Raw genomic sequence first — 288,358 nt, forward strand, 5'->3', positions numbered from 1 at the left:
ACAAAAAATAATGTTGTCCATCTTAGGAAGGAAGCATTAGTCAGACACAAACATGCCCACACATTTGGCAAGTAGAATAGGAATACGTATTCCAAAAATTTTGAATTTTGTGTTTGGATGCACCAAAATAGAATTGGAATACAAAGTAAAATAGGAATATGTATTCCAATTTTGGCCCAAAAAAGGGGTTTTGCAATTCCACCCAAATAGGTATTATTGGAATACGTATTCCTATTCCACATTTTTTTACTTTAGAAAACATAAATTTTGGGGTCCACAAATTCCCATAAAATATTGGCTCAACCAAACAGAGAACAGGAATACATAGCCCCATTTTTTGTTCTAGAATACATATTCCAGAATACATATTCCTCTTTTGCTAACCAAACGAGCCCTAAAAGGTAATAGCTAACAAGTCAAATGTCGTTGGTTAAGAGCAAGTTGTCTGTAAGAAGTAGATGCCATGAGCTGAGCAAAATGCATGAAGAGGAATGTGTTACATCCAGGAATAGCAGGGCACATTGAGGAAAATGTATGAAAGAGGACCCAACGGAAAAATAGGCCACGGTGTCGAGTAGACTAAGAATGGCATCAGAGCAAGTCAAAGGAGCTCCATCTCTAGATGAAAAATACCATGAAGTAGCAAGCCAAGACAATGGTCATGCCCAGCAAGGAATAGTAGTGGCATACACTGAAACAGAGGATATAAGCTGTAGTCTTAAAAGAAATAAGACCACACCCATGATAGGGATTCCAGCTGTCCAAAGGGTAGCCAACATTTTGAAGAGCCCATTTGAAGAGCTAGCTTGAGAAAGAAGTAGTAGGGTAAAAGCACAAACCTGTGTCACCTTTTATAAAGAAATGTGATATAAGAATGTGATAGTTCAACATTAATGACAAAAAAAATGGTATTTGTGTTTAAAATATGAAGATGATGTAAACTGATAAAATGTGTAGAATTGTATGAATTTTATGCCTATAATTTTTATATATTTTTTGATTAAGAATTTATTCATTTTATTTTATTTTGAAGTCCCTTTTTTTACTAAAATAAATATAGGATGTAGTTCCAATCAAACAAGTATGTGCAAATCATCTTTTTTTGTTTTGATTTGAAAATATTTTATAGATGACATGTATAGCTAGTGAACAAAAAAAGAAATAATTATTTTTGATGTATATTTTCTTTGTTATAAGTACTCAAGTTTGACCTTGTTAGAATCCAACAGTTTTTTTCTCCCGTCAAAACTTCCCTATCAAATCTATACCTTCTTGAAAAAAAATTACATATTTGTGAAGAGGATTCTCTCCTCTAGTGATAAATATTTTGTTTTTATTTTTTTGATATGATTTACTATTTTTTTTTTCATATTTTGAGAGAGCATCTTTTGAAATGTTGAAATATCGACTTATAATATTTTGATATTATAACATATTATAACTAATCAAAACACTCAAAAATTTATATAATGATGATATTGAATCTAAGATCTATATAAGGGTATTTTTAGTTTTTGAAAAAAAATGAGTTTTGATAGAGAAATGAGATTTAACCAAAACAGGTTTTTGTATCACAAACGGTGACACAGATCTGTGCTTTTACCCAGTAGTCTGATGATAAGAAGACAAAAAAATGAGTCCCATGAGCTTGGATCTCTACCCAGGCATGAAGTAAAGGAGGAACATGTAAACAAATAGCTCCATACCCAGGAAAAGGGCAGTCAACAACATGTAAAAGAGCACGCTCCACACACATTATAAAGGCCAGTAAGCATGAAAACCCCATGCAATTGCAAGATAAGGAATAGATGCATGGTATATAAGAAGGAGTTTCATGCTATATAAGAACATGAAGCTACTGGCTAGTAAAAAGGAGAAGCCACCAGCACCAAAGGTTTTCAAGATCATACCATGTTGAGAAAATGGGCATGTAGCTAGAGAAGATTTGAGGCGGCAATATGAAGAAAGAGGCTTGCACATCAAGCAACAGGGGCACCCAACACATTTAGAGGAGAAACTTGTTAGAGAATAGAGCAAAAAAATTGAAAAGAATAAATCCCACATTGTAGACGTGATGGATATTAAGTTGTTTAAATACTATTGTACACACCATGCCTATTGTCTTAAAGATAGATGCTTTTTGTGAAAGCTAGTGCATGTGTAGGTGGGAACCAACTTTGATGTTGACAGTTGGAGGTGACATTAGCCAAATTTTCAATGAAAAAGAAAAAGTGATGACATGGTGCCAGGAATGGAGATTGCACGAGATCGCATCACGTGGTGAGATGAGCAGTGGGTACAAGCCCACAAGATCAACATGCTCGACTAATAAATAATTTGGAATTGTAGGATTGCAACATGTGGCAGCATGAGCCTAGCTAGAAATGACATGGCAATCAATACTAGTTCAATCTACATGCAACGAGATGATGCCACATGTTGAGATCGAAGGGCTAGTGCATGCCCGGAAGACATAAATGTTCACTAGTTAAAAAATGTGGGCTTGCAGGTGGCTAACACATGTCAGAAAACTCGAGTAGATGGTGACATGGTAGTGAGATAGATGGGCCAATCATGAACCACCACATGGAAAAAGGGTGGTCAAACCTATTTGACCCAAATTTAGAGGATAGGGGAAAATGTGAAAGCAATGAAAATATTTTTTTTTTGACAAAAGCTCTACACATTCATATTTTAAATTTAAAGGACATTTAATCTAAAGTTTGAACTTTACATTAATTTAAATTTTTTAAATTTTAAATTTGAAAAGAGTTTAGACCTAAGTGTTCTACCAGAGAGGGAAATTTTCAAACTAACTTTTAAGGGGTTTCTGTTAAGCTAATATAGCGATGTTATGTATCACCAAAATTGGGAGAGAATGGACTTTCTAATTATGAGGTTAGTTTCTACACAAGAAGCAACTTATTTGAGCTATAAGAGGTTTTCTTCTAGATTCCCAACTTGCAACTATATTTAGGTGACGAAGATCAAAACTTTTTTTTTTTTTGATATGGTAATGACCTTAATATTAGTAAAAGATAGTGAAGATGCAGTTTGGGTCAAATTTTGATCACCTTCACTCAATAAAAACTCAAATTTCACTAGAATTTGATAAGGTTTTTAAATATTTTGGTTACAAAATGATTTCTATCATTAAGTGGAGATATTTACAAGTTTTTTATAAAGTAATGATGAAAAAAAAATTAGATCAAAATGGTAGAAAGATGAAATATGTTTTCAGTTGTAGGAGATGGAATTCCAAGTGGACACATGTCAAGCATAGATCAGATCTCAGAATTCATCTTCTTTCTATAGCTTTCTATCTTTCATCCATGGTAGAGTTTCCAGTTTTGGGAGAAAAATTGCTCATTGCTATGATACCAAGTTGTGGTTCCAGTCTTGATGTATTCCCAATACTGAGACACCATTCTTCATTAATTTCTCTTGTACGAATAGAAGTAGGAAGATAAAGTTCAGATCTATTAGGTTTTTTTGTGTTTTCATTTCATGCATATAAATGTATTGTTTCAAAGAAATAAATACAAAGAACAACATATGATTAAGTTTCATTTTAGGTCTCATCTCTTTTCTCAATGAGCAACAATATTTTATGATCTTTGAACAAAGAGCTTAGGTTATAGTTGCAATCCCTTAAGGTTGTATGTTTTTTTATTGTTGTTTGTAACACAAGGGGTGATGTAAATGCTTCAGTGAATCAATAGGGTTGCCATTTTATTGAGAAGGATATCATGTAAGAATGAGGTTTAGATTGAACACAAATGTTTATTTACAAGGTAAATAGATAGATTGTATATTTGAATATATAAATAAGTAGATCAAATATCCATATGTATGCATTTGATTCATGGATTTACCTAATGGATTAGGCACTGGTCAACTACATGATCATTAAGTCTTACTTTTGCATATCTAAGGGTTTATTGAATTCAACATTATTAATCAAACATTTTCCCCTTTCATGTTGAAGAGCTACAATAGAATGCCCTCACTCAACTTATGAATTTCCTAGATTTGCATTTAGCTACTATAAATATGTGTTATTACATGAGTTATTAGGAGAAATAAGGGTTAAATCTTCTTTGTGAGATTCAAGAATATGTTTTTGCATTGGTACCATATCAGTTGAATCTGAGGTCCACCCGCTTAGGTTTCATAGAGCTTGAAGTAGAAGAAGGGTCAAGCCTTATAGTTGGCCTCGTGTTTGAAAGGATATGTCAAAAATGGGTGTTAGTTTTGCCTAGATGTGTTTTGTTCTCATCAAGGTAATTGGAAATAGGTAACATTTTCAAACACCAACACTAGGTTAAGAAAATTTCTCTTTAAAGTAATTTGTAAGACATTTCCTTGATGGTTTCATGTTTTGCCACTCCATTCTAATCATTGAACACACAACATAGAGATCTATGATCCAGGTTGTTGGTGTTTGAAACTACTAAACAACAAAATGCTTAATACCAAAGTAATAATACTCACATAATCTAAGGGTTAGCTACTCCCTATTAACAACTATATGCGTAAATTAGTTGGAACCAACTTTGACAAGACCAAGTCTGGCTTTCTACTCTTTATGCTCTAAAGAACCAAGATGGTCATATGTAAGGGATGATTCAAATACATACTATCATATGAGAATTATATTAGTTTCATTATGATTCTTATCTTCTATCTGAAGAGACATACATAGCTTATTCATTTCTTGACATTCTCTTATTCATATACATCCCTCATAAGTAGATTTGGTCACAATTCTCCATGAGTTTACAAATATTTTTGGAAATTGTAGCTACCTAAGACTCTGAAATTAGATATAAATGAGTACTGACCAACATTTATAACCTCAAACAAAAGGGAATGAAAATGATTTTGAATTTATAATTGATTTGATATGTAGTGCTAGAATTTACTCTTACTCACTTTCGACTTATATGACCAGTGCCTTGTCCACTGGGAAAAAGGTTAACTATTGGTAGGAGATCTAGTTCAAATAACTTGTAAATGAATCTATCAATTGTAATCACTCATTTCCATTCTTATGAAATATCCATTTAATAAACTCATAAACTCTGCTAATTTACTGAAGCATTTATATAATTCCTTGAATTAAAAACAATAATAGAACTTGTATACAACCCATCCAAACTGCATTCAATCAATTAAACCTTATTCAAATGACTTCAAAGTAAACAAACTCATAAAATAGAGACAAAAATTGGTGACACAGATATAATGTAAGTACCCCTTTGTATTATCCTTTTAGATGACTAATACAATAACCAATAGAAACTCAATGACAAACCTAGAATATCTTGCTGATTTTGTCATTTATAAATATTATCATAGAGTACACAATTGAAAGTAAACTCAAAATAACTACATACAACTAGATTGACTATACTTTTCTTTGAAAGAAAAAAAATTATACAAGTCATTCAGACCCATCACAATGCCTTGAAAAATCATTTATATAAGGATGGGTTGCAACAAGAAAAGGGAAAATGTGACTAACAAGTGTCTTTTCACAAAAGATATCTACTTGCTAACAGTCAAAAAGGACAAAAACATTTTGTAATAGAAAGTTAATACATCAAGTAATTCTTTAGTGGGTTCCATTTCTGTTACACCTTCACAAGCTATTGGTTCTTTAGTTGGCTACTACTATTCTAAATCTTCAGCATATGTAGCTACTATAGTGACCAATGATGAATCTTGTTGTAGCACTTGCAAATCAATTTTTGCCCAAGGGTTTTTACTATTTTCATCCTGAACTAACAAAACTACTTTTACTCTTGTTTGTTCTTTTGTCTTGTCCACATCTTGAGCTTTTGAACCTATAACTAAAATTGATTATTGACCTTTATCCTTGTTCTCTCTATGATCTGGTGTTGTTATATTGATAATTTGTTCTTCATCTTCTTGCACCTCATCATCATCTATCTTAGCTTCTTCCAACTATTCATCAGGAGCAATATCTACCATCCTTTAATTTGTTGATGAAAACAAGTCTAATGAAAAACTAGCCATATATGATCTTAACTTCATCTAAAAACATAATTCTACACATTTCACCAAGAAGCCCCCAAAATCAAAAATTCACCTATAGCTACTTCTAGAAAATACCTACACAAGATTTGATTACAAAAATGGATAGTTTGTTCCTTGTTGATTCCAATGATATGCTACACTACATGTTTCAGATAGAAATCATGCTTTTGAGACCAATCTGAAAATCTGGCTCCCAAACCATGAACAACATTAAAATTGAAAGATTTTAAAGTTCATATAGTCAAAACTATATTTTAAAATATTTCAATTTGAAAGTAATGAGCATTGAATTCTTTGATATTTTCATTTCTATTACTTTTTCACTCTCCATCCAATCTACAGATACCACATGTCCATCTTTGATTTGCTGATTGTACCTAAGGGAGCTCCACATAACACCAAGTAGTTGAAATATATGAGATTTTGGAATATATGCATTTTTGTAGTATTGTAGAAATGAATTCTTCTTTCCAAAAAATTCCCCTTCTATGATATTACGATGAGCTCTTCATTTGTCATAGCATCACAAAGCTCTCAAATTCAATCTCTGATCTCATGATTTGGTTTAAATTCGGGCCTCTTTATTTTCTCACCCATGATCTCTCAAAAATAGGCATATCATATCATCAAGGACCTTCGAAAACTGGCTCCTAACAATATGGCAAACATATCATTTTTTTAGCATTGTAGGGCTTCAATTTTGGTCATCTGACCCTATGATCAATCATAACATCATGGCACTTCAAATTTTGGTTGACATTCCTACAATTGGTCATAAGATCATAGATCCTCCTCATTAACTTCTCTGATGATATGATGAGCATCCTTCTGACCTTACGACAAGGATAAATTCCTAACATCTCAAGCCCTTGAATTTCACCTTGCGATCTCATAATTGATCATAATATTGCACACCTTTGCTTTGAGCTATTTGATCTAATGATGTGCCTCCTAGATCTCCCATGTGTCACTCCTCCATTTGAATGGTCCTCTAACCATATGATGGGCTCATAATTGTACTATCTTAGTCCAGAATCCTATGAAAGTCATAGTATTGCAAGCCTTCAAAATTCCCTCCTCCAATCTCATGATGACTCCATTTTTGAAATTATGATGACATGAATAATGATGCCACATGGCATCTTTGGCTTGCATCAGTTATCAAAGTCCACTCTTTATCCTCTGCCAGCTATCTCTACACTGGGCCCTGTCATATTATTGTAAGCCACTTCTTTTTAACCTATGATCATATGATTGCAGTCAAGCTCACCTCTCATAGCATCATGTTAGATTCCTTTTTGTTTCTACAATATTATTGTGACCTTGAAACTCTGTATTGCATCATCGGTGGATTATGATTTTTCTTTTGTGATCTTATGATCAAGTCCTAGTTGTGACATCAAAGAGCCTCTTTCATAACACTATGATCTCATCATGAAGGATTCATTGTAACATCAGAGACCATAGTTTCCTACCCAACTTAGACCTTTTCTTATCCCCCTAATTCTAACATAAAACACACTTGGTACTCATACACTTATTTTGTCTAATTAGGAAATAGAGACTTGTCTAATAGCTCATCACTTTATTTTCCTTTATCACCTTTACAATCCTATAATAACACAGTATTATGTCATCACAACACCTTCATATTTCTTGTGCAATCCCATGATGAACACACTGTCACAAGATCGTAGATGCCCCTTTAATTTCTCCCAATACCATGTTAAACCTTTCATCGTAACATTACAGAAGACAATAATGCAAGACATTCAAAACATTATACAATCATACAATACAAAAGATATCCCATGATCGAGGAAACTCAAAATTCTATCCACAATAATATGACACAATAACAATCATGAGATTGGGGAAGGCTAAAACCCTTGCTTGCAATACTCTACTAACCCTCCATCATAACATCATAAGAAACAATGTATTTAAAGAAAAAGGAAATCTATTCATTCAAATGTCTTAGGGTTACAATTAGGGCTTGAGTCAATCCATCAGGTTTATGTGAAAACTAGGGTTTAACAAGTTTTTCAAAGGTTATTAAACTGCAAGGCCAAAGAACCAAAAACCCTAGTTGGTAAACAATGAATTCAGTTCTAATTTTTAACCTAAGATTTGGAAAATTTTATTTTGTAAAAATTAGACCAATAGTGGCTCTATCTGGGCATGATAGACTACCTAAGTGTATGCAAGAATATAGAATCTATGGTTGAGGAGACCACACACCTAACTTTCCTTAGAGCCTGACAAAACTAATAGAGCAACAATAGGGAAAATCTATGTACAAGAAACTACACAAAGACCAAAGGATTTACAAATGTACAGATAGACCATAGACTTCTATTCATGGAAGAAATAAGTATTTTTTAGAAAAGAAATCTCTTCAAGAACTATCCTTGAACTAGCAATCCAAGAATGATGCTTGACAAATCCTTGAAAATATAAAAGCCTTCTCCCCACATATTTTCAATTAGATAGGGGCCTAACCATATGGGATCAAACTTACCATGTTTTCCTTAATATTCCATCCTAACATTCCACATAGATACCATATCACCTAATTCAAATTTTCTATCAATGGCTCTCTTGTCATATAAATGCTTCATCTATGATTGTAACTTGGCATTTTGCATAGAAGAATCTCTTCTTGTTTCTTCCAATTGTAATATATCATCCATTCTGAGTTGCATTTCATCAATGATATCATCTTCATAAAGTTGAACAAATTTATATATTTCCTTTAGATTATTTTGTCAAATTCTAGCTTGTATGTCATAGACCAAATCAAAAGGAGCACATCCAATGGCCTTTTACATAGTAACACTATCAACCCATAGAGCTAATGGCAATTTTGAATCCTACACCTTCTTGTTCTCTCCTAAAATCCTCTTGATAATCTTCAATATGTTTTTTTTGCTTGATTCTACCTGACCATTTCCTTGGGGGTGATAAAGTGATGATGTGTATTATGTAATGTCATACTTCTTACAATTTCTTTTATATTCCTTAGATCTAAAACACATAGCATTGGTAGTTACAATCTTCTGTGGGCATCCCAACCTGGTCACAATATTATTTAGAATGAAATTAATCACTAAACCTAGTCCAATCCCATTTAGAGAAGTAATCAATAGGCACCAGGATCCAAGAATGTCCACCATTGGATTTTTTAGAGATCTCACCTATAAAGTCAATTCCCCATTGTTGAAATGGTGCCTACACTTCAATAGGTCTTAATGGTAAATTCCTAAAAAAAATTATCTTTCCACTAAACCGTTGACAAGCATCACATGTTTTCACAAACTCATAAGCATCTCTGAAAAGTGTTGGCTACCAAAAACTACCCCTCAAAACTTTATGAGCAATTATTTTAGCCATAGAGTGACTACCACATACACCTTCATGCATATCTCTTAAGATCCTTTTAGACTCAATTTCATCTACACATTTCAAAAGGACCCCTTCCATATTCCTCCACCATAATTGCCTCTATACAATAACATACCTTAGAGCCTGCAACTTTAGAGATCTTTTCTAGTTGTTTATTAATTCTAGTGGGGATTTCATGTTCTGCAAGTATCCATACTGTAAAGATTATCCCTACAACTATCATCAAGTTGATTAATTTGATTTGCCTCTAAATTGGCTTCTATCATCAATTTGGCCAAACCTTGACCCCTAACCAATTTGGTGATATGAATATCAATGTTAAATTTTTATATTTTGTTAATCTACCTACATCTTCTACTAGATTCCTCTTGTTATGAAAAGATATCCTTTACTGTAGTAGTAAGGATAAATGCAATAACATTGTCTTACATTAGGAAACACCTAAAAGCTTTAACAACCTTTACTAAAGCATATGCTTGGTTCTCATTTATCTCATATTTTAGTTTAGCAAGTTGTAATGATTTGCTAAAGAATGCAATTGGTTGTTCATATCCCTCCTCATTCTTCTGCAACAAGATTGCAGCTACATTATGAAATGAGGCCAAAGAAAATATATGCATTAGCTTATCATAATTAGGTTTCCTAAGAATAGGAGCATCTTTAATTGTTTGCTTGATTTTCTGGAATGCAATGGTAGGCTCCCCATCCTATTTTATCTTACATTCCTTTCTCTAACATCCTTGAAATAGGCCTACTAATCTCTATAAAATTAGTCACAAACCTTTTGAGAAAATTAATCCACCCAGAAAATGACTAAATTACCTTAACACTTTTAGGCTTCTAAATTTTGTCTATTTCTTCTACCCTTTTAGGGTCAATCCTCACTCGATGCTTACCAACTAGATGCCCCAACAACTTTCCTTCAATAACACCAAAATTACATTTCCTTGGATTTAAAGAGATACCATACTTAAGCACTCTAATAAATACCTTTTTTAGATGCATGCAATGATCATTCTCATCCTTGGAATAAGTAGTTAGATTATCCTAATATACAACTAGTAATTTATCAATAATATTAGCAAAATCCAAATTCATAGCCCTTTGAAAAGTAGCCCCAACATTAATAACCCCCAAAGGCATCTTGACATACACATAAGTACCCCATGGAGTAGTAAAAGTAGTCTTAAATTGTTCTAATTCCTTAACAACCACTTGATTATAACCTAAAAAGCTATCCATCATGGACATAAGTTTAGAACTAGCGACCGTTTACAACATAGCATCCATATTTGGCAATCCATAATTATCCTTTAATGAGGATATATTAAGATTCCTGAAGTCAACACACAATCTTATGTCTCCATTTTTCTTCCTAACATGGACTAAATTGGACACCCAAGAGGAATGTCTAATAGGCTTTATGATCCCTAAATCTCTTAACTTGATTAGTTACTCTTGCATTTTGGGAGTCAAAGTTGGATTTATTAGGCTCTATTTCTGCCTGAAAGGTTTAGTATTGGGTTTCAATAGGATTTCATGCTGAAAAAAATCTTCTCTATATGATTTTAGGTCATCATATGACCATGCAAACACATGTCTATATTTCATTAAAAAAACTATCAAGTCTTGCCTAATTTTAGGAGGTAATTTCTTACCAATATATACCTCCATAGGCTGATGTTTCCTCTATTCCCAAATTTACCTCCACCAGATCTTGAGCATTATACTTACTGGCATCAACCTGTGACCTGTCTTGGTTGTCAAAAATAGTTTCTAAAACAACTAAACTCTTTAGGATTTTGTTTGTCTTTAATTTCACAATTTCCTGCCCAAAAATAATATCTTTTCCATTTATATTTTCTACATAAGCTACACAATCAATTTCTTGTCCTAACAACATATTATCACAATTCAAAAATCTCAAAATATCCTTATCGTCTTCAAATACTTGCCAATTCTAGACATTATTAGGAATAGAAGTTCTAGTTTGAACTTTGGATATACTAGAAAATGTGATATCATCAAGGTTTACTACTATATTTGCTAACAAGTTTTCCATCTTGTTATTAGTCCTATCTTTCCAAACTATCCAAAATGCATCAAAATATTTAGTCATGTCCCATGCAAAATTCATATATTGTTTTAATCTTTTGTTTTTTGACACATAAGTATTCCCTACTTGGGATACAACCAATTCAAAATCTCCCATTACATGCAAACATTTTATCCCATGCTTATGAGCTAATCTAAGGCCTAATAGAACAGCCTCATATTTTTCTATATTGTTGGTACAAGGGACACTCAATGTAAAAGAAAATTTATATGTTACCCCTTCTAGAGATATCAACAAAATACCTACACTAGATCCATCCTTTTAGTAAGCACCATAAAAAAGCATAGCCCATAGATCACCTTTATCTATCTTTGTGTTAGCTTCTATTTCCATTTGAGATTTATGCTTGGATTTCTTCAAAGTCAGAACCTTAGCTCAAAATGCATTGATATCTGTATCCACAAATTTTTTCATAACATCCTTTATCTCCTCTTCTATCATATATATACTTTTAGGCTCCCTACTTACTTTTACCAAATTTCCCTCAATGTTGAAAGTAGCAAATGATAAATCACATTGTAGACTCCTTCCCATGGCAACACTCCACTTTTTGGATAACAACATGCCATATTGGGATGGAATATCAACAACCAACACACTCATAGTAAGCACCTTGTCAGGGTAAGTTGTTTGTCTATATGGTAAAACATTAATAGTACCTATAGCTGTCCCTTCTCTTTTATCCATAGCATAACACCTTCCCTGAGTAGTATCAACCTTTAGGCCTAATTCCTTCATTATTTCAAAAGGCATCATAGTATTGGAAGCACTAGAGTCAATCATGCAAATTTCTAATGTTTTATCATTTACCAAAATACTCAAGAAAAATGGCTCAACATTTCCCAAACATTGATTTATAAAGTTATCCAAAAACATCTGAGGAATTTGAGGCACAACTACTTCAGCTTCTTTGTCTTTCACCTTCTCTTTACTACTTTCTTTGGGATTGTTATTTTCATTACAATCATGTCTTACCTTTATATCAGTATCTCCCGATCATGTTATGGATTTATTTCTATATTCAAGGATTCTTAATAATTTAGACAAAGGAACTTTGATAGTGATTTATGAAAACATAGTAGTCATATCTATAGAAGAATCAGATGGGCTATCAATAACCATACCCCTATTTTCATGATGTTTATCCAAAATGTTTATAGCACCTTGTTAATTCTTATCATTTATAGTGATTTCTTTTGGTATCTTCTCATCTAACCATGCTATGGCTTTATTTCTGTGTTTAGGGGTTCTTAATAATTTAGACAAAGGAACTTTGACAATGATTTATGATAACATAGTAGTCATATCTATAGAAGAATCAGATGGGCTATCAATAACCATACCCTTTTTTTCATGATGTTTATCCAAAAAATTTATAGCACCTCATTAATTCTTATCACTTACAGTGATTTCTTTTGGTATCTTCTCATCTAACTTCTTGGGAGCATTATTTGGGAACTCAAAAACCTTGGGATTATCCACCTTCTTTGGTTCCCATTTTCTATTGGTAATTTTAACTTTCACAGCAGGGTTTTCTTTAGGCTTCACAACTTCCCCTTTTTAAATATTAACTCCTTTTATAAACATACCAACCACCTTGTCATTGCCCTCCTTCTGAGCCATGTTTCTAGTTTGTAATTGAGCTATCATGTTGGTAGTAATTTGATCAATCTCTTCCCTAGAAGGTTTCCTTAATGTCACCTCTCCTTTGGCATTTACCACATTACACACTTTATCTTCAACATCATCCTCATTAGAAAATACTTACTATTATATTTCATTCTGAAACTGCCTTTGATCATTTACATCTCTATCATAATCTTCACAATTAGAATAATCATAGTGTGACTCAAACATATTACATCCTACATTATTATTTTCTTCATTTTCTTAACATTTGTCTACTATAGTCTAATTTCCAAGGAAGGACAAGGCTACTGGACAAGCTTTATGGGCATGGGGTAATTGACACAGAAAGCACCATGTAGGCTTAGCAATGAACTCAAGATCATTCACTAAATTTATAGAGTTTTTGGATAAGGGATTAGGGGTCACCTTGTTGTTGAAATTCTTAGGGAGAGGGACACTAGGCTGACCATCTTTCCAAGTGGTGTTATAGGGAAAATTTTGTAACCTATTATGTCTATTGAAATTTGATTGGTAAGGGACCCTATTTTTAATGGGACTCCTATTATTCTTTACCTGAGGAAGATTTAGGCTCTTTATAGCATTTAGATCTTGACTTATCTCACTAGACTCTTTCTTTTTTCCAGCTACACTTTTGTGGTCTTCCTTTATATTTCCCTTATTCCCAAACAACCTAGGATCATCTCTTTTACTTTCTAACCTCCCTAAAATTCTCAAGTTATTCTCTACATTTATAGCAATTTTGAAAGCATCTCTTAAAGTCCTATGTTCTTTATCCCTAAGTTGGTATGCCATTTTGCCATCAGAAGCATTTAAGTATGTAATTAGACATATCTTGTCATCAACTCACATGGTTTGCATGAGCTTATACATAATTTATTGAAATCTATTATTGAATTCAATGAAAAACTCATTAGGTAACCTCTTAATGTTACTAAATTCACTTAAGATATAGCTTTGATTCTCACCATATTGCTCTTTGAAATAGTACTCAAGATCCTTCCAATCAACAATAGATAATTTAGAAAGTCTCATGAACCATTCTCTAGAATCTTTAGGTAATGACTAAAAAAAAAAATTCATAATAACATCTTCAACCTCAATCTCATAATCACTCATCATATCAAGAAAACTCCTCAAATGGTTCTCACAAGTGATAGCATTATTCCAAGAACAATTAGACAACCTTTTCCTTATTTCTTGTGGGATGGGGTTAGGGAAACTAGGGATTCCATCAAAACATATTTTCCTATAACCCTCTAATAGGATAGGTCTACTTTGTAAATCAATCCTAGGATGATGGACAATATCTCTTTTAGTATTATCCATAGTATTACTAGTGCTAGCATCACCAACAGATTTTTTACGCTCTACCTTCAATGAAAGTGAAGAAAATAAAGAAGTAGGTACCTTGGTAATTTTTTTATTTTCTTCATTAGATCCACCATCATATTTACACATAACTATAGACTTCCTCCTAGCATTTTCCAAGAACTTAATCTTGTTGTTTATCTCAGCTATAGTTGCTTCATTTTCTGCAATTTCCAATATCTTAACCAAAGCATCCTTTTCTTTCCTATTCTTTTCCAACTCAATATTAGAAGGTGACATGTAATCATGAATGTGAACAATCTCTATTGGATCCTTAATCTTAACACCAATCTCCTTCTATTTATCTTTACCCATAGCATCAATAGCACACTCTACATCTTTTACTTTATTGTCATTAACTTGTAGAGCACTATAGTTCTTAATCTATTGTATTACAAGTCCTTCTAGGTTTATATTCTGAGTTGCCAACAACTTTGGCTCTTGTGTCTTAAGCTTTTCAACTTGAACTATAACCTGTGGTTGCCACACACTAGTTGCTATCATATTTTTCTTCTTTAGGGCAATAATTTTCCTAAGTAGTGTCTACTTTTCTTCAAAAGCTTTCATAATATTTTCTTCCCTCTCCTCTTGCAATTTCTTATTTATGGCTTCTTGCTCAACAAGTCACATTATTAGGATCTCAATCTCATTAGGATCAGGGATGGTAAACTCAAAACCAACATTTTTTTCATCATTAAAATCCTCATGATCTAAATGTTTTGGTCCAATTTCTTCTTGAGAATAGTCAGATAGGAAAGGGATCATACTTCATTGAAAAAGATTATTACTATTTCTTTTTTCTAGACTGGGTGCATTTTGTTGCCTAATAGTTTCTTGACATATTACTTTGGGAGTGCTAAAAAATTCATCACCCGATAGTCTCGGATGAGATTTAGAACTTTGGCAAGATGATTCCCTTTCCACAATAGAAAAATGAATATTCTCTTCCCTTATTACTTGCTCTTAGGAATGGTCTTCTCTATGCATCTAAGACCTTTTCACAAACCAATTCTATCTTTCGCTAGAAGGGAGATGAGTTTGTAATTTAATTCCTAGGTTTTTCTTCACATTATCCCATGTGTTTTTCTTATTCTCCATAATTTGAGACAACAAATTTCTAAATACACACACTGGTTAAAACCCTCTGAGTAGCCACCCACCCTATTAGAATGGGAATAGTTTTTGAATATATCATAATTACTTCACCTATAATCTCAAAAAAAATTCAAATAACCCTCAAGACAATAGAAAAATTCACGTGAAAATGCCTACCTCAAACTCTACCCAAGGGAAACATAGATCTTAAATCATATACTAGTTTATGATAACATAAAGTGGTATATCCTAGTAGAGTTGCCATTTTTTTGGCATTTGAAACTATTGAAAAAAAAATGCTCAATAGCAAAGTGATAATACTCACATAATCTAAGGGTTAGCTACTCCTAACTTATGTGACCAGTGCCTTATCCATTGGGAAAAAGGTTAACTATTGGAAGGAGATCTAGTTCAAATAACTTGTAAATGAATCTATCAATTATAATTGCCTGTTTCTATTTTATGAAATATCCATTTCATAAACTCATAAACTCTATTGATCTACTGAAGCATTTACATAATTCCTTGAATTAAAAGCAACAATTGAACCATTATACAACCCATCCAAATTGCATTCAATCAATTAAACCTTATTCAAATGACTTCAAAGTAAAAAAAACTCATAAAATGGAGACATTAATTGGTGACATAGATATAATGTAAGTACCCCTTTTTATTATCCTTTTAGATGACTAATACAATAACCAATAGGAACTCAATGAAAAGCCTGCAATATCTTGTTGATTATGTCATTTCTAGATATTATTAGATAGTACACAATTGAAAGTAAACTCAAAACAACTACATATAACTAGACTGACTGTAATTTTCTTTTAAGGAAAACACAATTATACAAGCCATTCAAACCCATCATAATGCCTTGAAAATTCATTTATATAAGCATGAGTTACAACAAGAAAAGGGAAAATGTGACTGATAAGTGTGCTTTCAAAAAAGATATCTACATTTTGCTAATAGTGACAAAGGACAAAACATTTTTGTAATAGAAAGTTAATACATGAAGTAATTCTTTGGTGGGTTCCATTTCTATTACACCTTCACAAGCTATTGGTTCTTTGGTTGGCCACTACTATTTTGAATCTTTGTCATATGCAACTACTATAGTGGTGAATGATGAATCTTGTTGTAGCACTCACAAATCAATTTCTACTTGAGGGTTTTCACTCTTTTCATATTGAACTGACAAAACTACTTTTACTCTTGTTTGTTCTTCTATCTTATCCACATCTTGGGCTTCCAAACTTGTAACTAAAATTGACTGTTGATCTTTATCCTTGTCCTCTCTCTAATTTTGTGATGTTATATTAACAATTTGTACTTCATTTTCCTACACCTCATCAATATCTATTTTAGCTTCTTCAAATTTTTCATCAAGAGCAATATCTTCCATCCTTTAATTTGCTGATGAAAACAAATCTGATGAAAAACTAGCCATATATGATCTTAATTTGATCTAAAAACATATTTTTGCACTTTTCACTGAGAAGCTCCCAGAATCTCAAATTTTCTTGTAGCTACTTCCAAAAAATATTTGGACAAGATCTAACTGCAAAAATGGATAGTTCATTCCTTGCTAATTCCAATGGTATACTACACTGCATATTTCAGATAGAAATCATGCCTCTGAGACTAATCTGAAAATTGTGCTCCCAGACCATGAATGACATTCAAATTGAAAGCATATAGTTAAAACTATATAATACTTAAATTCATTTTAAAAATCTTTCAATTTGAAAATTATGAGAGTTGAATTCTTTGATAGTTTCATTTTTATTACTTTTTCACTCTCCCTCCAATCGGTAAATGCCACATGTCCATTTCTAATTTTCTAATTGTACCTAGGTGGGTACCACATAACACCAAGTAGTTGAAATATATGAGACTTTGGAATATATGTATTTTTTTAATATTATAGTAATGAATTTTTTTTTCCATGAACTTCCCCTTCTAGGATATTATGATGAGCTCTTCATTTGTCATAGCATCACAAAGCTCTCAAATTCAATCTCCAATCTCACAATTTCGCATAAAGTTAGGCCTCTTTATTCTCTCACCCATGATCTACTGACAATCGGCTAATCATATCATTGAGTACCTTTAAAAACTAACTCCTCACCATATGGAAAAAATATCACTCTTGTAGCATCGTAGGGCTTAAATTTTGGCAATCAGACCCTACAATCAATCGTAATATTAGGGAACTTCAAATTTTTCTTGGTGATCATACAATTGGTCATAATATTGTAGATCCTCCTCATTAGCTTATCCAATGATTTAATGAGCATCCTCCTAACCTTATCAAAAAGAAAGATTTGTAACATTGTACGCCCTTGAATTTCACCTTGCAATCTCACAATTAATCATAATATCGCACACCTTTTCTTTGAGTTGCTTGATCTGATGATGTGCCTCCTAGAGCTGCCACATGGCACTCCTTCATTTGAATGGTCCTCTATCCATATGATGGGCTCATAATTGTAATATCTCATTCCACGATCCTATGAAACTCATAGGATGATAAACTATCAAAATCCCTATTGGAATATTCAAATATGGAAAGAGTACTTATGAGAGGGGGGGGGGGGGGGGATGCGAATCATAAGTATCACACTTTAGTCAATAAAACTTCTAACTTTAAGTAAATTGCATGCATGTAAATACATCAAATAAACATGTAACAAAACTCATGCATCAACCACTCATAACACTAGAATTTGGTAACCTAGAAACCCTCCAAGAATAAGAAGGTAAAACTCGGGTGGGGATGATACCCACAAAAATTACTGCAGCAATATTGTTCAACCACTTCTGATGGTTTTCCCTGTTAAAGGCCTACCCTATTAAAGGCTTTATATTGTGTTAATAGTGACCTGGTTAGAGGATTTACAAAAACTTAACATGAAGTGTCACCCGGTTAAAGGATTTTAATCACCTAATCAAAAGGATCTTACAAAATAGCTATAAAGCTAACCTATCACCATAGGATTTTCATTCTAATACAATTGCTAGAGAGTATTAGATACAATAAACCTGATAGATTACAATCCTTGATTGCTGAATACAAGCTCCTTTTCTGCCTTCTCCTGATCTTGATCCTTTGTGATCTGATAACTCTTGCTTCTAAAAATAGATTTTCTTATGCACCCTTGTATGTCCTTTCATATGTATGTTTACAATGAAATTTTGTCTCCCTTATAAAGACTTCAAAGACTTAGGGTTTGATTTGGATCTACAATCCATATTGATTCTCAATTTCCCGCTCAATACTTGTCTTCTACTGATTGGTTGCATGCCTTTATCATTTTTCTTATTGGTTGCATGTGAATTGCATGGAAAAAATAAAAGATTTGATTTTATCATTAGATCCCTCGAAGTTTACCTTCTATAGGCTGCAAAAATTGTTTACATCATAGTTTGTGCAATTTCAAACTTTTATGGTTGTCTACTAAGTTAGTTGGCTCCTAAAGTATTTCTGATACTTGACACATGTTGTTTCTTGGATAGCTTGGCACCTGAACAAAATTGTATTACTTGGTACATGTTGTGCTCGGCACTTGTTATCACTCGGCACTTGTTAACACTTGGCACCTATTGTACTCGGCACTTGTTAACACTCAACACCTGTTGTACTCGACACTTGTTAACACTCGGCACCTATTGCACTTGGCACTTGTTATTACTCGGCACCTTCTCTTACTCGGCACTTACTCTTGATCTTGGTTAAGTGTATTGACACTCAGTTGTCAATTTTATCTTTTAAGCTAACAATCTCCCCCCTTTGACATGAGTGGAAAAAACACTTAATTAAGATCCATGTGACTCATTAATTCAAAATTTTCTATCTCCCCCTCAAAATTTTCTATCTCCCCCTTTTATCATTAATCTCCCCCTTTTATCATACTTATCATTTCATTGCTGTACTTAACTCTTATTACTTATTCTCCCCCTTTTTTGACACTTATGTCAAGGGTCTTACAATGAAATGCCATACTTAGCCAAAAATGTGCTATTTACTTCAAGGAGTACCTTCAGAGATGCATCCCAATTTTCTAATGCAACATCCAATGTCTTATGCTGGATGGCAATCTCTGCTGCTAGGTGTACAAGTCCATCAGATGAAGAAAGATTGGGGTCTTTCCTGAGGACTGTCTCTGCATTTATCTGCTCCTTATGAAGTAGTTCTAAATGAGGAGTAATTGATGATTGAATTTGTATCAATTTGGCTTTTGTGGTTGCCTCCTCTGCTGCTAAGATAGCTAACTCTCTTTGTGTGTGAAGCGATTGGACAAAATGCTTCTCACTCTGAGCTGGATCTGTGGGGAGTTGCATGCTAGAAATTTTCAGATTGTTTTCCAAACTCAGTATTTTCTAGCTAGTGTCCTATGTGAATGTGGAAAAATCACCCAACTTGTTGTACAGGGAAAAGATGTTTCCTAGTAAAATTTTAACTGTTATAGCTTTCTTTGCCAGTTCTTCTTGTGACAGTGCTATATCACCGGATATTTTACTATTTACTTTACTTTGGAACTTCTTTTCTGACCATTCAAGCAATCTGACATTTTTTTCCTGGTCTTCATTAGTCACCTAGTCAACTATATTAGATAGTTGTTCTATAATTGGTCTTGATTCATCTAGAGATTGTAAGCAAAAAGGTTCTGTGAATTTATCTTTAATTTCATTCAAGGTAAGCTTATGCTTGTATTCTTTTCTTAGTGCTTCTTGTCTCCTTCTTTTGTCCAATGCACTCTGAATTTCATTAATCTTTTCTTCAGTAAGAGTGCTAGATTCATAATATGGGATCTTTATTTATTCATCAAGCTTAGGAACTCCATAGTGAAGTTTCCTGACTGCCTTTGATGAGCTCGAGCCTAGTGTCCTGATTTTTAGCTGTAACCCATCTGTGCTTGATTGCTGAAGAGTTTGTGTTGGAGTACCAGATTTTGGTAATGCAACCAGTGTTTGTATTGCAGTCTCCTCCTTCTTCTTTGTCTCATCTTTTTCTTTAGCTTGAATATCCCTTTTATGAATGCTAGGTGGGGTTGAACTTGTTGGTTGTTCAGATGTTTCTTTTATTTCCCGTACTGCTGTACTCGGCATTTGGAGTGTATAAGTGACTATACTTGGTGGAGGTGGTGGTGGAAGAAATAGAGTACCAGTAGTTTGTATGGTCAAAGGTGGCACTTGTGCTTTTACCTTGACTTCTGGATTTTGTAATTCATCAACACTGACCAGTATAGGATTTGAACTTAATTTTGCTACTAGTGATAATTGGTCAAGGATTTCCAAATCCTTTGTAGTTAATGGATTGATGTTTAGATTTGAAGTGTCTGTAACATCCTTTATTTTTATGATATCCGTAGGTGTGATGGTGGCATGAGGAGGACTAGGAGGGGATACCTATATGTCTTGCATACTTTGATCTTGTGGCTCAGTTGTATCTTTCTCTTCCTCTTTCTCCTCATTATGTGCCTCTTCTTCCTTTTCTTCTTTACTCTTCATCTCCACTAGTTCCTTCTCTTTTTCTTTGGTTTTTGATACTTTCTTTTCCTTTGTCTTGGCACTTGCTTCTGCCTTGTATTCTTCATTATATACATCTTCTATTTTCTTGTAAACTATTTTCCACAATCTTTTGGATTTAGTAACTACCTCTTCAATTTTATTTTGCAATATGCTGAATGCTCTATAATTGGGAGTGAATCTGTTATTATGCCTTTTTACTACATTTATTATTTGATCCTTAGTCAAATCAGGCAACAATCTGGCTAATGTTGACTCCCTTATTTATTTTTCCATTTGTAAACAAAAATACCATTTATCCTCTACAATTTTATACAATTCTCTTGGCATAGATTCATCTAATTCTAGAGGTGTGTGCTTATACTCAGCCATCATAGAATACACAAATTCCTCTAATTTATTTTTCTCTTCTTTGGTGAGCTGAGAAAAATTTAGGTTCTTTAGACCTTTTAAATCATTATTCCTAATTTTTGAACATAATTTATCAACAACAGTCTGGGGTTTGTGTCTTACCACTTGAAATTGACTATTGTCTTCTAACTTTTTTTCTCCTCATCTATTTCAAGCTGGGGAATAAATTTCCTTTTCTTTGACTTAGCAAAAGTCTTCTTTGAGTCTTTCTTCTTTCCTTTTGCCTCCTCTTATGCTTTTTGTGCTGCAACCCTTGTGGTAGGTCTCTTTGGTGCAGGGGCAGCTTCTTTCCTCCCCTTGGATTTAGGAGCAGAAGGAGTTGTGGTCTTTCTCTTAACTGGTGCTTCCTTGGCTTCTTCTACCTCAACACTTTCCTCTTTGTCTTCGCCTAACTCTTGAGTCTGACCTTGAAGTTTATCTTCTTCTTCTTCAATGTCTTCTCCCTCTTCTTCTGCTATTCCTTCTTCTTCCTCCACGCCAAATTTTCTTTTGATTTGTCTCACCATTTTCTCTTTCTTCTTTACTGCTGAAGTAGTCTTCAAATTTGTTATTACCTTTGATTTGACAACATCATAAGTTCCAAATTTTTTTGCATTTTTATCAACTTCTTCTATAGGTAGAGCTGTTATTGTTGCAGAGGCTTGATCAACATCAAGTTCATAACCTAGTGGCCTAAGCCATCTTACTCTAGGTATAACTACTTGTATGTAGGTATAATCTATATCTACAAGAAAACAAATATCTTTTTCATATTTCTTAGTCAATGAGACTGGAATTCTCATTCTTTGTTTCATGGACTTTTTGAAGTCCTCAAAATAACCAGTCATTTGGGCATCAAAATTTTCACCGATCTATTCAATGTATCCATTAATTTGTTCAACAATTGTTTTATCTGGATTCCATTTTACTTTACCCATAGAAGGAAATTCTTTCATCAGATAGAAAAACATAGACATCAAAATTGATCCAAATTTGCATTGAGCTCCCTTGGTCTTCCTTATAGCTCCCAAATTTTCATTAATCTATTGAAACATGAGCTCTGCCAAATCATAAGTATTATCCCTTTTGATTATCTTGTATGCAACATCAACTGCTATATAAGGTACACTGTTTAACCTACTTGATTGATAGAATTTATGTGAAATGATTCTCATAGAAAAATCTTGTAGGGGATCTGTGACTGTGTCGATAGTCATTCCTCTATTGTTCTATTTGGCACCTGTATTTTTCTCTATTACTTCCCTTTTGTCACTTTGTAGGGTCTTTGGCCTATCTAGGGTTGGAATACTAGTAACCCTATGAATAGTCTTCTTGGTGAATTTTACTGGTCCTGATTCTAACTAGAAAGCTCCATCATGTATTTGACTCAAAACTATCCATACGCATTCAATTTTGAAAACAGTCAGAAATGCTAGGGTTTTGGTCAATCCTTTTCTTTCAATTATTGAAAACTCATTTTTTAGTACTTTGTTTTCACATAGTTTATCATATGCATTATGAATTTCTAAGTCTCCTATGGCACCATTTTTGCAATTATAACATCTGCGAACATCTTGGACCATAACGACTTTATCCAGAATAACTAATAATGCACCTATAGGATCATTCTTGTACGCTACTTTTGGAATGGGCTTAAATTTAGGTTGTTTAACTTCATTGCTGACCAACTAAACTTCATGACTCTCTATACCCTTAGTGGTTCCTGACCCAAATGCCATTGTTTGCCAAACTAGGGTTTTTAATTTAAACAAGTTTATAAGTCCTATGTAGCTCGACACTTAAGTAAAATACCTTAAATCGATGAAACTTGTCTTGAATCATTGTTGAGATCTTCATGAATGGCTTCTGAGCTGATCTTGATCTTCTTCGCTCTTTTCGGCTTTGCTTCTTGTTCGAATGGTGAGAAAATGATTGAAAATCAGACTTATGTACCATTCATAACAGAGTAATAAATGCTTAGTACACTGCCAACTATCTACTCGACACTTGAAAAGTTTCATCATGACTCGGCTCCCATTGTGTTTTACTTCACTCAGGTCCTATTGATATTTCATAGGTCGGCATCAACTATCAACTCGGTCGTTGTTAGCAACTCGGCTCCTGAAGGAAACTTCGACAGGCTTTCACAAAAATTATCAATTTTGACTTAGCATCTCTATTTATGCTGATTTCATTTTTGCAGTTCTTATATTTCTTGGGATTGATTTATGATGTAGCTTGGTTTATCAATCTAACACACTCATTCTTTCCTTAACTTGATGAAGTGTGATCACTTGACCTATTAGGTGAAGTGATCTCTGTACTTGATGTGCTAGACTCATCTTTCTTCCTCCATGTCTTATTCATTTCACTTCTAATATGTCCAACATCTATCTTTGCCTTTCCATTGCTGAGCTCAGAACTTGATGCCTTTGACCTTGTTGGGCAATTCCTGCTGACATGACCAGTTTTTAAGCAACTGAAACATGTGGTTTGACTCAACCATATTTTGTAGTTCCCTCTGAAATGTGTTCTTATGCAATTCTGTGGGAAATGTCCATATTCTTGACAATAGTGACTGTTGTACCTGGTGTTGTAATCCCAAAATTCATGGTTAGATGTCTTTGCTAGTTGATTTACTATCCACATAGACTTTGATCTACATTCAAAAGCTCTATGTCCATACTTTTTTCAATTATAACAATGTCCATCAAATCTTGATGTATTGATAATTTGGGTTCTGCATTCATATGCTTGATGGCCTTGCTTCTTGCATTTATGACAATGATTTATGCTTTTGGGTTTGTTATGCTGATGGGCATTCTTTCTTCTATAGACATTGGATGTATGTCCTTTCTTTCCACAGAAATGACATGTAGGTTTAACATCTTTACCTTTTTCACTTCTTTTTTCTGCACTCTTTGATGATTCTCCTACTTTAGTGCTGTTATTCTCCCACTTCACTTGATTTGTTGAGATTTTCTACCACCTCTCTTTCTCTATTCAATTCATTCTACATTTGTTCCTTCTGCATCTTCAAAGTAGAGATCTCAATATCTTTCATATTGAGTTCATGATGAAGATTCATCATTTGAGCAAGTGTATCCATCTGCATGTTTGAGATCCTTGTCAATTTAGTACATATTTCTTCAAGTCTGTTTGCAAGATTCCTCTTGTCATTTTCCATCATGACCTTATCATCAACTGCTCTTTTCTTTTGTTCAGTAATTTCACATATCATTATAGCCTATGATTCATGTTCCATCTTGAGAGATCTTATCTCATTTTCTTTAATTTTATTTTTCTCCATTAGTTCTGCTATTGCTGCATCAAACTCTTTAGTGTCTCCACTGGAAAATATGTTGGTGGTATCAATCTCGTTGTAGTGTATATCATTTTCAGCTATGGCTAGATCCTTCCTCTTTTTTAATGAGTTTCTCAATTTGTTTTTGAATTCCTCCAAGCTATGCAGAGCAAGTTGCACATCTATCACCTGAGTTTTAATGATCTTTCCAAGTTTGAAAGATTCCATCTTTAGATCTTTTCCTCTAAGCTGTTAGGCTTTTCCTTGCGAGAACCTGGCTTGCTCTGATACCAATTGTTGGAATATTCAAATATGGAAAGAGTACATATGAGAGGGGGCGGGGGGGGTGAATCATAAGTATCACACTTTAGTCAATAAAAGTTCTAACTTTAAGTAAATTGCATGCATGTAAATACATCAAATAAACATGTAACAAAACTCATGCATCAATCACTCATAACACTGGAATTTGGTAACCCAGAAACCCTCCAAGAATAAGAAGGTAAAATTGGGGTGGGGATGATACCCACAAAAATTACTACAACAATATTGTTCAACCACTTCTGATGGTTTGCCCTGTTAAAGGCTTTAAACTATGTTAATAGTGACCTGGTTAGAGGATTTACAAACACTTAACATGAAGTGTCACCTGGTTATTGGATTTTAATCACCTAATCAAAAGGATCTTACAAAATAGCTATAAAGCTAACCTATCACCATAGGATTTTCATTCTAATACAATTGCTAGAGAGTATTAGATACAATAAACCTGATAGATTACAATCCTTGATTGCTGAATACAGGCTCCTTTTCTGCCTTCTCCTGATCTTGATCCTTTGTGATTTGATAACTCTTGCTTCTGAAAATAGATTTGCTTATGCACCCTTGTATGTCCTTTCATATGTATTTTTACAATGAAATTTCTTCTTCCTTATAAAGACTTCAAAGACTTAGGGTTTGATTTGGATCTACAATCCATATTGATTCTCAATTTCTCGCTCAATACTTGTCTTCTACTGATTGGTTGCATGCCTTTATCATTTTTCTTATTGGCTACATGTGAATTGCATGGAAAAAATAAAAGATTTGATTTTATCATTAGATCCCTTGAAGTTTACCTTCTGTCGGCTGCAAAAATTGTTTGCATCATAGTTTGTGCGATTTCAAACTTTTATGGTATTCTACTAAGTTACTCGACTCCTGAAGTATTTTTGATACTCGGCACATGCTGTTTCCTGGATAGCTCAGCACCTAAACAAAAATTGTATTACTCGATACATGTTGTACTCGACACTTGTTATCACTCGGCACTTGTTGCACTTGGCACTTGTTAACACTCGGCACCTATTGTACTCAGCACTTGTTAACACTTGGTACTTGTTTTACTCAGCACTTGTTAACATTTGGCACCTGTTGCACTTGGAACTTGTTATTACTCGGCACCTTCTCTTACTCGGCACTTACTCTTGATCTTGGTTAAGTGTATTGACACTCAGTTGTCAATTTTATCTTTTAAGCTAACAATCCCCTCATCTAATCTCACTATGACCCCATTTTTGAAATTATGATGACCTACATAATGATGCCACATGGAACCTTTGGCTTGCATTGATTATCAAAATCCACTCTTTATCCTCTACCAATTGTCTCCACATTGGGCCCCATGATATCATCATAAGCTACTTTTCTTTCCTACGATCATATGATCACAGTCAAGCTTACCTCTCATAACATCATGTTAGATTCCTTTTTTCTTCTACAATATTATAGTGACCTTGAAACTTTATATCACATCATCAGTGGTTTATGATATTTCTTGTGCAATCTTACGATCAAGTCCTAGTCATGACATCAAAGAGTCTCTTTCATAACCTTGAGATCTCACGATGAAGGATTTATCATAAGATTGGAGACCATAATTTGCTGCCCAGCTTAAAAAAAATTTGGTCCCACTAAATCTAACATCAAACACACTTGGCACTCATACACTTGTTCTATCTAATCAAGAAATAGACACTTATCTGACAGTTCATCACTTTTATTTCCTTTATCACCTTTATGATCCTATGATAATATAGTATCATGTCATCACAACACCTTCATATTTCTTTTTTCATCCCATGATGAACACCTTGTTGCAAGATCGTAGATGCCCCTTTAACTACTCCTGATACCATGTTAAACCTTTCATCGTAACATAGGAGAAGACAAAAATGAAAGCCACTCAAAACATTATATGATCATATGATACAAAGGATATCATATGATTGGGGAAACTCAAAATTCTATCCATGACAATACAACACAATATCAATCGTGAGATCAGAAAAGGCTATAACCCTTTCTTACAATACTTCACTAAACCTCCATCATAACATCATAAGAAACAATTAATTTAAAGAAAAGGAAACTCGTTCATTCAAATGGCTTAGGGTTACGGTTAGGGCTTGAATAAATCCATCAAGTTTATGTAAAAACTAGGGTTTAACAAGTTTTTCAAGGGTTATTAAAATGCAAAGCCAAAGAACCGAAAACCATAGTAGGAAAATGATGAATTCAATTTTGATTTTTAACCTAAGATTTGGAAAATTTTATTTTGTAAAAATCAGACCAACACATGTCATGCAAATGTTTGGTAGAAACCTCTTCAAAACTTAAATATTCCTTCTAATTCATCTCGATAATAATTATTCCATAGACTTTATTCTATTCCTAACTTTGATGTAAGCTATACCTTTCTCGATCTTTACTATTTCCTGATGTTAGACATTATTGTTTCTTTACATGTATTACCCTTCTAATGCTCAACATGTATTATGCATGGCACATACTATATAACATGCTACTTGTGTACTTGGAAATTTTTCAATTGCTGATGACTTCCTTACTTGTTGATGACTTTCTTGGTCATTGATGAGTAAAAACTTACTTGCCCCCTATAGAGCTCAGTACATATTCATTTATGTACATGACTGGGCCTATATAGAGTAGCTTGGTCAAAGTGATGATCATTTGTCTCTTCCTTATAAATGACCAAGTATTGACACTAATAAACAATAATGGTTAGAGATACCAACAATATCCCCTTTTGAGATAAATGGAAAAAACACTTTGTCATATTTACACCACTTTAGCATATTTACATATATACAATACAATCTGATAAATGAGATCTCCCCCTAAGTCTTATGACTTATGCCAATATATAAACAATGCAAAAATGAATAAAAAATATATTTAACCTTTATTAAAATATCTTTTCCAAAACTCTTATCCATTCCCTCTTGTTTTTGAACACTATATGTCATTATTGCTAAAGGTTGAATAGGTGGAAGTAATCAATAAGTTTCAATGAGTTTCTTATGAACTCTAGTAATCATGGATAATGTATGATCCCAGTTGGATCTTCCTACCTCAAAAATATGATTCTATAAGTAAAGTTTTGCAAAAAATCAATTGAACTATCAACCACTAATAGATTATGATCTTCTAGAATAAGATCCTTGGTTTTTTTGAGCTCTCTCTACATGACCTCCAAATCAGGTATCATCATCACCTAAATAGAGATGAATTTGGATCTCATATATTTGTTCACTACTTGAAGCTTGGTCAATGTGCCTTGAGCATTAAGTAGATTATTGTAGTGATCAATGCTTAATCATTTGACTTTGAAATAATTTTGTTGGATCTCTTCATCTCAACTTGAATCATATTTATCTATGCTTGAATATTATGAGTAAACCTTTGCACATCCCACAAAATTGTGTATAAATGTTGTATTCTATGAATTAATTCAATCATTATCAATGCTTTCTCTTTTAGTAGCACTTTCTACTTGATAATAGATATGGAAACTTTGTCAAATGTTGACATATAAGTCAAGTTTATTATTAGTGACATACACTTATTCAGATTATAAGTATCTACCAAGCCCATTGTATAGTTAATAGTGTTAACCAAGCATTTTAGTTGTCACTATGTTCTATAGTTTCTACCAAGTCCTTTGGACAAATTCTAATGTTTATTGAGTAGTTACAACTATTGTGAAGATCAGTAATGTAAACCAAACATCTAAGTGTATGTTGAGTTTACTAGTACAAACTGAGCTATGTAGTGCTTACCGAGTTCACAATTGATGTGATGTGAGTCTAGTGTTAACTGAGCTACTCATTGTTAACCAAGTGACTTAGTTTATACTGAGCTCAAGGTGATAGTCTTTATCGAGCTATGCAGTAGTAAACAAGTGATTCGATTTATATACCAAGTTTCATAGTATTCATTGAGTCACCATTGCACACAGAGTTCAAGACTACTTGGAAGTGATTAGTATGGACCGAGCTTCTGTGTCTACTAAGTTCATGATGATTCTAAGCATTGATAGTGGATGACAAGTATTAGAACCTCAGCAAGTCAATAGTCAAAACTTGAGTGTCTATATTTGAGTTGACTTTTTGATATTTGTGTAAAATTGTATTGTGGCTGAATTTGTAATTGTTTAATTAGATTGGTATATATGTAATATGTTGGCACTCAAAATTGCAGCCTTGATTTTGAGCACTGTTGAGAAATTAAGCCCTATGAAAGCTTTTTGGTGCCTATGTACCCAACTGCCGGTCTGAAGCATAAAAAGTGTTTAATGTTTCTAACACCCTATATTCAGCCTGTCTAAGTGTTCCATGAAGTTAAATTATCATTCTAAGTCGTCCTGTGAAGTCTTTTTTTAAGCAATTGTCAAATTTGCAATTCTGCCCTAGTGTCAAACAGCGACAAGAGGCTATGTTTGCCAATGAATATCTCGCACCCAGAAATGTTTCATGACTTGCCACTTTGAGATTATCTAGTGTCCATACCCAAAAACTTACGTTTCAGATTTTGAGTCATTTCAAGTTCGCCTGACTAGGTTTTGAATCCCTCAAAGTTGGTAAGTTACTATTTTCACACAATTGCAAAATGTTTATAATTCTGGGAAGCCCTGTTTGACATATTGTAACTTTTGACCAATTGACCCAAATGTTGAAATTCCTTTTGTATTCCATTGTAGATGTTAGATACTTGTCATGTTTCAAGTTTTAGCCCTTGATGAATCTATTTGATCAATCTTCAAATGCGATTCCAAATGTAATTTCTAACTTTTTACTCATGTCAGCATTTGCAGATTGATTGAAACCCCTATTTATGATGTCATATCTCCTAATCCATGATAGGTGGGATGAAATGGTTTGATTACCTATGTTTTATATGGAAAATACTACAAGTGTGCTAGTTTTTAGAACTTGACAAATCCGTCTTCACACTTTACCAGGTCATTTCCATTCACAAAAATCATTATCTTGTCAATGTTTCTAGTCTACAATTCCAAATAGCCCACTTTGACCACTTGCCAAATGCGTCCTGTTATTCATCATGAGCCCAAATCGTAGATCCATAATTTCCTCATGACAAAGACCCAGTGTCCCATTTTTCATTTCCCCAAATGCTCATTTGCCTAGTTCTTTCAAGCCAAATCCAAACCCAGTTTATCATTTTCTGACATGTTTTCTTGCAGATAATTTTGAGTAAGCAACTTTGACGATAAATATCTTTTGATCCCAAATTCTTCATGAGATGAGATTTGACAGGGTAGGAATATGAGGAACAAAGATTTAGTATTGTTGATCTCGGAGCCTAGTTATCTGTCCGGGTCAGTTTTTAAAGCCAGCCGAGAAGCCCTGTGAGAAAAAAAGTCAAAATTTGCAGATAAGTGATAAAATGAGCTAAAATGATGTCTCAATGATGGATTTTGATTCAAATTAGTATCAGATGTTCAGTGTATTAGTTTGAGACTTTAGTCATTTGAAAATGAAAATTTTTTTTAGCCGGACCCACTTTCTAGGCCCGACTAATTACTTCAAACTGATGAGATGTCAAGGAATGAAGGTGTTTCAAAATGATATTATAACAATGCTTTTCATGTTGATGTCTTGGCATGTACACATATCGTTGCAAAGCAAAATGGGATATATGTGTAATGGCCATAGCAAAAAGGGGATTTTTAATTCATCATTGCTACTATGATTCCACGTAACGGAGATGTAAATTACAAATTTTAAGTGGGGAGTCAATTTTTAGAAACTATTAACTACTTTTGAAAAGACCCCTCCTTCAATGGATAAATAGGAGATGTAGATCTGTTCACACCCTTCTGAGAAATGCATATATCAGCAATTGAGTCTATAATTATATCCGGCTATATATATCTGATGGCACTAGGAAATCTCTATTAGATGGGGCCACCTCTGTAAAATGTGATCCTCTGTCCTCCTTCAGATCCAAGGTTGGAAATGTATTGGCTTGCCTCTATAGACAATTACAAGTGAGAGGAAACTTGCTATTATAGTTATAATTATTATTGCACTTAAAAAGAGATACAAAACAAAGGGAAGCCAAAGTTTTAATAGAGGAAGCCGCTGCCATTGTACAGAGGAAAGAAATAGCCTTACAAAGCTCTATATGGAGAAATTGAGAAAGGGAAAGAACTCGTAAACAAGATAAGAAAAGTAAATGCAAGCAAGAAATCTTAAAAAGGTAGGCCACTAGTCAAATGCAGAATGTTGGCAGGGGACATACATTAAAGAGAGTAAATGTTCACAAGCAAGATGTAGGGCAATCCATGCATGGGAGGAGGCAAGGGATCTACCTTGAAAGCAGCCGATTCCCAAGTAGACCGATGCAGTTTTAAGATAGAACATGCCAAAGAAGGAGCATTCACAAAGGAGAAGCCCACGTTTGGAGGCAGTTAGTTGCTCCAACAGACAAAAGCCTCCATGCATAGAAAGCCACTCCATGTCTAATAGCAGAAACATCAAATGAAGAGAGATACTTGGAAAGCATCCACCTCCAATACTGTAGAACAGATGCCAGGAAAAGGTAGTAAAAGGAACACGTTAAAAAAGGGGGACCCATGTAAATGTGGAGAATCAGCAGTCAAAAATGTGAGCCCAATGCCTTGCTAAGTAGAAGTTGCAGCCAAACAGGGAGAACACATGCCAAAGAAGCACATTAAGAAACAACAGCAAAGGGAATAATGAAAAGGGATCACACTGGAGGAGAAGGTGCAAACTCATAAAAAACTCACCAATGTTTATGCTCGAGAAGTCCCATGCAAGAAAAGAGCTACCCATGTGCAGGAGTATGGGAAACCATGGAAGTTATTTATCCCACATGCATTGTGGTGCAGTAAAATTGTTTTTTAAATACTATTGCTTGCATATTTTAAGTGTGTAAAGAAAGGTACCTTTTGGAAAGGCAGTGGTCCGTGATGGGTCCCAGGTAGTTGTAGGATGACATCAGCTACATAGTAAAAGAAAAAAATTTTAACCAACACGCAATCAAAAACTAATGGCATCAATAAGGATAAGTCATCAAAAAAGTCTAGAAATCCGATGCCCACCACCTCGCTAGCCGAGAAAATCTTGAAATTCTGGCTAGCGACATAGCGAGTCGCTGGAAAAAACTCGGAGATAAAAAAACTCGAAGATGAGCAAGTTTAGAAGCAAGGAGATTTTGACATGTGGCAGATCGTGTGGTTGTCATTAACTCGCTATGGGAGAGTTGCAAGGAAGTTAATATAGCAACTTGGTGATGATGACATAGCGAAATAAGGTGGCACTGATGTGGACAGATGGGAAAAGTTTGATTGTGGGTCCTGCCAGAAAAAAAGAGCTAATATCAGAGTGACACGTGGTAGATGGTCAAACCAAGTTTGACCTGGATGGAAGAGTAAAAGAAATTTCAAAAGTTATAAAATTAATTTTATCCTCTCATATGCACGTATTGATGATTTTAAATAAAGTTTGACTCAGACATAGTTCAAAATTTATAATATTTCAAATTTTTGAAATATTCAAGTGCTTTGAAAGCCATGGAACAGAGGTCTGATTTTCAAACAAACATAACTGGAGAAATTTTCAACCAAAATGTGTGCTCCAATATACCACCGAAATTGGGAAGAGCTGAAATTTTTGAATTTGATATCAGTTTTTGCACAGGAAATTACTAGTTCATGGTATAAGTCAATTTTTAAAATTTGAGGCATTGGCAGCAGAACAAATAGATTTGATTGTTGAGCATTAGAGTTTGTTAGAAGGTAGATTAGCAAACCTTTTGAAGCTTGATTGTGGAGAAAAATGATTTGAAAAGGTTATATGGGCTTCTTGAAGTCACTTTGTAACTAGTTTTTCACCTTTTACCGTGAACTCATCTTTAACATCAGAAATCAGTTATGATGGTGAATCAAATATCTTAGAGATTTTTGCCTTGTAAAGCATAATTATGAGATTTTGATATTTAGTTGAAGAAAGAAGGTAGATAGAGGCTTTTGGTCTTCTTGGGAAGGAATTCTGAGGTTACAGATGTCAAGTGTAGATTCAATCCGAAATTTCCTTCTTCCTATATATCTCTCATTCTTTCTCATTGTAGGGCCCTAGTTTTTTTTTGTAACTGAGAGACCATTCATGGTTCCAATCTTGAGTTCTCTCAGATCTATGATACCATTCTTTAGCAAATTTCTCATGTAATGAATAGCAAGAAATAAGAACACAGATAGTTCTATTCTGTTAGGTAGTTTGGCATTTCAATTTCATGCATCTCTTGTATTTGTTTCAAAGAAATAAATAGAATTCAGCAGTGAGTTAATCTTTTCTCTGGTATCTTATCTGCCATTCGTGTTGTCTGTAATCTCTTGTGTTTTGTAAACAAAGAATATCGAACTCACTTGCAATCTATTAGTTGTATATGTTGATTTATTTTGCTGGTAACTCAAAGGGTTATGAAAATGCTTAATTCATTAGCATAGGATTGTAGATATCAGGAAGGGATAGGTTGAGTATGAGATTCAGAAGGATGCAGATGTCTAATTCATAAACTGGATAGATAGATCAGGAATGTCCTAATATATGGCATATATCAATGACTTTCTAAGATGTGTGTTAGGGATTTGTGTGACTACCCAATAGATAAGGCACCAATCATCTTGAAAGATCATAGGCTTATGTTGATTCATGTCATGGTTTTTTTAAAATCAATATTATTATTCAATCATCTTTACATTTTATGTTGAAGAGCTAAAATGGTGAAACCCTCAATCAGCTTGGGCATTTCATAGATTTTCATTCAGCTATTGTAGATCTTTGTTATTGCATTAAGTCCTTAGGAGATATAAGGGGTTCCAATCTACTTATTAGATTCAAAGATATGTTTTGCACTGGTATGGTATCAATTGAATCTCAGGTCTACCCACCTAGGTTTTGTAGAGCTTGAAGAAGAAGAAGGGTCTAGCCTTATAGTTGGCCTAGTGTTTGAAGTGATATGTTGATAATGGGAGTTAGCTACCCCTAGATGCATCAGTTTCTCATTGGGATAATTGAGAACCTTTCAGCGTTTTCAAACACCAACAAAATGGTGACTCTACTAGGGAGTCTATGAAGAAATTCATTGTTAGTACTACTGGAATTTTTGGTATAAATAGTAATGTCATGAAGTGTTTTCCATTTCTTTGTTGAAGATTCATGTCCCCTAGTGTTCTTATTCATTGACAGCAGAAGTTTAATTGAATTGAATGATTTGCAATATCAAAGTCACTTGAAGTTTTAATAAGTTGCTGTCAAAATTTAGAGTTAATGTCAGGTTCTTTTAGTTTGTCAAGAATGTGAAATTCCCTTGTTGTTAAATATAGTTTGCAAATACCAGTTGTAAGTTCTGGACCATCTTGTTTTGTTTTACAAGTTGGTTAATCTTTTCTCACTAAGTGAGTGGCAACTCTAAGTATATCTCTACACCAGTGCTTCAAAATGTGAAGGTATTCTAAAGGAAACAACAGTGGGAAGGCAGATTTGAAGAATTCATTTCAAGTTCTTGACACTGGGTAAAAGAATCAAACGAGATGCAATGCAAGTGTTAATAAATCTAGTTAAGATTTGAATCTGCTGTTATTTGCAGCATTCAAGTAGTTGCAAGCATCCATATTAAAAGGTATTTTCCATTCTCATGTGAATTTATTTACATGAAAGTAAAGATTCACAAAATTTTCTCCATCAAATGGTTTATAGCATTAAATAGGAGATTGGTTCAACACAGTTCAACATGCTTTGTGGAAAGTAGATTCAGCAAAAGTGTTTTATATGTCAAAGTATGTTTGAAGTTTTGAATTGGTAGAAAGAACTCCAAATTTGCTGCAATTAATAAATTCTAAAAGTGTCTAATGGTGAATGAGTCTCGAGTTTGAAGAATGTCGAGTTTCATCTCATCTAGTATACAACCTGTTAGTGAAAGTTCTAGGTCTGTTTCTACTAGGAGGTATATGCCATTGAATTTTAATGGTATTCATAGTTTCTCGAATACTGTGCCTTGTATCCTTAGAAAGTATTTGCCTAAGTTTGGTGGAAACCATGAAAATTTAGCCAGTCATCATGTTCAGTTGTTTAGTGACTTGGTTGGTGATTTTGAAATTGCTCATGAAGACATTCAGATAAAATTATTTGTTCAGACTTTAGAGGATGATGCTAGAGATTGGTTTTCATTCTTACCAGCATGTTCAGTTTCATCTTGTGATGAATTAATGATAGCCTTCATGATGCAGTTTGAGGAAAGAGTAAGCATCTTTGATTATTTTGATAAGTTTTTGAAAATTCAAATCAGGAATGGTGAGTTAGTTCCTTAATTCAATATTAGATTTGTAAAGATTTTAAATGAAATTCCTGAAAGCTACAAGTCAGATGATCAAATGTGTTTAGTGTTTTATCTCGGTGCGTTTGATAAGAAGATGAGCTATCTGTTGAGAGATAAGGAACCTAGAACTTTGCATCAAGCATTGATGAAATCGATAGAGATTGAGAATAACATAAAATATGGCTTAACCAGGAGTCACTTCTCTAGAAATGTTTTCCGACAAGATGAGGTGCAAAGCACAAGTCAATGTCATATAGAATGTTTAATTTCAGATCAGCAAATAAGCACTCCTATTGTTGTAAATAGTTTTGTTGAAGATTCAAAAATAAAAACATGTGAACATGAAATCTCTTTGTTGCAAAGAATAGATGATTCCATTCGGGCTGAATTGAATGCACATGTTTATGGTATTACAATAGTGAATGATAGAATTGATGCACTTGATGAGTTATCCATGCAAGATATAAATCCAGTCATTCATTTTCCCATTGATGATCTACATTGTGTTGAAAACATAATGAATCAAGAAGAGAAAAGGTATTTATCTCAGTATGAGGATGAAGAACCTGGAAGTAATGCATCAAGCGATAAAGATGAAACTATTGATCTGATGTATTGTGAAGAAGCATCATGTGAAGACAATGGTGAGACTTGTTGCTCAATTCAAGAAGAGGATTGTGATAGTACATATGTGCCTTCATGTGAATCAGATGCTGATTGGGAAGAAGAAAGTAATGATGAAAGTGAGTGCTCTTATGCCAGTAAAGGTATGAATTCTTTTCTTGAATCTGAAAGTGAGTATCCATTTCAGAATTGTGTAAATCAGTTTGAGATTGAAAGTTATGAAGAAAATGTGTCTACACAATATGAAGACAAAGAGGTTATCCATAGAGATGTATTACCTAATTGTGTAGAAGAGTGTCTTGAGGATGAGTGTAGTGATGATCAGTACGTGATTGATCCTAAGATTAATGCATCAACACCTATTGGTAAGATAAATGATGGTTTTCTTGCAAGACATTTAAATCACCTATATGAAGACAATGAAAGTGACTTTGATTTGTATTCTACATGCTTCATTGATGGAGTTAATGGTGTGTCTTCGAGTGATGATCCTGATTTTTCTTCTTCATATGTTGAAAGTGTTCATGATAGTGATGTTAGAAATGATTTTAAAGTTTTCACTAATCCATTATATGGTGAGGACTTTGATCTTGATCAGCGCATTACTTGTCCTAATGTCTACAAAGGCGCTTTGCATGGAGTTATCAATCCTCTTTTTGAAGAACACATGGAAGTTTCAGATTTAGCAGAGAATAAGTTTAATGATGATACTTTGTCTTACTAATGTAAGAGGTTAGACTATTCTTCTTCCAAATATAACAGTGAATATGATCATGATATTGCATCTGATTATGATAACAAGGTGTTTGATGAGACAGTTATTGAAAATCTACCTATACCTTGCAATGATTTTTATGATGTATATTTTAATGTGATGACTAATCCACTTGCTGATTTCAAAGAACCATTTGAACGTTGTGGATTAGTTTCAGATTCTAACATTGATGACATGTGTGAGTACAAGTCAGAGTATTCATTTGAGTATCATCTAGTTATACAAAAGGATACACATTTTGAAGGTACGAGTGGTCTTTTTCCCCAAGTTGAATATGAAGCCTTCATATTTGAAAATGATAGTATGTATGAGTCATTAAATGAAGAGAGTTTTCAGTTTAAGTCTAATATGTTTAAGCATGCTGATCAGTATCTTCATAATGAGCTAATGGTTGAAGATGAAGTAAGTTTTTATATGCATTATGAAAGTAAGAGTGATAATTTTGTTTTACTGAGTGATTTGTTATATGATGATAATATGATTGGTGAAACTGATAGGAGAAGAAAATTTAGTTTACCACATGAAAGTTTAGATGAGAATCATGTTTATGACAGAGGTAAACAATTTTGCTAAAATTCGGTGGCCCGAGGCCATTCTGTGTACATAGTCTTGGTAGTTGTAGTTGTTTCCCTATTTTCAATAAAGCTGATTCGAGAGAAGTTCTGAAGTTTTTTGGAGTGGTCTGCTTCCTCCAGAGATCTAAATCCTTGCCATGCCCACAAGGGACATGCATCCCCAGAAAGAGCCAATGTTGGCGCTCAAAATTGCAGCCTTGATTTTGAGCACTGTTGAGAAATTAAGCCCTATGAAAGCTTTTTGGTGCCTATGTACTCGACTGTCGGTCTGAAGCCTAAAAGGTGTTTAATGTTTCTAACACCCTATATTTAGAATATCTAAGTGTTCCATGAAGTTAAATCATCATTCTGAGTCATCCCGTGAAGTCTTGTTTTAAGCAATTGTCAAATTTGCAATTCTGCCCTAGTGTCAAACAGCGACAGGAGGCTATGTTTGCCAATGAATATCTCACACCCAGAAATGTGTCATGAATTTCCACTTTGATATTATCTAGTGTCCATACCCAATAACTTATGTTTCATATTTTGAGTCATTTCGAGTTCATCTGACTAGGTTTGGAATCCCTCGAAGTTGGTAAGTTAATGTTTTCACACAATTGCAAAATGTTTATAATTCTGGGAAGCCCTGTTTGACATATTGTAACTTTTGACCAGTTGACCCAAATGTTTAAATTCCTTTTGTGTTGCATTGTAGATGTAAGAGACTTGTCATGTTTCAAGTTTCAGCCCTTGAAAAATTTGTTTGATCAGTCTTCAAACGTGATTCTAAATGGAATTTCTAACTTTTTACTAGTGTCAGCATTTGTAGATTGATTGAAACCCCTGTTTATGATGTCATATCTCCTGATCCATGATAGGTGAGATCAAATAGTTTCTTTCCCTATGTTGTATACTAAAAATACTACAAGTGTGCCAGTTTTTAGAACTTGACAAATCTGTCTTCACACTTTAACAAGTCATTTCCATTCACAAAAATCATTATCTTGTCAATGTTTCCAGTCTGCAATTCCAAGTAGCCCACTTTGACCACTTGCCAAATGCGTCCTATTATTCATCATGAGCCCAAATTGTAGATCCATAATGTCCTCATGACAGAGAACCAGTGTTCCAATTTTCATTTCCCCAAATGCTAATTTGCCTTATTTTTTCGAGCTGAATCCAAACCCAGTTTATCATTTTCTGACATGTTTTCTTGCAGATAATTCTAAGTAAGAAACTTTGATGATCAATATCTTTTGATCCCAAAATCTTCATGAGATAAGATTCGACAAGCTAGGAATATGAGGAACATAGATTTAGTATTGTTGATCTCAGAGCCTAGTTATCTGTCTGGGTTAGTTTTTAAAGCCAGCCAAGAAGCCCTGTTAGCAAAAAGTCAAAAGTTGCAGATAAGTGATAAAATGAGATAAAATGATGTCTCAATGATGGATTTTGATTCAAATTGGTATTAGATGTTTAGTGTATCAGTTTGAGACTTTAGTCGTTTGAAAAAAAAAATTTTTTTAGGCGGACCCACTTTGTGGGCCTGACTAATTACTTCAAACTGATGAGATGTCAAGGAATGAAGGTGTTTCAAAATGATATTATAACAATTCTTTTCATGTTGATGTCTTCGCATGTACACATATTGTTGCAAAGCAAAATGGGATATATGTGTAATGGCCATAGCAAAAAGGGGATTTTTAATTCATCATTGCTACTATGATTGCACGTAAGGGAGATGTAAATTACAAATTTTAAGTGGGGAGTCAATTTTTAGAAACTATTAACTACTTTTGAAAAGACGTCTCCTTTGATGGATAAACAGGAGATGTAGATCGGTTCACACCCTTCTGAGAAATGTATATATCGGCAATCGAGTCTATAATTATATCCGGCTATATATATCTGATGGCGCCAGGAAATCTCTATTAGATGGGGCCACCTCTATAAAATGTGATCCTCTGTCCTCGTTCAAATCCAAAGTTGGAAATGTATTGGCTTACCTCTATAGACAATTACAAGTGAGAGTAAACTTGCTATTATAGTTATAATTATCATTGCACTTAAAAAGAGATACAAAACAAAGGGAAGCCAAAGTTTTAATAGAAGAAGCCACTCCATTGCACATAGGAAAGAAATACCCTTACAAAGCTCTGTATGGAGAAATTGAGAAAGGGAAAGAACTCATAAACAAGATAAGAAAAGTAAATGCAAGCAAGAAATCTTAAAAAGGTAGGCCACTAGTCAAATGCAAAATGTTTGCAGGGGACATACATTAAAGAGAGGAAATGTTCACAAGCAAGATGCAGGGCAATCCATGCATGGGAGGAGGCAAGGGATCTACCTTGAAAGCAGCCGATTCCCAAGCAGACCGACGCAGTTTTAAGATAGAACATGCCAAGGAAGGAGCATTCACACAGGAGAAGCCCACGTTTGGAGGCAGTTAGCAGATCCAGCAGACAAAAGCCTCCACGCATAGAAAGCCACTCCATGTCTAATAGCAGAAACATCAAATGAAGAGAGATACTTGGAAAGTATCCACCTCCAATACTACAGAACAGACGCCAGGAAAAGGTAGTAAAAGGAACACGTTAAAAAAGGGGGACCCATGTAAATGTGGAGAATCAGTAGTCAAAAACGTGAACCCAATGTCTTGCTAAGTAGAAGTTGCAGCCAAACAGGGAGAATACACGCCAAATAAGCACATTAAGAAATAGCAGCAAAGGGCATAATGAAAAGGGATCATGCTGAAGGAGAAGGCGTAGACCCATAAAAAACTCACCAATGTTTATGCTCGAGCAGTTCCATGCAAGAAAAGAGCTACCCATGCACAAGAGTATGGGAAACCATGGAAGTTATTTATCCCACATGCGTTGTGGCATAGTAAAAAAAAATTTTAAATACTATTGCTTGCATCTTTTTAGTGTGTAAAGAAAGGCAGCTTTTGGAAAGGCAGCGCTCCATGATGGGTCCTAGGTAGTTGTAGGATGACATCAGCTGCATAGTCAAAGATAAAATTTTGAACCAACACACAATAAAAAACTAGTGATGTTAGCATGGATACGTCATCAAAAAAGTCTGGAAATCTGATGGTCGCCACCTTGCTAGCCGAGAAAATTTTGAAATTCTGGCTAGCAACATAGCAAGTTGCCAGAAAAAACTCGAAGATGAGCAAGTTCAGAAGCAAGGAGATGTTGACACGTGGCAGATCATGTGGTTGTTGTTAACTCGCTATGAGAGAGTTGCAAGGAAGTTAATATAGCAACTTGGTGATGATGACATAGCAAAATGAGGTGGCACTGACGTGGACAGATGGGAAAAGTTTGATTGTGGGTCCCACCAGAAAAAAAGAGCTAATCTTAGAGTGACATGTGGCAAATGGTCAAACCAAGTTTGACTTAGATGGAAGAGTAAAAGAAATTTTAAAAGTTATAAAATTAATTTTATCCTCTCATATGCACATACTGATCATTTTAAATAAAGTTTGATTCAGACATAGTTCAAACTTTATAATATTTCAAATTTTTGAAATATTCAAGTGCTTTGAAAGCCATGGAACAAAGGTCTGATTTTCAAACAGACATAATTGGAGAAATTTTCAACCAAAATGTGTGCTCCAACATACCACCGAAACTGGGAAGAGCTGAACTTTTTGAATGTGACATTAGTTTTTTCATAAGTAATTACCAGTTCATGGTATAAGTCAATTTGTAAAATTTGGGGCATTAGCAGCAGAACAAACAAATTTGATGGTTGAGCATTAGAGTTTGTTAGAGGGCAGATTAGCAAACCTTTTAAAGCTTGATTGTGGAGAAAAATGATCTAAAAAGGTTATATGGGCTTCTTGAAGTCACTTTGTACTTGGTTTTTCACCTTTTACCGTGAACTCATCTTTAACATCAGAAATCAGTTATGATGGTGAATCAAATATCTTCGATATTTTTCCTTGTAAAGCATAATGATGGGATTTTGATATTCAGTTGAAGAAAGAAGGTAGAGATAGGCTTTTGGTCTTCTTGGGAAGGAATTCTTAGGGTACAGATGTCAAGTGTAGATTCAATCCAAAATTTCCTTCTTCCTATATATCTCTCATTCTTTCTCATTGTAGGGCCCCAGTTTTTTTTTGTAACTGAGAGACCATTCATGGTTCCAATCTTGAGTTCTCTCAGATCTGTGATACCATTCTTTAGAAAATTTCTCATGTAATGAACAGCAAGAAATAAGAACATAGATAGTTCTATTCTGTTAGGTTGTTTGGCATTTCAATTTCATGCATCTCTTGTATTTGTTTCAAAGAAATAAATAGAATTCACCAACGAGTTAATCTTTTCTCTGGTATCTTGTCTCCCATTCGTGTTGTCTATAGTCTTTTGTGTTTTGTAAACAAAGAGTATGGAACTCACTTGCAATCTATTGGTTGTATATGTTGATTTATTTTGCTGGTAACTCAAAGGGTTGTGAAAATGCTTATTTCATCAGCATATGATTACAGATCTCAGGAAGGGATAGGTCAAGTATGAGATTCAGAAGGATGAAGATGTCTAATTCATAAAGTGGATAGATAGATTAGGAAAGTCCTGATATATGGCATATATCAATAACTTTCTGAGATGTGTGTTAGTGATTTGTGTGACTGCCCAATAGATAAGGCACTAATCATCTTGAAAGATCATAGGCTTATGTTGATTCATGTCATGTTTTTTTGAAAATCAATATTGTTATTCAATCATCTTTACATTTTATTTGAAGACCTAAATTGGTCAAACCCTCACTCAGCTTGTGCATTTCATAGATTTTCATTCAGCTATTGTAGATCTTTGTTATTGCATTAAGTCTTTAGGAGATATAAGGGGTTTCAATCTGCTTATTAGATTCAAAAATATGTTTTACACTGGTACGGTATCAATTGAATCTCAGGTCTACCCGCCTAGGTTTTGCAGAGCCTGGAGAAGAAGAAGGGTCTAGCCTTATAGTTGGCCTGGTGTTTGAAGTGATATGTTGATAATGGGAGTTGGCTGCCCCTAGATGCATCAGTCTCTCATTGGGATAATTGAAAACCTTCCAGCATTTTCAAACACCAACATAATATATGCATGGAATTAATGTGATCATAATAGAAGAGTAGAAAGTGTGAATTATAAAGGCTACAACAGTATAAGGAGCAAAAAAGATTCATCTATCATAGCAAGGTAAGTTATACACTCAGAAGAATATCATTAAACAAACATAGTTGTAGATCAGAGATTAGCTACTACTTCAACCTAACCGGTGGTTTAGTCAAATCCTTTAACAAGGTAGACCTAATATTCTTATTCAAATCTATTTACCAAGTGTATACTTCATTGTATCTTTGTAAATCCTATAACAAGGTGGACCTAGTAGTCCTTATTACTCCTAATAGGAAAGATCATTAGAAGTGATCAATATAAGCCTTAATAAGCCAAATTTATACTATAGTACTAAAGCTTGTGGGTATCATCCCCACCTAAACTTTTCTTTCTATTTGGAAGGTTTTTGGATCACCAAATATTTGTGTCAAAGTGTTATGTATGCTTTCATGCTTTCAATTTCTCATGCATGCAGTTACATTAGTATTGGATTAATTGATGGTTGGATTAAAGTTTTCAAAGTTTAAGAAGTTACTGATTCACCCCTCCCCTCTTAGTAACTTATCCTTTAAGAATATTCCAACAATTGGTATCAGAGCATTATGGTTCTCATTAGAAATTTTAACAACTTGAGCAAAGATCAAAGGCCATGGATATATTTAGACTTGAAAAGGCTATTGAAAATGAGAAGCTAGATTTTGAAATGGCTATTGCCCAACTCAACGAAGGAAAGGAAAAATTCTCTCAATCCCACAAAGGAAGAAAAAATCTTGCAATTCAAATGAATGATCATCTCTACATTGAAGAAATAATTGAAGACCTTCATTTAGTAAGCACCCCAGATGAAGAAAATAAAGCAATCAAAGAACTCCTAGAAAAGAATGGTTCACCACAAGAAGAAGCAAGAAAAATAAGAAGTAAGCAAGAAATTTAGTCAATAAGATTATGTGAAGTTATGGAAGAGAAAAATAATGTAAGATAAGAGATAGAAGGAAAGAACACTTAAATCCAACACCCATCCCTTCAACAAGCGTAATTCATTGATCATGTCTCCAATGAAAATGAAGAAATCATGAACCTAAGATCTAAAAATGAAAGGCTGCAGAATGACCTAAACTCTAAAAGACAAATCAATGAAAGAATGATGAAATCTAATGTAGACATGAATCAATTGAATGAACAAAATCTCTATAGACAAAATGGAAAATTAGGAATTAGATACACAAAAGAGGGAGAATCATCCAAGCAAGGAGCTCAAAAGAATCAAAGACCTACTTACAATCACTATGGTAAGATAGGTCATACTTCAAATAAATGTTGGAGTGATGGTAAAGAAAAATTCAATGGAAAATGTTACAATTTCAATCAGCATGGTCATAAGGCTAATGAATGCAAAGAGAAATCAAGATATGAAGGCAAATGTCACAAATGTAAGAAGCATGGGCACATATCATTAGAATGCAAAATCAAGACATTGAATATGGTAGAAAAGATTGTAAAAGCCATATTTGGTTGAGACTACAACAGCTGGTATAGATGTCATTACTATGGAGAATTTGGACATATTGGAATGAATTGTGTAAAGCATCAATTGAAGAAAAGAGATACTAGTAAAAGATGTTTCATTTGTATTGAACTTGGTCATATTGACAAGAAATATATGAATACTAGTGGAATTGAAAATGAAAAGAAGAAAAAGACTGATAACATCTAAAAATAGATGAGACAATAATGGGTTCCAAAGTCTACCGAAAATGCAAGTCCAAACAATGATGAACAAGTCACTCAAGAATTCGGTGGCTCCACAATTTCTACTTGATTTCTCAAAGGGGAACTAGGACTAAGCTACCAAAAATGACATCAAAATAAGTTCCAATTGAAAAGGAAAAAGATCCATATCTATATTCAAGATACAAAGGTATCATCGAGTAAAAGGGTATCAATTACTACCAAGTCATTTTTGTTATTGAGTGAGTTCAAGTCATAGACTCTATTGAGGAAGGTCAGGAGTAACTAAATTTCATATGGTTACCAAATGATGATATACTCTACTAAGTAATCAATGCAAGGAAGTCGATGATAGTCTATCAATTTGATATACCATCTGTACCAAGAATTTATGGAAAAAATTGATAAAAGGAATGGAATCAAAGTCATTTTCACCATGAAAATTTCAAGTGCTATTACAAAAAACAATCTTCAAGAGCTTCCAAATAATTTGAGTGAATTGTTACTAAGAGATTTCAAACTCTCTCAAACCCTATTGAGTAAAGATGGCATCTAGCAGTAGCAAGGCAAAGTGTGGTTCAAACATGCTAGTTCATGGTGAATGGAAAGCTCCAGATTTCAAGCACACTCCTACCATCACTAAAACCCTAGATCTAATTGGAGTGTATTCACAAATTTCTCCAAAGATACTATTGATTAATGACATGTATTCTCATTTCAAATGCACGATTCAAGATATTGGTAGTTTGGAAATGGACAAAGCCCTAGAATAGTTGTGTGTAAATGGTGTCTTCAAACCCAAACATAAACAACTCGAGAAACAAGGTAAGCACATATTCCTCACATGCCTCATGAATTTCAAGTGAAATGGATTAGGTTTATTCTCAGTTGGGTGCATAATGGGCAATTATGGTTTGAGAAACTAGTTTTAATCACACAGAAGATGAATCATAGAATTAATAGTCTTCCAATGTTGGCTAAGGTTAAAATGACCAAAACCCTAGGTTGGCCTAAACTAGAAAAGAAAACCCTAGTAGAATGGGATGATAGAGGTATAAGTATTGTTACTGATATGGAATTAAAGTTTGGTATACATATCCTTGCAGAAAAGATCTATAGTTCAAGCTAGTTGAATAGTGTGATATGTGAAGTAGTTGACCTTGCATACAAGGTAGTGAAGAGAAAAATTTCTCTTGACCTTGTCAAGCTACTATTAAAACAATTCAACAAGAACATGGAGAGAATAATGACATCAAAGAACAACCCATGTAAGTTTGGCTCCCTATTAAATTGTTCATTCTTTTATGTATAGAAATTCTTCCCTTCAAAAGTGTCAGTTGTATGGAGAAAAGATGTGCCAATTCTCTACCAAATTAAAGAGTACATTGCTGAGATGGGAGAGAATTATAATAGTATCAAGGAAAAATAGTTTGATGCATTTAGAGAGAAAATGGACAATATATTCAATATTCCAAAGAAATTAGTTGAAGATTACAAGGATGATCTATGTTTCATGGTAGATAGTGATAAGCTATACATTCAGGCAGTTAGGCCTAGAATTGCATGGGTGAAACCTCTTGGATATGAGGTTAATATAGATGAAACCAAGGATAATTATTTAGGCACTTTTAAATGAACTATTTGATCCCAAGGATACATATTTTGGTACATATGATGAATCCAAATCCATGATAGAACTAGAGATCAAGCTCGCTTAGGTGGTAAACAAAGACAAGAAAATAACTTCCAAGTTGAAAACTAGTTCTACTCTTTTTTTAACTAAGGGAAAAGGTGAGGATGAAGAAGTAGAGAATGAGGAAGAATCAAAGGAAGAGGAACCATTGAAGAAGAAGGGAAAGTTAATCATTACCAAGCCTACCAAGCCATCTACTAATTTGTTTACCAAAAGATCCTCAAAGAAAAAAATTGATAAGGAAGGAGCATATATAATATTTAGAAAACCTCCACCCACCTTCCAAGATAGACTAAAAGAACTAGAGGAAGGAGTAGGTATAACAAAATTTGAAGCATTAAAGTATGAAATTAGGATTGAGGAAGAACAAAATAAAATTGAAGTCCTAGTGATAGACAAAATGGGTAAGAATAAATACTCAATAGACTAGCTTACTTAGCTTCCTAATATTTTTATGGACAAGATTAAGCCAAGATGGGAATTTTCCATGGAAACTATAAAAGACATCTATGGGAAAACCCTAAAGAAACTTATTTTGAGCTATATAGATGAGGAGGTTAAGGAATCTCTAAAGAAAAATGACGAGAAATTAACTCTTAAATTCAACACTTATCTAGTTCTAATAGAAGATATTGAGCATGTTTTAAAGAGTGCAACAAATACATGGAACAATATCTATATTTTTCATAAATTGAGTGATTTTTCTATTGAAAAGAAAGATGATGATGATGATGATAAAGAAGAGACAGATGAAGAAGAAAATGTTAAAGAGACAACACATTTTGGTAACATTGATGATGGAGAGGAACAGGAGCGAGAGGCTACTAAGGAAGAAATGTAGGATGATGAAGAAATTGACCCAATTAAGATTGCTACAATAGTTATTGCCTCACTCCCTCACTATCCAAAAAAAATAGTGATGACATCTACCATAGAGACAACCTTAGTCGGATTGATTGTGACTACCATTGATAAGACCAACATCCAATCAATCTTTGCACTAGCTTAGCTTAGTACATCATTGACTAAAGTGACCTCCACTTCATCTAGGAAGTTATAGACTCTTCCCTCTTCTACCATGTTGGCTACGTTAGTTTTGGACACATCAATTTTGGCTACTACAAGTAATTCTAGAGGTATTTCTACAATAAGTGTAGTATTAATTTTTGTGGCTAGTCCTATTATGTCTAATTTTGTTTCCATTCCTAGTAAGAAAGAAATAAGTGTAAGGACAGTTGAGACTAAGCCTCAACTGAGCAAATAATTTTTGGGCCAAGGAAAACAATAAGAGGAGGAAATAGAAAATGATGAGGATTTAGTGATCCCAAACTAGGACATATCCAAACTCAATCCAAATTAAATGTAGAAATTTGTTGAACTTCTACAAAAGAGAGCCAAGTAGTAGAGGCTAAGAAAAGAAAGGGACAAAGAATTCAAAATCATTGATGATGCCAATAATTTTTTGATAGAGGTTGCAGGTATAGAGTTTGATTCATCTTAACTAATTTTGTTTCAACTAGTAGACGTAGTATAGAAGCTCAATGAAGATTTGGATGGATAGGACAAGTTACTGTAGAAGGTGGAGAAGAAATTTGAAATAAGGTGTTAGAGCACATTTCTTAACAAATTTCAATCAATCAAGAAGAACTCTCTACCATTTTGGGCTCTCTAGAAACTTTGTGTACAAATGTATCATTACTTTTTGATAAGTTATCTGATGTTTGAAATTTTGCTAAGGAAATAAAGGAAAAATTATCCAAGATTGATGAAGATCTCAAAGCTAGAGCTTAGCAGTTGTAGATTGACCCTAGTTAAAGCTCTACTCATTTCAATAAAATAAATTTTTTTGATAGATTTATAGGAAAAATTTCTTAGAGAAGAGGCTAGAATTAGATATACATTGGTAGGTATTTAGAATATGATTCTTCCCAACATGGATGCACTATAGAATCATATTATACATTTTAAAACCCCTATCCATGACAACAACTTCTTCATGTTAGACCTATTGGTAAATAGATTGTTCTTTTATATTATTACTCTTTATTACCCAATTAAGAACAATATCTAATCACAAATAGTTGGAAAGCCTCTTGTGAATAATTTAGCTTTCCTCTGAATTGATAGGTATAGCTCTCTAAAACAAATTTGCAATGAATTTTGTTTTCTTCCTAAACTACTTTGTGATATGTTCTTAACCCAAGAATAGTAGAGGAATAACCAAGTTAGACCTAAATTAAATCTAACTCAAGCAGATAATAACTTCTCAATACTAAAATAGATTCATGTATTTAAACATCTGATGAATCCATAAATCTATTCACATAATAAACTGATGCTAAATTAAGTCAAACTCAAATCTGAACTATAACTAATTAATTAGGAGAAACTAATAGAATCCTTTCGTCAAATGAATTATAAAGATACTTATTACATTCATTTTTATTCTAGAAAATAGGGGAGATGAAACTATATTCTTTCTTAGTTCTCAGTAATATAGAAAGGAAATAATAACTAATCACAATATGTACTAGAATGGAAAATGATTTGAAATAAAATACCATTCAATTGTCTCTACAACAAATAGTACTTCACACCAAAAAATTTCCGACCTTTCATTAATCATTCAACTTCATACATATAGATTTTTAGAGATGACCATTACAATAGGAATTTTAATTCGTTCATCTTCTAAGGAGACAAATGGAAAGATGCCAATTTGTCATATTACAAAATTTACAAAATTGGTAGAAGCTGCAAAAGAAAGTGAAAAGGAGGCATCATCAAATCATTTAGACTTCTTCCCCTTTTCAACTTTCACCCTATATGCCTTAGTGGCAACTATAATGGGAACTAATTCATCATGACTAGGAACGTGTACCTTACTAAGTCTTAAGAGCCATTTTGAATGTTCTTAAGCCAACTCTTTCACAAAATTTAGATGTCCTATCAATTCTTCAGGAACTATGTGTATGCATCCATCTAGTGTTTGTAGCTCTATCATTCTATTTTGAATGCTTGAAGCCATTCCTGATAGTTACTTAAATACATGGAGAATTTTTTCTTTAGTATCTCCACTCCAATAAGGGCTCTCCCTTCACCGCTAGCTTGTGGATCAGTGTGTAATCCTTTCATCAGTTCAAATGCTCTATTTTGAGTTCTCTTCACTTTATCTTCTATTTCCTTGAGTCCTTTTTTAGCTTCTTGAATCATCTCTAGCTTGAATTGCATGCCTTAGAGCCATTCGAATAGGGGTTCAAATCCTTTCTTCAAAATTTTTACTTCAACTACCTCCTTTTCCTTCACTTGGATAATCATTTTCAAGAGAGAAATACACTCATCACATCTTTCTTTCTTTCACAGTCAAAGTGTGTTGATTAGATGAGATATTATCTTTCTCAGTCTCTAATCGAAGGATAACATTCCCAATTTGATCAATCAAAGAAACTCCATCTACATTGAGTTTATCAATCCACTCTTTCCCAATCTCACCAAAATGTCCATCTTTCTGAACTTGTGAGATGAAAGCTTGCACTTCCTTTGCTATAGGATTTTTAGTAGCAAGCACACCAGTAATGGTTGCCAATGGAACAACTAACTGCCTAATGAATCTTTTGAGTTCTTCTATCTTAGCTTTCATCTTAATCTTTGATAATTTGAGGCTTTCTAACTAACCTTCTATTATCTCATTGCTTGATCTCCATAACCCAACTTTTGTATCATGCCTGGCCTCTCCAAGATCAATTGACTGTAGAGTGAAGTCTTCATGAATCATATCCTCAATCTTCCTTGCTTTATTTGGTTTTTCAATCTCCATAGTCAAATGTCTAGTCTCTAAATCTAGCCCACAAATGGAAATTTTTTTTTGCTTCTTAGCTTTTACTATGGCCAACCTAGACCATACTACTTGAGACACAACATCCTTGTAGGAACACTTTCATCTTTCCTCTTTCTTTTTCTTTCTAAGGTTTCTTCAAGCCAGGACTCCATACCAATCACTTTAGAAGCCACTCCAAGTGACTCTATGCTAAACATTTTCTTCTTTACTAGAGTCACTGCTACTATTGTTCCAGAGAAGGGGTTCTTCAGATCTTGAGAGAGAAGCCGAGATGATCCTGAGACATTCTCTTCTTCTTGAGCTCTCTTTGTCACTTCATCAAATTTAGTGGACTCATTTTTGCTACTCTTATCATCTCCAATCTCTACTATCTAGATGGGAGAACTAGTTGGCTTCAAAAGAGAAGCACTTGCAGGTGGAGTAGGGCTATGCTGAGGAGATGAAATTGGGGTAACATGGGGAGATAGAATTTGAGTGGTGTGAGGAGGTGAGGCTCAAATGGTGGTTCTATCTTTTGGCTCTTCTATCCATTTTTCTTTAGTACCAGCCTAAGCTTCAATCACTGTTAGAGAACCTCCTTGGCAAGTTGGAGCTATTGAAATATTTTTCTCTAGGGGTTGATCACCTCCTCCTATAGATTGAGCCAGCTCTTGAGTAGCTAAAGTTGTAACACTATGTGTCGCACTTTGAGAGGAAGTGGGAGAAGCAATGGCTAGAGAAGCTTTAGTAGTCTTGCTCCTGCTCTGGCTCTTTTTCACTGTCCACTCAACCCATTTCCCAGTTCTCTTTATGATCTGAGTCATCATAGTATCAATATCTTCTTCTATATTTACACATGGCTCAGAGCTGATTGGTATATTTCTCAATTTGGTCAATATATGTATTACTATACATATTTTTCCCATCATCTTCTAGCCCTTCCACATCCAAGTCAATGCCATAGGTCTTTATTTGATCTACTATGAATCTAGCAAAGGCACGGTCTTGACTCTCTAGCTCATCTCTGTAATCAGCCCAGTAATCTTCTATAGTACTTACATGTTTGATGATGCTTCCAATTTGAAACACATCTCTAGCATACCCATTTGGATCAAACATGGGCCTTATCACTTCATACTCCTCCATTTTGTATTTGCTCTTGAATGCTTTGAGTATGTTCTTTGCATCACGTCTAGATTCACAACTATAAGCTCCAAGTTTTATGGGGAATTCATACCCCTTTTTTCTCAAACTGGTGCTTAGCACATTTACTTGGATTTCTTGCCTAACAATTTTGATGAGCATGATCATATCATTTAGATATCTAGGCAGCTTCAGGGGAAATCTATCAAATGTTGCAAGATGCAAATAAGAGAAAGATGATAATTGAATAAAATAACAATCAAACTGGCTAATGATTGCCATTGCTTCTAGGCTAAACCTTTTCTCTAAGCACCCTTGGATTTCCCTATAGATTCTCATAGTGAATGCATTATTAACTCAGATATACTCCACATAGCTATTCTATAACTATAAGCATGGATAAAACTCATAGCTTTTTACATTTTCCAAAAAATTCTCTATTCTAGGGAGTCTTAGCCACAACTGTAGAGAAACCAATGTATATATCAAGAAAGATGACATATAAAATGAATTATAAAACTTGACTGCATTGAGAGCCCTAGAAAGATGTTCACTAACTTCATATGCCCAGTCAACATACTATGTGTCTGAGTAGATAATTTGCACCATAAAGAAGTATTGTTCTATAAAATTTAGTGCTTCTACCTCACCTTTTAGTCAATGCAAGAGGACCAAAATATCCCCAATTTTGGGCTTAAGATCCATGCCAAACAGGGTTTTAGGGACCTTACTCTTTACTCCCTTGGGCTTTTGGAAAGAGGACTTCATGATCTCCTTTCGCCACACCATCTTTCTCAGGGAGAATTTGGAGATGGATCCTCTAATTATTAGCTTAGAAAAATCCTCTCATTCCAAAATCTCTAGATAGTTCACCATCACTTCCTATCAATTGAAATCAATACCATTTGATCAGGCAATAGGATCTGCATGGTGTCTGGGTTATAATGTTTGATACATTTCACAATTAGTTTCAGAGCTTGTACTATGACAGGAAACTCGACTGCCTCCACCAATCCACTTCGCCAGAGTTTCTTCATTATAGGGTGAATTGGCTCAGTTCTTAGCCTTCTCTAAAAATCTTGCATATCAAAGAAATGTAGTGAAGTATTAGAGATACTTTTCCACGTTGACTTGATTCCACCTAGCTCATCAAAACTAGAGAATCTTGATGCCATCTTGCTTGATATAGAATGATAGAAATTCAACAATTGTGATAATGTAAAAGAAAAATGAACCCTAAACTTTGAAGTTTTTTGGAAGCACTATTCAATATAATAGTATAATAGTAAAGTAATGATTTGAAATTCTATTAGGTTCTTCTTTATATAAGAACCCTTAATCTTCCTATTAAATTGCACAATCCGTGCCACATGAACAAATTTAAGGATAAATCCATTAGATTGGTAAATGTAAGGGTTCTAATAGATTTCTCCTTATCATTTCACTATTTTCATTGGCCCAATGATAACTCTCCTATATTTCTGACTTACCTTTCCGTTTTCACCCAGTTTTGAAAAAACAAGAACGGAGTACTCCCTAGGGAAAAATTCGCTTGGCTAGATTTTGTTCAAAAATTCCTTATAAATTTAACTAATCTACTTTCATTTCTATCCCAAACACATCTGGTGATCAATTCAAACACTTACCATGCTTGTAGTAGTCATTTTTCATTAGATGTGAAAAATTACTCTTGAGGGTAGAAAACCCACAATGGAGAAGGCAATTTCCATTTTCCCGCTTATGCTTTTGTTTTACCTTTCTTGCCTTAAGAATTTTACTATAAGTCTTCAAAAAACATAAAAAGGGCTTCAAAAGAAAAAAAATGGGGCTCACTAGTAACTTTACCTTTCTATTTAGGCCTTTTCAAAAGACTTACTTCTTGGTTTGAAACTTGACAATTTCTGAGTTTTCCACCGATGCTTATTCTGATCATCCTAGTGAGTTCTATCCAATTCCCACTATGAAGACATGATAATACTTGAAATATCCATCCATATTATGACTCACCTTTCCTTGTTTCAGCCTACAAATAGCATTTATAGATTTTTGTAGAGTTTCACCTTTGGGGTGCGAAAACTCGCTAAGGAGAAGAAAAAAACTTGATTTTCCACCAGTTCAACTTTCTTTATACTCGAATCAAATGAGTTGCAAGTAAATTCATCTAAGGTAGCATTATTCAAGAATCTCCATTGAGTAAGGATCTAAACTACCCACATGACTCATGAAAATAAGGAATAACCACCCACCTATATAATGCTAGAAAAGGAAAAAGATGGAAACCCGATGGAGAAACTTAACACTTAAGGAAGGAAGGACCAACTAACTCAACTGACCTAAACACAATATGATTTAAATCCCCCACTTTTAAAAATTGGAATATAGTAAAAAAAGTGGGGCAACAAGACCATATGATTGAGTTGTCTATAGAAGTGCAGATTGCACTACACACATATAAGGTCTTGCAAGACAATTGGGACAAAACTTTGGCTATGATACTCAAGGTGCATTTAGACTTTTTGTCTCATTTTGGTATTAATATGTGAATTTATAGAATAAATTTTTGGCATTTTTCTCAAAAAGAGGGAGAAGACATAGAAGATATAAGAGGAAAAGATACATAGAAGATATGGAAAGATGAATTATGGGGGAGAAAAATGTAAGAATTGGTACATAAGCTAAAAAGGAAATAGGGGAGATAGATGTGATATAAATGTAAATATATGTACAATATACTATATTAGAGCCTCACTATGTATAAAAATATACCTTACAAAACCAATTTTGAAAAATCTCATAAATAACATACTCTACTGAGTTAGAATCACAAGGTGATGGATAAAGATATTCAAGAAACTTTTTGAATACAGTTTTGGCTAGTAAGTGTTTTTGTCACTAATGCCAAAGGGGGGGATTGTTGACATATTAATTGAGTTTGTTATTGGTGACATACAATTATTTAGATTGTAAGTATCTACCAAACTTAGTGTATAGTTAACAGTCTCAACCTAGCAATTTAGTTGTCACTGAGTTCTAGAGTTGCTACCAAGTCCTTTGAACAAATTCTAGTATTTACTAAGTAGTTACAACTATTTGGAAGATCAATAGTGTAAACTAAGCATCTAAGTGCATGTCGAGTTTTCTAGTACAAACAGAGTTTTGCAATTCTTATCAAGTTTGTAGTTGATGTGATGTGAGTACAATGTTAATTGAGATACTTAGTGTTAACCACGCTTTGCAGTGGTAAACTAGTGATTCAATTTATATGCTAAGTTTCACACTATACACTGAGTCACTAGTGTAGACTGAGTTCAAGACTACTTCAAAATGACCAATTTGGACTAAGCTTCTATGTCTACTAAGTGCATGATGATACCAATCATTGACAGTGGATGTCAAGTATCAAAATCTCACCGAGTCAATCTTTAGATCTTGAGTGTCTACATTTGAGCCAACTTTGTAATATTTTTCTAAATTTATATTGTCGCTGACTTTTTAATTTTTTAATTGGAAGTTTATATATGTAATTTATGGTATCACATCTAATGTGTGAATATATGCATGGAATCAATGTGATCATTAGAGAAGAGAAAAAAGTGTGAAATACAAAGGCTATAACAGTATAAGGAGAAAAAAAAGATTTAGCTATCACAGCAAGGTGATTTATATAGTCAAAGGAATCTCATTTAGAAAACCAATTTACAAATCAGAGATCAGCTACTGCTTCATCCTAATAGGTAGATCAGTTAAATCCTTTAACAAGGTAGACCCAACATTCTTACACAAATCTCTTTACCAAGTGCATACTTCATTGTATGTTTGTAAATCCTTTAACAAGGTGGACCTAGCAATCCTTTTTACTCCTAATAGGGTAGATCATCATAAGTGATCAATGCAATCCTTAATAGGCCAACTTTATACTCCAGTAATAAAGCTTGTGGGTATCATCACCACCCCAGTTTTACTTTCTATTTGGAAGGTCTCCTTGTCACCAAATCTTTATGTCTAAGTGTTATGTATGATTTCATGCTTTTAGTTTCTCATGCATGCAGTTAGATCATTATTGAATTAATTGATGATTGGATTAAAGTTTTATAAGTTTTAGAAGTTAGTGATTCACCCCTCCCCTCTCAGTAACTTAGCCTTTAAGAATATTTTCAATAGTTCACAACCTTGGTTTGAAATCTTCTAGAAGACCAATACATTAGCTTCTCATTTGAGTCCATATTCACAACGTTAACTTGTTTAACTATATTTACAATTTGGTTTATGACTAGTGCATCTTCTTCAAAATTTTGAATATCAAAAGTATCAACAACTATATGTTTTACATCATGTATTACCTATTTCTCCTTATGCTCTCTTCTAAGCTCTTCTTGTCTCTTTTTGTTGATAAAAATTTCTTGTAGAAAAATAGTTTTCTCCAAGGTGAGATTTTCTAGATCCAATTGTGGCATCTCAATGATTTCATCCAAAATAGCCTCAATATCTGGTGATACATCTTTTATTGTTTTCCTCTTTCTACTAGGTGAAGGAGTGTTTTTTCTTAGCACTACCTTTAGAGTTGGTGAGGGAGTTTCACCACTCTATCCTTCTTTTACATCTATGGTTGACACAACAATAGTCACACTCAGTCTTCCTTAATATGTGTCAACACGTATATGGGACATGGTACCTTGTGGACTCAGAACACTTTTTTTTAATTTTTGCACTACTATAATCATCTTTGATGTTTAAAGTGTCTATCTCTATAGTCTTTGTTGTTAACCGAAAAATTTTCTTTTACATCAAATCACTTTTATGTGGTATAACTTTCCCTTTATTTTTTAATATTCAAAACATTATGTACTTAGAAACAAATCTACTTCTATACTATTCCAAAAATGTATCTAGTTGATCTTGTGACAGATAAAGCATAACTTCAAATAATGTGTCAATTTTTATCTATTTCTCAACTACTTGAGCCTACAACCATATTATCTCTAGTCTATCATAAATAATTTTTAGTATCTTCTTCTCTATTGCACTAGGAGATAGTTTTCGATTTGCAGTCATTTCTACCATATATTCCTCAAATTTATTTCTAGCATCATTATCTAGTGTTTGATATCAAACATATCTAAAACTATATAATCCTACAAATATTCTCAAGTTTTCACATACCTCATCAATAGTATTTATCTACCTAATAGGTGGTCCTCCACTAAATCCCCTTCTTCTAATTTTGGGGGAACTAGTCTCAATAGTCTCTTCTACCTTCTACTTTGTAGACTTCTTGACACTAGAAACTACCCTAGTCCTTAGCTTGTTTAGTGGTGGAGGTGTCCCTATCATCTTCTTATGTGTTCCTTGAGACTTGTTTCTTGGTGGCATGACAAAAATGAGACCTTTTCCCATTCTACCTTGTTCTTGTTCATCCTCATCACCACTATAATGTTCTTCATCATCACCAAGACATTGTGTAATCTAGAATGGTTCCTTTCCCTTTCCTATGGTGTCCAATTTAGCTTCAAGGTCTTCAAACATTTTCCTTATTTTCTTCTATTTGGAATCTATCTTGATGTTCACAATTATTCTTTATTTGGCTTCCTCATATCTACCAAAAGGTTCTTTCTCATTGTCTATCTCTTTCTTTAGTACTACCTCAATGTTTGCACTTACTATATCACTATCTATGTCATAATCAAGAATTTATAACCAAGCCTTCCTAAACTTCATTTACTATACAAAATTATTTTGGTAGTAGGAAGAAAACATATGTCATTATCATATCTCATGACCAATTCTTTAGGAATCCTTACTCTCCTTTTAATCCTTTGCTAAAATTCATCAAAGTAAGCATTCAACACATTTTCAATGTTTTCTCCCAACTAAGTAATGTACTCATTGATCTTCTTTGTCATTGGTTTGTCTTTCTCCCATATAAAATTACCAATACTAGGAAAGTACTTCTAAATATAAAAGAAAATACAAAAAATGAGGGATCCAAACTTACACGTTGAATTCTTTGCCTTTCTTATTGATGATAGATTTCCTGTAAGTTGTAACTTTTTTAGCTCAACAAGATCATACTCATGATCTTTCATCATGATCTTCCATGCTTGATCTAATACCATAAAAGGAAAACTATTCAATATGATCAAATGATATAGTTTGTGAGCAATGAATCTCACTAAAAATTTGATTAGTGGATTAGAGTTACTTGTAATGGATAGACCACATCCATTCCACTTGGCTCGTGTATTCACCTCACTTTCTCCATAACTAAATCATCACATGGTTTTCTTCTTGTCTAGCTTTGGATAACCTATAACACTATGTATCATTTTCTTTATGATCTCAAATGGTCCATTCTATAGCCAATACTTCATGTCATGAATTCTTCTCAAAGTAACTTAATCCACTCATATATTATATCATTAAAAAATATTTCAAATTGTAATACCTCATTGTTATTACCAATCATTAAGTATATACTATTGTTATCATTAACTATTCAAAAACCAATCTTCACCAAATAATTATTCAATATTTCATACCATGTTCTAGGGGCTTGTTTCAAACCATATAGTTCCTTGTAAAGATTTCATACAATATTCTTCTTATTTGGGTCAACAAATTCTTTTGGCTACTCAATGTAGCCTTATTCTTCAAATATTTGATTCATAAATCTAGAATTGACATCCATATAGTATAAATTAAATACTTTATAAGAACAATATGCAAGTAGTGTTCTAACTCCTTTGAAACTTGCAATAGGGGAAAATGTTCCCCATAGTTAATTACGTATTCTTGTAGATATCCTTTGCATACCATTCCAACCTTGTTCCTTGTAACTTCACCTATTTCCATTTAACTTATTCTTGAATTCCTACCTTGTTCCAATAACATTTTTTCCTTAGGATGAGGTACCAGTGTCCATGTTTTGTTCTTTTCTATCTACTCAATTTCTTGAATCCAATCTTTATTTTCAAAAGAATATTTTATAGTTTTGGGCTCAAACTCACAAAGTAAACATGTCTCACTATTTAGTCTTTTCCTTGTTATAAAACCATATTCTTTATCTCCAATTATTTTCTTAGGTGCATGTTGTCTTCTTACATATTTTTCTAGTATATGTTCTTTCCTTGTGTTGTCTCCCATAGTTTCATCTTGAAAAACAATTTCAAGTTCATTTTCTCTTCTTTTTTTTCAAGTTCAACTTCATGTTCTACTTGCTTAGCATTGCCTTCCTGATATTCAACTTCATCTCTTTGTAATTTAGCAATTTTTTATTGTTCCTTGAGAACTTGGTGTGTTACTCAACATTCCCATTTTTTTGTTGATTTGAATTTTTATTCTCTTGCTTGAGTGGGATGTTGGGAGCACCTTCATTCACATATTAATTCTTAGCATTAATTTTGATGATATTCCTTTGGTGGAGTATCATAAGCCTTGCTAGAACACTTGGGATATTATTAGCATGGTTGACATGTTGCATTCATGACTTTGTTTCTCATTGATGTCAATATAACAATATTGACATGAAGACTAAAAGAATAGAAGACAAAGAAAGAGGTCATACAGACTATGCATTGATGACCTGGTCAAGCAAAATCAAGGATATGTTCTACAATTTATCCCAATGATGTTGATAAGTGCACATAGAGAGAGTCAAACACATCTAGAAGATATGCTTGATTTATAGAAGATGGTAAGAAGATAAACTACCTAATAAGAAATATATAATACCTAATTTGTATCTTTTAATTGAGATATAATCATCACAAGCATAGTTAGACAATGATAGTAAATAGACTAATGATGATGTTAGTGAGTGCACAAGGTCCTAGGTTGCATGTGTAAGAAGTTATAAATACTGTGAGCTGAATAGAATTTACAATTGTAAAAAGATGTAATATTTTGTGATATCTTAATGAGCTATATTATAATTAATTTTTTTGAGGATATGGTATAAAGGAAGATTATTTTCCTTTTTTTGAAGTGTGTATTCAATAAGTGATATGTGAAGTATTTGGTAAATGTGAGTAAGCGATCAAAGGGCTTATTGAATGGGAAGTTGGTATCAAAATCAAAAGAGGATAAGTTAGGTTAGAGGATAGAGAAAGATACATTCTATTTCTATTCTAAAAGGAATAATATTAAGATCACTTAGTAGGTGAGTTTTTTGGCCTTTTTCCTGAAGTTTTTGAGACAGTGGATCCATATGTCTTCTACAACTCCTAAGAAGGTTGGCACAACTTCTAATAGAACTACTACATTTGGCCTTGAATTACAATGATCACATGTTGCCCAAGTGACATAAACATAAATTAGCTCCTATTAGATGTGTATCATATTTTTCTATCACAACTTGTGATGACAAGGATGTCTATCATAACTATAATGGATAAAGCTATTGTAAATTGAAGGACAGGCTAAGAGTTCATCTTCACACCATCACAATTGTGATGACTATCTGTTGGAGACATAGTAATTCTATGGGATTGATGGCTAGCCATTAGACTAGTCCTTGGCAATAGCATTGGGTATATGGAAGCAATGCTAAGGGATTGATGGCTACCCACCAGAATTGCAATGGCTTGTTTTATTAATTAAAAAAATGGCAAATTTTTTTGAATAGATATGATTTTCTCATGGCACATAGTAGATTCACACAATTATTTGTCACATAATCATAGGTTAATATTAAGCTTTCACTTGGTTCTGTGAATAGATTAATATTGTTTACTAATTAGGGCCAACCACATAAAGATGGAAGCTTATTTGGTCCACCCCCTCAACATCTAAATTCCTTGTTAACATCTAAAATCTTTAAAAAATTATAAATGTTTAAAGTACTGAAAAAAGGGTCTACACCTACAAAAGTAATATCATTTTGACATCTTCTGGTGCATGCCATTTTTCTAGACAATCCAAAATAAGATTTTTCCACTCTAATTTGAGAATGCATGTGCAACTATGTTGAAATGTATAAATAATAGGTGGAGCTGATAAAGCACAACATGATTACATTTATTTAATAAGTATATTAAGTTTTTTTAAAAATAGATCATCATGAAAAATGTTCATGATGGTCTATAAATTAAAATGCCTAATTAAAGACCTCTAACAAAAATAAAAAACTATTACATTTTTTAGTTCTACCTAATATCATATGCATATAAATTGAGATTGCATATTGAACTATTGCATCCTTCTTCATTACTTGAGATCAAGAGATTCATAGAGTTAGTTGTCATACAATCATAGGTTAATGTTAAGCTTTACTTGGTCTCAAGAACAGTTTAATATTCTCTACTAATTAGGGCCAACCATGTGAAGGTGGAAGCTCATTTTTCACCGCCTGGATAACATCTAAATTCCTCATTAAAATATAAAATCTTTAAGAAAGGATCAATCTTTAAAGTACCTGGAATATCCTCATTACCTCTTGCTACTCTCAGGGTAAGTGGATCTTCATTTCTCATAAGAAATTCATCACATGAGTATATCTAGGAAAGTCTTCATTGCCTCCTACATAAAACGAATTCAATAATAAAAAAATTATCCCTAAGAAATAATAGTTCAAGTGAAATAAACACATGAAAAATGAGAGAGAAAGAGAGGAATATACTTACCAATAGGTGTTATGATTTCATCTGTGGCATGTTACATGTTTAGTGAGGTTTATTATATTTCTATTGTGCCAAGATCTCTTTGTTTATATACATACATACATACATACACACATACATACATACATAGACACACACACACATATGTATATGTATGTATGAATATATACAAAAATATATACATACATACATACATACATACATATATGTCTGTATGGATTTATATATGTATATATGTACATACATACATAGATACATATAAAAAGATCACAAGGGCATGACAAGAAAATGTAGTGATCATAGAACTAGTAAGCATCGTACCCTTGTAAAAATTCAAGATGATACAGAGACTAGAAGGTTTGAGATGATGAAATAATTGAAGTAGAGATGTTGAGGATAATAGATGACATTCTAGTATACACTATAAGCATGTGAATCATAATGACAAAGACATAAAATTTATGAATGAAGTCCCTAAGGAAAGAGAGTTAGATAATGAATCATTTGTGAGGTACCAAAAAAAAAGGAAGAAAGGGGAATATGTGATCATGACCATGATAGTGAAAATAAAAACTATGGACACACTAGAATGATTAAGAGAAATATAATATAAAGTATATGAAACATTTTGATCATAGGAGTAATATTTATGGAGGTATGGAACATGATGATATTATATATATGATATAGAGGTAAAATAGGGGAACATAGATATGGAAAAGAATATTCCTAATTGTAGAACTGTTAAGCATCATACTTTTGTAAAAAGTCAAGATGACATAGAGCCTACAATGGTTGAGATAATAGGAGAAATAAGTAATTGGTGTAAAGATGTTGAGGGTGATAGGTGGCATTATGGTATAGACTATAGGCATATGGATCATAGACCTTGAACTTCTCATCATGGCAGAGGAGAGTGGTGGGAATGTTTGTAAGACTAAATTTGATGAGAGATAATCATGGAACCATGATACGAGGTGAGAACAAATATGAAAATAAATGATGAAATTGATAAGATATGGGCTTTTATAGGTAAAAATCAAGAGGAATAAAATAATAAATATGATTCTTAAGTCAACAATTATAAAAACATAATATCCAAAGAATGTTTGCATGAACACATAAGCTCCTTGAGATATTATTTTTTACAATTTAGCATGTACATAGTATGAGATTTATTTTCTCTTTTGGTAGAAATGTTACTAAGAAGTAAGAGGTTTTATATTTTAGTCTTCCATTGATTCATAATCTAGTATGGTAGATTATATATTAGAACTTGGTAATTGCAAGATTTGTTTTTTGCAATATTTCAGAATAGATTTCTATTTCTAAATTGACCAAGTAATATTTCTTGGCTTGCCATTTTGAATATAATTATAAGGTTGTTTAATTAATGTCAGAAATGTACTTCACTTGAAACTTTGTTTTTACCTTAAATGTGTCATGCATGGAGACATTTTATTTGAAAGGTGTATGGGCCACTCATTTTGTGGTAGTACTATTTCTTAAGTTATTCAAAATTAATTTCTTGTTGGTTCATGATGGATTATAATGTATCTAAAAGGAAATAGTGAATTTGTCAAGGTTTCATGTGAAACTACTTGTTATTTATAAGCTGGTGCTTAAAATAAAAATGTAGGTAGCAATGTTGATTCTCACTTTATTAAAACTGACATTGAATTAAAATTCAAGAGCCATTTACTTAATATTGTTTTTGATGTATATACATAACTTAGTCAGGCATAACATAGTTGAGGGTATTATATCAAATAGGATATGTTCCATTTTTTGGAATCAAGGACTATTTTTGTATTCCAAGTATTGAGTTAAACAAGTGATTTTGACCTTTGTTATACATACATACATACATACATACATACATACATCCTTTGCATGGTTTAGAGGTAATATCATTGTGGTAGAGGCTTCTGCAAGGGAATGAGCCTCATGATTATGGCATTTACATAGAAGAATAACTTGCTTCTTCAACTCCTTACACTCAACTCTTCACTAAAGTTATTGTTCTAGTAGTGAGAATAACTGCTACACATTCCTAGAAGCCAAGAGACCCTAAACCTATGGTACATTTTCTAGAGACATGGGAGAAATTACTACTAGCTTGAGTACTTCATAACATTCTGGATCATATAGTGATGCCCAATTTTTTTAAAAAAGTATATAGTTGGGATCCTCATAAGGAGAGTATTCCAATACATGCATGGTTACATCACTAGCTTCCATTATTGGGCCAGCATATAGAAGCTTTATATACAACCATTCATTATAAGTTAGCGAATGTGCTTCATTCCTAACATTCAAGTCATGCATTTGCATATGCAATTTTATCACCTTAGAAAACTATATTTGATCATGCTAGTTGGGAACAATTGATTGTTCATTTTGATGTATGTAATCTGATGGTAGTTCTACATAAATTTATAATCAACCAAGTTAATCAGAAACTAAACCAATTTAACCAGGTTATGGGTCAGGCATTTTCTATTTGCATTTATCATATTGTTGCAATGTTGGAGGCAACAATTTTTCCAAAGTGGTAGTAGGATTTGTATCATTGGCTTTGTTCAAGTTCTAATTTTAATGAAGCAACAAAGTGGTTTTTATGATAGAAAGAATTATATAATGTAGAGGGAACTTAAAATTTGAATGTTGAAATGCTAAAATCAAAGCTATCGAAGATCAAACACCTCTGCCAAAGTTAGAACACAATCTAAAGTTGATTTTATATATAAATAGAAAAAAACATGACATAAATCATTCCCCATTTATTTTGGTTATGGATAGTAGTGCGCAAACCTGCAATGCACTACTATGTGGTGAAGTATTTGGAAATTCATATAATCCTCCATCACACAAGGTCTTTCACTTGTTGTTCTCATTCATTAAGTTAAGCAACCTAGTATGCAAAACACTTAACCATGTGATAATTAAAACTACAAAGTCTACACTATGCAATGGCTTAGTTAATGTAGTACATAGTCAACAATGCCCCTTGTACATACTAACTTCAAATGCAATGAACATATTACTAATTTTCTTATATATAAATACATACATAAATACATACATACATACATACACACATATACATAAATAATAGTAACATATGTATTGCATTTGAATTTTCTTTTCCATTGCTTATAAGAATGTTTCATGGATGACAACCACTTCAACATTCTTTGCATGGTTTAGAGGTAATATCATTATGGTAGAGGCTTCTACAATGGAATTAGCCTCATGATTTAACATACAATGACATAAAATATTTAAGTGCTACCTAACTATGTCCAAGGTATCTTCATAGTAGAGGCATACTCCACTTTTGAGGATTCCTATATACCCGTATCCACTAGATCAAGACCTTTGAACTTCTCACTCTAACGAATATGTAATTATGGTTTTTGATTTTCTTATTGTATTTTTATTCATATAGCTATTGGTGAGCTTTACTTGAACCTAATACAACTATTCCCCATCATACACCCACTCAGCTGAATTAGGTGGTTTCCTATAATTACAATACTATAATATCCTAGTGCAACCTTTGTGTTGTAGTTTATATTTAATTTAAAGTTAATATATATAAATACCAAATCACTCCTTATTTAGTTATGTTTAAAAGTGGTCCAGGAGCACACCTAGGAAACCTCCTTTCTTTGATTAATTTTTGGCTTGTACTTGACACTAGCCAAGTCAAGAGCATAGATTAGGTTGGTTTTAGACCTTATAAGGTCATTTACATTGTTGGCTAGGTGAGTTATTCATTAGGACTAAGGTCACACAAATAGTCATTGTTAGTTGTTATTTTAATTCCTTAGTGTGTAGAGGAAATAGTGAGTTGGAGTCGTTAAATGTATCCTAACACACAAAATAGGTGGAAAGGATGCTATAAATTAATTAATTTTCTCTTATGTATTGATCTAGAGGGGTTATAGGTCCTAGAAAAAAGGGTAATTTCATAAATGCAAAGATGCCAAATGTTGTCAAAAAAATTTCATGCAGCATTTCGAATTTATTACAAATGTTGCATGAAACTTAGTTACCTTGAATCCCCTAAATGTGAGGATTGGCTAATCCTAGGAAATAGGCCTTTTAGTCGTATGTGACTTACATAATAGGAATCACTTGTACAAAAAACCTAGGATTTAAAGACCTATAGAATCATTTAGGAAATCCAAAAGGGTGTTCAAATATGGAATATTTTACTAGGTTGTTTGGAGATTTCTTCGAAGAAAGAGGAATTAGTCAATTCCAAGAGCTAATTGGAACTAGGCCTAATTAGGTTTATTAGAGACAAAAAATTGAAATTATTAAGGAACAATACTAAATATATTTCCAAATGGACACAAATGGAATAAAACAAAGTGATATCATGTCTATGGATGAACCCACAATGAAGGATGAACTTTGTGAGCAAGTTGCACTTGGAGCTCTCGAAGTGTGTGTGTGTGTGGAGAAGAGTATTAAACTAGTGTGTTAGTCTTATGAGGGTAAGTACAAAAGATAAAAATCTTGGAAAAGAGTTTTTATTTTTGTTAGTTAATCATGTAAGCCAATCAAGGACCTAGGTAGACTAGGTGCCTAGAATAGACAAGCTAGGTCTCTAAAGGATCAGTGTTAGCACCCCTTCTAATAATCACACCATATTGGTATTAAAGCTAGAGTTTTTTATTAGGCTTGTGGTTGATGTTGCAATCTACTAAATTTTTCAGAGAGAATATACCAAGTTTATATTTATAGAGGACAACACTATGGTGACTAACATCAAGTTAGCCAAGAAGGTTAAAGAACAAGAAGAATACGACAAGTCATTAAGAGTAAGATTGACTCAAATGGAGAAACTCTTGGGTGAATTTCAATAGAAGATTGATAATCTCAAAGAAAAAATTGACCTAAAGGAAGAAAAAGAAGAAAAGGAAAAGGAACCATAGTTGGAAGAAGAAGAATCAACACCTGACCCTATTCTTCCTAAAGAGTCATTCTTAAAGGCATTAAAAGCATTAATTGACAAAGATTTAGGAGTACCACTATTTAGTGGACAAATGGATCCAGATTTAGGTATGGATTATATTAAAAAAATTGAGAACCATTTTGAATGTGATGGTATCCATGAAGAACAAAAGGTTATGGTGGCCAAGTCTAGGTTAATAGGTTTAGCTCTTACTTGGTGGAATTTTGTGCAAATTGAGAGAGAAAAGGATGGAAAGGGTCTTATAGTTACATGGAAGAGTATGATAAATAAAGTGAAGCAAACTTACCTTCCTAATGACTATGAAGTTTAGTTTCATAGAAGGAGATAAAATCTTAAGAAAAATATTTTGATGTCCAAGCATATATCGAGGAATTTCAAAAATTGTGTTTGAGGTCTTCAATGTAGTTGAAGAAGAAAGTATCAAGCTTGAAAAATACTTGAATGGCCTCAAATAGTCTATTCGATAAGAGATGAACCTAGTAAATTTCAAAACCATTAGGCACTCTTATCAAATGGCCTTGAAGATTGAAGAGAAAAGCAAGAGGAAGCAAGAAATCTCTAAAGGGAAATCTAAGAACAAGGACAATAGTGGTCAAAGAGGTGGCTATGGTGGGAAAATTTTACATTCATGGGATCAAGGTAAGGTAAAGTTCAGTGAATAATAAGAAAAAAGTTCAACTAGAGGTGGTAGAGGAAGAAACTCTAATTCTAGAGGAAGAAGTGGTGGACAAGGAAAAAGAGACAACTACATTTCCAATATGAAGTGCTAGCATTGCAATAAAATGGGGCACCCTACTTATAGGTCTCTAGAGAAAGGTGGTTCATCACAAAGAGGTGATAAGAGGACTAACTTAGTTCAAGATGACTCCAACACAATAGAAAATAATGCTAAAGTACCACTAAATCTAGAAGAAGGGGATAAAATTATGATGAGGAGAGCTTTGATCAAATAGCTAGTGAAGGGGGAGCCAAGCCAAAGAAGATCTTTATTCAGAATAAAGTGCAAAATGATGGGTAAAGTGTGTAGAGTCATCATTGACTCAAGGTCTACTAAAAAAAATGTGTTGGAGGAAGTAGTTAGCAAGGTAAAACTAATAAAGATACTACAAACTAATCCTTATAAGGTCACATGGCTAAACAAAGGTCAACATGTGTTACTAAATGAGCAAGCATGGTTGGTGTTCTCAATTTAAAGGTACAAGGATAAAATTTTATGTGATGTATTAACAATGGATGCATGTCATTTTCTCCTAGGTAGACCATGGAAATTTGATTGCCAAGATATTCATGATGGAGGAAAGAACTATTAGAAATAAGGATTACGAAGAGGGGGGTTGGGGTGAATCAATAATCTACAAACTTTAGTTTCCAACTGAATATTATTACTTACTTTAAACCATTCTTAAAAAAGAAATATACTAATTCTGAATTGTAATAGTAATAATGCACAAAGATAACTCATAACATCATATTTTGTTAACTAGGGAAACCCTGGACAAGGGAAAACCCCAATGGTGATGATACCCACTAGATAATATACTGATTATAAGTTCCTTGTTAGAGGACTGACCTTATTAGTAGTCAATGAGTAAATTCAATTTATAAGGAGTCCCTGTTAGGAGATTCCAACCCTATTAGGAGTTGAGGTATCGTAGATGCAAGATGAGCCCACTGCCCAAACATGCACTTCCATTTATATGAAGAGCTCACTACCCAAACAAGTAATCTAATTTTTAGAATAGGTAGTATATCTTCTTCCTTGACTGATCTTTGATCTTCAACTCAATCTTAGATCTACAAATATTTCATACAAAACTTCACATGTATCACTTTCATAGAAGTTCACTTACAATTACAATATAGCACTTTCAATCGCAGTCACTCACTTCACACTTCTTATTGCAAAATGTCCTTTGCATAAATGCCATGACTTTATAGATTTTACTACTGGGTTTACTAAGATCATAATCCACTTTTTTGACATAGAGTAAACATCTAGGATGTAGGACCTAATTGGACAAGTAATTATTTTATAAACAAAAAGATTCTTTCCTTCAATTATGTCATTTTGTTTCACTTCAAACATGATTATCTATGTTTTGTAAAGCTAATATAAATTCTAATGTTAGACATCTCATCACCAACATGTATACTATCTCTATGAAACTTTGCTATTCATAATATGATGTCAGCAACAAGTTATAAACAAAAAAATACATTGATGTAAACCAAATTCTATACTTGGACTATTTTCTAATTACCAAACACTATGTATCTTTATTTTCAAGGTTTCCTATTAGCATGTACATCATGTGTTTCCATAAATGATAACAATTACATATCACTAATAGCCAATTGTCAACAATCTCCCCCTTTGGAATTGATGGCAACAAAATATGGAAAATTGGCTAAGTGACAAAAACAAACTACATAAAAATAAATATTGCATCTATTACAACTTGTTCAACTTTACATATGCTCCCCCTTACAATATACTTTACACTTCTATCTTCTCTTTACTTGATTTACAATTTTCACATTATGTCTCTCTCCCTTTGATGTCAATGAGAAAGGTCAAAGTGTCAAGATTCTATCAAAAACTATCCAAAAATGTTGTCCTTCCTTATACTAATATGACCTTCATACAATCATCAAAATTAGCCTTCACCCTATACATACCCTTAATCCATGTTTCTTTGGTAGACTCAACTAAGGTGAAAATTGCACATAAAGCATATGATGAAATCTCAACTACATTAATGTTTGAATACAAAATGTTGGACTATGTATCCTTGGCCTTAACACATTTCTCTAACTATTTCTCAACAAAATATAATTTCAAAGCAATAGATTCTCTAAAATAAGATACCCTCTTCAATGTCTTTCCTTCCAAAGTTCCAAGTTCCTAATGTCACTATGAATACTAGTCACTAGTCCTTCAAAATCATCTTCTTTGCAAGATTGGTGCTAGATTTGGCTGGATAAAGCCTCTAGCTCATTCATCTTTATTTCTATCTAATTGTCAATGTCCTTAGGGATGTGCAGGATCACAATCAACCAAACTATGCTTTTAAGTGGCAATAAAAAATTAGAAAATTAGGGTTATGTCAACTTGATGTGAAATTTTCTACTTGTTATTAACTTTATATCAAAAAGTTGAGAGAAAATAATCTCTAGGAAATTGAATCTAGTTTCTAAACTACTAGGACTTATCTCAAAAAAAAAAAAATTGATTGGTCAAATTTTTGAATTTCAAGCAATATTATGAAAAATTTAGAACAAAAATAAGAAGTAGACATATGTCTGACCACCTTAATTAAAATTAAATGATAATATTTTTTAATAATATTCTAGATATAGGTAGTAGACTCATGCCTAGATGTGACACATATTTTTGGGTATTTTTATTCTAAATAAATAATTAAATAATTGATTTTTGACTTTAGTATTTGTGGAATTAAAAAACTCTTGTGTCTAACCACCTTAACTAATTCAAAACTCTACGAAATTTAACTTTTCATTTTTTTTCCTTATAGTGGAAGAAACATAGAATGTGATTCATTTTTTGGATTTAAAAAATGTTGTACCATTTGAAAGTTATAGTTGTCTTTCAAGTAGCGTGTCAGTCAACACTTTATACATAGCTCCATTAGAAAATAAGCAATAATTACTTACTAAACTCATAATTTTACAAACATAAAATTTATGGAAAGATAAGAATATTATTAAGAAATCCTTTTCATTTCATCAAATTTTGGTCAAGAAAAAGTCATCAGCTACATGTTTGAAGTAAAAATCACATAAAAACAGGCCAAAAAAATTTTTCTAGGATGTTTTTAAAGTTGAGCATATAGGGTTGGTATCAAAAGATATATTAGACCTTATAAATATATTAATTGTTTTCATTTAGTATTAGGGTGGGTGGGAGAAAAGTTGGAATAAATTTTGAAATAGTTTGAGGCATTTTAGAACTATATATTTTTCAAATTGCTACTTTTTGGTGCACCATGATCTTGCACATACCCCTTTGTCAACTCGTATGATAGGGTACACTCAATATGCAAATTTTTCCCTTCCTATTATCATTTCTAAAGTTCTTTGTAGAAGTATCAAGATTAACTAACTCATTCTTGATATTATGACAGATGGTGGTAAAAAAGTTAGCATCATGGGAACTCTATGCCTTTGCCTCTGCAACATTCAACAAACTAGTAAACTCTTCATTAAATGATTTTAGCAATGCTTTTACTCTTTGGTCAAGATATAGTTGTGTTTTTTACACTACCAATGTACTATGTAGTCTATCTATAACTTCCATTAAAGTCCTTTCTAAACTCTTCACTTTCCTATTCTTATCAATAAGCTTCATTAGGGATGAGATTGGATTTGTTTGATCATCATCATTAGTAGATAAAATAGCAAGAGAGAGAAGAGTAGATGAACTAGATGATTTAGTATCATCCTCCCTTTGTTTCTTTACTACTTCTTTTGTTCTTATCTCTTCTTCTTCTTTATTTTCTCTTTCCTCTCTTTCTCTCTTCTCTTCCAATCTCTTATTTTCATATTCCTTAGTTTTCTTTCTCATTTCTTCTTCTACAATTCTTCTCTTTTCTCCTTCTTCCTTTCTCTTCTTATCTTCCTCAAGAAATTTCTTCTTAGCTTCCTCTATTTTCTTGTTTTCTTCTTTAAGTAGCATATTCTTTCATTGATTTGTCTCAACTTGTTCTCAATATCCTTAGTGTCTAGTTCATTTGGTTTGGAAGCACCAAATGGATTGGTATCATCAATGTTAATGGTAACATTGGTTGTATCAATTTTCAATGCATCACCACTTATTGACACTTTCAAGGTTCTAGGAGTTGAAGGAGATGCTATATTTGACTCTATCAACATTTGATTGATTTTTGTTGTAGTCTCACTTCTTAGCTTATCCTTTTCACCAATCATAAATAGAAATGGTCTCAATTTATTCCTCAAATATGGTGTGCAATTTTTTAATATTATTTTAACTTCTTCTTCATCATCATTCTTGCAAATGGTTCTAAGCATAGACTTCCAAAGTTCTAGGTCTTCTTCCTTTGTAGGAGCCTTCTTCTGAATGAGTTTCTCATAGGATTTCTAGTTAATAATGCTCTCAAGATCCTTCAATTTTTGATTTTTTTCTTATAATATATCTCATAGTAGATATATCAATCTAGTCCTTCTCAAAATTTTTGTATAAATCATAAAACTTGTTCACCTGAAAAAAATTACTTTCATTGACAATAGCTATATTGATCTTTTATATCTTTGGCTTCGAAGGTTGCCGAACTTTTTTAGTTGCTTGCTTAGATGGAGTCACTTTTTTTCTTAGTTTTTTGTTCCTCATCTTCTTCATCACTAGAATCAATTGTCAAAAATATTTTATGTATTTTTTTATGTCTAATGGCCTATTGTTTGACTCTCTTTGTCTTAGTAAACACTTCTTCCACCAATCTTTCAAATTTTCTATTCTGTTCACAAGGATGAACATCAAACACTACTGCATACAGAATATTCTATTCCAAAGATGTCTTAGAAAAGTTAATATAGAAAAATGTTGAATATTTAGTATACCTTTCTTCATAATATATCTTACAACGTTAGATTCACTCTCTATCATCCTCCTAGCCTCTAATAGTGTCTTCTTCATTAAAGATTCTACTTTCTTGTGTGATGCCTTTTCTATTGATATCAAATTAGTTTTGAAATTTGAGTGTCAACACACTTAATTAATTTACTTAGTTCATGTTGAACTAGTAATACATGCTAAGTTCAACATGTAAATATTAGACCATGCCCAATAGCAATGAGTATTGAGTCACTCATGTGATGAGTCACTCAAGTGTTGAGCAAATAGACCATGTCAAGTGATTCAAGTGGCAAGTGAATAGTAGATGTTGAGTAGTTTAGGTGCCAAGTTAAATGAAAAATTATAGTACCTTTCAAGCATCAATAACTTCATATGTTGAGTAACACAGATTGGACATATTTGTTTGTTATGGAAAAACAACTATATAAACCATTTTTCAGCTGAACTAAGGACAATTTTTGATCTTTTAGAGACAAGAATGAATCTATATGTAGATTCTCTATGCAAATTACATGCAATGAACTAGAAAATGGGAAGGTTTAAAGGAAAAAATGAATGAATCTCAATCATAGATTCATACCTAACCTTAAGCCACCTCAGTCTTCTTAAGGAGGATGAAGCCCTAAATTTTTAATAGAGTTGAGAGCATTATAAAATGGTGAATAATTAAATTGTAGGAGAAAACAAGATAGTTTTCAGAGCATTCAATGTGACTTAGTAGTAAGAGTGAATTGCAAAATCAATTAAGTGAAAAATAGAGGATAGAGGATACAACATTTATACATTAGATCATGAAGGATTAATCAAAGATTGGATAGAGGTGATCTATTATTAGGCAACCAAGTGCCAACCACAAGATCTATGCTTAGACATTTTGACATGTGATTTTAGTTAAATCTCCTAGATGGAGTAGTCCTAACAAACTTTACTGAATCCTTTAATAGGGTGGCATTCCAAGTGAATGACCTAAAGTTCTTTAACAAGGCACACTTATAATAGGGTGTTGAAATCATCTAACAAAGTGGGACTTAATAGTCTTTGTAAGCCTTTAAAAAGGAAAGCATTTCATAGGACAGATCTTGATTCATTGACAAACCATTGTAACCTTAATTTGATACACTTCACAACAACAGTAGTAAAGATTTGTGGGTATCATCCACACCCCATTTTTACCTTCTCATTTGGAATGTTTCTGGGTAATCATATATAGTGTTAAGTGTGTGTGTTTAATTAAATGTTTACATGCTCGATGCATATGCTTTATATGTTATTTTAGTTTATATATTGAATACAACTAATGAAAGAAAAAAGTTTTCTGGGTCCAAGTTTAAACTCATGATTAACCCACCCCCCAAAAGTTTACTCCTTTCCTACTTGTAATTCCAAAAATTGGTATCAAAGCCTAGTTCTTAGAAGGAGAAGCTTTTCGTCTTAAAGGAAAGATCTTGAAATGGAAGTCTACAAGTTGGGGAAGACTATTGAGAACCAAGAGATTGAAATACATCTTATGCTACATAAACTAAATGAAGCTTAAGATGCTTTGAAGAGTTCCTTGAAGAGAAGGAAAGAAATTTCTATAGCAAAAAATGATACACAATACAAAGAGATCAGCATGATAAAGCTATTCAATTTGTAACTCTAGTGAAGTTGATGCAACAATTGCAAATCTAATGGAAAATAATAAAGTACAAGTTGAAGAAATTAAAAATCTCAAGTTAGAGCAAGAATCAAAAGCTATACTACTATATGAGGTGACTAAACAAAAGAAGAAAGCTATGGAAGACAAAGCCATGATTGAAGAAGAAAAAAAAATTCTAGCAAATAGACTAGAAGAGAAGTAAATAGAGCTAACCAGAATGTCAAACATGCAATTGGATACCTTGAGCCAAATGATGAATGCTCATCATGATTTGAATGTCAAGGACATTGAAATAACTAAATTGAAGTTGTAGAATGAACAACTATAGAATGACCTAGAAAGAGAAAAGGAATTTCTTGAAGTTTCAACAAGCCAAATGAAGCCATCAAATACTTTGAGAAATTAATAAGGCCCCCTATCTCTAACAAAGATACATCAAGATTGGGTTACACAAGCACTAAAGAAGGATAATCATCCAAAGTTGCTGAAGAAATAAACAACAAAGGTAATAATTCCAAACCTACTTGTCATAGTTGCAAAAAGAAGGGACATATTGCTAATGTATGTAGAAGCAACAATACAAATCAAAATGCTAAGCCGAAGAACATGACTCATTGTCATAAGTGTAACAAGCAAGGTCATAAAAGCACATGAATGCAAAACTAGGACCATCCATAAAGAAAAATTTGAAAGATATTGCTACAACTATTAGAAATATGGACATAGAGCATTTGAATGTAGATCTAGGTCCATGTGGTCATCAAACAAGCTAGAAAAGGTAAGAAGCTATGGAAACTCTTATAATTGGGATTAAAATACAAGATATAGTTGCCATTATTGTCAATAATATGGACATATTCTTGAGAATTGTATTAAGAATCACTTTAGTGGTAACTACAAAAGGTGGTTGAGTCAAAATACATGCTTTAGCTATTTGAAGACTGGTCATACTAGTAAGCATTGTCTAACTAGTTCAAAAGCACCAAGTTGTGAATTTGATAAAGGAAAAGGCAAGGTAGATGCCAAGCACATTAGGAATGAGATAAATAAGGGTGGGAAGAAGAAATATGGTTGATGTACATCAAATCAAGAAGGTATCACTTCACCCAATGGTTCAAGTGATCACACCTCATCAAATTGAACAATCAAGAGGTATGTGGGATTGATATTTAAAGAATTATATCATACATCAATTCCAAAAGAACTTAGTACTGAAAGGACTACATTAGCATGGATGAAGTTGAAAGATGTTGAAATTTCAAGATTAAATTTTTTAAGTTTTCATGTTGTTGCTAAGCATGAAATGTTCTCTATGTATGCCAAGTGAAATAGTAGTTAGTGTTGAGCTACCAAGCTAGCTAGTTCATGTCGAGGCCATAGTAGCTATTAAATTATGGTAATATCAATGGATGTTGAATGATTTTTTAATCAAGTTAATGTTGAGTTTATAGTTGTATAAGAACTAAGCATTAATTGCAAGGTTTTTGAAGGATATATTGTCATTTTCACTCATTCTTCATCATTTTAAATTCAAGAAGAAATTTTTTTGAAGCACTAACCAAAGATTTCAGCAATAATATCACTCTAGTTCTTCATTTTTTTAAAAGTGTTTATCATAAGCTGAGCTATGCAGTTTGCATTTACAAAAGCCATAGTTTGTTACAATGGTGTCTAGCTCAAGAAATGTAGAAGGGGAAAAGGTCTTGAATTTCCAATTAGTAATTAATGAAGTGAAACAACCAAATTTTAATGCAATTCTAGATGTGGCTTACAAAAAAAATCTTTCAAGTGTGTTGTACTTGATTACCCCAAATGTCATTATGGTTCAAGATGTCAAAAAATGTTACAATTGTAACATAGGAGGAATACATGACATGGAAATAAGGGAAGCCTATGATAGAATATGTAAAATTTCATCATTAAAGAAGAATTCAAAATTGTTGAAAGGAAAGGTTTGACGTGTGCCCTAGAATTTCCTAGCATGTTTAAGATAGAAAGGATAAGAATAGTATTGAACTAAATATATGATGGATCCTTGTGGTTGGAAGGTGGACTAATTAAAATCACCAAAAAAATAATCCATAGGGTTACTAGTTTCCCAGCCCTAAATTGACCAAAGAATATATGAAGTGATTCCAAAGAGGTAATAGAAAATAATATAGGAGCAAAGTGAAACAAACAAGGAATGACAATATACACTATAATAAATCCACTGATAAACTTCATAGTAAGGGTTATCTCTCACAAGTTTTATCAATCTAGTAGATTGAATAGTGTACCCTATATTGTAGTAGATGGTGGCTACAAAATTGTGAAGAAAGATCATAATTATGATCTAACTAAGCTTCAAGTGCAATAATTGATGGAAAACCTTAGAGCAGTAACGAAGGCTAAGAGTGCATAGTGCAAATTTGAACCAATTCTAGTTTGCATATTTTTCTATGTACAAAATCCATTCCCATCTTTTGGCACTATAGCATGGAAGACAAACAAGTTAGTTACTATTTGGATAAATGAGTACATTGAACAAATGGGGAATATTTTGAGACATTGATGACTAGTTACTTTTAACACTTTAAGAAATCTATGAAAAAAAGGATAAGGATACCTATTTCTTTGGTTGAAAAATATTTCAATCATATATGTTTTCTTGAAGACATTGATTACAGATCTGTACAGGCTATCACACCTAGGATAAGATGAATAAGACCCTTAGGTTATGAGATCAATGTTGATGAAGCATCAACAACAATAACTACACTTCTAGCAGAGGAAGTGGACAAAACAAAAAAATCTTTGGAAACTATGATGTAATGAAGTCAAAGTTAGAAATATAATTGATGACAAACTCTACACTAAAAAAGAAAGACAAACTAGAGAAGAACCATAAAGCTAAATTTTGTGAAGGTACTAAAGAGGAAGAAGAGGAAGGAGATGAAGAGGATGAAGAGGAAGAACAAGAACAAACCCAAGAACCTCTTGCATTAACCCAAGGCATGGGTGAGGATAAAGAAGAGGAGGAAATAGAGGGTGGTAAGGAAGAAGAAGTTGAGGAAGCACCAACACATGTTGAGCCAAAGAAGAGAAAAGCCCAGGCACAACCTATGGCTAAAGAAAAGAAAGTTGTTAAACCAAGCCCAACAAAGCCAACAAAACCTATCACTAGAGCAAGAACATGAGCTACCATAGAAAAGGCCAATGAGAAAACTATGTAGATAGAACAAGGAGGTCAAGTGCAAAAGAAGTAGAGAAGAAATTATGTTGAACAACTTGAATCAAGTGAAGAAAAGATTGAATTAGAAGATATAGGTCAATTCAAAGTGGTAAGTCACAAACCACAATTTGATCTTGAAAATATATGTGAGAATGTTAGAAATAATGTAGACTTGTTTGGTTTAAAGAATATTGACTTTGAAAAACTTGGAAGAGAGGAGAAGAATGTAGTAGAAGAGGTAGTGTATGCAATGATGTCCAAATTGAAGAACACCCCAATTGAGTTTGAAAACACTATACCAAAATGGTTCCATGACATTGTGGAACAAAAGTGGCATTATTGTTTAATTTTGGAAAAATAGATTAGAGAATCAACACTACCCCAGGTAATGTTAGAATTAACAATAGGGTAGATTGCCGAGGTAAACAAGAAATATGGAGGAAGGTTTGCACCAAAGTATAGAGCCTTCAAAAGTCTCCAAAATGACATGAAAAATGTTTACAAGAAATCGACTCAAATGTGAAAATTAATCAATGGATTAAAAATACTATAAAACAAGGAGAAAAGGACCCCTTTGAGGGTAAGAATGATGAAAAAAATGACAAAGAAGAGGACAAAAAAGAAGAAAATAAGGAGGAAAGAAATATAGGTGAGGAAAAAACTTAGAAGATGGATATTGACATGAAAAATGCTGAAAAGCAACAAGAGAAAGAGAGTGTGGAAGACATACAAATGTTGAGTGCTAGTCCTCCTCATGACATTAGTACAACTATAGAAACTATCATTATCAAGGATGCATTTAATGAATCAGCTCAAAAAATCAATCCATTGACTATAGAAGATTTGAAAAAGATTCTAGATCAATTTACACTGCAAGCACAACTATGTGTAAATCCTATTTTGATTAGTGTAGAAGAACTTCAAAAGGTAGCAACTAAAGTTACAAGGGATAACGTGAATACACAAGAACCACCTTCTATCATCTATTCAATTATTGGTGATCAAACTTTGATTCAAACAATTTTAGACACATATATTAAGGTTGATAGAAGTGTTAAAGTAGACATGGTTGAGCAGAGGCAAACTGCCAAATAAGAAAAAGAGACAACAATAGAGCAAACATGATAGATAGATTGATTTGTACCTAAAGCACAAACACAAGGTGCAAGACAAGTCATTTTCATAGATCAAGATAAGTCTAAAGAGCAAGGGAAATCACAAAAGGCAAAGGAACAAGAGGCCATTTGAGCATTGGTAACTTCACCAACATCTGGCTCTTCACCTACAAAATGTCTTCAGAAGTTGAGCATGGAAGCTATACCCCTCCAAATATTAGTGCCAATCCCAAGCTCTTTTAAATTTGAAAAGATAATTCACCATGGAAATATAATTTTGAATGAGGAAATAGCGATTCATAAATTTGACTACACAATAGTGACACTAGAGTAAATGGGCATTTTGCAACAAGCCTTAGAGAAAAGGAAGCATCAAGAAATGCTTAGGAGGGATTATAGCTAAAATCAAGCTCTCCAAGAAATTAAAGACATATTTTTAGATGCATTCAACTTGCCACCTCCTAAAGAAACCAAGTCACTACTAGAACAACTATTAGAAATTATGGAAAAGGTTGATAATTAAGGCTTGGATACTATTGCTAAAATTTTAAAGTGGTTAAAAATGAAATTCCATAGTAAGGTTAGTCTGAAGATATCTCATGAGATAACACTTATTCAAGTTGCATATTCTCATTGTACACCAGATTTTGGGATCCCCACTCTTCACCCAAGATACTAGACATAGAATTTTGAGCCTAGAGAGGAATCTAAACTTATTAGGCACACAACTACTTAAGAACCTAGCTTAAAGTGAGAATCATTTCCATACATTACTTTAATCACAAAGTCAATTAGTTGTGTTAACAATAGAAGAGGCTAACATAAGATCCAAATTGACAAATATTCAAGCATCTCTTACCCCACACATAGAAATTCCCCATAAAGAACTAGGTTATGTAGAAACTCTACTATAAAAAAGACCCAAATATTTCTATTCTAGATGGCCTAGTACAACTTGCAGTAGAGCTAGCTATCCAAATAAAGTCATTGAATGTTGCATGTGACAACTAGGATGTAGCTCTTGAAATCATCATGGAAGTCCCTAAATCCTTTTTGGACAAATAAACTATAACTATATAGCCCATTTGACATAAGTTTTAGAAAGGGGGAGTAAGTAAGCAAGGGGGAGAATAATAAAAAAGGGAGAGATACAAATAGAAAATATGGAGAAAGGGGGAGATATAAAAAAAGGAGAGTAGAAAAATACAAACATAAAAATAGAGAAGCATAAAGAGTATAAGTGCATTGAAGTCAAAGAGTCTTAATAAAGATAAATTGACTTAGAATGGAAAATAGATTTTGGATATGGAACAAACATTTTAACTTAGGGGGAGTTGTACATTTTGAGGTACATAGGTTATTGCAAATTTTTTTAATTTTGAATTTTTTAATATAAGTTGAGTCATGAATAAGTTATACTTGAGAAGATTAGACTAATTATGAATATTTAGGTGTTTTTGACACTCATGTCAAAGGGGAAGATTGTTGATGTTAGATTGGTTTTGACAATTGAGTGTCAACACACTGAACTCATTTACTTAGTGAGCAATCTCTCTTATATTGTAAGAATTTGGAGTTTTTCCATTTGGAGAATATTCTAATGAATTTCAAGTCTTAATGAAAGTCTTATGAAGCATTTTGTCATCTCTCTTGTCTCCATATAATTTTATTTTTGGTTATGAGTTGGTATGGGTGGTGTGGCCCGTCATCAGTGGTATCAGAGCAGGAGTTCCTGAGCATGCGGACAGATCACCGAACGTGAGGCAGTTTGCACCAGGACCTTGAGTTGGGTGAAGTTTGTCAAGAAGTTCTTGATTGTGTAGACAGATCACCGACTATGAGGCAGTTTGCACGAGGTTTTTGTGTTGCATGAGATTTGTCTTCTAAAGACTTGATTATGGAGAAGAGAAAGAAGAAGATGACTTTTGTGATTGGATGGATTCTGAGGATTCCTCGATTTGAGAAAATTAGGGCAAGAAATCAAGAGGCATTGCTAGTTGATTTGCAGAAGCAAGTGAATGAATTAGAAGTTGAGTTGCAGAAGAGAAGAGCACATTACCAGAAAAGAGATGTTGATAATTATTTGGATGCAGAAAAGAAAGATGATCCAATGGAAGATCAAGCAGATGAAGAGGAAATCATTTGCGAACCTAAAGTTGAAGAAGATGAACGAGAAGAGGAAGAGCATGAAGATGGCAAGATTTATGAACCTGAAATAGATCAAGAAGATTTGAAGATTGCAGCAATGGAGGAAAAGTATAGTGCCTTCGTTGGAGATCAAGAAAGCGGAGTAGTTACATGCATTGTTGACAACATGAAAGAGGCAAGTGAAGATGACTATGTCAAAGAGCAAACACTTGTTCCAGCTAGGTGTTGGAAAAGAAGAAAGAAGGAAATATATCGACATCGGATACTTGTTCCAGCTATGTGTTGGAGGAAGAGGAAAAAAATCTGTCATTAGTGGCTACTTCATTTTGTGAATCCATATTCACAAAATTTTTCCTACCATGGGAGTCGGATGCAGGAGCATCATGCATCAGCAAAAAAAAAAAAGGTGGAAGATTTGCATGTTGGTTTTCTTGTCCTGTTGAGGTGGAAGCTTGTGGTGAAGATGAAGATGGTTGTATATCTTTCTTTTGGCGTTAAAGTGTGGGACACACTTTTCTATCTACCAAGGGAGTCTGATGCAGGAGCATCTTACATGGGAAAATTAAATTTTTAGAAAAAAAAAAAAGAGGAAAAAAAAAAAAAAGGGAAAAAAAAAAAAAAAAAAAAATTGTGGAAGAGAGAGAAAGTGACGAAAATTAGAGGAGAAATAATAAAAAAATAAAAAGGAGAAAAGAAAGGAAAAGGAGATTTCTATTTTCGAGGCGCATAGGTGGCAAAAATAATAAAAATAGTTGTCATTCCATTAATCAAGGTGTATAAGTGGCAATTTAGAAGTTTGTGGAAAGATCCTTAAATCATGTATTTAATATTTGTTGGGTGCTTAGTTGTATTTGGGTGAGAATTTAATATTTATTTAAAAGTAGTTGTATTTACCTTTTATCCCACATTGCTTGTGTTTGTAATGTCTTAGGTTAGAAGTGCCTATTTAAGAAAGGCCTATTATCATTTGTAATCAAGTTCAAGAAGTTGAAGGAATGGAAGCTCTTCTAAAGGAAGTTGGAGAAATAGAAGCTCTTCAAGACAAGCTTTTCAAGTGTAAGCTCTTGTAGTGAATTTTCAAGTATTAATGGATGCTTTATGAAGCATTTTTTTCATCTCTCTATCTCCATATTGTTGCATTTTTTTGTTGTTAGTTGGTACGGGTGGTGTGGCCCGTCATCAAAATATTAGCCCATGTTGAGTTGTAATGAGTCTTGAGTCACTCATGTGCTGAGTCACTCAAGTGCCAAGAAGATAGACCATGCTGAGTGATTCAAGTTTCGACTGAATAGTAGATGCTGAGAAGTTTAGGTGCTAAGTCAGAAGTAAAATTATAGTATATGCTAAACATTAGTAAATTCATATGCCAAGTTACATAGATTGGAAATATTTGTTTGTTATGGCACAAATGACTATGTAAACCATTTTCAATCGACCTAAGGATAGTTTTTGATATTTTAGAGATAGGGATGAATCTATATGCAGATTCCCTCTACAAATTACATGCAACCAATTAGAAAATGGGAAGGTATAAATAGAAAAATGAATGAATCTCAGCCATAGATTCATACCTAACCATAACCTACCTCTATCTTCTATAAGGAGGAAAAAGCCCAAAAATTTTAATAGAGTTGAGAGCATTACAAAATGGTGAATGATCAAATTGGAGGGGCAAGAAAGATAGTTTGCAAAGCATTCAAGGTAACTTAGCAATAAGAGTGAATTACAAAATTAGTTAAGTGAAGAACAAAGGATAGAGGATAAAACATTCATAAATTAAATTGTGAAGGATTAATCAAAGATTGGATAAATGTGATCTGTTATTAGGCAAGAAAGTGCCAATCTCAAGATCTATGTTAAGACATTTTGACAACAGATTTTAGTTAAATCTCCTAGGTAGAGTAGTCCTATAAGGCTTTACCAAATCCTTTAATAGGGCGGCATTCCAAGTGAATGAACTAAATTCCTTTAACAAGGTACACTTCTAAAGAGGTGTTGAAATCCTCTAACAAGGTGGAACTTAATAGTCTTTGTAAGTCTTTAATAGGGCATGCCTTTCACAAGGTGGATCATGATTCATGGTCAAACCATGTAACCTTAATTTGCTACACTTTACAATTGTAGTAGTAAAAATTTGTGGGTGTCATCCCCACCCCAGTTTTACCTTCTCATTTGGAGAGTTTCTAGGTAATCATATCTGGTGTTAAGTGTGTGTGTTTAATTACATGCATAAATGGTTGATGCATATGCTTTAGATGTTATTTCAGTTTATATATTGAATGCAACTAATGAATGGAGAAATTTTTATGGGTCCAAGTTTAAACTCTTGATTCACCCACCACCACCCCCGACCCCCCCCCCCCCCTCTGCAACAAGGAATTTTACTCCTTTCCTACTTGTAATTCCAACATTTTCTAAGGTTGCTTGATGAGCTTGCTATGTGATCTCATCATATGTATGAAATCTATACTCTTCTTTATCTCTATCTAAATTCAATAGAAAATCAATATAATATAACTAACTATTGTATCATCATTTAGTTCATAGTTCAAGGGATCAATAAATGTTTCCCAGGTTCCACTATTTGAATATAAGTATGATTTGTATCAACCAAAATATAAATGTCTTCCTTAAATCTATTTGCAATTGTAGGTGCAATTCTAAATCTCTATTTCATTTCATTTTGAAATGTCCTCATTATTAGGTTGCCACTGTCGAATATCTTGTCTGCAAGGTGCCTTGTGTATACCTTTTTAATCTTCTCCATTGTGCATCTATCACTACTCATTATGTTTGTGACTAATAAGTAGGGAAATATTTTAAGTACATGAAAGAATATGTGACTGATCAATGACTAGAATCTAAACACACCATTATTTTTCCTCTTTATCTTTGATAGGTTGTCTAAGAGTTTCATTCTTATTATTTCACTAAGATTCACATGTTCTTTCTCTATACATATCTTATATGCTGCATAGATGAATCTTGTTGAAAATTTATCAATATTAGAACTTGCACAAACAAAATAGGCAATAATTCTACTTATAAATCTCACACCATCTTACTTGATGGTGATGATCACCATAGCCTTTCCATTATACATTGTTTTAGTATAACTTTCAACTTTCTTCTTGGGCATTTTCTCACCTATAATGACACTACCTTATTTACTAAGACTAGTCATCTCATGAATAAGGTTGGTATAAATATCAACTGCATTGTAATTCCAATAACTCAGAATTCCTTCATAGCTTGTTTAGATGAGCTCTAAATTACAATAATCTTAGGTACCATCTAAACATAACTGGATATACCTTTCCCAACTTCACTACTCTAATTCAGTCTCTGAATGAAATTCTCAAATTTTGATGCTATCAACAAGCTTAATTCAACTTAATTTCATCAAACTCAACAACTAACTCTGATCTTCCTATCTCATCATCATCTAACTTTTCCTTTGAGATATCTACTCCTTTCAAAAATGCTTTATTAATTTCTTCTCAAACTTCACTAATAATGATTATAGGTTCTTCATTTTCTTTTTTAGTTTTAGAGTTCCTTTCCTAGTTCTTTCTATCATTTCAAACATTCTTTCCATTATTCCTTCTATTACTGATGTTTCTTTCATTGTTCCTTCTATCTCAAAAGTTATTTTCCATTCTATGGTACATTGTTGTGTGACTAAATTTTTTGCATAACTAACAAATAGGTGATCTACTTTAAGGTTTCTTCCAAACATTAGGCGCGTGACAATTCTAAGCAATGTGTCTTAAGTTGTTACACTTATAACACATGATCTATCTTATATCTTCATAAGATCTTCCTTCTCTCAACGTCCCTTCATTAGATCTTATTTTATCTATAGGGTCAATATTTCTAGACATTCTACTATTTGTCCTATCATTATAATATCGAGCTTTCCTACAATTAATTGCATTATGACCTATACTATGACAATTGTGACAATAACAGTCCTTAATATGATTAAATGACTTATTTGTACAATTTTTTTTCACATGACCTATTTCATTACATAGAAAATACTTACCTCTAAATTCATTTGTAGTTGCCTTAGGAATCTCTACTTGCTCTAGTTCATCCAAGATTTGAACTTCCTTGTTTTTCCCAACCTTTTTCAGTTTCTCAGAAGATTGACTAGATTCAATCTCATCATCATATATGCCTTTTGCTTTTGGATCTGATCTAAACTTAGGTTTCTTCAAAAACATATTGATTAGATAACCAAGATCAGTATTATCATAAGTAGGTATTTTTATTGATATTGAATCATCAAGCTTTTCTCTGCTACAATAAAGCTTCTCAAGTTGTTTCTTGTACTATGTTAATTCACCTTTCACAATAGTATTGTACTTATTGAGTTCTTCATGATCTTCTTTCTATATTTCAAACTCAAATTTTTTCTTTGCAAGACTTGCTCTTAGATCTATATTTTCAATCTTCAAATAATATTCAACTTTTCTAGGATCATTTCTCAAAGTCAACTTCAGATTTGTAATCTTTAACTCATGCTTCAAGATCTTGTACTCTATCTTCAACTTTAAATAGTCATCATCACTAGTTCTAGATTGTTGGAATATTCAAATATGGAAAGATTACTTATGAGAGGGGGGTGAATCATAAGTATCCTACTTTAACCAATAAAACCTTTTAGGTGAAAGTAAACTGCATGCATGTAAATACATCAAGTAAACATGAATCTAAGACATGCATCAACAACACATAACACTAGAATTTGGTAACCCAGAAACCCTCCAGGAATAAGAAGGTAAAATTGGGGTGTGGATGATACTCACAAAAATTACAGCAGCAATATTTTTCAACCACTTCTGATGGTTTTCCCTGTTAAAGGCCTGCCATGTTAAAGGCTTTACATTGTATTAATAGTGACCTGGTTAGAGGCTTTACAAACACTTTACATGAAGTGTCACCCTATTAAAGGATTTAATCACCTATTTAAAGGATCTACAAAATAGTTGTTAAGCTAACCTATCATCATAGGATTTTCATTCTAATACAATTGCTAGAAAGTATTAGGTATAATGAACCTAATAGATTACAATCCTTGATTGTTGAATGCAGGAACTTGTTCCACTTTCTCTGATCTTGATCCTTTGTGATCTGATAACCCTTGCTCTAAGAATAGATTTTCTTGTGCACCCTTATATATTCACTCATATATTTTTCAATGAAATTTTTTCTTCCTTATAAATAAATTTGAGGATTTAGGGTTAGGTATGGATCTACGATCCATATTCAATCTCCATTTTCCACTTATTATTTGCACTTCTTCCATTGGTTGGATGCCTTCATCATTTTCCTTATTGGTTGCATGTAGATTGCATAGGAAAGATAAAAGATTTGATCTTATCATTTAATTCTTTGAGATTTATCTTATGTCAGCTTCAAAAACTATTTTTATCATAGTTTGTGCAATTACAAACTCTTATGCTGACATTTTGAGTTACTTGGCTCCTAAAGTATTATTGATGCTCAGCACATGTTGTTTCCTCGATAACTTGGCATCTAAACAAAACTATATCACTTGACACTTTATGCTACTCGGCACTTGTTAACACTTAGCACCTTATGTTGCTTGACACTAGTTATTACTCGCCACCTTATGTTACTTGGCACTTACACTTCACTCGGCACCTAAAGTCTTTCCTAACTCAGCATTTGTTGTGGCTCGGCATGCATGGTGTACTCGGCTCCAATATAGAAAGTAGGTAAGTTTATTGGAACTCAAGTGTCAAAAACCATTATGAAGTTAACAATCTCCCCCTTTGAAATGAGTGACAAAAACACTTAACTAACCTTATGAGTACATTTACTAATCTGATTGGTATATACAGAGTTTAAAGAAAACTTGATAAAGATTTGTAACTTACAATATATACCTCAAAATTTTGGTAACTCCCCCTGAGTTGATTGTGCCTTATCTATATATCATGCTCCTCCTTTTATCTTTTCTCCCCCATTAATTCATCTCATAATATCTATATCTCCCCCTATTATGTCTCTTTTCTCCCCCTTTTTGACACTTATGTCAAAGAATGTTTATGGGTTAAGACCATATTTAGCCAAAAATGTACTATTTACCTCCATAATCATTTTGAGAGCTGCATTTCAATTTTTCAAAGAAATTTCCTCTATCTTATGTTGGATGGCAGTCTTGGCAGCAAGATGAATAAGTCCTTCTAAAGTAGAAAGATTTGGGTCTTTCTTGAGAACAATTTCAGCATATACTTGCTCTTTATGGAGTATTTCTAAATGTAGGATAATGGAGGACTAGAGCTATATTAATTTGGCCTTGATATTAGCCTCATCTGCTGTTAATACAATTATTTCTTTGTGAGTGTGAAGCGATTGAGAAAAATGCTTCTCACTTTGAGCTGGATCATTTGGTAATTTCATGCTTGAAATGTTTAAATATCTTTGCAAGCTTGGTATCTTTTGGCTTGTCTCTTGTGTGAAGTATGTAAAATCACATAACTTTTTGTACAATGAGAGTATATTCTCAAGTACCTTTTTCACTTTGTCAATTAGCTTTTCCAATTCAACCTAGGAAAGTGCAATTTGACTTGATATCTGCTCATTTACTTTTCCTTGGAATTTTCTTTCTAACCATTCCATAAGTTTTGCATTAGTTTCTTGGTCTTCATTTGACACCTGGTCAATAATATCTGATAATTTCTCTGTGATAGGCTTTGACTCATTTGGTGATTGCAAACTAAAGGCATCCATAAAGATGTCCTTAATTTCATATAGTGTTTGCTTTTTTTTATACTTCTTCCTGAGTATCTCCTATCTTTTCCTCCTATTCAGTGCTTCCTGCAACTCATTGATTTGATCAATGGTTATTGTTTTTGAGTCATAGCCTAGTATAACTATCTCCTCATCTAATTCAAGGTCTCCATAGTGAAGTACCCTTGCAACTCTAGTAGTACTAGATGTTGGTACAAATATTTGCAATGGCTGGTGTGAAGGAGTTCTTGAGGTAGGCAAATTTATTAATGTTTGTATTGCCTCCTACTCTTTAGGGGTTTCCACTATTTCCTCCTCCTGCTATCTACCATGATCAATTATTGTAATTTGTGAAAGTACACCTTGTGTTTGTGCTGTAGGATCAGATGTAACAGTCTATCTTGTTTGTTCTGGTTGTTCTGTTTGTCCCATTTTTTTTACTACAGCTACACTTGGCTTCTATATTGCAGCATCAACTATGCTTTTTAGCATTTGAAGTTGACTACTAGTAGTTGTAGAGATGATAGAAGGTGGTTCTTGTGGATTCACCTTATCTTTGACTTTACTTTCTACTAGTTTCTATAGTTCATCTATACTGACCAATACTGGATCTGCACATAATATTGCTTGTTGTGTAGATTGGTCGAGAATTCTTTTGAGATCTTCTATATTTAATGGATTAATATTCTGACCAAAAGTATCAGGAACATCAATAATAGTTATAGTGTCTGCAGGTGAGATGGATTCTTGAGAAGGCCTAGGGGGTGGCAATTGTGTGTCTTGCACACTCTGGCCTAGTTGCTGCTGTTGCTCAGCTGTTGTCGTTATATCCTTTTTGTGTGTCTCTTCCTCCTCTCCATCTTTCTTTTTTTCTTCCTTCTTCTCTTCTTCTACCTTCGCTTCTTCTTCTCTTTTCTTTTCCTCTTCTTTCCTTTCTTCTACTATCTTTTGTTCTCTCCTTTTTCTCCTCTCTTCTATTGGAACAACAGCTTCTTCCTTGTATTCTTCTTCAAGAAAATCTTCAATCTTCTTGTACAAGTTCTTCCATGATTTAATTGTTCTTTGAAAAATTTCTTCCATACTATTTTGGAGTATGAAGAATGCCCTGTATTTAGGAGTGAACCTATTATTATGCCTCTTAACTGCATTCTTTACTTGTTCCCTAGTCAAATCTAGCAATACACTTGCTAGGGTTGATTCCCTCATATCCTTCTCCATTTTTAAATAGAAATGCCATCGGTCTTCTACAATTTTTGACAGTTCTTTTGGAAATTGGCCATCTAGTTCAAGTGGAGTGTACTTGAACTGTGCCATCATTCCATAAACTATTTCTTCTATCTTATTATGTTCTTCTGTAGCAAATTTATTGAAATCAACTTTATTTAAATTACTTAAGTCACCATTTCCAATCTTTTTACATAAGATATCAACTGAAGAATGGCTTACCTTTCCAGATTGATCTTCTTCATCAGTGTTAGGTTGAACCACATATCTTCTTCTTTTCCTCAGCTCTTCCTATGTTTCCTTGATTTTTTCCTTCTTTGTAACTTCCTCTTTGGCCTTTTGAGTGGAGGCCCTTGTTGCAACTCATGTTGTTGGATTTTGAGGTGATGGCGTGGCAACTTTCTTTGGTTTTGGTTTACCTAGAGGTTGTTCTGTTGCCTTTCTCTTCTTTGGCTCAGCTTTAGTTGGTGCTTCCTTGGCTTCTTCTTCCTTTTCACCTTCCTCCTTGTCTTCTCCAAGGCCTTGAGTTAATTACATTGGCCATTGTTCTTGCTCATCTTCATCAGTATTGTCATCTTCTTCTTCTTTTGCTTTAGCCTCAATTTCTTTACCAAATTTCTTGTTAATTTTCTTTAATAATTTGTCTTTCTTCTTCAATGTGGAAGTAGTTTTTAATTCCATGTTTATCTTTCATGGATTACCACATCATAAGTGCCAAAATGTGGAGCACTTTTATCTATTTCTTCTGCCAATAATGCAGTTATTGTTGTAGATGCCTCATCAATATTTATTTCATATCCAAATGGCCTTAGCCATCTTACCCTTGGTATTATTGCTTGAATATAGGTAAAATCAATGTCAACTAAGAAACATATATCATTAGTATGTTTTTCCACTAAGGAAACTAGTATTCTTGATCTTTGCTTCATGGATTTCTTGAAATCCTCAAAATAGCTTGTCATCAAGGTTTCAAAATTTTCTCCCATTTGTTCTATGTATTCATTGATTTGGGCAATGATTGTTCTTTCATTCCTCCATGTCACTTTTCCAAAAGAATGAAACTCATTCTGAACATAAAAGAATATAAAAACTAGAATTGCTCCAAATTTGCATTGAGTGCCCTTTGTTCTTCTTATGGCAGCTAGGTTTTCATTAATCCGTTGTAGTTGCAGTTTTGCAAGATCATAAGTATGATCCTTTTTCACCAGTTTGTAGCCTACATCTACTGCAATAAATGGTACACTGTTGAGTCTACTAGATTGGTAGAATTTATGGGCGATGACTCTTACAACAAACTCAACTAGAGGATCCTAAATGGTATGAATTGTCATTCTTCTTTTGTTCCACTGGGCACCAGTGTTCTTTTCAATAACCTCCTTTGATTCACTTCTCAAGGTTTTGAACCGATCTAGGGTTGGGTACCCTATTACTCTATGTATGATTTCTTTGGTCAATTTGATGGGAGTGTTTTCTAACCACAGATTACCACCATGAATTCTACTCAGCACAAGTCTAACCCATTCTATCTTGAATACGGTGGGAAAGCTCAAAGCTCGGGTCAAACCCTTTTTTTCAATGATTTTGAATTCATCTTTCAAGACTCCATCTTCGCATAAATTCTCATAAGCTTGCCTTATTTCCATGTCTCCTAGGGAACCTATCTTACAGTTGTAACATTTTCTCACATCTTGGACCATTACAACTTTTGGGGAAATTTGGGAGAGAGCTCTGGCTGGGTCATTTTTGTAGGCAACTTTGGGAATGGGTCAAAAATCGGGTTGCTTGACCTCATTTGACACTAACTAAACTTCAAAAGACTCTTTGTCCTTGTTTTTCTTCAAACTTGATGCCATTTATGCAAATTAGGGTTTTCACAACAAAATATGAAACTGCGTAGCTCAACATAAATGAAAATACCTTAAGATCGATGAAAAATGTGTTGAATGAGGTTGCAATCTACTTGAAATGGTGGATTCTTGCTATGAAGTTGCTCTGCTCTTTTTCTTCTTCTTTGCTTCTTGATTGTGATGAGTAAAACTAATTGAAATCATGATAATATACCCTATTTCCATTGCATTAAATGCTCAACTACCAACTCAACTTCTGAAGAAATTTTAACATAACTCGTCTTGCACTACACTTCCACTTTATCCAGCTTCCATTAGAGTTAACCAAATTGGCATTAGTTATCAGCTCGATTTCTATTAGGAGCTCAGTATGTGTTGGAGTTCAACTCAACATCCAAAGATAGCTTGGAAACAACATTTAGATTTTGTCTTGACATCTTGTTTCATGTAGATTTATACTTTGCAAGGCTTCTTTGTCTTGGGACTGATGTGTGATATAGCTTTTTATATCGATCCCGCATACTCCTCATGCTTAGTTTGATGAAGTGTGATCACTTGACCCATTGGATGAAGTGATCCCTTCACTTGATGTGTTGCACTCATCTTACTTTTTCCAAGTCTTATTCATTTGTCCCCTTATCTTTTCGACATCAATCTTTTCTTTACCCTTGTTTTCTTCAATTTTGGGTGCCTTTGATCTCGTAGGATAGTTTCTGCTGATATGACCAATTTTCAAACAACTAAAACATGTAGTTTGATTCAACCATCTTTTGTAGTTCCCTCGGAAATGTGTTCTTATGCAGTTCTATGGTATATGTCCATATTCTTGACAATAATGACAACTATATCTGGTATTGTAATCCCAATGATAATGACTTTCATTCCCTTCTATTTTTCCTGGTTGATTTGATGTCCACATAGGTTTTGATCTGCATTCAAATGCCCTATGTCCATACTTTTTGCAATTATAACAATGTCCATCAAATCTCTGAGTCCTTGTGACATTGGATCTACAATCTTGTGTCATATGTCCTTGCATATTGCACTTGTGACAGAAACTCTTACTCTTGGGTGTGTTTGATTGATTGAATTTTCTACTCCTACACACATTAGCTATATGCCCCTTCTTATTACAGTAATGACAAGTGGGTTTTGAATCCTTACCTTTGTCACTTCTTTATTTGGCACTCTTTGATGATTCCCCAACTTTAGTGCTATTATATCCTAGTCTTGATGTATCATGGGCAAATTTTGGGGATTTCAGTAACTGTTCAAAATACTTGATGGCTTCACTTGACTTGTTGAGATTCTCTGCCACCTCTTTTTCTCTATTCAATTCATTCTGCATTTGTTCATTTTGCATCTTCCAAGTAGAGATCTCAATATCTTTCACATTTAGTTCATGATGAAGATTCATCATTTGGGCAAGTGTATCCATCTGTATATTTGAGATCCTTGTCAATTCAGTACAGTTTTCTTCAAGTCTATTTGCAAGATTTCTTTTGTCATTTTCCATCATGACTTTATCATCGACTGCTCTTATCTTTTGTTTAGTGATTTCACATATCATTATGGCCCGTGATTCATGTTCCATCTTGAGATATCTTATCTCCTCTGCTTGAACTTTGTTTTTCTCCATCAGTTCTACTATTGCTGCATCAAACTCTTTAGTGTCTCTGTTGGAAAATATGTTGGTGGTATTAATCTCCTTGTAGTTTATCTCATTTTCGACTATGGCTAGATCCTTCATTTTTTTTAATGAGTTTCTCAACTTGTTTCTAGATTCATCCAAGCTATGCAGAGCAAGTTGCACATCTATCACCTAATTTTCAATGATCTTTCCAAGTTTGAAAGCTTTCATCTTTAGATCTTTTCATCCAAGCTATTAGGCTTTTCCTTGTGAGAATTTGGAAGCTCTGATACCAATTTTTGGAATATTCAAATATGGAAAGAGTACTTATGAGAGGGGGGGGGGGGGTGGGCTGAATCATAAGTATCCTACTTTAACCAAGAAAACTTTTTAGGTGAAAGTAAATTGCATGCATGTAAATACATCAAGTAAACATGAATCTAAGACATGCATCAACAACACATAACACTAGAATTTGGTAACCCAGAAACCCTCCAGGAATAAGAAGGTAAAACTGGGGTGGGGATGATACCCACAAAAATTACTGCAGCAATATTGTTCAACCACTTCTGATGGTCTGCCCTATTAAAGGCCTGCCTTGTTAAAGGCTTTACACAGTATTAATAGTGACCTGGTTAGAGGCTTTACAAACACTTTACATGAAGTGTCACCCTATTAAAGGATTTAATCACCTATTTAAAGGATCTACAAAATAGCTATTAAGCTTATCTATCATCATAGGAAATTCATTCTAATACAATTGCTAGAAAGTATTAGGTATAATGAACCTCATAGATTACAATCCTTTATTGCTAAATGCAGGCACCTATTCTACTTTCTCTGATCTTGATCCTTTGTGATCTGATAAACCTTGCTCTAAGAATAGATTTTCTTGTGCACCCTTGTATATTCACTCATATATTTTTCTATGAAATTTTGTCTTCCTTATAAAGATATTTGATGATTTAGGGTTAGGTATGGATCTACAATCCATATTCAATCTCCATTTTCTGCTTATTATTTGTATTTCTTCCATTAGTTGCATGCCTTCATCATTTTTCTTATTGGCTTCATGTAGATTGCATAGTAAAGATAAAATATTTGATCTTATCATTTAATCCTTCAAGATTTATCTTATGTCAGCTTAAAAAACTATTTGTATCATAGTTTGTGCAATTACAAACTCTTATGCTGACATTCTGAGTTACTCGGCTCTTGAAGTATTATTGATTCCCAACACATGTTGTTTCTTGGATAACTCAGCATCTAAAAAAATTTGTATCACTCGGCACTTTATGCTACTCAGCACTTGTTAACACTTGGCACCTTATTTTGCTTGGCACTAGTTATTACTCGGCACCTTATGTTACTCAGCACTTACACTTCACTCAGCATCTATAAACTACTCGACACATGAAGATCACTCGACACCTAAAGTCTTTCCTAACTTAGCATTTGTTGTGGCTTGGCATGCATGGTGTACTTAGCTCCAATATAGAAAGTAGGTAAGTGTATTGGCACTCAAGTGTCAAAAGCCATTATGAAGTTAACATAGATTTAATAGATTCAAGCTTGGATTTGAGATGTTCAATATATTCCTTTAACTAACCAATGTATACTTTGGATTCTTCATAGATATCCTTCAAGTTATCTCTTTCTTTAGTAAGGAGATCAATTTTTTCAAGAGCTTCCTCAAAGTTCTTCATCAACTATTCCATATCCATAGGGTTCTTACTTAAGTTGTTAAGCCTCTTCAAAGTAATTGCACTTTGATACAAATTCTTAGAAATAAGGAACATTGGGTGGGTTAAATATTAATCTACAAACTTTATTGGCCAATTGGATATTACTACTTACTTTAAACCATGCATACCAAAGAAATAAAGAAATGTTGAATAGTAATAGTAACAATGCACAAAGATAACTCATAACACCATATTTTGTTAACTAGGGAAATCCTAGCCAAGGGAAAACCCTAGTGGGGATGATAACCACTAGATAATTTACTAATATATAACTTTCTTGTTAAAGGATGGACCCTATTTAGAGTCAATGAGTAAATTCAATATAAGGAGCCCCTATTAGGAGATTTAAATCCTATTAGGAGTCAAGGTATAGTAGATGCAAGATGAGCCCATTGCCCAAACATACACTTCCAATTACAAGAAGAGCTCACTGCCTAAAAAACTAGTCAAGATTTTGGAATAGGTATTATATCTTCTTCCTTAACAGATCTCTAATCTTTAGGTCAACCTTGAATCACCAAATATTCATACAAATCTTCACATATATCACTTTCACAAAAGTTCACATACTATTACAAGATAGCACTTGCAATCACAATTGCTCACTTTATACTTCTTATTGCAAAATGTACTTTGAATAAATACCATGCCTTTACATAAATTACTACTAGGTTGGCTAAGACCACAATCTACTTTTCCATGATAGAGTAAACATCTAGTATGTCGGTGCTAATTGGACAAGTAATTATTTTGTAAATAAAAGAATTATTTCCTTCAATTCCATTGTCCTATTTTGCTTCAAACATAATCATCTCTATTTTGAATAGTTTTTACTAACTTCTAAGGTTATACATGTCATCACAAAAATTTATACTATCTCTATGTAACTTTCTAGTCATAATATGATGTTAGCAACATGTTATAAACAAAACAATACATTGTTGTAAACAAAATTGTATACCTAGATAATTTTCTAATTTCCAAACACTAAGTATATTTATTTTTGAGGTTTCTTATCAGCATGTACATCATGTGTTTCCATAAATGACAACAATTACATATCACTATCAGTCAAATTGTCAATAAGAACTCCTATACCTTTAAGAAAGACAATGTGACTTTCAAGATATAGTCATTGATGGAAGATACTAAAACAAAGACAACTAGTCGAAATGTACTTATGGTGAGTGAAAAGGAGTTCCTACAAACTATAGAAGAAAGTGAAGGTGTAGGCTTTGCATTGGTGTTGAGAGAAAAGGAGTGAAATTAATGAAGGTAAGGAGACTAAGAGGGCCGAGATACTTAAGGAGATTTAAGGTATGCTACAAGCTTACCAAGGTATTATAAGTGATGGAAAACCATCAACATTGCCCTCTAAAAGAACCATAAGCCATAGGATATATCTTATTCTAGGATCTACCCTACCTAATAAAGCATCCTACAAGATGACCCCTCAAAAAAATGATGAAATAGCAAGACAAATACAAGAACTCCTAAATAAAGGCCTAATTAGGAAGTGTATTAGTCCATGTTTTGTACCTATTATACTTGCACCAAAGAAAGGAGGAACTTGGAGACATTGTATAGATTAAAGAGCCATAAATAGGATAACCATTAGGTGTAGGTTTCCTATTCTTAAGATTTAAGACCTAATGGACTATCTAAGTGAAGCCAAGTACCATATCAAGATAGACAAGAAGAGTGGTTATCACCAAATAAAGATACATGAAGAAGATGAGCAGAAAAAACCTTCAAGACCAATGAAGGATTGTATGAATGGCTTTTCATGTCATTTGGATTGTCTAATGCCCCCTCCAAATTCACAAGACTCATGAATGAAGTTCTCAAGGACCAAATAGGAAAGTTTGTAGTTTTATATCTAGAAGATATAATAATCTATAGCAAGACAAGGAGTGAATACCTAGAACAACTTGACATTGTTTTCAAGAACCTACATGATGAGAAGTTGATAATCAACCCAGAGAAGTGTGAATTAATCAAAAGAAAGCTAGTGTACCATGATTTTGTTCTAGCATGGTCAACTAAAAATAGATACAAGAAAAGTGGAAGCTATCACGAATTGGCCTACTCCAAGGTCAGCAACAAAGGTAAGAAGTTTTCATGGTCTTGCACAATACTATATGAAATCCATAAGATAGTTGAGTGCAATTTGTAATCTCATGTTAGATACTATCAAGGGAGGAATGAAAACTAAGTTTGTATGGAATGATCATGCTAATAAGAGCTTTGAGTTATTGAAGGAGAAGATAGCTAATAAACTTGTTTTAGTGTTACCAAGATTTGAAAAGATTTTCACTATTGAGTGTGATTCTTGTAATTTGGAAACTAGAGCTATTCTAAGCCAGGAGGGGAAACTAGTAGATTTTCATTCTAAAACATTGAGTAAGGCTTAGAGAAAATACTTATCATATGACCTAGAAATGTATGCATTAATCCAAGCTCTAAGAATGTGGAGGCATTATTTTCTTCCTAAGGAATTCATTATGTATTCAAATAAGCAAGCACTTAGTTTCTTGAACTCACAACAAAATAAAAATCACAAGAACATGAAGTGGGTTGAATACCTACAAACATATACCTTCAATATCAATTGAAGGAAAGGTGTTATAAATAAGGTGGTAGATGCATTTTCTAGAAGGACACTCACACTCTAAGAAATTCAATTGAAAAGCATGGGGATAGATCATTTCAAGGATCTATATGTAGATGATGAGGACCTTTTTGACTTATATAAGTTATGTGATGAATAAAAGAATCATTCTCATAGTAAGTATGTTGAATATGCTTTGTAGAATGATATTTTAATCAAAGAGAATCAATTGTGTATCTGTAGATCCTCTATTAGAGAGAATTTAGTACAAGAAAATAATAATTTTTCTTTGAGTGGTCATTTTGGGATCACTAAGACTCAAGACCTTCTTCCATGGTTTTATTATTGGCCTAAAATGAATCATAATCTTAGGAGGCATGTGGAAAGTTGTGTCATATGTCAAAAAGCTAAGAACACTTCTACAAATATTGGTCTTTACCAACCACTACCAATCCCTACTAAGGCATGGGAATGTTTGAGCATGGATTTTGTAGTTGGGTTACCCAAGACAAGAGTAGGTAGGGATACTATGTATGTGGTTGTAGATAGGTTTAGGAAAATGGCTCACTTTGTGTCATGCAAGACCACTAATGATGCCACTCAAATAGCCTCTCTAGTCTTCAAAGAAAGTGTGAGAATCCATGGGTTATCTTTTAACAGATAGGGACACTAAGTTTATGAACCATTTTTGGAAGGCTCTTTGGCAAACATTGGGCACCAACTTGTCCTTTTGATCAACTTACCACTCCCAAACTAATGGTTAAATCAAGGTTGTTAATAGAAACCTTAGGAATCTTCTAAGATGTTTGAATAAGGAGCACAAACAATAGTGGGATCAACTAATTAGAAAAATTGAATATGCCTACAATGAAAAATTGAATTTTCCTACAATGGCACCATAAACAGATCTTTAAGTAAGAGTCTAATTGAAATAGTTTATGGACTACATCCTAGGGGTGTCTATGAGTTGAGAGATTTGAAATATGGAGTGAAGGCAAGTGGATATGTTGATGATTTTGCATATGTCATGAAAGAGGTTCATGAAATAGCAAAGAAAAAATTGACAAAGAACACCATGAAACATAAAGAAAAGGTGGATGAAAGTAGAAGTTTAGATGAGTTCAATGTTTGTGACCTAGTCATGGTACATCTTAAGAAGTCAAGACTGAAGAAGGAAGTCCCTCACAAGATCTAGATGAAGAGAATATGACCCTCTCCTATATTATCTAAGTATGATGACAATTCTTTCAAGGTTGAACTACCTGAGGATAGTGGACTATCATGAATCTTCAACATTATAGACTTAGTTTTTTATAAAGGAAGACAACAAGAGGTGGATCAGAATCTTCATCAAGTGGTCAAAGATGTGGAGGAACTCGAATTACCTACTACTAAAGCTACAAGACTAGACAACATACTGGATAAAAGAGTCTATAAAAAGACTAGAAAAAAAAAATATACAGAACACTTTTTAAAGAAGAATGGATAGATGGATGGTAGTGTAGTATGGATAAAGGAACAAGAGCTCAAGAAATTAGGTATTTTTCCAAAAATCCTCAATCCAATGGTGGATTAATCTTTTTATTTTGGGGAGGATGGTGTAGGAGCACACCTAGGAAAACTCCTTTGTTTGATTTAGTTTTGGCTTGTACCTGACACTAACCAAGTCAAGGGAATAGATTAGGTTAGTTTTAAACATTATAGGGTCATTTTTTTTCGTTTTATATCCAAGCTATTCATTAGGAATGAGGTCACATGAATAGCCATTGTTAGTTATTATTTGAATTCCTTACTATGTAGAGGAAATAGTGAATTGGAGTCTTTAAATGTTTCCTAACACAAATAATAGGTGGAATATATTCTTTAGGGTCATTTATGTTGTTTATGCATTGATCTAGAGGGTTTAGAGGTCCTAGAAACAAGGGTAATGGCATAAATGCAAAGACACCAATTGCTGTCAAACAGTTGTCATGCAACATTTGCAATTTATTGTAAATATTTCATGAAACATGGCTACCTTAGATTTTCTAAATGTGAGGAGTGCATAATCCACTAAGATGGCCTAAAAACTATGGAAATTGCATCCACTACTTATTAAGGGCTCAATCTTTAGTTGAGAGGTTGGATTGTAAGAAGTTTTTTTGAATGCAATAGTGATTGTTACTATGATTATTGTGTAGACCAATTTTGCATTTTGTGTGGTGTTTATTGGATTGAAATAATTTATCTAATGGTTTTATTATGTTTCTATGGTAGTTTAGATATTTTTTAATTTAGTAAGAAATTTTATTTGAGTTAAGTTTGTAGCTAGAGAAAATTTAGTTCGGTTTTGACAATGTGTTGGTTATTAGAAGGCACTTTTTGCTTCCATGGCTGCCACTGAAGATTCAACACTTGAAACTTGGTAAATGTGGATTAATATTAGAGTGGAACCATTTTATATGATGTATAGCAAGGTAGGATTCTAGAGACATCAATATACTATTTTAAAACTCAAGCCCTAGGTGAGCTAGGAATGCCCAGTTAGACGTTTGACTATGTTGAAAAAAATGGTTAAGCATAAGGAATGGAAGTGTTTTACAAAACAAGTATAGTTCTAGGAAGGGGAGAGTCATATCTTCATATATCCTAGACATTGAGGTCTTACCAATCCATTTAGATGAGTTTCCAAAAAAATATGTAGCCTATTCCTAGGAAATAGTCATTTTAGTCCTATTTGACCTACATTATAGTAATCACCTATGTAGACAACTTGGGAGTTCAAGGCCAATAGAATCATTTAGGAAATTGAAAATGGTGTTCATGTCTAGAATATTTTTACTAGGTTCTTTGGAAAGTTCTTGTAAGAAAGAGGAATTAGTCAATTCCAAGGGCTAATTTGAACTAGGCCTGATTAGGCTTCTTAGAGAGAAAAACTTGAAATCATTGAGAGGACTAAAGATATTTTTAAATGGACACAAATGGAAGAAAATGAAGTGATCATACATCTATGGATGACCCTACAATGGACTATGAATTTTGTGAATGAGTTTCACTTAGAGCTCTCTATGTGTGTGTGAGGAGAAAAGTAATAAACTAGTGTATTAGTCTTCTAAGGGTAAGCACAAAAGGATCAAACTATTGGAGAAGAGTTTATATTGGTGTTAGTTAATCACCTCAGGAAATCAAGGACCTAGGTAGACTAGATGCCTAGAAGAGACAAGATAGGCCTCTAAAGGAGTAGGGCAAGCACCCCTTGGAACACTCACACAAAAAATCTTTTGAAAATAATCAATGGGTCTAAATAGACCAATCAAGTTAGTGTTGAAACTTAGAGTTTAACCTTCTATTTTCAAAAGAAAAGTAAACTAGGTGGGATCTTCTGAAATGTCTTAAGATAGACTATGAGTATGGAATATTCATCATCTTAGGGGGGTCTTTATTAAAATTCAAAATTTTTTACACATTCAAAATTCTTTTGTTTAATGCAAAGCTAGTTTTGATGAACATATTCCTTTTTATTAAATTTAAGGTTGATTACATGAAAATCCATACATTTATAAGCATGGTAAATTACCCAAAATTTCATGAGATCAATCTTTAAAGTACCTAGAATGTCCTCATCACCTACTACTAATCTCAAGGGAATTTTGTCTTTATTTCTCATGAGAAATTCATTACACAAGTACATCCAGGAATATTGTTGTGGCCTCCTACATAGAATTAATCCAATATTACAAAATTCCCACTAAGAAATAATAGTTCAAATTAAATAAATACTAAAAAATGAGAAAGAAAGAGAGGAATATATTTACTAATAGGTGTTTCCATTTCATATGTTGCCATGTTACCTATTGAGAGAGTTTTATTATTTTTCTATTGTGCCAATATCTCTTTGTCTATGCAAACATAGAGATATATATATACACACATACATAAATACATACATACATACATAAATACAAGCACAAATATGTGTGTGTATATATGTATGTATACAAACAAATATATACATATAAATATGTATAGATACATATAAACATGTGTATATATATGTATATACATACATACATATATCTACATATGCAATTTTATCTCCTTGAAAATTGTATTTGATCCTACTAACTAGGAATAGTTGATTGTTCATTTTTTTGTACCTAAACTTATGATAGTTCAAAAGGAATTTGTAGTGAACCATGTTAATCACCAACTAAGAAAATTTAACTAGTTTATGGCTTGTTTATTTCTCAAAAATCTACTATGATATATTTTTCTTTAAAATTTCTTGTAAAATTTGCCCACTTTTCCTATTCTACATTTTTTTGTGTGGGATCTCAAGCTAAGTCACTTAGCATGAGTTGAGTGATTTTTATTGTTTCATTATTTTGATTTTGGAATATTTATCTAGTTGGATCAATTTTTCTATTGTGCTAATATGTAATAAGAACCTTAACAAATATTTCTATGTATATATAAAGACTACAAGTTGTGCAATTTTTCATGTATTGCATCTGCATTTTCTTTGCCATTTCTTATAAGAGTATTTCAAGATTGGGAGCCACTTCAAAATCCTTCACATGGTTGAGGGGTAACTTCATTATGGTAGAGGGAATAACTTTAGTGAAGAGTTCAGTGTAAGGAATTACTACCCTACACCTATGCTAAAAATTCTTGGGAACCAAGGGACCTCTTATGGCCTCACAATGCACACCCTATTTCTCCTAGAAATTGGGACCCCCTAGGAAATTTTTATCTCCCAAACCCCTAGTCCAGGGTTTGGGTAACTTTTTAATTGTTCATGAGTCTAGGAAAAGACTCATTCTGTGATAGGGCATGTCTAGAGTGTCATAGATGGAAGAGAAATGAGATTTTTAAAATGTTTTAAGTGCAAAAATGTACACTAACATACTAGTGTTAGGAATAAGGTTTCTCGACCTTGGATAAATCCTATTGTTATTATTTGTTTTGTAAAATGTATTTCTTGAAAATAATGTTGATGTGTCGGCATCTTGAATTGTGTATATTGAATTGTCAGTACTATGAGTTGCTACTAGAGTCTTCTGTTGTCACTGTTGAACTCGCATTGCAAGTGTATTGTAATCTTTTGTTGAAGATAATACATTCTGTAGGTTCTGGAGGGGTGGGGTTGTTTTACCAAAAGGTTTTTCCCCACTGGTAAATCTTTGTGTTATGTGTTTCTTTCTCTGTCTATTTTCTTTATGCTTGCTTGGCTAAAATATTATTGTTCACATGATATTGAATCTATAAGTGTAAAAGATTTTAATAGGATTTGCACCATACTTTTCTTAAGAGATTAGTTTCGGAACCTATTTTTGCACCTGAGTTTCCTTACAAGTGGTATCAGAGCTTGATCAAATTTTGATCGTAGTTGTTGGGTAGGGTTTTTTGAGCTAATCTCAAGTTGAGTGGGAGTCTTGTGTAGAGCATCCTAAAACTTATTTGTAGATTGAGATGGTGAGTTCATCATATGGAAGAATGGAGGTGGAGAAATTTAATGACACTAATTTTGGGTTATGGAAAATCAAGATGGAAGACATGTTGGAAGATCGTGACCTATGGGAAGTGACTTCAAATGCTACAAGACCAGTAACCATAGCTCAAGCAAATTGGGATATCAAAGACTGTAAAGCTAAGGGTCTCATAAGACTCTATTTAACTAATGTAGTCCTTTTGAATGTTCTAGATAAGAAAACTGCATATATTTTGTGGGGAAGACTTGGGGCCTTATATCAGGCCAAATCTTTGGTGAAAAAGTTGTTCTTGAGGAAGAAGTTGTACTCTCTATGAATGGAGGAAGGTGGATCCTTAATGGATCATTTAAATGCATTTAATCTACTAGCTGCACAGTTGACATCAGCTAGTGTCAAATTAGAGGAGGAGGATTGTCGCTACACACTTTTGTGTTCTTTACTGGATTCATGGGACCATCTTGTGATGGCTCTCAGAAGCATGTTAGTCACTTTCAAAATGGATGATGTGGTGTCTTCACTACTATTAGAGGAGATGCATAGAAAGGCTTCCATTTCAAAAAAAGAAGCCCTTGCTATTCATGGGAGATCCACAGAAAGAGGGAAGAAAAATGAAAATAAGTCTAACAATAAGGGTACAATCAAATCCTGTGGGAAGTCAAAGACTTCCAATACATCTAAGGCAAAATTTTGGAATTGTGATAAACCTAGGCACTTTCATAAAGATTATAAAGAGCAGAAGAAGAAGAGGAAAGGTTTAGATTCAACTTTAGAAAGATCTCAAGAAGATGGCGATGCATTCATCGTAGCTTTGGCAACCCATGCATCTAATGATGTGTGGTTGGTTGCCTCAGGTACATCTTTTCACATGGCCTCTCATCAAAACTAGTTCTCAAAATATGAAGAGTTTGCTGGTGGAAAGGTGTACTTGGGTGATGATTCTCACCTAAAGATAGTTGGACGTAGAAGGGTCACTATCAAATTTCTTGATGGATGAGTAAAGGGAATCAATGGAGTTATGCACATTCCAAGTTTGGCACAAAACCTATTATCTGTACGTATGTTGAATGATGTAGGTGTGAAAGTTTTTTTTTTGAAAGAAGGATGCAAGATGATGAGACGATCGATAGTGCTTGCAAGGGGTACTAGGAGAGGTACCTTATTTCAGCTAGATGCATGTATTCCTCTATGTAATAGTTCTTCATCCTTACCATTTGAATGAGTAGTGAAGAATTCTATGGTTATTGGTTTTGATGGCAATGCAAACACTTTGGAAGGTAAGCTTCCTGTAGAAAAGACAATGTTGTGGCATTTGAGATTTGGTCACAATGGTGAAAAGGGTCTTAGAACCTTGAAAAATAAAAATCTCATATGAGGGTTTAAATGATTGCAATCTCAAGTTTGACTTCTGTGAACACTATGTCTATGGTAAACAAAATCATGTTCAATTTTACTCTAGTTCTCACAAATCTTCTGATGTTTTGGATTTTATTCATTCTGATGTATTTGGTCCTGTAAAAGTTCCTTCAATCTCCAAGTCTATATTTTTTGTATCTTTCATAGATGATTACAGTAGAAGGACATGGATTTATTTCCTTAAAAGTAAGACACAAGTCTTTATTCGATTCAAGGAATTTAAAGCCCTTGTAGAGAATCAAACTAGTAAGAAGATTAAGTGTGTGAGAACTGACAATGGTGGTGAGTTTTTCTCAACAGAGTTTGAACAATTCTATAAAGAAAAAGGTATTGAGAGGCATAAGAAAACTCCTTATACCCCACAACAAAATGGATTTGTAGAGACAATGAACAAGACACTGATGGAGAAGGCTAGGAGTATGCTTAGTGAAGCTAGCTTAGAACAAAGGTTTTGGGCTGAAACTATGGCCACTACTTGCTATCTGGTTAATAGATCTCCTACATCAGCCCTTGTTGGTAAAACAACCATGGAGGTGTGGTCTAGCAAGAAGCCTTTGATTAGAAATCTTCATGTTTTTAATTGTGAAGCTTATGCACATGTTCTAAAGGAGAAAAGATCAAAGTTGGAAAACAAATCTGTTAAATGTATTTTCATTGGGTACAGTACTGGTGTGAAAGGATACAAGCTTTGGGATCCTGTGACAAGTAAGGTGTTGTATAGTAGAAATGTTATTTTTAGAGAGCTAACATCTTCTCCTATTTTTCTACAACCAGATGAAAAAGAAAAGGAAAAAGATGTTGTTCAGTTACCTCTTACCCCTAAGAAGATTGAACAGAGAGACCATGTTGGGTCTAATAATGAGGAGAGCTCTAGCAGCTCTGATAGTTTAGAAGAAGAGGAAGAACAACCTTAATTGCAACCCTTAAGGAGCTCCATCAGAGAAAGAAAGCAACCAGAAAGGTTTGGTTATTCTATGTTATATTCTAGTTGTGCTTTTGCTTTGATTACTAACACTGATGAGCCTAGATCTGTGAAAGAGGATTTGGGCATGGAAGATGCAAGTTCTTGGATTGAGGCTATGGATGATGAGATGGCTTCATTAGAGAAAACAAAAAACTTGGGACCTTGTACCTTTTCCTAAAGGGAGAAAATCTGTTGGCTTTAAATGGGTGTTGAAGAAGAAATTCTATGCAGATGGCGGTGTTGAAAGGTACAAAGCTAGATTGGTTGCAAAGGGGTATTCATAGGTAGAGGGAATAGATTATGGTGAAATATTCTCTCCTATTGCAAAGTTGACATCCATTAGATTTCTATTATCTCTTGTTGTATCATATGATTTAGAGATAGAATAGATGGATGTGAAGACAATTTTCCTTCATGGTGATTTGGAGGAAGAGATTTATATGTCACAACCTAAGCACTACATTGTTAAAGGTAAAGAATCCTTAGTTTGCAGATTAAAGAAATCTCTATATGGTTTGAAGCAATCTCCTAGGATGTGATACCTTAAGTTTTATGCCTTTGTGTTGTCAATTGGATTTGTAAGATCGAAATCAGATCATTGCATTTATTTTAGAGTTGAAAATGATTGCCTTCTTATTGTTGCATTATATGTTGATGATATGTTTCTGTTTGGGAAGGGTAAGGGTATGATTTTTGATTTTAAATCTCAATTGTCAACACAGTTTGAAATGAAAGATCTTGGGGTAGTTAGGTACATCTTGGGTGTGGAAATCAATAGAGACAGGTCTAACACAAAACTTTGGTTGAGTCAGAGTAAGTATGTGAAGTCTGTGTTGGATAAGTTCAGCATGGTAGATTGTAGACCACTATGTGTTCCTATTCCTATGGGAACAAAGTTATCTATAGATGATTGTCCAAAATCTCCTAATGAGATGGAGGACATGAGTAGAGTACCTTATGCTAGTGTAGTTGGTAGTCTTATGTATGCTATGGTCTATACTAAACCAGACATTACCCAAGCAGTGGGAATCTTGAGTCAATTTATGGCTAATCTTGGATGGGTACATTGGGATGCAGTTAAGCAAGTATTCAGATATTTGAGGGGTACATCAGATTACTCCATATGTTATCATGTTAACTCTTCTAGATTTCCGCATTCAGTTTGTATTCATGGGTATGTGGATTCAGATTGGGCAAGTGATATTGACCGTAGGAGATCCACCAGTGCTTATGTGTTCACTATGTTTGGTGCTGCCATCAGTTGGATGAGCAAGTGACAACCTATGGTTGCTTTATCCACTACTGAAGTTGAGTACATGGCTGCTACTCATGCTTGCAAGGAAGCCATTTGGCTTAAGAGATTGTGTTTTGATGTTGGTTTTGATGCAAAATAGATTACTATTTAGTGTTACAGTCAAAGTGCTATTTGCCTTGCAAAGAATCCAACTTTCTATGCCAGAACACAACACATTGATGTGCAATATCACTTTGTGAGAGATATGGTGGAAGATGGAAAGGTAAATTTGGAGAAGGTACATACTATGAAGAATTTTGTAGATGCATTAATGAAACTAGTGGGTAATGAGAAGTTTAGATGGTGTTCAGAGTCTATGGGCCTTTTGGCTGATAGCCATTAGTTCTTGTTATGTTCTTGTTTCTCTTACAAGGTGTTTGACAAGTGGGAGAATGTTAGGAATAAGGTATATCAACCTTGGATAATTCCTATTCTTATCATTTGTTTTGTAAAATGTATTTCTTGCAAATAATGTTGATGTGTCAGCATCTTGAATTTTGTATAAGGAGATCATATCTAAAACGGTTATGACAGATTCCTTTGACACATAAGAGCTATGTTAGGAAGATTCAATGATAGGTGAAGACATGTGGCAATTGAAAAATTCAAGTACTATACACCCTAATACGATGACCTTTGGGAGTAGCCCTAAAAGTGAAGTGCATGTTATAAGCATTTTTAGGGTTGTGAAGAGGTGGATGCAAGAAAGTGTATTCCTGGTACTATGAGTTGCTACTAGAGTCTTCTGTTGTCATTGTTGAACTTGTATTGCAAGTGTATTGTAACCTTGTGTTGAAGATAATACATTGTGCAAGTTCTTGAGGGGTGGGGTTGTTTTACCAAAAGGTTTTTCCCCACTAACAAATCTTTGTGTTATGTGTTTCTTTCTCTGTCTATTTTCTTTATGCTTGCTTGGCTATAATATTGTTGTTTGCATGATATTGAATCTCTAAGTGTAAATGATTTTAATAGGATTTACACCATAATTCTCTTAAAATATTAGTGTAGGAAATTGTTTCCGCACTTGGGTTTCCTTACAACTAGTGCACCTACACATCTAGCCAAGGTGTGTAGGTGCACTCAATGTGTGAGTGTGCACTCATCTCCCTCTAAAAATGTTCACATTTACACTTGAACATTTGTGCACCTATAGAGGTGATCACCCAAGGCCTAGGGTCTATATAAACTCTGGACCCCCCAACTTACATCGCTTGTCTCCATGCTGCTAAATCATCCCCACCTTGTATTATGCACTTCCCTTTACCAACACAAAACACAAACATCAAAGCTTAGACTTCATTAGAAGCTGCACACATGTTCACCTCCTCAAGGTGTGCATATTTGTACCTTGTCTCACCTTAAACCAAAAAAAAAATCCTTAGAAAGGACACCCAAGTCTAAAAGGTGCTCCCCCTCAGCGCCCCCCCCGCCCCCCCCCCCCCCCCCCCCCCAAACACACACACATTTTAAGCATTTTGTGAGGTGGAATTGACTTTTTTTCACTCTTTTGGGTAAATTTTTTTAGGTTTTGATACATTAGGGTTTATTTTATGTTAGATTTTTAGCTTTCTAGACCAATGTCTTCCTTCTTATGTAGATAAAATGACATCTTCATCATCCTCCATGCAAGAAAAGCTATCTCAAAAACTTTTAGTTTTCAAATACATGGGTACATCAAGGAAATCTTTCCTTCAAGATAGGAATGCAAAAATTAGAGATATCAAGCTTGGTCATATTGATTAGAATGCCTTCCTCATCATTTTTAGCAAGCCTAAGGAAAGGTCCACTATGGTTTCCACACTCAAGAATTTTGGCCCTGTCAACATAGCCTTGTTAGCATTAAGTTAGTATTGCCATTAGTGACAACACTTATCCATATCAGTATACCTACCAAGCTTAGCACTTAATTTCCTACATTTACCAAGCATTCTAGTTGTATTTAGCAGTATACACCAAGTAGACAATGGCTACTAAGTGAATTCAAGCAATGTGAAGACTTACAGTGTCTATCGAGTAGTAAGTTTGTATCATGGAGATTTAGTGTAAATCGAGCGTTGGAATTAGTGTTTGCCAAGTGAAACAAGGTAAACTCAGTGTGTAGTATCTATCAATTGACACTACATCTACTAAGTCACCAATGGTCACCAAGTTTAGAACTACATTGAGTGATTATTATGGACTGAGCCTTCACTTCTACTAAGTGCATAATGATGCCGAGTAATGCAGTGGATACTAAGAATCAAAAGGTCATCAAGTCAGTTCAGTGAACCTGAGTTATTTACAATTGGGCCATCTTTGTAATGTGTTGTTCATTTGTGTTTTGGCTGACCTTGCAGTTTTGTAAATATGAAAGGTATATATGTAAGGTGTATTGTAAGATATCATATGTATGAAGTAATAGAGAAGTAATGAAAAGTATTTTTTTTAGAAGTGCATGTGAAGGATTATTAGTAGTAGTTTAAGGAATGCAAAAAGGTTAACACAGAGGTAGAAAAGTTATATCCATCACATTAGATGATTAGTTTATAAAGAATCTTATTAGCAATCAGTTGTAAGTAGATCTACTCCTTCATCTTAATAGGTGAATTAGTTTCTAAATCCTTTAATAAGGTAGACTTTATAGTCTTTGTACAAATCTCTTAACCGAGTACATACTTCATTATTTGTTAGAAAATCCTTTAACAAGGTGGACCTAGTAGTCCTTTGTGCTCCTAACAGGGCAGATCACCAGAAGTGCTCAATGTAAGCCTTAACAGATCGACTTTATGCTTTAGTATTAAAGTTTTTTGGGTATCATCCCCACCATTGTTTTACTTTCTATTTGGAAGGTTTCTGGGTCACCAAAATATTGTTTTCTTCTATGTGATGAATGTTTTATCTTTTAGTATTAATATATGCAGTAGCATAGATGGATTTATGGTAAATATAAAAAGAAAATTTTTAAGTTACTAATTCACCTCTCTCCTCTCAGTAACTTGTTATATCTTGAATATTTCCAACAATTGGTATTAGAGCTTTGTGATTCTCAAGATCAAAATTTGATAGCTTGAGCAAAGATTCAAGGACAAATGGAGATATTCAAACTTGACAAGGCAATTAAAAATGAAAAGCTAGATTTGGAAATGGCCATAGCTCAACTCAAGGAAGCAAAGGAGCATCTTTCCCAATCCTTGAAAAGAAGGAAGGAACTTGCAAGACAAATGGATGACCATTAGTATGTGGAAGACCTTTCTCCATCAAGTAGTTCAAATGAAGCTAATGAGGCAATCAAAGAACTCCTAGCAAAGAATGGCTCTTTGCAAGAAGAAGTAAGGAAACTGAAAAGAGAACAAGAAATCTAATCAATTAGGCTATGTGAGATTTTGGAACAAAGGAATAAGGAAAATGAAGACTTGAAGGCAAGAAACAATTAAGAAAAAAATCAATCTAATCAGCATGAAGACCTCATTGATCAAATCACTGGAGCAAATGAAGAAATTATGATTCTCAAAGCATTGATGCAAGAGCATCCAGAGGTATAAGGACAATCCTGTGTCACCAAAAAAATGTACTTAGACTTAGTTTCTATTTCATGTCTTTACATTTTTGGATACCCATTTGGGTCAAATAAAGGTTCCAACTCTCACAGTTCAACTATCAGTGTGCTAGAAAATCCCAAAAAAATAGGAGCATGCAATTTGGCCATCATTTTGGTGACCTAGAAGGTGTGAATTGGCCAGATGAATGTAATCATGATTTAGAGCATTCCAAAAAAAGAATCAGGTCAAAAGGCCCCACGGTTTGAAAGTTATTGCAGTTTTTTTTAGTTTGGGAGACCTCCTAAGAATGCTTCAAAGTTAGGTTAGGGGCATTAAATGACCTCAAAAAGGGCCAAAAATTGGGAGACAAGTGAAGCTGGTCCATAGGGCTATAGAGCACTTCGAGAGCTTTCTAAAAATGTAAACGGTTTGTCAATCGGAGCTACAGTTCAAAAGTTATGCCTCTCGAAAGTTCGGTTACCGTTTCTGGATTCTTCTAGATTTGCACCAACTTCTAATGCAGCTTCTAGAACCTTCTATTTGGTCGGTGGATGCCTACTAGCACTTTCTAGAATGTACTCCTAGTCCTTAACCCTCCGAGGTCTATTTAAGGAGATTTCTGGCATTGTAAAAGGCAGTTTGGAGTGGAGTTTGAGAGGAGATACTGAAAGGAGAAATTATCTCCAGATTTATGCTATTGTAAGCCCTTAGGGCATGTTTTGAAGTTTATTTTCCTGTACTATTTGTACTAGATTATTTTCTCAGTTAATATAATTTTCCCTTTTCTGTTGTGTCCATTCTGTTCTTGGGTTGTGTCCCCATCAAGCATAGAATGAAAGAATAAGAAGTGATCTAAATTATGAATGGGAAATTAATGAAAGACTAATGAGAGAACTGAGATGTGAAAAGAAAATTGTTGAAAAATTGAAGAATGACCTGAATGCTGAAAAATAAATCAATGAGAGAATGTTGAAATCATAAGAAGACATGAACCAACTAAATTAGCAAAATGAGAAAAATCTTCATAGGCAAAAGGTAAAGCATGACTTGGGTACAATGAAGAACAAGAAGAATCTTCGAAGCAAGGTGCAAGAAGGAATCAAAAACCCTCATGCAATCATTGTGAGAAAATTGGTCATACATCAAACAAATGCTAGAGCAATGGAAAAGAAAATTCAATCGAAAGTGCTACAACTGCAATCAACATGGTCACAAACCTAACGAATGCAACGATAAACCAAAATTTGAAGGTAAATGTCAAAATTGAAAAAAGCATGGTCACAAGGCATCTCAATGTACATCCAAATCATTCAATCTAATTGAATAACTTGTAAAAGTAATATTTGGATGGGACTACAATACCTTGTGCATATGTCATTATTGTGGAGAATACAAAAACACTAGCATAAATTATGCAAGGCATCACCTAAGAAAGAAAATACTACTATAAGGTGTTACACATGCACTAAACTCAGTCATATAGCTAAAAACTGCATGAATATAGGAAAAGTTGAAGATGAAAAGAAAGAAAGGGCTAACAACATAAGGAAACAAATGAGGTAGCAATGGATTCCTAAATCTACTAAGGATACAAGTCACTCTAGAAGGGGGTGACTCCATCCCCTCGAATGAAACTCCTAAGAATGTATTGGAGTTATACTCAACAAGAAAATCATAAGCAGTTCCAAGAAATATGAGGAATACAAATGATCTAGTCAGTATTTTAGATACACTAGGATCACAGAAAGGTTATCTTTTGCTGAGTTGTATTAGACTCCACCAAGGAAAGTTGGTTGAAGACCCTACTGAGTGAGGTCGAGAGTAAGAGACATTTAGTTCATCTATCAAGTTGATTCTCTTGCCAAGTTAAGTCAATGGAGGATAGTCTGTCATGCACTATGTCATTATGGCACTAATCATTTATGAAATTTTTCTCAACAAAATGGGGCAATTTCAATTTTATTTTTCACTGCATTCACAACATTTGAAGAGCAAAGCAATTTGAAAGAGCATTGTAGTGTTTTCAAGTGATTTAGTAGTGAGATCTTCACAAATTTTGTCATCTATTGAGCAATGATGGCATCTACTAGTGGAAGCAACATTAAACCAAAGAAGGGTTTTGAAATGCTGGTTAAGGGTGTCAAATGGATAGCATCAAATTTCAAGATGGTTTCGGCCATTGCTGAATCACTTCATCCTTACAGAGCTCAATTGCAAATCCCACCAAACGTACTCCTAATTAATGACATAAGAACTCATTTTAAATACTCTATTCAATAATTAGGGACATTAGAGATGGATACTACCCTAGCTAAAATGTGTGTTGATGGAGTTTTGAAACCTAAGCATAAACATTTGGAAGTTAAAGGATTAACTCATATCCCTCACATGCCTCAAAATTTCCAAGTGAAATGGATAAGATACATATCTAATTTCACAATGGTCAATTATGGTTAGAGCAACCCATTTTGATTACAAAGAAGATGATACATAAGGTTATAGGTCTACCAATACTAAGCAAAGCTAAGACAACCAAAACCCTAGGTCAGGAGGAAGTGTAGAAGAAAACCCTAGCCAAGTGGGATGGTAGAGGTCTGAAAATAAACAATGTCACTGACATAGAGCTTAGGGTTGGCATCCACATCATTGCACAAAATATCTATAGCTCGAGTTGGTCAAACTGTGTCCCTTGTGAGGTAGTTGAACTAGCATACAAGGTTATAAAGAAGAACCTTGATTTTGATTTGTCAGATGTGTTGCTAAATAAATTGAACAAAAAAATTGAAAGTGTGAAGACTTCTAACAATAATTCCTTCAATTTTGGTTCTTTTCTTACCTTTTTATTCTTTTATGTTCAAAAATTCTTTCCATCTAAGGGAATAGCTGTATAGAGGAAAGACACCCTTGTTCTTTATTAGATAAATGAATTTATTGAAGAAATGGGTGAAAATTTTGAAAGGGTGTTGGATAACTACTTTGAGGAATTCAAGGAGAAAATGAATAATAGATTCCATGTCCCACCCAAGCTTGTAGAAGACTACAAGGATGACATATGCTTCATGGTGTACTATGATAGAGTGTACATTCAAGCAATAATATAGACAGTGGCATGGGTACAACCATTCCTTATGAAATTAACTTTGATGAAGCCAAAGACACCATTGAGGCTTTACTAAATTAGCTAGCAAATCCAAATCTTCCTACATTTGTGAGGAAGCCAAGAAGAGGATAGAGCTTAGCATTAAGATTCCTCAAGCTCTTAGCAGAGGCAAGAATAGATTTTCCAAATTAAAGATAGTTGAAGGTCCTCTAATTCTTACCGAAGGAAAGGGTGAAGATGAAGAGGAGGAATATGATGAAGAAGAAGAAGAATCGAAGAAAGAGGAACTAACAAGGAAGAAAGGTAAGGTGATTATCACCAAACCTTAGAAGAAACCTACTGTAGTATTCTCTAGGAGAGGGAGGAAAGGTAAAAGTGAACTAGTATTCATTCATTCTCCACCTACATTTGAGGAAAGGATGAAATAGCTAAGAGTTGGAGTAGGAATTTGCAACTTCAAAGTTCTCAAATATGAGACTCTAACTCTAGTAGAGAAAAAGGAGATTGAGGACTTGGTCATGGAAAAGATGGGTATATGGAAATACTCCCCTACAAAAATTCAACCTCAAATCCATGCAAATCTATTTGCCAAAATCAAAGTTAGATGGGAGAACACAGTGCAAACTATAAAAGACATCTTTGAACAATAGTTGAGATAGTTAGTACCTAATCTGACTAATGCAAAAGTAAAGAAGGCAATAAAAGAGCATGAAGACAGAATGATTCTGAAACTTAACTCATGTTTTATATTAATGAACAACATAGAATTAGTTGTTAAGCATGCCTTAGACATCTGGAGAGATGTATATCATCTCAACAAGCCATCGGATGAAATTGTTGTAATTAAATATGATGATAGTGATGAGGATGATGATGATGATGATGAAAAAAATCCTTCAATATTAGTTATTGTAGGAGAGTTGCATGCTCTAATGGAAGGAAAGGAAAAAGAGGAGAAGGAAGTAGAAGAGATGGATGAAGAAGGAAAGCAGGGAGAAGAAGAAGAGGATGAAAAGGATGAAGATGATCTGGTCAAAATAGCAATAGAAGCAATAGTATCTCTTCCTCACACTCCACCTCATACTATCATATCTGTGGAGATAGCTTCTACTAGTGAGATTGTGAGCACAACAATAACATTAATTTCTCAATCTTCACCAGCCACCTACTAGCTCCAAGTGTCTATAATGGAAGTGTCAAGCACTTCATCTATTGAGCTGACTGTTTCTTCTTTAGCTACTAGGTTAGAACCCTCTACTCCTACATCATCAGTAAGTCCATCAGTAATTTCTACAATTTTGTCTTGATCAATTCCTAAAAGCTCTGTAGTTTTATTTTCATCAAAATTGTCTGCATCAACTTCGATTCCAGTTAGTTCAAACATTTCTATGGGTATTCTACTGAGTGTGGCAACATTTTTTGGAAGTGTTTCAATTTTTAACTTGCTTAGTACTCCTAGTCTTATCTCATTTTTCACTATTAGCACTTCTATCTCTACTATTGTGTCTATTCCAAAGGTCAAACTAGTCATTACTGAAGTAAAACAAAGGCAACCATTGAAACTTTTGATCACTAGAAAGGAAATTGAAGAAGATATTAACTTAGACTCAAAGATAATAATACCTAAGATTGACTATGAGACTACTACTATTGACTAAATGAGGTTAACCAGTAAACTTGTAGAGAAGAAAGCTACGTAGAAGAAGTTAAGGTCTAAAAGGGATAAGGAGTACAAATTAATTGAAAATGCCAAGAATATAATCACAGAAGCTTTAGGTGTTGAAGTGGATTCCACTCAACATATTTTAATTCAATTAGAAGAGATTGTACAAAAATATAATGAGGACTCCTCTAGACAAAAAAAGCTAATTGATAAGGCTCAAAGGAAGTTTGATAACAAGGTGCTAGAGCATATTTCTCAGCAGATAGCAATCAAACAAGTTGAGTTGTCCACATTTTTGGGTAATTTTGAAAATTGTTTTAATAATGCAGCATTAATTTTTGCCAAACTTTGTGATATGGCTAGTTTTACCAATGAAATAATGGAGAAGCTAAATAATATTGATGTTGACATGAAATCTAGTGCATCAAAGTTGTAGGCTAACCCCTCTTCCAACTCCTCTCATCACACCAAGGTGAAATATCTAGCAGAAGTGTAAGAAGAACTTCTAAGAGAAGAAGCAATAATAAGAGAAAATTTGATTGATATTTAGAACATGATCTTGCCAATAATGGATGTGATGCATAAATAGATTGCTCATTGCAAAACATTGGTCCAGGATCTGAACTTCTTATTGGCTGATCACATGATCAAATCATCAGGAGAAGTTTAGATTGCTCTCTCCACTTGTCAAATTTTGCAAGAGAATTGGGATACCTCATTCATCCTCATTCTCAAGGTACATCAAGAATTTCTCTCTCATTTTGGTGTAACTATATAGATAGTATATGTAGCCCTTTGGCATTACTATCAAAAAGGGGGAGAGATATCAGTATAAGCAACATGGGAAACTCTGTATATAAGGACAGATAAAACTCAATAGAGTTAGCATGTATATGTGTATAGATATGTACATAACTATCTTTGTATATACATTATGTGTCATCAAGGAGACATATGTAGAAATGTATATGCCGTAGCTTTACCAAGATCAATTTTGAAAAACCAAAATTTAGCGAGTCAGCTTATGTACATATGTTTTGTCTTATAAGTGTTTTTTCACTAATGCCAAAGGGGGAGATTGTTGGCATTAAGTTAGTATTGCCATTAGTGACAACACTTATCCATATCAGTATAGCTAGCAAGCTCAGCACTTAATTTCCTACATTCACCAAGCATTCTAGTAGTATTTAGCAATTTACACTAAGCAAATAGTGGCTACCAAGTGAATTTAGGCAATGTGAAGACCTATAGTGTCTAGCAAGCTTCACAGTGTCTACCAAGTAGTAATTTTGTATCATGGATATTAGTGTAAACTGAGCATTGGAAGAAGTAGTGTTTACCAAGTGAAGAAAGGTAAACTCAATATGTAGTATCTATTAAGTGACACTACATCTACTAAGTCACCAGTGGTCACAAGGTTCAGAACTACATCAAGTGATTAGTATAGACTGAGCCTTCACTTTTACTAAGTGCATGATGATGCCAAGTAATGTAGTGGATGCCGAGTATAAGGTCACTGAGTCAGTTCAGTGAACCTGAGTTATTTACTATTGGGCTAACTTTGTAATGTGTTGTTCATTTGTGTTTTGGTTGACCTTGCAATTTTGAAAATGTGAAAGGTATATACGTAAGCTTTATTGTTAGATATCATATGTATGGAGTAATAGAGAAGTAATGAAAAGTACTCTTTTGAGAAGTGCATGTGAAGGATTATTAGTAGCAGTTTAAGGAATGTAGCAAGATAAATACAGAGGCATAAAAGTTATAGCCATCACATAAGGTGATCAATGCATAAAGGATCTTATTAGAAATCAGTTGTAAGTAGATCCACTACTTCATCTTAATAGGTGAATTAGTTTCTAAATATTTTAAAAAGGTAGACTTAACAGTCTTTATACAAATCTCTTAACCGAATGCATACTTCATTGTATGTTTGAAAATCCTCTAAAAAGGTGGACCTACTAGTCCTTTGTGCTCATAATAGGGTAGATCACTAGAAGTGGTCAATGTAAGCCTTAATAGGCCAACTTTATGTTGTAGTGTTGAATTTTTGTGTGTATCATCCCCACCCTAGTTTTACTTTCTATTTGGAAGGTTTCTAGGTCACCAAAATATTGTGTGATGAATGTTTTATCATTTAATATTAATGTATGTAGTAGAAGAGATGGATTTATTGTAAATTTAAAAAGAAAATTTTTAAGTTACTAATTCACCCCTCCCCTCTTAGTAACTTTTTATATCTTGAATATTTCCAACAAGGCTCACATCCAATTTAGTACAATCTTTAGAGTTGATCATGAGCTTGGCAAAATACCATGTCTTAGAAGAAAATGTTGTCAAGCGTATCACTTGAGAAATAGTTCTCGACCTTTGACCTCTAAATATTGAGAGGGGTTTCCACCTCCCCAATGTAGATCAATGCCTATAGATCACATATCAAGGAGATGAGAGGTGGTACCATTACAATGAGAAGCAAGCCAAAGAGATAATTTAATCATCCTTCTTGACCGATAGAACACTAGTAGGCCATAGAGTTAATAAAGTGGACATGAATCAAGGGTAATGTAGATGTCCAAAAAGGGTCTGCATCCATGGTTTCATCACTTCCTCATATTCTCACTCCACTAACTCTGATATTTTGGCCAACTTCATCATATCTCAACAGTGTCTATTATCATTCATATCCTCTTTCACATCAATTTAATGTCATTTTGAAATCATATCAAATCAACTCAAAATCACCCCAAATCAACTTAGAACCCTATAGAATCAACCATAATCATCACAAAATGTATCAAATATCAAAAATCAATCACTATCTATCTAGTTGTAGGATTTTTTGTGGCTTTCAGTGCCTTGCAAACCTATCAATCTATCAAATCTTACCAATTTGAACTTAGTATAGTCATGACTCTCAGTGCTAGGTAAAACTATCATTCATGTCATCCAATTTTTGACATTGTTAAGGCTTTCAATGTTGAATCATGAAATCATCAAACCACTTTAACAATATTGATAATGTCTATTGATATTATTATGATCAACCTTATTAATCTATCTCGATCTTGTAGCATTTACAATGTCGGTTAAATGTTACATATCTTTAATTCATGTCATGTGTTCTTGGCATGTTATCAATTTTGATCAATCAATGAATTTGACCATGGCTTTGGTCTACTTGTCATCATCATATTCAATATGTATCATTATCACATCTTCATCAAAGGATACTGTCTAAACTTAATCAATTTTGGTCAATCATTTGCTAATTTTCTCTATAGGATTGAATAACCCATAATTTAATCCTATCATTCTTACTAATTATTCTCCCTAATTGTCATCCTCAATTAATTAATTTTATTAATTAATTGATTCATCATTCACAAACCATGGAAATTCTTAAGTCACATTTTCCTCCATTAATTCCATTTCACTAATTTCTATTTTTTGGAATAAAGGATTTTTAATTCAAATATTCCATGAAATATTGACATCATCATGACACTCGGGTATGACACCTCATCGATTATCCTTTGACACTTGGCTTAGATTTTTCATGATCCAAGATTCTTATTATCTTACACATATCCATATTTGGCTTCATTTGTCATAGATTATTAGCTTTAAGTGGGCTTGAGGTGTGTTATGACACATCATAAATTTTCTCCCACATTTAGCCAAGTTTGACTTCCATGCATCATAGAATCTTATACTTGGCATTTTGTGTCATATGTATCATAGATTCTCAAAGGAATCTCATGACAAGTAGCATATATAAATGTGACAAATCCAATTCTCTTACTTTATGTGTTGATTATAAAATGAGCATTCTTCCTCTCATTTTGGGTCCTAATTCTGGAGTTCTTGGGTCCCTAGTTTTCTCATCTTTTGCACTCTTGCTCTCATACTAAAATCACAACTTCAAGTATTCTAATAGCATTATCATCATAGGCTTTTTGCTTCAACTTTCTATGCACTATAGGAAATTTTGGAGCTACATCATTTGGAGAAGAAAGAAGGACATGGGAGCTACAAACAAAAGAGGGAGTTTTGACATTGTTTTCTTTCTTTATTAGTTTGGCTTTCATGGTAGACTAGTGGGTTCTAACGTATAATTATTGAATTTGTGATTTTCTCATAGTATGTTATGCATTTAGCCCATTTTTTGGTCCTACAATTAGTTAACTTGACATGAACATACTCATCTAACTTGGGTTTTCTTGTTTTGTGTTTGTAGATGCAAGGAAGGAGCTCACTTGGAAGGGTATAAAGACTATTTGCACTTTCATATCACAACTAGATTAATTACATGTTTTAGTAACACACTTGTATGCTCTTGTTTCATGCATTTTGTTAGCTTGCTATCCTAGGGTGCAATCTGCTCTATCAGGGCACACTTGGGACCCCCTAGGAGCAATTTTATGAGTCTAGGACCCACCAAAACCCTTTCTATTGTTCCTAACTAAAAAATACACCCAAAAACTACCAACTATGCCCTTCTAAGCCCCAACTATGTCATGGGCATAGTTTGCACTATCTGGGCACACTTGATAGTATAAGTGTCAAAATTTGTTGTTTCTAGGTCTCATTTAGGGCATAATTCCCCACAACTTGCACCTGGGCTCCCAACTGTGCCTAGAAACTACCAACTATGCCCAACTAGGCCCCAAATATATCATGGGTGTAGGTATCACTATTTGGGCACACTTGGGGGCATTCTAAGCCATTTTGACCTTCTGATGTGCAGTTTGCTTTGTCAAAGCTTACATCGTTCATAAAAAACACACACATAGCACAGAATCTACCTCTAATATTTTCATTTACTTCTAGGATATAAGTAAGATTATTTTATGTTATTTATGGTCTATTTATAGCATGTGGCAATCATTGGATGAAGACATGATCATGAAAAGCTATTAATGTTTTTTTGTAGGATGTTGTCGAAGACCATTGTGTGTTTATCAAAGCCATGTGTGTGGATTTCCTAGATTAAATAACACTTTGTTTGGTGCTTAAAATAAAATTTTCCTTTTTTTTTTGGCATGTCTACAATGTTTAATCCCTAGTGGTTACATTGGACGTATCCTCTCCCCTCACTATTCATGGATCTTGTGTGTAAGAGAAATCTATGTAACTTCTATAGGAGGCCTACCTTGGACCAAGATACTAAATATGTGGTATGCTAGGGGACAACCTCAGAGTAGTAATGGGAAAAAAGCTAAGTCAATGTTCCAACTGCTATATAAAATTTGATTACGGTGAAAGCTGTGTCAGTGGTATTGCTATGTGATAGCTCTCCTCTAGTACCCTTGTGGTGCATCAAACCTTGGTTCTCGGGGCTAGGAGACCTTTTGTGAAAGTTTATCATTCACTTGCAAAACAGAATGCTCTTACTAAAAATCATGTTTTAGTGGCCCAAATCCTTTCTATCTACTAGCTCAAGTGGTCACCCATGCCCATGAAGACATCCTATATTCTCACGGTCCTTAGTAGAGGCAACAGTCCCTTGGGAAGCCATGTCCCTTGGGAAGTGGATCTTGGAAGCCCCGAGAAGTGAGTGCACTGTAAGGGGGAGCCTATGATGCCAAGATCCTAAGTTGTCCACTCTGGATAAGAATAGTTGAACTTTAGCTCAAGTAGGAACTCAGTGGATACAACCTTAAAGCCTAGGTTGTGGTGTGTTTTTTCACTTTTAACAATAGGTATTCTTGTCTTAATGTGTCTTGCATGCATGTGAAATGTTAGCTCCTGATTTTAAAGTTTTGAAAATGACCAAGAAACTAGACAAATGCATCTAAGGCTAGCAACTTCCTATGATGGATGCACCTAACTATAGTCTTGGGCCAACTATAAGGCATAACCCCTTCTTCTTCAGGATCTGCAAAACCTAGGCGGGTAGACCTTAGATCCAATTAATATGGTACCAGTGCAAAACATATCCCTCGATCTAACAAAGTAGATTATAACCCTTATATCTCCTAATAACTCATGTAATAACACAAATCTATAGTAGCTAAATGCAAATCTATGACATTCATAAGCTGAGTGAGGGAATTCTACTATAGCTCTTCAACATAAAATGTAAAGATGAATTGAATTTTATATCATTTTATGTGGGTGGGGAAAGTGGATGAAAACCAAGTATAGACAACAAACTAATGATCCTATAGCTGATTAGTGCTTGATCTATTGGGAAATTCATGAATCTCCCTCATGCATTTTGGATATCTAATACTTATTCATATATTCAGATATATGATCGATCCATTCACCTTGTAAATAGACATCAATGTTTAATTTAAATCTCATTCTTACCTAATATCATCCTCAATAAACCTACAACCCTGTTGAATCTCTAAAGCATTTACATAATTTATTGAATTACAAGAAACAATGAAGCAACATATAGCCTTAAGGGACTGCACTTATGATCTAGGCTCTTTTTTAAAAGACCATAAAACATCACAACTAAACTAAGAAAGGAGACAAGATTTAAACTAAAACCAAACACTTGCTATTCCTCGTATTGATTTCCTTGAAATAATAAATAAAAATGCATGAAATTAACTCACAAAGAACATAATAAACCAAACTATTCAATGAACAAATGTTGTCATACAAGAGAGAAAATGGTGGGAATGAGATCCTAATGGGATGGGAAAAAGGTATCATAGCCAAAAAAAAGCTTCATGGTTTGGAACTAGCACATCCCAGATCTTCCATGTAGGTTTCACCGATTCCAGAACCAATTCTGCTAAGTGTTTTCATTCTAAATAAACTTTCCAAAATTTCCCAACCCTTACAAAATAGAAGAAGAATGTATAAATAGAAAGGAAAAGAATCTTAGATTAATTCTGCAATTTACATGTGTACCCTCAAAATTCCTTCCCAAGAAGATGAAAATTCCTCTCTCTACCTTCTCTCTGTAACTACTTATCAAATCCCCATGATTCTAGCTCTTAAAGGCATAAAGAATCTCAAATATTTGAATCACCATCATAACTGATTTCTAATGTCAAAATGAAAATAAGGTAAAAGTAAAAATCAGTTGAAAAGTGAGTTTAACAAGCCAATGTAACCTTTGCCAAATTGTTTTCTCCATATTCAGGCTTTAAAAGGTCCTCAAATCTACCCCATAACAAACTCTAATGCTCAATGATCAAATTTTCTCATTCCATTGAGAAGGCCCTAAGAATCAAAAAATGGCTTATAACATGAACAGGTGAAGACCTGTACATAAACTGACTTCATATTCAAAAAATTTAGCTCATTTCAGTTTTGGTGGTATATTGGAGTGTCCATTTTGGTTAAAAATTGCTCCTGTTATGGCCTTTTGAGGATTGAAACTCTATCATGGCATTGCACAAATAAAAGAATGAAAATGAAAAATCTAAAATATCCTATAGTTTGAACTATGGAAATTTGACATTTCAAATCAAAATTTTCACAATGGGCATGAACATGTAGGGATATTTTTAATTTTAGAACTCCTTTTTCTCCACAGGCCCACTGGGTGCCACACGGGCTGCCATGTGGCATCCCCTAATTAGCTGCCTGGTTGCTCTATCATCACCCAATCACTGCCTAGTCAACACCTACCTCATCATCTCCATCTCATCACCACATGGCACTCCATTATTGGTTAAAACTTGCATCTTCCACTTCTCATCACCACATCAAAGTTTTTTATGTCACTATGTTAATTCTCGTGCATCTTTGATTTGGCGATATAGCGATGATCACACAATCAGGACATGTGTCATAATCTCCTTCCATCTAAACTCATTTGTCTTTTGCTAGATTTCTTAGTTTTTTTTGTGACTCGCTATGTCACTAGTTGGAAAACCTTAGGGTTTTTCGGCTAGCGAGGTAGCGACTAGCCGAATGTTTGATTTTCATGGTCTTGGTGACATCATTAGTTCATCATGTGTGTTAGTTCAAAATTGTACTGGTTCCTCCAACTATTGGGGTCACTAATGGGGTCTCCATGCATGGGCTAGGTTTCAAAAATGCATTGTCTTTAAGACATTACACCTTGTGTGTAGAATAGTAGTTAAAAGCATTATATGTCCTCCCCACAACCAATATGGGACAAATGTTATTTCATGGCTTCCTTGCCCCTACTCTATTTTTATGGTGTCTGCAACATCTAAATCTATGTTGGATAGTTGCTCCATTGCAATCTAGTAATTTAATCAACAAAATCTCTTTTGGAGTCACATTCAAGTTCAAATTGTGAAATCTAAATCAAACAATTGCACAAACATCTTTAGAAATATGTTGAACTTTAAAATCAACCCTACGTTTTCCTTTTTAATCTCACAGCCAACCAGACAATTTGACTAGCATCCAATGACTCCACATTGGTAATAGTCATAGGTTTCCCTTCTTCCATGGTGTTGATAGCTTCTTGATTTCACACTATGGCTGCTCCTTCTTCTATGTCTACGGCTTGGTTCCCTTTAATCACACTGGAAAACTTCCTATCTTTAAACCTACGTGGGATCATTTGTGAAAAATGTAGCTTCTTTTGGTTTTAAGTTCTTTGCATAGCTCTGCCTCTATCCAACGCATGGAAAATGCTTTCCAACAATCTTCCCTTTGCTTATATCTATTGTGGGCATCATATGATTATGTAGAACTCCTATTTTTAATGTGACCTTTGGCTTCTTAAATTCTAGATGCCCTTTTCTTAGCTTACGTGGTCTATTACCTCCTTACTCCTTTGACTACATAAGAGGCTCTAAACTAGGCATCCTTTTCTTTTGAAGGCATGACTTCTATGTTCATACAATGTGCATGCCTTTGGATGCATGAATGACCTATTAAACTACATGGGTTCTTTCTAGTGGCTATTCCTTTTATACATGCTTTTATATGTCATGGGTTCTCATACTTGTGCCGCGTGTTCTTTGACCAGCATTTTCTTAGTTTAAAATAGCACTCCTGACTGCGCTTTGAAATACTATTGGGTGTTTTCCACTTTGTGGGCATCTTTTTTAAAATTCTTTTGGCATTTTCTCTACACATTGATGCTTCTAGTTCTTCCACTGACTACCTTGTTTTCCCTTGCATGGGCTCTTGTTTAGCTATGGCTTTGACTCAATGGTTGGCAACTAACTCGAGCTACTTCCTCATTGCGTAAGGTTGGTTGCCTACTTTAAACTTGTATACTGCTACCAAAATATTGGCTAAAACAAATAAATCAATGCACATGTTTCTAATGAAGTTTGAACTCGTCTAAAATAGGGCATGCAACTCTTCAAGATTCTCTCACTCCATATTACCGATTTAATACTAGTCATATCAAATGATGAGAATTGCATTCTAATTTAACCTATGAGATGCCCAATGTTAATTGCCCCCTTTTTATGAATGGCATGGATGGTATTTTAACTACCAGGGAATTAACATTGAATAACACACCATTGAATTCATGTTATATCTAGTCCACTCTAATTTTGCTTCACATCAATTCTAAAAAATGTGCGTTTGTCACTACCACCTTCACCATATATATGGACAGTGAAATGGGGTCGATCAACTAGGTTGAACACCACAAACTCTCCATCCCTAAAAGAGTGATCAAAAATGAATTTTTCCTAGCCTACAATAAAATTCATCTTTGGATCTTGGCTTATAGACCATATCTGTCCACTTGGCCCCTCTAAGATAAGGTCCTTCCTGATTTGATCTTGAAACTATGCTGCAAACTCAGGTGGAATTCTCATAACTTTTTTATTCATCAAGTTGATGAAAATGAAAAAAAGAAGGCATGTGTGAGTATATTAAAGCTTTGGCTGACTTTAATATGCATCATGCAATGTACCTTTGGCAAGCTTTGAACACGCTTATGTTTTTTGGGTTTTTCTTCATACCACTGGGAATCCATCTCAAGCCTTTCTTTTTCTTTTTTAACATTTTAATACTTATTGATCAATGACATACAACTTTTGCCATGGATACAATTCCAAATATTTAATTGCCTTCACAGGAAGAACATTTATGAATCATTTTCACTTTAAAATTCAAGCTTTAGGGTCCCGAGACTTCCCATCAATTTAAAGCACTCAGTTTGATGCAATTAGTTGGACCCCTAAAAGGGGTTTGAATAAAAAAAAATTCATTTCCAAATGATTGAATTCTCAAACTGATCTACCAATCATCTCGAATTTATTTTAATCAAGTTCAATCACAAATAAATCAATTGAAACCCATTTAACAATGATCTACAAATTGTCACTTTTGTGCCAGGAGGTCTGTTGACTAACCTTAAAAATTGACCCAAACCTTTGACCAGGCTCTAAAACTTAGCACACTTGATTCTTGGTTTTGCATTCTTGCACCCTATCAAATCTCGTCCCATGAAGAATTTGTTGTCAAAAGATATTAGCTATCAAAGTTGCCTTCTCAAAATTTCTTGCAAGTAAACATGTTAGAAAGGAATACACTGAGTTCAGTTTTTGGCTGGAAAACTGGGTAAATGAACACTTGGGAAAACAAAACTTGGGGCATTGGTTCTCTATCATGAGGACATTTTGGATCTATGATTTGGGCTCATGATGAATAACTGGGCACAAACAGTGATCAGTCAAAATAGGCTACTTGGATTTTGTAGACTAGAAACACTAACTAAAAAGTGATTTTTGCAAATGGAAATGACTTGGAAAAGTGTGCAAATGGATTTGTGAAGACATGGAAATTGGAATAATTAAATTATTTTTAGAGGAAAACATAGGGGTACAATCCATTTGATCTCAAAAATCACGATTTTAAAGATATAACATCATGAACAAGTGTCTCAACAAATCTACAAATGTTGACACTAGTAAAATTTAAGAAACTACATTTAGAATCGCATTTGAAAACTGATCAAACAGATTCATCATAAGTTGAAACTTGAAACATAACAAGTTCCTGACATCTACAACACAACACAAGATGAATTTCAACATTTTAGTCAACTAGGTCAAAATTATAGCACGTCAAACAGGGCTTCCTAGAAATGTGAACAACTACACAAATGCACAAAATAGTAACTAACCAACTTTGAGGTATTCAAAACCTAATCAAACAAACTCAAAAAAACTCAAAATTAGAAACATAGGTTCTTGGTTATGGACACTAGATATTCCCAAGGTGGAAAATCACAAAACATTTTGGGGTGCAAGATATTCAGATGCAAACAAAGCCTCCTATCACTGTTTAACACTTTGGTGAAAAATGCAGATTTGACATTTGCTCAAAATAGGACTTCACCAAATGACTAAGAATGATAGTTTATCACCATGGAACATGTGGAAAGGCTAAATGGAAGGTGTTAGAAACATTAAACACCTTAGAGGCCTCAAAGGTATAGTCAGGTACACATGCATTTATGGGGCTTGATTTCTCAAAATTGCTCAAAATTTAGGCTACACTTTTGAGTGCCAATAGTGGCTCTATCTAGGGATGCATGCCCCTTGTAGGCATGGAAATATTTTAGATCTATGGGAGAAGAAAACCACACACTTGAACTTCAAAAACTCTCTTGAACAACTTTATTGAAAATAGGAAAACTACAGCTACACACGATGGCCCTGGGCCACCAAACCTCAAAAAAATTGTTTACCTCTTTCATACACCTGATTTTCATTCCTTTCCTCATGAGGTAAACTGAAATTAATTCTACCAATTTCACCAATCAGATTAACATCATGAAATGAATCACTTGGCAAAATGAAATCAACACCTTCACTTTCACAATGCATGTAAAAACTTGGCGTAAATTTAACCTCTTGCTCACTATGAAAATGAACATCATCATGCTCATGAATGGAAACATCAAACTGAAATTGATCTTTACTAACTGATTCATGCATGTTGTCTACTAGAAACACAAAGTGCTCATATTCCAATTCATGGAAAGAGTTAAATATATCATGAATTTTCAACTCACCTTGACTTTGGATTTCCTCAATTGTTGCTAGCTGAATGTTAAATGAGAAATCAGATTTTTATTCAGACATAATATCATCATCACAATCTAAAAACATTTCATAGCCTTTTGATGTATTTTCTTAATTGAAGTGTTGATTGGCTTTTACCTCATTTGAATCATCATAAAACTTACTATGAAGTGTCAGTTTCTCTTCAAAGACAACTCCATCGAACACTTCATCTTCAAAATCACAAAATGTAGCATCATTAGAAGATTCAATATCAGCAATGGAAGAACAATATTTTTATTTATTACAATAGTATGACAGTGTATAACCATTTGCATCTAATCTTGCTAAACCTAAAACCTCCATGTCCTATTCAAAAAATGGATTAATGACTCCATGTAGTGATCCTTTTTTAACATTAGGAAAAAACATGGGTTTCTCATCCTCACAAGCATCACCATATAAAACGTGATCATATACTTTAAATACACTACCCATTTTATTCTCATGAAAACTTTCAGTGTATGAAGAAAAGTCAGAACTATATGAAGACTCCCTTTCTATTTCTTCTACCAAACATATAGTGTCCATAATTACATCCTCTTCATCAACTTGTTTAGGATAACCATTACAAATAGACCTTAAATCATTCCTAAACCCCTCACTACATGCTGGAATTCGATTGTCTAATGTAAAATCACTTGACAAACCTTTACTAAGATCTTCAAAATCATTAATATTAACTGGACTCAGCATTTCTTTATCTTCATACCTTGAGGACAAATCACTCTTAAATTCTTCATTGGCTAACTAATTTGTATGACGCAAAAATTGAGATGCACTTTCCTTTTTAGATTCAGAAAAAGAAGTCATACCTTCACCTTCAGATGAATGTTCACTACCATCATTGCTTTCTTCTTCCCGATCAACATCAGACTCATATGAAGGTGAACATATTGTGTCATTTTCCTCACTTTGATTTGAGTAACCACTCTCATCATCTCCTTCATATGATGCTTCTTGATTATACATCAGATCAACAACTTCATTATCATCACTTGGAAGATGACTTTAAGATTTTTTGTACCCACATTGAGATGCATATCTTTCCTCTTCAACCTTTATATTATTCTCAACATAATGCAATCTCTCAATAAGATAATTCATTTCTTGCCTATCTTGCTAATCAAGAAAATACATCTTACCTTCTATTTCTGAAACACTAAAAATATATGAACTTTGTTCTTCTGATTGTGGCTAAGATGAACATGACTTACATTCTTCTTCTTGTGTTATATCTCCAGGACATGTTGGATCAGCAACATCAAGCTCATGATCAAAGAGATAACTCTCAGCCTCCTCATTTGCATAAGACTAAGATCTAGGTTCAGCAACTTCAAACCTTGAAATGTTAGTTACATCATTGTACATATAATTATCATGAGAAGAACTTGCTGTTGTAACTAAACTTTGATCCATAAAATCAACACAATGCTAAACCTTATTAGAATTTGAAATATTATTCACTGTTGCAACATCAAAAACATGTGTGTCTTCATTTGGCACTAGACTAACCTCCCTTACACACATATTCTGATTTGAATTTTCAGTCTAATCATACATTACAATAGGGGTATTGATATGTTTATTTGAAACTGAAGCATCAACACTACATTCATCCTTTCTTTCAAACACCTTATACTGGCACTCATTCATAGAAAAATGATGTCTAATCAATCCATACTTCAAATTGTTCTCAATATCCCTAGCGGTCATAAAAGCCTGATATAATGTCTGTGGTTCTTTATCCCTTAGTAGATAATTCATTTTCTTGTCAATGCATCGAAGTAAATAGCTAAACACATTTGATCATTGGGTCTATAACTCTTAGGGATATCACTTAAAGCTCTCACAAATTTGATGATAAACTAAGGGACAAGTTCATCACTCTCAATGTGAATCCTCAAAAACTTGTCATAAGAATCAAATATGCTAACTCATTCTCCAAATTGCTCCATGAAGGCTAAATGCAACTTACCCCATGATGAAATAGAACACATTGGTAGAAAAGAAAACTAGTCTCTAGCATCACCTTCTAAGGTCTGAAAAAATAGCTTCATGTGAACATCCTCATGAGCAATCTCATAGTCACCCATCAAATCAATGAACAACTCAACATGATGATTGGTTGAAACAACACAATTCCCATTAAACTTAGGCAAACTTTTTCTAACATCATTAGGAATGACATTCAGGAAAATATGAATACCATTAAAATTTAATGGCATATACCACTTGGTAGAAATGGATCTAGGAACTTCACTAACCGGCTACATCTTAGGTGAAATGAATCTTGACATTCTAAAAAGCTTTGAAACTCATTCACACTAATTCTGATTTGTAATTTTCAGCAGATCTAGACAACCTTCTACCAAATAAACCTCTTCAAATACAATTCACAATTTAAAACAACTGGCTGAAAACTCGATCTAATGAAGTGTATAAAACCTTAAAACCATTCTCCTCTTCTTAGTGCTAAAACTTCACTTGATAGAGAACACATACACATATAACTCACCTTCATGGAATATGAATCACATGAAAATATAAAATACCTTTAGTGTTGCTACATGAAAACATTGATATGCTGATTGGCCTGGTGCTGATCTCAACTCCTCACACCACTGATCGAATCCTTTGTAGAATCACCATCTCCTTGAGGAGAACTATATGAAATCATATTTGTGATTCATTTCTTATCATTTCAAATTCTTATGATAGTAGATTAAACAACATTTCAAAAATTATTGGTCTAAAATTCATATACTCTCTCTTCTTGTTTTAAAATTCAACACAACTTTTAGATCTACCTATTTCAACTAAAAACTCTTGAAAACAATTATATAACTTATCTATACTAGTTCATAGATCCTTTAGAGAATCACCACTCACAATTGTGAAAAATATTTAAAACATAATTCACAACACTACAGATTTGAACTGAATTGTCACTTTGTAGAACTTTGCAAAAATTTAAACACCTTGAAGAGAGAAAACCCTTTAAAACAATTATCACTTTGAATTTTCAGCAGTACTATGAAAACCACAATTAGTTGAATTGACAGGAAATAAAACTTAGTAACAAAATCTATGTTCAACCTTGAAATTACTATTGCAAATGGATAAAACATACTGGGGTGCATGAAACTTCAGCAGGGAAATAAGAAACACCTCTTCTGTATGCATTCCCCAGTAGATTCGCCATCTCATTGGCTCCTAATTTAACAGTTTTGAAAATGACCAAGAAACTAGATGAATGCATCTAAGGCTAGAAACTTACTATGATGAATACACCTGACTATAGTCTTGGGCCAACTATAAGGCATAACTCCTTCTTCTTCTTTAGGCTCTGCAAAACCTAGGCGGGTAGATCTCAAATCCAATTAATATGGTACCAGTGCAAAACATATCCCTAGATCTAACAAAGTAGATTACAACCTTTATATCTCCTAATAACTCATGCAATAACATAGATCTAAAGTAGCTAAATGCAAATCTATGGCATTCATAAGCTGAGTGAGGGAATTCTATTATAGCTCTTCAACATAAAATGTAAAGATGATTTGAATTTGACTTAATTTTATGTGGGTGGGGAAAGTGGATGAAAACCAAGTATAGACAACAAACTAATGATCCTGTAGCTGATCAGTGCCTGATCTATTGGGCAATTCATGAATCTCCCTCATGAATTTTGGATATCTAATACTTATTCATATATTTAGATATATTATCTATCCATTCACCTTGTAAATAGACATCAATGTTCAATTTAAATCTCATTCTACCTGATATCCTCCTCAATAAACCTACAACCCTATTAAATCTCTAAAGAATTTACATAATTCCTTGAATTACAAGCAACAATGAAGAAACATATAACCTTAAGGGACTACACCTATGATCTAGGCTCTTTGTTCAAAGACCATTAAACATCACAGCTCAGTTGAGAAAGGAGACAATATTTAAACTAAAACTAAACACTTGTTGTTCCTTGTATTGATTTCCTTGAAATAACATATAAAAATGCATGAAATTAACTCACAAAGAACCTAATAAACTAGACTATTCAATGAACAAATGCTATCATACAAGAGAGAAAATGGAAAGAATAAGGAGCTGATGGGATGGGAAGGGTGTATCATAGCCAAAGCAAAGCTTCATGGTCTCGAACCAACACATCCTAGATCTTCCATGTAGGTTTCACCAATTCTAGAGCTAATTCTGCTAAGTGTTTTCATTCCAAAGAAAGCTTCCAAAATTTCCCAACCCTTACAAAAGAGAAGAAGATAGTATAAATAGAAAGGAAACAAATATCAGATTGAATTTGCAATTGAAATTTGTACTGTCAGAATTCTTTCTCAAGAAGATGAAAATACCTCTCTCTACCTTCTCTCTATAACTACTTATCAAATCCTCATGATTCTAGCTGTTAAAGGCATAAAGAATCTCAGATATTTGATTCACCATCATAACTGATTTTTGATGTCAAAATGAACACAAGGAAAAAGTAAAAATCAGTTGAAAAGTGATTTGAAGAAGCCAATGTAACCTTTTCCAGATTGTTTTCTCCATATTAAGGCTTCAAAAGGTCCTCAAATCTACCCCATAACCAACTCTGATGCTCAATGATCAAATCTGCTCATTCTGTTGAGTCCTAGGAATCCAAAAATGGCTTATAACATGAATAGGTGAAGACCTATGCACAAACTGACTTTAGATTTAGAAAATTTAGCACATTCCAATTTTGGTGGTATATTGGAGAGCCCATTTTGGTTGAAAATTGCTCCTATTATGGCCTTCTAAAGATCAGAACTCTGTCATGGCTTTGCACAAATAAAAGAATGAAAATGAAAAATCTAAAATATCCTATAGTTTGAACTATAGAAATTTGACATTTCAAATCAATTTTTTCACAATGGGCAATGAACATGTAGAAATATTTTTAGTTTTAGAACTCCCTTTCCTCCTCGGGCCCACTGGGTGCCATCCAGGCTGCAATGTGGCATCCCCTAATTGGCTACCCAGTTGCTTTGTAATCACCTAGTCACTGCCTAGTAAACACCTACCTCATCATTGCCATCTCATCACCACATGGTGCTCCTTTATTGGTCGAAAATCACATCTACTATGTTAGTGCTATCAAGGCTTGCTACCACGTGTCACCACCACATCAAAGCTTGTTATGTCGCTATGGTAATTCTCATGAATCTTCTATTTGGTGATGTAGAAATGACCACATGATTGGGACACATGTCACAATCTCCTTCCATCTAAACTCATTTTTCTTTTGCCAGATTTTTGAGTTTTTCTAGTGACTCGCTATGTTGCTATCCAAAAAACTTGGGGTTTTTCAACTAGCGAGGTAGCAAATAGCTAGATTTTTTATTTTCTCAGTCTTGGTGATGTCATCAGTTCATCATGCAGGTTAGCTCAAAATTTTACTGGTGCCTCAAAATGTCAAGATCACTAGTGGGGTCTCCACACATGGGCCAGGTTTCAAAAATGCATTATCTTTAAGACATTACACCTTACGTGTAGAATAGTATTTAAAACCATTAGACGTCATCCCCACAACCAATATGGGACAAATTTTATTTCATGGCCTCCTCACCCGTGCTCTATTTTTATGGTGTCTATGACTTCTAAATCTATGTAGGATAGCTAGTCCACTGCAATCTAGTAATTTAATCACCAAAATCTCTTTGGAGTCACATTCAACTTCAAACTGTGAAATCTAGTTCAAACAATTGCGTAAACATCTTTGGAAATATGTTGAATTTTGAAATCAACCTTTCATTTTCCTTTTTAATCTCCTAACCAACCAAAGAATTTGACCAGCGTCCAGTGACTTCACATTAGTAATAGACATAGATTTTCCTTCTTCCATGGCATTGATAACTTCTTGGTTTTGCACTATGGCTACTCCTTCTTCTATGTTTGTGGCTTGGTTCCCTTTAATCACACTGGCCAACTTCCTATATTTAAACCTACGTGGGATCATTTGTGAAAAATGTAGCTTCTTTTGGTTGCAAGTTCATTGTACTACTCTACCTCTGTCCAACACATGGAAAACGCTTTCCAGCAATCTTCCCTTTGCTTATATCTACTATGGGCATCCTTTGATTGCATGGAACTCCTAATTTTTATGTGACCTTTGGTATCTTTTATCTTAGATGCCCTTTTCTTAGTTTACATGGGTTGTTACCTCATTACCCCTTTGACTGCATGAGAGGCTCTAAACTAGGCATCCTTTTCTTTGGAAAACATGACTTATGTGTTCATGCAATGTGCATGCCTTTGCATGCATGAATGACCTATTAAATTGTGTGGGTTCTTTTTGGAAACTCTTCCTTTTATAAATTCTTTTATATGTCATGGGTTCTTATACTTGTGCTACGTGTTCTTTGACCAGCATTTTCTTATTTTAAAATAGTGCTCCCAACTGTGGTTTGTAATATTGTTGGGCATTTTCCCCTTTGTGGGCATCTTTTTTCAAATTAGTTTGGTGTCTTCTCTACACATTGATGCTTCTAGTTTTGCCACTGACTACCCTATTTTCCCTTGTGTGGACTCTTGTTTAGCTGTGGCTTTGACTCAACGGTTGGCAACTAACTTGAGTTGCATCCTCATTACATAAGGTTGATTTCCTACTTTAAACTTATATACTACCACCAAACTATCCACTAAAAGAAATAAATCAATGCACATGTTTCTAGGGAAGTTTGAACTCCTCTAAAATAGGGCACACAACTCTTCATGATTCTCTTGCTCCATATTACTAATTCAATACTAGTCATATCAAATAATGAGAATTGTATTCTAATTTAAACTGTGGGCTACCCTGTGTTAAGTGCCCCTTTTTTTATGAATGGCATCGATGGTCTTTTAAGTACTAGGGGATAAACATTGAATAATGCACCATTGAATTCATGTTATATCTAGTCCACTCTAATTTTGCTTCACATCAATTCTAAAAAATGTACATTTGTCAGTACCACCTTCACAATATATATGGACAATGAAACGGGGTCAATCAACCAAGTTGAACACCACAAACTCTCCATCTCTAAAAGAGTGAACAGAAATGAATTTGTCCCAACCTATGATCAAATTCATCTTTGGATCTTGGCTTACAGACCATATCTATCCACTTGGCCCCTCCAAGATAAGGTCCTTCCTGATTTGATCTTGAAACTATGCTACAAACTCAGGTGGAATTCTTATATCTTTTTTGTTGATCAAGTTAATGAAAATGAAAAAAAGAAGGCACATGTGAGTATTTTAAACCTTTTTCTGACTTTAATATGCATCCTACAATGCACCTCTAATAGGCTTTGAACACACTTATGTTTTTTGGGTTTTTCTTCATACCATTGGGAATCCATCTCAAGCATTTCTTTTTCTTTTTTAACATTTTAAGACTCATTGATCAATGAAAAAACCTTTGCCATGGATACAATTTCAAATATTCAGCTGTCTTCACAAGAAGAATATTTATGAATCATTTTTACTTTAAAACTCAAGGTACCTTTAGGGTCTCGAGACATCCCATCAATTTAAAGCACTCAGTTTGATGCAATTAATTGGACCCCTAAAATGGATTTGACTAAAAATAATTTCATTTCCAAACAATTAAATTCTCAAACTGATGTACCAATCATCTTGAACTGATTTTAATCAAGTTCAATCACTGATAAATCAACTGAAACCCATTTTACCACTGATCTCAAGCTGTCACTTTTGTGCTAGGAGGTCTGTTGACTAACCTTAAAAAGTGATCCAAACCTTTGACTAGGCTCTAGAAACTAGCACCTTTCATTCTTTTTTTTGCATTCTTGCACCCTATCAAATCTCATCTCATGATGAATTCGGGGTCAAAAGATATTAGCTATCAAAGTTGCCTTCTCAGAATTTCCTACAAGTAAAAAAGTTAGAAAGCAATACACTGGGTTTGAATTTGGCCTGGAAAATAGGGAAAATGAACACTTGGGAAAGTGAAACTTGGGGCATTGGTTATTTTTCATAAGGAAATTATGGATCTACATGATCGGTCAAAATAGGCTTTTTGGATTTTGTAGACTGGAAACACTGACTGAAAAGTGATTTTTGCAAATGGAAATGATCTGGAAAAGTGTGCAAATGGATTCATCAAGACTTGAAAATTGGCATAATTAAAGTATTTTTAGAGGAAAACATAGGGGTACAATCTATTAGATCTCACCAATAATAGGTTCAAAGATATAACATCATGAACAAGGGTCTCAACAAATTTACAAATGCTGACACTAGTAAAATTTAAGAAATTTTGTTCGGAATCACTTTTGAAAATTGATCGAACGGATTCATCATAAGTTGAAACTTGAAACATAACAAGCTCCTGGAATCTAAAATGAAATTCAAAAGGAATTTCAAAATTTTATTCAATTGGGTCAAAATTATAGCATGTGAAATAGGATTTCCTAGAAATGTGAACTACACAAATGCACAAAACTATAACTGACCAACTTTGAGGGATTCAAAACCTAATCAAACAAACTCAAAATGACTCAAAATTAGAAACATAGGTTCTCAAGTATGGATAATGGATATTCCCAAAGTGGAAAATCACAAAACATTTATGGGTGCAAGATATTCAAATGCAAACAAGGCCTCCTGTCACTGTTTGACACTTTGGTGAAAAATGCAGATTTGACATTTGCTCAAAATGGGACTTCAAAAAATGACTCAGAATGATATTTTATCATCATGGAAGATGTGGATGGTCTAAATGGAAGGTTTTAGAAACATTAGAGACCTCAAGGGCCTCAAACTTATAGTTGGGTACACATGCATTAATGGGCATTTATGGGGCTTGATTTCTCTAAATTGCTCAAAATTTGGGCTACACTTTTGAGTGCCATCATGAAACATTAATCAAGATAATTGCCAACATTAAAATTTGAACCTTTAACCTTTTCCAAAAATTACACATTTTCAAAACATTTCAACCTTTGTCAAATATTTGCAAACTTTGCTCAAATACATTCAACACATGGCAAGTTGTGATCCCAAATGTGTTTTCCAAAATATAGATTTCATCCTTGCATAGACTCCACTTGCATTCAACTTAGTCTAAGCCTCATACTTTTATAATAGAGGCTTCATCTTGCATCTCTCTAGTCCTCATTGTACATCCCTCACATTGCATTCATTAAGGTTTAGTTTGCACACTTCATTCTTTGCATTTCAACCCCAAAACTTGCATTTTACATTGCCCATCTTGCATCTTTGCATACCCAACCTTCATTTTTCCTACTTTAACCATCATTTTGTGTTTCATAACCATCATTTTGAACCTCCATTCTGGTCTTATCATTTTCCCCTACTATTTAGCTCTCTATGACATCAACACAAAAATCATAGCTCCTAGAATTGCCTTAGTTTCAGCCCACTTTACCAACTACGCCCTAAAACTACCAACTACACCCAAACTAGCTCCAACTACACCATAGGCATAGGTGGTACTTTCTAAGCACACTTGGTGGTTTGAGAACCCAATTTGGGATTCCAAATAACATTTTGAGGCTTCAATAGTGTCCCAAGGTACCTGGTTAGCTCCCCTTGCATTAACATTCCCTAATTTGCATCTTGCATCTCCTAGTCTTCATTTCCTTTAGTTAGGAAATCATTCCTTAGGTCATCATCCGTTTCCTACACTTCCTAGCCCATCCTAACATCAACCCTAGTAGCTTAGGCTCCTAGCATTTGAATTTGGCAAGCACATCACTCAAATTCAACACACATTAACCCCAGCTTCCCAATTGCACCCATATTGGCCCCAACTACACCATAGGAATAGTTGGTACTGTTGGAGTTCACTTGGAACTATTAAGGTGCACTTGGACACCTGCATGACCATTTTGGACCTCCAAACTACACTATGGGACCCTAAAACTGCATCTAGAAGCCTTTATACTTCCTCATTCTGCATTTGATCCAAAACTAGATCTTGCACCCAAAATATCATTTTTCACCTTAGGACCTTTGCATATTGCATATCCACTCAGAATCATCACCATTTTAGGTCTCCTAAATGTCATTTTGAACCCCAAAACCTTTAAACTTAATCAAAAATCTGAACAAAGTATGAGTCTTAGAGTATCTCCTAGTGTTGATGGATGATGGATTTTGACTAGTATTTTTATCTTTTCTTATCATTTTCTTTGGTCAAAATTTATGTCTTCATAGATTTGACCTTGTCATATTTTATCAATTTTATATCTTTTGTCTTTTATCAATTTTGGGTCAAGATCCAAAGTCCATTATCACAAGGTTAAACTCCTAGACAAAATACCTTCTACATATTTCACCTAATTCCAACGCTTTCCATATACCTTTGTCATTAAATTTTCATATTACTAGCATCCCTAAATTTCATTTTGACTAACCATAGTGGCATATCCCCTTCATATTGCATTGTTCAAACCCCTAGCATCATTTTCACTATCAAACCCTACCAAATTGTCCATCAACCAAATTGTCTCCTTGATCACTTGTCCTCATTTTGCATATCAAAAATGTCATTATCAACCCTAGGAAACCATCCCTTGCATATTCCACCTTGAATAAATCATCTTTAGCATCATTATCAAGTCCAAAATCCAACCCTAACATTCATTTTACATACCATAATCTTCATTTTGCATAACTTCAAAACAACACCTTGCATTTGCATTTGCATAATATCCCTAGGACATTTGCACTTTGTATATCAAAAACCTAGTTAATTTGGAATTTTAATAGGTTTCATAACATCCCTAAACACTTTAAAATCCAAAAAAACTCATATCTTGCATATCCACATCCTGATTATCAAGTTTTAACCTATTTTACCAACTGCACACTTCAAGTGCATAGTTGGTATTTTCAGAGTACACTTGGTAGTTTTAGAGTGCACTTGGTAATCAATTATTTCATCCTAGGTTCCGAAACCCCAATATACACTTCCAAAAATTGCATTTCATTGCATCCCAAAACCTTAGGAAACACTCTAAATCACTCAAAACACTCAAAATTTGTAGGCACCCTAGCACCTCTATTTACCCATTGCATACCTCTTACTTACCAACTGCTTACTTTCAAGCCCCCAACTATGTAATGGTTTCACTTTGTACTATTTGAGCATAGTTGGTAGTTTAGATGTGCACTTGGGAGGTAGAAAGTACATTCAGGTTTCCCTCCATTGCATTTGCATTCTTAGGTATCATGCTAGCACTTTCTAGGACACAATCAACTGAAAAACCTAAAGAACTTTACCAACCTTTGTTTTCTGAGACATCAACACAACCAAAATCTTTTCTAAGATAGAAGAAGAGGAAGAAAACTCAACAAACATTTGATGAAGACCAAATCAAGGCATCACAACCATTACTTGCTGACCCCTTGAACATGTATCTGCAAGATCACCATAGTCAAGCTACAACACCACAAACCTTAAACAATGCACCTACCATGAGGTTTCCTTCAAACACTTCCCCTACACATGGGATGGTTCAATGGATTCCTAACTTTGAACCTATATTCATGTCAATACCACTCGGAGGAGGAAGTTTGCCAACCACACCCAAAGATGAACAATCACACTCCTTCAAATTTAGCCAACCTAACACAAGTACCTTCAACACCAACACATCAAACATACAACAAGGTATTGTACACCTTAGTGATGAATCTAGCACTAATTATGGCATCACTAACAAAGAAATAGCTAGGGCATGTCAAGACAAAAAATTTCCACAAAAACTTCAAACGTTTGGCAGCCCTAGAGATTGTCAAGTTCAATCCAAACTTGGAAGGTCCTAAGTCCAAAAATCAAACCAACTCAACAATTGAAAACATAAAACCCATGAACAATTTGGACTTAGATAAGGGAAAAAAATGTTTGGAGTTTTCAAATACAATAATGGCACCTATAAGGTCCCATCAAGAACCAACAATTCAAATCCTCCAAAGTACATTTGAACACATCAACAATAATCCCTTGTTCAATGAACCACAACCAATAAAGGTAAACAAGACTCTCCCTAAATATCCCAAGAGGAAATTAAGACTTGATTTTAGTCACATGATGCAACAAAAAGATGCACCTAAATGGACTTGTGCTCTAGGGATGCCAAACATACCTCCTTTGGAGATGAATCAACAAAGTGCACCTTTGCTCCTAGCTCTACCAAGTGTCATGATGTCTAATGTTATGGAGCCTCCCATGAGTACACAATCTGAAACATTGACTACAATAATCCCTATTGATGACCAAAGGAAAATTCTTATTGACATTACACCTATTCCCAAAAGGAATGCACCTCATTGTCAAATCGACATGATATCCCAAGGGGAAACCTCAAAAACACAAAGGTGCCAAAGTAATGATACCAAGATGGTGGTCAATTTGGAATGACATAACCAACTACCCCAAAAACATCAACCTATAGTGGTACAAGGACTTAACACTTCCAACCCACAACCAAGTCTACATCCACTTAACACACATTCCACATATCAACAACAAAATCAACCACAACAAAAACAACCTCAAGTGTTGAAAAATCCAACATAAACCTACTTGACTTCCATGCAATGTATCAACAAAAATTCCAACAAAAATAAGCCATGTTTGCTAAATAGCAAGAGAAACTCAAGCAACAAATGGAATATCAAAGATGCCTTGACCAAAAAATTGCGTACTAGCAACATTTGTTACAAAAACAACACATGCCACAACAACCTCAATAGATACCTCTACAACAAAAATCACATACATGGTCTCACATATAGCCAATAGAGGTATCCCAACAACAACCACAACAAATGGAACAAAACCAACATATGGTACATCAATCATAGTTAATATTGCAACAAGTGCCACATAAAATACCACAAAAAATACCCTAACATGTGACACAATAGGGAACCTTTTGTCTTCGAGGTGCCAACATACCTCCACCACCTAGTGCTACATTGCCAAACTCATCAGACATAGAAATGTCAAAACCAAGTAGAAATAGCTCCCACCATAGCAAAAGGTCTACTCATAGGCACAAAAGACTTGAAGGGAAAGCTATCTTACAAAACCCCAATGAAGAACTATTACAACAATTCAAGCAACTTTCCAAACAAGTTGAGGAATTGGGGGTCCAAAAGAAATAGGCTCTATATACAAAAAGGGACCTATGTCCTAATCCATTTAATAAAATTCTATATATGCCTCTATTCCCTAAACACTTTGAGGCTCCAAGATTCAAAAAATACCAAGGAAAAGGCATCCCTGTTGATCACATTAGAGAATTGTGTGCCTCATGTACCAAACTTAGTGGTGAGCCTACTTACCTCATGAGATTATTTCCTCATTCTCTAGGTGGGCCTACACTTGAATGGTACTCTAAACTTCCTGATAATATCAAATCTTGGTTGGAACTTGCACACAAGTTCATCTCCTACTTTTCCTTTAACATTACAAATGTGGTGACCCTTTCCAATTTGTGCTCAACCAAACAAAATATAGGAAAACCATTTATCACATTCTTACTATGTTCGAGAAGCTTGGTCAATTAATGCTCACTAGAAATTCCTAGAGAACAACAAGTAAACTTGTGCATTGAAAACCTAGTCCCAGAATTAATGTATGAACTCAAAATCAAAAGTCTGAGCACCATTTCTAAACTAATGAAAAAAGGGGCTAGTGTTGAAGATGCTCTTATCTATAAGGGAATCTTCAAGATGAACAAGGAAAACACAAACACCAACTCATCTAATGAAAAGGCTAATTTTTTCCTCCAAAAATAAGAATATGACTAATGATGGCATCGTGGATGCACAAACAATTAGCACATCACAACCTCAACTGAGTTTGAAAGGTGAAAACCCTACAAATTCACAAATTCCCAATCAAATATCATCTCCACAATAGAATATTGGGACTTCCATGCAAGAAAAAACTCAAAGACATCCTAGAACCAAAGATAGGAAATTCACACCATCAGGGATACCTCTTGAGACTACACTACAATAGTTACTAAGTAATAATTTCCTATAGTTACCCACAATCGTAGATGACCTGTTAACTAAAGTAGATTGGTGAGATGACAAAAGATACTATGATTACCACCACACCAAAGGACATAAGACCTCATCATGTTTTCAACTAAAACATGCAACACAAGACCTTATTGATGATAGTGTAATCATAGTTGATTCATCACTATTAGCATCCAACTCTGATCATGCTATTTTCAAAGATCCTTTGGGTAATCATGACAAAGAGAAACCCTCTAGTTCAAAATCTAACTCACAAGGTAATGTGAATTACACACACATGGGATATGACTATACCATTAGTTGTTTCAATAAGTTAAATTCCTACATATCCATATTCACTTTAAAGGCTAAATACCCTCATTATGTTATCACTACACACCATGCCAATATCACCCTACCTAGAGCCCCATCTAGACCTACTACTTTTACCATACCTACACCCCCTAGTAGACCTAATGGTCCTACTTCATTTGATTATAGCCTTGTTGAATAGCTCAATGAGACCCCTATCCAAATATCCATCTTGGACCTACTGTATGCATCTCCCCAACATTAGAAGATCTTGGATCAAGCCCTTAAAGAATTAGTAGTCCCAGATAACATGGATATTGCCTAATTCCAAGCCATGATTGGGACGCTAGCTACCTCATAGCATATTACCTTTTCCCCTTAGGATATTCTTAAGGAAAAACTTAATCACAATGATTCCCCTTCATCTCAAAGTCTTCATCCATAATGCCAAAGTCAGATGCATCTTAATAGATAGAGGATCAGGATTGAAAATCTGTACTCTTAAGGTTTTCAAAGGCCTAGATTATTCTAAAGACAATGTGGATCCCTCTCAAAGAATCACAATAAAAGATTATGATGATGGTGAACACTTCTCCAAGGGCATCATCATATTACTTGTTAGAGTTGGTCCAACTATTAAAGATACATTGTTCCATGTCCTAGATATAGAAATGAACTACAACATGATATTAGGATGCCCTTGGCTTCATGCTATGAAAGTAGTCCCTTCTACATATCATCAATGTCTAAAGTTTTCCTATGACAATGTGGAGGTTATCATCACTAGCAATCCAGCCCTTTCCAATTTTCTACTAATCTAAGAGATGCTACTACATACCAAGTCCCAACAAACAATGAAGCACAACTCACAAATTCTTATAAGTATGTGGATGTAGATATACTCCTCAGTAAGGCCAAGGAAAAGATGAAGATTGAAGACAATGGGTGTGGAGAGTATTGTATGTCTCAAGTATCCCACATTGGGGAGTCATTAGTTTCTCCCCAATCTTATGGTAAATCAAACCTATTACAAGACCAACACTTTGAAATTGGTACACAATGTTGGCGCTCAAAATTGTAGCCCGAATTTTGAGCATTGCTGAGAAAATTGAGCACTATAAATGCCTTTTAATGAGTTTGTACCTAGTTGTACCTTTGAGGCCTAAGAGGTGTTCAATGCTTCTAGCACCTTCCATTCAGCCTCTCTAAGTTTTCCATGAAGTTAAATTGACATTCTGAGTCATTTGGCGAAGTCCTGTTTTGAGCATTTGCCAAATCTGCATTTTACCCTAAGTGTCAAATAGTGACAAGAGGCCATGTTTGCATATGAATATCTCACACCCAAAAATATTTCATGACATGCCACTTTGGGAGTGTTTAGTGTCCATACCTGAGAGCCTATGTTTTAGATTTCTAATCATTTCCTAGGTTTTGAATCCCTCAAAGTTGGTCAGTTATCAATGTCATGCTAATATGAAATGTTCAAAATTCTGGGAAGCCCTATTTGACATGCCATAACTTTTGACTAGTTGACCAAAATGCTAAATTTCCTTTTTCATTTTATTGTATGTGTCAGATAATTGTTATGTTTCAAGGTTTAGCTAATCAAAAATCTATTTGATCAGTTTTCAAATGTGATTCCAAATGAAATTTGTAACTTTTTACTGGTGTTAGCATTTGCACATTTGTTGGAACCCCTGTTTGTGATGTCATATCTTGAAATACATGATAGATGAGATCAAATGGATTATAAAACTACATTTTCCTTTGAAAATACTTCAAGTGTGCTAGTTTTTATATCTTGACGAATCTGTTTGCAGACTTTTCCAGGTCAATTCCATTTGCAAAAAAAATAATTTTGTCAGTGTTTTCCAATCTACAATTCCAAATAGCCCACTTTGACTGCTCACCAAATGCACCCCATGATTCATCATGAGCATAAATCGTAGATTTGTAATATCCTCATGACATTAAATCAATGCCCTAGTTTTCTTCCTTCCAAGTGTCAGTTTACCCAGTTTTTAAAGCTAAATCTGAACCCAATTTATTGTTTTCTGACTTGTTTTCTTGCAACCAGTTCTGAGAAGGTAACTTTGATAGTGAATATCTTCTGATTGAGAATTTTTCATGAGAAAATATTTGACATGGTGAAAGAATGTAGAACAGAGAATTAGTGTGCCAATTTTTAAAGCCCGATCAGGTGTTCTGGTCAATTTTTAAGGCCAGTCAAAGGACCTCCTGGCATGAAATTGGCAATTTGCATAAAGAGGTGAAAGTGAGTTTTAAAGTTGAATCAATGATGTAAATTGATTTTAGTTGCTTCCGTGTGATTAGTAGATTAGTTTTGCATTTCAGGTGTTTGAAAATGAATTTTTTTTAGCCAGACCCTCTTTAGGGCCCGAGTGATTCCAATAGATCATTTTAATACCATGGATATCCGAGTTAGATTACTAGTCCTAATATTTGTAGTTATATAATATCTTAGTGTGCTTCTATTTTCATTTGAGAAAAAAAGGGTGTAGGGAATGTATAGAGTGAATGAATGTATCTCTATGTAAGATTGTGAGCAAGACATCACTGGCTCATCTTAGTCTTGCTGATGATAGTTTTGGATATGGATGTAACTCCAAGCAAGATAAGGATGCCTTTTAGTGGATGATCATGTAATAATAAAGACTAATAAGCACATACCAGATTGCTCTATTTTCCAACTAGTAGTCATAGTTGCTAAAGCCTTAGATGGATGGTATATGAAGACACTGGATATTGAGGAAAGTATCTAACCTCCAGAAGAAAAGTCACTTTCCAAATCAACTTCTACCAGGTATTGGAGCCAAGACCCACTATATGGGCAATGAGATTAAAGGGGATTGTGTCTTCAACTCTAGAAGTCATCTGAGTAGAGGATGTAAGTAAATTAGGAGGATGTTTACATATGATGACAAATACATGTGGTATAATGTGTTCTCAGCATGATAATCAACATTATAGCCTTGAACCCAAGTAGTGAGTTGTATTTTTATAATGTTTGGATGCATCAGTGTTAAAGATAGGGGATTTTAAAAACAAGAGCCCAAGCTGCTCATGAAGAAAGTAAAAGGCATTCACACATAAGAGGGCCATTCATGGCATGAAGTCAAAACAACCAAGATCTGGCTGGGAGAGCAAGGCGTAAACAAAAAAAAGCCATCAGTCAAACAAAGGGAAGCTTTCAAAGAAGCCCATAGATTAAATAAGGGAATGCCCATATTAGAGTAGATGCAAATTAGAAGGAGCCTCGCACAAATTACTTTAGGGACTCACACAAAGGACTTAGTTGCAAGCATAGAGGGAGCTCCATGTTGGAAGGAGGTCTAGGGAATGTAAAAGATTTCCATGTCTTTTAAAAGGAGTAGCTCCACACATAAGTATGCAGTCAAAGCTGCCCAATAGCCCATTGCAAATGAAAAAGATGCCTCACACAAGTGAAAGGGAGGAAGGGCCACAACTTAAATAAGGAGACTCCCACATTTGAAAGGAAGCACAAAGAAGCGGGGGGTAGATTTAAAACCAAAGAGCTCCCATGCATTAAAAAAAGGAGACCCTCACGCCATGAAAAAGGAAAACCCATGTCAATAATAGAGGGGTTGATATTAAGATAGTAAAACTCATGCAAGATAGATGGAGCTTCAGCATTTAGGGGAAGGAAGCAGGTAGGATATGTGAATGTTGGTGCACAGGGTTATGTGAACCTAAGTTTATATTCACTTAGGTAAATTGAGGTGGAAAAAATGCTTTCAAACCTGCAAATATTCTTTATTTTGTTAGGAATTTGGTAGTGGCCAAGCTGAGTGCATTTTAGGGATCAAACCTATCATAGAAGTACTTTCTTATCAAGTGGTAGCATTTATTTCAATAAATGAGTATTATTAGTGTGCTTTGCGCATTAGAGAGTGCAGGGCCTATTTTGGTGTAGATGCTTAGAAGGAATCTGAGTTGGAATTTAGAGTTAGTAATTGTTTTCTTTGGAGACTACAACTATGGATGGTTTCTTGAATCAGACCTAGTTCCTTTTAAAAAATTAATTATTATGTGGAGAAGTCAAAGCAGTCAATGCAACACAATTTTACAAAGGCTGTTGACGAGGTTGTGGATGAGATAAGTAGGTGAGTAGCATTGGGATTGATGTGTGTATGCCACAATGGTGATGTGGTCAGGTCATAAACATTTAATCCCATATTTTTGGTGTGGGAGGATATTCTATAATTTAAATACTAATGCACACATATTTATAGTCTCAACAAGACAAGCAACTTTTGTGAAAGGTAAAGCTTGCGAGATGGGTCCCGGTCAGCCAGATGGATGTTGTTAGAGACATAATTTTAAACAAACATGCAATTGAAGCCAATGATGTCAGCAACAATTTAAACTCACTAGAAAAGGTCAAAATCTGAAAATTTTCTATCTCGCCATGAGAAAATGGTGAGGCTTTTCGATAGTGACATAGCGAGTCGCCAGAAAACCTCATAAATGTGGGAAAAGCCAAATAAGCTCATGGGTCCTATTTCTAATGCAATCAGTTAACCAAGGAATGACAAGTGGTGATTGAATAGCAATGGTGATGATGTGGCAGTGATGTGGAGTTCTTAACCAAGCACAAGGTGTCATGTGGCATGAATTTTGATGTAAGAAGATGTGGTGGTAGGTATTTCAGATGTGCTAGATGCGCTAGATTAGAGGGTCATTGCTATGTTGCTAAGAGGAAGTTGCTCACTCATTAGTATAGCAACATAGTGAGTATGAGGTAGCATGCTAACATAGAATTGAGATGGACAAATCTTGTGATGACACATAGCACCCAGTTGGAGGTGTCTGATGACTGTGCAGAAGCGAACAAATTAGAATGTGCAACGTGTCAAAGTCAGTCAACCAAATTTGATCCAAATTGAAAAGGTAGAGAAATTTAAAATATTTCAATTATAAAATTTATTTCCAGGTTGGTTTTAGGTGTAGTCAAGAGATCTTTTAAATAAAGTCTAAAACTTTATAGAGTCCAAACTTTGTAAAAGTTTTTTTTTTTTGCAAAATAATGCAAACCATGGAGTTCAAAGGCCTAATTTCAAATAGTCATAACTAGAGAATTTTTTATCCAAAATATGTGCTCAAATATACCACTAGAACCAAGAAGATCTAAATTTTCCAAATTTGAAGTCATTTTTAGTACAGGTGTTCACCAGTTCTTGCTATAGGTCACTTTATGATTTTCAGGGCATTGGCAACAGAATAGGTAGATTTGATCATGGAGCATCAAAATTGGTTAGAGGGTAGTTCTAAAGACTTGTTGGGATCCAAATGTGAAGAAAATAATCTTTAAGTAGTTTTCTTGCATTCTGGAAATCAAATTTCAACTAATTTGTTACTTCTACCTTATGAATTCATTTTAACATCAAAAATTAGTTGCATCCTTTCATCATTATGTTTCAAGATATTTTATGCCTCTGAGAACCAAAATGAAACGATTTGATTCACTAGTTGAGGAGAGAGATTAGAGAGAGTCTTTTCATGGAAAAAAGAAGGAATTTCATGTGGACAGATGTCAATTGTGGATTCAATTTGGGAATTCCTTCCTCTATATCAATCTCATTATTTCTCATTGTATAGGATCTAGTTTTGAGAAGAAAATCACTCACCACTGAGACACCATTCTTTTGCACTTCTTCTTATATGAGCAACATTTATGTTTTAATGCAAATAGTTTAGATTTGTGAGGTGAGTTGTGAGTTAGTTTGCTGTACATATTTTATGCATTTGGTTTCAAGGAAAACAAATAAAGAGTAGTAAAGGGATTTAAATTTAGTTTGAATCATGTCTCCTGTTTGTGGGCTTGTAATCTCTTCTAGTTTGTGAACAAAGAGCATAAACTCAGTTGCATTTTGTTTAGAAGTGTATGTGATTGAAGTGTCTTGCTAATGGAACAAAGAACCATGTAATTGATTTATTTTTATCATAGGCTTTATAGATTTCATGATAGGATAGTCTAAGTATGGGATTCATTTTGACACAGATGTCTATTCACAAGATGAAAGATAGATCAGGGATCTTGATGTAGAAATATATCTGAGATTTCTTGAAGATGTATGGATGTAATTCATTTAATTGCCCAATAGATAAGGCACTAATCAAAGATAGGATCATTAGGTTTTGTTGCTTATATTTGGGTCTTATTGATATCAACATTATTAATCAAACGCTTTTCCCCTTTCATGTTGAAGAGCTATAATAGAATGCCTCACTCAGCTTATGAGATTCATAGCTTTGCATTTAGCTATTGTAGATCTATGTCATTTCATGAGTCATTAGGAGAAATAAGGGTAAAATCTTCTTAATAGATTTAGGGATATGTTTTTGCACTGGTATGATATCATTTGAATCTAAGATCTACTCACCTAGGTTTAGCAATGCCTAAAGTAGAAGAAGGGTCAAGCCTTATAGTTGGCCCTATGTCTGAAGTGATATGTCAAGAATGGGAGTTAGCTACCCTTATATATGCCATTTTCTCATGGGGATAATTGAAAACCCTCTAGCATTTTCAAACACAACCACACAAAATTCCACTTCTATCAATTAGAATACATCTATATATATTGAGAAAGAACAAGCAGAATGAAAACTCACTTTAATATCTCCTTGCAAGTATGGACTTGGGATTACTATCATGCACAAACAAGGCTGTGATGGATGTAGTGGTCTTAGATCTCAAAAATAATGTATAATTGAACCTATCACTACAAAAGGAGAACCTCCTAGTTTGGGGCTTAGGTTTAAACCTTTGCAAATAGGTCCTCCTAGTACTACGATACCTACATCTAAGACTATGGATGTTTTGAATGATGAAAAGACATCTAAGGATATCATAGCTGAAACCAACAATCCTCTAGCTTCTGAGCATGACCCCAATGATATAACTAACTCTAATGCCCATATTGATACCTTTAACCAAATGCCATTCAACATTGATGATGACATCCCCTCAAGTTATCCTGAACTATTGGCTTGGGACCTATTGGTGCTCAAAAGTGAGTTCTCATTTTGAGTGTCTGTTTGGAATTTTGAGTCAAATCAAGCCCCATAAATGCATGTGCATCTGACTATACCTATGAGGCCCCTAAGGTGTTTAATGTTTCTAACACCTTCCATTTAGCCCATCCACATGTTCCATGATGATAAACTATCAGTTTGAGCCATTTCAACATAGCGAATCACAATAAGAAGATGACATGTGTCACTGACATATGGCGATGATCGTCAAACCAAGTTTTATCCAGAAGGAATATATGAGGAAAATTCCACAGGGTTTTAAAAAGTTTTTTTCTAAATTTTTTTTTCTCAAAATCACATGCAATCATGACATTTTAAGTAAATGTCTAAGCTTTGTATAGTTTAAACTTTAGTTAAACTTTAAATTTTTGCAAAATAATGTGGAACTATGAATAGAGGCCTATTTTTCAAATAGACATAATAGGAGTTATTTTTATCAAAAATGTGTGCTTCAATATACCATTGGAACTGGGAGTATCTAAAATTTTTCATTTTTTAGGTCAATTTTTGCATAAGTGTTCACCAGTTCAAACTATAGGCCAATTTGTGATTTTTGGATCATTGGTAGTAGAACAGGTAGATTTGATCATTGATCATCAATAGTGGCTAGGAGGTAGATATAAGAGTTTGTTGGAGCTTGATGATGAAGAAAATTGACTCTAAAAGGTTTTCTTGTTTTCTGGAAGCCAGTTAACTGATTTTTTACTTTTACTATGAGTTCACTTTGATATCAAAATTAGTTATGATTCTCATCAAGTTTTGAGGTATTTGATACTTTTGAGAGGTAAAATGATGAAATATTTTGATTTACCTATGGAAGAGAGAGATTAGAGAGAGTCTTTTCAAGACAAAGAGAGGAAATTTCTAATGGACAGATGTCAGTTGCATAATAGATCTAGGAATTCACTTCTTGCTATATCTTGCTTTCATCCATTCATTATAAGGGTCAGAACTTTAGAAAGTTTTCTCTAGAATGAAGGCATTTAGTAGAACTGGCTTTGGAATTGATGAATTCTGAATGGAAGCTCGGGGATGTGCTGGTTCCAGACCATGAAGCTATGCTTTGGCTTGATACCTCCTTTCCATCCCATTAGTTTCTCATTCCCATCATTTTTTCTCTTGTATGATAGAATATGTTATTGTATAGTCTTATTTATTAGGTGATTTGTGAGTTAATTTCATGCATTTTCATGTATTATTTCAAGGAAATCAATACAAAGAACAAAAAGAGTTGAGTTTCATGTTAAATCTTGTCTCCATTCTCAGTGACTTGTAACATTTTATGATCTTTAAACAAAGAGCCTAATTCATAATTGTAGTCCCTTAAGGTTGTATGTTGTTTCATTGTTGCTTGTAATTCAAAGAATTATGTAAATGCTTCAGGGATTCAATAGAGTTGTGAGTTTATTGAGGAGGATATAAAGTAAGAATGAGATTTAAGTTAAACATTGATGTCTATTTACAAGGTGAATGGATAGATAAGAAATCTAAATATATGAATAAGTATTAGATATCCAAAATGCATAAGAGAGATTTATGAATTTGCCCAATGGATCAAGAACTGATCAACTATAGGGTCATTAAGTTATTTTTTATACATGGTTTTCATCCACTTTCTCCATCCACATAAAATGAAAATCAAATTCAAATCATCTTTACAATTTTATGTTGAAGAGTTATAATAGTTTAACCCTCACTCAACTTCTACATTTCATAAGATTTCCATTCAGCTATTGTAAATATTTGTTATTGCATGAGTTATTAGGAGATATAAGGGGTTTTCATTTTCTTAATAGATTCAAGGATATGTTTTTGTACTAGTATAGTATCAATTGAATTTGAGGTCCACCCACATAGGTTTAGCAGAGCTTGAAGTGAAGAAGGGTCATGCCTTATAGTTAGCCTGATGTCTAAAATGATATTTTGAGAATGGGAGTTACCTACCACTAGATATGTCATATTCTCATGGGGATAATTGAAAATTCTCCAGTATTTTAAAACACCAACAAAATGGTGACTCTGCTGGGGATTGTATTGAATCAGATTTAAGACAAACCTTGAGAATTTGAAAAGAAGAGATTCAATACAATAGGTGAAGTGCATTAAAAAGTTTCATCAATAAGTTCTCTGATGTTCTTTCTAGTTTTCTTACTCCAAATCATGCACCCCAGTGAAGTTTTATCCATTTGTAATAGCAGCTTTGAGGTTGAATGTAGATTGTATTGTTCTTAAGTTTCATTTTCAAATAGATCAACCAGATCTTGTTTTCAAAGTGATGTTGTAATTTTAGAGTTAGAATTGTTTAACAATGGTTTCTCTCTTCTAAGTGTTTAAAAGTATTGCAAAATTCTACAAAGTGAAATTCCAGTTCAGATCTATCATGTATGATTTATGTAAAATCTTTCTCACAATCGTGAGTTGTGAATCCCCCTAAAAGGAACTCTAAACTAGTGTATATCGGTTACATAAAATTTCTTTCAAGAGTTTTTAATTGAATTGGATAGATCTGAAAGTTGTATCAAATTTTAAACAGAAAAAGAGAGTATATGAATTTCTACCCAATAAGTTTCATAGTGTTGTTGATTTGCTGGCATAAGAATTTTCAATGATAAATGTGAATCACTATTGTGATTTCATTTTTCTCCTCAAGTAGATGGTGACTCTATAAGGATATGATCAGTGGTGTGAGGAATTAAGATCAGCACTAGGCCAACTAGCAAATCAATGTTTTCAATAGAAACACTTGAGGTATTTCATTTTCATGATGTTTTTCTTGTCATGAAAGGAAGTAAGTTTTGCATATGTATTCTCTATCAAGTGAAGTTTCAACACTAAGAAGAGGATAGTAGTTTTAAGGTTTCATACACTTCATTGGATTAGTTTTAGTTGTTGTTTGTAAAACCTTTTTCAAGTGTTTGAAGAAATTTATTTGGTAGAAGGTTATAGATCTACTGGAAATTACAAATCAAATTTATTATTTGTGAATGAGTTCTGTATCTTTGAATAATGTTAAGATTCATTTCACCTAAGATACAACCCATTAGTAAAGTTTCTAGACCTATTTCTACCAAGAGGTATATGCCATTATGCTTTGATGGTATTCATGGTTTCCCAAATGTCATTCCTAATGATGTCTGAAATAAATTGCCTAAGTTTAGAGGAGACCATCTTGTTTCAGCTAGCGATCATGTTGAATTGTTTTGTGATTTGATGGGTGACTATGAAATTTTTCATGAGGACATGCACATGAAGTTATTTGTTCAAACCTTAGAAGGTGATGCTAGAGATTGGTTTACCTTTTTACTAGCACATTTTGTTTCATCTTGGAGTCAATTGCATTTCACCTTCATGGAGAAATTTGGAGAATGGGTAACCATATCTGATTCTTATGATAAGTTCTTGAAGATTCATATTAAGGATCATGAACTTGTGCCTCAATTCAATATCAGATTTGATAGATTTTTGAACGATATCCCTGAGAGTTATAGACCCGATGATCAAATGTGTATGGCTATTTACTTCGATGCATTTGACAAGAAAATGAAATATCTACTAAGGGATAAAGAACCACATACATTATATCTACCTTTTATCACCACTAGAGATATTGAGAATAATTTGAAGTATGGATTGACTACATGTTATTTTGCCTTGAAATGATTGTTGATATAATGTGTTTGAAAGAAAGGATGAGTGTGGTGTTGATGCTTCAGTTTCAAATAAGAATATCAACACCCCTACTATAATGTATAATCAAGTTGAAAATTCAAATCACAATGTGTGTATAAGGAAGGTTAGTCTAGTTACAAATGAAGACACACATGTTTTTGATATTGCAGTAGTAAGAAGTAGCTTAGACTTGGATAGGGTTGAGCATTGTGTTGATTTTACGAATCAAAGTTTGGTTACAACAGTAAGTTCCTCTCATGATGATCATGTACATAATGATGTTACTAATGTTTCAAATTTTGAAGTTGCTGCACCTAGGTCTTAGTCTTGTGTAAGTGAGGAGGCTAAAATTTATCTCTCTAATCATGAGTTTAACGTTGCTGATGTGACATGTCATGGAGAGAAAAAACAAGAGAAAGAGTGTGAGTCACATCATCTTAGTCATAGTTAGAAGAATAGAGTGCATATATTTCTAATGCTTCAGTAGTAGATGGTAATATTGATCAGTCAGATATGCAAGAAATGATTTATCTTATTCATAGATTACATCATGTTGAAAGTATTATTAAATCTAAATTGGAAAGATATGCATCTCAATGTGAGTGTGAGGAAGTTGAAAGTCATCTTTCAAGTGATAATGAAGTTGTTGATCCATTGTATTATGAAGATGCATCATGTGAAGACAATGAAATGACTTGTTACTCAAGTCAAGAAGAGGATCATGCTAGTATGTGTTCATCTTCATGTAAATTAGATGTAAATTGGGAAGAAGAAAGAAATGACGGAAGTGATTGCTCTTATGCAAGTAAAGGTATGAGTTCTAATTCTAAATCTAAAAGTGAAGTTTCATTTTAGAGTTATACTAGTCAGCTAGATGTTGAAAGTTGTGAAGAAGATTTGTCTACACAATATGAAGACAAAGAGATTATCCATAAAGATGGATTACCTAATTGTGTAGATGAATGTCTTCAGAATGAGTGTAGTGATAATCAACACACAAATGATTCTAAGGTTAATACATCAACACCTATTGGTAAGATAAATGATGATTTTCTTGCAAGACATTTGAATTAGCTACGTGAAGACAATGAAAGTAACTTTGATTTGCATTCCACATTCTTCATTGATGAAGTAGAAAGCAAGTCTACATGTAGTTCTAATTTTTCTTCACATGCTAAAAGTTTCCATGAAGATGAAATAGATATTGACTTTAAAGTATATACTAACACTTTATATGATGAGAATCCTGATGATGAAAAACCCATGTTTTGTCAAGATGTTCAACAAGGATCACTACATGGAGTTATTAAACCATTGTTTGAAGAAGACATGGAACTTTCAGATATGATTGAGGATAGGTTTAATGATGATACCTTATCTTATTGTTGTAAGAGGTTAGACTATTTTGCTTTTTAGTATGATAGAGAAAATAATTATGATGTTGCATCTTATGAGATAGATGACAAGGTGTTTGACAAAGTTGTTTTTGAAAATTAGCATGCACCTTGTACTTAAATTTATGATGAATACTTTAATGCGAAGACTAATCTATTTTCTGATTATGAAGAACCATTTGAAGATTATGGATTGGCTTTAGATTCTAACATTGATGACATGTGTGAATACCAGTCAAATTGTTCCTCAGAATACCATCCAGATATGCATAAGGAAACACAATTTCAAGGTGTGTGTGATCCTTTTCCCTATGTTGAATATGAAGTGTTCATATTCAAGAATGATAGCATGCATGACTTGTCTAATAAAGAATTATTTCAGTTTTAGTCTAATATGTTTGAGCATGCTAATTAGTATTTTTATAATGATCAAACGGTTGAGAATGAAGCAAGTTTTTATATGCATTATGGAAGTAAGAATGAAGATTCAATTTTACTAAGTGTTGAGTTTCAGGATGTTGATCTAATTGGTGAAATTGATAGGAGAAATAATTTTAGTTTACCTCATGCAAGTTTAGATGATAATCATGTTTATGACAGAGGTAAACAATTTTGTTAAAGTTCGGTGGCCCAGGGTCATCGTTTGTACATGGTAGTGGTAGTTGTTTTTACTTTCAATAAAGTTGTTCGAGAGAGCTTTTGTGTCATCTGCTTCCTCCAGAGATCTAAAATCTTGCCATGCCTACAAGGGACATCCATCTCCAAATAGAGTCACTATTGGCGCTCAAAAGTGAGTTCTCATTTTGAGCATCTATTTGGAATTTTGAGTCAAATCAATCGCCATAAATGGCCATAAATGCAAGTGTACGTAGCTGTACCTTTGAGGCCCCTAACCCATTTAATGTTTCTAACACCTTCCATTTAGCCCATCTACATGTTCCATGATAATAAAATATCATTCTAAGCCATTTCGTGAAGTCTTGTTTTGAGCTAGTTCCAAATCTGCATTTCACCTAAGTGTCAAACAACGAAAGGAGGGTGTGTTTGTGATTGAATATCTCGCACTTAGAAATGTTTCATGACTTGTGACTTTGGGAGTACTTAATATCCATATCTACGAACCTATGTTTCATATTTTGAGTCATTTTGAATCTTTTCGACTAGGTTTTGAATCCCTCAAAGTTGGTTAGTTACTATTTTCATGCTTATGCACTTTGTACATAATTCTGGGAAGCCCTGTTTGACGAGTTATAAATTTGACCCAGTTCACCCAAATGTTAAAATTCCTTTGTGTTGCATTGTAGTGTAAGGAAACTTGGCAACAAATAATATAACCATTTCCACATAACCCATAATAAATCTGAAATAAACACAGAATTAAAATCCACATGCAAGAGAATAGACAACATACCCACAAAAATGTGACACAAGATATACCCTGGGAAACCCTCATTGAGGGAAAAACCCAGCCTCCAAAAGCATCCATCATCATGTATTATTCAGCAAAAATACCATTGCCATACAACCATGGAAGCCTTCATGGCCATAGCCACAACCGAGAAAACTATGTGAAAAAGCATGAATCCACACATCCCATGCCATGCTTCCAACCTTCAAAAATGCTCCCTTGGCTAACCTGTCAAGCCTTGTCTCGCTCGACTCTTGCCTTTTTTCTTCTTGTCACTCTTCCTCTCCTTTCTACAACAACTACCCTTGTGGCTGCTTATATAGTAGCAAGTCCCACAAAACCACCAAGTGGTATTACATAAACCATGTGCTAAAACCATGTGCTACCTAACCCACTGACCCCACATTTAATATTGGGCATTTAATTCTTTTCCCCCAATATTAAATAATTACATAAAATATTATCACAATGTTAAAATACAACTCATCAAGAATATTCCATGGGAATCTTTACATGTTGCACGTCCATCTAGGTACAACATTACATAATAAAAATAAAATAATAAAATAACAATATTATGCAATGTGTGCAACACCCATTATCTCAACATGTATATGTCAGAAACTTGTTATGTTTCAAGTTTTAGCTTATGAAAAATCCATTTGATCAGTTCTCAAACACGATTCCAAACACAATTTCTACCTTTTTACTGGTGTCAGCATTTGTAGATTTATTGGAACCCTTGTTCATGATGTCATATCTCCTAATCCATGATAGGTGAGACCAAATTGATTGTACCACTATTTTTTACTCTAAAGATACTTCAAGTGTGCTAGTTTTTAAGTCATGATGAATCCATTTGCACACTTTTCCAAGTCAATTCCATTTGCAAAAAACACTTTTCTGCCATTGTTTCCAGTCAATAATTCTGAGTAGCCCACTTTGACTGATTGCCAAATGCATCCTATTATTCGTCACAAGCCCAAATCATAGATTTATACTCTCCTCATGACAGTGAACCAACGTCCTAGTTTTCATACCCCCAAGTGTTAGTTTACCCAATTTTCGAGCCAAATCTGAACCTAATTTATTATTTTCTGACATGTTTTCTTGCATGCAGTTCTGAGAAGGCAACTTTGACGAAAAATATTTTTTGACTAGAAATTTTTCATGGGATGAGATTTGACAGGGTGAAAGTATGTGGAATAGAGAATCAGTGGGTTAGTTTTTAGAACCTGATCAGGTGATTTGGTCAGTTTTTAAGGCTAGTCAAAGGACCTCCTAGCACCAATTTCATAGTTTGAAAAAAGTGGGTAAATGAGTTTTAATTGATGGTTCAGTGATCAAATTGGATTCCAGTCAGTCCAAGAAGGTCAAGGGATCAGTTTACATATCAGTTGTTTGGAAAAAAAAAAATTTTAGTAGGACCCACTTTGGGGCCCAACTAATTTTTACAAGATTGATAAGATGTTGCGATTTGGGCTGTTCAAAGATGTGAATTTTTTTTTTTTTAAATTTAAATCTTAATACATTAAAATGCAAGATGGAAATGTATGCTCGATGATATATGGTTCTTTTCAATAAGGGTGACATTGAAGTCTTTTTATTGCAATTGAATTCAGTGAATATAGAGGCTTTGAGACATAAAACCTTGGATGCTTAATTTTTAGCTTGATGGTAATACACTGAGTGCATGGCATTTTATGTGTTGCATGTCTGAAGATGGCAACAAAGAATGTAGATATGGGCAAGAAGATAGGTGAATCAATCAAATTTGAATCATCAGTCCCAAGGATCTAAGGAATTAAATTTCATCTAGAAGGGATGATTGAACTCCTATTTTTAAATGTTTGAGGAAGGATCAAAGGTTACCTTATATGGTTGGATGCAAATAAGCTCATTAAGAAGAAAGCTCCATGTTGAGAGGAGAATGCTGCAGCTATCAAATTAGGACAAACTAAATTAAAATGAAGATCCTGCTATTATAAATTGAAAATGTTTTCTTCAAAGTAGCAATAAGGGGAAAGTTTTGATTGTATGTGGAAACAAAGAAGAGGTAGGGAATAAGAATGCTGCAAGCAGCAAACAAGGGAGTCGACTTTAAAAGGATAGGAATTCAACTATAAGAGAAGTCAAAATTTGAAGCCCCTAATTCATCTTTGATCCTTAATTTTCCTATTGACAATGTGTCTCTCTTCCTATCAAGGGTTCCATGCTAATACCATCATATATTGAAATGTGTTTCTCATGAATGGAGAGATTTTTTTTATCTGAATCTCTATATTCATACTGCCAAAGGTTGGGGATTGCCAATGGTTAGATTTATGTATTGTGTAGAGATAAATATGAATGTGTTCATTGTTATGTACTTGTTCCTATAAGGCAAAGGTGGATAGATTTTCTTGGTCTCCTATTGCATGTTTAAAAAGGAACTCATGACTAGCACCTTCATAGAGAAGTCCACATTGAACAGGGCAGGGAACAAGGTAGAAAGTTGTGGTAGCTGAAGGGGATCTGATGCAATGAAGAGCAGGTTTTCCCACATAGGAGATAAGTGAACAGTTATCTATGATGAAAGCAAGCCACATGCCATGTCAAAAAGAACTCAAGTTGAAGTAGTAGTCCCACACATAGCATAAAGCCCGTAGCTCACAAGCCTCCCATCCATCAAATAGTCAACACTATATAAAGGAGCAGTACCAAAGATGAAGAATCCCCATGTTTTTAAAAAGAAACCCAATGCCATAGCATATAAAAGAACCCGTAGGAGCAGACAAGTTTGAAGAAAAGTTGCCAGTTTCAAGAAAATGATAGTCACACCAAAACCACAAGTAGAAATGGAAGCTGCCATTAGCAAAGGGACCCAAGCAATAAATAAAATGCCCACGCTGAGAGCAGGCAACAAGAAAGACAAAAAATGTGTGAGCAACCTGGTAGAGTTCAGAGGTGGGTCCTGCTCAAATACTAGTGAAAAATCACAAGCTTCCATGTGGCACAAAATTCAAGGTAGGTCATGATGTGGTGGACCAGTTTGAAGAATGCATTAGATCACACCATGTGGTAGATCCAATGGTTCTTGCTATATCGCCAAAAGAAATTTGCAGGGAAGATAACATGGTGACATAGCAAATCACAATAGGAAGATGACACGTGTCACTGACACAATGTCAAGGTGGAAAAATCTCATGCTAACATGTGGCGATGATGGTCAAACCAAGTTGCACCTATATGGAATTTGTGAGAAAAATTCCATAAGGTTTTAAATTTTTTTTTTTAAAATATTTTTTTGAGAATCATGTGCAGTCGTGACATTTTAAATAAATGTTTGAACTTTGTATAGTTTAAAATTTACTGAAACTTTAATTTTTGCAAAATAATGTTGAACTCTGAACAGAGACCTAATTTTCAAATAGCCATAACAAAAGTTATTTTTATCAAAAATGGGTTCTTCAATATACCACCAAAATTGGGAGAACCCAAATTTTCCATTTTTGATGTTAGTTTTTGCACAAGTCTTCACTAATTCAAACTATAGGCCAATTTGTGATTTCTGTGGCATTGGCAATAGAAAAGGAAGATTTGATCACTTATCATCAGTAGTGGCTAGGAGGCAGATATAAGAGTTTCTTTGAGGTTGATGATGAAGAAAATTGACTCTAAAAGGTTTTCTTGTTTTCTAGAAGCTAGTTAATTGATTTTTCACTTTTACTATGAGTTCACTTTGATATCAAAATTAGTTATGATTCTCATCAAGTTTTGAGATATTTGATGCTTTTGAGAGGTAAAATTATGAAAGATTTTGATTTACCTATGGAAGACAGAGATTAGAGAGAGTTTTTTCAGGGCAAAGAGAGGAAATTTCAAATGGATAGATGTCAGTTGCATAACAGATCGAGGAATTCACTTCTTGCTATATCTTTATTTCATGTATTCATTGTAAGGGTTGGAGATTTGGAAAGTTTTCTCTCGGATGAAGGCATTTAGTAGAACTGGCCTTGGAATTGATGAATTTTGAATGGAAGATCTGGGATGTGCTAGTTCCAGACCATGAAGTTGTGCTTTGGCTATGATACCCCCTTCCCATCCCATCAGTTTCTCTTTCTCACCTTTTTCTCTCTTATATGATAGCATATGTTATTGTATAGCCTAGTTTATTAGGTGATTTGTGAGTTAATTTCATGCATTTTCATGTATTTTTTCAAGGAAATCAATACAAAGAATAGAAAGGTTTGAGTTTCAGGTTAAATCTTGTCTCTATTCTTAGTGAGTTGTAACATTTTATGATCTTTGAACAAAGAGCCTAGATCATAGTTGCAATCCCTTAAGGTTGTATGTTGTTTCATTTTTGCTTGTAATTCAAGAAATTATGTAAATGCTTCAAGGATTCAACAGGGTTGCAAGTTTATTGAGGAGGATATCAAGTAAGAATGAGATTTAATTTGAACATTGATGTCTATTTACAAGGTGAATGGATAGATCAAATATCTAAATATATGAATAATTATCAGATCTCCAAAATGCATAAGAAAGATTTATGAATTTGGCCAATGGATTAGGCACTAATCAACTATAGGGCCATTAAGCTATTGCCTATACATGGTTTTCATCCGCTTTCTCCACCCACATAAAATCAAAATCAAATTCAAATCATCTTTAAAATTTTATGTTGTAGAGCTATAATAGTTTAACCCTCACTCAGCTTCCACATTTCAGAAGATTTCCATTCAGCTATTGTAAATCTTTGTTATTGCATGAGTTATTAGGAGATATAAGGTGTTCTCATTTCCTTAATAGATACAAGGATATGTTTTTGCACTGGTATAGTATTAATTGAATTTGAGGTCCACCTACCCAGCTTTAGTAGAGCCTGAAGTGAAGAAGGTTCATGCCTTATAGTTGGCCCGGTGTCTGAAATGATATGTTAAGAATGGGAGTTAGCTACCCCTAGATATGTCATCTTCTCATGGGGATAATTGAAAACCCTCTAGAATTTTCAAACACTAATAAAATGGCAAATCTGCTGGGGACTGTATTGAATCAAATTTAAGACAAACCTTGAGAATTTGAAAAGAAGAGATTCAATACAGTAGAAGAAGTGCATTAAAAACTTTCAATAGTAAATTCTTTGATGTTCTTTCTAGTTTTCTTACTCCAAATCATGCACCCCAGTGAATTTTTATCCATTTTTAGTAGCATCCTTGAGGTTGAATGCAACTTGTGTTTTTCTTAAGTTTCATTTTCAATCAGTTCAATTGAATCTTATTTTCAAAGTGTTGTAATTTCAGAGTCAGAATTGTTTAACAATGGTTTATGTCTTCTAAGTGTTAAAAAGTTCTGCAAAATTCTACAAAGTGAAATTCCCATTCAAATCTATCATTTATGATTTATGTTAAATCTTTCTCATAATCATGAGTGGTGACTCTCCCTAAAGGATCTCTCAACTAGTGTAGATCAGTTACATAAAATTGCTTTCAAGATTTTTTAGTTGAATCAGGTAGATCTGAAAGTTGTGTCAAATTTTATACAGAAAAAGAGAGTATATGAATTTCTAACCAATAAGTTTCAGAGTGTTATTGATTTGTTGTCATAAGAATTTTTAATGATAAATGTGAATCACTATTGTGATTTCATTTTTCTCCTCAAGGAGATGGTGACTCTATAAGGATATGATCAATGGTGTGAGGAATTGAGATCAGATCTAGGCCAACCAACAGATCAAAATTTTTAGTAGCAACACTTGAGGTATTTCATTTTCATGATATTTTTCTTGTCATGAAAGAAAGTATGTTTTGCATATGTGTTCCCTGTGAAGTGAAGTTTCAGCACTAAGAAGAGGATAATATTTTTAAGGTTTGATACACTTCATTTGATTAGTTTCAGTTGTTGTTTGTAAAACCTTTGTGAAGTGTTTCAAGAAATTTATTTGGTAGAAGGTTATAGATCTGCTGCAAATTACAAATCAGATTTATTATACGTGAATGAGTTCTATATCTTTGAATAATGTTAAGATTCATTTTGCCTAAGATGCAACCCGTCAATAAAGTTTCTAAACCTATTTCTACCAAGAGGTATATGTCATTATTCTTTGATGGTATTCATGGTTTCCCGAATGTCATTCCTGATGATGTTCAAAATAAATTGCTTAAGTTTAGAGGAGACCATCTTGTTTCAGCTATTCATCATGTTGAATTGTTCAGTGATTTTATGGGTGACTATGAAATTGCTCATGAGGATGTGCACATGAAGTTATTTGTTCTAACCTTAGAAGGTGATGCTAAAGATTGGTTTACTTTTTTACCAGCACATTCTTTTTCATCTTGGAGTCAGTTGTATTCCACCTTCTTGGAGAAATTTGGAGAATAGGTAACCATATCTGATTCTTATGATAAGTTCTTAAACATTAATATTGAGGATGGTGAGCTTGTGCCTCAATTCAATATCAAATTTGCTAGATTTTTGAATGATATCCCTAAGAGTTATAGACCCAATGATCAAATGTGTCTAGCTATTTACTTTGATGCATTTGACAAGAAAATGAATTATCTACTAAGGGATAAAGAACCACAAAAATTATATCAGGCTTTTATGACCACTAGAGATATTGAGAATAATTTAAAGTACAAATTTACTAGAGGTCATTTTTCCTTGAATGATTGCCGATAGAAACATTTTGGCCAAAACTAAAAAACTAGCAAATATTCGCTTTGGGCAAGTACCATGGTGAAAACCTAGCAAACAGGTGCCCTATGTAATTAGTTATTGCTCCTCTATCTATTGGGATTCCATCTAGTTTTTTCCCCCTCTATCATTCCTTGATCATATCCTTCATATTGCAAGACATCCCTGGTCCCTTATCATGGCTCACAAACTGGTTAATGTCCATTGTTATCTTACCTATGCAATAACAATATGCACACACTCTATCATTAGCTTTTTTAGATAGTTTGCATCTTGTCTAGGGACATATTACCTACATGGTACATGAGTTTGAACTAGAACTAGGGGCACATCCCTAAGAACGTTTTATCCATTGGACCTATCACATAACTAATTGGAGCTAACCCTTGTATATGCTTTTACAATCTTGAAAAAATCATAAAAATTCAAATACAATCCTAAAAAAATCCTTAGAATTCAAATATGATCCAAAAAAAATCACTAAATATCATAAAATGTCTTGAAAAAATCACTAAAAATAATAAAATGTTTTGAAAAAATCACTAAAAATTTCATAAAATGTCCTGAAAAAATCACTAAAAATCATAAAATGTCTTGAAGAAAATCTTAAAAATTGTAAAATGTCTTGAAAAAACTAATCACACCAAAAACATCAAATATCTTCAAAACCCCTAAAAATCACAAAACTCAACAAAAATCTGCAATAAACCTTATAAATAGCCACTATGGTAATCACCCCTTTTGTGTACACACTTGCACTTTGCAGACTAAAACTCAAAGCTCTATAATTTGAAGAAAATCACACTATCTGAGCAATGTGAACAAACAGTCAATCCAATTTGTCACTATGAACCTCTCAACTGAATCCACAAATAGAGCTATCACATCATCAACATGTCAAACACTATCTACACACCTAAAACATTAACAAGAAAGTAATAATGGACAAGATTAGCTGTTGGATGACACTATTTAGTGAGTGATTTATTTTTTGCTTTTTTTTTCTTTGATCATGTTCCTATGTCACTCGATGATATAAATTGATCTATGAGAGTGGCCGGGATGGTTCATGGTCATCTTTTCTATTTCTATCTATTGCAATGTACCTTTGAGAGTCTAGGGCATGTGCATATGCCTCAAGAAGGATAAGGTCTTTTTTTTTGTTTGCATCATGTTTGTTTATGCAAAAGGCTTGCATTTGTGCTCTGGACCTTTATGCCATGATGCATTGCATTCCATTTTCCATATAAAAATAATGCTCCATTTGACATATAGTCTACTTTTCAAAAAAAAAAGTCTTCACCTTAATCTAATTGGTTCTCATCCCATCTCCTAAATCTTCTATCATTCATTGTATTCTCCATCACCATGATCATGTCTTTTGATTCATCAAATAATCTTCATCTTGCATTCATGCATCCCTGCATCATCCTACACTGTCAATCAACCTTTTATGGCTTTCCACCTAGTCGAACCTCAGTCTAACATTTCTCTAACCATATTTGACCAAATCTTACCATTTTTGATGATTTCACTCATGCTCTAACATCTTTCCATCATTTTGGGAATGCACGCATAGTTTTAGGTCATTTTGAGTCTAATCGGGCTAATTTTAGCACTCTGAGCCTTCTAGGGTGTAGTTTGTTCTCTTAGAGCATAGTTAAGCCTCCCAAGTGCATCTTGGGTGCACTTGGTACTATCATGGTGCACTTGGGCTTACCAAGTGTGCACTGGGTGCACTTGGATGAGTTTTGGGCGCACTTGGGGTAGTAGGATGCCCAAAACTGCTCTCAGAGCCCCTATTTTGCACTTTAGAGGCCATAACTTTTGCATTTCAAATCAGATTTACAAACCATCTATTGTGTTGGGATCATATCTTTGTTGTGAAAAAAATGATCTATCATTTTCATTATTTGGTCACTATATTGAGTGGTCATCCTTTACACTACTCTTGGGCTCCTAATTGACCCCCACCAGGTTGATTTTGGCCCTCAGAGCCTTCTAGGGAGCAATTTTCATTTTTTGAGTACACTTGGGCTTCTCAAGTGTGTCTTGGGTGCACTTGGGGTAGTAGGATGCCTAGAACCACTCCTAGAGCCCCTATGTTGCACTCTAGAGCCCATAACTTTTCTATCAATCCATCAGTTGCGTTGGATTCATATCTTCATTTCAAACAAAGTGAGATATCATTTGCATTATTTTGTGTCTTTTTTGAGTGGTAACCCAAGAAATTACTCTCAGGCTCCTGATTGACCCTATTCTGCACTCTAGACCTCATAACTCTCACATTTTAGTTCTAATTTGTGGTCCATCAATTGCTATGGTTTTTTCTTCTTTTTCTTGAAAAATTAACTTATCATATGCTTTCTTAGTCAATTTCTCAAGGGGGCACCCATATATATCATCCCTACTAGGGCATGTTATGGCTTTTTCATTAGCATTCTTTGACACAATGCTTTAAATCACATTGTATCAAAGAGGGGCAAAATGTAGATGCTCAAAAATGGTTTGCATCCATGATTTCATCACTTCTTCATACTAATTTGTCCCATTTTCTCATTCCACTAACTCTAATATTTTGGAAAAATTGATCTTATCTCCAAAGTGTCTATTATCATTTGTATCCTCTTTCACATCAATTTCATGTCATTTCAAAATCATATCAATCAACTCGAAACCATTTCAAATCAAGTTGGAATCACTGCAAATCAACTCAAAACCATCTAGAATCAACCATAGTCATCAAAAAATGTATCACATATCAAAAATCAATCATCATCTATCCAATCGTAGGCATTGTTGTGGCTTTTAGTGCCTTGGAAACTTGCCAATCTATCAAATCTTATCAGTCTAACTTTAGTACTATCATGGCTCTCAGTGCTAGTTCAAACTATCATTCATGTCATCTAATATTTGACATTGTTGAGGCTTTCAATGCCAGATCATGACATCATCAAACCACATTAATAATATTGACAATGTCTGTCAATATTATTATGATCAACCTTATCAATATATCTTGATCCTATAGCACTTACAATGTCGATTAAATGTTTAATAAATTTCATGTGCCCTTGGCATGTTATCAATTTTGATCAATCAATAAATTTTACCATGGCTTTGGTCTACTTTTCATCATCATATTCAATCCATATCATTATCACATCTTCATCAAAAGATACTATCCCACTTAATACATTTTGGCCAATCATTTGCTAATTTTCTCTATAGGATTAAATAACCCATAATTTAATCCTATCATTCTTACTAATTATTCTTCCTAATTTTCATTCTCAATTGATTAAGTGATTCATCATTCACAAACCATGGAGATTCTTAAGTCACATTTTCATCCATTAATTCCATTTCACTAATTTATATTTTGTGGAATAAAGGATTTTTAATTCAAATGTTCCATGAAATATTGACATCATCATGACACTAGGGTATGACACCTCATGGATTCTCCTTTGACACTTGGCTAATATTTTTCTTGATCCAAGATTCTTATTATCTTATGCATATCCATATTTGGTTTCATTCGTCATAGATTCTTGGCTTTAAGTTGGCTTGAGGTGTCTTATGATGTGTCATAGATTCTCTCCCACATTTAGTAAAGTTTGACTTCCATGCATCATAGAATTTTATACTTGGCATCTTGTGTCATATGTGTCATAGATTCTGAAAGGAATCTCATGCCAAGTAGAATATCTAAGGGTGAAAAATCCAATGCTCTCATTTTATGTGTTGATTATTAAATGAGCAATTTTCCTCTCATTTCAGGTCCTAATTTTGGGGTTCTTGGGTCCCTAGTTTTCTCATCTTTTGCACTCATGCTCTCATAAAAAAATCCCAACTTCAAGTATTCTCATAGCATTATCATCATAGGCTTTTTGCTTCAATGTTGTGTGCACTATAGAAAATTTTGGAGTTACATCATTTGGAGAAGAAAGAAGGACATGGGGGATACAAATGAAAGAGGGAGTTTTAACATTGTTTACTTTCTTTATTAGTTTTGCTTTCATGGTAGACTAGCGGGTGCTAATGTATGATTATTGAGTTTGCAATTTTCTCATAGTATGTTATGCATTTAGCTTGTTCTCTAGTCCTATAGGTACATAAAGGATGATATTGGCTATATGATTGTGCTACTGAGAAGAGCAATGAGACTCCTAACAATAAGACATCTTCATATTTGGATGGTCCATTTAATAAAAATGATTAGAATGAAAAATATACAAATTGACTAGTCCATAATGCTAAGTGATAACCTAGATAAGCAATTGGTAGCTATTAAATTTGATCTCAAATTCTACATGACATCATATTTGGTGTACTTTTTGATAGCTCAAACAATAGATTACCTAGGGATTTATACGGAGGGTAGTATGCAAGATGATAATGCATGGCCTTATTTGGTGTAACCTTAGCTTGTAAAGAAGAAGATTTTAGAGAAGAGTGTAGATTACATGATAGTGAATGATGGCATAACTTTTGCAATCATCAGGTTCATAGAGGATGATTATGCCAAAAGAATGTCAATAGAAGTAGTAGCCCATATTATAGAGATAAGTGCCTACTCCATTCTATTTAAAACATTCACATACCTTAAGGTTGCAAGAACATAGGTGAACCTAAAGAAACTACCAAGGTATCCATTAGATAGGCTCAATCTACTAGAGATTTCTAGGAAACTCACATCTCCATATGAAAGAGTGAGGAAACAACACAAGAATACATGGGTGTGGCCAATCACCATTGAGGTTTTTGAGGTCAAGAAAAAGTAGGACATCATTACCTTTGATTTAGAGTAGGATCACTAACCCTTAGAAGAGTACAACTCCCCTCACCAATACGTTGATAATATTGAGAAGGTACAACATCTAACAAGGAAGCAATGTGTACATGAGGATGCAATGGAGTATCACTATCAAGAAACTTGCAACAATCAATATAACTATTTCTACATAACCCATAATAGATCTAAAATAAATATGCAATTGAAATCCACATGTAAGAGAATAGACAACATACACACATAAATTGTGACATAAGATATACCCTGGGAAACCCTCATTGAGGGAAAAAACTAGCCTCCAAAAGCATCCATCACCATATATTATTCAGCAAAAACACCATTGAAATACAACTATGGAAGCCTTAAAATCCATAGCCACAACTAAGTAATCCATGTGAACAAGCATGAATCCACACATCCCATGTCATGCTTCCAACCTTCACAAATGCTCCATTGGCTAACCTGTTAAGCTTTTTCCCACTCGACTCTTTCCTTTTTTCCTTTTTTCTTCTCACAAAAAATATCCTTGTGGCTTCTTATATAGTAGCAAGTCCCACAAAACAACCTCGTGGTATCACTTTAACCATGTGCTATCTAACCCACTAACCCTACATTTAATATTGGAAATTTAATTTCCTTTTCCCGACATTAAATAATTACATGAAATATTATCATAATGTTACAATACAACTCATCAAGCATATCCCATGGGAATTTTTACATGTTGCACACCGATCTAGGTGCAACATTACATAATAAAATAAATTAAAATAATATTATTTTTATACAATGTATGCAACACCCATTATCTCAACAATCTCTCACTTCTTGTATACATTGCATAGGGTCAATTTGTAGCCACATAAATGAGCAAGGTAAAAATCCCTCCTAGGACATCCACCATCATGGATAAAAGTACACCATGAGCTCTATCTTGGTACCCATAAAAAAATCAAAGTATCTAGTATCTAAAACATGAATGATCTCACCTCCTTTTATGCTCTTGCCACTGGACATACATAGAAGCCATCAAAAAAGAAAGCCACCAACCTTCCACATTAGAAGATCATAAAATCCTATAACAATTGAAATTCCAAGAAAAACAAACCTAATCCAAAGGTAATCAAATGTATCCATAGTTGTCAAAATATCCATAGCTAAAATGGCACCCACAAAATGTGCCAAACCCATCCAACTATCCATATCTCCAAAGGTATACCAATTGAATCCCACATCATCAACTTATCCAATCCATAACCTACAATCATAAGCCTCAAGAGCTATGTCTAACACACATATATCAAGAAGCTCCCACTACAAAAGATAATTTCAAATCTTTAACCAATACAATCACAGCATCTCAAAGAAGTGAATCCATGTACTCTTAAGGACTTCCACAGTATATAAAGCAATAACCTGCAAGAACAACTCTCATAAAAAAATTCCAACACTCACCCAAGCTCTCCACAACCAATAGAGCAAGGAGAAAAAGGAACAACTATGTCATCTTTCACATGAAATACATGAACATAAACCAGTGATCACAATCCCCGACCAATCTCAAATCCAATCTAAGAAAAACTAAACATCTATGAGGATAACCAAGGCCAAAAAGAAACCGTGCAAATCATAACCTGTATGTCCTTCTACATATACATCTAGATGTAAACTATGCAAGTATGAGCTCCTCCATATATTTCCCAACTAAGAAGTATCAAAAAAACCCAAACCATACCATATAACTAATCATAGATGTAAGCCTCTCATGAGGAGATCAACCTCATAAACCATTCCTAAACCAAGGAATATTCCCAGTACAAAACCATCTCCCAAAATCAACCAGCATAGAAACATATGAAAATGGGGATAGCCAATTCTAAACCATCTCTCAAATGAACCCTCTAGATTTAACTCATGTACCATAGATCAATATCCATATCCTTGAAAGACAAGCATAAACATAAGGCACTTGAGAAGAAACAATGGGCTATACCTCTCAAGTAGAAAATCGTCAAGTAGACAAAGAGTGGGGAATGAGAATGCTCAAATATCCAAGTCTTTAACCAAGAATTAACTAAGAAAAATCACCTCTAAAGTCGATATTAGGTGAATGCCCCTCAAAATTCCTATTGAAAACATCAATCATCCACACAAATACTTCTCTAATCCAATAGAAATCAACATCACCATCATCTCTAAGTATCCATGACCACCTAGAACCAATCAATCCATGCAAACTCTAAATGCAACATAGAAATATCATGAAGTATTCAACTTATGATCAATGTACTCAATACAAAGAGACTGAACCAAGATCAATTTCAAATATCCAATCATGGCCTTAGGAAAATAAACATGATAACATGATCTAAACCACATCAACCAAAGAGATAACATGCTCCATATGAACATACTATAACATTTCAAAAATCTAAATATGTATTAACAATATATCATGATAAAAAAATGAAACCATCCTAACTCCAAGTATAACATGTCAAATGAAAGCATAAACCACACCTTTACCAAGAACCCTATGAGTCCTCAAGATGCAATGATCTCCACAGACCATGAAGAAAACCATCTCCACATACAATGAACAACCATCTCAGCACACCATGAAGATGAACAAGAACACCATGAGTTCTAAAGATATAACAATATTCACATGTTATGAAGATAACAAGTGCACCATACAAATGTCAAAGATGCTTCTAGAGCAATAGGATCTAAGACAAACCTCCAACATTTGTAAACACTCAATAAATATATCAATTTTAGAAAAATCTCACTCAACCATGGTATCAATTCATCCATGGCATCATAAAATCCATCTCCTACATGAAGATCCTCTAGGTCTTCACTCAAACAATGAAAGTATAAGTACAAATTGAAACCAAGAAGATACAAACCAAACTAGGAACTAATCTTGTACTGTCACCACTTTACTAGCACAAGCTCCCACTAAAATATACATCCAAGGAATCCATGAAAAAATGATGAATAAAATCATCCTCTAACCATGAGATTCCACCAAGGCACCAAAGAACTCAAAGTGCATATAATGAGCTCCTCAAAAAGAAACCAAATAACCATGATCCTTAACCAAGAAGATATACCACAATAAGCATATCAGGAATCCAAGAAAATGAGCATCAAGGATGTACCTATATATCCAATCATGTCATACCAAAATCGATGACACTATGATCACATCCCTAAAATGAGCATCTAACTTTCAAATTGTCCAACCTTTTAGCATAAAATAGTTAACCACAATCCTCCACCATGACTATACCTGGTAACAACATCTAATCCCCTCTACATGAAGAAAAAAATTAGAAAATCATGTGAATTAGGGCATATACAACCCAAATACAAGCCACCAATTTGAATATGCATCAATAATGAAAGATCAATGGGCAAAGACAACTCATAACCAAGCTATAAATGTAACTTGTAAGTATAGACTATTTACAACATTGCACAACTTGTAGACCCAAAAATTCATCATACATATCCAAAGTAAAAATTGATAACTTAATCATTGTGAGAGCAATTTGAAATATAAACTAAGTATACAACGAGATCAAATCCAAATCTCCAAACATACAATGTCATAAACTCACAATGCTACTATATTCAATATATACCATAAAATATTTAGATTAATATATCACCAAATAAACCATTTCAAACCAACACCAAATCTAAGCCAATGTGTAGAGCTCTCCAAGAGCTTTCCATTGACTATTCAAAGTCCAAAATCCAACTCCGCATGCCCAAGTTATGCTTTAATCTATACTCAGAATAAATACCATCTAACTTTTGGGCTCTTAAAACCTAACAAAATATAAAAATCATAGAACCAAACATATACGAAGTTGTAGTGCTCTGAATTAAATTTCCAATGTCTATAAGAAGTCTTAAATCAGATATCCTCAGAGAAATTTATGGCCATTTTACTAAGATAGTCTTTTTACCATTTTCATTGTGATTTTTTTAATTTTTTTTTGTGACTAAAATTTTGACAGGATTAAATTTGATAGCCATCATGGGATGAAACTAAAAAATTCTTCCATTTTGTTTGAACATGGACAAACTATGGCATATTATATATCAAAATATATGGAAATGTCAATCCAAATCGAATGGTGGGGTCTATTTTTACCTAAGAGGTCATTTCAGCAAGCTCCCCTTAAAAAACCCTCATTTAAATGAAACAGTTGAAAAACTCTTTTTTCTAACAATTTCACATGCCAAAAATGTTGGCATTAAGTTATTATTGCCATTAGTGACAACAATTATCTATATCAGTATAGCTACTGAGCTCAACACTCAATTTCCTACATCTACTGAGTCACCTATGGTTACCGAGTTCAAAACTACATCGAGTGATTAGTATGGACTGAGCCTTCACTTCTACTAAGTGCATGATGATGTTGAGTAAAGCAGTGGATGCCAAGTATCAGAAGGTCACTGAGTTAGTTCAGTGAACCTGAGTTATTTACTATTGGGCTGACTCAGTAATGTTTTGTTCACTTGTTTTTTGGCTGACCTTGCAATTATAATTATTGGAATGGTATATATTCAATGTATTATACCATTTTCAAGATGTATGGTATATGAATGAGAGTATCAAGAGAGACATGTAATGTTTTGTGAAGAATGAAAGTGAATCAGTAGAAGAGTAGAGTATTTAGCAAGGTCTACAAGGAGCAATAAAGATTCATCAGTCACAAGAGGTGATCTATACTTCAAGGATCTAGTCAGAAAATCAAGTTTGTAAGTAGATCCACTATTTCATCCTAACAAGTGAATCAATTTTGTAAATCCTTTAATAGGGTAGACTTAATAGTCTTTATATAAATCTCCTAATAGAGTGCATACTTTAGTGTATGTTTGTAAATCCTCTAACAAGGTGGACCTAGCAGTCCCTTTTGCTCCTAATAGGTCAGATCACTTGAAGTGATCAATGTAAGCCTTAATAGGCCAACTTCATACTATAGTAATGAAGTTTTGTGTGTATCATCCCCACCCTAGTTTTACTTTCTATTTGGAAGCTTTCTGGGTTACCAAATCTCTATGTACATGTGTTATGGATGTTTGATTTCTCATATATGTAGTAGATTAGAAGAATAAATGGTGAATAATATATATGGTTAAAGTGCTAAATTGTTTAAAGTTTTGAAGTTATTGATTCACCCCTTCCCTCTTAGTAACCTATCATATCTTGAATATTTCCAGCAAAAAAATCTACCAATATCTCATCATAATAGCAAACCCAAAACCTTAGATCTACAATAAACAACTCATATATCTTTTCCATTATTTTATCCTCTCATGCATTCCCATGGGTTCAATCTAGGGTTATAATAATAAAACCATACCTCTAATACCACTTGTAAGGAAACTTGCAACAAAGAATATAACTATTTCCACATAACCCATAATAGATCTGAAATAAATATGCAATTGAAATGCACATGCAAGACAATAGACAATATACCCAAAAAAATTGTGACACAAGATATACCCTAGGAAATACTCATTGAGGGAAAAGCCTAGACTCCAAAAGCATCCATCACCATATATTATTCAACAAAAACATCATTGCAATACAAATATGGAAGCCTTCAAAGCCATAGCCACAACTAAGCAATCAATGTGAACAAGCATGAATCCATAGATCTAATGCTTTGCTTCCAACCTTCACAAATGCTATCTTAGCTAACCTGTCAAGCATTATCCCACTCGACTCTTTATACTTTTTCCTTTTTTCTTCTCACAACAACAACTACCCTTATGGCTACTTATATAGTAACAAGTCCCACAAAAAAACCAAGTGGTATTACATAAACTATGTACTAAAACCATGTGCTACCTAACCCACTAACCCCAAATTTAATATTGGAAATTTAATTTCTTTTCCAAAATATTAGATAATTACATGAAATATATAATTACAATGTTATAATATAGCTCATCAAGTACATCCAATGGGAATCTTTAAATGTTAAAGATCCATCTAGGTGCAACATTACATAATAAATTAAATTAAAATAATATAACAATATTATGCAATGTGTGAAACACCCATTATCTCAACAATCACTGAATGATTGCAATATATGACTGTGATATCTTGATAAGGGATTATTTTAGAATGAATCTATATCTAGTTGGAAAAGCCCTAAAAATGAAGGTCTCATTAAAGGTTTTTGAGAAAGATACGAAAGATGCCTTAGATCCATTGTACAATAAGGACAAAATTTATGATAAGCCAATAATGAATATAGAAATTGGGAGGGAGAAGAGCTCTTATATCAACCACAAGGCTTGCCACATTGTTCAACTAATGAGGGAATGGATCAAGAACCCTTTCAAACCTGATCTAGCCCCACAAGTTGTTACTCTACAAATCATAATATGCCTAGTGAAGGGTAAAGGTGTCAAAGTCATGGTGTCAACATTCTTGGCTCAATCTTTAGTGAGACTAGAGACAAGACATCAACACTAGTGAGAGGATAAGTACATTGAAGAAGATAAGGAAGTAAGGAGGAAAATATCTCTAGCTAAGGGGAAACAATAGATGGATCATACACAAGCATCTTAGGTAGAATTGGTACAACCTAAAGAAGAACTAGAACCCTGAGCTAACCAAACAAAGAAACCTCAAGGAACTAAGAAAGTACCCCTTCAATAAGAAGAAGAGAAAGCATAGGAACATATATAAGAAGAGAACTAAGTTTTTCTTATCTCTATAGAGGAAGAAGCCTCACCTTCAATGCCAAAAATAGTAAGACTTAAAGCTTAGTTGGTAATTGCAAAAGGGAAGAAGTTGAGGAAGAAACCTACTCCTATACCTTAGGTTTTGGAGACCATCCCTAATGATGATGTAGAAGATGAAGAGGTTAAACAAATGGATTATGATCCTTTAAGTCCAAGGAATCAATTATCCAAGGATACAGAGGAGGAAAGAAGAAAAATCTTAACCATAACTCCTCTAGCCATTACAAGAGAGCCTATTTAGGTTTCTACTTCTAAGGATGAGCAACAATAGTGGATTGTCTTGCCCCACTTTTTGCTTTCTAAAAAATTGGCAAAATTGAATATTGTTTAGTAAGAAAATTAATTGAAATCATTGGTTGTGTTCGAATCTACTTCTAAGTCCCTAAGGTTGGGTGATCTCTATCAAATTTTCCAATTTCACCTTCTCCTTCCCTATTGTTGGGTGGGTGTTTGTTTTACCTTTTAATTGGTCAGGTAATTTAGTACCTTGTTGGATAGAGATTTAAATTTCTTATTTAATGATCAATCATGTTCCATATTTAATCTTGGAATACCACTCTTAAATAAGTAGGCTTTAGTGTAAATTTGAAAATCATTTTCTCCTCGGCAAGTTTAAGATCCATGAAGGTGATTTCTTGTATTAACCACTTGAAGACATATATGGAGTAAAAATGTGCAAATAGTGAAGGCTTTTATGATAGATTAATGTTTGAATTCAAGCTAGGATTTCCAAACATTTTTTATATTCATTGTTACTCAAATATTTAAGTCTTGGTGGAAAATTGGAAACTGTCTTCTCCTCAGTGGGTTTCCAGCCCATGAAGACAATTTTTTGCAAAATGGCTTGAGGTGAAAACAAAATGTTTAATGATTGTAAAAATGGTCCTAAAACCTTAACCAAGCATTCCAAGCTTCCAAAAGTGTTGCTATTAAATTTTTGAGTTGAAAGGAAGAAATGACAAAAAAATGGAAAATGTCTTCTCCTTGACAAGTTTCTAACCCATGAAGACAGTTTCCCAATTTTTCAAGAAAATAAAGTTAATGGTAAAGTTTGACCCCCACATTAGATTCAGAGTGTGTCAGAATTATATTGGAAGGGATTGAATCATTAAGTAACTAGAAATATAGAAATAATATCATTCAATGGATTTTCCTCAATGGGGCACCCTAATGGTAACTTTCTAGAACTTAAAGGAAAACTGAAAAGTAAGTAGTGTAGATATAGAAAGTTGCTATTGAATTCAAAGGAATAATGAAAAGACCTCTAGATGTTTGTTGAACTCTCACATTTACTATCCAATGGGTTTTTCATTAAATTCATTCATGTGGCACAAACTCTAAACATCAACAAATGAATTGAAGCTTTCATATAAACATGGACAAATAGTTGAATTAGTTACTACTTTTCCATTGATTTTTCATCCTAAAAATGCAATTAGCTTTTGAAAAACTTATAACTATTGCATTCATTTCCTCATTTATTTACCTAATTTGAAATCTTATTCATGAACTCATGGTAACCAAGTTTACCAATTTTAATGGATTAACTGGTATGAAGTCTGCATTGTAGAACTTTATAGATACTTCTCTTCACTTCTTTGACATGGAAAACTTCTAAAAAGGGTTGAAATTTGAATGAATTCATCTCATTATTGAGAAGCTCTGAGGATGCAATTTAGTTAAATTAGATGGTTTCTTAGTCATGACCCAACCCCCTAAGTTGATTTGTGAATGCATTCATCACTACAACCCAAAAACTAGGCAAACTGTGCTACTTAATGATACAGTGCCAATATTAATTGATAGAAAAATAGTGGTCAATTTCCTTCATGTGTAAGAGTAGGAGGAGTTCTCTTATTTAGACATTAGTGGTTTCATCCCTAAGTTCTGATCCAAAAAGATTATTTGGAGGAAAGAAATCATGAGGACATGGTTCCATAAAGCATGGAGTGATAAGAGTAAAGTTCCCAAAACCTTATTTAGAACCAACCTTAAGCCATAAATCATTGATATTTTGATCCTCCTGCATAGGTTGAGAGGTGAGGTAGAAGCTTCGAATTTTATTGAGCAGTATTTCTTTTTATTTTAAGTAATTTTCTCAAATACCCAATACATTAATTGGGCATAAGAGGTAAGTGAAATTCTATCCAATGCTCTCCATGTAGCCAAGTTCTATAATACATTCTACATGTCTTCCTTCTTGATTTCCATGTTGGCATTATTAAAATTATGGCTTGGCCTCCCAAGATTAGATAATTTCCCTAATGATGTTAAATTTTATGAGTTTTAATGGCTACAATTATAGAATAGTTATATGGACTATGTTAAGGTGAATGACATGTTTACTATGAGGATTTGCATGGATCTATAGGGATGCCCAGAAAGGAGATTCAACCCAAAATCCATGGTTGCTATTACTGTTGGCATTATGATACATTTTTGTCATTAGTTACAACACTTATTGGATTCTGAATGCTTACCGAGCTCTCACCGGACATTCCTTTGTAAGCCAAGCTTTACCTAGTTCTCAGTGTTTACCGAGTGATCGAGGTGAACAAAGAAGACAGTGTTTACCGAGTGATCGAGGTGAACAAAGTAGCCAGTGTTTACCAAGTGTTCGAGGTAAAGAAAGGAATCAATTTTGACCGAGTGAAGATGTACTTATTATTGATCGAGAACTTCGTGATAATCGAGCTCCTGAGGTTATCAAGGAAATTAATTTTACCGAGCTCAGACAGTTATCAAGGAAACTAACTATCACCAAGTCACAAGGTTCTATCGAGTGTTTCCTTTGATCATCAAGCTACAGTTCAGATAGAAGTGTTCACCGAGTGACATCTCTTCTACTGAGTCTCCAGTGGTTACCGAGTTCAGAACTACTCGAAGTGTTTAGTATGGACCGTGCCTTCACTTCTACCGAGTGCATGACGATGCCGAGTAACGCAGTGGACGCCGAGTATCAGAAGGACACCGAGTCAGTTCAATGAACCCGAGTTTTTACCTTTGGCCGACTTTGTATAGAGATTTGCACTTGTTGTTTTGGCCGACCTTGCATGAATTGTTTATTTGGATGGTATATATATGCAATGTATTATATCATTCAAATGCAATAGTAATTATAATGAATGAAACTGCGAAAGTGTGAAAGAAATACATGCGTGCAAAAGTATGTCTGCTGAGTTGTGAAGGTATTCAACAAGGTCAAGTTTTGGAGCAGAAAAGTTTTATCTATCACATCAAGGTGAATCAGAGCATAGAGGATCTTATCAGAAATCAATTGTAATCAGATCCATTGTTTCATTCTAATAGGTGAATCAATTTTTGTAAATCCTTTAACAAGGTAGACTTAACAGTCTTTTGTAAATCTCCTAACAGAGTGCATACTTTATTGTATGTTTGTAAATCCTCTAACAAGGTGGATCTAGCAATCCTTTGTGCTCCTAACAAGGCAGATCACCAGAAGTGGTCATTGTAAGCCTTAACTGGCCAACTTCATACTACAGTAACGAAGCTTTGTGGGTTTCATCCCCACCCCAGTTTTACTTTCTATTTGGAAGGTTTCTGGGTCACCAAAATCTGTGTGTTCAAGTGTTGCAAATGATTTTGTTTCATGCTTACAGTAGGTTACTTGGATGAATGATGAATATATCAGTATGCAATTTTATTGTTTGAAATTTTAGAAGTTACTAATTCACCCCTCCCCTCTCAGTAACTTGTCATATCTTGAATATTTCCAACAATTGGTATCAGAGCTTTAAGGTTCTCAAGATAAAAGTTTCACAGCTTGAGCAAAGATCAAGGACAATGGAGATATTCAGACTTGACAAAACTATTGAGAATGAAAAGCTAGATCTGAAAATGGCCATGGCTCAACTCAATGAAGCAAAAGAGCATCTTTCACAATCCTTGAAAAGAAGAAAAGAACTTGCAAGGCAAATGAATGACCATCAGTATGTTGAAGAAAAGATTGAAGATCTCTCACCATCAAGTAGTTCAGATGAAGTTGACAAAGCAATCAAAGAACTTTTAGAAAAGAATGGATCTCTGCAGGAAGAAGTAAGAAAGCTCAAAAGGGAACAAGGAATCCAGTCCATCAGGCTATGTGAAATCTTGGAGCAAAGGAACAAGGCAGCTGAAGACTTAGAGGTAAGGAATAATCAATCCTCTCAGCTTGAAAATCTTGTAACTCAATTATCTAATGCAAATGAAGAAATTATGAATCTAAGATCTGAGAATGAGAATTTGAGAAATGACTTAATTACTGAAAGGCAAATCAATGCAAGCCTACAAAGTGATCTAATCTCTGAAAAACAAATCAATGAGAGAATGATAAAATCTCAAAAGGACATGGATCAATTGAATCTACAAAATGAAGAAAACTTTCATAAACAAAATGGTAAAGCAGGCCTTGGATACAAGGAAGAAGGTGAATCCTCCAAACAGGGTACTCAAAAGAATCAAAGACCTACTTGCAGCCACTAGGGTAAGTTAGGTCATACATCTAACAGATGTTGGAGCAATGGAAAAGGCAAATTTAATGGAAAGTGCTACAATTGCAATCAGCATAGACACAAAGCCAATGAATGCAAAGAGAAACCAAAATTTGAAGGTAAATGTCACAAATGCCAAAAGCAAGGTCATAAGGCATCACAATGCAAATCCAAATCATTTAATCCAGCTAAACAACTTGTCAAAGCAATATTTGGTTGGGACTACAACACTTGGTGCAGATGTCATTATTGTGGAGAATATGGTCATACTGGCATAAACTGTGCAAGGCATCACCTAAGAAAAAGGGATACCACTATAAGATGTTATACATGTACAGAACTTGGTCATATATCTAAAAACTGCATGAACATAAAGAAAGTCAAGGATGAGAAGAAAATCAAAGTAGACAATATTCGGAAGCAAATGAAGCAGCAATGGATTCCTAAGTCTACCGAGCCAGATAATTCAAGTGATGGAATGGTCACTCAAGAAGTGAGTGACTCTACCATTTCCAATTAAGACTCATCAAGATAAGACCAGGACTGTATCTACAAAGCAATATCCTAAGCAGTCCTAGAATTAAAATATGATCAAATCAGTATTTCAGATACATCAGGATCATGGTCGGTACATGACCTTACCGAGCTCAGTCGGGTGCAATAAGGCTTCTTTCACCAAATTGCACTTACCGAGCATGGTTGGTTCTTCTCTTACCGAGTTAAGGTCGGTTTAACCTATTTTCTTTTGGTCACCAAGTTGTGAAGTTTAAGCTGAGCTAGTGGATGACAGTCTGTCGATCGCAGCTACCTCTGTACTGAACATTAATGGAAAATTTATCATCAAAAGGGCAGATTTTGACCTCATTTTTCACTGCGAATTCGAGATTTACACAAAAAAAAAAAAGGGCTTTCAAGCGAGTTCAAGCGATTTGAAGAGATTTTCCAGTGAAGTATTCTTACGAAACCTTTTCACTCATCGAGCAGTAATGGCATCCGCAAGCACCAGCAGCAGCAAGGCGAAGAAGGGTTCCAAAATGCTTGTGAAGGGAACGGAATGGAAGGCACCTACGTTCAAGCTCGTTCCTGCCATCACTGAATCACTCAATCCCAATGGAGCTCAATCAAAGATTCCACCCAAGGTACTCCTCGTGAATGACATTTGCACTCATTTTAAGTGTGCTATTCAAGAAATAGGGACATTGGACATGGATAATGCCCTAGCGGAGTTATGTGTAAATGGTTCTCTAAAAATCGAGCACAAACATTTGGAAACTAAATGTTTGACTCACATCATGCATATGCCTAGAAACTTCCAAACCAAATGGATTAGGTATATCTTGAGTGGAGTGCATAATGGTCAGTTGTGGTTGGAACAACCCATTTTGATAAGCAAGAAGATGATTCACAAAATCACAGGTCTCCCGATGCTCAGCAAAGCCAAAACCACTAAAACCCTAGGACGGGATGAGTTACAGAGGCAAACCCTAGCCGAGTGGGATGATAGAGGTTTGAAGGTTAACACTGTAACATATCTGAAACTAAGATTTGGCATACATATTATTGCATATAAGTTATATAGTTCCAGCAGGTTAAATAGTGTACCGTGTGAAGCTGTGGATTTGGCCCTAAAAATTGTAGAGAAGAATCTTGAGTTTGATCTGTCAGAAGTAATGTTGAAGCAGTTAAACAAGAACATGGACAGTATAAGGACATCAAAGAATAACCCCTGTAAATTTGGATCTCTGTTAATATGTTTACTATTTTATGTACAAAAATTCTTTCCATCAAAAAGAACCACAGAATGGAGAAAAGATGTCCCAATTTTGTATCAGATTAAAGAGTTTATAGCAGAGATGGGAGAAAATTTTGATAGTATCATGGATAACTATTTTGAAGACTTTAAGGAGAGAATGAATAACCGATTCAGAATTCCTCCTAGGCTTGTTGAAGAATATAAAGATGACGTATATTTTATGGTTGACTGTGACAAGGTGTACATACAGGCAGTTAGACCCCGAGTTGCATGGGTGAAACCTCTTCCATATGAGGTAAATATTGATGAAACAAGGGATATCATTGAAGCACTGGTAAATGAGCCAGTAGACCCAAGGCAATGGATTTTTGGTACTTATGATGAAGCAAAGGTCAGAATTGAACTAGAAATCAAAATTCCACAGGCCATCAGCAAAGGTAAGAGGAAAGTGGCCAAATTGAAAACTGCAATGGGTCCTCTTATGCTCACCGAGGGAAGAGGTGAAGATAAAGAAAGTGAAGAAGAAGAAAAAGGAGAAAAAGAATCAGAAGAAGAGCAATCGGCAAAGAAGAAAGGCAAGGTAATCATTACCAAGCCCAAGAAGCAGCCTACTACAGTATTTACTCGAAGGACAAGAAGAGGTATTCAAGAACCTGTATTGGTCAAGCCTGCACCTACATTCAAGCAAAGGCTCAAATCATTGGAAGAAGGAGCTGGCATCACAAATTTCAAGGCATTGAAATTTGAGACAAGGACTGATGCAGAGAAACTGCAAATTGAGGAACTGGTACTTAACAAAATGGGAAAATGGAAATACTCCCCGAACCAGATTGCTCCTCATATCTCTAAAGAACTACTGGAGAGAGTACGGCCAAGATGGGAGTTAGCCACCAAGATGGTAAAAGATATATATGAGCAATCCCTGAAGAATCTTTAGCCTAGTCTCACTGGAGCAGAGGTAAAATATGAATTGAAAACCCATGAAGGTAAAATGATGATCAGATTCCACACTTGTTTGATTTTGATCAAAGATATAGAGCATGTTGTAAATGATGCTACAAACATGTGGAAAAACATCTATCATCTACATAAGCCCAGTGTAGACCCAGTAGAAATAAAGGATGATGACAGCAGCAGCAGCAGAGATGAATCAGATAGCGCTCCATCCATCACAGTTACACCAAGAGAGTTGCAGAAGACAAAGGAGAAGAAGCTAAAGAGGAAGATAAGGAGGATGATCCGGTAAAAATTGCAGCAGCAGTTATTGCATCCCTTCCTCACTCCCTAGCTAAACCTATGACATCATCAAGGTTGGAGTCAGCTTTAGCAAGTTCATCTACACCAGATTTACCATCTACACCTGCCATATCTCAGCTCCAGGTATCATCAGTGGAAGTGACTACCACTTCGTCTACCGAGCTGCACCCCTCTTCATCTATCGAGTTGGCCTCCTCGACTCCATCATCATCAGTTGGTATTGCTGTGAGTTCTCCAATTTTGACTACTCCAATTTGTTCTACAATTTTGTCACCATCTACTTCAGGCACAGTGAGCTTAGATACTATATTACCGAGTATATCACCATTTTTGGCCAGTACTCAAATTTTTGACCCTGTACATACTCCTATTGGCACTCAACCCTCAAGCATCCCAGTTTTTACTGCTAGTCCTTCTGTCTCTACTGTTGTGTCTATTCCAAAGGTCAAACCAGTCATCTCAGAAGTCAAACAAAAGCAACCATTAAGACTTATGATCACTAGAAAGGAAATTCCTGAAGACATTGACTTGGACACAGAGATAGTAATTCCAAAGATTGACTTTGATAATGCTACCATTGAAGAAATGAGGTATGCTAGTCAACTTATTGAGAAAAAGGCTACTCAGATGCAGTTAAGATTGGAAAGGGATAAGGAATATAGGATAATTGAGGATTCCTAGAACATAATTACTGAGGCTATAGGTGTTGATTTTGATACTTCTCAACACATTTTGATTCAATTGGAAGAGGCAGTTAATAAATTCAATGAAGATGCCTCCGGACAAGAAAAGCTGATTGAGCGTGCAGCAAAGAAATTTGATAATAAGTTATTGGGGCACATTGCCCAAAACATTGCAATAAATCAGGTTGCATTAACCTTAGTTTTGGCAGATATGGAAAATTCTTTTAATAATGTAACATCTCTTTTTGCTAAGCTTTGTGATGTTACCGAGTACACTAAGGGAATAAGAGAGAAACTAAATAAAATTGATGAAGATTTGAAGGTGAGCACACAGAACTTGAAGCTTGACCCCAGTTCAAGCTCATCTCATCACCTCAGGATCAATTTTTTGTCAAAGAAGTAGGCAGAGCTGTTGAGAGAAGAGGCAAGGATCCGATCTACATTGATAGATATCCAAAACATGATCCTTCCCATCATGGATTCAATGCAGAAGCACATTGCACATTCAAAGACATTAATCCACGATAATAACTTCTCCATTGCAGACCATGTGATTGAACTTTTGGCTGAAGTTCAAGTAGCTCTTTCCACTTGCAAAATTTTGCAAGAGAATTGGGATAAGACTCTCCAGCTTATTCTTCAGATACATTCATAGTTCATCTCTCATTTTGGTGTTTCTATATAAGTATATATATTCTTTTATTCTTTGGCATTATTGTCAAAAAGGGGGAGATTATTGTTGGATATGTATACTATGGGTGAATAAGTGTTTTTGAAAAATTGTACAAAGGAAGAGATATACAGCTCATGTAAATACTGTATGTACATTCTATGGGGGAGTTGTATGTAACGAAGCTATGTATATTCAGAATCAGTCATCAGCATGTCAGATAAATTTTGTCTCATAAGTGTTTTTGTCACTAATGCCAAAGGGGGAGATTGTTGGCATTATGATACATTTTTGTCATTAGTTACAACACTTATTGGATTCTGAATGCTTACCGAGCTCTCACCAGACATTCCTTTGTAAGCCAAGCTTTACCTAGTTCTCAATGTTTACCGAGTGATCAAGGTGAACAAAGAAGACAGTGTTTACCCAGTGATCAAGGTGAACAAAGCAGATAGTGTTTACCGAGTGTTCGAGGTAAAGAAAGGAATCAGTTTTGACCGAGTGAAGATGTACTTAGTATTGACCGAGAACTTCATGATAACCGAGCTCCTGAGGTTATCAAGGAAATTAATTTTATCGAGCTCAGATGGTTATCAAGGAAACTAACTATCACCGAGTCACAAGGTTCTATCGAGTGTTTCCTTTGATCACTGAGCTACAGTTCAGATAGAAGTGTTCACCGAGTGACATCTCTTCTACCGAGTCTCCAGTGGTTACCGAGTTCAGAACTACTCGAAGTGTTTAGTATGGACCGTGCCTTCACTTCTACTAAGTGCATGATGATGCCAAGTAACGCAGTGGACGTTGAGTATCAGAAGGACACCGAGTCAGTTCAGTGAACCCGAGTTTTTACCTTGGGCCGACTTTGTATAGAGATTTGCACTTGTTGTTTTGGCCGACCTTGCATGAATTGTTTATTTGGATGGTATATATATGCAATGTATTGTACCATTCAAATGCAATAGTAATTCTAATGAATGAAACTGTGAAAGTGTGAAAGGAATACATGCATGCGAAAGTATGTGTGCTGAGTTGTGAAGGTATTCAGCAAGGTCAAGTTTTGGAGCAGAAAATTTTTATCTATCACATCAAGGTGAATCAGAGCATAGAGGATCTTATCAGCAATCAGTTGTAATCAGATCCACTGTTTCATTCTAATAGGTGAATCAATTTTTGTAAATCCTTTAACAAGGTAGACTTAACAGTCTTTTGTAAATCTCCTAACAGAGTGCATACTTTATTGTATGTTTGTAAATCCTCTAACAAGGTGGATCTAGCAATCCTTTGTGCTCCTAACAGGGCAGATCACCAGAAGTGGTCATTGTAAGCCTTAACCGGCCAACTTCATACTGTAGTAACGAAGCTTTGTGGGTTTCATCCCCACCCCAGTTTTACTTTCTATTTGGAAGGTTTCTGGGTCACCAAAATCTGTGTGTTCAAGTGTTGCAAATGATTTTGTTTCATGCTTACAGTAGGTTACTTGGATGAATGATGAATATATCAGTATGCAATTTTATTGTTTGAAATTTTAGAAGTTACTGATTCACCCCTCCCCTCTCAGTAACTTTTCATATCTTGAATATTTCCAACAATTACTCAATTTAGATTTTTCTTCTTTCAATTCTCATAATTTTATTATTTATGTCTTGTAGCATTTTATGGATTTCCCTTTAAGCTACCAAAGTATCTAAGGCACATGATCATGTTGATTGAGATCATATGATACGCCCTACAAGTGAAAATATTCAGTGGGAGCCTAAAGAAGAAAGGATACATGTTTCACATGAAATGAGAGCTTTTAGCTATGATACTTGGCCTAATGCCAAAAAATGATGGTGTTCGAGATGAAATATAAGTTGGACATGTATGAAGTCCTGAGGCCCATGTTTGACATGAATGGGTATGCCAAAGATATTTTGTAGATAGGGAGTGTGATAAAGCACATCACTACCATTGAGGACTATTGGGCTGATTGCAAAGATGAGTTTCAGAGCCATGATTGAGCCTTTGCTAGATTGTTAGTTGACCAAGTGAAGATGTATAAGATTAGTATCTATGTAGAAGGAGTTGAAGATAATGGTCAAAAGATGTATAGAAATGCCTACTTGACCAAGATAAGACATACTCCCATAAGTCTAGAGCCTTATGAAGAAGTTTTGGAAGACCTAAATATGATGATGACTAGGATCTAAAAGAGAACTAGAAAATTGGTTGAGTGGACCATGATGTGGTAGAGCAGGAGCAAAGACATGATCATCCAAGTAGCCCTAAATGTAGCGTCAATGTCATCTTTCCAATGTGCTACCTCAGGCACAATTTTTCATATCACTCAAGGACCTAAACATCTAGTTGGTGATGGTGACCAACTTCCTAATAAGACAATCCTCTTGATAAAACTTGTCAGGATGGTTTAGTACCAATGATCAAAATTAAAATGGAAGCCGAGAAGAAGAAGGCAAAGGAATTGAAGAACAATGCAATTATAGTAACTCTCCCACCCCACAACAGTCCTATCACATCTATAAGTACTGCATTACTCCTACCATGTAGTCCCAAAATACAAGTGGTGGACTTTGGAGATGGTGTAAGAAATGAGAGAAAGTTTACTAAGTCTAAAAAAAGCCACAAAGAAGACTATATAAACAAATACAGGTCCCAAAGCTTCAAAGCTTATTTCATAGGTTTTGAAGAACCCTTTCTCTTCAACTAGAAAGATATTAACTCTAGTCAAGAGGGAAAAAGTTTGTGTAGACATGCTCAGGACCACATCTAAGGTTATGAACATAGAATCATGGTTGGAAGACACCTTGGATAGAGAGAGGAAGAGCAAAGAAGAGGGAGTCCCCATTAAAGAAAATTTATCTCTAGCTATCTATTATCGATCAACATTAAGTAAAGTTAAAAAGAAAAAGACCTTGTTAATCCTTGGACAAGATCTAGATATAGGGCACTTTACTATGGATATTTCTAAGCCCACTATGGAAGGAATAATTGAAGGCATTTCTATAAAGCACTTTGCATTACATTTTATAGACCTCAGAGAAGTTAGACATGACACCAATGTGGGCCTTTTGAAAATAAAAAATGATGTGATAGAAGGATAACTCAAAAAGCCTTAAACTGGCTATGGTCAGAATGAAGGTAGAGATTCATGAGCCTAATTGCTTGATCAAGTAGGTAGTCACCCTGCTAACAAGCATCTCCCTAATGTGAACCACCAATGATCCTATAGCCACTGGAATTTAGGATATCATCTCCTAATTGCATGAGGTCAAGAGCTTTGGAAAATTTGGTAGAGAGTAGAGTATAAACCTCAAGTCTGAAGGACTTGCAATCATAGAGAAACTCAATAATGTAGTACTAAGGCTCAAAATAGAGAAAGATAATATCTTAACTAACCAAGATACCCTATCAGTGGAGAAGTCCAAGAGTAAGGATTGCATTTCCTTATTAAAAATGATTATCCACATGAAGGCTAAGGAAGTAGTAGAGGAAAAGATTCTACCTAAGGGAGATGATCCCTTATTGAATGGCTATAAAGTATACAATTCAAATCTGAAATGATCCTAGTGGTAGAGGAAGGATTCAAGGAAATGGAAGTTAAAGTAGAAAAGGATTAGGAAAGAGACTATGAATTACTAAGAGGTCAACATAAAGATTTCCAAGCTAGTGGATAAGGGAAAAGGATAGTTGGCATTGCTATGATGCAAAATAACTTCTCCAATTCTCTATATAACTTAACAAAAAAAATCTTTTGATTACCAAAACAAAGTGTTAGAGCTCTAAAAGCTTGGTGGGTGTGTACACATGGCTATGGAAGAAGAGAAGGAGAGGTTGAATGCCATCAAAGATATAGCCAAAGAGCATTCCAAGTGGCTTTTAGGATAAACTAATGCTCATGTTCATATATATAAAGAATTGATCCCAATCATTTTTTTTGCCATAGCCTATAAGGTGAAGTTCAAAAAAGGAAAGAAAGCAAAGTGATTCTTATTTTTCCCTTTCATATTTTGATGTAATGAATGTAATTGGAAATTGGCTCCTTGCCATTTGTCAATTTTGAGGATATGAACCTATTTGGCTCTCATTTTGCAATGGTCATCTTAGAATCCTATATGTACCTAATTGAAATCTTACTACAAGGTTAGCTATTTTTTTGCATAAAATACTTCAAGTTGCAGATACAAGTTGAATGTATTTTGTGTCAATTATTTATTGTTCCATTATTTCATGATAGCATAGGATATCTCTTTCTATTGAATTGAGTTAAGGAATAAATAGAGCTTTGTTACCCTATTCAATGTAAAATGTTGTACATATAATAGTAGTGTTATTAAAAGTTTAAAGAGATTTTTCTTTGTGTTTTTCTTAAATTTAGGCTCTTTTTTTTTTAGAGTTAGAATTTTTTAGTTAAGAATTTGATTTATAGATAGAAACCATTATCATTTCTTTAATTTTTGTAGGTTCATAAGATGTGTGAGTTCAGAAACTTGATTAGTTTTAAGACCCAAATCTTTTCCTAAGTTAATTCCTTCTTAGGAATAACCTAGTTTACCTCTCTTGTTCTATGATCAAGAACAAACCCCATTCATATTTAGGAATAAACAAGATCCAATGCAAATCATAAAACCTAAGGGAGATGTACCTAATAATTTAGAGGGAAGTCAATGACTTCGCTATGATTTTACAACTATTGTGACTAGATATTGTTCAAGATTATTGGGCATTCAAAGAGTAGAATAAAAGGACAAATTGTTTACCAATAGATTGTAGACATGGAGGATCAAGAAGTAGATGTGTTTGAATTCTCTAATTTTGACTTCATGTTAGTGGGCACTAAGATGGTGGATGATAAGATAAGGGACATGCCTACCAATGAATCCCTAGTATAGGATTGGAATCAATTGCCACCTCTACCTCAAGGAAAATTTGGTATACTACCACCACTATTTAAGGATTTGTCATTTTTGGAGAAAGGCCTAATCACTCCACTTCCTTCTACCACACAAATATATCAATAGGGAGTAAAGGAGGAAGAGCCTGAATAAATGCAAGCTGATGAAGTATTAGAGGAGGGTCAGATACCTAAAGAACCCCAAAAAACTACTCATGATATAGAGGTTGCGACCTTGGCCATAATAGGTATTTAAAATCCAAATGTAGATCTTTATCAAAAGTATAAGACTCTATAGAGGACTATATTTGAAACCACCTCTTTAGTGAAATATATATCTCCAATGGGCACCACACTAGCAAGGATGAAGAGGGAGGCAATGTTCTAGGAAAGAAGAAATTAGACTTAACTACTAAGGAGGAAATAAAATAGCTAATTAAAGCCAACAAGAAATATGAGCCACCTAATGGTGATATAGAAACACTAGCCTTCACTATGAAGAACCCATATTAGGACTTGTTGGCACATATACCTATTCCTCCTCCACATGATGATACTAAGGTACTGACTCCTAAAGATCACCAAATCAATTAGATGATGTTACGAATGCCTAGAATAGATACTATGTTGGGACTAAAAATTGCATGATTAATTTTCAGTCACATATTGAAAATTTTGAGAAATTGAGCCCTATAAATGCTTTTTGATGAGTTTGTACTTGACTATACTTTTGAGCCCCAAGAGGTGTTTAATGCTTCTAGCACCTTCCTTTTAGTGCATCCTCTTGTTCCATGAAGTTAAATTAACATTTTGAGCCATCTTGTGAAGTCTTGTTTTAAGCAATTGTCGAATCTACAATTCTATCGTAAGTGTCAAACAACGACAGGAGGTTGTGTTTGTCATCAAATATCTCGTACCTAGAAATTTTTTAGGACTCACCACTTTGGGAGTGTCTAGTATCCATACTTGAGAACTTATGTTTCATATTTTGAGTCATTTCAAATCTGTTTGACGAGGTTTTGAGTCCCTCAAGGTTGGTCATTTACTATTTTCATGCTTTTGCAATTTGTACATAATTCTAGGAAGCCCCGTTTGACATGTTGTAACTTTTGACTAGTTGACCCAAATGTTTGAATTCCTTTTGTGTTATATTTTAGATGTCAAAGACTTGTTATGTTTCAAGTTTAAACTCATGAAAAATCCATTTGATTAGTTTCCAAACGTGATTCTGAACGCAATTTCTATCTTTTTACTGGTGTCAAAATGCAGATTGTTTGGTAACCCTGTTCGGGATGTTATAACTTTAATCCTATGATTGGTGAGCATAAATTAATTGTACCACTATTTTGTGTCCTAAAAATCCTTGTATGCTAGTTCCCAAGTCATGACAAATCCATTTGCATACTTTCATATGTCTGTGCATTTGCCAAAAATTACTTTTTGACACATTTCCCAATTAAAATTTCCAAGTGCCTATTTTTGAAAATTCGTCAAATGCATCTTGTGATTCATCATGATCCCAAACCATAAAGTTATATTATCTTCATGGAAAAGAAATTATATCCTAGTTTTTAGAACCCCAAGTGATCAATAACCTAGTTTTATAATGCCAAACCTGAGCCCAATTTCTATTTTCTAACATTGTTTGCCTGTAGGATATTTGAATTATGGATGTTCGGCAATTAAAATCTTTTGACTAGGAATTCATAATGGGTTGAGAATTTGAAATATGGTAGAGTGTGTAGGATTGAACACTCATGCCAATTTTTGTGGTCTGGTTACTTGATTGAGTCAGTTTTTAAGGCTAGCTAGCAGGCCTCTAGACACAAATTTACAATTTTCAGATTTGATTAAAAAATTCTCAAATACAGAGAGAGATTCAAATGAAGAAAAATTGGGGTAAATGGAGACACATCATGAAGGAAATATGAATCAAGGAAGGCAAAACATTCTTGATAAATTTTATTACATTATGAATGATAAGAGGAAAATTGATTAAAAAGCTTATGCTAAATTTGAAAAAGGAAAATCAAAGCATATAGAGCTATTCTTCTTCTTATGCTCGAATAGCAAGAAAAGTGTTAAGATCTTTTAATCAAGAATTAGATGCTCCATGGATACAAGAGAGCACTAGAGAATGGCTAAAAGTTTGACCTTGGGAAATTGTTTAAACAAATGTAAGGGAGATGCCATATAAAAATAAGGCAGCAAATGAAGGAGAATGTTGTAACTAGCTAATAAGGTAGAGCATTCCATGACAAATGATTTGGCTGCTAAATAGAATATAGTGGGAGTAAGATTGTATTACAAGTTTGCTAAGTTTTTCATTTTTCTTAAATACATGAGGCAGATAAAATAGGTTGTAGCAAGAGTAGACCAAGAAAAAGTTCAAAGCAACTCAAAGCAATCATAAAGAAAAATAGGAAGCTCCACTCACTAGTCATAGTAGATCATGCATTTGAAGGAGCTCTCACTAGCAAAGAATGAAAGAACCCGTGCATAAAAAGAGGAGGCATTTTTAGTGTGAAGTGTAATTTTGAAGTCAAAATATCCATGCTAAGGGGAAAAGAAAGCATTAAATTCAGATTTAGATGCCATAGAGAATAGTAAATGCAAAGAAATAAAGGATATTTTAAAGACTTAGCCACATGCCAAGATTAAAAGCTGCTGATTAAAGAGAAGATCTACTAACAATGTCAAGGCAGCTCCATGCATAGACAAAGGAGACATTTACAGGCACATGGAGCTTTGAGCAGCCAAAAAGAAGTCAATAAATCTCCTTTTCTCTACAATATCCCACATTTGCTATGTGGAGATGTTTTTTAATCTTTATATAGAAGAATGCACACAATTCATTGCATCTAAAAGATAAAGGGCTTTTTGAAAGCCAAGTTTGCACATGGTGGACCCCAGCCTATGGCTGGCCAGGTGGAAATGAATGATAAATTTTGACATAAAATCCAAAAATGTTGCTAGAAAATTCAAGTTCATCGGCAAATTCAACTTCGACCAGTAGAAAAGTCTAGAAATTCAGCGGTCGCTACCTCACTAGCTAGGAAATCTTGGAATTTCGGCTAGCAACATAGCGAGTCATTGAAAAATCCCCAAAATATGGCAAAGTTTGTGATAGAAATGTGGGTCCCACTCATGTATAGGTGGTGAATCACATAGTGACAAGTAGGTTTCAGCAAAGGTGTATAGTGTAACTGTGTAGTGATGTGGCGATCAAATTTTTGAGGTGCACTAAATCGTGCCATGTGGCAGATCTGAGGGTTCTCGTTAACTCGCTATAAGAAAGATGCATGATAGTTAACATAGTGAGATAACGACACTGACGTGGCAGTGAGCAAGATGATGATGTGGTGCCCAACTGTGCAAAGCTCGAACCAGTCAAAAGATGACATGTGGCAAGTGGTCAAAGGAAGTTTGACTTGGGTAGAAAAATATGGGGAAATTTGAGAATTTTCAAATTTTAATATTTTATTATTATTTTTATCTCAAGTCTCACATGCAAGGCATTTAAATAAAGTTTGGAATTTTTTGTATGGTCCAAACTTTATACAAGGAACATGGAAGAGCTAGATTTTTCATTTTTGGAGTTAGATTATACACAAGTATTCATCAATTCATGTTGTAGGTCAGTTTGTGAATTCAAGGGCATTGGCAGTAGAATGAGCAGTTTTTATCATGGATCATTAGAACTAGTGAAAGGACAGATATAAAAGCTTGGTGAAAGGTGAAAATGAAGAAAAATAATTCTATGATGTTTTCTTGGCTTCTAAAGGTCATATAACTGGTTTTTCACTTTTTAATTTGAGTTCAAATATAACATAAAAAATCAGTCATATTTTTTACCAAATATTTGATATTCTTTATGCTTCTAAGAGCCAAAATCATGGGACTTGATTTTCTATTTAAGGGAGAAGATAGAGAGAGGCTTTTGATCTTCTTAGGAGGGAATTTTGAAGGGACACATGTTAGTTGAAAAATGAATCCGGGAATTGCTTCCTCTCTATTTATGCTTTCTTCTTCTCTTTTGTAAGGGTTGGAAAATTTGGAAAAGTCTCTCGAATGAAGATAGTTAATAGAATTGGCCCTAGAATTGATGAATTCTAAATGGAAGATCTAGTATGTGCTGGTTCTAGACCATGAAGCTTTGCTTTGGCTATGATACCCCCTTCCCATCCCATTAGCTTCTCATTCCCACCAATTTCTCTCTTTTATAACAACATTTGTTATTATACAGTCTAGTTTATTAGGTAGCTTGTGAGTTAATTTCATGCATTTTCATGTATTGTTTCAAGGAAATCAATACAAAGAACAGAAAATCTAAGTTTTATTTTCAATCCTGTCTTCATTCTTAGTGAATTGTAATGTTTTATGATCTTTGAACAAAGAGCCCAGGTCATAGTTGCAGTCCCTTAAGGTTGTATTTTATTTCATTATTGTTGATAATTCAAAGAGTTGTGTAAATGCTTCATAGATTCAACAGGGTTGCAAATTTATTGAGAAGGATCTCAGGTAAGAATGAGATTTAAGTTGAACATTGATGTCTATTTACAAGGTAAATAGATAGATCATATATATGAATATATAAATTAGTATCAGATATCTAAAATGCATGAGGGAGATTCATAAGTTTACCCAATGGATCAGGCACTGATCAAATACAGGGTCATTAAGTTGTTGATCCATACTTGGTTTTCATCCACTTTCTCCCACCCACACAAAATAAAATCAAATTCAAATCATCTTTACATTTTATGTTGAAGAGCTAAAACAGTTTAACCCCCACTAAGCTTGTGCATTCCATAGAGTTGTAATTTGCTACTGCACTTCTTTGTTATTGCATAAGTCATTAGGATAAATAAGGGTAAAATCTGCTTATATTAGATTCAGTGTATGCTTTGATAAATAGTACCATTTAAAGAATCTATAGGTCTATGCACCTAGGTTTTGTAGAGCCTGAAGAAGAAGGGTCTAGCCTTATAGTTGGCCTAGTGTCTAAATTGGCATGTTGAAAATGGGAGTTAGCTGCCCCTAGATGTGTTTTGCTCTCATCAGGGTAATTGGAAACTAGTAACATTTTCAAACACCTACATACTATAAAATTTATTATCACTATAGGCATGAAAGAGATGTTCAAGAACATCAACCAAGATGAGTTTGAATTTCTAATGTTGTAGAAACATAATAAGCTTTCAAGAGGATACTTATAGAGAGTAGCGGGCTCTATAGAATTAGATCATCCATAGATCACTCTTTTTGCAACCCTAGAGAGAAAAGACAAGGGTGGTGTACATTTAGATTCATTTTTGGGAGCATGTTAGAAATGGTATGGAAATTTTGAAAAGAAAGGTGTTCAATAATACAAGGCAATTTAGGCTTGTTGCACCATATGCAATTGATTGTAGATAAATTGATGTCCATAGTGAACTGAGATTTATGCTTAATATATGAATTACATACCTTAAAAAAAGACCTTTAGGATTTTATATCAATAAAAGGTCAAAGGTATCATATGCTCATGGAGGTGTCTACTACAAATGAGTTTGCTAGGCTTGGCGATTGGATAGAGAAAATATCTATTGGGAATAAAGTTATGTAAGAACTACATGAGGATATACAAAGGTTGAGGGATTAGACTCAAAAATAGATTTTGGAAGGGGGTAGGTATTACAACACTATCATCCTTGACATTTTCAAAGATGAGTCTAAAATCAACCTCAATTCAGTAGAATCAATAGTTCAACAATTTTGAGGAACTTTCTATTGGAAATATAAGAGGAGAAACTAAGAGGGGAGGGGTGAATCATTTACCACTAAGATAATTCCTAGATCCCTTAGATGTTAATACAAAACATTAACTTGATGCAAATGTTATTATTATGTTAACACATAGATGATTAGTTAACACTAACAATATGTTGTAACTCAATAACCATTGAAGTAACAATTGTTACTCAAAAAATACTAAACATGTAGAACTTAAGATATTTCCAATGATTAACCTTAATTAACTTAGTTTCATACACATAAAATAAATAGCATGAACACAAGTGACATTGGGATTTAACATGGAAACCCAATTTGTGAAAAAACACCAATTGTAACTAGTTACTATGTTTCACTCTTCTAAGGTTAGCCCTATTATGATCCAACCATGGTAAATCTTACAAAATACACTGTTACATGTGACCCTTTTACAAGATTTAATGCCACCTTGTTAGAGGATTTACAAATAGTTGTTAAGCCAACTCTATTAAGAGATTTAGTTCAATGCTATAATAGTTAGAGAGTAAGAATGATATGACATGATTTCTAATGCAACTCTATTTCTAATTCAAGATCTCAATTCTAGCTCAAATACTTTATCATTCTTGATCAAATCTATCTTTACATCTAAACAAGGATATTTTTCTTATCCTTCTAATTGGTTTCCTCTAAGCATATTCTATTCTTCCATACACTTCCACACCTTCAATCTTCAACTTGACCTTACACTTATATCATATACATTGTCAAGTCAACTTGAATACAAATTAGAATAATTAATATTCATCTCGTTAGTCATCTAGAACCAACAAATAAATCAATTAAAATTGATATGCCAAAATAAGAAAATTATTTGTTAGTCAAATCTTCTTGGTAGACACTAACTAAGAAATGATTTTCTTGTGTCAACCAAGTGAACTTAGTTAATACTACATCTTCTCTTACTTCCTTTGATAACCTAATGATCTTGGTTATAACCCATTTCATCAAACTTTCCTTCGTGAACTGAGTGAGCTTATTTAACAATCAACTTATGCTAACTTCTCTTTGATGCCTAAGTAAACTTGACATATACTATCTTCTAAATTTGGAAAACAATGGAATGCTTGGTAGATACCAAAAACTATCTTGTTCTCCCAAGTGAGCTTGACATACACATTTTGTGTAACATCAAAGACAATATATAATTGATTAATTGTTTTCAACAATCTCCCCCTTTAGCATTGATGGCAATGCAACATGTCATAATACAGTGAAATTCTAGAGAAAAATAATAGTAAGGATAATATCCTTAGTTTCATTCTAATTCTCATCCATGAGAACTCCCTCTCACTTCAATTTCTCCTTTTTCCAACAAACTCTATCCTTTTGATTATCCAACTAAGTTCATTCTCTTTGACATCTAGGATTGATGTATTACTAAACTCTCCCTCTTTGATATTTTAAAGAAAATTTATTTGATATAACACATACAACTCTACCTCTATAGAAAATTTCCATGAATATGAGAAAAAACACTCCACAAACTCTCCCTCATTCACATCTTATGCCAAAGATAATATTGAGTGAATATCATTGTACCTCATGTACTAGTTCATGTGCAATCTACCCTTTCAATACTGCATCAACTTGACTAATATTTAACATGCTCTAGATGATGCATCACTATTCTTTATTTATTGAACTTTAGATAGGGAAATGACTTCTAACTTACCTCTTAGATAAAAAAATATTTCCTTAGGTAATGGCTTGGAGAATACATCTACAATTTGTTCCTTAGTATTCACATATTCCAATCTTACCTCTTTGTATTGCACCAATTCTCTCAAAAAATGATATTTTATTGCAATGTACTTGGTTTTGTTATGCATATTAAGTTTTTTTGATATATTAATTGTGCTAATGTTATCACAAAGGGTAACCAATGGACCCTTGATCTCTACCTTCATACATACAAAAAATTGCTTGTACAAAAAAATTTAGAAAAACTAATTATTGATGCAACACACTCTGCCTCTAGTCTAGACTAAGAAATGAAATTCTCCTTCTTACTTGTCCAAGACACTAGTCTTTTACCAAGAAAGAACACTTAACCACTAGTGCTCTTTGTATCATCAACACTTCCTACCCAACTAGCATTAGTGAAGGATTTCAAATCTAAATTGTGTCCTTTCTTGTACCATCATCCATAGTCTTCAATACCCTTTACATAACTCATGTTTATTTTTATTTCCATCATATTATTTTCTTTAGGATTTTTTGAGAATCTCACCAGCATACCAACTACTAATGCAAAATTAGGCCTTGTATGCACTACATTTTAAATTTCTCCAATCATTGATTTATATGTTGTTTGATCTACCTCCTTGGAGTCATCATTCTTGGAAAATTTATATAGAGTAGACATAGGTGCTCCATTTGGTCATGAATCCTCCATTCCAAATTTATTTAGTATCTCCTTGATATACTTGGATTGAGTATTGTAGATACCATCTTTCTTATGTTGAATTTGCAATCCAAAAAAGAATTTTATCTCTCCAAACATGGATATCTCAAATTGCTTACTTATTTCTTCCAAAAAAAATTTGTGCAAGTTATCATTTCTAATATACAATGTGTTATCAAGAAATATTTTTACCAACACAATCTTCTTGTCTTGTCCTTCTTTGATGTATAGATTGTGGTTACCATTTGTCCTTTGAAAATGAATCTTTATCAAAAAGTTATAAAGTCTTTCATACCAAGCTCTAGGAACTTGCTTGAGACCATATAATGTTTTTTTTTGAATTAGAAACCATACCCTCTTTGCTAGGACCTATAGAACCTTTCAGTTTCTTGATGTAGAATTCCTCTTCTAGGATTCCATTCAAGAATGAATATTTCACATCCATATAATAAACTTAAGTCATTTATGTGTAACATAAGAAAGTAAGGTCCTAACACCTTCTAATCTTGCAACAGGAGAAATTTTTGCACCATAATAAATACCTTCTTCTTGAGAATAACCTTTTCATACTAACATTTATTTATTTCTATAAACTTCTCCATCTTCATTCAACTTATTTCTGAAAACCACTTTGTGCTGATTACATTTTTATCCATGGGTCTAGGAACACGAGTCCAAGTCTTATTCATTTCTATCTATTTTATCTCTTTATTAATTGCTTTAGTGAAAATTTCATTATCAAAATCATATTTAATTGATCTAGGTTCAAATTTAGTAAGAAAACATGTACCTTTGAATGCATTTCTTGTCATTGTACCATCTTACTTGTTTCCAATGATCTGATCAAATGCATGATGCTTTCTGACATGACTTGCCAACACAAGAAATTTGAATTTAGAATTTTTTTCAATTTCCTCACCACGATCATCTGTATCATACTCAAGTCTCATTGTTTGTGACTTAGGTACTTCAGACTTAGTTTCCTCTAGTTACATAACTAGATAGCTTCTGACTGTGACACAAGTCCTTGAAACTATGACTTGGGTTGTACTGGATGCAACTTGGGTGCTTGTAGATATTTTGGCAACTTAGTAGTTGAAGTTTTCTGACTTCTAATTACATTTTGCAATCTATTAGGTTCATAAAAAATAAAATTTCTAAAATCTTCAGGTTCTTTGTTTCTCTCTTCTTCACTCGTTTCTAAAAACTCATCAATTCTCACATCTTCACTTTCTATAATCTTATGAGTATTCATATTTAAAAATTTATATTCTTTACTTCTATTGGAGTATCCTAGGAATATTCTTTTATCAACTTTGGAATCAAATTTACCTTTCCTAGTCTCTTTCAAAATATAACATTTTCTACCAAATACTTTCAAGTAACTTACATTAGGTTTGTAGCCATACCATAGTTCATAATGAATTTTATTTGAGTATTTATTCAGCTGTACTTTATTCAAGGTATTCACTACTATATTGATTTCTTCCTTCTAATATTTGATGGCAAGATTCTTTTCTATAATCAAGGTTCTTGCACAATCCATTATTGATATGCTTCTTATTTCAAATATACCATTTTAATGAAGTATACTAGGGGCTAATACCTATCTTTTGATTCCTCTTTTAGTGAAAAATTCATTGAACTTATTAGAAATGAATTCACTAATCTATCTGATCTCAAATATTTTAGCTTCTTTCCTATTTCCTTCTCTACTGTTGCTAGATACAACATAAACTTTTGAAAAGCTTCATACTTATCTTTCAAATACATCATAGTCATCATTCTAGAATAATCATAAAAAAAAGAATAAATTACTTATCTTCATTTTATCTCTCAATTCTAGTAGGTCCACAAAGGTTTGTATGAACCAACTCTAGGACTTCTTCACAATGATAGTTCTTTCTCTTGAAACTTGTCTTTCCCATCTTACCAATTTGACCATTTTACATAGGCCAATATCAAGTTTTCTTAAACTAGGAATACCTCTCACTCTTTTGTTTTTTCTTATCCTGATTAGATTACCAATGTTCACATGACATAACCTCTTATGCCATGACCAAATTTATTCTAAATGAGCAATAAAACATGAATAATAAGTTAAATTTTGTTTAGTTATTAAACCCAATTGTTGGATATAATTGATTAATTTTGTGTTGTCTTTGATGTTACAAAAATGTCATATAATTATTAGTTAGTATATGCACAGCTCACTCAGGTAGTGAAGAAAGTTCTCGGTATCTACTGAGCACTCATGTGTTTGACTAGTTCAGAAGGTAATGTCTACTAAGTTCACTCAGGTGTCAAAGGAAAGATGTAGAAAGTGAGTGTTAATTAAGCTCACTTGGTTAATGAAGGAAAGTTGGATGGAACAAGTGCTAACTAAGCTCACTTGGTTGCCAAAGGATTTTCATGAGTTTGCAATGTTAACTAAGCTTCTATTGGTTAACAAAGGAAATCATTTTTGAGCTAGTTTCTACCAAGCTGGGTTAGCTAAAAAAGGATTTTCTTATTTTGGCATATTAAGCTTAATTAATTTATCTATTATTTCTAGCTAATTAAGGTGATGCATCTTAATTATTCTAAGTTGTATTTGAGCTGACTTGACTAAGTGGAAGATATAAGTACAAGGTCAAGTTATGATTTCAAAGTCTACATAAGGCATGAAGATGTTATTGAAGATTTAATGATGAGAAGAGGAAGAGAATTTGAAGGATAAGAAGAATATCCTTATGGAGTAGTGAAGCTATATTTGTTCAAGAAGGATCAAGTATAAGTCAGAACAAAGATCTATAATTAGCAAGATAGTTGCATTCAAATTCGGTCATCTAACTATTACTCTCTTACCATTGTAGTAGTGATCTAAATCACTTAACAGAGTTGGCTTAATAGCTATTTGCAAATTCTCTAACAAGGTGGCAGTACTATTCAATTGTCTCAAGACCTCTAACAAGGCCACACCTAATAGGATGATTAAATCCTTTAATAGGATCATAGCTAGTAGTTTGTTTTGTAACATTTAATAGGGTTGGTTCTATTAGTCTTAGAATGGTTTTGACATTTGAGTGCCAACATACTTAACCACTTTCTACATTGAAGCTGAGTACACTATGTATGTCGAGTCAAAATTCTAATAGGTTCCGAGTGATTTTTAGGTGCCAAGTAATCTTTAGGTGCTAAGTGAAGATCAAGTGCTGACTGACTTCAAGTGCAGAGCATGATACAAGTGTCGAGTAATATATAGGTGCCGAGTCATAGATGATGCTGAGCAAGATAGAATAACTACAAGAGCCAAGTGAGCTAGTTTTCTTATATGTGCCGAGCATTAGGAATTAGAAAGTGCCAAGTAACATAGAATGCACATATGAATTTGAGAAGGCAAAAACTCATATGTAAACTATTTTTATTGCTGACATATGATGAATCCCAAAGGATCTAAGTGATAAGATCAAATCTTTTGTACTTCCTATGCAATCTGCATGTAGCCAATAAGAAAAATGGAGAAGACATGTAACCAATAATAAAAGTGCAAGGAAAGAGAAAAAAATAAAGATTCAATATGGATCGTAGATCCATACCTAACCTTAAGTCTTCCAAAGTCTTTATAAGGAAGACAAAATCTCATTATGCATGAGAGAAAAGAAGTATATGAGGAAAATATAGTAAAATTCAAAGTGAAGAGTGAAAGGACTTAGAGGAAGAGAGTAGCAATTAGATATTTAGTTGATCAGAACAAAGCAAGGGATATGAACAAATATCAAATTTTAGAGAATTAAGATCAGAGAGAGAAAATCAAGTGTCTAAATTCAGCAATCAAGGATTGTAAGTTATCAAGTTTATTATACCTAATACTCTTTAGCAATTATATTATAAAGGAAATCCTATGTTAATAGGTTAGCTTAGTAGCTAGGTTGTAGATCCTTTGAAGAGGTGATTAAATCCTTTAACAGGGTGACACTTAATGAAAAGTGTTTTTAAATTTTTTAACCAAGTCACTATTGATACAGTGTAAAGCTTGTAATAGGGCAGACCATCAGAAGTGGTCAAAACAATTAAATTGCTATAATGATTTTGTGGGTATCATCCCCACCCCAGTTTTACCTTCTTATTCCTGGAGGGTTTTTGGGTTACCAAAATCTAGTGTTATGTGTTGTTGATGCATGTGTTTACTTCATGCTTATTTCATATGTTTACATGCATGCAATTTACTTTTAGTTAAAAGTTTTTATGGATAAAGTGTAATACTTCTGATTCCCCACCCTCCCCCCTCTCCTCTCAGAAGCATTCTTCCCATTTGAATATTCCAAGAATTGGTATCAAAGCCTAGGTTCTGACAAGGAGAAACCTAATAGCTTGGAGAAAAATGTTAGAAGATGGAGGTCTTCAAACTTGGGAAGATAATAGAAAATCAAGTGATTGATGTTCAACTCGCTCTACACAAATTAGAGGAAGCTAGAGAAGAATTACAAAAATCTTTGCAAAGAAGGAAGGATATAGCCATAGCTGAAAATGATATAAACTACAAGGAGATTAATACCACAAAAGTGTTTGTCAATGGTGATACTAAAGAGTTTGATGCAGCAATAGCAGAGCTGATGGAAAAGAATATATCTCAAGCAAAAGAAATTAGAACCTTGAAGATTGAACAAGAATCACAAGCCATAATTCTTTGTGAAGTGACTGAACAAAAGAAAAGATCTACTGAAGAAAAAGCCATGATAGAAGATGACAAGAGAAATCTTATAAATAGATTGGAGGAAAAGATAATTGAGTTTGAAACAATCTCAAACATGTAGCTAGAAACCTTAAGCCAGATGATGAATGCATATCATGAGCTGAATATGAAGGATATTGAGATCTCTACACTGAAGATGCAAAATGAATAATTGCAAAATGACTTGAGAAGAGAAAATAAAATTTTAGAGAGTTTCAACAAACCCAATGAAGCCATCAAGTACTTTGAGCAGTTACTAAAATCCCCAAGGTCTAGCAATGACACTCAAGAATTAGGATATACCAACACTAAAGAAGGAGAGTCATCCAAGACTATAGAAGAAAGAAAAAACAAAGGTAAAAACACCAAACCTACCTATCATTTTTGTGGTAAGAAAGGACACACTTCTAATGTGTGTAGGAGAAATAATGCCCATCAACATGATAAGCCTAAGAGTGCAAGCTATTATCATAAGTGCAAGAAGCAAGGACATCAAGCACATGAATGCAAAACTAGGACTATCAAGACACCAAGATTTGAAGGTCACTACTACAATTGCAAGAAGTATGGACATCGAGCCTTTGAATACAAATCAAAGCCTATGTGGACATCAAATCAACCAGCAAATACAAAAGACAATGGAAATCACTACTATTGGGATTACAACACTAGGTATAGTTTTCATTACTGTCAAGAATATGGACATGTTCCTGAATATTGCATAAGGACACATTTCAGAGGAAACTACAGTAGATAGTTGAGTCAATTCACATGTTTCAATTGCTTAAAGACTGGTCATATTGGTAGGAATTTCCCAACAAGGTCTAAGGCACCAAGTTCTAATTTCAAAAAAGAGAAGGCAAAGGTAGGCATTGAATAGTGTAGACACCTAAAAATCTTTAGAAAATAAAGTATTTTTATTTTCTGAAAAATTCTTCATGACATCATCATTTATTAATTAATTAATTATTTAATTTATTTATTTATTTTTATTGCATTAAATCCCTTTATCTTAATTAAAAATATTTAATTAAGGAATCCCTCCCAAAAATGTTTAAATCTTATTCAAACATTATTTCCTTATTTATTAATTATTTAATTAATAAATTGACCAAAAAACCCAAAATAAATAAATTTTTTTTTTTTGTGCCAAAAACTTGGCCAATTTCCTTAAGACCACTAACCTCTTCCAAAATCTTCTAATCCTTCTTTAATTTTGATTAAAGGCTAATCCCATCATTTCCTACCCCTAATCCCAACTCAAAATATTTAATTAAGATTAAATATTAATCCTCATGTTTATTAAAAAAGTTTTAATAAATATCTCCTCAACCCAAACCCTTGAAATAAATAAAACTTTATTTATTTCCTAAAATCTAATTTATCCTCATCCTAAGAAGTTCTAGACTCTTCTAGAAAGTCTTCATCCTCATCCTAGGAAGTTCTAGACTATTCTAGAAAGTCTTTATCCTCATCCAAAGTCTAGACTCTTCTACAAGATGTCTTTAAAACTAATCCTAATCCCCTCCTAACCTTGTCACATTCTCTAAACATGGGTTAAGACTTACTAACCCATGCCAAAGTTAACAAATATCTCCTCCTTCACCCACCCTCATTAAATACCATCCACTTGCCTATCCCTAAGCTAATCCTAAACCATCCTAATCCATCCTCTAATCATTTGCACAAGCCTAAGAAAGCTTAAAACCTTTCTAATCAAGCCCAAGTATAAATTCCTCTCATCTCCCTCAAAATATCTCAACCATAAAACTTTATGAAGCCCACTAGGCCATAAATGACTCTTCCAAGCCCTTTTATTGCTCTTAAAAGTCATTATGAGGGTCTTTATGAAGATTTTATCCCTTCAGCCTCCTTTGTTGACTCATCCTTCCCCTTTCCTCCATCCTCTCACCATGTGACATGTGTCACTCCTTGATTGGCTTTAAGGAAGCACAATCCATGTGCTCTCCTCTCATGCAATCTGAGCCCTCCATGAGCTTTTTCCCATCCGTGCATCTTAGCCCTCAATCCCTCAAGCCTCTTGCCTATAAATTGGATCCTTCCCCTTTGCAAAACAACACAATCCATGAAGTAAATTCATAATGCCATTTTAAGAAGCCATTTTATATCAAAACCATACACTCACACCCAAATTCCAACTCCATTGAAAGCCATTTTTGAAGCATAAGCTTGAGCATACATCCTATCTATTTAGACAAAGCCACTCAACAAGAGAGCTTCTTATTGAGAGAATCCATTAATGGCTCATATTCTCAATTGAGAACTCATCTTAGTCTATCTTGAAGTTTATGAATTTTGTTTAGTTTGTAGAAGCTTTATTTAAATTTAGTTTCTATTAGCATACTAACATTGCTCATATACAAATAGATCAGAGGAGAGATGAATAATACATGGAAGAAGAAAAATGAGTGCAGCACATCAACTGAAGGGATCACTTCACCCAATGGGTCAAGTTATCAAACTTCATCAAAATAAGCATGAATAGGTGTATGAGACTAATATAAAAAGTTATATCATACATCAGTCCCAAGACAAAGAAGTATTGCAAAGAAGAAATCAACATAAGAAAAGATTTCAAGTCAAAATTTGAAGTTCTTGCAAATACCATCAAGTTGTCCTCAGATGCCAAGTAAAGCTCCAATGCATGTTGATTTGCTAATAGGAACTGAGTTGATGGCTGATGTCAAGTTGAGAAATGTCAATTGAAGCTGAGTCATGTTGAAACCTTCAAGTGCTGAGTTTATAGATGTACATGCACTAAGCATTTAATGCTATGTTTTGAAGGGTATAAGGTCAATTTTTTATCATTTCTTGCCATTCAAATGTAGAACAAAGATGAGAAGAGCATAGGAGAGATAAAAGAACTGCTTTGAATCCATTTGCATGGATTTCAACAATGATTCATCATAAATTTCATTGATCAAATGTATTTATCAAGTTTCGAGCTACGCAGTGTTAAATTTTTAATCTTTTAAAACCCTAGATCAATATTATGGCTTCTAGTTCTAAGAAAACCAAGGGAAAAGAAGGTCATGAGGTTCAGCTAGTCACTAATGAGGTTAAACAACCCAAATTTATGCCAATTTCAGAAATCACCAACAAAAATGACCCTACTAGTGCATTATCCATTATCCCATCCAAAGTAGTCATGGTGTAGGATGTAAGGAACTTTTATAAATGAAAAATTGGCACCATAGATAATCTTGAAATATTCCAAGCCTATGACAAACTATGCGAGAACAAGATTGTGAAGGACAAATTCTAGATAGTCGAGAGAAGGGGTTTGACCAATGCCCTAGTTTATCCTATAGGATTCAAAACTAAATGTATACAACTTGTTTTAAGTAGAATTCACGATGGATTTTTTTGGTTGGAAAAAGTTCTAGTAATGATTACAAAAAGGATAGTGCATAGGGTTATAGGTTTTCTAACCCTATATTGGCCTAAGACCCTATACAGTGATTCCAAGGAGATCATTGAAAAGAATACTAGTGCAAAATGGAATAAGAGGGGTATGACTATTGATACTAGCACTGATCCTCTTCTAGATTTTTCTATGAGAATAATATCCCACAAATTCTAATAATTGAGTAGATTGAATAGTGTGCCATGCATAGATGTTGATGTAACCTACAAACTAGTAAAGAGAGATCACACATATGATCTGTCAGAACTTTTTTTGCAACAGATAAATGAAAAACTAGGAGCAATAAGGAGATCAAAAGGTGCTCAATGCAAATTGGTTCAGTTCTTATGTGTATATTATTTTATGTTATAGAAGATTTTCCTTCTATAGGAAAGGTGAATTAGAATCCTAACAAAACTACAATTACACAAATCAATGAGTTCATTGATCAGATGGGTGACAACTTTGAAGCCCATATGATAAGCTATTTTGAGGATTTCAAGAAATCCATGAAGAAAAGGGTAAGAATACCAGTTTCTTTAGTGGAAAAACATATCAATGACATATGCTTCTTAGTTGATATTGATTTCGCCTATATCCAAGCAGCAATTCCAAAGGTGAGATGGTTAAGGCCATTGGGCTATGAACTAGATGTGGATGAAGCATCTGCAGCAATCACTGCATTGCTTGTAGAAGAAGTAGACAAGTTTGCTAAGACTTTTGGCACATATGATATTATTAGATCCAAATTTGAAATAGAGTTGAAGACTACCTCTATAATTAAGAAAAAAGTTAAATTGGTGAACAAAATAAAGAAAAAATTTGATGAATGAATTGAGGCAACAACAGAAGAAGAAGAAGAAGAAGATGATGATGATGATGATGAGGATGAACAAGGGCAAGGCCCAATGGAATTGACTCTAGGCCTAGGTGAAGATAAGGAGGAAGGTGCCAAGGAAGAAGAAGCTGAGGAAGCACCAACCCAAGTTGAGCCAAAGAAAAGAAAGGCAACAGTACAACCTCCATCCTAGTTTAAAGAAAAGAAGGTTGCTAAGCCAACCCAAGCCAAGCCACAGATACTAGTCACAAGGGCTACCACAAGGGCATCTTCACAAAAGGCTAAGGAAAAAATCAAAGAGAATAAGAAGGCCATTGAGTAGACTAGTGAAGTGCAAAACAAAAGAAAAAAATATGTAGCACAACTAGGTTTAGATGAGGAGGAGAGAACAGAGTTAGAAGATAACAACCAATTCAGAGTGGTATGTCATCCTCCCAAATCAGCCATAGATAAAATTTGTGAAAATATCAAGAATGCAGATTTTACTAATTTGAAAAAGTATTGATTTCAACAAGCTAAGTAGAGAAGAGAAAAACAAGATAGAGGAATCAGTATATGCCATGATGGCTGAATTTAAGTATACACTTCTAGAGCTAGACAATACCATACGTAGGGAATTATATGAGATAATTGAAAACAAATGGCATTATTGTCTAAAAATGGAAAAGGAGATAAGAGAATATTCCTTAGCACAAGCGATGTTTGACCTAACAAGAGGTCAAATAAAAAAGGCTAATAAGAAACATAGTGGCAAGTTCACACCAAAGTATAGAGCCTTTAGCATCCTACAAAACAAGATTGAAGATGTTGTCAATAAGTCCACAAAAGTATGGAACTTGATATATGGTTTGACTACTATCAAGGATGGAGAAGAAGATCCCCTTGAGGGACAAAACATTGAACAAGAAGATAAGGTAGAGCCTAGTGAAAAAGTGGAGGTAGAAGAAAAGGTTACAGAAAAAGGAGAAGAAGAGAAGAAGGAAGAAGAAAAGAAAGATGAAGAGGAGAAAAAACAAAAAGGTGAGGAGGAGGAGACACAAAAGCAAGATGAAACAACAATAGCTGAGTAGGAGTAGCAACAAGACCAAAGTGTGCAAGACACACAATTTCCACCTCCTAGCCCTCCTCATGTAACCATCACACCTACAGACACTATAACTATAAAGGATGTTCCTAACACTTCTTCTTAGAACATCAATCCTTTAACTGCAGAGGATCTCAAAAAGATCCTTGACCAATCCACACAACAAGAAAAATTATGTATGAATCCAATATTGGTCAGTATGGATGAATTAAAAAAGGTAGTAGCTGAAACAATTCAAGATAAGGTGAATCCACAAGAACCACCTTCCATCATCTCTATAGCTACTATTGGTCAACTTCAAATGTAAAAAGTTGTTACATTAGGAACAATTGACACCATAGTGCAGAAGCTGAGTGCAGAAGGAGACAAAGGTATAGAAAAAATAGGACAGACTATTGCATTTGATCCTACAACACAAACACAAAGTACACCTCCTCAAATTTTTATAATTGACCAAGGTAGCAGACATGGGGAGAAATAAGAAAATAAAACCCCTAAAGAGCAGGAGACAATACAAACATTGATAAATTTGCCTACTTTGGAGACTCCTCTGGAACAACCAAGTAGTGATGCAATGTCACTACAAATTTCAGCACCAAGATCAATTACTACAAAATTATCAAGGGTGCTTCACTATGGAGACCTTGAATTAGATGACAAGATAGTCATACCTAGTTATGACTCAAAAAAAATAAGCATTGATCAAATCATTGAGGTGTAGGAAGCATTGAATAGAAGAAAGAGGCAAGAGATACTCAGGAAGGAGTATAAACAAAAGAAATTATTACATTAGGTTAAGGACATCTTTATGGATGCCTTCAGCTTGTAGTCACTAGATGAGACAAAGCATATAATGGAACAATTATCAAATATTGTTGACTAGGTGACAAATAAAAACAAAGAAACTAATGTAAAACTTATGGAATGGTCTAAAAGGAAATTCCAAGGGAAGGTAAATGAGAAAATATCTAGTGAAATTGCACTTTCCTAGGTTGAATTGGCAAAGATGATTGACAATGTGAAAAAGGTACTTGATAATATATTCTCATTGTACAAAAAGTTGTGTGACTTTTCATACTTCACATACGAGACAAGCCAAAGAATAATGAGCCTAGAGATGAATATGAAGATTTCAAGCATGCAGATACAAAAAGATCCATCTCAAAATGAGAAGCACTTTAATCAAACACTCCACACCCAGAAGGAAGTAGTTGTGTTGATAGAAAAAGAGGCCACCATCAAGCCTAAACTGATGCAACTCCAATCTTCCATTACCCCACATTTGGAAGTACTCCATAAAGAAAAAGCCTATGCTGAAACTGTTCTCAAGAAAGATCATAATCTTTCTACTTTATATGGACTTGTTCACCTTGCTACAAATACTACCATCTAGCATAAGTCATTGGAAATTTCTTTGCATAATTGGGATGCAGCTCTCAAGATGATTATGGGGTAAATAGTGCATTTTTGGCAAAATATGGTCTTAACCCGTAGTACCCTTTGACATTTGTGTCAAAAAGGTGGAGATATAATAAGGGAGATATAACAAAGGGGGAGATACATTGTCTATCACAGCTAAAGAGTATCAAATATATCAAAATTTTGGTTACAGGAATGGATGGCACAATCAACTCAGGGGGAGTTATAAGAATCTTAAGGTCAAATAAATAATGCTTAGTTAAGTGTTTTCGACACTCATGTCAAAGGGGGAGATTTTTAGTCTCAGAATGGTTTTGATATTTGAGTGCCAACACACTTAACCACCTTCTACATCGAAGCCAAGTACACTATGCATGCTAAGTCAAAATTCCAACAAGTGCCAAGTGAAGATCAAATGCTGAGTGACTTTAGGTGCCGAGCATGATAAAAATGTTGAGTAATATATAGGTGTTGAGTCACAGATGATGCCAACTAGGATAGAATCACTACAGGAGCCGAGTGAGCTAGTTTTCTTATATATGTCAAGCATTAAGATTTAGAAAGTGTTGAGTAACACAGAATAGACATATGAATTTGAGAAGGTACAAACTTAGATGTAAACCATTTTTATGGCCGACATATGATGAGTCTTGAAGGACCTAAGTGATAAGATCAAATCTTTTGTACTTCCTATGCAATCTATATACAACCAATAAGAAAAATGGAGAAGGCATGCAACCAATAATAAAAGTGCAAGGAAAGAGCGGGAAAAAAGATTCAATATGGATAGTAGATCCATACCTAACCTTAAGTCTTCAAAAGTATTTATAAGGAAGACAAAATCTCATTGTGCATAAGAGAAAAGAAGTGTATGAGGAAAATATAGTAAAATTTAGAGTGAAGAGTGAAAGGACTTAGAGGAAGAGAGTAGCAATTAGATATTTAGTTGATTAGAACAAAGCAAGGGATACAGACAGATATCAGATTTTAGAGAATCAAGATCAAAGAGAGTAGATCAAGTGCTTGAATTCAACAATCAAGGATTGCAAGCTATCGGGTTTATTATACCTAATACTCTCTAACAATTGTATTAGAAAGGAAATCCTATGTTGATAGGCTAGCTTAATAGCTAGGTTGTAGATCCTTTGAAGAGGTGATTGAATTCTTTAATAGGGTGACAAGTAATGAAAAGTTTTTGTAAATCCTTTAACTAGGTCACTATTGATACAATGTAATGCCATTAATAGGGCAGACCTTTCACAGGGTAGACCATTAGAAGTGGTCAAAAAAATTATTGCTGTAGTGATTTTTTGGGTATCATCCCCACCCCAGTTTTACCTTCTTATTCCTAGAGGGTTTCTGGGTTACCAAAATCTAGTGTTATGTGTTGTTGATGCATGCGTTTACGTCATGTTTATTTCATATGTTTACATGCATGCAATTTACTTTTAGTTAAAAAATTTAATGGATAAAGTGTAATACTTTTGATTCAACCCCCCCCCCCCCCCCTCTCAGAAGCATTCTTCCCATTGGAATATTCCAACAGGTTCCTTATAGGGATCACTACAAAAGAGTGAAAATAGTAACTAGTTGTAGTTGGTGGTTTTTCCCAAATTGGGTATCCAAATTAAATCTTGGTGTTTATTGTGTTTATATTATTTCTTTTATATGTTTTCAACTCAATTAGAGTAATGGTAATCATATATAATAGAAAAAAGTTTTTTTTAAGCATTTACTAAGTTGATTCAGTCATTACCAAGTCACAACTTTTTATGTGTCTTTACGGAGCTTCAACAATATTCAGTTTTTAGTTTGCATTTCTATACTAATATCTAAGGGATCTAAGATTTATTTTAGTTGGATCTGATTCACCCCTCCACTCTCAGCTACTCCTTTTATATTTCCAACAATTGGTATCAAAGCTTTTCATGCTTGTGAAGAAGGTTTCAAGGACCTAAGCTAAAGATCAATATGTCTTACAAAAAGGAGATTCCCAAGCTAAATAGGGACAAATTTGCACCATGGCAAGGACTTGTGAGGTTACATCTAGCTACCATCAGTGATTTAGGTTGCAAATATCTTGATGTTGAATACAAGACTCCCACTAGAACATTATCAATTGAATATATTGCTAAAAAGAAGAATCATAATATCATGATGATTGATATTGCATTTGCTCTCAATTATGTTCAATTTGATGAGGTAAAGGATTGTAAAACTTCTCATGAAATGTGGACCAAACTAAAAGATATCTATGGAGTAGATGACAATGTAAAAAGAGCCAAAGTAGAAAGTCTTAGAGGACAATTTGATCAAATGAGAATGAGAGAAGATGAAAACATTGCAAAATATGTGGAAAGAATAAATTCTAGTGTAAGTGCAATCAAAGCATCTAGAGGAGACATTAAGGAGGAAACTATTGTATGTAAAGTGCTCAAGACTCATCTTCCTATTTATGAAATTAGAGCATCCATTGTGTTGGCTCCTGATTTAATAGATTTTGAATAACCAAGTATGCAAGGCAAGATTGCGTCTATGGGCAGCTATCTTCAATAATGGGCACAATTTGCCAAAAACATGGGCCAATGATAAGGCTAGACCCTTCTTCTTCTTCAGGCTCTACAAAACCTAGGTGGGTAAACCTCTTAAGATTTGATTATGTGACCAGTGTAATGAGCATAATTAAGATCTAGAACAACAGATGAAACCCCTAAATCTTTTGTACTTAACCAAGAAATCACAAGCATGAAATAGCTAATAGAATGACTCATGAAATTGGTGAGCTAAGCGAGGGTTAAACTTTGAATAAATTTCAACATAAAAGGGAAAAGATGATTTAATATGTTGAGTATTAGCAAGACCTAGGCATGAACAAAAAAACCTAATGATCCTATCTTTGATTAGTGCCTTATCTATCGGGCAATTACATGAATGACAACCATACATCTCGTGGAAATCTTTGACATAATTCCTACATTGATGCAGGAGCATTGTTTGTACCAGCTTATTTTCTTAGTTAATATAATTCCCCTTTCTATTGTGTCTATTCTGGTTGTTGGGTTGTGTCACCATTATACATCAAGATCCCTAATCTATCTTTCACATTGTGAATAAACATCTGCATCAAAATGAATCTCATACTTTGAGCTATTCCATCATGAAATTTGCAAACCCTATGATAAATATAAAGAAATTACATGGCTCTTTGTTCCATCAGCAAGATACTTCAATCACATACATTCCTAGATAAAATGCAACCTAATTTATTCTCTTGGTTCACAAATTAGAAGAAATTATAGATCCATGAATAGGAGACAAGATTTAGAATGAATGTAAACCCCTTTTTTGTTCTTTACTTATTTTCCTTGAAAATAAATACATGAAAGATGTACAAAAATGACTAACAAATCACCTAACAAATGAAAACTATTTACATAAACACTTAATTTTTGTTCATACAAGAAGAAATGTTGGGTGTGTGGCTTTCATAGCCTAAGTAGAACTCCTAGAGCTGAAAATTGAAAACCCACCAATGACCTTTTCAAAAGAGAAGAAGAAGGAACATATAGCCAAGAAAAAATTCCTAGATTTGATCAAAAGATGACAAATGTCCCCTCAAAATTCTTTCCTAAGAAGCTTAATAACTTCTCTCTACTTTCTCCCATCAATTGCTAATCATATCCCCTCTTTTTTTTCTTTCCAAATGTAAAATATCTGAGTAAAAACAAAAACCTAATAACCAGGCTCGGATATGTGCCAATTGATCAAATTGAAGAAAAAATACAACAAAGACCCAAAATAACTAGATACAAGAGTCACTAAACATGTTTAAGTTGTTCATCCATTGAATTCTACAAATCAACTAAAAACACCTGATAAAACACAAAAATCACTTTGAGAGATAAAACCTCCTATAGTGTTTACTAATGACATCTTGTGTAAAAACTAACTTCATACTTAGAAAGCTCATCTTCTCTTGGTTTTGATGGTATATTGGAGTGTGTGCTTTAGATAAAAACAACCCCCTAAAAGTCTTTTTGAAAAATCTACCATTGGCATGGACTCTGCCCTGTAACTTTTTATATTTTTAAAAATTAAAAATTTCTAAAGTTCATACTTTAGAAATAACCTTTGATTGATTTTAAAAAATTGAACGAGAACCCCTTTAAAAAAACAATTAAAAACACATTGTAAAGTCTTTCATTTTATGCCCTCATCCTACAAATTTGAGTCAAACCCCCTTTCAATTTTGTGCCACATGGTGGTATTTGATTGGGTTTGACCTACATAACTGGCACCATGTGTCATCATGTCATTCATCTACCTCACTGCCAGCTCATTGCCACATGTCAACTTTTTATTGGGTCACCATGTCACTATGCTAATCTCCCTACAACTTTGTCTTGATGACATAGTGATAGTCATCGAATGTGCCACATGTCACCATCTGGTGCATTAGAGGGATTTGGACTACCACATAAACACTAATCTCGATCTACCACATTAGCCAAATGGGACCCATGACTATCCTTCTAGATTTTGATTTTCTCGGACCAAATTTTTTGATTATTTTGCAAGTTACCATGTCACTTGCCAAAAAATATCACCATTTTCCAGTGGCAACATGGCACCTTCCTAGATTCTTCAACTTTTTTTAATGTCTTTGAACTTTCCCAATGACCTCAACTTGCATGTTCAAAATTTATTTAGCACCATTCATCCAGCTATTATCCATGTCAATTGCAGTCCCACACAATGCAACTCTACCTTTCCAAAAACTTCCTTATCTTAGGATAGCAAACACATTGTACATTATTATATTTAAAATCCTAGAAGACACTAGACATGGAAAATGTGAGATATATTGCTTTCATAGAATCTTTTCTTTCACGAAGGGTTTCCCATAGTTCAAATCCATAGAAGTAACAAGAACACCTATTGAAGCAAAAAAAAAGCACCAGAGTCAAGACAAGTTCTAAAGGAACACCCTCTAACTCCTCCTCCTAGCCATAAATTGATGGACTAATTTTCCTGCATAATAACTTCTCTCTTTCTCTAATAAATAATAACATGCAGACTAGTAAACTATAAAACTATTTTTAGAGGCCTCCTTTTAGATGGCATGTCTCCTATTCTTTTGACTATATTTAAAAGGAACATATTCCCTTCTACCATTGAGTACCCTATTTCTCATGCAAATATGGATGTCTCTACTTTTCTTTCCATGAATGCTCCCTTGTCTGCTTTTCAAAAATGGATTCCCTATAGCTGTTTGATTGATGCATTTTTATAACTCATCTCTCCCTTTGCATGTGGACCTTATTTTTTTCTCCTAGCCATGAGTTCCTACTAAAAATGTGGCTCCCATTGTGGTTTCTCTATTCCTTGATGTGGCTTCTATCCATTGAAGAGATCCCCTACCTTCTTACCTAATGTGAGCTTCTCTACAACTGATGTGCATTCCATTTAAAATTAAATTTGCTCCCTTTTTCATAGTTGTGGCTTCCATGAAGAATTTTTCCTCTTCTTCATGCATGTGACCCTCCTTTTAGACTGAGCCCCTAACCACAAATGTAGAGAAATTGATCCTAAAATGTGCACTAAGCCATGTCTAATGTGATATAAAGCCTACTAGTCTTTGCTTTTGAAAAATCTCCCTCCTCCACTGAAGACTAAGTTCTTTAACATTAGATTCCACTCAACACACCTATGACTTCTACTATGTTGCTTTCAATCCACCCAATTTCTGCTTGAACCTTTAGTTGCAATTGAATAGTAGGGTCACTGTTCTCCATACTAACATCCATGATTGACTCGATACCAATTGGAAAATTATGAAGCAACTTTCCAAATTACAAGACTCATACTTGGAGAACATACTTAACATCACTTAAGTAACTTACTAGAATTTGATTGCCATTGACACACATAATTTATTCAAGCACATCCTTGTCTGACTATGGAACTACATCATCATCTAGAGAAACTACCTTCTAAAGGTCTAAGAAAATCTATGGGAGATATATGTGGATATCATTCATTATTGAGAAGTATTTAGGACATTTTGCTTGAAGTTTAGCTATCATGAAAGTGAGACTCAAGCTTGTTCCATTGACATTGTCATGATCATAGTCTCTTCAAATTTCATGGTCTTTCATCATGGTGTTCAAAATAAGAATGTTGTCTTTTGTCATTCATTTAAATTGATGAAGACCATTCACTTCAATAATTATTGGAGGAAGAGGATGCAAAGAAAACTAGGCATGCATTGGTGCATATGTCTTCTTATCTGTAATAACATGAAAAACTATCCTTTTTCCAAAAAACTTCATTCCCCATATCTTATTAGTTTGATAGGATCAATTGGGCCCCAAAGTAGGTTTGGCTAATTTTTTTTTTTGTTTTCAAACACCTGAACTGTCAAATTGTTCCATAGAACATTTGATACTGATTTGATGAAGCATCGATCAATTTGTACTACTCTTTTTAACTTTTTAAAACTTATTTCACCTCTTTTTGAAATTGTGATTTTTGCATTAGGAGGTCCTTTGACAAGCCTTAAAACCTGACAAAAATACATAACTAGGCTCTAAGATGAATAATATTGATTCTCTATTTCACATACACTTATCTTGTCGAAACTTATCTCATGAAAAGGTTTTAGTCAAAAGCTATTGCCTATCAAAGTCATCTTCTTAGAATTTCCTATAAGCACACATGTTAGAAAAAAATAAATTGCATTCAGATTCGGCTTCAAAAACTAGGTAAACTAACACTTGGGGAAATGAAAATTGGGGCATTGATTCTCTATCATGAGGACAATATAAATTTGTGATTAAGGCTCATGACAAATAACTAGGTGCATTTGGTGAGTAGTCAAAGTGGGCTACTCAAAATTTGTAGACTGGAAATAATGTCAGAAAAGTGTTTTTGGCAAATGGAATTGACCTGGAAAATTGTGCAGATGGATTCATCGAGACTTGAAAATTGGGGCACTTGAAATACTTTCAGAGTAGGACATAGTGGTACAATCCATTAGATCTCATCTATCATAGATTTTGAGATATAACATCATGAATAGGGGTACTAATCAGTCTACTCATTTTGACACCAGTAAAAAGTTAGAAATTACATTTGGAATTATGCTTGAAAATTGATCAAACGGATTTTTCTTAAGCTCAAAATTGAAACATAGAATTTTCTAATTTCTAAAATGCAATATAAAATGAATTATCTCATTTTGGTTAACTAAGTCAAAGTTATAACAAGTCAAATAGGGCCTCCCAGAATATAAAACTAATTGCATCAGCATGACAACAATAAATGACCAACTTTGAGGAATTCATAACCTAGTCAAACAAATTTAGGATAACTCAAAATCTAAAACATAGTCTCTTTGATATGGACACTAGACACTCCCAAAGTAGCGACTCATGAAACATTTTTGGGTGTGAAATATTCAATTCCAAACATGGGCTACTATCACTATTTGGCACTTTGGTGAAAATGTAGAATTAACAATTGCTCAAAACAAGACTCCACAAAATGACTCAGAATGATAATTTATCTCTATGGAACATGTGGATATGTTGAATGGAAGGTGTTAGAAACATTAAACACCTCTTAGACTTCAAATGGATAGTTGAGTACAAATGCATCAAAAAGTGCTCATAGGACTTAATTTTTCAATGGTACTCAAAATCAAGGCTTCAATTTTGAGCCCCAACACATTGCTCAAGAAATGAGATGTGATCCAAATAAAAAATTAGGCTTGGATACTCTAGTAGGAAGATTGATAACTTTTGAACTAGACAGCTATGATAAGTATGTTCCTGCTTCAAAGATTATTGAATATGCATTTAAAGTTAAACTCTCACTCAAAGAAAAGGGTAAGAAATCAAAGTCTAGTCAATCATGAAGTGAGGAAGATGGAACATTAGAAGAAATTTTAGACAGTGATGTTGAAGTTGTTGAAGCCTTACTTGAAAAGAAGTATTCCAAGGAAGAGAAAATTACAAAGGTAAAGTTCCTCTAATCTACTTCTCTTGTGCAGAAGTTGGCCACATTCCTACTAGGTGTCCAAATAAGGAAATCAAGGATGAGAAGAAAAGAAATAAGCATAAAGGAAAGAAGGATTCAAACAACTACAAGAACTATAAGGACAAAGGTAAAAAAATACTTTTTTATAGCTAAATATTTTGATTATAGTGAAGATGAAATGGTATATATTACTATGGAAGATGAATCTAATGATGAAGGAGATAAGATGACACTTATTCCTCATGTTAGCAAAAATAATATATGGATTATTGACTGTGGCTTCTCACATCATATGACTAGTGACAAAACAAAATTTGAGCACATGGAATATTATGATGGAGGTAGTGTGAAATTTGGAAATAATGAACCTTGTAACATAGAAGGAAAATGATATATTTCATTGACTAAAGAACTTATATGCGACAATGCTTATTGGGTTGAAGGACTGAAGCATAATCTACTAAGTGTGGTATAATTGAATAACATTGGATTCAAGGTAGAATTCATAAATGGACAAGCCAAACTACTATATGGAAAGGAAGTTTGGTAGGACTTTGCAAGAAAACAATTTAAAATAATCTATTTTATCTTGATCTCAATGGTTGATCATGTTTTATTGCTCAAGTAGAAGAAAGATGGTTATGGCACAAAAGGTTATGTCATGTGAACTTTGATAATCTGGTTAAGATAAGAAAACATAGAAGAGTAAGAGGTATTCCTTGTTTGAATAAGCTTGACATGGGTCTATGCAAGAATTACTAAATTGGTAAGATGGGAAAGACCAGCTTCAAAATAAAAAAAACTATTAGAATAGAAAGCTATAGTGGAGAAAAAAAATTCATTCTTTTTATTGATGACTATTCTAGAATGATGATAGTAATGTATCTAAAAAAAAATTAGAAGCCTTTCAAAAATTCAAATAGTATCTAGCAAGAGTAGAAAATGAAACTAAAAGGAGGTTGAAATGGTTAAGATCAGACAAAGGTGGTGAATTCATCTCTAATGAATTCAATAAGTTTTATATTGAAAGAGGAATTAAAAGACAAGTATCAAAACTTGGTACACCATAATAGAATGGTATAGTTAAAAGAAGAAATAGATATCACAGGTTGTGCAAGAACCCTGATGATTGAAAATAAGTTTACTCTCAAATGGTAGAAGGGAGCCATCAACACTATAGTTCATACCTTGAACAGAGTTCAAATGAAGAAAGATTCAAAAAAAAAACTTATCAGCTATGGTATGGCTACAAACTAAGGTAAGTTACTTGAACATATTCAAAAACAAATGTTATATATTAAGAGAATCTAGAAAAGGAAATTTTGATGTAAAAGGTGATAAAGGCATATTTATAGGATACTCCTGTACAAGTAAATCATATAGATGCTTGAATTTTTCTACTCATAAAATTATAGAAAGTGCACATGTTAGAATTGATGAGTTTGTAGAAAAGAGTGAAGAGGAAAGCAACAAGGATCCAAAAGATTACAATAGATTTGTTTACTATGAACCTGCTACCCTACCAAATCTAAGAGAAAAGAAGCTTCATCTCCTAAGTCCCCTAAAATATCAATAGTTACCAAGTTGTAGATAGTGCAACCTAAGCTATTCTTTGAAGGACCTGAGTTAGAATTAGAGGCTACTGATCTAGTTCAAACTGAGCCCAATGGACTCAAGTCATAGACAGAAGGACCTAAGATTGAAACTAAAATTCAAGATGAACATGGTGGAACTCATTCAAGAACCAAAGATCTTGTGCTAGCAAGATATGTCAGAAGGCATCATGCAGCTAATTAGATTATTAGAAACAAAATAGATGGAACAATGACAAGAGGAAAACTAAAAGGTACATTAAATTTGAACCTAGAAGTGTTAAGGATGCTCTAGAAAATGAAATTTGGATTGAAGCAATGAATGAAGAGATAGAATAGATAGAAAAGAACAAAATTTGGACTCGTGTTTGTAGACCCAAGGATAAAAATGTAATTGGTAAAAAAGTGGGCATTTAGAAATAAGCTAAATAAAGATGGAAATGTTTCAAGAAACAAAGCCTAGATTGGTGTGCAAAGGTTATTCTCAATAAGAAGGTATTGACTATGATGTGACTCTTTCTCCTATGGCAAGGCTAGAAGGTGTTAGAACCTTATTAGCATATGTAACACATAGAACATTTAAAGTATATCAAATGGATGTTAAATCTACATTCTTGAATGGAATTCTTGATGAGGAAGTTGAAATTGAACAACCAGAAACTTTTGTAGATTGTAGCAAAAGAGACATGGTTTGTAAGTTACACAAAGCATTATATGGTCTCAAGCAAGCTCTGAGAGCTTGGTATAAGACTTCATAATTACTTTGTACAGATTGATTTTTAAAGAGTAAATGATAACAATAGTTTGTATATCAAGGAAGGACTAGATAAGAAGATTGTATTGGCAGAAATATTTGTTGACAATACCCTATTTATAGGAAATGATGACTTGTGTAAAGCATTTTTAGAAGAAATGAGTAAAGAATTTGAGATTTCCATGTTTGGTGAGATAAAAAAAATTGTTGGATTGTAGATACAGTAGAACAAAAATGGTATCTACATCACTGAATCTAAGTATATCAAGGAGATACTAAAGAAATTTAGAATGGAAGATTCAAGACAAGTTGGAACTCCTATGTCTATAGGACATAAGCTCTCTAAAACTGAAGATTCCAAAGAAGTAGATCAAACCACATATAGATCAATTATTGGAAAATTGTAGTATGTCGTACACAAAAGGCCTAATATTTCTCTAGTAGTTGGAATAGTGGTAAGATTCTTAGCAAATCCCAAAGAAAATCAAATGATGGAAATCAAGAGAATCATGAGATATTTGAAAGGTACTGAAGACTATGGTTTATGGTATAAACTTGGAGGCAATTTTGACCTGAAAGTATTTACTAATGTTGATTGGGCATGAAGTCTTGATGACAGAAAAAGCACTAGTGGAGCAACATTTTTTCTTGGTAAAAGACTAGTATCTTGTCCAAGTAAGAAGAAAATTTGTACATCTCAATCTACAGCAGAGGCAAAATATGTGGTAGTAGTAGTCAATTATTCTAACATTGTTTGGTTCAAAAACCCATTGGAAGGAGTGAAGCTAGAGATCAAAGACCTAGTAGTCATGTATTGTGATAACACCAATGCAATCAATATATCAAATAATCTAGTACTGCATTCCAAAAAAAAGCACATTGCAATAAAATATCATTTCTTAAGAGAATTGGTGCAAGATAAACAAACTTAGATTAGAATATGTTAATACAAAGGAATAGATTGCAGCCATATTCACCAAGCCATTACTTAAGGATGCACTTTTGTATCTAAGAGGTAAGCTATGTAAGGAAACTCAGGTGCGGAAACAACTTCCTACACTAATATCATAAGGAAAGTAGATGCAAATCCTATTAAAATCTTCTACACTTGCAGATTCAATATCATGTAAACAACAATATTACAGCCAACCATGCATACAGAAAATAGACAAAGAAAGAAACACATAACACAAAGATTTGCCAGTGGGGAAAAAGCTTTCGGTAAAACAACCCCACCCCTCCACAACCTACACAATGTATTATCTTCAACACAAGATTACAATACACTTGCAATGCAAGTTCAATAGCAACAATAGAAGACTCTAGTAGCACCTCAGTACCTACATACTCTCCTCTTCCACTCTATTGCATTACAACATGCAATACTCATTTTATGAACATCTTAAGACCCAAAAAAATGCCCACAAAGGAGTTGGGAATTTTTCATGGCTCAACCACCAAGAAACATGAACAATGCCACATGTACATCTAATACCAAGAAAAGGGCATCCATCCCTTGAATAGGCAATGATAGCTTGTCATAGAATCCACCAAAAATAGCGGTCACAAGAGAAGTTTAAGGGAATCCATCATACCAACCTATTTTTGGCATATTCTCTTACAGACACCAACCACTCATTCTTGGGAGCCCAAATAGGCCTCATGCCATAAGATTCTCTTACACCTGTCATAGCTCATTCCTTAAATAGCTCTTACATGTCATAGGAATCCATCATAACCATTTTAGCCATGATCTCCTTCACACACTTCAAGATACCAACACATGTAAGTGATCAACATGCCAACTAGACATGTACACTCACATTTACATATTATTTGCAAAAATACATTTTACAAAACAAATAATAATAAGAATAGGAATTATACAAGGTTGAGACACCTTATTCCTAACAAGCTAGGGGCCATTCCCCTATCTAAAATTCACCAAAAGAAGTTTAGTGAATGCATCAACCAAAACCTATTGAAGATCAATCAGTTGTTGCAGAATTAGTAAAGGGAATATTGCAAATGAATTAGTACTTAAGGTACATTGGTATACACAAAATTATTGTATTCATCATGTGTTCTCAGAGAGGGAAAAGTGTACTGTCATATCTCTGAGAAATTTTTTGGAACCAAAATAAAGTAAGGAATTAGAGGGGGAGAAGTTTTCCAAAGAAGAAGTTTGATGTAAGAGGGAGAAAGTTCTGAATGAACTTGGTAGCAATTGTTTTAGAAAGAATCTAGTGAAAGGAAGAGCTCATACTGATAGAGGGAGTTCTCAAGTATAAATCCAAAATTTCATTATGCTATGACATGTTGTGTTGCCATCAATTCCAAAGAGGGATATTTTTGGATACTGTTGTCACTTAGGTTTGAACCCTTGTCCAAAGCCTATGCATGAGGACAACCTAGTGAAACATGGAAACAACCTCCAAGGTATGGGACTTGAACTATGAGGTTGAGACTCTAGAGGAGGCTGGCTTCCTCTTACTATCAAGATGCACCTAACTACTCTTGGAGAGGAAAAGGGAGAAGGAGAGTATGAAAGAAAATCTACCTAATCTAATCTAAAGAGGTGATGCACCAAAATAGAGTGTTTAGACCAATCTCTGCCCATATATGCACTATTGAACTAGAATGAAACTAAGGATATACACATTCAAACTTTCTTTAATCTAATAATCACATGTAGATCAAAAGACCAAGATGAATGACACAAGGAAAGAGAGATTCACTTATATTATCATTCATAGGCCAAGGAAGTATAGTCATGTAGATTACAAATTTCCACAAAAACTAGTGGAGGTAAAGAGTTCTTGCACTTCACACCAATGACTGAAAGAGATAAGGCAGAAATCATATAGTTCAGAGGTACATGGAATTTTATATTGGAATTATAGAGCAACAATAGAGAACAAGAGAGAATGATCCACCTTTACAAAATTCACAAAAATTGGGTTTATAATTTAGACATAACTTGAGATTTTCCCTTCAAAACTATCCTGCAAGCACTGCCATCAAGGCTTTGCTAAGAATAATCATGGGGATCTAAGGAAATCTTATCAAAGTATAGCCTTTTGGTACCATGAAATCTAACTTTTAACTAAAATAGGGCCTTGAGAAGATAGAGGTGGTGCCATAACTATACTCTGACTAGGTAGATAGGTTCAATCAAGGGGTAGAGTGTCTCTGCATGCTTCACATTCACTTTTGGTGTTTGGGATTGATTATAGAAATCAAATCTACACAAAACCCTTGATTTCTTATCATTCTTAGTGCATGAATTAGTAGAGTCAGCGAGTCAACTAAACTCTGCAAGCAGGACGAGCCATGTGGACCAATAGCCTTTTATCTTTTCACCACCTTGCAAAGTCTCCCTAAGTTGACCATGTCTTTCATCACTAATTTCATCACTAACACCAACTCTTAAAACCTTGACCGTGATGGCTACAACATAACTGCTAGCCCTTAAGTATCAATCTTGGCCAAGCCCATGAAGACACATGTCATCTAGGCACTTTTTCGCTATGTGTATCCTCCAAGCACTTTCCCATAGTGAGATAATGCCCACCGTGGATTTGAATTGATTTGAAAATCGTGAAGACTCACCATAATACTACACTATCTCCTTAGAGCCTCTAGACCCATTAAACAACTCAGCACACCTAGTATCTAACTTAGCCTGAACTGGTACCATCCCTATAGTTTCATAACCCTTAGCCCCACCTTGCTATGTGTCACTGAGGCGCTATGTCACTATGGTTAAAATTCTTGCAGCTTTCCATAGCAAGATAGTACCCATCATTGATATCCATGAGTTCAATGATGGAGAAGATTTGTGCTTGCCTCCATAAGGTTTTTGATCCATGAATCCACTTGGAAATCACTTGGCACATCCTATAGCGAGATAGTGCCTACCATCGATTTCCTAGATCTATAGTCATAAGTAGAATTGTACAACTGCACACTGAGCTGGCTGAATGGACCAATAAAAAATTACCATTGTAATGTGACCCACCTAACAACTGCCACTGAGGATGAGTCGTAATATTGCTTTGGAGAAGGTTGGGCCCATTATGTCATCCATGCCACGTGTCACCTAGGTGCTATGTTGCTATGGTTAAAATTATCATAGCTTTCCATAGCAAGACAATGCCCACCATTGATCTCTGAGATCTGATGGTGGGCAAGATGGGTCCAATCTACCAATGTACTAACCAATGAGAACTGGTCACGTGCTAAACTGTCTAACAAGTCCTCATAGGGCCCACATTCTACACAGTCATACCTCAGCTAATGAAACAATTGACCACTATTGATATGTCTGACAAATTCATCCCTGGTATCCAATGAAACATACTTGGGACCCACCATATTTCCAAACTTCACCATAGGATCACTTTCGATCTGGCGCTATGTCACTAACTATGAGAAGCATAGATTTTTTGATAGTGCCATAGTGCCCATCGTAGATCTGTCAAAACTTGACACTAGAGAATCAAGGAAAGGAGGACGCACTGTACCACATGGCCAAAAAGTGCTATGTTGCCATAGAAAAATGATGTGCAACTTCCATGGCAAGATCTGATGGCGTGGGAAGTTGCAGGCTAGTGGAAGGAAAAAAGGTGAAATACACTAAAGTTTTAATCATTTAATTTTTTGGTATTTCTCAAGTATTAAAATAACATTAACCTAGGAACTAGCCATTGGGCAAGGTTTGTATTTGAATTCAAATTTTGGTAGGGCTCAAAAATAAGCAACAGATATAATTGATTAATTGTGTGTTATCTTTGATGTTACACAAATGTCATATCTTTATTAGTCAGTATATGTTGAGTTGACTCAGGTAGTGAAGACAGTTCTCAATGTCTACTGAGCTCTCTTATGTTTTCCTAGTTCAAAAGGGAGTGTCTACTAAGTTCATTAATGTATTAAAGGAAAGATGTAATCTGATGCAGGAGCATCTTGCAAGGAAAAATTAAATTATTAGAAAAAAAAAAAAGAGAGAGAGAAAAAAAAAGGGGAAAAAAAAAAAAAAAATTTGTGGAGGAGAGAGAAAGTGACAAAAATGGAAGGAAAATAATTAAAAATAGAAAATAGGAAAAGTGGAGAAAAGAGGAATCTTTATTTTCAAGGTGCATGGGTGGCATAAATAGAAAAATAATAAAAATAGTTGTTATTCCATTAATTGAGGTGTGTAGGTGGCATCATGCATAGAAAAATAATAAAAATAGCTATTATTCCATTAATTGAGGTGTGTAGGTGGCATCATCCATAGAAAAATAATAAAAATAGTTGTTATTCCATTAATTGAGGTGTGTAGGTGGCATCATGCATTTAATATTTGTTGTGATCCACAAAAGAAATGTAATTTTCTAATTGGGCCACATAGTGGTGCTTAGTTGTATTTAGGTGGAAATTCTAGAAGGTTGTAGATATTGTAGAAGGTTGTGGAGATTCTAGAATGTTGTGGATAAATCATGCCTTGGGTGGTAAGTGCCTATTTAAGAAAGGCCTATTATCATTTGTAATAAAGTTCAAGAAATGGAAGCTCTTCTAATGGAAGTTGGAGAAATAGAACCTCTTCAAGACAAGCTCTTCAAGTAGAAGCTCTTCAGATGTAATTTCTTGTAGAAGCTCTTAGCGAGCAATCTCTCTTATATGGTAAGAATTTGGAGTTTTTCCATTTGGAGAATATTCTAATGAATTTCAAGTATTAATGGAAGTTTTATGAAGCATTTTGTCATCTCTCTTGTCTCCATATTTTTGTGTTTTTGGTTGTGAGTTGGTACGGGTGGTCTTTGATCTAGCTGGCCCCCCTCTCAAAATCTAGTTATTGCCGATCGGCAGACATGGCCTTAATATAAAATGATATATAATAGGATACCTCTCATATGGTCCATGCCTTTACTCAACTAGCTGTGATGGCCTCCTGAATGACTATGATGACTGCCCCAGGCTATAGCATCTATCTTTCTATGTTCCTTTGCCTATGGTATCCATCCAACTGTGCTTGATGGGTAGCTCGCTTCGCCCATAATGCAGCTACCTCACCTCAGAGTCTCTCTAGCTCTACCCGCTCCTTCGGCCCTATATGAATACCCATCCCTGTAAACTCCCTGACATCCACCTATTCCTATAGGACCACCAAGGCCTCCTATTCATTGTCTCCTCCATCCCTCTGTACCTGTAGCTCTTCCTGTATGGCTGCCATGGCCTACTTTATGATGTCTTCTCATGCCTGCTACACTTGTGCTACCCCGTGTAACCAGGCTACCTTTGCACAGAGGCTATCCTGCTCAACCCTCACCATATCTGGGTCCTTTGTTGGCTCCTATATCTAGCCCCCTATTGGCACTTGTACCTATACCTGTGACTTCTATCCTGGTGCTTGTACTATTGCTAGCCCTGGCCCTCTCCTTGCTTGGGCTCTACACCCTCGCGATCCCTCCTATGCCTCCTGTGTTGGTGGTGGCATCATAGCTTCCTGCCCACCATCCCTTGCTCCATCCCCCTCCCCCTATGCCTACTCTTCTGGTGGAGGCACCCCAGGCACTCTAAGTTTGACTCACTGGTGGGCTTCCCAACACTGTGCATATGTCGGTGTAACACCTGCATCCCACCTGTCCTATCCATATACCCATGGCACTGTTGGCATAGATACCTATGATATGTAGGCTAACTAAAGGTTGGTCTTGTGCCGCCATAGTTGATCATACTCTTGAGAGATAATAAGGTATAGGAATCTATCTGGTACTACATCATGTGTCCTCCCAAACTATCGTCACACCCGAGAAGGCATGTAATGCATGATCACATGCATGTACCACCCAATGATCCAGCAGTTAGTCTGTGTGTATAGGAGGTACATATGATCCACTATGTCATCCTCCTCACCTACTGCCAGTGTCCTACCCTACCACTCTACCGCATCATATAGAGTCCACTCAAACATAATGATCTTATCGATACAGTGGTGCAAAAATCCCATTGACTCTATAGTTGTATACTAGATCAAAGGCTAGTATCTATAAGTGAATAGCTTGCTAAGCTTCCTAGTCTCCTGCTAGGTGATGGGTCATGTGACTCTGATATGCTCCCATGACCAAACCATCAACAGTGTCAATCCTAGTCCCATAGTCTACTGCATATGATAGGCACACATGTAAAAATTGTGCTATAACTTTGCTAGGATTGTCTGTCCCTAGTAGTAGACCTCTTCGTCCTCTTATAGAAGGGTGCTCAACACCCATGCCTAGCCAATAGGCCACCCATGTCTTGCATGATTAGGTAGCATTTTCCATATGAGGGAGGCTAGATATACTACCAGCCTCAATAATCTCTGCTCTAGAGCTCCCCTCCAAGATAGCTACGATTGCTAGATCAATAGTCTCTGCCACTGTCTATCAAAGCACTCTCTCAAAAATGGATTTGACCCCTCCAGTACATACTCTGGATATGCCCCCCAGATGGGCACTCGTAGGATCTACCACATGTCTAGCAATGTGATAGTAGCCTCCCCTATTGGCAGATGGAAGCTCCCTATGGTCATGTGCTCTAGTCTGCATCATTGTACATATCCCCAATCTACATCAATCAATCGCTCCTAGGTCACTATGGTCGGAAGATAGTGCTCCCTTGAACTAAAAACCACTATGTCCTCCTAAAACATAGACATGCAGAGAGTTAGTATTTCTAGCCTATGTCATCCCTAGAATGGGGCATCTTCCCTTGCCTTCTACCAATTTTTCCCAATCAGTAGAGCCACTAATTGGCATAGACATTGATAAGTGCAAACACTGATCAACAAAAATGAAAATCTATGTAGATGTTGATTAGCATGAATGACAAACCTTTTGTCATATATGGATATGATGACTTGTGTTCTATTGTTTCTATTTTTCCTAGTCTATCTTTTCCATCCATAAAGACAATAGGATGAAACCTATCATCTGCGCAAAGTCCCATCTCTTTTTTAGTGTCTGTGCATATGACAAGATCGATCCTGTCATCTTCATGGATGCCATGGCTACCACATTGTCATATGCATAGATGACAAGGTGTAGACTATCATCTCCACCACCTAATTTATTGTGCAATAAATGAGCCTAACCTAGCCTAGTCTTCCAAAAACATGAAGAGGATCAAATGACTTACCGATGGGCCCATCTCGACTACTCATTGGTACTCCTGAATGTGCTCACCAAGCTGTAATTGATCAATGGGGTCCATGCTTGCTCTAGATGATCTACTCTCAAGGTGTGATAATGGCCCTCTTTGGTCCCCTCGAAAGCTTATATAGGCCCCTTGCAGACCCCGTTTGAGCCCATGTCTTTCCTAAGCCATGTTTGTCCCACGTTGACCTATAAGTCATGCAAATATTGTCATTTATTCCTTTTTTCTCCTTCTCCTTCTTTTTCTATGACCTTTTAGCAAAAATTGTCCAAAATTTATTTTTTGCGCAATTTCTGCAACAGGGTACCCTCCTCCTCTGTCGTTGCCTATAGGACTCTTACCTTCTCTAGGGCAACCTATATTTTCTTTCCTTTGATATGATGTTTTCGTGACATAATATCAAAGAGGGTAAAAATGTAGATACTTAAAATCATCCCTAAAGACTATATTAATTTATTAATATTACCTATGACATTGTAATTAATTATTAGTTAATTAATTATATTGGTCACATTCTTCTACTTATTTAATTTAATTAATTAACTAAATAAGTTCATTCTCCTAAGTATTTAAATTTAATTTAAATACTCCTAGCTCTAATGTATTAAATTAGTTTAACACATGATCCTCCATGTTTCCCATTTTTTAAAATAAATTTTATTTATTTAAATCCACACATCCCATTAATTATTCTAAACCTATGATTAAATTAAATCCTATTTAATTTAATCTTAAGCCTAGCTTAAAACTTAACCTATACCCATCATTTTTATCCTCTTAAGCCTACTTCTTCTTTTATCCCACTTAATCATCCTAATCTCCTTCCTGATCTCCTTCATTAGCCTAAGTGTGTGCTCACATGTGTGAGAAGACATGCCTACACACTCTCTTTTGCACTATTGTCTCCCACTCTTCTTCTCAAGTTTTCTTACACATGTGTGAGAAAAATTTGAATTTTTGACTATTTCTATGGCTTCCATGTCACCTTATGTGGCACCTACATGGATGCCACCTCACTGGGCCCTCCCTCAAGCCTATAAATAGAGGCCTTGTCTAAAGCACTTTTATCTCCCATTCTTGCATTGTTATCATGTTGGTTTGAGATTCGAGCTTTCATTATAATTGAGTTTGAATGCTAGTTTGAACTTTCATAGTATCTATTATGGTAGTTTTCATGGTGATTTCTAGATGCATACTAACCATTTGGTAGCTGGTTTAGCTTTTCATTTGCATCATTAGTCTAGTTTACTTTTGTATTTACATTTCCTTTGCATTTACATGTTAGTGTAGCTTGCATGCTTAGTTGGTTTTCTTGGTTGCATTTCATTTTCATCCTCGAATGCCTTCAACTATGGCTTTCACCATAGCCATTTCTTGAGGTGGTCTTCATCTCATGTACCTTAGGTTCATACTTCATCATCACTCATATTTGCATATCCACATTCAAGGGATTCACTACATTTTTTTGTTTGAGAGAGCACACCAAACATACCCCACATCTTAACACACCAACAAGGCCTCTCATGGGTGTCTTTGTTGAGCTATAGAGGTGGCTTGAGGGCTTGATTTTTTGGTTGTTTTGAGTTGCAAAACTCAAGAAAGTATTATTTAAGATTTCTTTCATTTTGATGAGTACTTGTTGCATGTTTTGATTTGAACTAATGTTTGTTTGTTTATTCATGCTCCTAATAGGTCACTTCTTCTAGCATATAGACCCATAAAAATATTTACCATGCATCCATCTCATACATTCACTAAGTAAACTAAAATACCATGTAAAGCATGTAAGCAAGCAAACATTCATACACATACATGACACCATATATGATTACCCAGAAACTCTCCAATCAGAAAGTAAAACTAAGGTGAGGATGACACCCATAAATCTTCACTACTATAGTAATAAAATGTATCCAATGAAGGTTACAATATTTGATCATGAAATATGATCTACCCTATGAAATTTTTTCCCTATTAAAGGCTTACAAAGACTATTAGGTCTCACCCTGTTAAAAGATTTCATATAGCCTATTACGACTACTCTGTTAAGAGATTTGACTAATTCACCTGCTAGAATAATTTAGCAATGATCCTATTGTTAGAAATTGGTTACTTGATGATAAATCACCTCTAAACTAATGTATTCTCCATCCTTCTTGATCAGATGCCTTGTTGTTGTATACTAATTCTTTGTTCTCCTTTAACTAATTCTATAATGCAATTTCACTTCCTTAGCCACCATGAATGCTCTATTTGTGCGTGCAAACTTCTAGCTTTTCTTCTTCCACATACCATAGGTAGTTTATTTCCCCCTTAATAAGACTTAGGTGGCTTAAGGGTATGTATGAATCAACCAAAATGATTCATTAATTTTTCTACTTAATCCTTCCCTTTTTCTGATTGGTTGCATGTAATTCATAGGGATTAAACTTAAGATTCACCCTTATCTCCAAAATATCATAATTCAATCTTTAAGTTGGCTCAAAAATGGTTTACATAGTTGTTTGTGCCATTACAAAAAACTATGAAAAAATTGTCTTACTCAACATCTAAAGTCTCTGATGCTTGGCATATACTATTTTCTATATTATGACTCAACATCTACTATTTACTCAGCTCTAGAATGACTCGGCATACACTGTTTGCTTGGGACTTGAGTGATTCAGCACATGAGTGGCTTGACACTCACTATGGACTTAGCATGCACTATTATATACATGTTGTGCTCAGCATGTACTCCTTGTTCAACATGAACTAAGTAAATGACTTAAGTGTGTTCATTATTCAAAACCAATCTGATATCAACAAAATATTATAAAGCTTGATAATTAGCATACAAAACAAACTCCTTAGGAAGAATATTGTGTCTCCACTTCTTCAATGCTTGAACTATTGCATAAATTTTTTTATCATAAACATAATATTTTATTTCGGCATCATTCAACTTGTCACTGAAATAAGAAATAGGTCTACCACCTTGGGTTAAAAGAGCTACTATTATAGTATCAATAGCATCATAGTCAACTTGAAACACCTTATTAAAATCTAGAAGTGCTAAAATAGGTTGTTTTTTAACTTTCTATTTCAACTGATTAAAACTCTTATCTACTCCTACAATCCACTTAAATTATTTCCTATCCCTTCTCATTGTTTTAGCCAAGGGTCCACAAATACTGCTAAAACCTCTTATGAACTTTTTGGAAAAACTAGCTAGTCCATGAAAAGATCTTACCTTTGTATCGCTCTTTGGAGTAGGCCATTCAAGGATAGCCTTTTCTTTCTTCAGGTCCTTTTTCAGACCTTCTATTTAGAATATCAATCCTAGGTACACCAACTCTTTCTTCACAAAATTGCACTTCTTTAGGTTTATAAACAAATTTTCTTCCCTCATCTTATCAAACATGTTTTGGATATGCATTATATGATAGATTTTATGTTGGAAATATAGTAGGGAAATTAAACTCTACGAGCAGGTGTGAATCATCACTTCAAACATTTAATCATAAAATCATTCGCCTCACATCCATCTCATAATTCATAAGTGAACTGAAATAGTAGATTAAGCTATACATCTAAAACATGTCAATAAATAAACATTCACAAAAATGTATGACACAAGATATGATTACCTAGAAACCCTCCAAGGAGAAGGTAAAACTGGGGTGGGGATGACACCCACAAATCTTCACTACTATAGTAATAAAGTGTATCCAATGAAGGTTATAATGTTTTGATCATGAAACATGATCTATCCCTGTGAAAGATTTGCCATGTTAAAGGCTTACAAGGACCATTAGGTCTCGCCCTATTAAAGGATTTCTACACCCTATTAGAAGTGTTCCTAAATAAAGGATGTCAACTCACAATAAAGTAAGTGCGCTATTAAAGATTTTAGAATAGCCTGTTAAGACTACTTTGTTAAGAGATATAACTGATATAGCTATTAAAATGTCTCAACAAAGATCCTTTGATCAACACTTTGTTTCTTGATGAAAAATCACCTAAAAAAATGTTAGGATTAACCTTAGACACAAATAACAATTACATGCAAATATCAAAAATATCAAAAAATAATTAGACCACACATAAGAAAACACAAGATACCAAGATTTAAAGTGGTTCACCTAAACCCTAGGATACATCCACCAAAGAGAAAGTCCAATATCATTACGATCTAGTGATTACAATTTGATTAGAATCTTTAATCCCTTATAGCTCAATTTTGCAGCAAGAAGCAATTTTCACATCACCCATAATGAAAGCCCCTAACCATAAGCTCTTTTATACAAGTATTTTTACCACTTTAGGGTTATAATTAATAATTACATGTTGGCTCAAAATCTCAATAAAATAGGGCCCAATTTTTTTTCGTTAGCCCCAAAGATTTAGGAATTATCTACAGTAATTCCTTGATTAATCACAACAAACTAACAATCTCCCACTTGCAGACTGAACATGTAGCTATGTCACTACTCCATGGGGCTCCCACTGCATCAAACCACCCTAAACTCTGTTATTCTTTTATTTTTTTCAGTCTAGAAGACCAACCGAAGCTAAAAATGATTTTAGCTTCTCCCTTGTCACTACCTTTTTAAACATATATGTTGGATTGTCATCTATATGTATCTTTTTTGACTTTAATTGTCCATCATCCAAAATTGACCGAATGAAATGGTACCACAACTGAATGTGTTTTGTCTTTGAATGCAGAGATGAATTCTTTGTATGATGAATGGAAAATTTGCTATCTATAAACAAATAATTATCCCTCTATGGGTGTCCCAATTCTTCCAAGAATAATTGAAGCCATATCATCTCCTTGGCTACCTTTGTAGTAGCAACACACTCTTTCTCTTTAGTGGATAAAGTAGTAACCTTCTGCAATCGAGAAACTAAGCTCACTACGACCCCACAAATAGTAAATATATAACCTATAGTACTCCTCTAGGTATCAATATCCCCTGCCAAATCTGAGTCAACATATCCCTGTAAATCAGTTTTAGAGCCCCAAAATGGAGACATGTGTACTGGTTGTTCCTCTCAAATATTTGAGAATCCATTTAACTACATTCCAATTCTCAAGCCTTGGATGACTCATATACCTGCTAACTTCTCCTACTACATGTGCAATATCTAGCCTCATACATACCATAACATACATCAAGCTTCATATAGTTGAAGCATAAGGTACTTTAGACATCTTTTCCTCCTCTTCTTTTGTCTTTGAACACATCTCCATAATCAACTTCAAATAACTAGGTAAAGGTGTGCTCATAGCTTTAGCATTCTCCATAGAGAAATGTTGCAACACCTTCACAATATAATTAGATTGAGATAATGCCAATTTCCTATTCTTCCCATCTCTGCAAATCTTCATACCAAGGATTTATTTTTCCACCCCCAAATCCTTCATAACAAATGCATGTGCTAACTAGCATTCAAACCCCTTAATATAATCTTGTTGGAAATATAAGAGGACTAATTGAGAGGGAAGGGGTGAATCAATTACTACTAAAATAAATATCAAATCCCTTAGATGTCAGTAGAAGATAAAATTTGAAAACTGAATACAATTGATGCTTAATAAACACATATAAAATGTTGTAGCTCAGTAAGTGTTGAATATACTTAGTAACTAATTAACTTTACAAATCTTAAGATATTGTCAGTGATTATCATTACTCTATTGCAAGTATAAAAGAAATATCATGAACGTATATGACACCAAGGCTTAACGTGGAAACCCAATTTTGGAAAAACCACCAATTGTAACTAGTTACTATTTTTCACTCTTTTGAAGTGAGACCTATTAGGAGCCAACCTTGTTAAAGGTTACAAAACACACTATTAGGTGTGACCTTGTTAGAGGATTTAATCACCTTGTTAGGAGTGGCCTTGTTAGATGTCTTGAAAATAATTCAATAGAATTGCCACCTTGTTAAAGGATTTATAAATGGATGTTAAACTAACTCTGTTAGGAGATTTAGATCACTTTTACAATGGTTAGAGAGTAATAATGAAATGACTTGATTGAAAGGCAATTGAATTGCTGATTATAGATCTCTATTTTGGCTTGTTCTTAATCCTTCTTGATAAAATATAGCTTTTATGATCCACAAGAATATTCTACTTATCCTTCAAATTCACTTCCTCTCTTCATCTCTTGTAATTCATTCATTACAACTTGCACACTTTAAAACCACAAGTTGACCTTTTATTTATATCTTTCATATTTTCAAATCAACTCAAATACAATTTAGAATAACTAATATTCATCACCATAGTTAGTTAGAACCAATAGATAAATAAATTGAGCTTAATATTGTAAAATAAGGAAATCCTTCTTTAGCTGACCCAGCTCAGTAGAAACTAAGTCAAAAGTGATTTCCTATGTTAACCAATAGAAGATCAATTAATAGTGCAAAATTGTAAAAATATTTTGTTAATCGAGTGAGCTCAGTTAATACTAGTTCCATCCAACTTTCCTTCATTAACTAAGTGAGCTCAGTTGACACTCTTCTTTTGCATGATTTCCTTCGATGCCCAAGTGGACTCGGTAGACACTATCTTCTACATAGGAATGCTTGGTAGACATGGAAAACTATATTCATTGCCTAAGTGAGCTTGGCATGCACTAAATAACAATGATATGACATTTGTGTAACATGAAACACAACACACAGACAACACACAATTGATTAATTGTATCCAAAAATCTCCCTCTTTGGCATTGATGGAAACACAACATGTCATAGCACAGTGAGATTTTGAGAGCAAGACTCCCTCTATCAATAAACTTCTATCTGCAACAATTTTCTAACGAGTTCATTCTCATTTGATGTTTCCTTTCCATATCAAACTTCTCCCTCTTTGACTTTCCTTCATAGAACTTCTCCCTCTTTGAAAAAAATTTAGACGCATATGACTATAAACTTCTCCCTCTTTGATAACACATGCCAAAGACCATAATTCTATTAAGTATCAATGTACCTTGAGTACTAATTCATTTGTAATATACCCTTGTCAATATTGCATCAACTGATTGATCTTCAATCTAGTTCTTGTTGATGCATCACTAAACTTTATTTAGTGAGCGTTAGATAGGGGAATGACCCCTAGCTTACCTCTTAGATACAAGAATGAATCTTTAAGTAATAGCTTGGTGAAGATGTCTACAATCTATTCTTTTGTATTCACATATTCTAATCTAACTTCTTTATCTTGCACTGATTCTCTTAAGAACTGATATTTTATAGAAATGTGCTTTGTTTTGGAATGCATCACTAGATTCTTTGATATGTTGATTGCACTAGAGTTATCGCAATATATGAATACTAGATCTTTGATTTCTATTTTCATTCCTTCCAACAATTGTTTGAACCAAAAAATGTTAGAATAGCTAACAACTATTGCCACATACTCTACTTTTGATGTTGATTGAGATGTGCAATTTCACTTCTTGCATGTCCAAGATACCGGTCTTTTACCAAGGAAGAAACCTCTACCACTAGATCTTTTTCTATCATTAAGACTTCCTACCCAATCAACATCAGTAAACACCTTTAAGACCAGACTGCCTCCAAATTTGTACCATAAACCATAATCTTAGTACATGTCAAATATCTCATAATTCTTTTGATTTCCATCAGATGGTTTTCCCTAGGATTTGCTAAGAATCTTGCCACTATTCCAACTGCTAAGGCAATGCCAGTAGTACATTTGGGTTCATTTTTTGATCTTTATTGGTCAAATATTTGACCCAAATTTTGACCAACTTTCGACCAACTTTGACCAGCCCATTGGTCGATAATTTTCTAGTTGAAATTTTGACCAACTAGCTGGATGGTCAAAATTTCGACCAATCTATTGGTTGAAAACCTGCCAAAGCCATTGTATGGGTTCAAAAAGGAATTGGTCAAAATTTTGAACAACAAAGGTAGAAAAAAAATTGCACATTGGCAGAAATTTCAACCAAGAAAGGTGGAAAAAAAATTAGACGTTGGTGGAAATTTTGACCAATAAAGGTGGAAATTTCGACCAACAAAGGTGGAAAAAAAATAGACATTGGTGGAAATTTTGACCAATGGAGGTGGAAATTTTGACCAACAAAGCTAGAAAATAATTAAGCGTCACCATCTCCTCCTCTCACCCTCGAGACAAGAAACTCAAGCTCACACATGAAGCACCAGTCTTTCTTCTGACCTAAGTAGACCCAAAAAATAGTATAGGTTATTGTTTTTGCAAGCCGCAACTAATATTGCAATGCTTGTGTCTAAGGATAAATTTATTGAGAAATGATAACATACATTTTTGAGAATGTGATCCATGGAGTAGATAGGCTGCAAGAGGTTTTGCGTATATCAGGCACTGAAGCACCATGTTAGTAAAGCAACTTCTAATAGACCAGTGGAAAGGCAAAGATCATGAATAACAATCTACCCAAAAACTAATTCTTTACATTTACAAATTACAAGAATTCACAAACAAGATGTACGCTAACCCCTCCTCGAATTGAACCTACAATTTAACCTATTATACTTATATTTCAATGTAAATGATGCAAGATTATAAATCAACTCATGTAGATATTATCATTCTACCATTCTGAACTTTGAGATTGGTTTTTCTAACAGTCATTTGGATTGCCATAGACCATAAATCAAGAGGGGAAAGCATGTGCTCTCAAATAGAATAAAATGTTGGCACATACCTATCTTTCACATTCCAATTCCAATGGACAAGGTCAGCAACACAGATATTATGCAAAGTTATTGATAATAGATTCTAAGGCATACATTCAAATGGAAAATATGAAAATAAACAAGTGGAATAGCCTCAGTTATTTACCTTTGGTAACACCCTGTTTAGGGAAAACTCTAGTGCATGTTCTTGCTTTGTTGCCTACATACATTTCTATGCAATAGTGTTCTCTTTCACATGTGGGGGCAAGGGAGACAAGGAGGCTCCTCTATTGTCTCCTTGGCTATGCAATAGTTCTACGACACCCTACCCCCCTTTCTCTCTCTATACAATAGTTGAAAGGTATAATCCACATCTGAAATGTGGAAAGTTAACAAATTTATTCTAGTTTACTCTCTGTTTTTCTTTTTCATGTAATAGGAGACCGTGTAGTAATGGAGTTGTGTTTCCCTAGCACACAATCTAATTCATCATTAAATACAAGACCCTGACCAAGAAGCTCCTCGTCCCTGCATTAAATTTGAAATAAAGGTGAACCAACTAGATAATGGGCTAATAAAACATGCTTTATTACTAGTGAGAAGCATTAAAAACTAGTTCACTTTGCATTTTTAACCTTGGGCAAGGTCTTAGAAACATCCTCGCATTGAACCTTTGATGTAAAGGAGAAGTACACAAGCTCACAACCCTCGGGAAGGCTTTCTTAGATAAGAAGTTTCTAAGCAGACACAAATCCTCACTAGTAATGCTGTTGTGATTTTCTTATTTAAATCCAAACAAAGTTGTATTATCTTGGGCAGAGGAGACTACTCTTGTTTGTGGTTAAGGATCCTTTAGGTCAGTAGAATCACATGCAAACTGGATGTGACATTGCAGTAAGAAAACTGTAATAAGAGCTAGGAGCTTGCCTAGTCAACAAGGCTTGAGACTGGACACTACATGAAGTATTTGTAGGATTTTGAGTCTCAAGCATCACCAGCTCAAAATAAAACTAAAAAGGAAACTTGGCAAATAAAACTAAATAAAAATAATATTCTTGAGTAAGCATCAACATTGTATGAACAATACCATTACAATGCACTATACTTGGTACAAATATATTGTTGGCTAAGTATAAAGAACATTGGTGGTGAATTCAAGTCCAAGCTGCAAACACAAAGACATTTACATAAAAACTAAGCAACCCTATCTAGCAAGAAAAGATATATAGAGATTTCCAACTCAAATTACAAACTGATGCTAAAAAACTTAAACTAAAAGAATTGTTCTATAGAATAATAAAGAAGAAAGATGAAGAATCAAACACCTGAAGGATACAATGTTGATGCAGCTTCAGAAAGATCATCCGAAAGACATCATATGCTTAGGTTGAAGGAGCTTTGAGATTCATTACTACACTTAGAATGGGATCATCTTCAATCTTCTGAAGACTGAAGATGAGCCCATTCCCAAGTGTAGGAATGAATCTCATATAATGCAACAAAGAAATAACATCAATGAGAGTAACCATGCCATCTCTTAGCATTCTCAGTATTATCATTGGCACATAAAGAACTAGGCTACACTTCACAATGCCAAAACCTTGAGTAGAATTCACTATCATTATGAAGTGTAGCCTGGTTCTTTATGTGAACAAGATAATGCATTCTCAGTATTATTTTTGAAGTTGGTTTTTTTGAGTGTATTTTAATTTGAGTCCTTGATGGCTTAATGTTGTTAATTAGATTGATATATATATATATATATCTATATATATATCCATGCTTCTTACATATTCTTCACTCTCACATTTTATTCATGCATGATGAATAAAATGTGAGAATGAAGAATATGTAAGAAGCATGTAGATATGAAACAGTAGCAAAGTGTATTCTAAGGCCATATCAGCGAAGGAGTAGCAAAGTCATATATATCACATAAATGTGATCAATAATTCAAAGAATCTCTATCAAAAAATTAGTTTTAAGTTAGAGATCTATTGTTTCATTCTAACAGGTGAATCAGTCCAAATCCTCTAACAAGGTAGACTTAACAGACTTTTGTCAAATCTCTTTATCGAGTGCATACTTCGTTGTATGTTTGTTAAACCTCTAACAAGGTGGACCTAGTAGTCCTAATTGCTCCTAATAGGGCTGATCATTAGAAGTGATATACTACAATATTGAAGTTTTGTGGGTATCATCCCCACCCCAGTCTTACTTTCTATTTGAAAGGTTTCTGGGTCAACAAATTGTTGTATTTGTGTGCCATGAATTTTTATGGTTTTAGTTTCTCATCCATATAGTTAGATCTAATTTAATTAATTAAATTGTTATTGGATTATTGAAACTAAGAATTAAATTGTATAATTTTTTTGAGGTTACCAATTCACCCCTCCCCTCTTAGTAACCTAGAATAGTCTTAAATATTTCCAACAATTAGTATCAAAGAATTTGTGGTTCTTAGGATAAAGCTTGACAACTTGAGAAAACATCAAGGAGAATGGACATATTCAAACTTGATAAGGCAATTGACAATGAAAAGCTAGATCTAGAAATGGTCATTGCACAACTCATGAAAGCTAAGGAGAAACTTTCCCAATCCCTGTAAAGAAGGAATGAACTTTCAAATCAAATCAATGATCATCAATACATTGAAGAAAATATTGAAGACCTTTTCCCTTCAAGAAATTCATATGAAGAAAATGATGCAATCAAAGAAATCTTAGAGAAGAATGGTTCCCTACAAGAAGAAATAAGAAAGCTTAAAAGATAACAAGAAATTTAGTTAGTAAGGCTATGTGAAATCTTGGAACAACGTTAAAAAAGGAAAGAAGAAATGGATGGAAGAAATAATGAGATCCAAAACCAAACCCTTTAGCATGAAAATCTTATAGATCAAATATCTAATGTAAATGAATTTATCATGAGCCAAAGATAGATCAATGAAAGATTAAGAAATGATCTAAATTCAGAAAGACAAATCAATGAAAGAATAAGAAGTGAGCTAAGATCTAAAAAGAAAATTAGTGAAAGATTGAAAAATGACCTAAACACTAAAAAGAAAGTCAATGAGAGAATGATGAAATCCCAAGAAGACATGAATAAATTGAATCAACTAAATGAGAATAATCTCTATAGACAAAAGGTAACACAAGAATTGGATACAAAGAAGAAGGTGAATCCTCCAAACAAGGTGCTTAAAGGAATCCAAGACCTATCTACAATCACTCTGGTGAGAGAGGTCATACATGAAACAAATGTTGGAGTAATGGTAAAGAAAAATTCAATTGTAAATGTTATGAGTGCAATAAGCATCGTCACAAGGCTAATGAATGTAAAGAGAAACTAAAATTTGAAGGCAAATGTCACAAATGCAAGAAACAAGGTCACAAGACATCCAACTATAGAACCAAGTCCTTTAATCTAGCAAAAAAAATTGTGAAAGAAATATTTGGTTGGGACTATAACACCTACTACAGATTTGATTACTATGGAGAGTATGGACACATTAGTGTGAACTATGTTAAACATCACACAAGAAAGAAAGATACCAACATAAGATGTTTCACTTGTACAGAACTTAGTCATCAAGCCAAGAATTGCATGAATATAGGTAGAATTGAAAATGAAAAGAAATAAAAAAGTAGACAACATTAGAAAAGATGATGGGTGATGGATGATTCCCTAGGTGAATTGTGTACGAATGGCTTAAACCTGAACATAAGCACTTGGAAGATTAGGGTTTAACCCATATTCTCCACTTGCCTCAAAGTTTCCAAAACAAATGGATTAGATACATCCTAAGTCAAGTTCACAATGGTCAGTTATGGCTTGAGTAACCAGTTTTCATAACTAAGAAGATGATTCATCATATCACCAGCCTTTCCATGCTCTCCAAAGCCAAAACCATTAAAACCCTAAGTTGGGTGGAGATAGAGAAGAAAACCCTGGCTAAGTGGGATAGTAGAGCTATGAAGATTTAGTAGTGTAATAGATGTAGGACTAAAATTTAGAAAATATGTGATAGTGCACAAGATCTACAGTTCTAGTCATCTAAATAGTGTGTTGTATGAAACAGTAGACTTGGCATTAAAGGTCATGAAGAACAATATGTCATATGATTTTACAGACTTGTTGTTGAAATAGTTTAATAGAAACATGGAAAGTATTAGGACATCCAAGAACAATCCTTGCAAATTCAGTTCATTGTTAATATGCCTAGTTTTCTGTGTTTATAATTATTTCCCTTTAAAAGGTACAGTTGTATGGAGAAAGGATGTGCCAATTTTGTATCAGATTAATGAGTATATTGTAGAAATGGGTGAGAATTTTGTTAGCATAATGGATAATTACTTTGATATCTTCAAGGAGAAAATGAATAATAGATTTAAGATTCCTAGGAAATTGGTTGAAGATTACAAAGATGATGCTTGATTCATGGTAGATAGTGACAAAGTCTACATTCAAGCAATAAATCCAAGAGTTGTATGGGTAAGAACTCTTTGCTATGAGTTGAAAATTGATGAAGAAAAGGACATAATTAAGCCTTGATAAATGAACTTGTTGATCCAAAGGCACCACACTTTGGAACATATGATGAGGCCAAGGTAAGAATAGAGCTTGACATCAAGCTTCCATAGGCATTTAACAAAGGCAAGAGGAGAATAGAGAAACTCAAAACCAACACACCTCTTATGTTGAACGAGGGTAAGGGAGAATATGATGATGAAGTCGAGGATGAAGAAGAATCAAAAATAGAAGAAGAGCCAATAAAGAAGAAAGGAAAGGTGATCATCACCAAGCCACCCAAGCCATCCACTACAACATTTACTAGGAGATCTAGGAAGAAAGGTAGTGAAGTTGTGTTTAGCAAGCCTCCTCCCATATTCAAAGAAAAAATAAAAAAAATTGAAGAAGGTGCAAGCATAACCAAATTCAAATCATTAAAGTATGAGACTAGGATAGAGGCCAAGAAGAAAAAAAATGAAGAATTGGTATTAACCAAGATTGGTAAATGGAAGTATTCCCCTGATCAAATAGCCTCTTAGATCTCTAATGAGATATTAGAGAAGTTGAAGCCAAGAAGGGACTCAACTATGTAGATAAAAAAAGATATCTATGAAAAAACCTTGAGGTGGTTGTTACCAATCACCACAGATGCTAAGGTAAAAGAGTCTATGAAGAAAATAAAAGACAAGATGACTCTTATATTTAATACTTGTTTAATTTTGTTAAAGGAATATAGAGCATGTAGTCAAGAATGCTATAGGTATGTGGAAGAATATTTATCACTTGCATAAACAAAGTGACTTTCCAATAGAAGTCAAGGATGATGATAGTGATGATGAGGAAGAAAGAACATACTTTGAGACAATAGATTTTGAAAATGAAGAAGTTGAAGAAAATAAAGAGAAAGAAGCTACCAAGGAAGACAAAGAAGATAATGAGGAGACTAATCCTATGAAGATAGAAGCTGCAATCATTGCCTCACTTCCTCATTCTCCAAGAAAATCAGCAGCTACATCATGTTTGGAGATAACTCTAGCAATTTTGATTGTAACCACAACAAATACATCAAATGTCCAATCACTCTTCACTCCCTCACAAATTAGCAAATAACTAATAGAAGTGTCTACCACTTCATCTACTGGGCTAGAGCCTCCCTCTTCTTTAGCTCCTAAGTTAGCATCATCAGCAGTGAGTATAGCATGTTCTACAATTTTGTGTTCTTTAGTAGTGAGTATAGTTTTGAGTTCTCCAATTTTATTTTGTACAACTTTAGATACATCTATAAGTACTTCAGTTTTGGATTCAATTAGCATACTAGTCAGTATTCCTTTTATTGGTACTATATCAATTTTCATAGCTAGTCCTAGTATCTCTACTATTATTTCCATTCTAGATTCTAAGGCATTAAGTACAAATGAGTTGAACCTAAGGCTCAACCAAGTATAAGAATTTTGAGTGGAAAGGATATAGAGGAGGACATTGACCTAGATGAAGAGATTGAAATTCCAAAATGGGATTTTTATAATGCCACTATACATCAAATGCAAATAGCTAGTCAACTCTACCAAAAGAAAGCAAAGCAAAAGAAATTGAGAGAGGAAAGAGATAGAGAATATGAAATCATAGAAAGTGCTAAGAATATTTTGACTGAGGTAATAGGTGTTGAATTTGATACTTCTCAATGCATTTTGTTTCAATTAGAAGAGGTAGTCCAAAAGTTTAATGAGGACTTAAGTGGTTAAGACAAATTGATTGAGAAAGTAGAGAAGAAATTTGATAACAAAGTGCTTGAGTGAATTTCTCAACAAATTGCCATCCACCAAATGGAGCTTTCCTCAATTTTGACCAATCTTGAAAACTCTTGCACAAATGTTGTTGGTGTAAATACGTATTTACTATTTACACTTACTTAAGTTTACTTAGGTTAATGCATTATTTTATTATTTTATTTTGTGAGACACTTAGGAGTTTGTGCACCTTTTTGAGTTTCCATGTTGACAACATAAGAGTAAGAAACTCTATTTTAGCACCTGGTGTCTACAACAATAATCTACATGTCACACCCTTGTAGGCTTATCCTCTCATCATCGCACATACTTTCATGCTTAATGGAGGATAACCCATATCTTGTGGACATGTGTTTGGTCATATGACATATCATAGTGTTTATTATGAGGCATTCTAGATGTATCTCAGAGGCCTTTATACACAGGAACTCCTAGAGTACTTTGTTGGGACTCAAAATTGCCTTCCAGATTTAGAGTACCATTGATGGAATTGAGCCCTATAAATGCTTTTTTATGCCTATGTACCCAACTATGCCTTTGAGCCCCATAAGGTTTTTAATGCTTTTGACACCTTCTATTTAACCTATCCACTTGTTCCATGAGGATAAATTGACATTCTAAGCCATTCTATGAAGTCTTGTTTTGAGCAAGTGTCAATTCTGCATTTTCACCTAAGTGTTAAACAAGGACAAGAAGTTGTGTTTGTCATTGAATATCTTGCACCCAAAAATGTGTCATAATCCGCTACTTTTGGAGTGTCTAGTGTCCATACTAGAGAGCCTATGTTTCTATTTTTGAGTTTTTTTGAATCCATTTGACTAGGTTTTGATTCCCCCAAAGTTGGTAGTTTACTGTTTTCATGTTGATGTGCTTAATTTTGAATTTTGGGAGGCCTTGTTTGATGTGTTATAATTTTGACCCAGTTGATCAAAATGTTAAAATTCCTTTTGTGTTGCATTATAGATGTTAGATACTTGTTATGTTTCAAGTTTCATCTTATGACAAATCCATTTGATCATTTTTCAAACGTGATTCCAAATGCAATTTCTAAAGTTTTACTAGTGTCAGCAAGTGCAGATTGTTTGGTACCCCTATTCATGAGATTATAACTCAAGATCTATGATAGGTAAGGTTGAATGGATTGTACTAGTATGTTTTCTTCCAAAAATACTTCAAGTGTGCCAATTTTAACATCTTGATGAATCTGTCTACACACTCTTTCAGGTCCATTCGTTTGCAAAAAATATTCTACCATTGTTTCAATCTGCAAAATCTGAGTAGCCCACTTTGAATGCTCACCATTTGCACCTAGTTATTCTTTATGAGCCTAGATAATAGATCTATAATCTCCTCATGATAGTAAATCAGAATCCTAGTTTTAATTTTCCCAAGTGTCAGTTTACCTAGTTTTCGAAAGCAATTGCAAATGTGATTTGTTGTTTTCTGACATATTTTCTTGCAAGCAGTTTTGAGAGGTCAACTTTGAAAGTGAATAAATTTTGACCTTTAATTCATCATGAGATGAGATTGAACATGGAGCAATTGTGCACAACAGAGAATTAGTGTGCTAATTTTTAGAGCCTGATTTGAGGTTTGGGTCAGTTTTTAAGGCTGGTCAAAGGACCTCTTGGCATGAAATTGACAATGGGCAGTAAGGGGTAAAAATGTATTTTTAAGAATAATTCAATGCTTGATTTTGATTCTAGTCAATTTGAAGATCTCAGTAGATCAAATTGAATGATCAAGTGTTTGAAAACAAAAAAAAATAAAATTAGCCGGACCCAATTTGGGGCCTGGCTAAATTCATCAGAGTTGGGACAACCGTTAAGGATTCAGGATGTTTTAAACTTTCAATATATGGATATTATGCAAGAGGTAACTCTGAAGAATGACATGTTTCCAAATAAGTCAAATCTAGAGTGTGATTTTGTACACAATGTGCCTATTATAGTTTTCACAACTAGAGTTTGAATGCCAAAAATGAATTGGAGAAGAAAGGTATCCAAATCAGGATTGTTACGAAGGTTCATGCAATTAATATGTGTAGTCTAAATACCTGGGAGATCAGAATGAGAAAGTTTCATTGTTGGAGAATTTTGATCCTTAGGTAGATATCTTGAAGTTCAAAAAATCTATTGCTCAAGTAGTTATGAAATTAATGGAGTGAAGTTTCACAATTGGGAAAAAATGAGTTCACGGGTTCCTCTTTTGAAAAACCATTTCAAAACTCTTTTTAAGCCCCCACAAGATTGTTTGCCTTCTCATGGGCATTCAAATTGAACATATAAATAAGAATTGGTACCATTCCAATTTGTTTGGCAACCAAAGGTTCCATCAAGAGAAAATATGATGTTTATGCAAGAGCTATCTCTGGAACACTCGCAGATAGGTTTTAGTGAGCACTCTAAAAAAGCAAAAACATTTTACAAAGGCATATGAAGCTACTAGTTTAAGAATTCTCCACAGATGGTTTCAAACCAAGCCCCACATCCAAAAGTAGGAAGAAGACACTAAAATAAAACTCCACGCTAAGAAAAGTGACAAGGGAAAGATAGGGACTACGTTGAAAATGAAAAAGGAGGAGGAATAGCTCGGTCCCCTAGAGTTGGTTCTATCAAGCGTAATGGTATTCGAATTGGGTTGACAAAGCACATTTCTATCTGTGATTCTATCAATATCCAACTATCTTTTTGTCTATACATCCAAAATTGTGGAAGGTGTCAAATAACATGTAGCCATCACAAGCCCAAGTGTTTGAGATGTCATCTAAAGATAGATAGTCTCTATGCGAGTGATTTTCCATTGATAGGTGTGACTAGGGATGAGGATGGTTTACTGTGGTCGAATGACAATAGATGATTGTGGCTCTTCAAAAAAGCTGGTGTTCCCCAAATAGAAGTGAAATACTATTACAAATCTTTGTTGAGCGCACCTCCACCACCACATTTAAGGAAGGTAATGGCTGGCAAAGAATACTTCTCAAGAGTAAGACAACATGGTAGCTGGGTGCCAAACATAAGAATGCTAACGAACCCATCATTGCCATTTTAAAGTTGAGAAAGTAAGTGAAAAGGAAACACCACCTCACATTGTGAATGGGAAGTGGAAAGAGAAGAAGCCATTGTATGTTGAGCCCCTACAATGGTAGGAGAAGATTACTTTTCAAGAAGAACAATGTTGCAGAACCCACGTCATTTATCATCTAATGTGGAGCAAGCTGAAAGTAAAATGAAAAATAAATTTCTACAGGAAGGATTGAATAGAGGGAAGAGTTTCCATATAATGAAATATCCCACATTGTTTATGTGGGGTCAAATTTTAATCTTTAAATACTCTGGAAGTTATATAGCATCTTAAAGAGACATGCCTTTTAAAAGGCAAAGATTTTAAACAAACATGAAAGAATGATGAGGTGACAGGCAATAGATTCAAGGAAGGAGATTTTTCATATGTGGTGCTGATGTGGAAGGAGAGACATGATGAGATGTGGGTCCTACTTGAGGTCTTCAACCTATAGAAGAGTGACACATGGCAGCTCTAACAATTCTCACTATGTCACTAAGGAAAAGTTGTACACCAGTTAATATAGCAACATAACGAGTATGATGTGGCATTCAAATTGCGCAATGATGTGGCAATGATAAAGATGAATGAGGTCAACAGTTTTGACCCAGATAGAAGATGGTGGGGAATTTGAGAATTTTCAAATTTCAATATTTTATTATTTCTCCCTCAAATTCATGTGCAAGACTTTTTAAATAAAGTCTAAAACTTTATATAGTTCAAACTATATAAAAGTTTAAATTTTTGCAAAATATTATGTGTAAACCTGAGACAAAGGTATAAACTTTAGAAGGCCATAACAGGGGTGATTTTTATCCAAAATGGGCATTCCAATATAGCACCAGAACCATAACAAGCTGAATTTTCCATTTTTAAGGTCAAATTGTGCACATGTGTTCACTAGTTCATGCTATAGGCCAATTTGAAAATTTTGGGGTGTTCTCAACAAAATGGGTGTTTTTCATGATTGAGCATCAGATTTGGTCATGAGATAGATATGAAGACCTTTTGAAGCCTAAATGTGGTAAAAACAATTTGGAAAAGATTATTTTGCATTCTAGAGGCATTTTAACTGATTTTTACTTTTTTACCATGAATGCATTTTAATATCAAGAATCAATTATGTTCTTTCATCATCACATTTTGAGATATTTTATGCCTCTGAATCACTTGATGTCTTTGGGAGGAAAATGAAAAATATTTGATTTACCTATTGAAGAGAGAGGGTAGAAAGAGTTTTTTTCATCTTCTTAGGAAGGAATTCTTAGTGGACACATGTCATCTTTACAACAATTCCAAGAATTCACTACTTCCTATATCATTCCCTTTGTTTCTCAATGTAGAAGGTTCCAATTTTTTCACTGTAAGACCATTGGTTCCATTTTTTTGGAAGAAATTTTCTCATTACTATGATACTAGGTTTTGGTTCTAGTCTTGATGTATTCCAAATACTGAGACACCATTCTTTCAATATAATTCTCTCATGTGAACAATAATTGTAGAGATAATACAGATAGTATAGATCTATTAGGTTATTTCATGTTTTAATTTCATGCATTTGATTGTATTGTTTCAAGGAAATGAATACATATGAGCAAGAATTTCATTAGTTTCATTCTGGTTCTCATCTCCTACCTCAGTAATCTACAGTCTTATGTGGTCTTGGAATAAAGATCTGAGATCCATTTGCATCCCCTTTAGGTTGTATGTCTGATGTATTTTGCTATTGGAGGGTATGTGCAGGATCATGGTGTACCAAACTATGGCCTTAAGTGGCAGTGAAAAACCAGCAAATCAGGGTTATGTCAACTTGACACATAATTTTAAAGTGGTTCTATACTTTATATCAAAAAGTTGTAACATAATAATCTGTCAGAAATTTAATCTAGTTTCTAAACTACAAGGCTTTATCTAGAGAAAAAATTATTTGATTAGTCAAAAGTTTGGATTTTAATGCAGTACTAAAAAAATTTTAGGGCAAAAATAAAAAGTAAGTGTATGTCTGACCACCTTAATCATAATCAAATGATAATAATTTTAAAAAATAATTTTAGATATAAAAATTAGACTCATGCCTGGATGTGACACATATTTTTGACAATTTTTACTCCAAATAAATAATTAATTATGAATTTTCTACTATACTATTTTCAGAATTAAAAAAACTCCCGTGTCTGACCACCTTAACTAGTTCAAAAAAAATCAAAATTAAGTTTTTTTTTTTTTTTTCTTATACTAGTCAAAGCATAGAATGTGACACATCTTTTGGATTTCACAAATCTTATATGGTTTGAAAGTTATAGCTATTTTTCAACTAGTATGTCAATCAGCACTTTGTAGCTAACTCCATTAGAAAATAAGAAATAATTACTTACTGAACTCGTAATTTGACAAAACTTACATTTATGAAAAGCTAAGAACATTCTTAAGAAACCCTTTTCATTACATCAAATTTTGGTTTAAAAAAAGTTGTCAACTACATGCTTGAAGTAAATAACACATAAGAACATGCCAAAAACACATTTTCGTGATGTTTTAAAGATGACCATATAAGGTTGGTATTGAAAGATATAGTAGGAATTATAAAGGTATTCATTGTTTTCATTTAGTATCAAGATGGGTGGGAAAAAAGTGGGAATAGATTTTGAAATTCTTTGAGGCATTTTAGAACTACATATTTTTCAGATCGCCACTTTTTGGCACACCATGATCCTGCACATACCCTGGAACAAAGTGCCAAGTAAATGCTCGATGTGTTCAACAAGGTTGCTGGTTATGTTAAGTAGCATATTTCATGAGAATGAGATTTGGATGAACATTGATGTCTGAATAACAAGATGATTAGATAGATCTAATGTTTGGGTATATGAAATATGTTATGATATCATAGGTGTATGTATTGAATTCATGGAATTTCCTAATGGATTAGACATTGAACAGTTATAGGATCACTTGCTATACTGCTACATATTTGAGGTTGTGTTAAATCAACATCATTAATCAAATATTTCCCCTTTCATGTTGAAAGTTATTCAAAGTTTAACCTACACTTAGCTGACCAATTTCATGAGTCATGTTCTTAGCTATTTCATGCTTATGATTTCTTGGTTAACTATAGAATAATTAGGGGTTTCATTTGTTATTCTAGATCTTGATTATGCTTATTACATTGGTCACATAGTCATATCTAAATTGGTTTACCCACCTAGGTTTTGTAGAGCCTAAAATAGAAGAAGGGTCAAAGCCTTATAGTTGGCCTAGGTTCTTGGTGAATTGCATCTATTATTGGAGATAGCTACCCATAGATGCATTCTTTCCTTACATACTTGGTTTTTCAAACTCTGTTAAATTAGGAACCAACATATGTAAACATCACATATTGAATGAATATATCGTCATTCTGATCATACTCTCTTTCTGGGCTACAATTGTGCTTGTGTTTGAGTTCATAGTTCTGGATGATTTTTTCCCTTTGATAAATTCTTACATGTTATTAGAGCTTGGAGATTTTCTCATCACATAGTTTTTCAAGACCATTGTTGCTTTAGCACCTTAGCCTAAATCTAGAGTACTGCAGAAAGTGGGAGCATCTAGAGCTAGATCTAACCTCACGATTACATCCGAAATGCTAATTTGGTGAAAATTGACTATAAAGTTGGCTACTTTGGCCAAAAGTTGACCGTAAGGCAAATTTTTTTTTGCAAATCTAAACCTGGAGACCCTGATTTACAGTTCATGTATGGTCATTTTTCATAAATTTAATTGATTTATTTGGGATTACAATTTTTATTTCTCTATATATTTTTTTGTTAGAATTTGTGGAAATTTTTTTTTCCAAAACTAGGCTATTAGATCCCAGCTCTACACAGGGTATATTATGTGTTCATAGTAGTAATTCATCTTAAATCCATGTGCATATTCCTCAATTTGGCATAGACAGTGTACAACATTTATTCTACAGTAGACAAACAAATATGGTGACAATTTTTGAACCGACCACCCTTTCTACTAGTAGCACTCACCTCACCAACCAGCTAAGGAATCCCAAATCACCATCTTTGCACTTTATTTTGTGTTTTATGGGTTCTTTCTTTTAGACCCTTTTCAGGCTCCACATATGTTGCATGTGGGATTTTTAACCAAAACTGGCATCAATGATTGTTCAAAACCTAACACTACTTCAAATTTCCTAGTGTCTAATCTCCATCTAGCGGCACCAATTAGCGATGAATCATTTCAATAGTGGTGACTATTTGCAAAATAATTTTTGACATCCACATAATATCTAGTACCTATTTTGGAGTTTTTACTACTCCACTATGTTTTTGGTTGCGAATAGTTCATACTGACATGTGAGAAATCTCATGACTTTCATACCAACATGTGGACTTGTAGGCCTACTATCCACCACCTATGATAGATAACCACATCTTCTATTTTCCATGCATTATAGTGACACACAAGTATTTTTTCCATATTAGCTGCCACCTATCCTACCATTTTGTCGTGTCAAAAATCATAAGACCGTATTGTCCACATAGTTGACACATCAACAAGGGGGCCTTTTTTTGTTGACATCATCTAGGCACAAGGTTAAAATTTGATGGATGTCTAACCATCATTCCCAAGCCTTTTATAGCTATTGTGATGGCGATTGGACAATCAATTTTAGATTCATAGTTTTTTCTCTAGACCGCTCTCTAGATTGCTTTTCAATTTGGCAGCCTGACTTCACAAGCCCATAACTTGGACATCTAGACTCTGATTTAGGTGATTTTTTTTAAAAATTAGATATAATTTCCTAATTTTTCTAGTGGTGGTGTTGTTTTCTAGTTTTGGTGCAAGGATTTTGCAGAAATTGCATTTTTTGGCAACTATACCTGCATAATCCTACATTTTGCAACTTCAAATGCTCCATACAGGCACATCTATTCACTTTTTTAGGTTTTATTTTTTTTAAAAGTGTGTTATTTTTCATCTAATTTTCAAATATATAGTCAAATTCTAGGGTTGTGTGGACAAAATTCTCACTTTTAGAATTAGGGCATTTTCTACATGGTAAAGGTTTGATTACTTTTCAGAATTATTGTATATCTGAGTTGTAGTGCTTAGTGAAAAATTTGAGCCTTAAAAGGTAGTTGTAAAATAAAAATTAGAAATTCCACTTTGTACATTTTGTCAAGAGGCCCATTGTACACACACTACTTATAAGGTGCCAAAAGCATATTTTTTGGGGGGATCTTCTGATTGAGTGAAAAAGGGTGGTGTGTATTGCTTTTTTTTGTGTCTCTCTATTGTGCTCTTTTCTTTTTTGCATCATGGGTTTTAAATGTCCTCCTCTAAATTTACGCAACTATTCTACATGGAAAGATATTGCTTGGAGTAGATTAATAGAAAAAGGATATAGCCTTTATGTTGATGGTACAATTACCAAACCTAGTAATGCTGAAAAACTCACTGAATGGTAAAGATAAGAGCATTAGGCTTTAGGAGATATTAGGAATTGTGTTCATGGAGATCTCTTGTTTCACATTGCCAGTTGTACAAAATCAAAACTAGCTTGGGATAAACTTGCAGCATTATATGGTAAGGTGGATGAAGAAAAGGGATTTTAGATTGAGGATGATCTACTTCTCTTGGATCCAAAGAATTTTGACACAATTCAGGATTGCATCACCAAAGCAAATGAGTATAGGGCACTACTTGGGTGACTGAAAGAAGTTTGGTCAGAATTCTATGGAAGTTAGATCCGTGGAATTGTACTTCTCAAAAATGGGTACTCTATTTTTAAAAAATTAGGTATCCATTTCTAAAATTAAGCTTCAGTCACCCGAGCCAAATTTTAAAAATTGGGTACCCGATATTCAAAAGCGGATTGGGTGCTCGAGGCGCTCAAATATTGGGCGCCTGATTAGTTTTAAAAATTGGGTAACCAATTTTTAAAAATTGCGTAGCCAATTTGGAAGACTTTATTTAACCCCCTTTTTTGGCATTTTTGAAGTCATTTTCATGACCTCAAAAATGGGAGACTGATTAGGGATGCATACGGGAGCCCGATTTTCAGCCCTACCGACCACCCCCTTGCTACTAATTTTTGATTACTAGGTATTTTAATATGTTTTATACTATTTTACTTTATTTTTTTCAATTTTTAATTTAATATGTATGTTAATTTATTATTATTTTCATTTTTAATATACGTAAAATTGTAAATTTACATTGTTAATGAGTAGATGTTAAAATTTTTGCATTTGTTAATTAAAATATACTTTTGTAAATGTCTATTTAAAAAATTATTATTTTAGATGTTTTGAAATGTATTTAATTTATGTATTTATTACAATGTTGAATATTAGATTAGATGTAAATTCATTGTTTAAACATGTAATTTTACAAATAAACATAAACTTGACCTAGAACCATATAACCTCGACCTAAATTCATTGTTTAAACTATAATCTCAACCTAACCATATAGTTATGTACAATAAAACCCTAAACGTATATAACTAAGTACTTAATCACATAAAAGCCCACAAAGGGATCCAAACAAAAAACTTAGTATTTAAAATGATTTTATTTAAATTGTATTGTACTTTGTTTCATGGATCAAAAATGGATTGTGAGGCCTCGCCCTGACTCATCGTAGCATAGTGATACATTATTACTATTTTGATACTCACGACTCGAGATGTTGAGACATTATCTGATGCTTTGAACATATTATATTATTTCATGTTGTGTGATGTTTACTTTCAGATATATTGAGTTCGTCATTTAATGTTTTATGAATATGTATGTTGATGAAATAAGTAAAATGCAGGATTAACACATTGATTTTTGGAATTTTTATGATTAAGGATATGAGTAGGATGAAAGAAACCCTGATTGATTTTAAGATGTATGTTTCAATTTATGTGAATCCCTAATACATATATACATATGTGCATGTGATTTTATGGGAATATTGATGTGTGCAATGAGTGTGCAAGATATTCTAGCTGAAGAACTTGACGGAGGAGCGAAACTGATCCCTATGTGCTATTTGTAGAAACCTTGTTGTTCATAACTAAATTATATTGTGAGATGTATGAATGTATCTTTTTGTGATTAGAAAATGTTAATGTTCATAACTATGTTCTTATAGTGTCACGTGACACTTGTGAATTATTTACGCATTCCAACAAACTAGTTAGGGTTAACTGTGTAACCTTTGAACTAAGTCAAATTTAGTTAGTGTAATTTTTTCTTATTTTTTCTTAATCAAGTTTAGTTACTCCTAATTTGGATTAGTACTTAATCTACATTTTGGAGTTGTTAGATGGTCTTAATTATTCCTAGCTTTTGTTTGGTTCCAAATCAATTCCTAATGTTTTAAAACATGAAATTTTTATACGCAAGGGGTATGGGTATGGGTTGGGGGCATTTTCTACCCCCTAAGCCCCTTTTGTTGACTTTGGAGGTCACTCAAAAAGTCTATTTTTTCCTTTGTACGAAAATTGAAAGTGGTTATCATGAGTTGCATCACCTCAACTCCACTCAGTGGTTAACCTTAGGATTGGTTGGGTTAAAAACTTCTAGATTTTTAGGTGAGTGGGCGAAGTTATTGCTCTTTTTTGTAGTTGAATTTGGATCTTATTTAGAGGCCCTTCTTGGAGTAGTTTTGGTGGTTACCCAATCTCTACTTTTAGAGAGGAGTCTTGGAAGATTGAAGTGAAGGAAGGAAAAGCTCTTCTCAATTTGATCATTTTCCATAACCCCATTGTGAAGGTAGGAGTTCTTCATGTCCCTTGTTCAAATTTTTCATGCTTGTTTTATGCTTATGCTATTGTGTTGGTATTTGGATGCTTGTATGTATGTTGGGTATGTTGGGAAGGATTGAAAACATGTTTCTTGAATGCTTTTCTTCCATGTTCTTGTTTGAATTTTGAAGTTTTCTTGTATGGGTGTTTTGGCAATTCTCACCCTTGGGTAGGGCAGAAGTGGCCAATTTTGGGAAAGGTCTTTTTTAGTTGGACTCCAACAGTGTAGAGTCTCTTCTCATGATGAGAAGAGGGAGAGAAGGTAGGGTATTATGGGCCCCTACTTGCCAGCACAAACTTCGTATGAGTTTGGCATGTTAAAATGGAAGAACGAAAGTTTTTGATTTATAGCCCCAATTGGGCATCTATTTCGGTGTTGTGTCTAACATCTCTTGTTGGAAAAATCCACCTTTCCCTAGTTGTTATTCATTGTGAATCATGTTGTGAAAACCTAGTATGAATATGCATGTTTGATTTTGTCCCTTGGTCATGCTTGTTTGACACCTGATCAGATTTTGTTCCCTCCACGATCTTAGCAATGTGTTGTAGAAAATGATATGGAACCCTTGATAAGGGTCATGAAGGAAATTTATTTGGATTGTTGTAATTTTGGGATTGGAATCCTATGTAAATTGTATTTCAAAACTTTGTTGTAATGGCAACGACACTGGATTTTCTTCATGGTTCTTTCTCAGCTGAGCCTTTGAATCAGGTTTGCCAATAAAATAATGGTTGAGTATTATTGCTTCTCATGAGATTTAATTGTAATTTTTCGTTATATGGATGGAAATCAAAAAAAAAAGATGAAATGATGATTCAATTAGGCAAAATTTCAAGTTTTTTTTACATGTTGAAAGCAAAAAAATTATGTTATGAATAAAGGTTCAATTTTTTTTTGTGATTATTGGAAATAAAACAATTTTGCATTGTAGTTAGAATGGATGTTGCATTGTTAACAATATTATTGAACTTTATGTTAAACCCATTCAAAAAAATGATACCCCCTTTTGTCAAAAAAGAAGTAGTTTCTTGAAAATCTATACTTAGCATAAATTAAGACTTCCAAAAAAAAAAAAAATTTCCCAAAGAGTAAATACTCTCTAGTTTTTGTATGGAAATAAACTTTTTCTCCCTTTGGTAACAAAGAATCTTTTAAGATTCCTACATATATTAAATATTATAAAATTATTAATATCATTCAAAAAAAATCATAATATAAAATACTTGATAACCTAGATTACTAAATATCCTAAGTCTACCCATAAAACTTTATGTCTTTATTGCTTCTCCCATTTCCTCTTGTGTCAGTTTCTTGTTTAGACATGAAAAGATGTTTTTTTTTTTTTTTTTTTTTTTTAAAAGTCAAATTATATTCATGTTGGGTGACATCACCTTGTCCGCTCATCCTATCCTTGTGTAGTGGTAAAAATTCTTATGGGATTGTACTGGAGTTTCCTCATTATGTGATAAGACTGCATTTAATGTATGTTATTTCCCCCCTCTACATTCGGGTCGCCACCTTGAGTTTCCATGCACAGACTTTAGGTGGCATCAATACACATTTTATTCCAAAGGTTTTACTTTAAAAACAAAACTAATGCTACCTTTCCTTGGCACCACCTTCACTTGGTCTACGCATATGTTGCCTTGGGTAGTGTGATGTACCCTTGGCTAGTGCTTGGCTTTGGAAAGAACTTTAGGTTTTATTTATGTTAGTTTATTTGTTTTATTAATTTTTTTATATTAGTTTATGTTAGGTTAGTTGTTATTAACTAAAGATTGTAAATATTGTTATATATATATATATATATATATATATATATATATATATATATACATACATATAACAAGTTTTAATTTGGTTAGTTTGTATATATAACAAGTTTTAAAAGTTTAATTGTTTTCTATTAAAAAATTAGTGGATTAGTTTATATGTGATAATATTAGCATAATTTATTATTAAATTGTTAAACATTAGTTATCAATTTGTTTTATTAGGTGGTGATTAAAAAGGGTTATTTATTTGTCTTATTTTAAACATACATGTTCAAATACATTTTAAATTAATTAATGTATGAGATGATTGGTAAATTTTGTTATTAGTGTTAGGATGTTAAGAAATTAGTATTAAAGTTAGCTTAGTTTTAAAAGATATTTTAGTATAAATTGGGAATGCTAAATCTTAGATTAATCATGAAATTAGTTTTTGTAATTAAGTAGTAAATTTAAATTAAGTATAATTATGTAAAAACGTAACTAATGATTGATATCAATCTAATAAAAAAAATTTCAAATTTAACGATTGATTCAATCTTCATGATTACAAACTTAAGAGTAATATAGGAATCTAATTCTTGAAATTTCGTATTCAACTCTTCAACCTTAGTGTACCTCTTTATTATTAACATTTAAAAAAAAATTGTGTGTTTTTTCCTTCGTAGTTTGGGCATGACATCGATGATGTAAACTATTTTATAAATATATCTTCTTTCAGCCTTTCATATCCTATGACATGTACAATGGATGATTGTGCATTCCAAATTAATTTGACAAGTGGCATTCAAAACAAATGTATATATTATTTAAATGGATTGAACTGAAGTAGTTAATATTCTTTCATGTGGATGTGTTATTTATTTTACTTTGAGTACTTATAATTATTTAAAAATGAAATGTAAATGTGCTCATTAAGGAATGCAACCTCTTATGTTTTTTATAAATGTAAATTATTGTATGCATGTTATTGCTTTCTTAGTAAAACCTTTGATTAGTTCTTTGGATCCATTGGCTAGGTGCCATTTAGGATTAACTATAATGTCAATTTGTATTGAATTTAACTCTAATCATAACCCTTACTATCATCTTAACCTTAATCTTAATTTGCTAAAACCTACACCAGGTAATATATAAATAGTTAAATAACTTTCCTATCTTACCTTGAGTACTAATTTTATAAATGTCAAACCCTAAAATTGTAACCTTATTTATGATTTAAACTAAATTATTCTAGAGGAGCATCATGTATACATCTACATGTCATGTACATGTGACTCTATAAACATTTGTACATATCTAATTACATCATTTATTGCATAGGAAGGATTTAAAATTTTCATTATATATATTATCCATGCATATCATATCAAAAGAATCATATAGAGATATGTCATTTATGAAATGTCCATCATAGATAATCAAGAAGGTTACTTAGGTAAATTCATATATATTTAGCACTATATATTATAAGAAAAGAAAAACACCATATATAGGAGCATCTCATGCACATAAACTAAAAAAAATTACCATGACACATGTAATGAGATCAAATAATATTGGTAAGATTCATCACATATAAGTTATCAACATGTATAGGTGTGATATAATCAAAATATCAAAAAATGAGTGATATCAAAGCATTATATATTAATATTTAACACTAAAATAAACTAACCCCTAGGTAACCCTAAACCAAATTGAATATATTGAAAACTAGATTGAAAGGTAACCCTAGACCTTAACTAATTAATATTATAATTATAATCCAAATTGAATTAAACCATGATCATAAACCTAATTATATATCCCAACTTCATAGTAGAAACCTTGAATTTAACCTTAAATCCTTTCCCCAACCATTAACCAAATTAAACCATTACCCTAAGATTGAACCAAGTTAAACGTTGACCTTGAGACTAAACCAAATCACCCTAAACAAGAACTCAATAATATATTCAACACTTTAAAACAAACTTTAAACCTAACTTTTTTGAACTAATGTTGATTTTTAATCTAAAAGCTATAACTATAATTCTATATCTAAAACCAAATTTAGCACTTTAAAACTTAATTCAATTTATTAACTCTTGTCCTAATTGAAACCTAAGAATGTAAACCTAATCAAATAGTACAAACCAAATTGAACCCTAATCCTAAAACCATATCAAGGTCTCAAAATCATACATCATAAAAAAATTAGAAGAGACTTGAATGAATCAAGCGTCTAATTATGTAACCCTCCCTCACCATCAAGAGGTGGAGGTGTCCACATTAGTGCAAGTAGGAGCCCTAACTACACCCTTGGATACCTAAGAATATATCTAAAGAAGTGAATAACTTGTCTTTCCACTAGATGCCTAAACCTTTATATCCTAAGTGAGTATTCATTGTGTAATATCTAATTAGGAGGGTATTGAAGCACTCTAACACCCCAATCCCTAACTAGATAATTATGTTAGGGTGGACTAATTTCTATTTATCTTGGGTTGGAAGTACCTAAAAGTTTTTTTTGGAGACTAGAGATTCCCCTATTTGTTTCCTATTTTCCTATATGGGTAACCTAAATGTTTATTGGCTTTGTAGAATGGAAGGCAACATAAAAAAATATTGCCTTATTCTATAAAAAGAAATACCCACCCCCTAGTGATATATAGCAAGATCTTTTTCCTAATTTTACTATCAATTTTTTTGGCTAGAAGATGATGATAGTTCAAAATGATTTAGAAGATAGGGATAAAATGAGAACCATCATTCCTAGAATGAAGATGCATTATTCCTTTATAAACCCATTTCTATCATAAATCAGCTCCTCCATCCAAAAAATTAGTAATGAGAAATCCCTACATCAAGTAATCAATGGAGGGCTCATGAAATTGATCCCCAAGGGGAGATAAGAATCTCATTAAAAATTAGAGACATGACACTCCTAAATACATATCATACAAAATTATTTCCAAGGTCTTAGCCTCTAGACTAGAAGATATCCTACCCAAGATCATTAACCCTACACAAAAGTGTTTTTTTAAGGATATCTATGCATATTGGAGAACTTGATAACCTATTGGAGGACTTCAGATTGGGAATCATTTCTAGGATAGAGTGTAGGCATGCTCAAGTAATTGATTATGAAAATGTCTACAAAAGGGTGGAATGGAGTTTCACTATGATGATGTTACAAGCCCAGGATTCCATCCAATATTATGTCAAATGGTGTCCTCTCTTATGATTGGTAAGGAGGTTTTAGTAAAGAAATTAATGGGGTTAGATCATAATTTTTAGGACTCTCTAGATCAATTATAAGAGGGTTTCCTCTTGCATCCTCTTTATTTTTTTGTTGTTGTTGACTCATTATATTATCTCCTTAGAGATAACCAGTTGTCTCTAAAAGTTAGAGGATCTACTCTCCAAATAATTAGTAAGTATCTAACGTATAGTTTTTTGATAATATTTGTATTATTTTTAAGCTAGAAGAATGCAACATGAGTCATTTAATGATCAAATTGGACCTCTTTTCTTTGTATTGGGTAGTAAGATTTATGTCTCTACATCTATCTTATTGGGGCTAAATATTGAGTCCCCTACCTTGTGTAGTAAATATGGTATTGGATGGAGATTTCATAATTAAATGGTAAGGTACCTAGGGATTACATTTTTAGTAAACCCTAACATATAAACAAAATGTGTCTTTATATCAACAAGAAAATCTTTGAAAAACTCAACAACTAGAACTCTAATTATCTCATTTTGGTTGGTAGAATTCAAGTATGTTAAAAGATTCTCTCCTCATATTGGATGTAAGTTTCTATTCTTCTTGCTCATTTTATTTAAATCTATTTGGTCTTCTATATAAATCTATTAGGAACATTTTGTGGTCACATGAAAAAGGAAATATGAAGAATCATGCTACCAGGAGTAGTTTACATAAAGAAAGGAGATTAGTGTGTTGGAATGAAAACTTTAAGAAAGTTCAAGGGATTACTCTGGCAATAAAGTGGATAGCCAAAGCTTCATAAGTTAATGAATTATAGATTATGATTAGAATTAGGATTATTATATGGTTAGGGATTGGGTTCACATGTATTAGTTCATTACTTGACATGATCTACACTTATAGTTTGCATTAAAAAGCAGATAATATTTAGGATTCAAACTACAATCATAAATATTTTTAAATCAAATCATAATTCTATCTCTAAGATTTCATTCTAATTGCAACCTTAACTCTCATCCTAACACCATCTATTATATATCCTATAAACAATAGGAACATAATAAATATCTAAAACCTAAATATAATTCTAACTAAAACTATAATCCTAGGTAAGTTCCCTAAAATTAAAGGACCATAATCATTATAATAATCTTAAGCTTAGCCATAATGAAAATTGTTAACATAGCAAAATTGTAAACCATAAGCTTGTCATAATCTTAACTTTGTTTCATATTGAGATGAACATATAATCCATAATGAGTTCATACAATCCCCCAGTGTCACAAAATAAGTGTACATGAAAGTAAAATTAGCTTGGCAGCTCCTGTTTTAAGAAAAGAAACCTTGAACTAACCTAGATATACTTTTTTGGACTAATATTTTATGATTAGACTTAAAATTTTAGTATTTAATGTTTAATTTGACTTCAGTGTTTAATTTTATTTATTTATTAAATATGATTTTAATAAAGATATACGCATTTATATAGATCTAGTTGATAAATTTTATATTTAAATTTTACTATATAGTAATTTTTTCATGTTTTATGTTTTATGTTGTTTAAACATATATGCAGATTATATTTGATGGACCCACCGCAACTCCCTCCCCCTCCCATATCCCAACCTCTACTCCCTCCATTTCCACCTCCATTTCCACCTCCACCTCCACCTCCACCTCCACCTTCACCTCCACCACCCACCATAGATGAGCTCTATGAGACCATGAGGTGTAACCTCAATGACCTCATGCATGATATAGAGGATATCTGACATGAGAGGTATAACCCCCCTCACCTAATACATCTTGTAGATAGCATGCAAGGCATGATTGACTCCATCCATCATTTTGATTCAAACATTGATTCATTTAGATCGTGGAGGGAAAGCATATGTGCCTTCTACTTTGATAGCTTATCATACAAAGAGGTTTATAAGTTTCATATAGGTAAAGGGAATTTTCAACATTAATTTGTAAACCCTAAGATGGGTGAAGAAATTAATGATAAGAAGCCTCGCATTTCCATTATGTGGTGTACACATCCATGTATAGCAGCACATTTTTGGGAGTGGTGGTGGATGGTATTTGACCATCCACCACATGCTAACCATGAGGTGCCCATGTACTTCCTTAGGAATTTATGGGCTGAGTTTGAGTTGGGTTTGAAACCCAACTATTTTGATATGAAAGCATTTCAAGGGTTTGGTAGAGGTATGCCTCAGGATAGGCCTGGGGAAAAGCTGAGTGATAGAATGAGAAACTGTAGGTGAGTTGAGCCCCTTGTACCTCTTCCTACACCTATTGTGCTTGGTCCTCACCATCATCAAGCAATTTCATCTACTTTTACTGAGCACCCTTTCAAGAAATTTAGTACAACAGTGGACATAGGTAGGACATGCTCCTCCACTTGGACATTTTTGTACTAGCTATGGAGGCATATGCATAGGCCCCCAGAGTGATCCTAGTGTAGCACATAGTGGCCATTATACTAAGGGTGCATATTTTGATGATGATGTATATGCTACCCATGGTGATGGTAGTGATGAGATAGACATGCTATCATTTGTTGGCCTCATGTATCAAGGAGAGCTTGGAAAGAGTCAAGAGCAACAGGTAAAATTTTAATTTTAATATAAATATAAAGTACACATAATTATTTACTTTCTATATACATGTGTAATTGTATTAACTATATTAATTTGTACTTTTGAAATAATAGAGTATGGATGATATTGTTCCTCCTAGGAGGCCGTATAGTCTTTTTCTGAGACCTGTAGACATTGGCATCCCTTATATGGTATGCACTTTGAATTACACCATAAAAATGTACATTCAAATTTAAATTTAATAACATGTGCTCATATGTTCTTTTTATCTAATTTTTTAGGAATTGTCTGCATCTACACAGATTGATGTTAGTACAAGTCCTACTCTGGTTACCACTAAGGCACAGCCTCAAATACATGCGGTATGAACTTTTGAATGAAGACAAAAAATTTGTATTATTTTTATGTATGTAAATTATTATTAACTTATAATTTGAGCAATTTTGACTCACATGTATATATATTATGTGTTTTGATTTTATGAATAGGAGCCATATCATACTCATCCATATAGGCCTTGATATAGTCTATTTTTTACTCCATCTTATGATTATCGTGCTAGCATACCTGTAGACACATCTATGACATTGGCTACTACTTAGGTATGATATATATATTATATATACATGTTAAATTTATAGTGTATAAAAACTGTAGTGTACAAATTATGTACTTTGTAATTATTCATGTATATTTAATTTTGACTAAATGTTTATGTATCCATAATTTTAGGACTATGTCACCACGAGTTTTGTTGAGAGCACAGGACTTAGCCAGATGGAGGTACCTACATTGTCATTTTAGGTTAGTATTGTGATTTATGTACATAATGTATGGTTCATTATGCTCTAAAATCAAGTTTAAAAATGTATGTATTGTAAATTACAGGACCTCACCACTACTGCATTTGGTAGTTTTGACAGTGTGCCTCCTCCTATTACTGAGGGACACCCATCTCATGTGGTATTAATTTTATTATGTAGTGAATATTTAATTTATTTGCAAGCTAGATTTTGAGACCCATTTCAATTAAGCATGTACATGATGAGACGTGCCTCATGTTACATAGGGTCATCCATCTACCTTACAGGGTGTCTGACATGATGAGACAACTCATATTACACATGATGATCCATTTGAGTCCTCTTATCATGGAGTAAAGAGGACATTTGATCAGATAGATTAGGTCTTTTTGGCACCTGTAGATTGTGTTTTTATGATGTATATTATTTATGATGTATACACTTTGTGTTAGGATAGTTAAAATTGTATGTGCGACCATGTATTTTTTCACTTCATAGATCATGTTATGATGTATGTTAGACCATGTACTATTTTTTTTATGACTTCTTATCATGCTTGTGTAGGTCATGTAAATTATTATGTTTCACCATGTTTTAAGTATATTCAAACCATTTTCTTTATTCTGACATATTTTAGTCATGAACATATGACACATTTTGTAAGTATATATGCAAGATGAACAATAATTTTAACTATATATAGAGCATTATTGGATAAATATCGCATCAAATTTATGCATTGAGATTCATAAAAATAAAATTGACCTACTAGATTAAAAAATGTATTGATAACATACCTAACAATGTATCATAAGTGATCTTAATGTGTTGTTTGGTAATGTAAGACTCATTATCACCTAATAAGACCTGGTATGTGGTAGTAAACATATGAATACCTATCATAACCTATAATAGACATAATGAACTATTAGGACTCCTATGTCCCCTTAGGACACACATGTATGGATAACGTACCTAACAATGTATCATAAGTGATCTTAATGTGTTGTTTGGTAATGTAAGACTCATTATCACCTAATAAGAGCTATTATGTGGTAGTAAACATATGAATACCTATCATAACCTATAATAGACATAATAACCTATTAGGACTCCCATGTCCCCTTAAGACACACATGTATGGATAACATACCTAACAATGTATCATAAGTGATATTAATGTGTTGTTTGGTAATGTAAGAGTCATTATTACCTAATAAGACCTATTATGTGGTAGTAAACATATGAGTACCTATCATAACCTATAACATACATAATGACCTATTAGGACTCCTATGTCCCCTTACGACACACATGTATGGATAATGTACCTAACAATGTATCATAAGTGATCTTAATGTGTTGTTTGGTAATGTAAGACTCATTATCACTCAATACTACCTATTATGTGCTAGTAAACATATTAAGACTTATTAAAATGTATAGAAATTATTATGACCTATTAGGACTCCCATGTCCCCTTAAGACACACACGTATGGATAATGTACCTAACAATGTATCATAAGTGATCTTAATGTGTTGTTTGGTAATGTAAGATATAATCAATACAATGAATACAATGATAATGATCTAACATATAATCATTACAATGAGTAATGATATTTAAGTTATCATGTGCAAGTGACTTGATTTTAATATTACAATCAATAGTAATTTGAAACTTCAAAAAAAACATTAATTTAAAGTTGCTTGAATGTAAAAGTAATGGAACAAAATAGGAGGTCATTACTTAAATTGACAATTAATTTATAATTTCTCAAGTGCATACCTTTAACTTTCAAATAGAAGTAAACTCTCATTTTTTAATTAGTTTGTACAACATATTTCACAATATATGTAAGACAATGTAAATGATATATTTATAGTTCAGTGAACTCAAAACATAAAATTGGTTCAACACATCTCTTCAAATGAGGTCCTATAAAATAAAAATGTAAAACAAAAACACACATGTTAATAAACATATAAATTAATATTCAAAGTATATGAACTATGTAAATATATGTGTAATTTATATGTACTTACTATGTGAAATTGCACAAGATGTTGATGTTCGATCCACTTTAACATTTAAATTTTCATAAATTGTAATTGAGACCTAAATAAGAGGTATATAAGTACTCTAGATTGGTATTGAAAACACAAACATAAATGTAATTAAATTATATAAGTACATATACATATATATCAAATACAAGATGTTGATGTTCGATCCACTTTAACATTTAAGTTTTCATAAATTGTAATTGAGACCTAAATAAGAGGTATATAAGTACTCTAGATTGGTATTGACAACACAAACATAAATGTAATTAAATTATATAAGTACACACACACACACACACACACACACACACACACACACACACACACATATATATATAACTTACATGTGTTTGATTTAAATGTAGTCATCCCACTATACCATCTGCATCCTCTCTCTTTTGCAATGCATCTATGATTTTCTCATGCTCATCCATTGAAATTGTCCATAATAACTTATTGGTAGGTCTCCCTTTTTATCTTTCTAATTTGATTTTTGTTGCCACCACCAAATGAGAATAGTGTAAAATCTTCTTTTCGGTTTGGTAGTCTTCAAATGCTGGTAAGCCATTTCTTCTTATTACGTATCTATGTAGCCAAGTGCTAGCTACAATGACAGACTTGATTGGATACTCAAAACCATCATCATCTACTTGATGAAATGTCAATTTTTTCCTAGGTTCCATACATCTAGCTAGCCAATACTCAGTCTGTTCATCATTATCACTAGGTGCAATAACAACATAAACATGTCCTACAAGATAAGATAAAGTATAGAAACACTTTAATCACATGAGTGTACATATGAAAATAAAATAAATTGAAGCATGAGATCACCAAAAAATCTAATTAAATTGTGCATACCAAGTTCTATGAGGTCTAAAATACGATCATAGTCTTCTAATGCAAAAGTAACATTCTAGCCTTCATTTACTATATCATCTTCAATATGCATATCAGTAGGTGCTAATGATCATTGTTGCCAATCTTCAACCCATTTTGTATTCTCACATTCTTTCTATTCACTCGCAAAACAAAATTGACAAAAAAAAGCAAGCTCCCTAGTCCATATAGTCCAAGTGTTAGAATCTGAACTCCTAAATGAATGCCATTTAGTTGACCCACTAATTGTATCATAGTCATATCTTGAAGGGATATTATTTTCTTCTACTAGGTAGAAGAAACGTTTGATTGTAGAGTTTTGAATTCATCTTGTGTATAAATATTTGTTACACCATTCGATAATCTCATGTGCATTTTTGCATTTAGCTTTTTTCTCAAATTTTAATTGCTCTCTACTAAGGGCTCTCTTCACGCATGCACCAGCACCATCATGTTCTCTTTTACCATGTCCAACCTCAAAAAAACTCCACACATGTTGGATGTTAGTTTTCCTAAGTGTCCTACTCAACCAATAGAACATTCTAGCATTCTTGAATTGTCTTGCACAATTATCTCACCATATCCAATGTTGTGTCATTTGAATTTGTCTCTCTTTTAAATTATCATAAAAGACCTTGAAACAATATTGGAAAAACTTAGATGAATGGAATTTATTATCACTTAAATAAAAATGGTACTCTCTCAATATTTATCGATCCTCCTCTATACTATCAAGTGCATGCCTATAAACTATATGAACATAAATTGTTACTTACACTAAATTGTAATATTGTGGTTGTACCTCTTCTTGTAGTGCAAGTGTGTAGTTCTCTACAAAGTCAGCAACTGAAAGTATAGTACCAATTGGAAATTTATTCTTACATATACAAAATTTCCCATCAAGCCATCTAGAATATTGAGAGTGTTTAACATATTTTGGTACGATCACACTCTTAAAATCATCCATAAATGCATGACAACTAACTTTATCTATATCTAGATAACACCTTCTTCCAATCTTCCCATCCTTCAATGGATATTCAATAGTTTTGAATATTTTTACCTCAACTAATTGTTGTCCAAAAGTAGTCAAAGAATTTTCATGCAAACATTCATCTAACAAAGAAAGATTGTTGCACATATCACATGTACTAGAAAGACATGCATTAAAAAGAAAGTATTGATCATTAGGTGGCTTACAAAACAAATCTAATATAAAATCTTTTATAATTTGAGGTGGTATTTTTATACCACATTCTTGCAACATTTTTTTACTATGCATGGTACCATGTATAGATCAAAATACATCATAATAGTAATGAAATTGAATATGAGTTTTAAAACAACATGTGATTCTTTCCTTCTTAATCCTTAAATACCATGGTTTAGACTTTTGAAAAGATCTTTGACTAATGGTAATATTTAATACCTTACCATCTACAAATTTTTTTAAAAATTTAGTTTGAGTCATGTCCAAAAGGTGTTTAGGATGTGGATCACATATTTTTGACTCAATTCTCAATTTAAGAACATCTCTTGAATTATGTGATACTCTTGTATTATCATGCCAAAAAATTTCAATCAAAATTTTGACTTCACTAGTAAGTTTCATATCACATCTCAGGAGTCTACCACTAGAAGTCCATAAAATATTTACTGGATCACATTCAAAGTTAACCCTTCTCTTTATAGCTCTTTCTAAAATCTTACGATTCACATTAAGATATCCACTTATGTTCCTAATCAATCTGTTTTTAGATGTTGATTTGTTAACTAATGTTGTTGTTATTTCTCATCATGCTACATTCTTATCTTTAGACCAACTTCTCTTTCTGATAACATCAAAGGCACTAGCAACAATGGATACAACTTGTTTTAAAGACTCATTTTTATTCTTGGGTTTTGCATACATTCCCAACCTTCTCATTACTTTTCGCATTTTAGACATTTTAATTAGTTGCAACATTAACTGACATTGAAACCCAAATTTCTTATTATTAAAAAAATGCCTATACAATCTATTAGCATGTGTCCTAATTTGTCTCCATGAAACCAATCCCTCAAGATTATCTAACAAATCATTAGGAAAATGAAACTTATGTTCAAACACTTTGCTATCATCCTAACATGTTTGTTTAGTAGTTGGTGTTTCTATGTCTACATTCATGCAATTTTTATTTTCAGACACTCTACTATTTTCACTTTTATTTGGGATTTGAATATCATTTTCAAATCTTCTTGGTATTTCTTTTGGGGTAGGCATTTCAATTGGAGTGTTTTGTGCATGATCATTTGACAATTACTTCTCATGAAGAAAATCTAAATCATTTAAATCGTAACCTGCTTCTAAAAAATCACCAATTTCATCATGAGAGAAAATTTGAGGGTTTGGAGACATACCTATATTGAATGCATGATTAGAATGTGCACCTGAATTTTCTTGTATTGGGTTCTCTTCTTTGACCTCTTCATCCATCATGGTATCCTCAGTGTATTTCTCCTTTGAAACATTGTTCAAGTCTCTAATTCTCTGTCTTCTCTCTCATTGACATCGTGTTTCATTCTTTTTATTTGTTCTAATCTCCTCATCTGTCAAAACTTTTGCTTTCTTCTTTCTTCATTGTTTTGATCCCATGTTTGCACCAATTTTGAATTTGAATCAGTAGCTTGAAAATTATATAAGAGGACAAGAAAACAAAATAAGCATGACAAAATTCATTGTTGCAAATTGAAACTATTATTCAATCATTTTAGTCATTGAAACTCAGTCTGTGGGGTGGCTTTTGGGGCCCAATAGGTACATTAGAAATGGGTACCCAATTGCTTAAAAATTGGGCACCCGATTCTTTAAAAATTGGGTACCCAATTTTTAAACAATTGGGTACAATGGTTGAAAGCAATCGAGCACCTAATTTTTGAATTACAAATCAGGTGCCCAATTCTTGAGATTTGAGTGGGAATTTGGTATGGCTCTCAACTTTTGCATGGGGTTTTTCCATGGAGAAAGGCATGGCATAGGCTTGGTCCCACCAAGCCATGCCCTTATGATCCTTTTTTTTTTCCAAGGCATTTAATCGACAATTTTTGGTATTGTCATTATTTTTTATAGTCGTTCCCATTGAATTTTTTGATGAGACAAAAGCCCATTATAGGTCTTACTATTCTGATTTTAAAAATGTAAATTTAATAGTGTTAATAGTTTATTTTCTATTTTTCCATTATTTATTAATCAAAACTATCTCCTAAACGTTGAAAAGTGACATTCACTAAAACTTTAATAATTTTTTTTATTTTATAAATTTTCTTAAATTAATTTATATGTCATCAATCTATATACAATTCTTTTGATGTTAAAAAAACAAATTGAAAAAAGTGAGATTTTGATCAAATTATGTGGTTCGTACACGAGAGGTTTTAAAATTTACCTTTATAGCCAATTAATAATTAATAATAGAAGAATTATTCAATAAAAAATTAACAAAAAATATTTTCATCAATCTTAGGTGTATTAGGTAACTCCCTTTTAAAGGATTTTCAAAAATTCATTTATTTGTGTCAAATTATGGTGTCTGTACACAAGCGTGGTATGGTCCTAAAATAAGCATTTTGAAAAAAGTGGTTTTTAAAGATTCATACTAAAAACAAAATCTACCATATGGTTACAAAAATAAATTACATATTCAAAAACTAGATTTCGAACACTAAAATTTTTATTTCTAGAGTTTTTCTATATTAAATTTCTAAATACCTCAAATTTTGACATCAATTGACAAAAAATTTCAAAAATAGGAAAAACACTTCCACTTTTTGGCCAAAAGTGAGACTAAACTTCTTGCACTGACCCACTTAAAGATTAAGTAAATCCCATGAAGGAGGACAAGTTAAGTCATCACATCCTCAAGAGGCTACCTTTAGAGTATGCTTCTATTGTTTTGAGTTTTAATACTCATAGGTTGACCATGGGATCTGGTTACCAAAAGCTTTCATTTGATGCATTCGCAAAAATGTTAATTGTTGAACAATCTCACTTGATGGATTTAGGACTTCTCAAGTCATCAATGGCCAACGCCTTGGTGGCTAGTGATGAGCACTAATCAAGTCAAAGAGGGAAAAGCAACAATGAAGAAGTAGTGGAAGTAGAAATAACAATTTGAGACACAAAAATCCTCCTCACATTAAGGTGGTTCTTCTTCCAACATGAAGGTAAGTAATGACAAGAAAGACAAACATTTTGTGCATACTAAAAAATGACAAGTCATGATGAACATCATTACAAGACAAAAAGAATTGATGAGTTAGAAAATCTACTTAGAAAGAACATGATTCAAGTGCCAAGTACTTCCAAGGATTCAACTCCAACCTCTTCAAAGGGTAAAGGGCAAGCACTTATGGAAAACACAAGTTCTTCTTTGGAATGAATACTTGACTCGGGTGCCTCTTACCATATGGGTTCTTCAAAGGGATACTTTTCTTGATTGAAGTAGTCAAAGGTACCACACATCTTCGTGGGAGATGATACTAAAATGGAAGTTAAAGGGAAAGGACATGTGGAAATGGAAAATGGGGAGTTCAAAGATGTTCTCTATGTTCGAAACCTTAGCTCCAATCTCTAATTAATTTACCAAGTCACTCACCTTGGAGATGGTCATAAAGTTGAGTTCCTTCCAGATTCAGTGATGATGCGTAGTCTCAGAGATGATTAATTGGTTGCAGTGGGGAAAGTCAATGATGATAAGAGGATTTATTCCTTCTTCCACTTTGTGCCTAAGTCTCCTTCTCAAGCCTTGTTGACCCAGTCTAATTCAAATATCAACCTATGGCATGATTGGTTTGGTCACCTTGACTTCCACTCTCTTTAGCAACTTTGCTCAAAACATATGGGTAAAGGTCTACCTAACATCAAATTTTCTAAGGGAGAGTGTTCATCATATTTAGTGGTTATGCATCTCAAAGAGAAGTATTATAGAGGGAAGTATTCTCAATCCCCAATTGTTCTTTATTTGGTTTACATGGTTTTAGCAAGACCCTTTGTAGTGACTTCAGTCAGCCAAGGCTACTACATCCTCACATATGTTGATGACTTTTTCAAATTCACTTGGGTCTACTTCCTTCATCACAAGAGTGAAGTCATTCATAAGCTTCAAGCCTTTAAGAATCATGTTGAACAAAAATAAACGAAATCCATCAAGGTTCTAAGAGTGGACAATGAGAATAGATATGTAGATAGAAGACTTAAGGACTTTTGCAAACTTGAGGGGATTGATCTCTAGAATTCACCAACATTTAGTCTACACAAGATAGATGTTGTAGCTATGAGTATTAGGACTCTCAAATCCATGGCAAGTTGCATGATAAAATCCAAGTCTCTAGATCCTACACTTGAAGTTGAAACCATTAGCAATGCGACTCACATACTTAATAGGTCTCCTCATAATGCCTTAGATGGGAAGACTCCTTTTGAGGCATGGTGTAGAAGAAAACCAATTGTGAGTCATTTTAGAGTCGTCAATTGTCTAGCATGGGCAAACCTATCTTCTAGGGGATGCAAGGCATTGACGCCTAGGCCTTGTACATTCATCAGTTATGAAGACAATGCTAAAGCTTACAGACTTATGGATCTAGCGACACATGATTTTTTTTGGAAAAGAATATTCACTTTGAGGAAAGTTCACCTAGCTTATCCTCTAATCATCTCTACACATCATACACGGTGGAATCTAATAGTGATACAAATGATAGTACTTCAATAGATTCAGAAATACGGGGTTCTATCAACAGTTACAGTAGGAGGTCACATCATTAGTATAGTCCACATGCTTACATTGCCATAGTGAAAGGTCCAAAACAGCATGGTACATCTTGTCTTCTAGCTCTAGCTTTAGTTGACTTGGGATATAGTCTTGAGGACTTACATCTTCTCATTGATGATGATGATCCTTCTATAGTTTGTGAGGGCTCACTTCGACCCCCATGTCCATTCTCTACATGCTCAATCTATACAGGTTGGTGTGATTGTGGATCCTTATGAACAGTAGTTGTTGGTGGTCTCTTTGTCAGTTGATAAGATAGGTGGTTCATTGGATTAGGTTTAACAAACATACTTGCTAGATCTACATTCATTCTTTTTAGCACAATTAGAAGGGGTGACCATTAGCATCAACATAGGGATACTTGAGCAAGTTTTAGGGCAACCATACATCTTTAGGATTGTACCTTTGTCATTGTTTCTTCCTAAGGTGAGGAACATCATTTGTTACTCTTTTACTAGCTTCTTCCTTGGAGTGGCTTTCACTTATTGGCATTCCTCATTTGTGGGGGGGGAGGGGGGGACTACCTTGTCTCTCTTCCTCTTCTTTCTTATGGGGAGGACTTTTTCCTCTTATGAGGTTCTTGTTCTTCTCCTTCTTTACTTTTGTATATACTGGATGGATGTTGTAATGGGTGGGTCTTGATTATTCCATCCATCCATGCATCCCTTTTTATCTCTTTTTGGGGGAGGTTTTTTCCCATGAGGTTTTCCCTCATTCTCTACTTTACAAGACACTACATTTTCATTATGTACATGGGTACCTAACATGGCCTAGTAGCCAAGATCCATCCTCCATTTCATCCTAGTTTTCATAAGCTTAAGGGCATTCCCCTAAGTTTCACTTAGTGGAGGTGTTGGTGTAAATATGTATTTACTATTTACACTTACTTGAGTTTACATAGGTGTTGTGGTTTCCACAACACACACCCCATTCCTCACTAGGAATGGGGATCCCCTACTTTTTTTTACTTCTGGACTCATAGTTTGAGAGTCAAGAGAAGAAATTAGTATTAGTGTTAGAAATATTAGAGTTAAATTTTTAAAATATATAAATTAGAAAAAAAAGAGTGCATGACCGCTTGTGTGAGCACAATGCACACTATGTACCAGCACTCGTACAGAGGCATATTGTGCACTCCTCTTGGTGTGAGGGTTATAAAACCCCCCTCCCTCCTTTCATTTCATATTGAAATTTTGTTCTTGGCCCAAGGTAAACACTCTATGCCACGCACCCCACTAAATTGTGTTGCATGCTAGCCCTTAGCGCCATGTGTGAAACTACACCATGCGCCCCACTAAACTATGATGCGCACTAATCCTTAACACCACATGACCCACTAAACTATGTTGCATGCTAACCCTAGATATCACGAGTGAAAATGTGCCACGTGCCCCACTGAACTACACTGCACACTGACCATTAGCACCATGCACAAAACTGTGCCTCGAGCTCCACTGAATTGTGTTGCACACTGACCCTTAGTATCACACACAAAATAGTGCCACATGCTAACACCCACTCTCACCATCACTTCTCACTCACCCACACGCTAGCTAAAACACACCTATGCAAAACCCTCTCATGCACTGCTCATACTCATGGCACCTCCATTAGCTAAACCATGCCCTTCAACCTCCACTGCGCATCTCATCACAATCCTCGCTGCGGTGCCCTTACACCTACACACTCACATTTTTTTTCTCAATTTAAGTAAATAAATAAATATCTATATAAATAAAAATTAAAATAAAATGAAATATATATATATATATATATATATATATATATATATTTTAAAAATGTTTAAAAATATTTAAAGGGGACATATTTTTTGCTCATTTTAGTTTAATAGTTTCTTATGTCTTATATTTGAACTAATAAATGTTTTTCTCATTATGTGCAAGTGATTAAATGGCATCCACATCTAGAGTAGCACCCAAACTGATAATCTTCAAATTCCAATGCATACCATCCAAATCGAGATTTCATGATGATTATACAAAAATCAAAGATACTAATCTAGGGCACACAGACTTAGGAGAATTCCTAAAAACTTGTAATAAGCCAACCGAGAGGTCAAATCGTGTATCCTCCTTAATATGTTCTGGGTTGGTGAATGTAACATCACATCCCATATTAGTGCAATCAGCAGAACTAGTAATCACATTAGTGTAACATTTTTTTCCTAATGAGAGAGTGGCAAAAAGTGTGACAGTAGAACTGGTCCTTGATCTTCAACCTGACAACATTGAGAAGGTCTTCCATCTCTCGAGAGTAGATCAATTCATTAGGCTCTCCTACGAATTAGTAGAGAGATGGTATAGGGAACATACAAAGCAAATGATAGATATTATATAGTCATCTAATCTCATTGAGAGACCTTCTCAAGGAAGGATAACACACAAAGTGAATATGACTCAAGGATATATGAAGGAGGATATTGGTTACTCCATCATCCTTTTGAGCAAAGTCATGGGTTTATCTATAGTAGGCCACCTCAATACCTTCATGATCAACTTTATTAGGAGCATCAAAACATCAAGGATACCATTGGACTAGGCCACCACACTAAGTGAAAACTTGTGTGAGCAATTAAGGACATTGAAGCAAAAGAAGAAGTTTTATATGATGTCTTACATAGTATACCTACTTGCAGCAAGGGCAACAAATTACCCTGGATTGTATAGAAAGGGCAACATGTAGGATCCCAATTCCTGGCATTACATAGTCTACCCTCAACTAGTGAAGAAGAAACTATATGCTCAAAGCAAGGAATATAGAATCTTGAATGATGCGTTCATTTTTGCGATCATTTGATTCATTGAAGGAGATTATGGAAAGAAGCTATCTGATGAAGAAAAAGTATGGATAACAACTCTTGGGGCCTATTTCAATTAGTTTAAGACATTTACATACCTACAAATAGGTGGTGCCACTATCAACAACAAAAAATTCCCTAGATATCCAAGTGACAAGTTGGTGCTATTGGAGATTTCCTAGCAGATTGAATCTACATATGAAAGGGTGAAGAGACAAAGAAGATGTTGTTGGACATGGCATCTCATCATTGGACCATACCAAGTTAAACATAATCAAGATATTCAAACTTTTGAATGGGAATTGGAGAATTATCCCCATTGAGGAGTACAATTCCCCTATGATACATTTTGATAATGTCAAGAAAGTAGAGAGTATGGCTGGAAAAGAGTTTAATCATGAAGATATTATTGAAGATCATTGGATAAATAAAACAAATGACTATGATATTTGCATACAAGATTATTGTAGGATGACTTTGTATCTGGCAAAGAAGACCCTAAATCTAAATATTCTAGGGGAAATAAGGCAACAAGATTCTAAGAATCTATTCAAGCCCCTGTTCAACTTAGAAAAAATTAGAGAAAGACCCATTATGAATGTAGAAGTTGATAGGGAGGAGCGAAATGATATTGATCATCGAGCAAGACATGTGGTTAGAATGATGAAGGAATGGATCAAGTAGCCTTTTCCACTTGATCACATAGCTGACACTGTAGTCTTCCATGCTCAAGCCCACCTTGAGAAGGGTAGAGGAAGGAAAGTTACAATTCCTACTTTTGTGCTCCAATCTCCCATCAGGCTAGAGACAGTATACCAACTTGATCGCCTGGTTGGATACTATCATCCTCCAGAGAGGATAGGAAAGAACAAAAGGAAGAGGACTTCCCTACAAAGAATTCAAGAAAAATAGAGTGAAGTGCAAGAACCTTCCCATTAGCAAAGAGAAGAGGTACAAGGATCTGAGTATATTGGAGCTTCACAAGTCCAGGATAATCCTCCACTACTTCTTTTTGTGCCTACCTAATTAGAAGAGGAAGAGAGTCAGAAAGTTTCTATCCCTCTAGTGCAAGAAGAACAAGCTTCCTCTTCTGCCTCTATAAAATGAAAGAAGATTAAGATTTGAATGAAGAAAAGGAAAAGGGCGACTAAGAGAATGATACCTTTTCCTTCTATTCCTAAAACCATTCTAGAAGAAGAAGAAGAGGAAGAAGATGAGACAGATGAAGAGGAAGAAGTGCCCATACAAAGAAGAACCCTACTAGCTAGAGCTATGGAGGAAGAAAGGAGAAGGAGTACCTTGAGCATATCACCATCCACTTAGGCAATACCCTTACAAGTCTCTTCTTTAGAAGATGAAGTTCAATAGTAGGTAGATGAGCAAAGTGAAGAAGGGGATGATGTATTTAAAATGTCCAATTTTGACTTCATGCATGTCGGAATGACATTAATTGATAGCAAGATTAGGTGTACTCCTACGAGCCAATCTCAACATGAAGGTTGGATGTAGATACCACCAAGCATAGAAGGTCCCAATCTTGCTCACCCATCATCACCACAAGTTACGGTGGTAGATAAAGGTTGAGTTACTCCTTCACTTCCAAGATCAAAAGAACAAGTTTGAAAGGAACCGTCACAAGAGGAGCAACCAAAACAAAGGGCAACTAATGAAGCATCAAAGGAGGGACAAATAGTCAAATATTCTCAATCACCTCCCTGAGACACTAAGGTGCAAGTTGTTGGATCCATTGAGACTGAGCAAGTAGAAGGAGAGCCCTCACAAACAAAAACAACTCCAAGGAGGAGTGATAAGAGGAAGAAATTTGTAGAACATACTCCTTCATCTTCAATAAGAAGACCTCTGACTAAACACACTCCAAGGTGGCTGTAAAAGGAAGTAATAAGAAGCTCCGGACCTAGATTCAAAGCCTCAGAGGAAGGCATTTATGAGATTGTGGAAATTTTGAATAAACTTGAGTCCTTGGCACATAAGGAAATGCCATTGGTATTTGTTACAAGTACATGGAATAGCCCAGAGTTGTTTGCATAGGTAGTTGTTCCTCTTGGAGATACAGACATAGAAAGCCTTGGTCCCAAGGATTATGAATTAAAAAATGTCATGTTGGGAAAACCCACATAGGATGCATCCTGACTAATGGTGACAATGGGAACTAAGGAAATAATAAAGAACATGGGGGAGGATTTGATGGAAATTAAAGTCCTTCAAAGGTAGGTGTAGATCCTAAAGGGATATTTGGCTAAAGTCGTTGATCCTCTTGATCTTTTGTGTGCTGAGGAGACCTTGAATACTGTTCTTAGAGAAAGGGGAGCAGTCCATATGGATCCATTTTTGAGAGCCTATCAGCAATGGTGGGAGAGTTTTGAGGAAAAAGGAGTCATGATTATCATAGAAAACCTAAATATGCTTGATTCTACACAAGAAAATGTGAATAAAATGGTGGCAATTTTGAAGTAGGACTTCAGCATTATTGATGAAGCACAGGCCTGGAGCAAAGATTTACAAAATCTACAAGCCATAAAGGGAAAAAGGTACTAAGTTTTGATTGATGTATATACGTGAGATGAATTAGATATGATTGATGACTAGATAAAAAAGATAGTAGATAGCAATAAGGTAATGGAAACATTACATGATGAAATTCATCGGCTCAATGATCAAGCCTGAAAGAAAATTTTGGAGGCAGAGAGGCACTATAGTGATGCCTATTTGGAAATTTTTGAAGATGAGGAATGTGAGAAATTGCTACCTATAGATATAGTAGTGGAGAATTTTAAGAATATTTTTTGGAAGATGATGATGAGGAGGACATTGGACATGCCTCCAAAACTGAGGAAGCATTATTAGAGTTGGATACCAAACTTGGGGATATTGTTGATACCCAAATTGAGGTAGACAATTACAGACCAAAGGTCAAGGAAAAACACGAGGCTTTGGATTTTTTGGATGCAGCCAAAATCATAGAGATTATAGAGAAATTCAAGGGAAAACATCCAAAACATATCTTTGGGATGAAGAAGAACAAAACCCAGATGCAAGAATTTTAGTTTTGACACTTAGTGAAATTTTGAGATTTTGACCTTGTCAAGGTTCATAGCTCTACAGCTATGCAACTCTGTAGGTCCGTACTTCATAGGTACATAGGTTTTTAGCTTTTTAGCTCTACAATTCTAGAAGTGCACTAACAATTAACTGTTGGTTCCAAAAATAGAGCTTTCCATGCATCGAAAACACATTCTGATGGTAGTTTAACTCTGACTAATGCCCTATGAAGGATCAGCTGCTAATTTTGGCACCTCCAGACACTTCCACTTCAACTCAGAGCTTTCACATGCTTTTCTCTTATATATATATTTTTTTTGACATGTAAAGGCTCATGCATCCGATTAATGAGTATAAAATGGATGGAGTCCTACTAAGCACCAGCTAGATAGGTAGTTTGTATATAATTACTTTGTTTTATTAGTTTAAAAGAATCTTATTGCATGAAGATATCTCTCACTCTCAACAAAAATTGAGAAGATGATTTCTTATAAATACTTTATTGTAATATGTAATCAAGGCTGCCATTATTATGCAATAAAGTTATGCTTTTGGCGCTAGCATTTGGAGTGTAGTTATTCTTTCCTAAATGTGTCAATGTTTTGTGATTTTGTTCATGAGATTTTGATTGAGCCAAAGGTTTATTGCATTGTTTTTGGTTGTGTGATATTTTATTTTTGGTGTTTTCTATAGATTTATGAATTTTGTTGACGTACCAAGCTTAAGGAGAAATCACCAAATTGTGCCTACATCATTCTTTGTCTTGCATGAGTGCACTTTTCATGGCCTTATGATTTGATCAAGACTGAAACATCATTTAGTTACTGAAAGTTCGCATCGATGATTGCATCAATGGAATCTAGGAAGTGTTGCTCCTATTTTCATTAGTTATCTACTAGTTTCTTCAAAAGCTTAACTTGTAGCATGTTGTTTTCTATGGTTTATGTCCATTAGGATTTCAATTTCATGTTATTTTCTTTCAAATTCAAGTTATTTTCTTTCAGTTCTTGTTATTCTCTTTATTAATCCCCTTGTTAGAATAAGATTTCATACTAGTTGCATGGTTAGATTGCACTCATAAAAAGGCATAAAATACAAAAACATAGTTCTTTTTAGTGTTATTTTGAAATAGTGTGCAGATTTTTCATTTCATTCGAAGTCAAAATGAACCAGCAAAGGCCTCCTCATGAACAATCACATTTATCTTCAACTAAGGGGATTTTAGTCTATCATAAGACAACTTAGAACCTTGGAGTTGATTCACAAGATCAACTTTTCAAGAGAAGAATTCACAAGAATTCCCACCATTTAGCATAGCATAAAATGACAGCTCAATAGAAGTGGTGCTAGAAGGAGGGCTACTTTTCTAATTTTTAGAATAAGAGAAAATTTTGCCAAAGTTTCAATATTCTTCACTTTCTTGCAAATTCAGAAATTTTTTGAGTTTGTCAAAAATTTAAGTCTATAGGTCTATAGCTACGCAGATCCATAGGTCTAGAAATCTGCAGGTATGTAGAATTCTATAGTGTGCTTCTTTTTGTGAGGAAGTGTGCTTTTGTAGAGGTGTGCTTTTTCTAGAATTGATGCAAACTGGAGGATTTTGATCTAGAGTCCCCATTTTAGTGAGTGTTAAGATCCTCACCAACTGCACACAACTTTCTTGAACTTTCCCATTTATGTAAAATACATGGTGATAAAGGAATCCCCCAGGTTCAACCACTTCCATTTGATCTTTCATCATCGTCTTTAGTTCCACCTCCACTCTAACCACCAGGTGGACCACCACATATTCCAATAGTCCCACCACCACAACCACCACCATTAGGTCTACCAAATTCTCTAATGGCCTTTTTCGCAAATGCTATAGACTCACCCATCAACTTGAGAGGTGCACTTCATGACCTTCCCAAGAATCCTGAGAAGTTTTTCCCAAGGTTCATTTATGGAGAAACATGAAATGTCGAAGATCACATCAAAGTATTCAAAGAAATTTGTAATTGAAAGCATATTTCCAACAAGGATGTGGTTCTTTGTTTATTCCCTTACTCTTTAGGGGAATTTTCCTTTAGTTGGTACATTAATTATCCACTTGGATGCATTGGATATTGGGACACCTTTGATAAATTATTTTTAGAACAATTCAAAACTTTCATCAATTCAGCTGTGATACATCAACAATTCATATCTATCAAAAAGGACCCAGCCGAGATAGTTTCACACTTTAACCATCACTTTTATATGGCATACTAGAAATTGGAAATGCCATACACTATACTAGAACTAGCTACTATCCAAATTTATTTCAATGTGATGGACCATCTTATAGCTATCTTTTTATGAAGACTTCCTGTAGCAAATATTGACACATTGGATAAAGTCTTCATGGAAGCGATCACCTTCACCAAACAAGCCAATCCCAATGGAGTAGGATTGATGCTTCCCACATAGGCTATTATAACAACATCAATATACCCAGGTGTGACACCCATGGTGCCTAGCCAATTTATACCCATGAATCTAGTTCCACTATAATAGGTGCCCGCTCCACAGAATCTAACTTTGACATATCCAAGATAGGAACCCCTGAAAGTTGCTTTCTTCGAACAAAAGATAGTAGCTCTAGCTGAGGCAAACAACAATTTCACCTCCAATTTCGGCCAGATGAAAAAAACTATTCCACAAATGAACAATGAGCTGACTTGCTTTAGGTTTTTCCAAGGACAAAATAATAACTTTCAAAGAAACAATGCTAGTACTTACAACAACAACAATTACAATCAGAATTACAACTAGAATTTTTTTGGAAATAACAAAAATACACAAACCAATAATGGTGGAGACAACATTAACAATGACTTCCAAAGATAGAATTGGCAGTGGAATACATGTCCGAATAATGGAAGCATTCCTGTAGATAACAACAACAACAATGTTCAATATGCTGATATCAATCAATATGATGACAATCAAAATGCCCCAAATAGTGATGGTTCATGCTATAATAGAAATCAAGACATGATTCAAAATCAACAAGAAAATGATAATGTCCCTCTTGTGTAGTCTAATGCTATTCTATTAGATTCTTAAAAGTCCACATAGAATGCATAGGTTGAACAACCAACTAGTGAGGAATTCTCTTTTCCATTTAGCTAGGAGCTAGATATTCAACATGATGAGATGTTTGCTTTTCACAATGATAATCAAAACACCTAAAATTTGCAAAACAAAAAAGAACCTTTGACTGATGGGATTCCTCCAGAACAACAACCAACTCCTCCTAATCCGAGAGTGAGTAATAATTTGATGCCAATTAGGCCCCCATATGGAGGAAAATTGAATTAGAATCAAATAATGGTTCCTACAATCTTGAAAAATCCAGCATGGTCTACTGAGAAATACAATGTAGTAGAAGATTTGAAATGAACTAAGGCCAACATGTCTATTTTTGACATGTTGCAAAATTGTCCTCAACAATGGGAAGCATTAACAAAGACCCTAGATCATACAAAGGTACCTCAAAACACAAATATTGTTTCTCAAAAAGTAGTACCTCAATAGGTCAACACTTCAGAAGCAATGCTAACTATGTTTAAGAACAAGGTTGAGGTGTCTCTATTTCTACTAAGTATCAAAATATATGGGAAAAATCTTCACAATTTCCTAATCGATTTACAAGAGACTCATGTAATGTGATGCCACTATCAATAGCACAAAGGTTGGGAGTAAATCCCCAACCTTCCAATTGAATAGTAATACAACTAGATAAGACTGAGGTAATAGTGATTGGTGTGCTGAAAGATGTTGGCATACAATTGATAGTCAACCCTAAGATTCAAGATGTTATTGATATACATGTGATTGATACACCTAATAAGTATGGATTACTACTAAGAACGGAATGTACAACATGCCTAATAAGATGGTTCTCTACAAACATCACTCAGTTATGGCTATCATGGAAAGGGTTGAACAATCAAATCAAGATAGATGTAGAACCAAAGTTGAAAACTATGATTACTAAATACAATGCTCCTAATGAAGTAGTATTCTTGCAATCAGATTTGGGTTCTTATAAAGCGATGCCTTTCTCAACCAAAATATCAGATCATAAAAAGTCCAAGGTTTCAATTCCAAGGCAAGAAGTTGTAATGCAGTTTGTAGACAACATGGTGGCTAATCTACAATGTTTAGGAGGGGAAGCTAACCCTAGTATCCTACTTCTCCAAAGATTTTGTTGATTGCATAAAGTTAGCCATTTAGATTTTGAATGTTCATCATGCCAAGAAGAAGTTGCTAAGGTATTGACACAAATGATAGAAGCCAAGAGCGATAACATGCTAAAAGATGAACCATGGAAGATCAAGCCCCTATAAAAATATCTGAATCTATTGAAAATGTTGAAGAAGAAATTAAAGACTTGAACACATCATATAGTGATACCTCTTTAGATGGTGGAGGTTTGTCTTCTCCTCCACCAAGGATGATCAAAATCAAAAGGAGAAGATAGTACATGAGAGGGCAAGGATGGACTTCAGTAGTTGTTTTTCCAATAGCCAAGGTGGATAAAATCAATGAATTGATAGGGGAAATCAAAGATAAGCAAGAAAAACATGCACTCCTATTATCAAAGAGTGACAATGGAAAATCAATAAGTTCACCCTGAGAAAATTTAAAGTGGGTACCTAAAAGACAATCTTGTCAAGCCCAAGTAAAGGAGAAGATGAGAACAAATAGACAAAAAGTTAGAAAACCCAAGGAATGCATAATATGGACACTTCACTTTGATAGTTCTAGATGCAAATCAGGAGCTGGAACGGGTATTGAGTTGGTCAATCTTGAAGGTAAGTCTTTCTATGTTGCGTATCAATTATAGTTTAGATTCACTAATAATGCTATAGAACGCGAAGCATTGATTCGGGGACTCCTTTTCACTTTGGAAAAGGGGGTTAAAATTCTCATCATCGAGGGAGATTCTCAGTTAGTGGTGAGACAAGTAAAATCATTATACTCTTGCAATGATAAGAGGTTGCTCGCATACAGGAAAAGAGTATGGGATTTAATGGATGATTTTGAAGCTTTGAATGTGAGATCTATTTCGAGAAGGAAAAACATGGTAGCAGATGCTCTAGCTATCATAGCTAGCACATTACAACTAGTCAAAAGAACCAAATTGAAAATATTTTCAATTGAATTGGTTGTTGTTCCATCCATTCTAGATATATCATGAACTTTCAAGCCTTTCAAGATGATCAACATATACTCAAATTTATCATGAGTAGTGGCTACTTCAAAGGGCAAGAAATTGATAACACATCAGACAATAAACTTGAGAATGATGAAATCAAAGATGAGGATGGGACTCTAAATTTAAAGACAAACACTATTCCTAAGGGGATGGTTGAGTTGGAGTACATTTTTGACCATGACGAATCAACATGTAATAAGAGAATGGCCAAAGAAAAGGGAATAGAGGAATGTGACTCATTCAATTTGGGCACTGAAGGTGATCCTAAAATGATAAAGTTTGAGAAAGCATGCACTCAACAAGAAAGAGGAGATATTCTTAAATTACTCTAAGAGTATAAAGATGTCATTGCATGGAGCTACGAAGAGCTAAAAACATATGATCACAAGATTATGACACATGAAATTCCATAGAAACCAGATGCAAAGCCTTTCCGTCAAAGGGAAAAGCCTATCAATCCTATCATCAAACCATTGATAATGAAAGAAGTTCAGAAACTTCTTGATGCCAAGATCATTTTCCCTATTTGTCATTCCACATGGGTGGCCAATTTGGTACCTGTATGAAAGAAGACTAGAGAAATTAATCTTTGTGTTGACTTTTGCAACCTTAACTTGGCTTCTCAAAAGGACAATTATTCTTTACCTTCATTGAATGAGGTCCTACAAATTGTAAATGGTTCAAAAATGATGTCCTTCTTAGATAGATATTCGGGATACAATCAGACAATGGTTGACAAAGAAGACAGACTAAAGACAACATTCACAACTAAGTGGGTAACTTTCACCTATAGAAGAATGCCTTTTGGGTTGATCAATGCAAGGGCTACATTTCAATGAGCCATGGATGAAGCTTTTAAAGGATTGATAAATAAATGTATAGTCATCTATATGGATGACTTGATGGTCTTCTTAAAAGATCAAAGCACTCAAATTCTGGATTTGAAACAAGTATTCGATAGATGTTGCAATCATGGCATATCTCTCAATCCTAAGAAGTGTTCCTTTCGCATCACTAAAGGAAAGCTCCTAGGTCACATCATTTTGGAAGAAGGGATCTCCATTGATCCCGATAGAATCAAATCTATTGTAAAGCTATCACCTCCCCACAGTCAGAAGGAACTCAAGTCTTTCTTTGGGAAGATCAATTTTGTCTAAAAGTTTATACTTGGATTTGTATAAATAGTCTATCCCCTCAATGACTTACTCAAAAAGGGGGCTAAGACAAAATGGGTTCCTAAAATTAAGAAGTCATTTGAGGATATCAGAGTCGCCATTTCTACAACCCTAGTACTAGTGAATTTAGATTATGGGTTACCTTTCAAAATATACTCTCTTACCTCAGAAAATTCATGTGTTGGAATCCTTACACAAAAGAGAGAAAAGGAAGATGAAGGGCCTATTTCCTCCATGAGTTGTCCTCTCAAAAATGTTGATTTGAAATACTCGAACCTTGATAAACAATCCTTTGCATTAATCAAGGTAGTGAAGAAGTTTCATCACTACATACTCAGAAGTAAAGCGTATGCAATAGTACCTGATCCAATAGTAAAGACTCTTTTGATGCAGAATGAACTTGGTGAAAGGAGAGGCAAGTGGATGGCCATACTTCAAGAGTTTGATTTAGAGATTCAACCTATGTGACTGGTTCGAGGAAAAGGATTGTCTAAAATGATAGCTAACAACTAGGATGAAAATGAAAAGGAATTCAAGTTTTACAATGAAACTGATGACAAAGATCAAGATAAATTCATTGTAATATCTCAAGTTGACATTGACTAGGGTGTGGTGATAGATGTTTGGCATCAAGACATCATCTATTTCCTTTTACAAAATCAGTATCCTAGTTGGATGAATAGCTCATAGCGTAGAGGACTTAAAATGAAATGTGAGTCTTATATGCTATGTGATTAAAAGTTGTACAAAAGGAATTATGAAGGGATATATCTCAAGTAATTAGGTCATGAGGAAGTGAAGGAAGTCTTAGAATATTTTCATGACAAATATGGTATAGGACATGGTTTGGTAGAAGCAACTGCTCACATGATTCTAAGATCAAGCTATTTTTGGCCCCCGATATTTAAAGACACTTTCAAGCACATACGTTCTTGCCATATTTTTTAGACTAATGCCAATTGAGAAAGGAATCTAGTGATGCCCTTACATCCTGTATTTGAGATATGCCTCTTTGTAAAGTGGGGGCTAGATTTTATTGGTCCAATCAACATACCATCATCAATGGGACACACATTCATTCTTATAGCCACAGATTATTGTATGAGATGGACGAAAGTAGAAACCTTTAGGAGTTGTACTGCTAAGGTGGTGACTGACTTCTTAGAAGAAAATTTTGTCACTAGGTTTGGGATGCCATTTTCCTTGGTATGCGATAATGGGTCTACTTTTGCATCAACATTATTGACCCAATGCGCATTTGAAAATAAGTCATTATCAAGTTTTCTTCAAATTAATACCCACAGGGAAATGGGGTAGCATAATCCACAAACAAGAACTTGATTATAGTTATAAAATGATTGTTGGAGGAAAACCTTAGAGATTGGCATATGCAACTTAAATATGCTTTACGGATAGATCGAGTAAGGATCAAGAACACTTTGGGAACTTCTCCATACTTGCTTGTCTATGGACAAGAACCAATATTTCTACTCAACCTTAGAAATCCTATTTTGAAGTTCATGAGTGAATACACTCAAGAAGCTAACAAAGTACATATCTGACTAATGAATCATTTAGAAATGGATGAGAAATGGACAACTACACTAGAACACATGGCTAAACATCAAGTTGTCATCAAAAGGTGGTTCAACAAGAGGGCCACAAAAAAATCCTTCAGGATTTCTAACCTTATTCTACTTTGGGATAAGGCAAAAGAAAAGTTGGGTAGCCATACCAAGTTTCGATGCTTGTGGACGAGCCCGTATCAAATTTTGGAAATTCTCAGTGAAAACACTTTTAGTCTAAGTTCCTTACAGGGGGAATTTCTACCTTTGCCCATAAATGGCCAATTTCTAAAACATTATTTTGAAGTGTAAAAAGAACACAAAAAAATAATTAGATTTTATTTCTACATCTAAGTTAGATTTTCATTTCTGCAAGTGTGTTTATTTTTGCAAGTCTGTCACCTTTTAGTTGTGTGTTTTCTTTAGTTGTGTGTTTTGTTTTCAAAGTTGTGTCAGTCTTATGGAGTAAGATGTACTTGAGATTTTTTTCAAGATTTTACTAACCACTCTTTGGTTTCCAATTTTTAGGAAGAGATATTTCTTTATCAAAACATTTAGATGATTGTGTGTCTTATACTAACCAAGCAATGGACATTTCTTGTGAAAATAAGAGATTTTTAGTCAAGAAATTAGAACTCTAGACCAACAAGTTCTCAACACTTTGGAAATTTTAAAATTTTATCATTTTTGGCATTGTTGGATTCAAGTGAAAGATGATAAGAGATGATCCAAACTTCAACTGGTTCAAACTAGAGGGGTCTCCTTGAAAGGTTCCTATGATCATTGATAGGCATGAGAGTTTTTAAAAATTTCTAAAAGATGAATACAAGAGATATTCACAAGAGATTGAATCAAAGAAACAACATCGATGTCCTAACTACATAGTCTAAGTGTAATCAAGATACAAGAGATTAAAAAAAAAAAAAAAAAAAGGAATACGGTGTTAAGACTGAAGGATTCCAAAGATCTAAAATGGCAAAAGATACATTCTCAAAACATAGTATCTTATATTTAAATTATCACTTCATCAAAATTAATATTCTGAACAACATGGATCAATTATTCAAGTTGCCAAAAAATTAAAAGGATGTGACATCTTGCCAAGAGCCCTTGAACTGATTCTCTCATCTGGTCAAGTAGTTGATTGATAAAAGTATTCATGGAGATTTTGAATGAATGAGCTAGAAGTGAAAGATCATTTTCAAGTTATCAAAAAACTTTGATAAACTGCATCCTAAGGACATCAAAGGAAATGAATACACATTGCACACACCGAGCTTGAAGATTTCGGGTCCTGAAGTTTTGACTGTAAATTAATTCAAAATAATCTTGAGATGTTTTGGAGTTTGGTTGGTATTTGACACATGTTGGAGGAATGTTTTCTGATGAAGAAATTATTTGGTTATTTATTTTTATTTTTTTGGAAGCTATTTGTTGTGGTGTCCACAACACACACCCCATTCTTAACTAGGAATGGGGACCTCCTACTTTTTTGCCTCCTAGACTCACAATTTGAGAGTTAGGAGAAGAAATTAGTATTAGTGTTAGAAATATTAGAGTTAAATTTTTAAAATATATAAATAAATAAAAAAATTAGTGAAAGAGCATGCCCGTGGGCATAATGCACACTGTGCACCTATGCCCACGCCGAGGCATGCCACACCCTCCTCATAGCATAAGGATTATAAAATCCCCCCTCCCTCCTTTCATTTTTTATTGAAGTTTTGTTCTTGGCCCAACGTAAAAACTCTATGCCACGTATCCCACTAAATTGAACCGCGTGCTAACCCTTGGTGCCATGTGCAAAACTGCACTGTGCAACCCATAAAATTGTGTCATGCGCTAACCCTTGGTACTATGCATGAAACTGCATCGCACACCCCACTAAACTAAGCCAAGTGCTAACCCTCGATGTAGTGCATGAAACTATGTCATGTGCCACATTGAACTGTGCCACGTACTGACCCTCGACACTGTGCGCCCCACTAAATTGTGTTGTGTGCTGACCCACGGCACCGCGCATGAAACTGTGTTGCATGCTAACACCCACACTTGCCACCACTTCTTGCATGCCCACACACTAGCTAAACTGCACCTGTGCAAAAACCCTCTCATGCACTGCTCGTACCTGTGCACCTTCATTAGCTAAATTGTGCCCTTCAACCTCTGCTACACACCTCATCACGACCCTCTTCGCGGCCCCCTCACACCCACACACTCAAATTTTTTTCTTAATTTATTTTTAAAATATATGTATATATATATAATAATATATATATATAATATATATAATATATATAAATAAAAATAAATAAATAAATAAAAATATTTAAAGGGGACATTTTTTTTGCTTATTTTAGTTTAATAGTTTCTTACGTCTTATATTTGGACTAATAAAAAAATTTCTCATTGTGTGCAAGTGATTAAATGGCATCCACATCTAGAGAGCACCCAAACCAGTAGTCTTCAAATTCCAAGGCATGCGATCCAAATCAAGATTTCATGATGATTATGAAAAAATTAGAGATATTGACCTAGGGCACACAAACTTAGGAGAATTCCTAAAAACCTATAATAAGCCAACCGAGAGGTTAGATGTAGTATCCTTCTTAATACATTCTAGGTTGTTGAATCTAGCATCACATCAAATATTAGTGCAATCAACAGAACTAGTAATGACATTGTCGCAACATTTTGTTCCTAATGAGAGAGTGGTAAAAAGTGTGATAGGGGAACTAGTCCTTGAACTTCAACCTAACAACATTGAGAGGGTCTTCCATTTCTGAAGAGTGGATCAATTCATTAGGCTCTCCTATGAATCAGTAGAGAGATGGTATAGGTAACATACGAAGCAGGGGACAAATATTATAAGTCATTTTATGTCATTGAGAGACCTCCTCAAGGAAGGATAATAGGAAAAGTGGATATCACTCAGGGTTATATGAAGGAGGATATTGGTTACTCAATCATCCTTTTGAGCAGAGTCATGGGTTTATCTATAGTAGGCCACCTCAATACCTTCATGATCAACTTTATTAAGACCATCAAAACATCAAGAATACCATTGGACTGGGCCACCACACTAAGTAAAAACTTGTGTGAGCAATTGAGGATGATGAAGGATAAGAAGAAATTTTATATGATGTCTTACATAGTATACTTGCTTTCAGCAAGGGCAACAGATTATCTTGGATTGTATAGAAAGGGCAACATGTAGGATCAAAATGCCTAGCCTTACATAGTCTACCCTCAACTAGTGAAGAAGAAACTATCTGCTCAAACAAAGGAATATAGAATCGTGAATGATGCGTTCATTTTTGTGATCATTTGATTCATTGAAGGAGATTATGGAAAGAGGCTATTTGATGAAGCAAAAGTACAGATAACAACTCTCAGGGCCTATTTCCTTTAGTTTAAGATGTTTGCATACTTTGAGGTAGGTGGTGCCACTATCAACCCCAAGAAACTCCCCAAATATCTAAGTGACAAGCTGGTGCTATTCAAGATTTCCTGGCAAATTGAATCTACATATGAAAGTGTGAAGAGACAAAGAAGACCTTGTTGGACATGAGCTCTCATCATTGGACAATACTAGGTAAAATGGAAGCAAGACATTCTAACTTTCAAATGGGAATGGGAGAATTATCCCCTTGAGGAGTACAATTCCCCTAAGATACATTTTGAAAATGTTGGGAAAGTAGAGAGTATGGTTGGAAAAGAGTTTCATCATGAAGATGCTATTGAAGATCATTGGATGAATGTGACAAATGACTACAATATCCACATATGACATTATTGTAGGATGACTTTGTATCTAGCAGAGAAGATGCTCAATCTAAATACTCTAGAGGAAATAAAGCATCAAGATTATAAGGAGCTATTGGACCACCTATTCAACTTAGATAAAATCAGAGAAAGATGCATTATGAATGCAAAATTTGACAGGGAGGATGGCAATGATATTGATCATGGGGCAAGACATATGGTTAGAATGATGAAGGAATGGATCAAGTAGCCTTTTCCACTTGATCCCATGCTTGACACTATAGTCTTCCATGCTCAAGCCTACCCTGAGAAAGGTAGAGGAAGGAAAGTTACAATTCTTACTTTTGCACTCCAATCTCCCATCAGCCCAGAGATGGTATAGCAACTTGACCACTCGGTTTGATACTATCATCCTCCAGAGAGGATAGGAAAGAATAAAAGGAAGAGGACTTCTCCACAAAGAATTCAAGAAGAACAAGGTGAAGTGTAAGCACCTTCCCATCAACAATGATAAGAGTTACAAGGATCTAAGGATATCGAAGCTTCTCAAGTCCAGGATAATCCTCCACTACCTCCCTTTGTGCCTACCCAATTAGAAGAGGAAGAGAGTCAACAATTTTCTTTCCCTCTAAAACAACAAGAACAAGCTTCCCCTTCTACCTCTATAAAACAAAAGAAGATTAAGATTCAAATGAAGAAAAGGAAAAGGGTGACTAAGAGAATGGATCCTTTTCCTTCTGTTCCTCAAGCCATCCTAGAAGAAGAAGAAGAGGTAGAAGATGAGACAGATGAAGAGGAAAAAGTTTGCATAAAAAGAATAACCTAGTTAGCTAGAGCCATGAAGGAAGAAAGGAGAAGGAGTAACTCAAGCATATCACCATCCACTCAGGCAATACCCTTACAAGTCTCTTCTTCAGAAGATGAAGTGCAACAATGGGTAGATGAGCAAAGTGAAGAAAGGGATGATGTATTTAAAATGTCTAATTTTGACTTGATGCTCATGAGAATGACATTAATTGATGGCAATATTAGGCATACTCCTATGAGCCAATCTCAATAGGAAGGTTGGACAAAGATACCACCAGGCACACAAGGTCCTGATCCTGCTCACCCATCTTAGCCACAAGTTATGGTGGTAGATAAAAGTTTAGTTACTCCTCCACTTCCAAGATCAAAAGAACAAGTTTGAAAGGAACTATCACAAGAGGAGCAACTAGAACAAAGGGCAACTGATGAAGTATCAAAGGAGGGGAAAATATTGAAATATTCTCAATCACCTCCCCAAGACACTAAGATGCAAGTTGTCGAAGCCACTGAGATCGTAGAAAATAGAAGGAGAGCACTCACAAATAGAAACAACTCCAAGGAGGAGTGATAACAGGAATAAATTTGCAGAACATATTCCCTCATCTTCAATAAGAAGACCTCCGACTGAACACACTCCAAGGTGGCTACAAAAGGAAGTAATAAGAAGCTCTAGACATAGATTCCAAGCCTTGGAGGAAGATATTTATGAGATTGTAGAAATGTTGAATAAACCTGAGTCCCTGGCATGTGGGGCAATACCATTGGCATTTGTTACAAGTACATAGAATAGCCAAAAGTTGTTTGCATAGGTAGTTATTCATCCTAGAGATATAGATGTAGAAAGCCTTGGTCCCAAGGATTATGAATTAAAAAATGTCATGTTGGGAAAACCCACATGGGATACATCCTGATTAACGGTGACCATGGGAATTAAGGAAATCATGAAGAACATGGGTGAGGATGAGATGGAAATCCAAGCACTTTGAAGGTAGGTTGAGATCCTGAAGGGATATTTGGCCAAAGTTGTTGGTCCTATTGATCCTAAGCACCTTGAGGAGACCTTGAATAATGTTCTTAGAGAAGGGGGAGCATTCCTTATGGATCCATTTTTCAGAGCCTATCAGAAATGGTGGGAGAGTTTTGAGGAAAAAGGAGTCATGATTATCATAGAAAACCTAAAGATGTTGCATGCTACACAGGAAAATGTGAATAAAATGATGGCAATTTTGAAGCAAGACTTCAACATTATTGATGAAGTGCGAGCCTAGAGGAAAGATTTACAGACTTTATAAGCCATAAAGGGACAAAGGTACTGAGTTTTGATTGATGTATATATGTGAGATGAATTAGATATGATTGATGACTGGATAGAAAAGATAGCAGATAGCAATAAGGTAATGGAAATATTACATGATGAAATTCATCTGCTCAATGATTAGGCCTGAGAGAAAATTTTGAAGGTAGAGAGGCACTATAGTGATGCCTATTATGATATTTTTGAAGATGAGGAATACGAGAGATTTCTAACTTTAGATATAGTAATGGAGAATTTTAAGAAGATTTTTGGGAGTTTGATGATGAGGAGGACACCAAACAGGCCTTCAAAACTGAGGAAGCATTGTTAGAGTTGGATACCAATTGAGGTAGACAATTATAGATGAAAGGTCAAGGAAAAATATGAGGCTTTGGATTCGCTAGATGTGGCAAAAATCACTAAGCTTATAGAGAAATTCAAGAGAAAAAATCAAAACATACCTTTGGGATGAAGAAGAACAAAACCTAGATGCTAGAATTTTAGTTTTGACACTTAGTGAAATTTTGATATTTTGACCCTATCAAGGTCCATAGCTCTATAGCTACATAGATTTTTAGGTCCACAACTTCATAGGTACATAGGTCTACAGCTTTGTAGCTCTGTCTTCTAGAAGTGCGCTAACAATTAACTGTTGGTTCCAAAAATAGAGCTTTCCATGCATCAAAAATGCATTCTAACTGTAGTTTAACTCTGACTAATGCCTTGTGAAGGATCAACTGCTAATTTTGGAATCTCCAGGCACTTCCACTTCAACTCAAAGCTTTCGCATGCTTTTCTCTCATAATTTCTTTGTTTTTTGACATCTAAAGGCTCATGTATCCGATTAATGAACGTAAAATGGATGGAGTCCTATTAAGCACTAGTTAGATAGGTAGTTTGTATATAATTACTTTGTTTTATTAGTTTAAAAACATCTTATTGCATGAAGATATCTCTCAATATCAACACAAATTGAGAAGATGATTTGTTATAAATACCCTATTGTAATATGTAATCAGGGCCAATTATTGGAATAAAGTTATGCTTTTGGTGCTAGCATTTGGAGTGTAGTTATTCTTTCCTAAATGTGTCATTGTTTTGTGGATTTTGTTCATGAGATTGTGATTGAGCCAAAGGTTTATTGCATTATTTTTGGTTGTGCAATATTTTAGTTCTAGTGTTTGCTACAGATTTACGATTTCTATTGACGTACTGAGCTTAAAGAGAAATCACCAAATTGTGCCTACATAATTCTTTGTCTCACATAAGTGTACTTTTTGTGGCCTTGTGATTTGATCAAGAGTGAAACATCATTCAGTTATTGAAAATTCCCATCGACGATTGCATTAGTGGAATCTATGAAGTGTTGCTCCTACATTCATTGGTTACCTACCAATTTCTTCAAAAGCTTAACTCGCAGCATGTTGTTTTTTGTGGTTTAAGTCCGTTAGGATTTCAACTTCATGTTATTTGCTTTCAAATTCAAGTTATTTGCTTTTAGTTCTCATTATTTTCTTTATTAACCCCCCTGTTAGAATAGGATTTCATACTTGTTGCACATTTATATTGCATTCATAAAAAATCATAAAATATAAAAACATAGTTCTTTTTAGTGTTATTTTGAAACAGTGTGCAGATTCTTCATTTCATCCGAAGTCGAAACGAACCTAAAAAGGCCTCCTCATGAACAATCACATTTATCTTCAACTAAGTGGACTTTAGTCGATTGTGAGACAACCTAGAACTTTGGATTTGATTCACAAGATTGACTTTTCAAGAGAGGAATTCACAAGAATTCCTACCATTTAGCAACGTGTAAAATGACAGGTCAACAAAAGTATTGCTAGGAGGGCTACTTTTCTGATTGTCAGAATAAGAGAAATTTTTTCCAATGTTTCAAAATTCTTCACTTTCTTGCAAATTCAATTTTTTTTTGATTTTTTCAGTGGTTCCAAAAATAGAGCTTTCCATGCACCGAAAATGCATTCTGATGGCAGTTTAACTCCGACTAACATCCTATGAGGGATCAACTACTAATTTTGGCATCTCTAGACACTTCCACTTCAACTCAAAGCTTTCATATGCTTTTCTCTCATAATTTCTTTTTTTTTTTTGACATGTAAAGGCTCATGCATCCGATTAATGAATATAAAATGGATGGAGCCCTACTAAGCACTAGTTAGATAGGTAGTTTGTATATAATTATTTTGTTTTATTAGTTTAAAAGTATCTTATTGCATGAAGATATCTCTCCCTCTCAACAAAAATTGAGAAGATGATTTGTTATAAATACCCTATTGTAATATGTAATCAAGGCCACCATTATTATGCAATAAAGTTTTTCTTTTGGTGCTAGCATTTGGAAGGTAGTTATTCTTGCCTAAATGTGTCATTGTTTTGTAGATTTTGTTCATGAGATTCTATTTTAGCCAAAGGTTTATTGTGTTGTTTTTGGTTCTGTGATTTTTTAGTTTTGGTGTTTTCTACAGATTTATAAATTCTACTGACGTGTTGAGCTTAAGGAGAAATCACCAAATTGTGCCTGCATAATTATTTGTCTCGCATGAGCTCACTTTCAGTGGCCTTGCAATTTGATCAAGAGTGAAACATCATTCAATTATTGAAAGTTCCCATCGATAATTGCATCAATGGAATCTATGAAGTGGTGCTCCAATTTTCATTGGTTACCTACCAGTTTCTTCAAAAGCTTAACTCGCAACATGTTTTTTTGGTGGTTTATGTCTATTAGGATTTTAGTTTCATGTTATTTTCTTTCAAATTCAAGTTATTTTCTTTCAGT

The sequence above is a fragment of the Cupressus sempervirens genome, chromosome 4 (genome assembly GCF_028749045.1).
Source record: "Cupressus sempervirens isolate cs-2001-9-10 chromosome 4, ASM2874904v1, whole genome shotgun sequence".
NCBI lineage: Eukaryota > Viridiplantae > Streptophyta > Pinopsida > Cupressales > Cupressaceae > Cupressus > Cupressus sempervirens.